At 38.3% G+C, this 288,358-nt stretch overlaps 22 protein-coding genes across 33 annotated transcripts; 8 read left to right on the forward strand and 14 right to left on the reverse strand.

The window, feature by feature from the left end:
- Window positions 1–326: 326 nt before the first annotated feature.
- Window positions 327–11,329, reverse strand: RB195_020398 (uncharacterized protein; the record flags this gene model as incomplete). Its single annotated transcript, XM_013441410.2, has 13 exons — window positions 327–422; window positions 944–1,100; window positions 1,160–1,365; window positions 1,431–1,532; window positions 1,596–1,745; window positions 2,425–2,592; window positions 6,259–6,330; window positions 6,390–6,466; window positions 6,528–6,624; window positions 7,198–7,365; window positions 7,657–7,709; window positions 8,407–8,507; window positions 11,304–11,329. 13 exons carry the CDS (start codon window positions 11,327–11,329, stop codon window positions 327–329), a joined length of 1,473 nt encoding a protein of 490 aa, XP_013296864.2.
- A 58,365-nt stretch (window positions 11,330–69,694) lies between these two features.
- Window positions 69,695–70,751, reverse strand: RB195_020399 (uncharacterized protein; the record flags this gene model as incomplete). 2 transcript variants are annotated; one of them, XM_064188679.1, is made up of 3 exons in its annotated part: window positions 69,695–70,165; window positions 70,271–70,405; window positions 70,641–70,751. In XM_064188679.1, 3 exons carry the CDS (start codon window positions 70,749–70,751, stop codon window positions 69,695–69,697), a joined length of 717 nt encoding a protein of 238 aa, XP_064044559.1. The 2 variants fall into 2 exon arrangements, with proteins under 2 accessions (XP_064044559.1, XP_064044560.1); XM_064188678.1 differs by lacking the exon at window positions 69,695–70,165 and having other exon boundaries at window positions 70,166–70,405.
- An 87-nt stretch (window positions 70,752–70,838) lies between these two features.
- On the reverse strand, window positions 70,839–71,716 carry RB195_020400 (uncharacterized protein; the record flags this gene model as incomplete). Of its 2 annotated transcripts, XM_064188681.1 has the most annotated exons (2): window positions 70,839–71,489; window positions 71,546–71,716. In XM_064188681.1, 2 exons carry the CDS (start codon window positions 71,714–71,716, stop codon window positions 70,839–70,841), a joined length of 822 nt encoding a protein of 273 aa, XP_064044561.1. The 2 variants fall into 2 exon arrangements, with proteins under 2 accessions (XP_064044561.1, XP_064044562.1); XM_064188680.1 differs by lacking the exon at window positions 71,546–71,716 and having other exon boundaries at window positions 70,839–71,420.
- A 90-nt stretch (window positions 71,717–71,806) lies between these two features.
- On the reverse strand, window positions 71,807–72,223 carry RB195_020401 (uncharacterized protein; the record flags this gene model as incomplete). Its single annotated transcript, XM_064188682.1, has 1 exon — window positions 71,807–72,223. The coding sequence occupies one exon, from the start codon at window positions 72,221–72,223 to the stop codon at window positions 71,807–71,809; it is 417 nt and encodes a 138-aa protein (XP_064044563.1).
- A 26,934-nt stretch (window positions 72,224–99,157) lies between these two features.
- RB195_020402 (uncharacterized protein) lies at window positions 99,158–158,964 on the forward strand (the record flags this gene model as incomplete). Its single annotated transcript, XM_064188683.1, has 26 exons — window positions 99,158–99,220; window positions 99,320–99,410; window positions 100,468–100,605; window positions 102,966–103,053; window positions 107,500–107,563; window positions 117,674–117,758; window positions 118,153–118,246; window positions 119,268–119,376; window positions 120,411–120,518; window positions 120,601–120,681; window positions 121,757–121,948; window positions 122,379–122,456; window positions 124,791–124,871; window positions 145,672–145,814; window positions 147,903–148,036; window positions 148,813–148,979; window positions 151,023–151,184; window positions 152,135–152,335; window positions 152,940–153,061; window positions 154,084–154,240; window positions 154,807–154,881; window positions 155,138–155,270; window positions 157,459–157,609; window positions 157,676–157,739; window positions 157,806–157,869; window positions 158,831–158,964. 26 exons carry the CDS (start codon window positions 99,158–99,160, stop codon window positions 158,962–158,964), a joined length of 2,979 nt encoding a protein of 992 aa, XP_064044564.1.
- Window positions 158,965–164,428: 5,464 nt separating this feature from the next.
- On the forward strand, window positions 164,429–167,202 carry RB195_020403 (uncharacterized protein; the record flags this gene model as incomplete). The annotated part of the gene is made up of 3 exons (XM_013441415.2): window positions 164,429–164,527; window positions 165,912–165,980; window positions 167,071–167,202. 3 exons carry the CDS (start codon window positions 164,429–164,431, stop codon window positions 167,200–167,202), a joined length of 300 nt encoding a protein of 99 aa, XP_013296869.2.
- A 10,029-nt stretch (window positions 167,203–177,231) lies between these two features.
- RB195_020404 (uncharacterized protein) lies at window positions 177,232–178,285 on the forward strand (the record flags this gene model as incomplete). Its single annotated transcript, XM_013441416.1, has 2 exons — window positions 177,232–177,372; window positions 177,458–178,285. The coding sequence occupies 2 exons, from the start codon at window positions 177,232–177,234 to the stop codon at window positions 178,283–178,285; spliced, it is 969 nt and encodes a 322-aa protein (XP_013296870.1).
- Window positions 178,286–179,369: 1,084 nt separating this feature from the next.
- RB195_020405 (uncharacterized protein) lies at window positions 179,370–182,869 on the reverse strand (the record flags this gene model as incomplete). Of its 2 annotated transcripts, XM_064188685.1 has the most annotated exons (7): window positions 179,370–179,423; window positions 179,495–179,533; window positions 179,696–179,806; window positions 181,267–181,365; window positions 181,940–181,983; window positions 182,226–182,470; window positions 182,826–182,869. In XM_064188685.1, 7 exons carry the CDS (start codon window positions 182,867–182,869, stop codon window positions 179,370–179,372), a joined length of 636 nt encoding a protein of 211 aa, XP_064044565.1. The 2 variants fall into 2 exon arrangements, with proteins under 2 accessions (XP_064044565.1, XP_064044566.1); XM_064188684.1 differs by lacking the exon at window positions 182,226–182,470 and having other exon boundaries at window positions 182,826–182,847.
- Window positions 182,870–183,206: 337 nt separating this feature from the next.
- Window positions 183,207–183,881, reverse strand: RB195_020406 (uncharacterized protein; the record flags this gene model as incomplete). Its single annotated transcript, XM_064188686.1, has 1 exon — window positions 183,207–183,881. The coding sequence occupies one exon, from the start codon at window positions 183,879–183,881 to the stop codon at window positions 183,207–183,209; it is 675 nt and encodes a 224-aa protein (XP_064044568.1).
- Window positions 183,207–184,201, reverse strand: RB195_020407 (uncharacterized protein; the record flags this gene model as incomplete). Its single annotated transcript, XM_064188687.1, has 2 exons — window positions 183,207–183,750; window positions 183,945–184,201. 2 exons carry the CDS (start codon window positions 184,199–184,201, stop codon window positions 183,207–183,209), a joined length of 801 nt encoding a protein of 266 aa, XP_064044567.1.
- Window positions 184,202–184,685: 484 nt separating this feature from the next.
- Window positions 184,686–185,396, reverse strand: RB195_020408 (uncharacterized protein; the record flags this gene model as incomplete). The annotated part of the gene is made up of 1 exon (XM_064188688.1): window positions 184,686–185,396. The coding sequence occupies one exon, from the start codon at window positions 185,394–185,396 to the stop codon at window positions 184,686–184,688; it is 711 nt and encodes a 236-aa protein (XP_064044569.1).
- A 363-nt stretch (window positions 185,397–185,759) lies between these two features.
- Window positions 185,760–187,607, forward strand: RB195_020409 (uncharacterized protein; the record flags this gene model as incomplete). Its single annotated transcript, XM_064188689.1, has 1 exon — window positions 185,760–187,607. One exon carries the CDS (start codon window positions 185,760–185,762, stop codon window positions 187,605–187,607), a length of 1,848 nt encoding a protein of 615 aa, XP_064044570.1.
- An 80-nt stretch (window positions 187,608–187,687) lies between these two features.
- On the forward strand, window positions 187,688–188,068 carry RB195_020410 (uncharacterized protein; the record flags this gene model as incomplete). Its single annotated transcript, XM_064188690.1, has 1 exon — window positions 187,688–188,068. One exon carries the CDS (start codon window positions 187,688–187,690, stop codon window positions 188,066–188,068), a length of 381 nt encoding a protein of 126 aa, XP_064044571.1.
- A 361-nt stretch (window positions 188,069–188,429) lies between these two features.
- On the reverse strand, window positions 188,430–197,782 carry RB195_020411 (uncharacterized protein; the record flags this gene model as incomplete). Of its 2 annotated transcripts, XM_064188691.1 has the most annotated exons (6): window positions 188,430–188,446; window positions 188,631–188,725; window positions 188,913–188,990; window positions 194,296–194,349; window positions 194,415–194,490; window positions 197,680–197,782. In XM_064188691.1, the coding sequence occupies 6 exons, from the start codon at window positions 197,780–197,782 to the stop codon at window positions 188,430–188,432; spliced, it is 423 nt and encodes a 140-aa protein (XP_064044572.1). The 2 variants fall into 2 exon arrangements, with proteins under 2 accessions (XP_064044572.1, XP_064044573.1); XM_064188692.1 differs by lacking the exon at window positions 188,430–188,446 and having other exon boundaries at window positions 188,623–188,725.
- A 211-nt stretch (window positions 197,783–197,993) lies between these two features.
- RB195_020412 (uncharacterized protein) lies at window positions 197,994–203,132 on the forward strand (the record flags this gene model as incomplete). Of its 2 annotated transcripts, XM_064188694.1 has the most annotated exons (8): window positions 197,994–197,997; window positions 199,082–199,203; window positions 199,270–199,525; window positions 201,979–202,028; window positions 202,582–202,641; window positions 202,716–202,796; window positions 202,852–203,004; window positions 203,067–203,132. In XM_064188694.1, 8 exons carry the CDS (start codon window positions 197,994–197,996, stop codon window positions 203,130–203,132), a joined length of 792 nt encoding a protein of 263 aa, XP_064044574.1. The 2 variants fall into 2 exon arrangements, with proteins under 2 accessions (XP_064044574.1, XP_064044575.1); XM_064188693.1 differs by lacking the exon at window positions 197,994–197,997 and having other exon boundaries at window positions 199,087–199,203.
- A 5,775-nt stretch (window positions 203,133–208,907) lies between these two features.
- Window positions 208,908–224,040, reverse strand: RB195_020413 (uncharacterized protein; the record flags this gene model as incomplete). The annotated part of the gene is made up of 43 exons (XM_013441421.2): window positions 208,908–209,272; window positions 209,746–209,904; window positions 209,961–210,045; window positions 210,110–210,254; window positions 210,323–210,362; window positions 210,486–210,565; window positions 210,999–211,089; window positions 211,149–211,221; window positions 212,057–212,451; window positions 212,519–212,656; window positions 212,718–212,834; window positions 213,352–213,451; window positions 213,528–213,659; window positions 213,719–213,896; window positions 213,966–214,095; window positions 214,155–214,267; window positions 214,424–214,610; window positions 214,723–214,781; window positions 215,206–215,325; window positions 215,488–215,596; window positions 215,664–215,807; window positions 215,887–215,980; window positions 216,037–216,166; window positions 216,248–216,310; window positions 216,415–216,548; window positions 217,177–217,269; window positions 218,005–218,480; window positions 218,542–218,644; window positions 218,785–218,947; window positions 220,047–220,152; window positions 220,231–220,390; window positions 220,538–220,661; window positions 221,209–221,280; window positions 221,537–221,750; window positions 221,808–221,940; window positions 222,057–222,136; window positions 222,363–222,426; window positions 222,576–222,875; window positions 222,954–223,091; window positions 223,423–223,495; window positions 223,658–223,715; window positions 223,800–223,854; window positions 223,975–224,040. 43 exons carry the CDS (start codon window positions 224,038–224,040, stop codon window positions 208,908–208,910), a joined length of 5,859 nt encoding a protein of 1,952 aa, XP_013296875.2.
- A 6,256-nt stretch (window positions 224,041–230,296) lies between these two features.
- On the reverse strand, window positions 230,297–235,679 carry RB195_020414 (uncharacterized protein; the record flags this gene model as incomplete). 3 transcript variants are annotated; one of them, XM_064188695.1, is made up of 6 exons in its annotated part: window positions 230,297–230,579; window positions 234,229–234,320; window positions 234,454–234,618; window positions 234,682–234,842; window positions 235,291–235,396; window positions 235,563–235,679. In XM_064188695.1, 6 exons carry the CDS (start codon window positions 235,677–235,679, stop codon window positions 230,297–230,299), a joined length of 924 nt encoding a protein of 307 aa, XP_064044576.1. The 3 variants fall into 3 exon arrangements, with proteins under 3 accessions (XP_064044576.1, XP_064044577.1, XP_064044578.1); XM_064188696.1 differs by lacking the exons at window positions 235,291–235,396; window positions 235,563–235,679 and adding an exon at window positions 234,036–234,128 and having other exon boundaries at window positions 230,297–230,651; window positions 234,682–234,711; XM_064188697.1 differs by lacking the exons at window positions 230,297–230,579; window positions 234,229–234,320; window positions 234,454–234,618; window positions 234,682–234,842 and having other exon boundaries at window positions 235,256–235,396.
- Window positions 235,680–237,021: 1,342 nt separating this feature from the next.
- On the forward strand, window positions 237,022–241,652 carry RB195_020415 (uncharacterized protein; the record flags this gene model as incomplete). Of its 2 annotated transcripts, XM_064188698.1 has the most annotated exons (6): window positions 237,022–237,119; window positions 239,411–239,492; window positions 240,399–240,527; window positions 241,067–241,166; window positions 241,228–241,355; window positions 241,551–241,652. In XM_064188698.1, 6 exons carry the CDS (start codon window positions 237,022–237,024, stop codon window positions 241,650–241,652), a joined length of 639 nt encoding a protein of 212 aa, XP_064044579.1. The 2 variants fall into 2 exon arrangements, with proteins under 2 accessions (XP_064044579.1, XP_013296876.2); XM_013441422.2 differs by lacking the exons at window positions 237,022–237,119; window positions 239,411–239,492.
- Window positions 241,653–242,075: 423 nt separating this feature from the next.
- Window positions 242,076–243,162, reverse strand: RB195_020416 (uncharacterized protein; the record flags this gene model as incomplete). Its single annotated transcript, XM_064188699.1, has 6 exons — window positions 242,076–242,206; window positions 242,290–242,356; window positions 242,446–242,586; window positions 242,648–242,755; window positions 242,811–242,981; window positions 243,040–243,162. The coding sequence occupies 6 exons, from the start codon at window positions 243,160–243,162 to the stop codon at window positions 242,076–242,078; spliced, it is 741 nt and encodes a 246-aa protein (XP_064044580.1).
- Window positions 243,163–243,176: 14 nt separating this feature from the next.
- Window positions 243,177–250,550, reverse strand: RB195_020417 (uncharacterized protein; the record flags this gene model as incomplete). Of its 2 annotated transcripts, none has more annotated exons than XM_013441424.2 (23): window positions 243,177–243,198; window positions 243,273–243,356; window positions 243,430–243,548; window positions 244,818–244,958; window positions 245,041–245,190; window positions 245,332–245,439; window positions 245,502–245,636; window positions 245,704–245,818; window positions 245,884–245,945; window positions 246,037–246,115; window positions 246,185–246,334; window positions 247,188–247,354; window positions 247,413–247,540; window positions 247,775–247,897; window positions 247,995–248,097; window positions 248,496–248,623; window positions 248,746–248,848; window positions 249,339–249,503; window positions 249,558–249,683; window positions 249,751–249,831; window positions 249,896–249,995; window positions 250,282–250,384; window positions 250,436–250,550. In XM_013441424.2, the coding sequence occupies 23 exons, from the start codon at window positions 250,548–250,550 to the stop codon at window positions 243,177–243,179; spliced, it is 2,607 nt and encodes an 868-aa protein (XP_013296878.2). The 2 variants fall into 2 exon arrangements, with proteins under 2 accessions (XP_013296878.2, XP_064044581.1); XM_064188700.1 differs by lacking the exon at window positions 243,177–243,198 and adding an exon at window positions 243,211–243,217.
- Window positions 250,551–253,355: 2,805 nt separating this feature from the next.
- On the forward strand, window positions 253,356–257,062 carry RB195_020418 (uncharacterized protein; the record flags this gene model as incomplete). Its single annotated transcript, XM_064188701.1, has 7 exons — window positions 253,356–253,409; window positions 254,504–254,656; window positions 254,837–254,957; window positions 255,132–255,241; window positions 255,681–255,809; window positions 255,951–256,105; window positions 256,957–257,062. 7 exons carry the CDS (start codon window positions 253,356–253,358, stop codon window positions 257,060–257,062), a joined length of 828 nt encoding a protein of 275 aa, XP_064044582.1.
- Window positions 257,063–259,217: 2,155 nt separating this feature from the next.
- On the reverse strand, window positions 259,218–263,771 carry RB195_020419 (uncharacterized protein; the record flags this gene model as incomplete). Of its 3 annotated transcripts, XM_064188702.1 has the most annotated exons (13): window positions 259,218–259,313; window positions 259,373–259,486; window positions 259,554–259,773; window positions 259,847–259,935; window positions 259,997–260,108; window positions 260,175–260,293; window positions 262,076–262,178; window positions 262,270–262,385; window positions 262,592–262,675; window positions 262,729–262,812; window positions 262,900–263,042; window positions 263,445–263,580; window positions 263,646–263,771. In XM_064188702.1, 13 exons carry the CDS (start codon window positions 263,769–263,771, stop codon window positions 259,218–259,220), a joined length of 1,542 nt encoding a protein of 513 aa, XP_064044583.1. The 3 variants fall into 3 exon arrangements, with proteins under 3 accessions (XP_064044583.1, XP_064044584.1, XP_064044585.1); XM_064188703.1 differs by lacking the exons at window positions 260,175–260,293; window positions 262,076–262,178; window positions 262,270–262,385; ... (3 more) ...; window positions 263,445–263,580; window positions 263,646–263,771 and having other exon boundaries at window positions 259,997–260,062; XM_064188704.1 differs by lacking the exons at window positions 259,218–259,313; window positions 259,373–259,486; window positions 259,554–259,773; ... (5 more) ...; window positions 262,729–262,812; window positions 262,900–263,042 and adding an exon at window positions 261,369–261,476 and having other exon boundaries at window positions 262,076–262,155.
- Between the last annotated feature and the right edge of the window lie 24,587 nt (window positions 263,772–288,358).

The raw sequence follows: 288,358 nt of genomic DNA on the forward strand, positions 1-288,358 counted from the left end.
TGAGTAATAAAGCATTATTACTCTATAGTAAATTCATAGCCACGAAATTATGCAAGATCCTAGAATGAAATGCAGGATCGACGAAAAGAGAATAGATCTCTCGCGATGAATAAAAACTGATAAACCGTTGGTTCCATGCTGATATGCGTGAAAGGACACATTGAAAGAGCATATCGAAAGGAAAAAAATGCAAAAAAGGACGAGGAAAGCGTAGCACCGGAACAGGCAAAGGAGATGGGCGAGCTGACGAGTTCCAATACAGAGTAAAAAAAACCTCGATGTTAGAAAGCGATGAGGGACGGTTGGTCTGAGCATTCCTAAACGGCTTAGCGGAAGAAGTCGTCGCCAAAGGGATCCGCGTGATTTGCCATTACTGCAGGCGGAGGATGCATTGGCATCGCACCCAGTGCGTTCAGAGATGCCTGGAAATGAAAGTTCGCTAGATCCTTTTGGATAAATAGTCAAAGCATAATAATAGTGTGGATTAGCACAAATATGGCCCGGTCAAAGCGACTTGAAACCTGAAGCACCTGCTTGGCCAGTTACGCTTGAACAGGCGCGGTGGAGCGTAGCACTTGCGACTGAGATGGGACCCTGGCTAGCTCCGCTCATCTCTACAGTTAGATTGGGACCAGTCCCACCTCAAACGCAACTGCTGGAATCATCGCACTGTTTACGCGACTGCACAAAGCTCCAACTCGTATTGACCCTACTATATAAATGAAATTTTCTCTCTTGGAACAGTAATACTATCTGACTCCATATTAAACTATCTACGTTTTTTTTCGAACAAACTACTTATTATACGCAAATGAACCGTAATAATTTTTCTTATGATGTTCCTCTTGAAACACTTCAAATATGAAACTCCAGCAATTGTACTGTAGTGTCTTTCGTCTAGCCTAGAGCAACAGTAAATTATCGTAGTAGTTGAAAGTAAAACCTTAGGTGGATTCAGAATGTGTTCGAACGGATTCTTCTTCGTATCGTTCGCTGGTCGTGCAACAAGAGCATTCATATCCACAAGCTTCGTGAACGCCTCCTCCAATGACGTCACTTTACGCGGCTCCTCCCATTTAGTTTGGTTTTGATTTTGAGAACTGTAAACGAAGAAAATAACCACACATTTAGAACTTGGTCGTAATTTCAGAAACCTCACTTATTATCTCCAAAGCAATTAGTTGTCGTGAACGAGCTCGCATGCTGCATTTGTGGCGCAGCGTTTTCTTTCATCCCCCAATCTGCTGCATATCCAGTCGGTATGGTTTGCGGAACATGTAAAACATTTCGTGTGTCAAATGGATCACGAGTCTGCGGTGACACGTGTTGAGTAGCGACAGCAACAGATGCAAATGGATTAGTTTCCTATAAAAAAGGGATTTGATAGCACAAAAATCAGTTAAAGATGAAGAGTCAAAGAAAGAACTCACTGAAAATCCGTTTGGAACAAAGGCTGGTGTGCTCTGTGTATGTGTTATTTGAGGAGCACCCCATGCGTCAACAAAAGGAGCATGCGCTTGAGCTACGGGAACCTAAGATTATTTGCGACATGATAACTGACCAGTTGTCCAGTAGCAGTTAGAAGTGAAAAATACCTGCATAGTGGACGGTGGAACTTGTAGCGGCATCCCAGGTTGACGGAGCCAGCCAGCATTCTGTGAATGCGGTGGAAACTGCGACGGATACTGAGGTTGAGTAGAGCTAGTAAGCGATGTATTCATACTTGACCCGTTCACCAAAGGACTCTAAAGAGAAGCTCATAGTGAACAAACCGCAGAATTCTGTCGAAATTGCTTAACTTTATTAGTCAGGAAAGTTGCAAAAAGAAAACAAAGGGCCAACAACTGAGACACCGCCTATGACACTGTTACTTCCTAGGCTTCTTAGTATCATCTTTAAGTTCGGGAATTTGGAGAGAAAAATCAAAAAAAAAAAGGTTAACAGAATGTACGTGAACCATGTAGATGGCTCTATAATGGAAGATTTATCGAGAATTGGAATGTGTTAAGGATTAATGATTAGATAAATGATATTGCCTCTTCACAAGCGTAAATGAGAGCCATCCTAGCATAAATTAAACAATGTTCCAAACAAATCTAGTTACGCACTTGTGTGTTAGCCCTAGCTACAATCCTACGTTGCTGATCCTTACTTACTTCTTTAAAATCACCCTTCTAGCTGCATTCTATTAATTGTTGCATATTTCTTGCTTGGAAATAGGAGAAAGTCAAAATCTTTTTGCTCATTAGGACGAGGGCTCAAATTACAAAATTTGGTGATAACGAACGTTGTAAATTTAAGATACCCGAATAGAGCCCCATTATTGCTTCCCCCTACATTTCAAGTGATTTTCGCGGCTAGTGAACACGAACTTCTTCAACACAAGCCAAATTAGGCTTGAGGTGATATGCTGCACGAACTTACATTGCCAACAAAACTGTCCTGGAAAGGATCAGCGAACGGTGTCGAACCGAACGCATCCGTTCCTGTCGGAATCTGTTCCAGTTGTTGCAATCCTTGTTGAATTTGCTGAACTTCTGTTTCCAAGTCTAACAAATCGGCAACAGCTACCCCGGCAGCCGGTTCTGTCTCCTGCAATGAGGCCATGTTACAAAACATGGTGATGATTTGCACTGCAACTGTTCCAAAAACAGTCGTAAAGAAAACGGAAATCCTCTACAATTAAGGTGTTTCAAAAGGTAGTTGTATTTGTCGAAAAGGAAGCAGAAAAAAGAAACCCCTGACACGTGGACCAAAAAAAAAAGATCTCCTTTCCATTTCCGAATACCGAAAAGGATGGTAGACTTGAGAATGCTTTTTTTAAAATTATCTATTCCTACGATATTTGAAAATTCCGTTAAAGGCAACAAAATCCGAGTTTACAGGTGACTACAGTAGTATATATAGTAAAGTAGTAAAGTAAAGTAGTATATATATCCAACCAAATGATCTCATCAGAATGTAGAGTTGGTCGAGAACAAATACGAAACGCGAAAGTTTGACCTCAAATTCCGTGCTAAACAGTAGAGCAGGAAAAACAAGTAAACACGGCCAGCTGTTATGCTTACATAAAACTCTCTGTAAACATTCATGGGTAACGGTGAAGTTCATTTTTTGGTCACAACTACGTGAGGCAAAGGCAATGATCAAAATTTAACCAAATAGCTTGGAAATATTCATTCTGTCTCACTACCTCTGAGAGCACTTTTCTATTTACTCAAGACTACTCAATAGAAGATTGGAAAATGAGGGTTATCTAATCGATAGTGTCGACAAAATTATATGAAAGTGGTAGAATCTAGCAACTCATAGTAGAGAAATCCCAACGGTTGTCAAAATGTTATAACGAAACGCTCCTTTACGACTAAGTCAGTTCTGCATTTAAATAATAAGAAATTTTGGAAAAATTATGCAAAATGAGTGGCTTTTTATGTATTCCATTTCAAACGACCACAAAGTTAACCGCCAATGGGCTCCCTTTTCACACTGTTGGGGAAAGAATTAGCACCAAGTGCGCTAGAATACTAGCTTATCTCGTTTCTTCCCTCACGAAACACACCGTACGGATACGAAAGCTTTCAAATGACAACAATGGAAAGTCGATAACGTGGAAAAACGGCAAAGAAAAACGCTACCTAACCATAAGTGCTGCATCTCTAATATGCCGAGTTTTACAAGCAACTTAAAAGAAAATCAAGTAGGAAGTACTTAAAATTAATTAAAATTAGGAACTTTAAGAAAATTGAAAGTGGCGATGAATGACTTTTTACAATGATTACACTAATTGGATAAAAATAAGAAATTCCACGTTTTTCGCGCATAATTTTACACATTATGAACATGAAGAAAGAATGAACAGATCCGGCTATAGCAAAAATGCTAGATAAGATCTTTAGTTTCACCCATAGATGCAAAATTCCTTTGACTTTCACTAAAGAAACGGTGAGGTACATTTTAGAGACGAAAATTTCTACCGGTTCCCGCTCCTTGTTTCTATCACTTATCAGAAGAGATCATATTTCAACGAATTTGAACCTGTACTGCATGCATTCCTCCTTCACAGTGTTCTAGAATCCTATTTCTTTTCAAATTCTGTCACAACATACACCATCTCTTGCAATTAATTCCAACCGTTCGCTCCAATCTCGTTTTATATCGATTCTTGAACAACTGTTCGAAACTAGGGTAATCTAATTGAATCAAAGAAAGGAATCATATCGTTCTCCTTTTTCAGCAACAAGGACGCATCCAATCAGAATCAGATAATCCGGAGTAAGTCAGAATACTAAAGAAGAATTTTAGCTTTCCCATATACAACTTTGTATTTCTACAAAATCATTCCAACATATAATTTTCCGGCTAATCAAGAAACGCTTCCTTCTATGGTTCCTACAAATGTTAGTTATGCCATATGAAATCCAAATGATCGGAAGTTTTGAAAAAGATTAAGTGAAAAGAGTAGTAGTTCCTTCAGTTGTTTAACATTAAAAACAAAGTCTTCATTTTCTAAGTTTCTTCTTTTCTAAGGTTCTTTCTAATTTTCTAAATTTTCTTTTTTTTCACATACCATGTCATCACGGAGATAACCAATATCGAGTGATCACAAAGTTAACTAATAATAGACTGCCTTTTCATAACACGATCTTCCCATTCTCGGAAAAGACGTCCCTCTTCCTCTCATTCATAATGTTGGAAAAAGCATTAGCGTCAGGTGCGCTGGAATACGACTTTATCTCGTTTCTGCCCTGACGAAACACACCGTACGAAAACCGGTTCGTCATTTTCAAACACGATCGCAAACGAAAGAAGTTCAGCAATTCCTGACTATTGGTAAGACGAAAGTTGAGGTAGGAAAACATCCTAGCTGCCTATCCAGTTCGTGAATGACCGATTTTTCTTTGCAATTGCGTCATGTGTTCACATTATCGCCATATTTTCTTTTCCGGTCTGTAGTAGCTTAAGTACGATATTGGTGCGAAATGAATGCAAATAGCACAATGTGGAAGGCCTCAAATTAAGTTAAAAAGGAAATAAATGAAAGAAAAGAAATAAATAAAAGCAATAAATATAAGAAGAGAAATATATAAAAGGAAAGTTGGAAAACATGCAGCCGATTCAATCAAATAGGTGTTCCTTTTGCTAAAAAAAAATCCACACTGTTCTGAAAAAGGTGCGGTCTTATTTAATGAATAAGAATAGAGAATCTCTTTCAAATATATAAATCTTTCATTCTGAACATGTCATACCTAACAGGCGCTTCAGACATCCTACGGCAGACCACTAATCGTTCTACAGCTGACAGTAGGCTACAGGATTTTGTAAAACATTCGTGAGAAAAATGACTCAACAGAGGTCCAACTCCTTTCATATGATTTAATCTACCTACACAATGAAAATGGAGCAAAGCTCAATCGCTCGCCGACTACCCGAACCAACTTTCCCTTGCAGAGTCTGGTGAAAAGAGCCAGTTGCTCTCAAAAAAGTGAAGAAGAAAGCTAAAATTGAATGGGCCAGTTTTGGAAACGACAAAAAAAAAACTGCAGAAATATTTGCTACCTAATCTGCATATGTGTTGGACTTTGTGAGGACTACAAGCAAAATAATATATCCAGATATATAGTCATCTGATTTTAGCACACATTAAAAAAATTCTCAACTACTTTTGCATCATTCTGGTCGAACCATTACTGCATTCGAAAGGTCGCATAAAAAAGGTGCAAAATATTCAAAAGAGTAGTTAAACGTTTTCTAAGCGAGCACTAGCTGTTTGTGAAACAAATAAGCAAAGTAGAACCAAACCTTTTTGCGAAGCGTACGAATCCAAAAAATGAACTGAAGGAAACAGAAAAAAAAGAGATTTCTTTCTTTGCTATTACTTTTGTTATTTGTTTACATATAGAAGGATCAGGAAGAAATAAAACATGGTAGCAGTTGCGTAAGCGGATGCGCTCCAAGCAGATGGTCACACATCGATTCCAACCGCTGTCTCCACTGCGCCACTTCGAGCGCAGCTCCATCGATGTAGTTTGGGATCATGACCATTTTTTTTTAAATGGAAGCACCTGTATCCTCTTAGCTATGCTGACATTGCCCCGTCAAGATAGCAACCACGTAAGATGATATTATCACGTTTCTTTAATAAAATCTTAAAGACAAACACTGGATTTAAGAAATCAGGAACAGAAGTTATTTACCTGCATGGGAAAGAAACGATAGGAGAAACATCGGGGAAGGTAGCAGAACAATGGAAGAACTAACCTTGCCAGTTTTTCGTTCTTCCTGCTGTTGTTTAACTTGTTCTATATGTTTTTTCTTCATTTCGAATACCACCTACAATAGAAAGAATTATACCTTTGAAATCAATATTTAATGACTATATATCCCTTCACCTGGAACATATCTCGAATAGCAAGAACAGCTTGGTCAGCAGTCTGAGCAGTTTTGATTCCATAGAATTTATATTTATCTGAACAAACCTATTCGAAACTCGTTCATAAATGGAGAAAACTCCTTCCGCGAATACTCACTGTCTGGTTGCCCGAAAACTATTCCAAAAGCTCTAGCATCAGTAGTATCACGAGCTATAAACGACACTCTCGAAACTGGGAAGTTATGTAAGATAGCCTAAAAAAATGATAGATTCGTTTTTAGAATTAGAAAACTCTGCAACAAATCATTTGAGCTTTTCGACCATTTCAAAAGAAGTAACATGTCTACTTCATGAATATTTTACTTCCATACAAAACTAAGGACCTCTCAACTCGTTTTTTAGTATTGTACTTGCGAAAATTCAGTTCTTCATCACGAAAAGAGAAATGAAAGGACAACTGATAAACTTCTGCAAAACTTAATTTGGTTCAAAAATCGAATACCGTGTCGAAGTCAAGTACCCATTTTTGAGAAGCATGACCAATAATTATCAGATTTCTCAACGAAAAAAAAATCCATAAAGGGAAAAAGTGAACAGATGCAATTCCCCCACTTTATCCTCTCATGAAACACAAAATACAGCTGTCAAAATAGTCGTTATTCTCCTAACCTAATGGTATTTGGATTTGAGCGTTGATTTTATTTGCATTGTGATGCAGTTGAAAAGTGCAAGTAAACGTAATTTGAAGACGGAACGTAAAGGCAAATATGTATCAATAACACTTGGAATGTAATATATAATGGGATAGACGACCTCTTCAAACTCACATTACTCTTTTCATCGACAATTTTGATTCCATCGATATTTATCTGAAGAATGATGCGAGTTTTGTGTGCACCTGCAGCTTTTACAGCTGCTTTTACTGCTCTCATAGCATCTGCACACATTGCATCTCCTCGAGCGCTCTCCACATCACGTTCGCCGATCAATTTCCCCTAAAAGCCATAAGTAACTATTCTAGGAACGTTCTGCGTTGATAACGCAGTTCAGACTAAACATCATGTTTCGCAATACATGAAAAAATAACGGAAAGATTGATTCTAAGCGAGTTCCAGTTGGAAGTCGAACGATATGGTCTCAATTGTGTTATCGAATCTTACTGAACTTTCTTCCCACAATAATACCTGCACACTAAAGAAGAATTTAATTCGAATAAAGCGAAATTTTCCATCTCTGTATAGGTTTGGCACTTAAGATGGTTATATGAGTCGAAACGTAACAGTTACCTTGTAAGTGACACCATTTCCTTGAAACCGAAACGGATCCGACGTAGCCGCTGCTGAAAACAGACCCATACATAGAATGTAAAAAGTCCGAATGATCCCAACTAGTGCCATGACTTCCTTGTTTGTTTGTTTGTTGTATAATAAACGTGTGAACATGTATAAGCCGATAAAATACGAAGGATTATTGAAATGAAAACAAATAGCCGCATTTAAGCTCATATTTATGATACCAATATTTTCCGATACGAAAAAAAAACCGAGCGTTGACACGATCACTTTTTGAACGACGACTGTTTGGGCAAAAGAAAAACGAATATTTCCTGAGAAACAGACACATTTATCTTAAATTCGAGAAAAAGAAAGCAAAGAATTTGAAGTGAAAATAGGTTCGGGATGGTTTTGCCACAGACTGCAAAGATTCAGAGAATATCAATGAACTACACACTCTATCAAAATATCTACAAATTCAACCCCCACAAGAAAGGGTCAGTTTCACAAATTCAAAAACGCATATATTATATATACACTATATTAGTATATCAATAACAAAATTTCAAAAATCTTTGGAAATTATTTACCATCCGAGACATGAAGGCAAAAAGAGATTCAAAGGAGACTTCCAGGAGGCTACAATAAAAATACAATCTCCAATCGATAAATCAATCAATAAATCGATGAATGGGCGGATTGTCCTCGTGACGTCAACGAAGCTCATACGAAAAATGACAATATCGGAAAAAAATGACTCACGTTTCTTATTCCTCTTCAAAACAGCGAGACGACTTTTAGGAGATGGTGGATTCTTCGGCTGATCGTCAGCGGTGGGCTCATTCTCGAGTTTCTGCACCATTCTGTAAACAGATACTGTAAACAGATACTATAAACAGATATTTGTGATCAATCAATAGAAAACGTACGAAAAGGACATAAACTGTAACAAAACAAATTGAATAAGCGATACGACAGGTGATGACGAACAGGTGCTACGGTGAAAACAGTCCACCGATCACCGGGCACAGATGATAGCCGGCAAGCAAATCCGGTTCTGTGGACGCCGGGCGCGGTGCGGTTGCGCTGCGGCCGCCTCTGCTCCCGAGCACACAATCTCTCGTGATCCGATGATGGAAGGCGATTGTTCAATTTTTACAGTAACTTTACGCAGAAATAGATCAGTCGAGGCTATAAGTTCGTTTAAAAACCTTTGAATTGTGGCCTTTTTCATTGTATAGAAGAATTTTTACTCAGAAATAGCGTTTACTGGACTTATATGATTGGTTTTGAGGAGTAATCAATACTGATATTAGGCTTTTCCATAGGTTTGTTTGTATTTTATTTATTAGACAGCTTTAACAACAACTTCTGAGATAAATAAAATGGGAAATACTCGAGGGAAGAAGGGAACCATTTCCTCGTCATTTTTCTGTTGTTTTATTGTTGATATGTCTTCCATTAATGTCGATCTCCAATGTATTTATTGGGTCCTATAAGTTTTTATTCCGAATTTTCTGATGTTTCCATTCCTTATTCAACAACAGCAACAAATTGCAATCAACAATAAAAGTCAACAAAATAGTCAATATCTCCTTCTATTGATCTGATAAATTATTGATTCTTTTGCCCTGCGATTCAGATTGCTGTGAATTAGAAGTTGATGACCGTGTAAAGACAAAAACTTATAGGATAACCTGATACAACAGTGATCGGTGATCCATAGCGTGGATTAATATTGATTGATTGATGACCTCCAATATTGATGAACACCACGAATTATTCTCGAACCGGTAAGAAATTAAAATTAGGCTGCACACAAAATTTACTGTATTACGTGAACGTGATTGTTGTAGGGGAAAGCAGCAGGCGAAAAAGGGATTTTTTTTTGCCTATGAGGATTCTGAGGAAGATCCGACTCCTCTCTATTGCACCTATGATGATTATTAGATGAACAAAGGCTTTAAACAGCCAATAATTAGCTCATGGCTCTTTTATCTGCAAATACAGGGTAAATTAAACACAAGGAAGCTGATTAGGAAAATCTGGACTTTTTCTTTTTTCATATTACAAAATTAGATACAGAATATTTGTGTAATAAGTCATTTCACTAAATTAAAAAAAAACTTTTAGAAGATAATTTATTCGTGGATTCAGAATGAAAGTTTAGAGGTCCCTTTAAGCTCAAATCTCAAATCCCTCTAAGAAGCCCGATAAAATCTGTAACTTCAGATTTCGTGCCCGAACGGAGGATTGAGATTTAGTACCGGCTCGGTTTTTTTTCCAGAACTTATCGATATTTATATAAAAATGGACGTTAAAGAAAGTTCTAGAAATTTCAATCAAATTTCACAGAGTATCCAGGCATGACTTGAAAAAAAAAACTAGAATGACATTCACCATGAAAACCCGCCCGACTGGCACGACCGCCTACGACTTTAAGATGGGAAGCAGAATAAAAAAAAGTGGGTAAACAAATAATTTTGACCGTGATCAATTGATTGATCGATGATTAATTGATTGTTATGGATAGTAGAAGCCTCAACTATTGCCAACAATAAGTAAGACTATAAGAAAACGACGAAAGCGCGTCGTTACAAAACGAAAACATACACCCATACTGATATGCTACGCGTGACTCACCGGTGTATCACGCGTTTTTGCGGCCATGAATGAAGCCGTGTGATCAATCGAAGCGGGTCATGCATTAAAAACACGATTTTTTCTTTGTCATGCACACCAAAATATAAAGGAGGAGTTTGATGAAATATTCATGGCATCAAAAATCTCGAACATTTTCCAGGCCTTTGATAAATACGATGTCGTCGAAACATCAGTGCTTAAATGAAGTTTTACGAGAAAAATCTCGGTTCCGCAAAATAAGAAAAACATAAATCCAGGTCCATCTCGGCGAGTTTTCCAAAAATACAAAAACATAAATCCAGGTCCATCTCGGCGAGTTTTCCAGAAGAAGAACAGAGAACGTGGAGATACACGATCTTTTATAGGGACTATGGAGAACTTTTACCCTTTGACAGTTTTAGGCGGGTAGTCACGAGTCATGGTGACTGTAATCCGAAAAAATACCTACAAAAGGCCCGCTGCTTTCAGTTTTATTGTTCATTTCAGTTGGAAAAAAATTACTTGTCCATCCACACTTTATTTCGTTCTCGAATTTGCTCCCTAATTCTTGTAAGTATTTCTCAGTTGAAAGTATTTAAAGTTTTTTTTAAATTTTTTTTTGTTTAGTTAGTTGAAGTTTTTCAGTTTATAATAAAAAATTCATACATCATATACTATCGTCATCCACATGTGCTGCTGCTTACATGTACACTTTAAAAATATTTATGTATTTACGTGTAGTTACATTTAAAATACGCTTGTCACCTTGCGACCTAAAGCGTCAAGGTGACAACTTTAAACTGTAAGCTTGAAGCGTCGACCAGGGGGCAAAGCTGTAACCAGCCAGCTTCTAGTTGTCATTAAACTTTAAACGATACAATTGGTCATATTACAGAAAGAATTGCAGCTGTACTGTATTACAATGCTGCTTTCCTGCTGTTGGTGGTAAAAGTGGAACTTGATTTCTATGTGATGATGATTTAGTGACATGCAACAAATCATACATACACATACACACACACAGTAACAGGACCCACCGATGCAGTAATCTCTTCAGCGACATGAATAGAACAATTTCTAGCTTAAAACGTCCGCAATCGAATTTTGTTGTTAGCAGTAAAACAGGAGCAGATGTGGTGTGAGGATCACGTCGGTAGGATGGAATGTGCCGGACATCGATTATCGATACATGCGGGAGGGTTAGTCAAAAATGGTACGGTTAGGTCAAAACCGGACCGGAAACTCGGTGCAGTTGCGTGGGCGGCTGCGCTCGAAGCGGTACGCTGCAGCGTACATAGCGGTTCGAATCGAGATGGGACCCTCATCGATACCACTCATCGACACTAAGTGCGTAACTGCATCGAGCTCCCGATCATTTTTACGCAATGACGTGACGAGAAATATTAAAGATATTGCACCATATTTTCGGGATTTTTTTTTAATGAACTATTTCCGGAGATGTATAGTCGCGTCAAAACGACAGGAATCAGAGAGTGTAGTTGTGGTGCACTTGCGTACCCGCTCGAAACGACGCAGTGGAGGAACAGCAGTTGGAACCGAGATGGGACCGTCGTAAACTGCAGCGATGAATGGTGTCAGCAAGTGTTCCAGTACGCAGCCTAGCCGCAACGCTCCACCGAAGCGCCTCGAGAGAAGCCGCGTACGCAATTGCGTACGTGCTTCATGTCATTTTGACCCTACTATGATACTATGCTTGGAAAGTTATGTACAAAAGATGAAAAGGAAAGTAAAAATAATGTTTCACTTTCATTCTCATTAAAAAAAAACGTTAACGTTGTTATGAAGACTATAGTAGTAGAGTAGAATTAGTAGACAAGTACAAAATTGATAGTAAACATATATATTTAAACAAATTCCCGAAAGAAAACGTAAGAAACGCAACGCAGAGCACAGTGAACTCAGACTGCTTGGCTTCGCTTCTGCCTCATCACCTAAGTCCACTTTTGTTTTGGCGATCTTGCAATTGGTTCCGATGCTACCGTAACGGAAATGAATGAAATAAAAGTGTTCTGTTATGTGAAAGGAATCCTTTACATTACATTGAGGATTTTCAGCGATATTAAGCAATACGTAAAGGGAGTCTGCACTATAACGAAGTCCATCCATCCTGTCCTCCTTCTCCTACTCTTCTTTTACTTCCACATCCTCCTCTCTCGTCGTCTCCCTTCATCACCTAACAGAAGCAGTTCGCCCATGAATGGAATATCCGCTCCAAAAATTAGAAAAACGAAAATTTTCCTAACTCTAGCTCAATTTCCGCTCCGAAAGCAATTTTCGGGAAAAAAATCTGCAAAGTTGTTTGTAGCAAATGCTGCACTTATTTCCCCAACCTTTTTTTGACTGGATAGAGGAAAGAAAGCACAACTGGTTATAAGTAACTTAGTTAATAAGTGATGGATCGCTTTTTTCCAATGATTATCCTGATCAGCTGAAGGAATCAATGAAACTAAGTGAATGAATGAATGAATGAATGAATGGAGAAATGTTGAGGATCATAGAATTTGACGAAACACCTTACTGCTTCGATACTTAAGGAAATTTATCTGAGAAGGTCACCTGGGAGTGGTCGAGCCGAGCCAAAACAGATCTACCCAGCTTTTTTTAAACGTAGTTCTTGCAGAAAAAGAGAATTTCTATTTCGAGAAAATTTGCGAGGATCGTATCTGAAAAGAACAGTTTTCGATCCGTTCGGAACATAAGGTGGAAATGAATATTAGGGGCATGTGAGCGCCGGAGCGGCAGAGCCGATCATTACAGTACGAGTCACAATAGCAATTTGCATTAGTTGACACTAAGCATAATTGAATTACCGTAATTAATGTGATGTTAATTAATTGATATTGGTTGCCCGCCAATGCGTTGGGCGAAGGGCCCAGCCTGAAAATACATCACAGAAACGACAACACAGGCCGTTTTGTTTAATTCCAAACTTCAAAACAAATAAATGAGCGGAAAGTTCTGCTGCTGTAAAATAAATCGGTGTTCAAAATAGCAGTGATGGATAAGTGTTCAAATTCGAAAATAAAATAATGTCGTAAAGAAGTTCTGGCAGAAAATATCGCTGTTTCCATGAAAATGCAACAAACAACATCGTCACGATCATTGATCATAGTCCAGTGTAAGAAGAAAAAAAAATTCACCAAAGTAAATTTCAAAAATTTCCATCCGTGAAAGGACATCAAAAAATGCGTTCTATCTTTAGAAATAAAAAATTGTTTAGTTTTAAGAGTTGAATAAACCTATGCTCTCCCTATTGACTGGTTGGAATTTTTGAGAATTCTTTGAATAATTTTCACTTGAATAAATCATGCGAACACTGTTTTCTACGTAGCGATCGATTAATTCTCTCTTCTGAGTTTTTAGTCCTAAAAATGAATTTATGTGGATTAATGAGGCGTTAAAAGACTGCTGTGTATTACACTGTAGAAAAAAAGAAAAAAACGAAAAAGAAATCCGAAAATTAAGAAAGAATCAATGTTTAAGCAGTCTTTCAGTTTATTTTTATTTTTATTTCTTGGATCAACAGTCAAAAGTTCATTTTTTATAGTGTAGCAGAGATAAGAAAAGGAAAAAAGAAAATAAAGAAATATTCGGACCGGTTTTCCGATGGCAAATAAGAAATTTTAGCGCCCCGAAAAGGTTTTTTCTCCTTCAAGTGTTTGCTTTCGTCTACTGAACAAATTCTATCTCAAGCGAATAATTTGAAATAGGTCACTGTATATGAAAAGGTAATAACATATGAATTTCTGAGAAAATTTTATACTCGAATAATTGAAAGAGAAGCCAGATGCTAATATTTTACCGAAAAACTGCATTTAATCACTACTTTTTTTCAAGGAAAATTTCTATAAATTTTATCCTTCGCGAGTTAATTTCGATCCTTTCTTTTGACTTTTGTATTCCCATGATTGCCCCAGTTTAATTTCCATAACTTCAAGTGAATGTGTCTTGTGAGGTTCTATGTCGTGCTGATACTAATTCCAGCTGTCCCGCAAAATGTTCCAGAAACGTCAGAAACCCGTTTTTTTCGTGTCCGTTGCGGCTTCTACGAGTTTTCGGGCAGAAAGGCACGTTGCAGGTTTCGTTTCGCTCTATGAACATCGCTATTGATTTTTAATGCTAGGAAATATTAATGAATATCATAGCAATTGGAATCCATAAAAAACGGGAAACACACGAAAATCTCTCTTTTTCAGGGTCATAGTTTAATTTCCCATCAGAAAAACTGGTTTTTTAGGTTTTTTTCTTCTTCTGCACGATGAACTTCCACTTCCACGGTTTTTTTTTGTCCAGAGCCAGCTTTTATGTGGAAAGCGACGACCAAAACAACAACCATTTGTTTATAGCTGTATCCTACATAGATTTTAATTCTAGAATTTGTTGCTGTTCGTTAGCAGAACTATCGAAATACCCTCCCCGTCGTACGTGCTATCTGGATTTTCAGGATTTCCGCAAAGTATTGGCTAGAAAATCGAATTGTATATCCAGCTGAAGTTCCGCTCTCCAGCTTCTGCTAATCTTTCATCTGGATGTTAATTTGGACGTATGTAAGTCGTGGACATTGTCGCAATTCATTTCTGTGTAGGAATATGGAGCAAATTCTCCTAATTTCTAGCAAATTATCCGGAGATTTTGATCGCGCATAATTCTTGGAACGGTACCGGAAGTAAGTGAGTAGCGTCAGGTGGAAGTTTATCGGCTTCGAGGTCACGAAATATCGACGAACAACAAAAAAAAAACGTTAAAATTGGACATATTCAGAAAAAAAGGCAGCTCTGAAGCTCTTGGAAAAGAAATATCGGAGAAAATTCAAAGAACTAGAGAAATTACAGGATGGTTCAAGGATAATACACTGAAAAGTTGTCAAAAGTGCCTCCTTCTCGGGTTTAAAGGACTAAAATAGCAACGAGTGTGTAAAGTGAAGTAAAAGAATACAAACACAGTCGTTTTCGCCACGTTGCTAACCGGCGAAGAAGCGAAAAGCGAGAAAACGTGCGACAGGGGGTGATTATCGTTGGTTGGCTGGCGCCGACGACACCGACAACGACGACGGGGGACTCGGCCGGGCCGGGGGTGTTCAGACCAGTTCAGGCTGGCTGGCTGGCTGGCGGGTATGCAGCAGCTGCTGCTCGGATTTGATCTTAACATCTTTCTGAACGATTCGACGGTGACGGCGACGATGTGGAAGAAATAGAAATGAAGAAGAAAAGCAGATGGTGACGGAGATTAACCGGAAAGATAAGCATGAAAGAAAATTGTCCATACTATTATAATAATGAATAATACGTTTAGTCATCAGCGAAACGTCGTTAAAGGCATCACCCCACGAATCCGAGGTGGTGCAGATTTCAGGTGGAGTGTTCGTATACGGGATGGGAGACTATGGAGAGGGGTGGTTCCGTCCATTTCTTCCTAATTGCCGTAAAAAACGGCCCGGAAGATGTGGCGCCGCACAGGGCTGGCGCGCTCCAGTCGAACTCCTCGTAGAAAATGGTGCGCCGGAACGCTCGAAGCCGCATCTTCCGGGTCGTTTTCTACAACAATTAGGAAGAAATGGGCGGAATCACCCTCCTCTCCATAATCTGCAACCCCGTATATTAATACTCCACCAGAAATCCGTACCACTCCAGATTCGTGGCCTTTAACAGATTCAGCAACGAGTACGAACGGTCGTTTTGCAATTTCGATCTACTCGCTAAGGCGACCGCAGCCACATTGATTAGAGCGCGTTTTCGCCTAGGATCGGATATCTTTGGATTTCCTCCCCTGTGACCAAAGAGGGAACCATTAATGAAGTGAGTTAAAATCCTCACTAACCACAATAACTTACATTTTTTCCATCTTTTTTGTTAAAGAAAAATTGCTTGAGGGACTAGAAACACCCACCATAGGTGGAAAACTACTCTCATTAGAAGGACTATTTCCTAGGCCTACGGATGAAGAATGGTGAAGAAATATAAATATATGTATAATATAATTATAAATAGGAATGATGGATGAATGATGAAAAATAAACGAAGGACGACTAAAGGTTAATTCTTCAGGTGGTTTATCATCGAAGCAATCGGACAGTTAACCCAAAAAAAGTGTATTTGTCCTTGTGAGCGAATTTACCAAAGTGTTGAATAGAAAAGTGCATGTGAATGGTGTACACTACAAAACAAATGCGATTAAGTTAAACGGAGGTCGTTTTGTTCATAATTTTTTGATAATTGAATTTCTATAATAATAATTAAAATAACCTAATTTCTAATAATTTTCTAAATGTCAATTTAAGTAGAGTGTATGTAATCGGAGCGAATTTTCGCCAAGAATGTAATTAAATATTTTTCTTTGAAAGCAAAAAAATTAACTAAGCGTTTACTTAGACATACGTACCTCACCACTACCGATTTTTAAATCCCCAGAAAACTTAGAATTTCTGCTAGAAATTAGAAATGCTAAAATCTCCTAAGATCGAATTACGACTATAGAGTGCATTATTAAATAATATTGAGTGCTTTGCACTTATGTTGAATTAGGCCTTTATAAAAAAAGAGGTAAGTAGAGAGGTTCAGCAAAAAAAAAAAAAAGGAAAAAATTGCTGAGGAATGGTGGCCGTTATAGAATAGGTTCGATAAAATGTCTAATTTTTGCCAGAGAAAGCGTTATATCCTTAATTGTGTCCCCGTTTCTTTAACTGTTTCTGATTAATGAAAAAAAAAAACAGAAGTTTATTAATAAAAGGTAATAATTACGAATAAAAAAATCAAAATTCTTAAATTTATCAAGAAAATTGAAAGCTGAAATAGAAGAAACTATCTGCTGCTGTATGGAAAAACTAGAGAAGAGGATCTATTCAGCACTTTCAGCACAGAGATTTCAGAGTGAAAGTTTCTTCCTATTAATTTCTATTTTTTCAACACATATTTTTTCAATTTCTGGTTGCTTGTCTACAGTATTTTTCTGGTGTTGAGCCTGATTCGTATGTACGTGGATATGTACACATTCATTCAAAATCACTGATTCCAGGAATATTTCGCTGTTTAGTGTCTTTTATCCTTAGTACGTGAGTCCAGTTAGAAATATCGAACCCCTCTTCCACACTTTACCACACAGGTTTTCTCTCTTTCCCATTTCTTTTCCTTTTTGAAGAATATGAACATGATTTTGGAGACAGACATTGTTTACAGTTATCACAGTCGCAAACCGAAGAAAACGTAAATGGCGTAAGAAATAATTAATGGTCGAAAAAACCCAGATAAATTCCCTTGTTTATCGGAATTCCTGGTGATACTGTAAGCCCAAAACAAGAGAAAAACCTTTCAAAGAAAAATCATGGTCTAAAATTAACTTCAGGTTTACTGATCTCACTAAGCGGTGCATCACAATGGTTTTTCTGCAATAAAACATTGACTCGATGAATTACCAATTACCAATACCAATTTTCAATTTGAGCCAACACTTCAAAAATCTTTCTTGACAAAGCAACTATGTATTCAAGAATAAAATAAAATGTCAGGGGTAAAAAAAGAAAGAAAAACGCCATAGGATTAAGGGAGATCCCAGTTAAAGACATCACCCCATGAATCTGGAGTGGTACGGATTACCGGTGGAGTATTCCTATACGGGATCGTAAATTATTGAGAGAAGGGTGATACCGTCCATTTCTTCTTAATTGCCGTAGAAAACGGTTCGGAAGATACGGCTTCGAGCGTTCCGGCGCGCTATTTCCTACAACGGGTTCGATTGGAGCGCGCCAGCCTTGAGCACGCGCGCATCTTCCAGGCCATTTTTTACGGCAATTAGGAAGAAATGGACGGGATTACACCTCTCTCCATAATCTACGATCCCATATACGAATACTCCACCTGAAATCCGTACCACCTCAGATTCGTGTGGTGATGCCTTTAAATCTCTGGTGACAATAATGAGATGGCTTTTTTCGTAGCTGAAGTTGTAAAATTCGCAGTCATTGCAACATCACGTGAACTGTCACAAAAATTCACAACAAGCAAGCATAACAGCGCTGAAAGATTGAGAACGTATTGCAATTGATGTCAGTTAGGGTTGACTGGCGCATATTCCGTGTCAGATTTCATGCAGGTGAGTGTGAGGGTCTTATACTTCTTGATGGATAGTCCACACCGAGCATCTGGTCGTGTGCGGCGGTTTATTTTGCTAGCAGACAGACTAGTTCTTATAGACAGACGAACTGACGAAGAATTACATAAAAATGAAAATACAATAAACAATATTATGTGTAATAAATATAATGCAATGTTATAATATAGTATAATATAATAACATTTTGTAACATAATACAATAATAATTTATGATAGATAAATATAATATAATAAGTAATACAATATAGTACGATATGTGATATTCAATACTGGAGACCCTCATCCTTCAATAAACATCTAAATCATCCCTATTGTCCCTCACTATGGGACCCTGGGCCCGGAACTAAGGATTCGACGAGGAACGCGAAGTTTTCTCTTTCCAGCTTCCATGACTCTATACCAATTGACTATTGGCAAAGAGCACAGATTAAAATATGCGATAAGATTTGCTGAGGATTAAAAAAAAATGAAATAGGAGGAAAATAGTGAGGAATACTCAAAAATGAAGAGCGGCCCATCATCATGAGGAATGAGAGTATTATCCGTCCGTCCCACGCAAAGAGGTCAACGTAACATCTCACGTAAATCACGACGACAGTAGAACTGGTAGCGGACTCACACACACACATACACACGCACATCACCGCGATTCTAAGAAGCGTCACAGACAGCACATAGCAAGCAGCGAAACTGCCCGACGACGACGACACCACTGGAAACGCTCCTCCCCGTTTTCGTTTGTGCATACGGTGATTGTAGCATTGCGTTCAATCAGCCAGCCAGACAGAGCCGGCCAGGATAACCGGCACCTTTCCTGTGACTTTGGGAAGGTGAGCTCAAGATAGCCTCACAGGTAGGTGTCGATCTCTTGGTACCCGGCGAAGAACATGAGAGAACAACCAGGTTGAAGCACTCTATTCTCGCCCAGCCCAGATAAAACCGGCTTAAAGTTGACAATTGAAAATCCTCCGCCGTAAAAAAAACGAACGAACTGGACGAGGATTTTCGAAGAATTTGAGGAATACCAAGCTGTTACGAATCGATCGAATCGGTCCGTTCTCATAAAACACGAAGTACACGTCGGTCGCAGCAGATGACGCATTGATGAAGGCGGACGGGTGTTGTGTGACGATCACGTGTCGTGCGCGCGCGCCTCCATCAGTGTGTGCGCGAAACAAGTTGGGTTCTGCTGGGATCAACAGCTCCGTAGCCTGTGGCCGTGTCCCGATCTCGGAGCATAGTGATTTGTAATGTCTATGTTATCATATTGATCTCTCTTTGTCGGATCATATGGCAAGAAGGCGGCAGAGGCACCTCTTTTGTGCACGCCGGAGACTGCCGGCAATTTCTGTGTGCACATCTGTATATCAACAAACCCTGTCCACTGAACCGCTCTTTGTTTTGTTGGGTTTAAAATTTATCGTGAGCCACCCTAACTCACTCGCACAAGCCGTAGTCGTCACAGAGTTCTCCGTCGAGCTTTGAGTCTCGGGACTCAGACGTAGTGAAGATCGGCCAAATTATTTGCATTATTTCCGCATAACATGGGCAGGAAGGTGACCGCATATGGTTTGCGACGACGAAATCTCATTTCTCAGATGAGTGCAACAATTACTACTTTCGCCTGCAGTCTCCGTCAACATTTCCGTTCACTTCGCAGTCGCATTACGACCACCTCACGGGCAGCGGCAACGACTAAACAAGCAGAATTCCAGCGTTTCCACCTACATAAGCACTACAGATGATCTTATACAAAGTGATACAGATCATGGTTAAAGGCATCACTCCACGAATCTGAGGTGGTACGGATTTCAGGTGGAGTATTCGTATACGGGGTAGTAGATTATGGAGAGGAGGGTGATTTCGTCCATTTCTTCCCAATTGCCGTAAAAGACGGAAGACACGGCTTCGGGCGTTCTGGCGCACTATTTTCTACAAGAAGTTCGACTGGAGCGCGCCAGCCTTGCGCGGCGCCGAATCTTCCAGATCTGTTTTTTACGGCAATTAGGAAGAAATGGACGGAATCACCCTTCTCTCCATAATCTCCTATCCCTTATAAGAATACTCCACCTGAAATCTGCACCACCTCAGAATCGTGGGGTGATGCCTTTAAGCGATTTCCCATGGATGAAGGTTAGGTGATTCTATGTAGCGTTCTAATACACGTGTCGACTACAGCGGAAGCGGCTCGACGTTAATTTTTTACGGTCTGAGATGGCGGGTGGAAGCGCTATCTGTCATTGCAATGACGGCTCCGGTTGAACGTATGCATATCCGAAAATCCAAGAACGAAAGAATCAAAATGATAGTGACGCCAAGCTAAGAACGTTTCATCAACACATCATATTAAAGGTATCCCTAGTGCTAGTATAACAGCGAACCTTTAAAACGTATGACCTTTACAAAGATTACTTTCCAGAAACTCTCAAAACTTCTTTCCTCACCCCCTTTTCAGATCTTCCTTTATGTGATGAGTACAGAGTGAGCTACAGAGGGTCAGGAAAGGGGTTAAGATTAAACGAAACGGTAAGAGCTTACGAACTGGAACTTAAGTGTCTAACGAATTAGAAAAATTAAGAGACTTGTGATTAGAGTGGAACGCGTCTAATAAAAACAAGATGTGACCGTACTACGACACGGAAGTTTCAATGTACGAAAATTAATAGTATGACCATCTCTACATTATCAACGGCGTCACTTTTTCTACTTTCTATGATTCAATCTGTGAAAATTTTTCATTTTTTATAGTTACCCAATTCTCATTTGTTTTCATCTTTTCATTTCTCTTACCTCTAATCTTTCTTTAACAAAAAAAAAAAAGAAATTGAGCACTCTTTAAAGGCTAAATACTGTCATTACTGTTCTAAAAACAGATTTTTAAGCCCTCCAACCTTAGCAGTGCATGAGTGGCAGACACAGTGTAGCAGATCAAGCAAATCTCATCAAGAGGAAAATTTCTGATCCAGGAAATGCGAAAAAAATGAGTTTTATTTGAAAATTACAAAAATTACAAAAAAAAGATTTCATATAGGTAGCCACAAAAAATAAGCGCAAATGTATCCGTACTGCCCTTTCGATGTGCTAATCTAAGCCGTTCAAGAAGATTCTAAAACGATCTTTGGGAATCGTTTGATTCTTGAAAATTTGATCAATGTTTCCTGAGAAAATAGGCCGCTGAACCAAATATGCACTCAAAGTGCAAAAATTTGCCAGCGCTTTAGATCCGGAATCTTTAGAAGAGGCCTTAATGAGAAGGAAAATGGAAGAGATCTCTGCAGACGATAAAATCGATGACCCCGAAGGAAGTTTGTGCTGTGAAAGGAGAAGAAAAAACAAGGATGAAATACCAATAGAAGAAATATGTTTCGTCCAAGTCGATAGATGTATTACTGAGGACCATATGTGTTTACGTACGTATCTATCCATAAAGAATTTCTCGTCCAGTTTACAACACCTTTTATTACCGGATCGATCTGGGCCGATCACGCCGGCAATTGCCAGCGACGAAGATTTTATTGCAAGCAATTTCGTACTTTAAAAAGAATGAGAAAAATACACGAATCGCAGCTTAATTTCACATTTTTTTTAGAAAATGTACCTACCTTTAAGTACCTACCGAACAAATCAATAAAATAGAAACGATGGTGTTCGTGAAAAAAAATCGTTTTATATGGGAACCTTATCACATTTGTGGTTGTGGAAAATGTTAAAATTTTTTAAAAGATTCCAAATAGGATTCTAACAATAAAAGATGATAGCATTACAGTTCTCTCGTAAAAATTTGCGATCACGATGTGATGGAGAAGGGAAGGAAAATTTTGCAGTTTATTTATATTTCGATTTCGAATTTACTTTGATTTTGTATTTCTATCCGATATTCGAGAATTTTCTTTGTGATAGGAATTTATAGGAGTTGAGAAATTGAGAAAGATTAAGAAATTCTACCCATTACAATAGTTCGATCGTACTTTTTCTAAGAATTGACCTTAATTTGAGTTCAAGAAAAGATGAAGGTTATGGGAGTGGGATGGAGTGTTGAGATAGAAATATGAGCGAGTTCGTTAAAATCGATTCGTAGGTGTTCATTACACGAGAAATGCGCTCAAAGACGGTCACCGCGATGCGAACACCATCGAACCGTTGAAGAGGTGTTTTCGTCGTCATCGCAGCTGTTCTGACCTAATTCGCCGCAATTAACACGCCAACGGCGAGCGTTTGCGTGGCCGCGGCGCAGCACGAGACGCTGGGGATTTCCGCCTACGCGCCTGAACAGCAGCGCAAAACTAAGTAGTATATCTACCACCTCCTCCTCCTCCTCTCAGAGGAGATGTGCACAGAGACTGGGGTGATCCACGTTTTCTTGTTATACCAACGAGGTTTTGGTGAAACTTTACATATGGGATGACGGGTCCCGACAACCTCGTCTTTATCAGAGGGCAGAAAATAGTACGAGGTCTTTTATGTTATGAATATCCTATCAGAGGCATTTGTAGCGCAGTCGGAAAGAGGTTCCGCTGTCAGAGGTTCGAATCCGCGCTAGTGCTCACCAAACCTTTCATCCCTCCGGGGTCGATGTATTGTCTGGGAGCATGAAAAACACTGAATTGACACATCGGTTATCCCCCGAAAAGTAGTTCTGTAGTCCAGTTACACGTTCGTAAATCGTAAACCTCAAACGATTCTGAGTTGAAGTGAACGTGGTGGCGGATCCCAAGCGGATTGATTAACGCCAGACACTTTATCCTTTATCCTTTATCCCACCAAACTCCTCCCCCCTCCTTGTGAAGCCCCATGTCGTTCTAAGTACGCAGTGCAAGAACTATAAACGGAAACAAACTGACCAGTCTGACCGACTACCGGTGCTGGTGAACCATCGCGTTCTCTTCTGCTGAACCATTGTCACCCAACGCGAATGAGATCTACGCGTTGTGCAGAGTCCTTAAGCATTGGGTTCCGGATAGTGTTAAGAAAATGCACGCGGGAGAAGCTCACAGATTACTGATTATTCAAAATGGATCCTTTTTGTATTTGGCAAGGACCGTGATAAGGGTTGGGACAGGATCTTCCCTAGAAGGATCCAGATTCCCTCCATTATTATTTTTATTTAGCATTTGCTCATTTAGCAATCACCTTATGCTCTGCGTCCTAAAATGCCTCCACATAACATTAAACTACCTCTTTCTCTCGTCCCCTTTTCCTCCTCCCCTCTCTTTCTCTTTCGTTTCCCACAGCCACTACCATCCACTTTTACTCTTACACCCTCTAACGACCTATCGGGAAAATTCTAATGTGCGTTGTCCTTGATCATAGTACATGTGGACGTGGATAGAAATTTACGAAGCAGTCGATATCTCGAAATTCGTGTCAATTTGATTCCACTGAATCGAGTTCGTATTGAGTACGTTGAATTAATCGATGAATGATTTTATAATTTTCCGATATTCAACATAATGAACAACTCGATTTTCAAAAAAAAAAACTTTAATTCTTAACTCAATTTATTGAGAAATTTGTTTACAGTTTTTGTCACAAACCGAAGAAAACGTAAGTGGCGTAAGAAATAATTAATTATCGAAAAATAAATAAATTGATAAATTTGCTTGTTTATCGGAATTCCTGGTGATATTGTAAGCCCAAAACAAGAAAAAAAACTTTCAAGAAAAATTTTAGTCTAAAATTAACCTCAGGTTGACTGATCACAGTGATTTTTTTGCGATAAAATAAAATAAAAACTTCAATCCTTAACTCAATTTTTTGAAAAATTTTCTAGAAATTTTCTTTTTCTTTTTGTTTTTTTATTTTCTTTTTGTTTTTTTAAACTTCAGTGTCCGCATACAGAGAAAAAGGGCATATTCTTAAGATTATGGAGACGAAGAAGAAATGTTTGTCTCCGGGGAATTGTCAGTTAACTTTTTATATTCTCAGATTTTTGCTATCCACCAGACTAGATTTTAAACCGCTTAACAGTATCATGGTTTAGTGCATATGGGCTTTGCCCAGTATAATACTTCAAAAATTTTTTATAATGTCCCAATAAAAGAGTTAAACCTCATCAAGCTTACATTTAAATATTTTCAAACCCAAAAATTCCATTTATTTATCTATATTTATGCTTGTGCCGTTTTAAATTTACGTTGCCAGTATGGCGCAGTCAGTAAAAGGTTCTGCCATGACTACACGACCGATCGATGGTTCGAAACTTCTCCGGTGCCAACCAAGAGCTTTATCTCATTGAGGTCGATAAATCGGTCCCTGATCTGTCTACAAGGACAAAAACCCTGTCCTGGCACATCGGCCAGCCCTCGTAAGCCATCGCATGGGCTCCACGCGCGTTCGTAAACCTCAAACGATTCTGAATTCAAGTCGAAAGCGTAGGCGTATCCCCATAGTGATTGATAATCGCCATGAACTATATTCTTTTCATCTTAAAATTAAAATAGGCGGTCTTCCTTTTCTGACTCTGCTCCGATATAAACATCTAAGATTCCTTGTATAATATAAATAACTTCATTACGTTTCTATAATAAACGGTGATAGATCCACAAAAAGGAGTTGATTTATATCCATTTTAAAGTGCGCACTTTGCAATAAATTCTGGAACACAATTAATCCCATAAATGTCCTCCATTACTCAGAGTTGCATCGAGAAACGTTTCACGGCCGTGTCACCTTGCGAAATGGCGAACAAAATTGGTCATCCACCCGAGGTCGCGCCGTTTCACAACGTACGAGTGGGAGAGCGGGGGATTGTGGAATAGAATGTCTATAAAATGAAATACTTAACTAATTTACTTACTTAGTACTTAATTTGACTTAAGTTAATCATTTATTCCACATTCTATTCGTTCCTCCTTACTGAAGAGCCTCGGAAGTGAATTGGTATTAGTAATACTGATATTACTCTTCTACTTATTCTACTTCTACTTCTTTCGTTCCATCTGAGGGGGGAGGCGAAGCCAATTCTAAATTTTATAACTCTATTCTTTCTATTTATTCAGTATTCAACTCTATTCTAATTTCAATTATTCTATTATTCAATCAAAGTATCCTTAGTTCATAGATTGAAGCATAATTTTCTCTTCCAGGAACAAAAGCACTAAACGGAAATGTATGTTTCGTTGAAATTACCAACAAAAAAGAAATTGTCCTATATCGCTTCTCTCAAGAATAGTCGAAATCTGTATGCTAAAATGAAGTAAAATATTAACAGTTTTTGATCAGTGATGTGATATATTCAATCAATAAAAAAATATACGATTTTATAAAAAAGAAACCTTAAGTAAAAAATTGAATGATTACGAGATTCTCGGCTTTTTCACAGAAAAGAAAAGTTTTAAGATGAAACTAGATTCATAGTAGGATAATTAGAAACTTTTTTATCTTTAGTTGAAATTTTTGTGTGTAAATTCACCTAAGCTTAACTTCTTCTTCCGAAAGCAATTGTTAGGCATCGTCTCCGATGTCAAATCTCCCTTGGTGCTTATCTTGTTCCACTTTCTTCAACTTAACTGAGATTTTTTTTTTGAGATTTGTTTGCGATCACTTGCAGTTTTTGCATAAAAAATAATATAGAATTTCTTTTACTTTATTTAGATTGAAATCACACCCACTCAGCGCCGTCGCTGAATGCTCATGTCAAGAATTTAGTATAGAAGTCGATTCGGTCTTACGTAAGAGTAATATCAAGAGAAAATTATTCAATTTCAACGGGTACGGTATGCTTACGTACGATCCCAATGGTGGAATGTGATAAATTTTGCGCAGTTTGCAAATTTGCGGTTTTTTTCTGTTATAACTTTCTCCAACTTCTTACTTTTTTTTGAAGAAACATATGTAGATGTAAGAACTATGCAGAAAAAGATTGTTAACGGAAATGTGTGCCGGTTTTATAGTTGTTTATTGACAGCAGATACTCATAGAAAATGATTAGCGCAAATACTCGCGAGTTTATACTTCATTTATAGGTTTATACTAGCAGGAAGAGTATGCGGAGACAGAAAAATCGCAAATATTTCGCATCTGGAATGCGTTTAAAACGAAATCTAAAGGAAAAGGAATAGGGAAAGGAAAAAAAAAGGAAAAGAAAGACATTTGACTTTAATAATCATAAGCGTGATGTGCATAGCTGAAAAAAAAAACTTATTGTATTCTTTGTACTTTGTAATGAATTAAGAAAAGAAAAGAAAAGAAAAGAAAAGAAACTGACGAACATTCGAAACAAGACACGAAACAGACAAACGTCGTTTGTTGTCGTAGATTCGTGAAAGAGAAACTGGTTTCGCCTCAACAATCCGAATCAACTCATGATCGTATAATTAATGATACTTTCGCTCTATGACATCTAATCGTCTGTAAACTACATATGTACAACATATACCGGAGTTGATAATGGGAAAATTCCAGAAACTTTTCTGGAATTCTAGAGAAAGAAATTTATGAAAAAATTCTTTCCAACACATATTAGCGTTATGTCAGGACATAACAGAGAGCGAAAAAAAACTACGACGAGTGAAAATTTTTCGTAGGAAAAAATTAGATTTTTTCCCTTGTCCTCTTGGATCTAAAAATACTACCCACTACTGACGGATCCTTTAAAAAAATCTCCAGATCGTCCGTACGAAATCGATTTTGAACAGCTTAGACAGTAAAGAGGAACAAAAACAACAAAAATGTTTAAGAAAAACAACATAGCAAACTCTACGGAACGAATAAATCACAACGAAAACAGCTGTCATCTATCCAGAGCAAAATTAACTAGCGACACTGTTCGATACTGAGCCCGTAAAAATTCAAAAAAAAACAAATAAAAATTAAGATGTGGTTCACCCAGTTGGATAAATGCTCTCTAGTGTTCTTTGCCTGTGCACATTGTCATACAATAACTCTACGGATGAACCCATCACGTGGGGGTAGCACGTTTCCACCCGCTTCAACGCTCTAAATGCTTGTGCAGCAAACGGTTAGGTCCCGCAACGAAGTGCCATCGCACCGAATTTGTGTAAGCCAGTCAAATAAATAAAAAATAAATAATTAGATAACACGGCTGGAAGAAGAGGTCGCCGATGGTTTTGTTTTCATTGTATTCATCTATATACCAAGGACAGGTGTACTATATGAGGGCACTGATGGAGTATAAACGAGAAAGTGCGCGAGATTAATCAATACGCTTGGGATGGGCCGACGAGTTCGGCTTCAACTCAGGATCGTTTGAGGTTTATGAATGCGTAGGTGGAGTTTACAACGACCTACGGATGTCAGTGCCAATTTATTTGGTATTTGCGGGAAGAAGGGTTTAGTTGGAATTATAGTCCGATCGAAACGACATGAAGCTCGGTGCTTGTGCGTGAGCGCTTGTACTTGAAACGGTGCGGCTGAACGTAGCGGTTCCAATCCATTACGGGGAACCCCTGCTGACACCATTCCTCGCTGTATTTCACGATGGTCCCACATCGATTCTAACCGCTATCTCCACCGCACCGCTTCGAGCGCAGCCACCTACGCAACTGCATCGTGCTTCATGTCGTTTTGTCCCGACTATAGACAGTTTCAATTAGTCTAATTTTGGGGCGGATGTAGCGCAGTCGGTTAGAGGTCCGCTGTGGCCGGACAGTCGATGGCTCGAAACTGCGCTAGTGCTCACCAAGCCTTTCATCCCTCCGGGGTTGCTAGATTGGTACCAGAATTGTCTGGGAGGAAAAAACACTGACTTGACACATCGGCTAGCCCCAGCAGGTCATTGTACAGGCCAGTTATACGTTTGAGAATCTCAAACGATTTTGAACTGAAGTGAACGTGGTGGCGCATCCTAAGCTGATTGATTAAGGCCAGACATATTATACTTTATCCTTTATCGAGAGTTTTTAGTCATCGTCTGTAACATTACAACGGATTCTCTTACCGTTGCGCCACATTCGCCCATTCATACTGATACACAAAATTTTCGTTTCTCAGGTAATAAGCTCTTCGCCTTCAATGACAATCTGTAAGAACGCGATGGTTCACCAACTCGGCCAATTGTCGAAACGTCAGGCCACAAATAAATGAAGTTCCACCAAAATCTTGGCAAAACAAGAAAACATAGATCCATTTTACCAGGCAAATGTTTCAAGAACAGAGAACTTGATAAGACTGTTGGACAGTACTATGTCAATTCTAGGCTACTAAACCAGAACTGAAGTTGCACCAATCCCATCGATCCCACCAAATACTTCTTAAAATATATGAGACAAGCACACGCGGCGCAGAAGCTCTTCACCCCTTGTGCTCTTCTTCCCTAACAGTTTCGTCCGGAAAGAAAGAGCATCAGTTAGGGCACAAAAAGAGCTACGGCTGACCCGTCACAGTCAACTGTTTGAAGAGATTCGACACCGACTGTACGGTTGTGCTCATTCCATTCCGACTAAAATTCTCTCGTTGTGTTTCTTACGTCTCACCACCACGTGCATTTGCGTGTTGCACGTGCAGCCGCCAGATAGTGCAAGGGCAGATTTCTCACGAATCAGCGAAGCAAGATAAGCACATGGTGATAAACGGAAAAGGCGTGTGCAGCAGCACAATCAGTACGACGTTCCGCTGTGACTGCATGATCGATGGATTGTTCGGGACCGCCCCGGTGTCAACCAAACGTTCCATCTCTCCGGGGTGGATAAATTGGTACCAGACGGAAGGATAAAAACAATGACTTGATAGATAGGCTATTCTTTGTGTTAGTAAACCTCAGACGATTCGGAATTGAGGTGAACACATCCCAAGCTGATTCATTAACGCCAGGAACATTATCCTTTTATCCTCCAATATATTATAAAAGAAAGATAAGAGGATAAAGTGCACGACGTTGTTCAATCCCTATGGAAATACGCCTACGCGTTCGACTCACTTCATCTCAGAATCGTTTGAGGTTTACGAACGTGTGTCTAGCCTATACAAAAACCTGAGGGGGCCAGCCAATGTATGATGTTAGTGTTCATACCATTTCAGTCAAATGTGGTACCAATTTATCGATCTCGGAGACGTGAGATGCTTGGTTGGCTCCGGGTGGTTCTGAATCATCGCTATCGATCGCGCAGTCACAGCAAAACCTCTTACCGAATGTGCTACACCCGCCATATCATATGTATCATAATAATATGCGCAAATCAAAAAATTGATGGAATTGAGGTGTAATAATGTTCCAGCATGAGTTTGGCATGTTGACCTTTGCGTATACAAAGTAAAAGTTTTGTGATCATTGGACGACAATCGGACGGTTGAATCTACGATGTCAGCGAGGAGGAATGAACTTCCTTTCACCAATGCAACCAAGATTTCAGGAATCTAAAAGCAAGTGTCAGACAAAACGTAGGAAAATCATGCAGAAACAGAACGTGAAAGAGTCGTAGTCGTAAAGGAGCCCAAGATGATCAACAACGGTCGGTAGGTGAGCCGGTTGTGCTGCACGACAAAAAAGGCCACAAACATTGGCGCGTTTCGCTCACTGCACCTGCGGGAGTGTTTGTGCGATTCGAGGTTGAGCTGGAAAAATATTCCGAGCAAACAACCTGGAAAGGAACAATGTAGGAGCGGATGAAATGAAGAAATCGCCTCCACAAACGGAAACGAAACAGGTTTTAGAGTTATTTTTGGTAGGAACAACTAACAGTAATTCACGCCTTTTTTTAATAAACGAATTGATTAACGAATCGGATTCGGAGTCGAGGGTCCGTAGTGGAAATAGATGTTTCACCGTGGAGCGGACGTTGTCACCACCACTAAAATAACTGTAGAATTGGACGAAAAAGCTCTAAATTAAGGGATAGAGCGACCGTCCCAAGTGTAAAAGTTAGCATGATTTTTAAAAAGCCACAAAATTTTTTACGTCCACCAACAGATCCGACACGAAGAGTGTACGCGTAAGCGCCAGAACTGCAGCTGAACTTCCAGTTCTGGTCGCAAAGCTGGTCTTCGACGAGTGCAGGTGCAGATCAAAGAGCACATCGACACAGTCACATAAATGTGTATGTAGTGTGAAGGTGTGAAATATTAGCCGATCTGGTCAAGCGACGGCTGTATAAACGAAATTCGAGCCCAAATTCAGTGTGCTATTGTAAACACTACGGTTTATGTCTCGGCTATTGTAAACCATGGAAGGAGGAAAGCAGTGCGGCCGAGCGAGCGGAATTTTCAGGATCCAGGTGGAAAAAGGGGAAGAAATGAAGAAAATGCGATTTACAAGGACAGGATAGATCTATACGAGGAAATTGTTTAACGAGAAGCGCTAAAGGTAGTTTTAAGGTTTACGGAAAGGCGGAAGAAGACGAACATTTCATGAAATTGGCTGGAAATAACTTTTTGCGCTTTTCATTACGTATTTACTGTATTTGTTTGTATTTGTCCTTATCACATCCTTTTTGGCACACCATTGGGTGTAATAGATGGATAGATAAGTTAATAAACAAGTAAATAAATAAATAAACCGAGGGAATTGAGTCATAGAATGAATACGTTCGAGTAGAACAATTCGAAGATATCAAGGTCGTACTAGTGCCGTTCATTCCCGCCACTCCCTACGACGAGCTGCAAAAATCGTTAGAGTAGTTCGTTGAGTAGCACTTCAGAATGTGAAGAGGGTCAACAAAAGAAAGATTTTCATGTAATCTACCAGTTTTCCGAGAAAAGTACCGGTTTCACATCATTATGTCATAGGAAAATGATGTCTTTGAGAAATATAATAAAAAGTTTGCGATGAGAGAGTTTGCATGTTTGCAAACGTGGATGACGTAAAGTTATTATTAATAGTAGCACTAGAACTTTGAGGAAAGTTTCTCATCATTGTAAATAATAAAATGTGCATTAAAATTTTTCCACAGTAATCTACATATATCACCTGTTAGGTGTTTACAAAATAACAAACTTTGAGATAAGAAATAAAAAAAGAATCCTCACAAGAAAAAAGAAGAAAAAAACAGGAAAGAAAAGACAGCAACATCAATCAGCAGTTACCGGCTTCTCATCTTCGGATACTGTATCAGCGCAGTGAGAATCAAATCAAGAAATTTCTTTTCTCATTGACATTCCCCTCATCCTCATACATACTATTAGCGTAAGTACCGTATATGCATCGTTTTTGTGTCGTCAATTATCGAAAACAACAGAAGGGCTAAGAATACGTTGTAAACAAGTCCTTAAAGGCATCGCCTCACGAATCTGAAGTGGTACGGATTTCAGGTGGAGTATTCGTATATGGGATCGTAGATTATGGAGAGTGGGGTGATTCCGTCCATTTCTTCCTAATTGCCGTAATTGGCCCGGAAGATACGGCTTCGTGGTTCCGGCGCGCTATTTTCTACGAGTTCGACTGGAGCGCGCCAGTCCGGTGCACGCGTCGCATTTTTCGAGCCGTTTTTTTTACGGCAATTAGGAAGAAATGGACGGAATCACCCTCCTCTCCATAATCTAGGGCCCCGTATAAGAACTCTCCACCTGAAATCCGTACCACCTCAGATTTGTGGGGTGATCCCTTTAAACTGTATATTGAGAAGAGAAAATTCTATTCCTTAGGAATAATATGCTCGAGGATGCAGCATACTGAAATTTCCAGAATTTTCACATCTGACTGTGTGACTGGTTTGTTGTAGAGGAGTTTATACCGATCTCTACTAACATTGGTTGTTAACGTTGACAAACAGACAGTTCTTTTAATATGATATTTTCTTCGATCGATAAGAAGGACAGGAACGTGAAATAGAACGAATTCTGTCCAGGGTTTCCATCAAAATATAAATCGGTGTCGGTATGAGAGAGTAATTATTGCGGAAATTTACCTGGGCATGAAATTTATCGTTCTGCAGGAGGAGACTGATCTGTCAACCCTTACGCAATATGCGCAATATGCTGCTAATATGGTGGCCAATTTTTCTGGATAAAATTTAAGGAAAATTCTAATAATCTCTGTTCTTTCTTGTTTTTTTTTGTTTTACGGCATACCTCTTGGTGTTTTTAAAAAATGAATTGCTCAGAGAATAATCAATGTTCAGAAATCTTCAGAAAATTTCATATTTAGATTCATATCTGCTGTAAATACGCTCAGCCATTCATTCCAGTTGAAAACTCTCCCGTTATTCTATCGATAGCGGGTTTTCCGCAACAGACGTGAACAAATTTGTTCAAGGATAACAACATGGCACATTCAATTAGCTTTCCACAAATCCAAGGCTGCCGTGACGAGGTTTTTGCTGGGCCATATCGGAAAAGGCGGAGATGGATCTGTGCTGGAGACTGGTGAATAGATTTCTCTGGATGAAATAATTGAGGACTTAAATCTGTGGACAGCAAAGCTAGACTTGAGCGCAGTTGATGTAGTTACATAGTTTCTATGAGTATTATGCAACGCAAAGGTTGAAATTCTCGATATTTTTGTTATCCGACGGATAGATTGGCTGAGGATCAAAACAGTGTATTGTTAAAGTGTTATTCGCTAATTGAATTTTTTATTGATTAGTACTTTCCGCGAGAAAAAAATTAAAACAAAATAATATACAATTTTTAATTGATTGGAAACTACATTTCAACATGGCAAGCATTCAAAAACAGTCGAACATGGGCAAAATAATATCTATTTTAAAATTGCGTAGTGCCGATAGATGGTTCCAGAACTTTGTAGAAATTTTGAAAAATTGAAATAAATATTTTGAGATAGGACATGAAGTACATGAAAAACACACGAGACGGATCTGAAGGAAAACTGCAGGCGACATAGTTTGCCGTGTCCGCTCACATCTTCACTTAGTGGATGTGGATGTTTGAAAAAAAAGCCAAAGTGCACACGCATTAACATCGTCGATAAAAGTGTCCGGATGAATTGTTGGGAAACAGTGAAATAAGCAGTTAGAAGGGGCTTTTTGAAGATCGTTTAGTGCTTTCGGATAAGATCGAATCATCAGAAGATGTTTCACTGCTGACCAGCGTTACCAGTATAACAGTTACTCGAGAATTTCGGGGCAAAGGTGCTACTCACTGCCTCAAGAATGGCCTGAAACTCGATTTTTCTTAGTGTAGGGGGGAATTAGCACCGGGCAAAAGGTAACTATGCACTTTCATTATGAAATACCCCCATATTACATACATCTGAGGCACATGTTAGGTTAATCCCTATGTAGGAAAAATATTTCCGATTTATTTAATTACTTTTTATTTATTTACTAATTTATTTTATTTTTATACTGTTATGTATGGATGCAATTTCTTTTATCAGCATATGCACGCCCAATTCACTCTCCACTAACACCAACGAAAGATTCCGGAAAACGCCGGTATTTGCCATCGTACAGCACGCAACTGCGCGTTGTTTCCCCAGAATTTTGAGAATCTTAGCATTGATCGAGGAGCCCATGTTGATGGAGACAAGCTGAGAGGATTTCATTCCTACTGTCCTCAATTATTGGCGGCTCCTTAAAGAACTCTCGAAAAAAACATCTTTTTCCGGAATCCGCAGGAGAACGATTAACATTCTTTGAATATATATAACTATTTCTCACGGTAAACAAAAGCAGAAATCTGCGATAGATTTCAGGAAAATTGTAATGAGATTTCTATCTTGCAAATAAGGTTTTTGTGGCAAAGATGGCAGAAGATAAAGTAGATTCGTGAAAAGCGCAATCAGAAAAATAAAATAAAACAAAATCTACTTTAAATGGTAATATTTCTGAAGAGAAAAAACTCCAGTGCGCAGAATCTCCCATGAAAAAGGAAATAAACGTTGGTTTGACCACAAAGGACCTCGTCCCAGCCACTACTGACCCATAGCACATCGACCAGAGCAGGAAATGTAGCGTTCCGACCATGTGGACTCACTCGCGCCCGGCTTTGTTTGTCGCAGGCCGGTACAGAGCCGAGAGCAAATATTCCAGCAGAAAAGGAGTCTCCAGGGAAGATGGAATAATTTGACTTCACTTTTTTCAAGGCGCTTCTAAGACGCTGCATAGTACTTCATCCTACAATTAGCACTACCATTTAGTGCCCGGAAAATAGTACATGTTCGTGACATCTAGGCGGAAGTCTGAGTTAAATAAGCATTGGAAAACTAAATAATTAGCCATCAACCGCAAAAACAAGCTTTGATGTGTATACATTCCGTGTATTTTTCAAAAACAGCCTCTCGTTTCAGCACGCTGAACTGCCAAACACTGTCGAGTGAAGTCTAACAAGCCACATTGTGTAGGCTGCTGCTTCAATCTCTCTGTGCAGTTTGCTGCGCTGCAGGGAACACGCATCAAAGACGGGCCCGTCATCGGTATCGGAGACTGTCCACTGCGGTGATGCTGATGAAAAGAAGATATTAGGCTACGCAATTGCAGTGAAGGACGACACCAGATTCCTTCACTTTAATGGAATTCCTTCACCAGATTGTTGTGATGACAACAACAATCTGATGAAGGAATTCAGCCCAACGTCGTCTGATGCGTCATTGTATCACTGAAAACGCAAAAGACGTAAATTCTTGACTGTAAGTGCGCTTGCGCCCCTACAGAATTCGCTAAAGACAACAATATTACCCTTCCTAATATGAATCCAATGGTTTAATGTCTAAAAACATGTAAAATTCCCAACTAGCAGGTGATCATTGCCGAATCCGACGCAGAGTTGGGGTCGAACAACAATCCGACGTGATATGGAAATGGTATTTTTTTGCAGAGCACACATCGAACAACTATAACCTCCGGTTGAACTAACTGAATAGACCGGCCTCTTCAAGTCTTCCACGTTCAAGAGGAGTCACTGACGCCATCAGTTTACGTGGTAAAAGTCAACCCTTTGATCCTCGATGAGCAATGCAAGCGGAAGATGATAATTCTCAAACCTCAGCTAGACAATACTCTGACGAGGAACATTCCCTAAGTCAGAAACTAAAAAATCTGAAGCTGTTTTTGACGTCGCAATCAACTCTGACCACCATCCTATTCTTCTCAGCTTCAAGAACCTAATCCAGAGGAGAATTCCTATTCAACAAAAAACCGACACGGCAGGTCTGAAAAAAACGAATAGTGCACAACGAAATCTATTCAGGTTGGAGTACGGGCCAGGAAGAAGCTTTGCGATGTGGATTTATCCCAAGACGCTGCAAGGAAAATGCTCCCGATTCTTATGCCGCGGCTGCGGAAACAAATTCCTCGTATAATTATGCATGTGACGAACGCAGCACAGGCGATTTCAATCAGAAAAAACGTCTGAGAAGAAAGTTGCGTCGTCAAGTGCAGCAAACCTTTGAAAACGACTGGACATTATAAGCGAAAGGCAATGCAGAAAAGGCATAGGAGCACAGGAACCCGAAGAAAAGGTATATTTTATCAGGACAACATAGCTGAAAAACGAAAAGATGTTTTTTTTCAGCCATCAACACTGCTAATGGAGTCGCTGCTAACGGTGAGGCAACAGTTTGGAGAAATCGCTTCAACACCATGTTGACCCAGCAATCGCCACCGGCTTCTAATCTTGAGGGCGTTCAGGGATCAACATACGCGGTCAGCGAGTAACCATCAACAAAGTCGGAGGTCCTGGTCCCTATGCAAAAGGTGGAGAATGAGAAGTTTAGAGGAGAGAAATTAGCGCGAAAATGCTAAAATCTTTTCTTTATCCAGTATTCATGAAGTGAGAAAGATCATTGTTCAATATCGATAGTCGAAAACTCTTGAAGATACGCTATCTTAATTCCCTCCACAAGAACTTATCCATCACGTATCCTAAAAACTATTGAGAAATCTAATTCCTTCGTGTTATGCATAAGTTTAGGAGCCAGTGGATTATCCCGGACCGGCTTATCAAACCTCCTTACGAAACAACGTGCAGCGAGCTAGCTGGTTTTCCTCCTGCCCAATCTACGATTGACTAGATATCCATCTTCAGGAAAATGGCCGAAATCTGACAACGGTAACCAATGCAATTAGCTTTTCTAGACATCGAAGACGCATGAAGCAGAGAACAACTGCTGTTGTTTGAGCACCTGTTTTTGTTTCATCATCGTTTGAAGTGGTAACAGGAGTGAGACAAGAGGGAGTGACAGAACGTTTCCTGTTCGCCGTTGATGACATCATGTCAAGAACAATAAATAAGTTTTCTGAAGATATCATCGTAGTACTATCAGGAGGTACCCTGACCGACCTCAAGTACACTGACGATATTATTATATTAGCGGAAAGCAGTACGAAACTTCAGCATATGTCATATGTCTTATGTCGACGCTAGGTGCAGTCTATGAATTACGTCTGCGCGCTGACAAATGTAAGCAGATGTGGGTCATTTTGGTCATTTCGAGATCTCCAACAAGGATCAGGGTGATGGACAACCGATCGAACTCTTCGATGAGTTCTGTTACCAGGGCTGTATGGTGAAGAACGGATGTAGCGCTGTCTGAAAGAGGTTCGCTGTGACTGCACTATAGATCGATAGTTCGAAACTGTTCTGGTGCCAGCAAAGCCTTTCACCTCTCCGGGGTTGATAAATTGGTGCCAAGCATGTCTGGAAAGATAAAAACACTGACGTGATACAACTGCTAGCCTCCTCAAGTCATTGTATATCCTGTAAACGCGTTCATGAATTTCAAACGATTCTGACTTAAGGTAGATCCGAAGTTGATTAACACTATCTAACTACTACATCTATATCATTTACGCTGAAGAACAACGGCAACTACGAGTGTGATATACAACAGAGATGAGATAAGGTCTGTCTTGCATTCATCTCCTAGACCAATTGTTCGTGAACAACGCAGACCAAGTGCCTTATTCAAGGTGTTCTATGTAGTCGGAATCAAGCTGGAAAAGGCCACCTCGCTGAGAACGAAAGTTCTGGATTGAGGTTCTAAAAGAGAACCTGGAAATACGCGGCATTGAATGACAGTTCGGGCGAGACGTCAAGTTTCGCAGAACATTGAGCAGCGACGAATGATCTGTGCCAGCTCTTGCTGAAGGTCGAGAAGGCTGGGCAGAGTTGTGCTCAAGGACGACACAAAGGCAAAGATGAGGACAAATGCGTCAAGCGATAATATCAACGTCCTAAGTGAGTCAAATCATGTATTTTCATTTATGATTCCTTTTCCGGAGCAGCAGCTTTATTTCGACGTCGGACCAATAGCGCTGGAAAAAACCCCTTTTTACTAACATTCGTGTACTCGCTCCTCGATTTTTTCTATTCGTTAACACAAATTGTGTGATTTTTTCTTTGCAGATGTTAAGCGTTAACTGTTAGTTGTGAAATTTTGAGCTCATTCAAAATGTGTTAATTTGGGAACACGTCCACAAACTGGAAATGCAACCTTCGTCAATATTGCCGCTTTGACAATGATAATTTCTAGTAGAAAAGAACTTGTTTTGAAACGGCGATAGGTCCATGAAAAAAAACACAGCAATAGTCCTGCTGCAACAATTCCTTTCATATGTCAACAAGAAAAACTACTTTTTATCTTTCATAATGCTGCATATTTAAACATAAGAGAAGAATTGCGTTAGTTTTTCTCTTGCAAAAAAAAAAGAAATAAGTGTGAAATTTTTTCTTTCTGTTTTGACTCGGATAAAACATGGTTTTCTATTTTGGTGTAGAACTGATATATGTGAATAAATAAATAAACAATGATACATATTGATGATCCAAATAAATAATAATTCATATTAATGAATGCATAATTAAGAAGTGAATGATTGAATGAATAAATGAAAAGAGTGAAAAGGTAGGTAAATCGAGATCGAGAGTTGATTAAGCAATCGTGACCAGCAGTGGACGGAAGCGGCCACCTCCGAGTGCGGAGTTCACAGTTTCACAATGCTGTGTGTATGTGAAACAATGGCGCATCTGACGTTGATTCATCGTTTCTATGAACACCATTGGGATGAATGAATGTTATTTGGTTTACAGCGAACCGAATGATTCATTCGGATTTTTCGAGGAAATCGACCAGGATACCTACCTCTAACGACAAATGACCGTCGACAACTGCCGCCGCTTCGAACGTCCTTGGTTCTGATGTGAAAACAAAACGAACGAGATTGCACTTAAATGGTGGCGTTCAATTGAGAGAATTTCTAGATCTTTCAAGGACTCGCCGACTACCTCGTCATACGGTAACGAAGGCATGTAGAAATCATGATAGAAGTCCCATAAGGTATTCGATATAGATTCCATTATAGTATCCTTCGTGACATAGTTTCATTCGATAGCAGTGGAAGATGGCGGATTCGGTTACCTCACAACAATGATTTCCAGAAAAAAAAAGTGCGCCAAAAAATTACTAGGATGAGTCAGAAAAGATTACGAGTGCTATTATTTTCCTGTGATTATTATTATTACTATGATGAGTCAGACGTATCCGACGTAGTAACTTCTGACATCACCAATTTATCTCCTCATTTTCAAATGAATGATGCGTGTAAGCCGACGTACCTCCACGTCATTTGAAAGAGTCACATATCTGTACTGATGTCTCATCGTATTCTTTTTTGCACACACGATTTTTGTGCTCGGTTATAATAAAAAATAAAATAAGAAATATATATGAGAAATAATAAATATATTAATATAAAAATGTGACGTTTAGTATACAGAATAAAACTCTCTGTGATTTTAAAGTGATAATGGCAGGAGCTACACAAACTAATCGTCAGCTGATGTGTTATTTTTAAATTACGGATCCTTCACACGGATGCAATAAGATCAGGATTTCTGTAGAAAAGACCAAGTTTCGTCCTACTTCTTGCGATGGGAATTGAATCGCAGGAAATAGCTCATAACAGAGCAATGTCACAGTAGGAAGCATTCGAATAATAATAATAATAATAATAATAATAATAATAATAATAATAATAATAATAATAATAATATTGCAAGCCTTTGATCAATAGTGAGTGGCAAATAATTCTAAAATTTGTGGTTTCAAAATCATTGAGTTTGAAAAGTAAAAACCACCATCCATTATTGAAAATGAATTAAAAATCAGAAGCATCGGATCAAGAGAATCAGGATCCACCACAAACAAAAAATCCACTGCTCTTTGCTAGCGAAAAACAAACATTTTGGAAAGATAAGAGAGCATCCTTCTAATTTGACACATCTTAATCTCTTTCAAAAAAAAGGAGGAATAATGTCTCTCACGACCTCTAATTCGAAGAATAGCAGAATTTTATTTATATTTTTTTATTCCTATTTTTTTTTGGTCAAGAAGGAAAATAACATCATTAATGATCTCCGCACTCCGGAGATTCGGAGAGTAATTTAAGGAGGACGTAATGTATCGTATGAAGTGAACAAATGCTGTGGGAACAGTTGTAGACAATCAAATCAAATACAAAACAAAATCGACTAAAAAAATGACTAAAAAAATGGGAGAAAAAGGAATTTTCGGAGTTGAAAAAAGCTACGCGAAAAGAAGTTTTTCGAAACTTTCTCCTTCGAAAGAAAAAAGGAAAATTTAATTGAAACTACCTTAAAATTGTTGAATAAAATGTGAAAAACTTCCTTAAATTGCAATAAGTACGAAAACGATCGACCGATGGTTGGAAAGTGCTCTAGCGCTAACGAAGCCTTTCATGCCTCAGGGGTCGATGCAAATTGATATCAGACTTGTGTTGGAGAATGAAAGCAGTGAATAGACACATCGGCTTGCTCTGGCGAGTCATTGTGTAGGAGGCCAACACTCGTTCATAAAACCTCAAACGATTCTGAATTGGAGTCAAACGTGGAGGTGCATACCCATGGGGATTGATCGGCACTGTATACTTCATCACTTTTATTTATTAAATAGTAAAACACATAGGAAAAAGTGTGAGAAGTTTCTGTTTACCACAGGTTTCGTGGAAAACGAACAGGTCATGATAAATTTTGAGGAAAAATGACGAGTAGAGCTCAGAGCTTAGATAGTAGAACTTGTTAGAAGCACAGCGTTATTACTGATATTTTGAGAGGAATGGATGGAAATTAATATTAAAATTCCAAACAAGTAAATCTTGAAAGAATAAAATATCGTAAATCTTGAAGAATAAAATATCAAGAAAAAAATCGAATAAAAAAGAAATCCTCACTAGCAATGCCCAGGATGAACGTTCTAACATACTAATGCAGCACTCTCTCAAAATCAAGACCCATGTCACCGCATACGAGGGCTTGCCGGGCCAACCATTTTGGGTCCGGAGAAAATCCGAACTTTTGAATAGAATTTTGATAGAAAACTTTTGCCGGTGTCCGTCTTCAGCACCGACGGTTAACCCAACGATTTTCAGCATTTTTCGCAACAATTTGTGAATATTAAGCGAAGATGCACAACATTTGTTCTTTCTTGAAGTAAATTGAAATTCCTCAAGATCGAATCAGAAAAGTCACTTCAGGGTAAGGGTTCTACGTTTGAATGCGGTCAACAAGTGGAATTCCTCTAATTCTATCTACTAATCGTTTGTAATATGCATTTCGTCTGATTAATAATCTAGTCCAATTAATATCTATGCGATTTTTGTCGAAAAAACTAAAACATTATATTAATTCTTCATGTACGACTTTCAATCAACCTCAGCATGTTGGTGATTCATTCATTCATATTTGTCCTCCTAAGTCCAGCTGGAAACAAAGTTATTATAATCCTTTATTCCTTTTTGACGTTTCCCTTTTTTTGAAGCCCGAAAGAGTGAAATCGAACCTAATTTATCCGGCTAGGCTCCCTATAAGCCCAAAAAAGGAAACTGTCTTCTTTTTATTTTGTAGATACAAGTGGAAGTGCAGATCGTGGCTAAGGATCGGAAGGCTTTCCTGCCGCTTTTGGATGACTGTGGCGATATGACCAGCGCAATCAAATAACAGCCTTGAACAGGTGATGAGTTTCCGATTAATGCAGAGACATTGCCCCTTGCGTCTTCGGGGGCTCATGGAGTGCTTCCAGAGCCTTACGCAATACTAGGTATCTTTTTAGGTTTTTATCCAATATCGGTATCTTAACTTCGAAATCACTTCCGATATCTTCGCCGAATCCTATGATCACCATGAGCCGAGGAGTCACGTGATTTCCTTTTGCCATTCAGGTGTTCTTTAACTCGAACATAAGTTGAGGCATAGCAGTTAATCTGAATGTATTCGTCACGGCATTTCCTACAAAAATCAAAATCAACATTGCCCTTTCTAGTGGTTATAAAATAAGAATGAGTGAAACAAGACGAAACCGAAATGTTCGAGCACGACGGTTAGAGACCCCACCACAGATAAGATGCTTCTCTGATTTCCTTGGATCTCCAATGAAATGAGCACAGCCATCCAAAGATGTCTCAGGTCTTAGACTTAGACAGCTCCGCTTCTGTCGTCACCGAACGATTTGAAACGTCAGCTAGTTCGAAATCACTTGTACGATACTACCTGTACAAGACCGAACTGTATTATTTGTCACATAGGTAGTCCGAAAGACCGCTTGAGATCCAGTGTAATCTACCTGATTTCTTGCACGAGCTGTGGTGATGACTACATTAGTGAAACGGCTCGACCGCTATATATTCGCATCAAAGAGCGCGTGAACGAAAAGAAAACGTTACGGAAATAAACACCCTTAGGCGACCATAGGAAACAAAAGCACGACGGGTCCAATTTCGCAATCAGTGTTCACGTGTTGGAGCACGAACCCGAAACGTTGGCTCGAAAATCGCTGGAGGCATTTTGGATATGATCCAAAAATGAACTTCGAAAAAATTCCCTCGATAACGCGATAACTCGAACTATATCTCGGATGGCTCTTCTCGTCCGAATGAGACATTCGAATCATTTGCTCATGTGAACGATTACTCAGCGGTCCCTACTGGGGTCTTCGATTCAAGGTGAGCGGTCGGCAGTGATTGAAAAAGTAGGCTTAAAGTTGGTCTGTTTAGTTGTGGATATATTCGTTCGGTTAGATTGTAAACTGAATTGACCATTTCAGATGTAATGAAGGTGATTTTGTTGAGGCGTTAGCCAATAAAATTATTTAACAACTTCGCATACTGCTTATTAAGATTCAATACGATGTTTTTACTATAAAGAGATTCATTGAAAGTCGAACTTTTCGAGAAATGAAATAAACAACACACATACGGGATCATCTCCATAGTAGTCCGGACGTATTTTGAACTTCGTTATACTGCAAATACAGTTATAGTCAGGTGATTGCGTATGAGCCTTGCGCGTGGATTGCGCTTAAGGTCAGCACACCCAAAATCGGGGTAGTACGGATATCTGGTGGAGTATCCGTATACAGGGTCGTAGATTATCGAGACCGGGGTGGTTCCGCTCATCTCTCTCTGAATCACTGCAAACAGCCGCCTCCAGAATGCTGTTTTGTACGATGCCTTCTATTGCAGCGCGCCACCCTTGCACGCATAGCGTCCCTTACTGCCTATCGGGGCAGTCCGAATTGATTTTCGACGAATCGCAGGGCGGAGGCGGCGCAAGGGGTGGAGCGTTGTAATAGATGGCGTCGTACAAAACAGCATTCTGGAGGCGGCCGTTTGCAGTGATGCAGGGAGAGATGAGCGGAACTACCCCGGTCTCCATAATCTACGAACCCTTATACGGATACTCTACCTGAAATCCGCAACACCTCAGATTCGTGGTATGCTGCCTTTAAGATTACAATGGGAAGCTCTACATCGCTATAGATTCATTGCAATTACATCTACATTCATTTTACAAATTGTAGGGGAAAGTAAAGGGTTTACTGCATTTGTTCATACCCACTGGAACATCTTCCATAAAAAGTTTGAGCAACATAGATCTAGTTTTTTATTCGCAAAAACTTCCATTTCTTGAGAGATCTACCCCAAATAAATGGTGAGGTCTATTTTAAAAATGTAGAATGGCCTGGAACATTTCGACAACTGAAACGAGGATTTCAGGATTCCTTTCGCGCTCCTTGGAGATTTTCCTTTTACGCTGAGAAACCCTGAGAATAGCTGATGAGACAGAATCAACCACAAACTGGAAGGAACTAAAAAAACTGGTGATGCTCAAATATGGTGCGTGATGTTTGTCGAGTACCAGTAACTCTAACTGTTGATAAACTTCAACAAACAATCTGTATCCACTTGAAACTTTAAAGGAAGTTCTTGCGTTGTGGTGAAAGGAATTTGTTCTAAAAATATAAATTAAGGAGACTAAGATATCGCAGACAGTTAAGGATAATGAGATCCGCATACCGTTTCTTTTCGCGATTGCAACCAGACTTCATTTAGGATTATCTCTGAGGAGGATGGAAGAGCGGCGGACAAATCACGACGAGGTTTGATGTAAGGATCGAATGTAATTGATCACGAAATTTAATTTCAAATAATTTCTTTAGTTTCTTGGTTAAGGTCTTTAAGGACTTCTGAGAGTAATCGGTGGTTAGCGACAGCTGTTTCAACTCCGTAAACGATATCGATATCGAAAAAAATCTCCTAAAAAAGCGACGTCGCATCCGTCGCGATGCGAATTTACTTCTGCATCGTTAATCAACCATAACGGCCGCGAATTCCTGGAATATCTGCAGTGTTGAATTCGGATGCACTTCTTTCACGTTCCTCGACTTCTCATCCATCTTTGTGGCGGCTGACGGCGTTTACGTTTGCTTGTTCATGCGCTGCGACGCTATTCAATAGCTCGCATCACTCACGATTACTGTGTGAATCGTGTCGTTATCGTCTTTTTTTCTTTTTTGCTCGATTCTCTTGCACTATTTTTATACGATTGAATGATTTTACACTTTATTGTACTACGGGACGCTACAAATTTCACGGTCATTCCGTGCAAAAGACGCTGTCAACAAAAGTTGATGAAGACAAATTTTAGACAATCGAGACTTTTGTCGTGGTCCTTCAAACTGGAACGCATTTATTCCTCGATGAACCCGTTAGCCAATTAACCTTAGTGTTATATTTATTTATTTATTTATTTATTCGCATACACACAAATAGTGCACCAAAAGGAAAAAAAAAACACATTTGTCTATGTCAGAATAGTTAAGAAAAAGTCAGCAAACTCATTGTCAGTGGGGCCTGATGCGGTCCTTTTCGCGGCGGAAACGCATCAGCATATTTCAAAAGAACAGCGATTTTCCCGCGAAAAATAATTTCCCAAATTGTCGGTATGAGTTCTATGAAAGTATGAAGGAGGAAGGAAAATCGCTAACACTTTTCATTGTTTTTATTTCATGTTTTCGTCTTTATTTAACCATTTATACATCGTTTTTCAAATTATTTTTTTCTTTATTTTTTCAGTAAACTGTTTACACTTTGATAACTCCACAGCTACATAATAGATAAACAACTTTTCTTATTAAGCCTTTGTGCATACTAGTACTAAATTACCGTCGCCGGAATCGTACAAGGAACTGATCCCTGTTTCTTTTATTACTTTTTCTGTTATTTCACCATGTATTTGCGGTATTTGCTTTGCATTTGTTTTTGAAACATTCTTTTCGACATGCCATTGAGCGCAGTAAATAAACAAACAAGTAAATAAATAAACATATCCTCTTTCAAACGCCTCATTTTAGAACAAGTTACCAGCCCATAAGAGATTACAACTGAAACCAAGAGCCAAAAGGGCTTAATTCCCGTGATGTTAAAGGACCACACCGTGAAAGAATGATGAGGTTTCGGATGTGATCTCTAGGTCCAGGATGACAATTTTTCTGGATGAAATATTTGAGAGGATACGTTACATCTACACCGACTTTTCGGGCTTTGATGAAGGTGACGACGCCGAAACGTCGGCCGTGAAATTGGAAAAAAATTAAAACAAACAATAAATAAATAAGGGTCAAAAAATAAATACTAAGTAAAGGCAATAAAAAGGGTTAATCTTTTGTTTCACTTTTAGAACAGTATATACTGTATTATTCATTTATATATTATATAACTGTTTATATTGCAACATTGACAAGTAGCAGGCACTATGCTGAAATTCAAGAAAATTGTTTTCTTGTTTTTCGAATTCGTTTCTGAGAGATGTACCAGAAAATTCCTCAACCGGAAATCGCAGACAGCGTTTATTGTCCCGAAAAAAAAAATTCAGCTCATCTCACAGGCTTTGCTGAACTTTCTAGGATTCTTGACATAAGCAGAAGTAGACGTAAAGTGCAAAGCGTGCAACCGGAATCATGCATCCAAAGTAAGAAGCATTGCTTCGAATCGGCATCCATACGTCGCTTCACAACTTAGCAGCCGTCTAATTCCGATTTCTTTTAGCGCACTGTTTGGAATGTAAAATTACGGTTGACTAATGGGGAACACCGCCGATGACGATGGAATACCAAGCCAGGATTTCATGGTATAATCAGGGGGGAACAACAAAACACATGTTCCTCCTTGAATACCTGTAATTGCACACAAAGTTTTACGAGCAATTCGCAGCAGCAACGGCGGTTAGGCGAGAAGAAGTTGGCGCAGAGCTTCAAAAACAAATAACTATAGTGTTCAACGCTCCAAAATCTCTGTAATGCGATGGTTAGCACGGGGTCCCAAAAGAAAGAACAACGATTCATTGTAGAGATCACAGCTTTACTGAAGTATTATAATAGTAGCGCAAAACACGTCATAAGACAAAACTCGTCCTACGGCGAAAACTAGTCCTCTGCGAAAAAACGCTCATCCTGTCACTCTCTCTTAGCACATTTGCACTAAGCTTCGCTGGAATCGAATAGCTAGTAATATTTCGGAGATGATTCAGCTCGAAAGCTCATTTTTAGATGATTTCTTGTTCATTCACTGTGATTTCTACTCTCCGCCTGATCGCGTACTGCGGTCGTTTTTGTGAACATAAGTACAACATGTAAACAAGAAAACATATATGTGCCGTATATCACATTAGGGGGCTGGTATAGCGCAGTTAGAGGTTCTGCTGCCTGAACGATCGATCGGGGGTTCGAATCCGCCCTAGTGCTCACCAAGCCTTTCATCCCTCCGGGGTCCATAAATTGGTACCGAACTTCTCCTGGAGGATAGAAACACTGATCTGACCCATCGGCTAGCCCCCCGGGAGTCATTGTATAGGTCAGTTTCATGCTCGTAAACCTCAAACGATTCTGAATTGAAGTGAACGTGGGGGCGCATCCTAAGCGGATTGATTAACGCCAGACACTTTACACTTTACACTTTATGTACACATTGGGTGAAATTTTTTTAGGTTACAAAAAAATATTGCACTATTGACAGTATCGAAGCCGTAAATACTGTAGTTGCACAACATTTCAAGCAGAAGAAGATAAGCGAAGAAAAACTGCAGGGTTGATGAATGACAACTATGAAATTAAACACAGCTCAGAAGTTAACACAGCACCATTTTTCCAAGTAAGGTTCAATTTGTGACAACCTCGAGTTGACCAAATAAGAATATAGTAAAATGCACCATATTGAGTCACATTGAAACTAATAAATAACAATAAACAAATTTTTTGTATTTGTATTATTGTCGTCTTATTATTATATACTGGGTTGGTGAATAAGTCGACTGTTCGGAAATGGTTTGCAAAGTTCATAAAGGGTAACTTTAAGAATTCGACGAGGAGCGTCTCAGAGCGGTTACGAAGGTTGTCAGAAAAAGCTGCGAGTTGGCCGAGAAAAACAAATGAAATACGCTCGTGCAACCATCTGTAGACATCTTAATTCGATGGGATTTCTCGAAAAATTGGAAGCTTGGCTGCCTCACGAGCTTACTGAAGCAAACAATGAAAATCGCTTTCGAACTGCTTTGCAACATCTCGCCGAACATTGAGCATCGTGTGGTCACAGACAGTGATTTCTGTATAGAATCGTCACTAGATACAACAGAAAGTCTCTCTACGTCAACATGAAACAGAAAAAGGAGTGGATAGCCCAGAAGACACGCTGATGATGGTTGATTTGCCCCTTGGATATTCCATTTTTGATCTTCAAAAAAATCGAAAGAAAAAGAAAAGAATGATTAAGTTTTTTTTGAAGGAAACAATTATTAATACCCTTTCACAGCAAAAAGAGCTCTTTCGAACAGTGTATCTTTGAAAAATGATGCACAAAGAATTATAAAAGAAAATCGAAAATAAAAAGGGACGAACTTATTGACCAAGTTAATATTTTATTTTTATGTTTATTTCCATTTTTGAGTAAGTAAATTAAATTTGACATCTACTTAAAACGGTTTTAACCTGGATGTGAAAGCGAAAGCTTTTATTCTGCTGTTAATCTAATAGTGATCAAGTGCGTTGATCAATCCGCTTGGGATGCGCCACCACGATCACATCAATTCAGAATCGTTCGAGAACTTTACGAACATGCAACTGGCCTAATAAAATTATTGTAGAAATTAGAAACCATTATTATTATTATTATAGAAATTATAATTATCGTAAGATAAAGGGTAAAGGATAAAGTACACAGCTTTTCTCCAACCCCCATGGAGATACGCCTACGCATTCGACTTCAACTCAGATTTCGTTTGAGGTTTACGAAAGCGCGTTCAGCCTTACAATGACTTGCGGTGGCTAGCCGATGTGTCAAGTCAGTGTTTTTATCCTCCCACAAAGGTCTGACACCAATTTATCGACCCTAGAGGGATGAAAGGCCTGATGAGCACTAGGGAGGATTCGAACCTCTCATCGCTAGTGCAGGCAGTCGAACCACTTACCGCTACACTACACCCGCCCTGAGTATGATGTGATTATATACGATCAGTATTTGGTTTTCTTAATTGACCCGGACACAAAGTTGTTATTATCCTTTATTTCAGCTAACTTCAGGCTAACTTCTCAGCAATATGGCCCTCTTCAGAGCCTAAAAGGGTGAAATCGAAGACGATTTATCCGATCAACAGCTCTATCCGTCCAACAAAGAAAATTCTAAATTATATGCAGTTAAGTACATATTATCAATAGTGTTAATGAGGACGGGTGATAGCGCAATCGGTAAGAGGTCCGCTATGACCACAAAGTCGTCTGGCTCGAAACCGCTCTAGTGCGAACCAAGCCTTTCATCCCTTTGGGCTCGATGAGTTGTTGCCTTACTCATCTGCGAGATTAGAAACACTGACCTGACACACATGTTGGTCAATGTATAGGTCAACAAGCTTTTATAAATCAAAAACCTTATAACTTCAACGATTCCGAATCGCAGTCAAGCGCGGTGGCGCATCCCACACGGATTGATGCGCCAAAGATCATGTCCTCGTATCCCTTCTAATAGTAATTAATAATAATTAGGAAGTTGTTAAAATAACTATTATATACTTTGATTAATTGAAGGAAGTAGAAAAAGTTGGCGAAAACGGATCGCTTGCCGAAAAATACGAAGAATAGTTCATTTTCACCTTTTTTGTTCATTTCATCAGCCAGGAGATCATAGGTGATCAACCTCCACCCAGGTGGAGGCTGAATAGACGGCACGACCGAGCATCGATTACTTCGATCCGAATTTCGAGGCCAGGAACGGTGATTTTCTTATCTCTTGCGCGTTAAATGGTGATTTTTTCGATTCGACTTTTCTCTATTCATTTTTTTCTCAACTTCCTACACTGTTATTCTTTTTGTGTTTTTTTTTTCGTACTACTTCATCCATGCTTGCCTAAAACATGATATTTGTTCACTTCTTGCCCTATACACGTGTAATTTCCGTTTCTGGTTCCATTAGGGGAAATCAAGTAATTTCTCCACTGTATACGTGTGTTAGAGTTTTTTTTTTTGAAAATCACGGAAAAAATACTCTGATGCTTTATGATGAATTGAGTGTGGAGATCATCTTACGTTGCAAAAAAAAACCCTTAAATAAAACATCTCTAAGATAATTTTTCAGCAGCAACAGGCAAGATCTGTTTATTAGCAAACAAACACCAACTTAGCTAGAAATGATTATTTTCATAAAGGTCAAAAGGGAAAATCTTGACCATTAGAGTAGATTTTACAAAATAAAAAAGGATACGGGACAAAGTCTCTGGATCAATCCGCTTGGGATGCGCCAACGCAGTTTTTACTGCAATTCGGAATCGTTGAGGTTTTGGAACGCGTGTTGGCCTATACAATAGGACCTGCGGGGGCCAACCGATGTATCATTCCAGCGTTTTTATCCTCCCAGGCAAATTTTCCCACATTCTATCGACCCTGAATGGATGATGGGCTCGGTTGACGCAAGAGTGGTTTCGAACTATCCACGATGCGGTCAAAGCGGACCTCGTACCGACTGAGCCACATCTGCATCTCATAAGTTATCAAAATTTATTCGTTTTCTATTGAATATAAGTTAAAGTTAAAAAAGTAAAGTAAAATTTAGGTAAAAATAGAAGCTAAAGTTAAAAGTTAAATATAACCTCGCCATCATTGATTCAGACTTATTGGAAGTCAGCGACCTCATTCTCTTTGTCCGGACTTAGCCGCAATTTTTGTGGAACCGTTCTGCACTAGGAGTGTCGAATTTTTGGTGTAAATTTACATGGATTTATTTTCAAATTCAATTTTCCAATTCATTCAGATTGTTTTTTTTGTGAGATCTATGCATGGTCGTGATTTTTTTCGAACATCATAAAAATTAGTTTTTTAATTCAAATCGGTGTTGATGATAATATGACGATAAACGAATTGTTTGTTACTGCTAACAACAAAGATTTGTTTATCATTACAATATTATCAACAATTACCTCCGTTACTTTAACTTCAAGTGATTAATTTTGAGTGATTTTTTTTTCTAAATGGACCTACTATCGATTTTATTTGATTTTAACGCATTTCTGGACGAACTTATTCCCAACTGACTCATTTCTGCATTTACGAAAATATGTGAGTATGTAGCGGATGTGATTGTTTACGGTGAAGAGCGAATATCCTGGTTTTGTCATTTTTCCATAAATTCCCGACTACTGTCATCGACAACTACGTCGTCAACGGTGGGGCGACGATACGACGTCGACGTCCGTTGACGCCGATGTCGTAGTCTCGGAATGTCAAGGTGGACGACACGCCCCATCGCTCTATCGGAAAGCATTTGCATGTAAGCGATCGGGGAGGAGCGATTGTTTGCCAAATTCGAGAAAAACACGACAATCCGTCAAGGTTGCTCGCTGTCTGTCTTCGTCTTCGTCTGTCTACACATTCCTATTACAGATATGTTAGGCGGGACTCTCCATTCTTTTCCCGAACATTTTCACTCCACATAGATCCACATTTCTGATAGAATTCCACCACATCTCATTCGGTTAATGTTGAAATCTAAGCGAAAGTACATATTTTGCGTCGTGTTTTGATCTCGCACCGTCTTTTTTTTTGTTGCGTGGAACTGCTGTGAATCGAATGCTTGAAGTGGACCGGATTTGGAAGCATGGCTAGGCTATCTATCACCTAATGCTTCGTCGAGATGTCGAAAACTCATCGAAAACATCTTCATAACGTTGTCATTGCAGATCCACTTCTAAACTTGATTTCTCTCTCTCTTTTATTTTTGTTTGCCATCAGCTAGAAAGTAGAAAATTCATTCTTTCATTTTTTTCTCTATTCTTCTCTGGCTCTTTTTCCTTTTCCACTTGGCATCTTTTCCCGCTTTGTGCTTCTAAGCAAGTTAATTAGGAGTTAAGATTTTCACCAATTTATAAAGGAACTATTTAATAGTACTAATTTATTATATGTATTTTCCCTCGTCGGGTGAAAATACGCGTAAAATATCTCTTGGTTAAATTTCCGTGCAAGCCTGAATCAAAACCTATGTAGTTGATGTACAATCATTACATCAAAATCTTCTTTCAGTTTTCAACGTTCCTGTGCTCTCTGGCCCTCTTATATTTTTGTGCAATTATATTTTGTACAAAATATTTCACTGTATTGTATTTGTTTGTGCACTTTCTGTTAAGTTACATATGTCTTTGGCAATAGACTCGAAAATCCACCGAATTTCATTGCAGCGATTTTTTATTCCTTTCTTAAAAATACGGAATTTCTATGAAATTCACATTATATATAATATTCGATATATAATATTCTACTGTATTTTACTTGTGTGTGTTTTATATTCTGTTATATTTTCGGCAAATGACTCGAAAACCCATCAAATTTCATTCCATCGGCTTTTTATTCCTTTCTTATAAATACGAAATTATAATGAAATTCACATTACATATAATATTCACCATCTTTATGATGTTCTATTGGTGAAGGATTTCTCACTTTCTGTAGCAGGAGAATGACCTCCCAACCCATCACCCCTCACGCATTGAAGGGCCAGTCTTGTTGTGTAAAATTCAGGCGAAATTCTAATGAGCTCTGTTCCATCTTGTTTTTTTTTGTTTTGTTTTATGGTACGCCTGCAGGTGTTTTCAATAAATAAATCGATAAATCTGTAATATTTTACTGTATTATACTTGTATGTATTTTATATTCTGTTATATTTTTGGCAAATGACTCGAAAACCCACCAAATTTCATTCACCCACCTTTTTCGGTCCTTTCATATGTTGAAATTTAAGGGACGAACCTCTCGAAGAGTTTGCAATTCATTGTTTCCATAAATATGCGCCTTGTTAGTATTCCAGACTCTTCTACCACTCGGAATGTAAGGCGGAATGTTTTCCGCATCCGACACGGCACGGACCTTTCTTTTCACGCTCGAATCCTAACGCCGTTGCTGACAGCTGCATTTAGTTTGTAGGTCATATGTATGGTTCTTGTCAGATTTATTGTGCTTTGCGTACACGCCTCATCTCGTCCATTGCGTCGCGTGAAGTGAAGGATTTTTTTTTCGAGGAAAAGAATGAAATTGAGGAGGGTCATGGTAAGCGTTTCCTGCATAGAACGCGATTTAATACGATTTAATACCCTAAATACCTTCAAAAGGAAAAGGGATCCAGAAAAAACTGTGGAGTTTCAGATTGATTATACTAATCCGTCAAAGGATAAAATACACGACGTCTATCAATCCCTATGGGGATACGCCTACGCTTCGACGCCAATTCAAAGCCGTTTGAGATTTTAGGAACGCGTGTACAAAGCAAAAAATGTCTGACGTAGGCGAACCGATGCGTCAAATCAATGTTTTTTATCCTTGCGTGGTCTGGTACCAGTTTATCGACTCCGGAAGGATGAAGGGCTTGGTTGGAACGAGGGCGGTTTTGAACCATCACGATTGATCGATTGATCGTGCAGCCATAGCAGGAACCTCTTACCGACTGCCCTATACCTACCCTATGAATCTGACAGCTTTTCCTTGGTGGAATTAATGAAGAAGCGGAGGAAGGTATTAGACGCAGTGTACGAGTGAAGATGTACTGGTATCCGAGCTAAAGTAACCAGAACTTCTTAGAAACTTGATTGCGGACTCCCACTGCTCTTTTGGCAGATGTTTCTGGAGTAGTTTTTTTTGTGTGCATTGAAGGCGCTCGACAGAAGTCAAAAAAGAACAAGATAGAAGCTAAAATTAACAGATGGATCGTTGAGAAGTTGTTCCAGAAACAAAATCTTCGTTATGTGCTGGATAATACCTTCATCGGACGCCTTTTCCACCATATATAATCCTAGAAATTTCTGCAAGTTTAATAGAAAACAGTTTGCTCGGTTAAATTCTGCAATTGAACGGAAAACTTTTTAAAAGATAAAATTCCAAACATGTGAGGTTTCTAAGTGCTGATCTTTTCCGAAATTTCGTGCATTTTTCTCCGGTTTTTTTTCCCGGCGGTGGGATTTATGAGCTGTTTGATAAACATTCGAATTTTTTGTGAGCTGCTCATGCTTACCTCGGGTTTTGCGGAAATTACAGGGGAGTACAAACACGAGAAAATCCACAAAAAATCGTTGTGTTATGAAGAATTTATGTTAAATTCCGACCTTCCAGAAATTGTTTGTATTTGAAGGAAATTCTATGGAGGTTTATGCCCACCTTAAGTTTTTTAGCTTGTGCACTAGAGGAGCTTACGATTACTGTATTTATGTTTACTGTACCTTATCGCCAAACCGTAAACCTTTGGAAAAACGGGGATTTACGCGGTAGCGAGATGAAAATATTATTTTTATTCATTTAGAAAGTAAATACCAAAAGTTTAGGTTAGATTACGGGGATTTGGAAAATAAACTGGAAATTTCGTTGAAATTTAGCAGCTGCTATGAAATATCTCGGTCATAAATGGTGTTGAAGGGCGCTGAGCAGCGCCACCGTCGCCACTTCTACGCACTCACCTCAAACAAGCTTCAGCGGATGAACCGGTCCGGTCCGGTCTGCTGCACCCGGAAATCGTTCACAACTAGCGCGTAACAACAACTCAGATCATAGCCCAAACACTTCTCGGCGCCATTTCTCGTCCGCCCCCGGCCTTCCGAATTTGTATGCACTGGATCATTTTCGGATAATTAACGTACGCATCACTACGCTTCTACGAACTAATCTAGAAATCCATACAAATGCGCATACGCAAGGAAATGGGCAATTTTTCACTGTCACTAGGCATGAAAGCCGGAAAACCGCTCGCTACAGAGATCCGCCCTCCAGAACACTTAGGATTTTCTGTGCTGATGACCGTAAACTACGTGTGAGTTCCTCGCCGATGCAACACTTCTGAGAATCTCATCACGGCTCCACAACACGAGCGAATCCCGGCAACAGGAAGGTCGCTCTGGCGGACGGATGTCCGGATGTCCCTGTTGAGAGCTTTCGAATACTACAAAGTTATCCTGACATTGCAAAACTCGACCCATAGCCGATTTCCGGCCCACACGTGCCGCAGAATTTTCTTACAGATGTTATGTTGACTTTTGTGATCGCACTAGTTCAGCGTACGGTATGTACACGTGGGAATCGGACGTGATCGGTGCTGGTGGTGTTTTTTTTTCGAGGATTTTTTTTCTCTACGCTACAGGTTACGGCTCATGTCCTGTTATTGTCTTTGCATGTACTTTTTCCACTTGTTGCTCATTTTACTCTTGATTTCTTTTCAGAAACTTTAAGATTTCTTAACTGATCCATTGTTTACAGGAATTTTTCCTCATTATTATTTTATAAAAATGTCATTTATGATTCATTTCTTTATCGGAAGCCTCATCTTTGTTCAGCGATATCAGTTTCGGTTTTTATGACCTGCACGTCGCGGAAGAATTTCTGCGACGGCTACTGATAGCAGGATAATCTGACCAATCAGTAGCACCTACTTGTGGACGCAGTTAAACACTTTTCTTTTTCCCTGGACAACGATGTTTTCCTGAATTTTTTCGAGTATGAAATCGTTGAAAATTAAGTGTGTATCAGCCAGTGTTTGTGTAGTCGCCTCAAACATTCTGCTCTTGTTCAAATAAATACACTCGTTCAATTCTTTGCTCTACGCTTGTCAGACTATCGTGAAGAACACTTATGTCTTGTACTAATGCTCACGCTTTCGTTTGATTCATTTTCTATAGGCTTCTACAATTCATATATTTCTTCTTTCTTTTCTTTTTTCTTTCCTTCGATCTTTCGATCTGATTTATTTACCTATATATTTATTTATTTTTATGTATTTATTTATTATTTATATTATTCATTTATTCGATTTATTGATCCATTATAAATCATACCGACACGGAATATACCTCCTCTTCCAACCAGTTCATAAAAATATTCATGCTTTTAGCGTTAAGGTTATCCTTCATCGCCTCGAAATTGGTGTATAAATTCTGGAAAAATGTGTTCTCATCGATTCATCCGCATATTTTTAAAGGATTTATACACATTCGTTTTTATTGCATGTGCTGCCTTCATAAGGTTGTTAAATAGCAGAGATAAATAATAGGAGGACAGCAAAATGCATGCAAAATTTTGTTTTTTTTAAAATAAATTATCATAATAATAGGTAAGTAGTAGTTTTTTTGAAAATGATCCTAAAAATTTGAACAAAACTGTGTGATTCCACGTGTGGCTTTTCTGATTTACAAGAGAATCGAACACCGATTCATTCCGAACATGCCTGGTTAAATTTTAGGTTGATTTTCTGAAGCTCCCGAAGATTCATGGACAAAAAATGTTCAGGAGAGCATCATGTAATTTTCAAACACTTGAAATCGTGCTAATTATGTGTGCGTGCTCGTCTCTGAACACATTCACGTCCTCTTTCTGCTGCAGGACGATCTAGGATCGTTAGATCTTCATGATTTTATTTACTTCTGAAGTCTACTAACTTTGATTTTTTAAAATTTAAGTTATTTTTTGGGACTTTTTGAATTTTATTTTATTTTATTTTATTTTCAACCATCACGGACATACACATATGTTGTAGAAATACTTGAACTGAACCAGGATAGGCTAATTTTCTGGTGGTCTTCTTCTCCATTTACATGAGAACCTCTCAAAATTTATTTAATCTTTCCTTCTTCTTGAAATTATTCCTCTTTTTTTCCTAATTTTTATCTTTTCTCTCTTTCACTCCTTTTCTTGAAAAGATTTTGGCGCAAAATCTTTTTAAGAAAAAGAAGTGAAAAATTGCAGTTTTGACGTACCAACTCTTTTCACGTTGGATGATCGAATTCTTTTCCAAATTTTTGGGTTTTCGAGAAATTGTACCACTCTCGTTCTATATCTTTTTCATTATGGGGAAACACCTTTGGGTGTTTCCAAATTTTTCTCCACTTTCGTCTCGGTTCCAGCTCTTTAGAAATGTCCAATATCGTCGAAGGTTGCATTTGACAAGAAAAAACCGTAGTGTTCACAGCATCCTTTTCTTCCCCCATAACTTTTTCTGAATCATATCCGCTTACACAAAATGGAAATTTTGTGTGATCTCCCCTATGAGATCGTTTTTTCCACGGAATTTCCGGAATCTTTATTCAGCTGGAAATCTTGCAGCCAGTTGCATTGACCCTGAATAGGGACTGGAATCCTGCCTTGATTCTTGATTCCAGAAGTCATCGCTTGCATATTACCGAGAATAATTGCACAGAATAAAGCAGTAAGCTGACGAGCGGCGAGAATTCGATTGTTTAAAAACTTAATTTAATTAAAAATCAAAAATTAATAACGTAACTAAGAGTTTTTAATAAATAGCAGAATTTATGCATAAATAATACAAAGATTAACCATAAAATTATTTGAAATTTCCAGGAATTGATTATTTTTTTCGTATATTTTATAGATGGAGGCTTTGGCATGACTCTTTCATCCTCTATCCCTAGACTCGCATGGTTTTTTTTCTATCACATAAATGTACAGATGTTAATATGGTGTGTAGTGTATTTGAGGCAATTTCAAGCGGTATGAACGTTTTTTTCTCCTTAAAATTGAAGAATTTTCATAGTAAAGATTCTCCGAAAACATCTACATGGATTTGGATTTCAATTCAAATTTGAAATGGAAATTTTCTCAAATAGTGTCGTGTATCTGCAGCATATCAACCATCTGTCATTTCTGGCGTGTGAAATCCTGCTTTCGTAGACGCTCGTAGAAAAAAAATTTATCGAAATTCATCCCCGCTTCCATCCATCCATCCAGTCGTTTCTTCGTCACACAGTTTAAGATTTGAATACCCGTTTTCTGCCAGGTGCCAGGAAACGCTTCGCATTCGATTTTATTCGAAATTTTCCTACAATCTTTTTTTTTACTGCAGGAAACTTTCTCTCAATCTTTTTCTGAATTACTCTCTTTTCATGAATTCGGAAGAACACGGAATTGATATCTGCTCGTTCTGTGTCTTTTTTCCCTTTCCCTCTCTTCACTATTTATTTACTACGTTTGTCTTGTTGCTGTCCTTGCCACATCTTCTTTGACATGCCAGGGCATAAATAAATAAATAAGTAAATAAATAAATAGATAAATAAATAAATAATTATACAAATAAATGAAAATCTATTTTTAGCGCGTGTTCTAAGTCTGGGTCGTCTGATCGTATGAGTATTTTATTTTGTTTTATTTTTATTCTATAATAAAATTTTCTTAAACATCATTAATCGTCCATCGGTCATTGTCTCCTTTAGTTTTGTGCTAGACGAAAATGCTCTTCCCATTTTTCAAACGATTTTTTCTTTTTTTTAATGTTCTTATTCTGTTTTTTTTAATATTAAAATCTTCTTAGGGATCGTTATTTTTTGTGGTTTGTTCATCCCCATCTCTTCCGAATGGTGATCAAAAAACGTGATAATTCATCTAAAATGGTAGCTCTTCGTGCAAAACAAATATTTCAATTCTTTTTATGCTTTTGTCGAATCCTTTCTTCGCAGCAGTCAGCGCCAGTTTTATGTAAAGTGAATATCGAATAATAACGAATAAGATTGACCAAAGAAAACGGCTCTCTGCAGGAAAATCCATGACAGAATCCATTTAGTTGTCTCAATTCGGTTTTTCTTATACTACGTACAATATCCTACTCATATAAAGGCAGCATACCACGAATCTGAGGTGGTTCGGATTCCAGGTGGAGTATCCGTATACGGGGTCGTAGATTATGGAGACCGCGGTGGTTCCGCTCATCTCTTCCTGCATCACTGCAAACAGCCGCCTCCAGAATGCTGTTTTGTACGACGCCATCTATTGCAACGCTCCACCCCTTGCGCCGCCTCCGCTCTGCAATTCGTCGAAAATCAATTCGGGCTGCCCCGATTGGCAGTAAGAGACGCTACGCGTGCAACGGTGGCGCGTTGCAATAGAAGGCATCGTACAAAACAGCATTCTGGAGGCGGTTGCTTGCAGTGATCCAGAGAGGTCTCCACTATCTACGTATACGGATATTTCACCTGAAATACGTACCACCCCAGATTCGTGGTATGCTGCCTCTAAAGGCACGAATCTGACGTGGTATGCATTTCTGATGGTCAAACTCTATGCAGGGTCGTAGATTCCGGGATCAGAGATGGTTCTGCTCATTTCTCCCTAAATCGTAGTAAAAAGAAGGCGTGAAAGACTCCGCCTTTCACGACGACTTCAGTTGCAACGCGCCACGCCTGGAACACGCGCCGCATTCAGCTGCGCAGCGGTCGAAAATCAATGAGTTTTCCTCGACTGTCTATTCAAAGAAAAACCTATGAACAGGTTGCTGAAGGGACTCGAACGTATACGTAGAGAAGCGTTCTAACGTTCCTCGTGGGAACTAAAGCGGCTCCCACGCCGTTTTTTTTGGAGCGATTAGGGAGAGGTTCAGCGGAACCACCCCTGATCCCGCAGTCTACAACCCCATCTCCAGCTTTCCCCTCGGATTTCCTCACCACGTCAGATCCGTGGTATGCTGCCTTTAATCTAACCCCGCAGAGTTCGTTAACGATTTTCTCCAATCTCCAATCACATCTCCTGTTACATCGCCCCGCTCCTATGTACCTCATTACTTGCTGACCTGATGCCCTAAATCCGTTTCGAATCAGCTCACTTCAGTCTCAGTCAGTTCATCACTCGCTAACCTCAGTGTCCTTGATTTCACTAAGAGTTCAGGCACAATTCAGATGAAAGTGTCTGTGAAAGTTCCCTGACCTAGATTTGTTTATTTATTTATTTATTGAACAATATTATAATGTTTTAATGTGTCGTTACATGCTTCCTCTCCATCTGCCCACATCAGTACAGAGTAGTGACGGTACGCATCCATGTTCCTCCAGATTCCTCCAGATACGAACGAGTTTCTACTCGATTTTCTATTAAATTTGACCAATACATTTAATTAACTAATTAGACCTAATTAATTAGTGATTGCATTTTATTATTGTTTTATTAATTACTACTTAATTTTTGATTATTATTACTATCTTGTATGATTTGATACACAGGTACATTAACTAATCTTCATATAAAAATACTCGAAAATTGGAAGCACGAGATTTTTCAGTGTGTTTAATTTTATTGTTGCTGTGGGCTTATTTTTTTTTTATTTATTTGATAGGCTTATTTTTTCCGAATTTTGTGTTGGCTAAAGCGCACTAGAGATCCTTGCTATTTCTTCCCATGTATGTAGCTTCGTGTGCTTAATCTCAAATAACAGCACGTTCATTTTCCAATTTTTAGGGTGTATTTTTTTGTATGTACATGAAATTCGTTCATATGATCCCACGTTATTTATTTATTTATTTATTTATTTATTTATTGAAAACACCTACAGATGTGCCATAAAACAAAAAACAAGATGGAACAGAGCTCACTAGAAATTCGCCTGAATTTTACACAACAAGACTGGCCGTTCAAAGAATAAGAGGTGGTGGGTTGGCAGGTCATTCTCCTGCTACCTCCTGAAGGTGAGAAATCCTCACGCGAGATCCTTTTTCCAGACCCAGAACACTACGGTAGACAAACGGATACGAGGGTTTGGGTGACCAACTCAACCTCGAACGTAGGAATCCGTCAGGGACCCTGGGCGAACGGGTGAGGGGACCACAAGCGCAAGGGCTTATTTATTGCATAATTATTTACGGACATGAAGTGTAGAAGTGCTTGGGGTTAATCAATCCGCTTGGGATCCGCCATCACGTTCACTTCAATTCAGAATCGTTTGAGGTTAACGAATGTGTAATTGGCCTATTCGTAATTTTTTTTTGGGAGCTGATGTCTCAAGTCAGTGTTTTTATCCTACAAGACAAGTCTTGTGCCAATCTATTGACCTCGGAGGGATGAAGGGCTTGGTCGGCACTAGGGCGGTTTCGAACTATCGACCGTCGGGCCACAGCCGGCTTCTAACCGACTGCGCTACACCAACTCTTTATTTACTACCTTCACTTATGGATATACGGTTTTTCAATATTAAGAACTGGGAATGGCGGTGTGTTGGGCGTTTGTGGTGGTGTGTTTCTTTTTATGAACTTACGTATCTTTCCATAACGACATAATCCCCGTCCAACAATCTCCAATGAGACGTTATCGCTATTTATAGGACAGGTTCAACTTTAAATTTTGAATTTTTTGTTCAATTTTTTTTCACTATCTGTACCATTACGAGTGATACAGGTGATACCATGTTTGTTTGTTTGTTTGTTAGCCATGTTTTATCTTTTTGGGAGTCTCTATTTACCTTTTTCTCGACTTGTTCTTCTCTCGGATCAGTTATCCACGCCGGAAAACGTGACATTGGATTTTTCAACTGAATTCGATCAGTTCAACGTGATTCCCCGTCGCCGTTGCACTATTTCGGTTTCTCTTTCGTTAAGGAGAAAAGAAAATAATCATAAAAGATTTCAGTGGAACGTTCACGTCAGTAAGAACAATGTCATGAGAAATTCCTTTCGAACTTCTTTAAAATTTTCTGCTCGCGCCGTTCAATTTTATTTATTACCAATCGATCCGTTTCCCCTTAAGTCTTTGTGATATCTTTGCAATAAAACGCAAATAGACGGCATTTTAAAAAGGTAATAGGGTATAAAGTCGTCTGTGATGACATCCGTTTCAAATTAACATTATTTATATCTTCCTAAGACCTTAGCAGACGGGGGAAATGCGATCGTAAATGCTGACGTTTGCTGAAGAATGGGAAAATCCTCAGCGACGTCACGGTTTTATTCCTTTCAGAAGATCCACGCTTCCTTTTGAATACACTTTTCATAAATCTTTTTCTTTTCTTTTTTTTCTATACACTTATTTTATTTTTCATTATATATATTCGACATTTTATATTCTTATTTTATATATTTTTATGTAATGGTATTATTCTCTTTTTTTATCTTTTTTAAATTTCTTGTTAATCCTGTTATTTTGTTTTCTTATTTTTTTATTTTCTTATTATTTTATTTTATTTTATATTTATATTCCCATATCGGCCTATATTTTTCCAACCCCCACATTCTTTTTTTTTCCACCCGCCAGGATTTCCTTTGTTATGACGCATTTCCGAAAGGAATTTTTTAGCGAGCCAAGAAAAAAAGGAGACAGATCATCTCATCTTCTTCTCGGAAATGAGACATCCCCATGGTGTACGGGATCTTATTAGGAGAATTAATGAGAAAACGATGAAAGTGACCGTGAAATGTGGATAGAGCAGACGGTGGCTGCTGGTGTGTGTGTCGGTGCGTGCGCGATGTTATCTATTGCTTTATTATGCTAGCCGCTCTGAAATCCTGTTTTTCAAGCGGCTTGATCCGAAGTGAGACCAGCTCTACTTCACCTTCCTCATCATCAAACCGCGTCTAATCCGCGATATCCTATCAAAAAATCAATAGGGAATTTTTTTCTTATATATTTTAAAACACCCATAGATGTGCTATAAAACAAAAAAAGGGGAAAAATAGAGCCCACTAGATTATCGTCTGAATCTAGAATTTCGCCTACGGCTAGAATTCCGCTTCGCCTAAAGCTAGAATTTCACCTAGCGTTTATGTAGTAAATTTAAACGGAGAAAAGAATCTAAAAAGTGAATATTAGAGTAAAGGTTCTAGGCAAAGCTGGCCTTTTTTTTAGCACATTTTCTAATGGATTAGTAGGTTGTTCTTCTACGCTACAGTATCCTCACACAAGATCCTTCCTTCCTCCACGCAAGATCCTTCATCAGTGTTTTTTTTTTTGTTAGCTTAGAGACATCACTCCACGAATCTGAGGTGGTACGGATTCCAGGTGTAGTATTCGTATACGGGATCGTAGATTAACGAGAGGGGGGTCATTCCGTCCATTTCTTCCTAATCGCCGTAAACAACGGCCCGGGCGATACGGCTTCGAGCGTTCCGGGGCGCTATTTTCTACAGCGAGTTCGATTGGAGCGCGCCAGCCTTGTGCCGCATCTTACGGGCCGTTTTTTTACGGCAAATAGGAAGAAATGGACGGAATCACACCCCTCTCCATAATCTACGGTCCCGTATACGAATACTCCACCCGAAATCCGTACCACCTCGGATTCGTGGGGTGATACCTTTAAATTGTTACTAAATCTGTGACGGATGCTACGCTCGGTGAATTTATTCCATTTTGATCTACTAGTTGCTTCAAAATTGAGGCCTGATTGAGATTGAGATTGAAATTGAGATTGTGCTGGTCTTTTTTCTTAGCTTCCGCTGCCTACGGTGCTTTTCCGGATGTGTGCAGGTGGCCTCCAGAGGCATTTGACCGAATGATTGAACTGATATTCATCTTATCATTATTGTAACACATCTAACAGTATTCACTTCATTTTTCTCCTTCATTACGTCTTTACTGTATATATTTTTGCATAAACCACAGATTCGATATTATGGGAATTATTATATTATATCGAAACGTATGAATTATAAAAAATTGAGTGATCAATTTTTTACGATAAAATTTCATTGTTATAATTAATTTAGCTATGAAATTGCTGCTTGCAATCTGAATTATGCTACGTCGCTGTAGATTATTTTTTCCCGTCGCCACGCTTAGAAGTTAGTAGGACAGTGTTCTCCAATTTTTTTCGAAACACAAATGTTTTTTAAATTAAAATTACAAAATTTATTACAATATTATAAGACAACCGTTAGTTGAAGCTCAAATTACTGTAAAAAAACACGTTTAAATTTGAACGTATATGATTTTTCTTGTAAGTGTAATAATTATGATCTACTCATAAATTATTTATCCAAATAAATGTTCAATTGGTTTTCCGATTGGCTTGGTTGATGATCTTTTCAAAAAAAAAAAGCTGGAAATGAATTTAATGATTTTAATTTCTAAGTCTAAGACAATTCAGTGTGTAAGCTACACACTAAGGCCTCAGTCCGCTATCTTACGCACATACATCGCACATACATTGATACATCGCAAACTCATGGAATTCCACCTCATGAATCGGTTACTGTGCACTTGAAACTGAAAGATGTTTTTTTTCTTTCAGTTTTTTCTTCACTATTATTCTTAAAAGTGCCACTGCTACATAAAGTCACTGGCAATTATCTTCACTTCGGTGATTGCCATGCTACCACGACGCACGTGGTTTCTCCGCTTAAGGGCATCACCCCACGAATCGGAGGTGGTACGGGTTTCAGGTAGAAAGCTCCTATACGGGATCGTAGACTATGGGGAGGAGGGTGATTCCGTCCACTTCTTCCTAATTGCCGTAAAAAAAAACGGCTCGGAAGATGTGGCGCGTGAACGAGGACGGCGCGCTCTAATCGAACTCGTTGTAGAAAATAGTGCGCCGGAACGCTCGAAGCCGTATCTTCTGGGCCGTTTTTTACGGCAATTAGGAGGAAATTGACGGGATCACCCCTCTCTTGATGATTCATGATCCACGATCCCGCATACGAATATTCCACCTGGAATCCGCACCACCTCAGATTCGTAGGGTGATGCCTTTAAAACTTGCTCTCCCTCCCCCTTTCTCTCTCGTCATTCTCTTCTTTATGTCTCTCCCTCTTTTCCAACATCGAAGAACTCCTTATCTCCCTCTTTTTACCTCAAGAAAATGCGAATATCATCACTTTTTGATACTATTATCTAAATTTTTTCAACACAACATAAGTTCGACTTCAAAAATGGCTTTCTTCTCAAATTATAGAAGAATGGAAAAAGAAAAAAAGAACGTGTGATCGATTTGTTGTGGAAGGTTTTTTTCTTTGAATAATAGAATTTAAGTGAATAATTCTCTAAATTTAACCTATGAACTGCGTTGCGTGAGGCGGCGTGTGGGAAATTGAGCCACTCTTGCTGTCCCTATTTGAACAAAGAATTTAAGAAAAAGAATATTTATTCGTTATATTAGCTGTAACTCAAATAGGATTTTCAGGCAATTTTCTTGTGGAAGCAACTGCTCAAAGGAAATTATCAAAAGAAGCAAATGAAAAAATGGAAATGAATGAATTTCAAATGAAAAAAAAATATTTTCAGACCCGAATATCGTTTTATTTTCGTTCCTAATCGTTAGCGTGAGCCTCCAATACTAATTACTCGTATAATTAACTTAGTTGTCGTAGATTACTAGCCGGAATGCTTTAACAACAACTGCTCGGATACATGAATGTGAAAATATTTCAGAAGAAAAAAAACACTTTTTTTGTCGTGTCGTTTTCCGGCTCACTTATTGTCCTTGGGATCTCTTCCATGGATGTTTATGTCCGAAAGGTCGTTTCATAGATCTCTTTTCTATCTTTCTGATATGTTCTTCTTTATTTAACACAGTAGATAACACAATCAATAATATGGTGTATTCCAATCAATAATGTACTCAGAAGTGTAGCCGATTGTCCTTTTCTATAGCTGTGTGGCAGACTATTAGTCTTTTGAACTCAATTTTTTTTTCTGAAACTTGGAATCGAGCTATTGGGAATAAAAAATGTTGACGACCCTGGGAAAAATTTATGGGATAATCTTATAATAGTAGGTTTCTCACAAGGTTAGGGTCCTCGATGGTTCTACATCGGGTGAATCCAATAAAGTTTTTCGTCCCTCCGCAGAAAATAAGTTGGTAGTTTTTAGTAATCCATGGGGACAAGGATACTGATTAACCCATTGGGTGGTCCCTGCAAGTTATTCTGAAGCTGCACACTCGTTCATATACCTCAATGATTCAGAAATGAACTCGTCGTATGTTGGTGGATCTCAAAATCAAAGCATTAATCACAGTAAATCACTTCATCCAGAAAAAATCACGACGAGGAAAAGATAAAAAGAGCATCACATAGATGTGGACGAATAAATTATTGAAGGATAAAGTGATTAAAGGGGAAGAATTGTTACTTTTGCTACTTACGTTACTTGTTACTTTCTCTTTGTCCTTTAATCCTTCCTTCGTTTCCCTCATTTTTCCCTTATTTTGTCCTACATATGTCCTCAACTTCCTCTTCTGAATATGCCCAGTGATTTTATGCGGGCACAAACACTTTTTCGATTTTTTTGTCTGTTTTTTCTTTTTTTTTTCGAAAACTTTGCTTTTGATGGTTGGTTTATACTCAGCGTATGCGAACGCAAATCCTTTACTTGACAGTGTTTACTAAGGAAAAAATGTGACGTAAAATTCTTATAATTGGCCTTGCTCCTTTTTAACCTTTGCATCTAAGACCTTAATTTGTAGGGCATTAATTCCTGACTTATTTTTTGCGGACGATTTTCATGTTATACGGAGGAAACTTTTTTCCCCTTGTTCAGAAGTTTCTTCAAATGATCCCAGGACATCTCGTCAATGATTTTGTTTTGTAGAAATTGAATTTCTGCCTTTTTTTTATTTAACTCTGTATGGCTAACCTTCTTTTGGGATAAATTTTGATGTTATGCTAAGATTTCGACAGTAAACAACGGTAATTATGGACGATTACATAAAAAAATGAGGAAGGAATTGATTTCCTACATCCTTAGATCTTACTGGATAAGAGCAAAAGGTTTCTCACAACGTTATGTTTTTCCTCTAAGGCCAACAAAGTTTTTCGTCCCTTCGGAGTAAATACAAAGGTAATCCTTTAAAGGTGACGGAAATGGTTTTTTTTTCTAGTAGTTTCTGGAATTAGTATGGTGATGTAATTTCAAGGAACTCCCTTTACGAACCCGTTCACTTTTTCTGTATCGTACATACACGAGAAATTTATTTCTCCCTGCAATGCTGTCGTCGATTCGGGCAAGCGAGTCAACTCATAAATGAGATTGGAAGAACATTTTCAACGTCGCCGACTTTGTGGCACCAGCCATATACATAGGAGCTGGTCTTATTCCCGGATCTACGTAGGCCTTCCCGGCGTCGTTCTCCATCTACCCTCACTCTTAGCCTCAGCACTATCTTGCAGCATTTATTCGCCTATATCTTTGTAACGTCCTCTTCGGCTTTTCTCTCCCTGTTTTTTTTTCCCCTTCGTCACATCAATCTCAAATTTCTCAGGGGATTTCTTGAATATATTCTGATGAGCTCAGATATGTGAGTCGAGTCATAATTCTGGAATCGATCTCCTCGTTTCGTGGATCTCTCCTCTTGCTTTTCATTACGGGAAATGTTATTGCTATCTAATTATAGGGTCATTATGTTCATATTATTAATTTCTTATCGTTTTTATCGACATGCATCTGACCAGGATACTAATAATTTCATTTTTTTTCTCCAACTTCACTAGTGTCACTCATACATCCTTCCATCCAGCAACAGAAACAATGTTACCGCCGCATCGAAAGCTGATTTATGTACGTTTTTGAGAATTTCTCGCTATTATTGGTACTGTAATTATTGATAAATTGTCAAATTATTCTTAAAAAATATTAAAGTTATAAATTATCTTAAGAAAAACAATTTTGCGGGTAAGTTTAGGGGAACAAAAAATAGTTCCACTTCACAGGAGAGCGATTATTTTTGGAAGAATACGAGTTTTTGTGGAAATTTTCAGGAATTGTAACCAACAAAAAAATTATTGAAAATATGAATATTGCTATTTATCAAAATTGGTCGAAATTACCAAATTTTAAATCTATTTACCGAAATTGGTTTGTCATACCTTTCCGAAGTCTTCGTCGAGTTTAACAAACTCCACAATTTTTTTTTTGAGCTACTGTAAATTCTTGTTAAAGATTGTACTACTAAAAGTTTAGCAGGAGATCATTTCCTTTCCTCAAGTGTTCATTTTTTTTTCTGGAGCACAGTCTTTAAGAATTTGATCTCCTTAATGGATTGAAACTAATGTCAATGGTAATTCTTAGAATTACATTTCTCTTTTAAGTACTATTTACTAGATGTAGTCGATAGGACGCTATTTACTCTGTGAACCTATTCATTCCTACTTATTTCCTATTTTTCTTGTACATTGTACTTTCAATGGAGGCTACAACTCTCCCTGCAGTGATCCCTGTTGATAATTTTTATTCCACTTGGTTTTTTTTTTTGGAGAGTCACCACTTTCTGATACTATTTTTAGGAAAGAACTTCTAAGGAAGCTTTTGTGCATTAGTAGTCAAAAAGCAAAATAAAAAAGATCTTGGATAAAAAATTCAAAGAATTTCGCATTCTTTGGAATGTTTACAGCATTCGGCGTTAACTGATCAGCTGAACTGACACGAGTGGTGACAATGTTATCAAACATCACGTGAGATTTTTAGAGGCGCATAGAACTCGTCGAAGTTCATGTATCTTTAAAATTGATCCAAAAAATCTTGGAAAAATCGAAATTTTAATTCTCAGGGAATACAGAAAATTTAAGACTAAGAGGAGAATATGCATACATACATGTATAATTTGCATAATTAGCCAGTTACTAGTAATTGTATTATTTTTTTATTAATTTATTATTAGTTTAGAAATATTTAAATGGGGTTGTATTATTCAAGGATAGTCTTCCGATGAATATGGCATAAAGGAGTCTGGATTAATTGAAAGAAAAAAGTGGATGAAAAGCCGAATATGTACTAAAATTTAATTAAATAATTAATCATTGTTGTCAATGTCAAGTAATAAGTAGGTAAGAAAATTAATTATGTGGGTTTGACCTGAATTATATTAGAATGAGGAGATTATAATGTTAAAAATTCTAGTTTTTTTTCCGTGGTTGGAAATTTGTACGATTTCACGTTCCGTTTCATGTAATTCTTGGGTTTTCTTCGAGCTTCGAATGTGTTTTCGTAGGCGGTTTCGCTTCTGAATCCACGGTGCTGGTTTTTTTTTCTTCTGATCGACGCCACTTCCTGTTAGGAAATGGAGGATGGGGATCCTGGTATATGTAGATGTAGATATGTAAATATGCATCAGGAGGCTGTGTGCGATGGTCGATTCCTTCCTAGCGCCGGAATATCCTGAACACCAGACATATCCACATCCATTTCAGTCGAAAACAACATGCCGTGCACATGTGTTGTGCTCATTTGTTCTTTGAGAAAGAATCGAGGCCAGAGATGCTCATGGATTACTTGTTCTTCTACCACCACCACCACCACTACTACTACTACTTCTTCTACTGAGCCGCTTCTAATTGTTTACGTATTTCTTTTCATCTCTAATTATTTATCAACTCGTTATAATCAACTCGTGCATAACTAATCAGCCATACATGCTCCCAGATGTGTTATTTACCGGGATTATTGTTCTCTTTTGGATTACCACGGATGGATTACCCAGAAAATGGGCGTGGCTTCCGAAACGGAGCCGTGGAGGGTTTCACTTCAGCTAGCTGCTGATCCTAATTGTAGATTTTTTCAACTACAGCCGAATGCCCTGTTATTTTTGTACGAATTGCGCTAATAACATGCTACGTAGATCCATCCATCCATCCATCCATCCATCCATCCATCCAGTGGTGATGGTTCCAGCGTTCGCAACTCGGTCGCCGGTTCGGTTCGCAGAGCGATCCGGGCGGCGGCGGCGGCCAGGTTGTTATGGTTGCTGCTCGGCTCTACTCGGGATTACACTGCTGCAGGCACATTGGGGTCAGCGGTCGTAGGGGGCCCCCTACAGCAGCTGTCACCAATGTCGTCGTAGAGTGATCACGTCGTCATCCATTCACACTCACTGGTCCTCTCTAGTGATTTTATTTCCAAGGGCAAGATCTATCACATATCCGGGAAATATAGAAAATTGCTCAAGATGTTTCCAGAAATTTCTCGTGGTAATTTTGCCAATCCAATTTAATTTTCCTCAGGAAATTTCTTACAATAACTTCGCCAATCATACTCAGTGATCTACTCTAGTCATTTTATTTTTGAGGATCTTTGGGAAACTACAGAAAATATCCCATAGTATTTCCATTGATGTTTTGTGGTAATTTTGTCATTCCAATTTAAATTTCCCCCGGGAAAATTCGAACAATAATTTCGCCAGTCATACTCACTGTTTCTCTCTAGTGATTTTACTTCAAAGGACCCCTGGCAGAATATAGAAAATGCTCAAATTGCTTCCAGAAATATCTCGTGGTAATTTTGTCACTCTAAGTTGATTTTCCCCGAAAATTTTTTACAATGATTTCGCACTCATACTTATCCATTTTATTTCTTAGGAATCTCTTATTTCATTTTTGGCAAACATTGGAAAGTTAATTTTTTCCCGTTAAACTCCTCTTAGTAATTTTGTATTTTCAATTTAGTTTTTCTCTAGAATTTTTTAAATAGTAATTTTGTCATTCACACTCACTAATTTTCTATTCTGTAAATTCTAAGGATTATTTCCTTTATAGGGATTTCTGGCAAAAAAATGGAAACATCAAATGCCTTCCATAGATTTCTGGTGGTGATTTTGCCATTCACAATCACTAAACTTTTGTTCGTTTTCCAGGAATCGCTGGCAAACATAGAAACGTCGAGATGCTTCCAGATTTTTTTGCAGAGACTTTGTCACTCACAATACAATAACTAATTATCTATTCTAAGGATTCTAGGAAACACTTTATTTTCAAGGATCTCTGTTAAACATAGGAATGTTAATTTTCTCAGAATTTTTTTCACAGAAGTTTTGTTATTCACTTGCTTCCTGTTCTAAGGATTGCTTTGTTTCTAAAGAATTATTGTTCACCTTGATCGCCTTGACTCCCGTTGATCTTCGAACTGGTCGAGCGGGCGCCAGTAATTCTTCCATTTGTCCCGATCGCGTGCCAGAGTAGCCTAGTGGTTCCTCCTTTCGCGTGGGACACGAAGAGCATCATATTTTTCTATGAAGGACTTCGTGAAGAAATCTGACCATCGGGTCGGCGGTCTTCCTGTAGTGCGCTTAATATCGCGGGAAACCCAGTCGCTCACGGCTCTGGTCCAACGGTTGTCATCAAAGCGCATCACGTGTCCGGCCCACCTTATTTTACTTTCCTTGGCAAACGTGGCGGCGTCTCTAATCTTCGATCGCTGACGTAGGAGAGAACTTCGAATCCCGTCCCTCACTTGCGTGAAGCGGGATACTCCTACCATCACTCTCTCAATTGCGCGTTCAATGACGCTCACCGCGTTTTCTTCCTGCTTGCGAAATGCCCAGGTTTCCGAAGCATAGGCCAAAGCAGGAAGTACGGTGGTGTTGAAGAGGTGAGCACGGAGCCGGGTGTTCCTGGTCTTCTTCACTACATCCTCGATGCTCTTGTACGCTCCCTAAGCCGCTTTTCTCCTCCTGGCCAGCTCGGGGGTTAGGTCGTTCATCATGTTCAATTCCCGACCTAGATAAACGTAGCTGGTGCATTCGGATATGTTCGTTACGTTGAGCGTGAATGGGGCATCCGAGACCCATCCGTTGCGCATGAGCATCGTCTTTTGCAGCTTCAGCTGAAGACCGATGCATTCGCATGTTTCGTCGAATTCGGTAAGCATTCGTTCCTGATGGCTTGGGTGATGCTGGATGTTATCAGTGCGATGTCATCAGCAAAGCGCAAATGGTGTAGCTGCCTACCATCAACCTTCACTCCCATGTCGTCCCATTCCACTTTCGCATTGCGTTCTCGAGGGTGGCTGTGAATATTTTGGGTGAAATTGTATCACCCTGTCGGACCCCCCTCTTCACGTCAATCATGATGTTCTTGTAGAATGGCGAAATTCCGGTCGTGAAGTTACTGTACAACTCTCGAAGTACCTTTATATACTGAGTAGGGACGCCTTGGTTGTCCAAGGCTTCCACGACCGCTTCCGTCTTAACTGAGTTAAAGGCCTTCTTCAAGTCGACGAAAGTGAGACAAAGCGGCATCTTGTACTTTCGTGATACCTCGATGAGTTTTGAAGCAGTGTGAATGTGGTCAATCGTGCTGAATCCTTTTCGAAGCCCTGCTTGGTCTCATGGCTGTCCTTCATCCAGGACTTTTTCAATCCTATTAAGGATCACTCTTGTAAAGAACTTGTAGATGACGGACAGTAAGCAGATTGGACGATAGTTGCCGATGTCATGTGGATCTCTCTTTTTATACAACAACACGGTCTTGCTGGTCTTCCACTGTTTAGGAACCTTGCATTCCGACAGATAACGTGTAAAGAGCCTCGCCAGGGTGTTGATGAGTACTGGCGGAAGGTTCTTCAGGTGTTCTTGTCTTATTCTGTCGGGACTGGGTGCCGTACGATTTCTTACCGACATGACAACATGTCGTATTTCGGACGGGAGAACCTCTGGAATGACTTGTCCGTCTTCCCTCAGATGGTGAGGAGGCAAGTGGACATGGCTGTCGAAGAGATCAGAGTAGAAGTCGTAGATGATTTTCTCCATCCCCCTTCTCGATGCAATGGCTGTTCCCTTTGGGTTCCGGAGAGCAGTCATCCTCGTCTTGCGACTGGCGAAGTCCCGACGGGCATAGCGGATGCTTTTCCCCGCCTCTGCAGCCTCAGACAGCACTTCTGCTCTTCTCTCTATAAGGTCTTCCTTCATCGCCTCTCTGCAAAGCCTTGCGAGCTCGGACGTGAGTTCTTGGTTCCCTGCGGCTCGTGCTGCTGCACGCTGGAGTATCAGCTCAAGAGTTTGAAGAGACAAGCGTCTCTTGGTGGTTTTAAAACTCTCAGCCTTCTTCGCCAGTCGTGAAGGTGTTCAACAAGCCGTTCATATTCCTCGTCGATGTTGTCCATTGCGGAATCTTCCCAAAAGCCGGCTAGCGTAGCGAAGAGATCCCAGTTGATGATAGTCCTGGGATTTCTCTCTCTGAACTTGACGGCTTTCTCTTCTCTCATTGTGAAGGAAAATCTTCCTCGGAGGAGTATAGAACTTTGGTACAACAGCGACGTCCGTCAGGCAGAACCTTTTATTGACGATGATGTGGTCTATTTCATTAGTGTACTCTTCACTGGGTGACTCCCGCGTCCAACGTAGAAAAGAGGGCTTATGGAATTGCTATTGGAGTTCCTATGGATGGTCTTAATCGTTATGATGAACTCGGGGAGCCTCTCCCCCTGGTCATTCCATTGTAGGCCGTGGGTCCCGATGTGAAGTTCCTCCGGCGTTCTTATTGGGCCAACTTTAGCGTTGAAATCGCCAATTATGACCTTGTAAAAGGCATGATCTTTTCGGTAGAACTTCTCCAGATCCATATAGAAAGCTTCGACTTCTTCTTCATCGTAGCTTGATGTTGGAGCGTAAGCGACGAAGATAGTCAAAGCTAGTGTTGGGCCACACCTTCTCATCCGCAGACGTCCAATTTGGGTCTTAAGTTGTTCGAAAGAGTCGATGTTCTTTGCCATACTCGTGTTGACGAGGACGCCAACTCCACCAACACCTCTACTGTCGCATGTTCCTTAGAACAGTTCTTCTCCAGTTTCATATACGGTGTTGAGAGGGTGACGTCGTCTCATCTCGGTCAGTCCGATGACGTCGTACTTGATCTTCTTGGCTTGCATCATCAGATCTTCGATGGCAATGCAATGCAATCGATGCAAGCGTACGTGCGTTATAAGTACAGATCGCCATCCTAGTCCTTTTCCGTTTCGGTAGCCTACATGACTCCTGCAACCCCATCCTACCTGGCGCTACCGTACCAGGCTTTCCTCCGGAATCAGGAGACTCTTTTCTATTGCTCTGTTTTGCATAAAATTTAAAACCCATGGGCAGGTTGCAAGCCTCTAGTCCCATGAGTTTTTGGGAGAACTTCCGTTCTCCCGGAGTGGATATGTGGAGCTTATTTGTTAACTCCAAACCGCCTCCCTTGCACCTCCCAGTCACTTGATTGCAGGCTTTTGGCCGAACCGACGTACAGATACAAGGATGTCTTGAGTCAGTCTTGGCTCAACAGAAACAGGGAGTCCATCCCCTGAATCCACCTGCTTCTCTGGGCAAGCACAAGGTCGCTTTTGGTCTGCGATTAACCCCCTATCCGACACCCGGGGACGCGCCACGTAGCCTCGTGACTAACCGGCTGTGATCCCTCTAGTGAGGGAGATCCGTGGAAAGAATACTGTTGATCATAAAAATGTTAAATTTCTCTCAAACATTTTTTACAGTAATTTTGTATTTGTATTTATATTATATTATTTGTATCTATTTATATTTATATTTATATTAATCTTCTATTCCATATGTTATTATTACAGTTGCTCTTAGAAGTTGGTAAAAACCTGCAAAATGAACAAGCTTTTAAAAAATTATGTCAAAAATGACAACGGGTCCAACGCGCCGGATCGCTCGAAGCCATATTAGGAAGAAATCGACGGAATCACCCTTCTCTCCATGATCTACGACCCCGTATACGAATACTCCACTTGAAATCTGTACCACCTCAGATTCGTGGGGTGATGCCTTTAATTGACATCTGGTGACAGCAGCCAGGAGGGAACAGATCATGTGGATTTTAATATTCTCAGCTATGTGTGCGACATCTGAAGCTCCTCAGACTCCGTAATTTATATTTTCAACAAAAAAAATTGTGTCATCACCCATGGGAAAATTTCATTGAAGTTCAATGAACGTCCAGTTTCTTTGCTAGATTTGATGAGTTCAGTTACTAGTGCTTCGCTATCATTTCGCATATTTGTGGATTACCAGTTTTTACTTGAAGTGCTTCAAATACTATCAATTATTCTTTCTCCACATAATTTCTTGGATTTTCTCACCGTAAATAGATATGGATCACTATTTTATTTACAGAATCTCCGTTGAGAATAGAGATGCTACTTTGCTTTTACGAATTTCGAGAATTTCTCTCTCTATATAAGTTTCTTTATATTAATTGTTATTATTTTATTATTATTATTTGTATGTTGGTAGAATATTTTATTTTCTTTACATTATTTTTGAAATTCTGGGTTGATTTTTTTTATGAGGATAGATCCCAAGATAATTAAAATATTCCTGTAATAAGAATAAATTGTCAAGTATTAAATATAAATCCAAAATTATTATTTGAATAGATGTTGGAAATCCGATCCGATTAAACGTTGCGGAATATTTTCCTTTCGTCGATACGCCTAAAATAACTAAAATACATAATGGATTAGACTGGTTTAACGCAAATAGTGTTATTTTAGTGTGTATTTACGGACTTGTCCACATAAGGTTCATTTTTGATAGAACATTTATTGCCGAATGCTGCCTGAGCATACATGCATCGGTGCTGTTTCGCTCTCTCCCTCCAGAACTCCAGAATTACATGCATCAGCGCGCTAGTCACTCTAGAGCGGAAATTCTCGCTCATAGCTCCTTCTTTGTTCATGTCTGGTCACTTTTTCGTTAAGCACATCTTGTAGTTGGATCCTGAAATGGATTATAAAAGAGCAGTATCGGGGAATGCATCGTTTCACGAGGTATCCATAAATGAGAAGATCATTTTTTTCCGTTTCATGTTCTCGAACAACTTTTTCTAATCCGATCATCACGTTTTTTTTTATCTAGGGAACCGAAATCGAGTCAATTAAGCTCTAAAAATTTTCCTTTGATTTTGAAATCTCTTCCGCTTTATCTAAGTTTTTATTTTTATTTTTTAGATTTTACTACATATTTATTTTATTATTTATTATTCTATTATTTATATTTATTTTATTTTTTTTTCTAAGTAATCCATTTTACTTTATTCTAGATCATGCTAAGTAGTCTACTAATTTTTAAGATTTTCAAGATAAGATTTTTAAGACCGGCAGGAAAAATGGGCACATGCATAAAATTGTCAATGGTGGCACTCAGCGTGATACATTGAGAGTAGTAGGACGCTTTGATGAAAACCCTTTTAAAAAATTTTTACATTTTTAAGAAATATTTAAATATGTAGATAAAAATTTTAAAAAATAAATACTCGTCTAAATTTCCTGCTTTCAGACACTTACAGTACACCAATTCAGCAACAAGGTAAAAAAAAACTCAGCTCTGCAGTATAGGAAAACTCTTGGAAATTGAGAAAAAAAAAGTTGACGAGTTTGAATGCTTTAAAAAAATTGTTCTATGTATATCTACTTAATTGTTCGGGCGTAGTGCAGTAGTCAGAGGTTCCGCTGCCAGCAAGATCGATCGGAGGTTCGAATTCGCCCTGGTGCCAACCAAGCCCTTCATCCCTCTACGGTCGATAAGTTGGTACCAGACTTGTCTGGGAGGTGAAAAACACTGACTTTACACATCGACTGGCCTCCGCAAGTCATTTTTTATGCCAGTAACACGTTCGTAAACCTAACGATTACGAGTTGCAGTAAAACCCTTTTGCGCATCCTAAGTGGATTGATACGCCAGTGACTTTATCCCTTATCCTTTATATGTTCTTATTTTTCCTTAATTTTTTCCTCTTCATTTGACCATTTGATTTTTTCGCTTGATTTGATTTTCGTTTGCTGTCAGGAGTGAAAAATCCATTATTTTGATCTGCAACCGATCGTTCTTATCTTATCTGCCCCCGAGTCGACCCCGGCTATGAGGCAGGAGACACCTTCACGTCATTGTCGTGACTCATTCGGCTTTTCCTCGTCTCTCTTGCAAGTTTCGTTTTCTTCCATTTATGTTATTTTACATCAGTTCACCGGTAAACTCGCTTATTTTCTTACTGTTCCTTTCGTTCTTTTTTCCTTTTTTCTTGCAGTAATTTTTGTAAATTTCGATTTTTTCTCGCCACTCTCAATCCAACCGTCGTTGTATTGAATGTGGGGGACTTTACCTTGAAACTTTTTGAGCAAATTCAATTGAAGAGTTGAAAAGTATCAATAGTTGATGTAAACGTAAATAAATGTGATCAAAATAGGAAATTTTTTTAGGAATGTTTAGGAAGGAATAATATTTGTGCTTTTTTTTTAGGAAGGCATAATATATGTGCTTAAAAGGGAATTCTAAAGTGGCAAGATTTTCCATTAACGGAATAGAATGCGCATACTATGTATGTGCATAGGCTATGAGCCCTTAACAGCTTTTTTTGGTGGAGCTAAAATCAGAGGAGCATCCAATTCAAGGATATGTTTTTGTATTTGTTTGCAGTCGGATTTATAAGCATAATCGTGCATTGATTCTTTTTTTTGTTGTACTATAACCGATTTGATTAGAAAAACTGCTCATTTTCGATTTTATCCAGGAAGAATGAAAGAAAAATTATCCTGAAAATTTTTGCTATACTCTTATAGCAGTAAAAACAAGAAAAACGAAGCTAAAAAGAGGCTAGGAAACGTTTTTCTGAGACGATTAAATAAAATTTACATTTATATTATATTTTTGAGTAAAGGAAAGAAAAAAATTGAAGGAAAACAAAACAATTATGTAGCTACCAGCTCCAGCTCAGCTGTTTTAGTGTCAGATTAACGGAATCATCAACATTATTCCAATTTTGTTTTTCTTTGTTGAAAAAATCAGATTCTATCATGGAAAGCAATTCAACGGGTAGATCATGATGTCCTGATTCTGAATATCTGCTTATTTGAAAAAAAAATGAACGCAGTTGAAGAATGAAAAAAGAATAATAAAAACAAAGAATAAAGAAAATAGATAACTGCGCATAAAAATAATGCAAATTTTCAAACATTTCGCAAATTCATCACATTTTGCCGTTGAAATTGTATTATTATATTCCCAAGAGTTATGCGTTCATGCTTAGAATATTTTTATCCTTTGAAATTCGTCACTGGATTCTTTCTTCTCCTTATGGTCTCGGCTTTTCCGTATTGATTACCACAGGCTACGTATATGTGTGTAATTTTTGATCTAGTATAGGTCAACCTATTTGTAGAAAATTTTAAAAAAAAAGCACTAAGAGAACACATGTGATTTTTTTTAAATTTGAATATGAATACATAGGGCGGGTGTAGCGCAGTCGATACGAGTTACAGCTGTGATCTATGAGATGTAGGCGTAAGTTACTAAGAGAAAAAAGTAAGTTAAGGCGCCGAGAAATACGAGCGCGATTGAGTGCCCCGACTGCTCGGCCGGTCGATGGTTCAAAACCGTCCCGGCGCCAACCAACCTTTTCATCCTTCCGGGATCGATAAATTGATACCAAACTCGTCAGAGAGGATAAAAATACTGACTTGATGATCGGTTGGCCACCGCAAGTCATTATATTGGCCAACACGAGTTACAAATCCTCCTCCTTCTTTAACTAAATTCTTAATTTTTTAGACTTACATTAAGAGATTTAGAGATTTAAGTTTATTTTTTAGAACATTGAGTGTCTCGCTTTTCGTGGATCTAACAAGTGGAATTTATCAGCGATTTCTGGAATGTGAAATAATCGTATAAATTTTCTTGGAGAAGATAAGAAGACAAAGATAAGATTTCCGTATGAAGAAAAGAAAAACAAACACAATAAATTAATAATACGAAAAGAAAAACAATAAATTTTACGTGACGTGAGACAGAAAGCGAGGAATAATCCCTCATTCCCTATGTATGAGTGCATAGTTGACGACATTTACGCCTTTCTACACTTCTTTCGAATGCATTGTTGACGAGAGAGAGAGAGAGAGTTGGATGAAGATGTGTGGTGTTGTTTTCATCGTGCTGACAACTTTTCGATTTATCCCAAGCCGAAGCCCTTTCTTCTTCTTCACTTCTTTGTCTCGAGAAGAATCCGCAGCAGCCACAAATCCAGGGAAATCAAACATTATTGTTCAGTGAGAGAGAGAAAAAAAAACTAACTATTGTTCATGCATAACATTTCCCATAGCATGTTATTCTTTCCACGTTCTTCTAATTCATTTATTCTTCTGCGTCGTGCGTCCATAATCCGCTTCCTCGATCCTGATTGCGTTCTCTCGTCAACTCTCGTCTACTTTTCGTTTTCATTCTTTGCTTTCATTTGTCGATATTTATTTCATATTTTTATTGCAAAATTTCCCATCGCCGACGGACGAGATTCCCACCTATGGCCGAGCGAGCTGTCGTCGAAGATATGTGTCGTAACGGCTTTGTTTGTTCGGCTTTCACCATTTTTCTTTCATTGTCTGCGATTTCTTTGCGGATTCTCGGAATGAGTTCCGTTCGGGCTTATCCCTCATGTTGATACATATCTTATTTTATATTCATTATTTATTTATTTATTATTTAAGGTATTTATTTATTAATTGTTATTATTAATTATATTATTTAAGGTTTTTGTTTATTTGTTATATTATTATAACATTATTTGTTATATTTTATTATTTAAGGTTTATTTGAAATGAACATCACTATGAAATCTTATGGCTTTTTTGACTCTTCATTCCAGAAATTCCAAAAATTTCCCGGCTTTCTATTCTTTTTTTGTTCAGAATATCAGGTTCTAGCTGGATTTCAGTGCGTATAATGAAGAAAGATCAAGAAATTTAAAAAACAGTTCTATTTAATTCAACTAAAACTATTTTATTTCATTTCATTTATTTTGCTTAAAATAAAATTTCGTGTTATAAAGTGTGCGACTATCAGTTTTTCTTTCATAACCCTGTTTTCTCTATTTTATTTCCCCATCTTCCATTTCTCCTCACCATTTGCAACGTTTTTGACTGACATCCGTCCTCATTTATCAGAGCTCCGCATTCGCCGAGCAGGAAAATGTCTGTCAAGGCTGACAAGCGCCACAAATCTTCATGGATAGAGAGCGTTTTCCAATTATATTCGTGGTTAGCTAAACAAATGGCTAAGCAATGGTCACAGGAAGGGGTTTCCCATTTTTAGCTCTTAAATCTTTTAGGATTTTTGAATTTTTTCCGGTTTTTTTTTTGGAATTTTGTTTAGATTTTAGATCTAGATCCTTACGATAGGTGCTAATAATTTGATTCAAACTCCTTGACGTCTTTCTTCAATTTATTGAAAATAAAATAGCTAAAGAATAAGACCTTATCTAAACTTTTTTCTCATTGCGAAGGAATTTTAGAATATTCGATGGAGTATTGCGCATACGCGTGTTTTTTGTTCAATTATTTCGTCTATTTGGAAAATTTTCACCTTTAGTTTTTTTTAGAGTTACTACACCATATCCGAACTTTTTTGGTGCAAAAAATCTACAGTACAATCGTTGATAAACATTTTTCTTTTGTATATTTTGTTCACAAGAAAAATATTTTCGTATTTAGTTTTGAAGTAATGAGAGATGAGCGCACTGATCAAAACACCATAAAATGACACGACACAATTCACGTGCAGAAGAGTCATACGGTAAATTTGCATTTCTAGTGAAGTGCCGACCGCGACGTTACGACGTTATGTTGAAGTTTTACGATCAATGACACACCTTTTACGAGTCGCGCACAAAACTTGAAATCAAGTTCGATCTGGGCGGGGGGTTCTCTTCATGGTTATCAAACGGATTTCGCACACGCGTTGTCTGCGGAGGCTGTTTTAGGGGGAGTGGGAATGGCTTCGATTGGATTCTGTTCCAGAAAGCGCGAAAAAATCCAGAAATCCTTGCTTGAAAGCAGCCCACATCACGAAATTTTTGTTTTCTGGAATAAGTGTGCGAGTGGGTGCGTTGTGATTGGGGTGTAGTTAGCAGTTAGCAGTCAGTTCCCACACAGAAATCCATGAAAAACGTGTATATCAGCCTCGCAGATTTTTCTCAAACGATGCAACATACTACGAGTTGTAAAATGCATGCATCCCGCAACGCGTCCGCAATTGTAGTTGTGGCTGGTAGCTTTCGTTGCTTTACTTGATTGGATTAATGAACTTGATAGGATTATACTGGATCGCAGACTATGCACAGCGGCGAAGTTGCCTGTGTTCTACCACGTAATAAGTTGCATCGTTGGTAGAGGAAAACAACCCAGAGGGTTAGTACGCATGTTTTTCCTTGGACTTCTTGGGGTTGCAGGAGGAGGGGGAGGGATTGGAACATCATTTCATTTGTACTCTACAGCCTACATACATCACAATTTACTCCTGGAGCAAAAATCTCCAAATCGAAAATTTTCGGATATGACGCTCTTGAACAGTGGTAATGGGTTCAATCCTCCTTCTCCTTCTCCCTCTCATAATCTCCTTAACCTTATGTTTTTTTGTAAATTCCAAATAGATATGAGATAGACCTTAGGAGGTCTGAGGGAAAGAAAAAAACTTTTTGGCCGTTCAAAGCTCAATCTTTTCGGAGCGAGCAAAAGTGATTTTTTTCCGGAGATCATAGTTGAAAATTGCAGGAACGTATTGACTCGGTCCGTTCATCCGTTTCTGTACTCGTGTGCACGTTTGTTTGCTCTATCAGTATGTTTTGATGGTTCGCAGGCGGGAACGCTTATGCTCGACTGGATAGGTTTTTCGTAGAAAACAAAAATCGCGGTGACTTCTCTATTTTTCCGAAAAAAAAATTTTCTCTATCTCTGCTTTTCCGAATTTTGGCTTGTGGACAAGTTTCGGTGATGATTGCTACGAAAATTCATCATTCGTCTGTATGCTGTATAAAAATCATTCGTCTGTATGCTTCTTATATCCTGAAAGGATCATTTGCAGTTGTGGTTCCAATTTTTTATTTTTTAAAATTTTCGTCTAATTTTTTCTATTTCCTTCAGCGCACTGAAGGAAATCTATGGAAGAGAATATAGTTTGAATTTGTGAAGAAAATGATCGGAACTATCCTCCTTACTGAATTGATCTTGATCAGCTCATATCATCTTAAGAATTTATCTTTTTTTGTCTTTTATTCATGCTCTTGAAATATTCAATTTTTAGACAAAATAAAGACTGATTATAAAGTAAAAATAAAAAAAGAAGAATATGTATCAATCACAATTAGTTAAGGTTTCGTATGATTTACTCAAAAGAACTTTTAAAATCAAGGACAACATCTAAGTCTTGTCTAGTTCGATTATTTTCTCACAAAATAAAAAGCAAAGGAGAATCCGATGCGAGAATCCCAGATTTTTTCGCATCTGCCTCATTTTGGCGACAACGAGGCCGGGCTTTGTTTCCTGGTGCGAATCCCTCATCCAGATACGCACACATTTTGTTGCTGAACCAGTAACGAAATGCGCATAAAGGTTCCTCGCAGATAATCTCATCAACATTCCCGTCCCGCATTTTCCTCGAAGCGGGTCCCGTTTCAAATATGATCACAATTCCTGAGAAGCCGGTTCTGTGAAGAAAGGCTGGATTTTATCAGATTTCTTCTCAGAGAGGCATCCAGTGGTGCATTTCGTCTTTTTTTCAAATGAATTTTTATCATATCAATTATTTTTCTCATGAATAATTATTTTTACCGCCATATATTATTTATTTTTTGATTATTTTTTTAATGAATTTTTTTATGAAGCCAGAATACCGCCTTCATTTATGAATTAATCATTTTCTGATGTTTTTTTTTCAGCAGTTTTTTTAAAACCTTATATTAACTTTTAATCTCTTCTTTCTTTCTCTCTTTTTTTATTTTGATTTTTTTAATCGCATTCAAACTGTAAATCGCATCGATGAAAACCAGGACTACTTAACTCGTTCCCGGTGGAATTTCGAGATTTTTCCGGTTTTTTTTGTTTGGGTTTGGAATCCGTATGCGGTTGCAAACGTTCCGTCCCCGTTCAACGTTTATGCATAATCGGTTCTTTTCGCTGTACTTTATCGTATTTTAACGTTGACGTTCGTACAGTTTTAGGGAAATCGCAGTGTAAAATTTTGCGGACCATGAGAAAAACGCCGCCGCAATCGGCAATTCACCTGCACTTTAACGCTCTTCTGTGCTTTCCCTCTCCACTTTCCTATTCTTTTTTACGAAAGTATAAATGTATTGCATAAAATAATGTATAAATTGATAAGAATAATAATAAATATGATGTAAAAATGGTATAAAACATTGTTAAATTTGTTTTATTTTTATTTATTTTAATTTAAATTTAAATCAAATTAAATTGAATTCTTATTTTTTATTTGTATTTTCCACCATATCCTTCAGTTTTTCTCGAGCTCTTACATCTGTTTTTAAAGTTTTTTTTTTGATTTTTGAGCTTCTACTGTGAACTGCATAACAAGTTTTCTTGTTTTCATCGTTATTAATTTCTAATAGCTGCTCACATACGAGAAATGAGATGTTCTGCTGGAAATCTTTCGTAATCTGCAACATTTCTTAAGTAATATTCAATTAATTGAAGATTTATTGTTTATTCGAAGGACAAATAATGTTTATTGTTTACCGTTAGCATTTACGATTTGTTTATTTCCAACGTGACTTAGTTTATTCAACATTGTGATTCTTGGTCATCGTCTATGTACGTTTTAACAACAATTTCCTACATAATTTAAGAATTCGCAAAATGGATGAAATGAGGGAAGAAAAATCAGGATTTGAGGATTTTTTCTAAGAAACGGATTGAGATTAATCGGTCCTCACCTTCCATTTCGGAGTGGAATTAGGAAAAAATTGCACAAGTCCTTTTTTTGAGGGAAAAAGCTCCCGTATACATACAGTATCATCTTTTAGAAGTGTTCTTAGAAATCACAACTATCAAATCCCTAATTTGATAGATGTATTGTCTTTAAAATATAAGATAAATAAACAGATTGTCTTAAATATATAAGATATATAAGATATATAAGATATATAAGATATATAAGATATATAAGATATAAGTTAAAATTTTAAGAGATTTTTTTTCTCAACGGAATTTTTCATGCAACGGATAGGAGATGATTCTTCTTCGCAGTTTTTTAAAGCCAAAAGTTGCGCATATTATTGAGAATTCTAAGAAAACCGAAAAAAAATTCGGAGGTAGAGAATTTTTTGCGTTTCAAGCTACAATGATATTTTGACCCCGAGTCTCATCCCCTCCTCTTTTTTTTTTCTTCAAAATCAAGTGTTAAATAAACAGAGCGGAGCCTTTTCGTCATCATTTGCTTTTTTTTTCCCCCTATTTCTTGGAAATACAATTGCAAATCAATCAATAGTGGACTCTACTGCTGATTCTCCTATCATTTCGATTATTCGATTATTTCAGATCAGTCGTCATTCAATAGGTTTTTCGATGCCTCATATTGTTTTCATTACGTTTTTTTCCCGTATTTTTTCAATTTTTTAAAATGTTTTTTTCTCTTTTTCAAGTCCTTCTCAACTTTTCAAAACTTTCCATGCATACAATAAATTTCGCGGTAGGCGTCGTCAGCGGTTTCAACGCCTCGATTAAATGCGCAGACCCAGGAAAAAACGGCAGTATAATTTACTCTCGGTTTTTTTCCGTTTTGAGTTGTCACCTCAATTAAATTTTCTGAGTAACAGAATTCAGAAGAAGAACTGAGAAGTTACTTGTAAAGATAGAAAAATCCATAAAAAAATAAGATAAGATAAAAATAAATAAAATAAAATAAATAAAGTCTGAATAAAAAATAGAAAAAAACTAAAAAATTCTCTTTAAAATTGCATAAATCTATTTTCAATACGTCGTCCTCATTTCTATGTGGATTTTTAAATTAGAAAAAAAAAACCGAAAAAAAACAAATGGTTAGGAGTTATTTTGCCAGTCCAACATCTCCTGAATCATTTCTTGTTCTCCAAATATTCAGCCAGTGATAACTTTTAGAGATGTTCATTTGTAGATGATTTATACTTTTACATCAACACGCGGTATGTACTTATCCAACGCGAATGCCGATGTTACCCTCTGCGAACGTAATTTACCGGAAATGAACGAAGCGATGCCATTAAAGAATTGTCCGTTCAATGCACGAAGTGAAATGTTTTCACATCAATTTAATGGGTTCAAACTAAGAATTTATTAGCGACCATTCAATAATAAGTTTTTTTCATTAATTTGGTGTCCTTCAAAGAAAAATTTGATGCTATTCGTGTCGCACCACGTGAAAGAAGAAACCAACCTTCCTTCGAGCGACTCTCTGGCACGCGATCCGGAACAAATGGAAGTATTACTGGCGCCGGCTCGAGTAAATCGACGAAAAACACGAGTCAAGGTGATCAAGGTGATGATGGAATTGCCCTGGATTACAACTTGGAAAACACTTATAGGGGAGGAACTAGAAGTTCTGAGTTAACTGGATAATGTAAGAGAAGGATAAAGTGCAAAACATCGATCGATCGATCCTTCGAATTCGAACGAGAATCATCCGCCTACGCAGTTGACCATAACTCAGTATGAGGTTCCTGTAAGCACTTGTAGTCCAATCACGACTTACATCGGCTACCCGCTTGTGTCAAATCAGTGTTTTTATCCTCCCAGACAGTTTTGGCAACAATTTATCGACTCCGGAAAGATGAAGGCTTGGTTGACAGTGGAGCGATTTCGAACCATCGATCCTCTAGTCACAGCCGAACCTCTTACCGACTTCGTTACACAATACCTGTAACCCAAAATATCTTCGCTCGGAAAAACCGCGACCTCTCTTTCTCGCATTTGAGGCATCAAAATCCTTCCTTTGCGTTGGGAACAAAGCAGGAATTTCTTTGTGTTCTTTTGTGATTTTTTTCTCCAATTTTTGCTCAACGTAAGTAAATTTCTTACTTCACATTGAGAGCGAATTGTTCTCTCTGAAGGTTTCAAATAGGTTTTGCGTAGAAATGCTCAGTTCAAGCCGAATGATAAAATTGAAAAAATTTGAATAGAACTCTCAGGGAATAGGAGTGACAATTGCTGTTGTGTCATTGACTGAATATCATTTGATTCGAGTGAGAAAATCCTCGAAAATTCATAAAAATGGTCCGGACTAACTCGCGCTGTTTTTTTTAGATGTGTTTTTAGATCCGCATTTGCAGAAAAATTCTCGAATTTGAGGTAGTGGAAAACGCCCCGAGAACCAAATTTTTCCGATGCTTTCCATTCTTTTGGCCAACGGAAAAACTCGAATGCAAATGGAATCGACAAGAAGGAAGAGAAGGAGGCTGGGAAAACTTGGACCATGAAACCTGATGTAATTCATTGGGCTTAAAGTTTTTTTCTCGATAGTTCGAATAAAATGTTTATTACTTCGGATGGTGGACACAAAAGATGGAGCAGAATGCCGACAAAACCCTCCCCACTGTTCCACAACACATTCCAACGTCACCCACAAAGGATACAGCTCCGATACCTCATCCACCTAAAATGAAACAAAAAATGCGTGTACGTGCCTTAAGACGTAAAACAGCACCGTTTAGACGTGTTTTCTCTGTTAACAATAATTTCGGATAGTATTTAATTTATGTTATGTTACTAATAATAGAATTGCGCTTGATTTATGCAATATTTATCTTATTTTTTTCCTTCATTTCCTTCATGTTTATTTATTTTAATTTTAAGCAGAATAATATTCAATTTATGTTATTTATTAGAATTTTTCCTTGCTAAACCTTCCTTCCATCCTTTTGTAGATGATTTTAAATTGCGAGGTCGTGAGGTTTGCAAAAATTAAAATTGAAACGACAGTGATAACATAAATGGTGTGAATAGATGAACAGTTAAGAGATTTTATCCTACTTTTACGCAAGTAGTGTATGTTATATTTTTTTCTATATTTCTATATTTTACATATATATCTATTTATATATCATTTTATCTATCTTATTTATCAATCATACTTCTATCTGACTGAATTTTCCATTTTTCTTCGCCGCATCGGGTGTATCGTCGTCTCTGTAACTGGGCTGGAAACTGTTTACGCGAAGAAATTTAGTCTCTCCAAGCAGGTCAACGATTCGCTGCTATATCTTCAGCGATTGCAAAAAAAAGAGGGGACAGGGATACCGTTGTGGATTGAAGTTTTGAGGGCAGTGATATCGAAATTTCTGGGTGTTGGTTCAGCTGAGATTTTTTTCTGTTCACAACTACATATTTTTGCAGTTTTTTTTTCTTGCAGCTACAGAAATCGGATTATTAAGGTCATGATTGCCAGTTTTCTTTTAAAAATCAGAAATTTTACAACTTTTATTTAATGTGTGCATTACGTTTATTATATTATGTATTTGTATCATATTATTATATATTACGTATTTATATAACTTATACTTTTTAAATTTCTGAATAATTAATTGATAACTCAATAATTGATTATTTCAACCACACTAGCCATTAGTTTTCTTTTTAAAAATCCGAAATTTTAAAATAACCACAATAATTTTACAATTTTTTTCTTTTGTATTATGTGTGTAATTTATATTATGTAAATACTACATACGTTTATCATATTATGTATTTATATCATATTATTTCTTTTATATCTATGTACTACATATATAATATGTATATTTTTATTATAGTTCTTACTAATGATTATTTTAATCACGAGTGCCAGTTTTCTTTTGAAAAATCCGAAATTTAAAAAAAAACAACAACATACTTCCAGAAAAAAAAACAACTGCAACAATTCTACAACCTGCTCCTTTCGTATCATGTGATATAATATGTATATTATATTATTATGTGTATTATATTATTTTTATTACGTATATTTCGTAAATATTATGTATAGTTTTATTATGTTTCTTAGTAATAGCGTAGATCTTTTTTTTCTTCTCCTGTGCTTGCAGATCTCTGTTAATCCACTGGAATTATGCTCAGACGTCTAGTCCTCCTACCATTTTCCCGTTCACATTCATTCCTTTCATGCATTAATCCATGGATTTTGTTATTCTCACATTTCCATCCAGATTCATATTTCACTTTCACCATTATCAATGAAAAATTTCACCAAAACTTGACGATGATGTTCCAGTTTCCAACAGCACAGCGGTCAGTTTTTCACGATCTTTTCAGCGAACCGCTGTTCGGGACTTCTTTTCGAACCGTGTTCGGGATGTTCATCCAGTTCTTTTATTCCTTTTTTTTGCTTATTTTCGCTGATTTAAAAGTGAAAATTGTCATCAACAAATTAAACGAAGTCTGATGATCAACGCGTTTTTTCCCTCGAATGCTCGCAAACTAACAACCTAAAAGGACAAATCCCGTGAGGACAGTTGTCCTCCCGTCTCAACTGACAGCTATTTTATGAGGCCGTGACGCCACGGCACTGTGTCTAGCAGAAGCTCGTTTTTCTGTTTGTAATCAACAAGTCAACGTGATTCATCGTTTTTGATTTTTTTACTTTGTTGCCTGTTTTTTTCTTGCATTTTTCTATTGTTATGTCGTCAAGAATTGAAATCAAGTGAATATCAAGAAATTTTAAAGGATCTTCAAGTTAGGAACGGATAAATTTCCTCATTTTTGATTCAGAGCAAAAAAAAAAAGAATCATCTTGTTTTCTGGTGCTTATTTATTTACGTGTGCTTATTTATTTGCGTATATTTGAAATATTCTACGTAATTTTTAATTTCACAGCAAATTCATCGCGATTCTTGTGCACATACCCAACATTTTGGTAATGACTTGATAATTTTTTTCAACTTCGCTTCCTCGCCAAGGAAATTATTGGGTTCTCCCATAAGTTCCTCTCCCATTTTTCCGATATTTTTAATCTTTTGTTTAAGTTAGGTTGGCCGCAAAAAATTTTTGTATATTCGTAATGCATAACTTTTTTTTCTAATTTTAAAGAATTTATAGTTTAGTTTTACAGTAAGTTTTGTGCTAAGAAGTCAATATATCTGACTTTAAAAATTATCTAAAATTATCTAAAATCTATTTGTGAACCAAATCTATTTTTGAGATTTGGAAACACCTGTTCTACGAAAAAAATGAGACTGAGATTTGTTATGTGAAGGATTTTTAAAAAAAAAAATCCTAACTTATTACTGATTAGGATAAGCCAAAGTTTCTCTCTCATTTTTTTTGATATGTTAGGAATTAAGAATTTTTTCTATTGGACAACCAAAGGTATTCCAATCAACATTATTCGTCAACATAGCTTAGTCAATAGTCTTCGCTAATCGATATGATAGATTATTGTTGTTTTTTTCGACGAACGACTTAGGTTGATGCGAATTAAAGTGTTGACGACCGTATGGAAAGAATTCTACGGGCATAACCTCTAATAAAACATTTGATAAGAAGTAGTGATCGTTCATTTATTGACTTTTTCCAGGGAATTTTTAAAGTGCTCCTACAGTACTGCAAAGCACATTTACTGCATAATTTCTTTATTTTTCTTTTTTAAAATTTTGAAATTAGAATCAAAATTACATTCAGGGCATAATTTCTATTTTTTTAGAAATTTGAAAGTATGTGAACGAGGTCAGAATTATATTCTAGCTCATTATTACTATTTGTTTCAAGATTTTTAAATATTTCTACAGTAGTACAAAGTACAATTAGTACAGTATTATTTTATTTATCTATTTCAATATTTCAAGATTAGAATCATAATTACATCCAGTGCACAGTTTCAAAATTTTTTTTTTTTGGATGGATCCGCATGTAATCAGAATTATATGTACTCATAATGTATAATTATTATTTTTTTCAAAATGCCAAAATATTCCCACAATACCACAAAGTACATTTAGTACATAATTGTTTTCTTTTTCTATTTAAAATATTAAAATTAAAATCAAAATTACCTTCAGCGTATAATTTCTATTTTTCAAAAAGTTTGATAGTATCTGCATAAGATCAGAATTCTATTCATAATGTATTAATTCTTTTCTTTTTTCAAAATTTTAAATTAACTGTATTATAGTACAAAGTACAGTACATAATGCTATATAATGGATAAATTCTTTCCTTTTTTCAAAGTTTTAAGTATTTGTACGGTAATAGAAGGCACAATACACGTTGTAATTCTATATAATGCATAATTTTTTTACATTCTGAAGTACAGTAGTATGTACAAGGTACAGTAGACGTCGTTGTGCTATAAAATGATAATAAATAAATAAATAAATATATGTATATAAATACGATAAATAATTCAGATTAGATTAGATTAATTAGATAAATGCCATAAATAATTTCTTTCTTTTGTTGAAATTTTGAAATGTTTTTGCAGTAATACAAGGTACAGTAGAAGGTACAGTACAAGGTACAGTACAAGGTACAGTACACGTCGTATTGTGTATCTATGCATTAGGCATGTACTAGTAGTGTTACTGTGTTGGTTGTTGGTCTCAATTTTCTTCAATAAATCGACGACGTGACCTGGTCGTCGCCTGTACAGAACAGAACAGGAACATCGCCGCCAATGTTTGCCTTTTTCTACTTTTTTTACCGATGTCGTTCAAGTGTGTGTGTGTATGTGTATGTGTATGTGTATGTATGTGTGTGTTTTAGTGTTAGTAGTCGTCAAAGCACTCAATCCTTTGTGACGCATCCGTCGTCGGTTTTGTTAAAACCGTGTGTGTGTGTGTCGAGAATTTCCCTCGCGCATAAACATCCCTCAGTTGTGCCTTCGTTTGGAGGTTTATCCAATATAACACATACATACATATATAAACGCCATAGAAGACCCGGTTCTCGACGACGGCGGCCCGAGTTTGCCGGTACTTTTTATCCGGAGAGTGCTTCGACTGTGTTGCAAGACGTTGAACGCTGTCAAGTATTAGGGCGATGACGAGGCGTCCGAGTGAATCCTAGCACACTTTTCGCTCGGTTTGATCGTCTGATCATCTGATATCCGGTTTTCATCGGAATCCCTAGGGACGTGTTATTACCGTAATACGACATATGTACTTCTCGTAGTGGTTTCTTTTTCGAGAGAAAAAAAACACTCGAAAAAAGAAGTTCAGATTACTGTAATAGCAATCGAAATCGAAAAAATCGCTAATATATCATCTTTTCGAGCTTCTTTCACTCATGCGCCGTATTCGTTGATTTTATCGCTTTGTTGTTTTCCTTATTTTCTCCACTTTAATCCTCTTCCTCCTTCTTACACGAAATGATTCACGTAGAACTTCTATCGGCGGCGAATCGGCGCTCGTTTCTTTGATGTACGTACGTATGTGGATTTCCTACTTTTTCATACACGGTATTGATTAGAAATTTCGTGAAACAAAACGAAACGGCGGACATTTTCAATTGTAACTAATTTTTACGTTTGATTTACGTGTGTGTCTCCAAGCTTCCAAATAACAAACTACGAGAAATTACAGCTACATATGTACATATGTGAGGTTGCGACCGGTATTACACGTTTTTCACTCATTCCACCACTTTTATGGCTACCATTACTGTACAACAATAATTATACTTTCCAGTATCGTGCGATTCGAGACGTGCTGCTTTTTCTCTTTTCCAATAACGAAGCTGAAGCTAGTTCCATAAGCTAAAGATGATTCCTGAATTTTCATTGTACACATACATACGTATAGGGAAAGAAATTCTTTTGGGTCTAGATTAAATTCGAAAAAAAAACTAATCCAGTGGCTCAAATTAATTAATCAAACTAAATTATGTTTGGTGACTTGAAAGGAATGTGATGTGGCCTGTTCGCCCACGCTTATGGCTACATAGCATTTTTTTTAGAACTTATCGTTACTGCTACAGTTCTGGGGAATTTTCCAAGATTTTCTCTACTTCATGATAAACTAACATGTAAGTACAGTACAGTAGTACTCAATTTGACCTACATTTTTCTTCCAGACTCAATTTTCATCATTTTGTCTTCTTGGGATGTAAAATGAGATGGAAATCATTCTTTTTCTTCTGTACAGAAAAACAACTCAAGCAAATCCCGGTTTTTCCTCTTCTAATTTCTTTTTGTTCTTTTCTTTTCTCTCGTTTTCCTTTCTTTTCGTCGTTTTTCCTTCCAGATTTAAACTTCATTTATTTTATTCTCTTTTCTGTATTTATTGTGTACATTTAGTTATTTTTTGTTTTATTGCTTATTTACTCGTTCCTTCTCCCTTTTATTTTCTCTTGTTTTTTTTGTTTTCTCTTGTTTTCCTTTCTTTTTTCTGCTTTACTTTCCAGATTTAATTTTTATTTATTTCGTTCTCTTTCCTGTATTTATTTCGTACATCGTCATATCATGATATATTTTTCACCTATTTATATTAGTCGTTATTCCTTTCGATTTTTTTTTTCAAATTTGTCGTTTCTACTACAGTTCCGGGGAATTTTCCAAGATTTTCTCTGCTACCTTATAAACTAACATGTAAGTACATCTCAATTTGACCCTTATTTTTCTTTCGGACTCAATTTTCATCTTTTTGTATCCCTGTAATCCTCGAATCCTATTAACTTCCTTGCAAATCTATGTCGTCTATGTATGTACGGATCTATTGTCATAAATTTATATTGATTACTTATTTATTTATTTATATACTGCATGCATTACATGTTCAATTATTACATGCGTCATATCTATTAAATTTATTTATATAGTTATTTATTACACATTTATGATTTTATATCGATATATTTGTTACCTACTTGTTATTTGCGCCTTATTCCTACCAATTTTCCATCCATCTCATTGCCGCCAGTTCCGGATAATTTTTCAAGATTTCTCTCAAAGATTTTTTCTCGCGTAGATTTCCCTTCAGTGATCGAGTTATCTATGTCAGGGGCGATGAAAAGCGAAATGTGCGAGAGCAGTTCCACTTCGTCCTCTTTTTTCTTCGCATCATTAATTTTCGTTGCGGGATTTCTGGTGCTATTTTTATTTCTAACAATTTTCTCTCGAAAATATTCTCTCTTCCATCATTTGTCACCCGTTTCTGCTTCTGCCTGGATTTTGTAGCCGTTAGGTTTCTGCTTTTGGCTTATTCTAGACGTTGGTTCTGCTGAGGAAATTTATCCACGAATACACAAATTTTCTCCTTTTCAAGGATTCTACTTCAGTTTTTGTAAAATATTCCACTTTTCCATAGCGAATCTCGTGCTATCACGGACATTTTATTATTTTCTATTGTTTTCAAATAATGACGCACAGCCATTGCGTAACTTTTCCTGTCATAATCATGCTCAGCGAATTATTTCTCACTCCTGGAAGAGAACTTCTCGTTTTCAGGATGTAGAGTTTTGGCGAATGTAGGAAATCAGGTGTAGAATTGCTATTTTTGTAGAGAAGAGACATATTTTTGTTTTTTTTCTGTTGAATTTATATTGTGTTTTAAATTTTCGGAATTTTTTTCTCACTGATGCTATTTGTTGTACTTTATTATTCGTTGTACAAGGCTCAGAATCAAGGAACATATTTTAGGGTTTTTCAAGTTTTTTTTTTTATTTTTTAGAATTTTGAAACTATGCTTTGCACTTATTACAGCTACAAAATAGATCTAAAATAGATGTAAAATAAGCTCTACAAAATAAATAAATAAATAAACTCATTAAAGCCAAACTATGTACTAAATAAATAATAAAATAAGTAAGTAGATAAGTAAATGTGTGCACTAAAGCTTTACTAAATTATTCTATTTCCTGGTCTGAATTTAAAAAAAAACGTACATTCCTGAGGGTGGTTTTTCTTTCTTAATATTGTATTGGATTTTAAAATTTTCAAAAATTTCCTTCCCAGTATGAAAAGCTACTGGAAAAGAAAATCTACAACAAGTAGCAAAAGCCACTCGTTGTAGAACCTGATCCTGAATTGGCCGGATGCCAAACGCATTCGCTCGCGCTGACGACGCGCTCCACACGCAATGAGTTGTCATCAGTCGGCGACACGTAACGTGCGTAAGAAAAGTTTTGCTTCGTAATGATGGTACGATTTATTGAAACAGGGTAGGGAATTCCGCGACCACTCATCATTGCATCGTCGCTTCTATTCTTTCATTACGGTAGCTTCCTCCGAGCGTACGTGCGTATAAAAAGAAAGTGGTACGTTGTGATCGACACACGGACACTGAGAAGCTTCCAATTCCTTTTCCTTCTTTTGTTGTTTTTCTGGACGTAGGCTTATTTCTGTAGGGTTTTTTTCTTTCTGTGTGGTTTTTGCAGAGAAATCTCTTTAGAATTCCAGAGCACATCATTGGATCAGCTTGGTTCTGAGCCAGGATATTCCTTAATGTTCATATTTTTCAAGCAAAACTGAACAAATATGAAAACTAATATATAAATAAAAATAAAGATAAATAAATAATAAATATATAATTGGAGTCAGGAAGTTGCTTAATGGTGATGTCCGTTCGAGCAAAATAGAAAAAATATGAAAAATAAATATAAGTAAAAAATAAAAGTAAATAAACAATAAACTAATGAATGTAATATGAGTATAAATAAAATGTAATAAATAATATAATAATATAAACGTAAATAAAATATAATGTATAATAATAATAGAATAATAGTATAAAATAAAATATATAAACATAATATAAATATAAATAAATTGTAGTAAATAATAACATATGAATAAATATAATATATAATATAATATAAATGAAATAAATATAAATATAAATAAAATAAATAAATTAATAATAAACACTATAAAAATATAAAATGAAAGTATAAACATAAAATAAATAAATTACTAAATAAAATAAATTATATTAAAAAGTGAAGGCTATTTTATCGTTAACGATAATATCTCGCTATTAAATATTGAATTATATTCAAATCAACGTCTCAGATTGCTCTTACTGTTTACTTCTAAAAGTTACGGTATCAAATTTCTTGAGAACTCGAGAATTTCCATGATTTCGTTCTGGAAAAATAATTATTTTCTGATGATAAAGGCCAAAACAGCACCCGCATAGCTTCTCTATTAGGTTTATTTGCTTCGTTATGATCACGCTTCGAGCCGTTCTTCCCTGAATTTTGTTCTCTTTTTTTTCTGGAGTTTTTCTCCGAGGAAGAAAGGGAGGCTGCGGAAGGCAGATACGAGGATTTTCTTAATTTTAGCAATTTTTATATGGGATCAAAGATTCTGCTATTGATAAAAGGCGGATTTTATTCTATTTTTAAAATACAATTAAAGGTTAGAGAGAATTATAAGATAAGATAAAAAATAATTCATAAGATTAAATTTTAGATAGATCAAAAAAGATCAATATTAGACCTGTTTCTTTTTCTTCTAACCCTATATATAGTTATTTTTGTTATCAATGATGTTTTATTTCTTCGTTTCGAAAATATGATCACATGTACCAATTCGATCAAATATTCGAATGAATCAGCCGAGCTAATATGAGTGATAAAATGATTTCACGACTCCCTTCATTTCGTAAAACAAAAACGGAGCAAACTTTAAAAGCTTTCCATTAATGGAAACTGAATAAAAAGAGAAATAGTCCCCATAATTGAGTTACGAATGTTTTCTGTACTCATTAATGGAGAGAAGACGATAAGAGGAAAATTTGGTATGTGGAAATGTTTCGCCAGTCATTCGCTCCGAGCTTTTTTCTGGATTTTGCTCCCGTAATGCATTTAAGGCATCGTTTAGTACGTTTTTTTTTCGAGTAAAACATTAGGCGATGTGGAAATGTTTCAGTTTTCCAACTCACTCGCTCAGGTTTATTTGAATTTTCCTCCTTCAACACATATTTTAAGGGATTATTTGGGGTTGTTTTTCTTTCAAATATACCTTTCTAAGTTAGATTCCTTGCATAACTTTTTAAAATAATATTCCATTACTCTTTTAAAAATTTCACAGACTTTTCTAGACTTGTAACATCCTGAAAGTTTCGTTTTATAAAGGATAGACGTTGAATAATGCCGCATCCGTGAAAATTTCGACGATCATGAATCATTCCATCGTTACGGAGACAAACTTTTCCCCTAAAATAGATGTATTTTTCAACTGCCCCGCACCGTTACGGATACTGCAACGAAAATGGCGGTAATTTTCTCTGTGAGACCGCTTTTTTTCAGAGAAAAATTAGCACTTCTCGACAGAAATTTTCCGGTGAATGTCAACATTTCGGTCGAATAAACTTGCTGCAATTATCTCTACATATAACGCACTCAACACATTCTCAACGTATAAAATTCCTCTACCTCTGTGAGGGGTTTTCCTCTCGTGAAAGTTCACTAGTGCCTATAAACATGAGAATACAGTTGTTTACTGAGTTCTAGTGCCTATAAACATGAAAATACAGGAGCTTTTCTCTCTCTTTTCTTTTTTTTTGAATCAACTTCGCTTGTCACGTTGTCTATGATGATGACCTTGATGGTGTCCGTCCGTCCGTCCGTCCATCGGCGCCGGGCGTCAGGTAACTGTGTCGTCAGTCCGGGTTCTTGGACGACGATTACGGATTACGTTAGCGCCAGAAAAAGGGATTCATAACATCGGTACGGTGTCGCTGGTGATAACTAACGATTCGTTCACTAAATAAGCGGCTAGAATACTTCTGGAAGCAATCACTAAAAGCCTGAAAAGATTAGTATTATTTTTGGTAAATTATTTTTCAAATTTTATTTTTTTATTCAATTGTTACATAATTTTAGAATTTTTCCAGCCTGTTTTTTTTCTGACAGTCATTTGTTATTTTCACAGTTTGATAGATGTCGGGAGTTTTTGAATTTTTTTCATTTTGATAAAAGCTAAAAAATTATTATCTCGAATACTGCTGGAAGCGATAGTTAAAAGACTAGGATATATTACTTTTAACACATATTCTCTTAGATTTGCTTACTTTGATTGTTGTGTAATTTTTTATTTTTTCTTTTGTTTTTCTTTGTTCTGTGACGGTTATTTGGTATTTACATGTTTTGATAGATGTTGAGAGTTTTCTGGTTAATTTTTTTTTTATTTTGAAAAAACTAAAATTTATTTTGTCTACGTGATCCACTCCTCTTGCTAGCCAAATTCAGAAAATAATCAGTATGTAGGCATTCTATGTACTTGGATGATTTCGCCATTTTTTTCACATTTTTTTAAAATCACAGCCCCCTTTTTATCCGGGCAGGAACTTATGGAATAATATCCAGGGTTTATCCAACAACGAATATTTTTCGGAATATAACCTCTCACCTTAGCTCAACATCCGGCGATCCTTCTTTCGAAGATTTTTCTTTGTGAAAATAAGATGTTTGACATTCTGGTTACTTCCTTGAGAACACAACAGAGAGGGAGCGGGAAGGGGGGAATAGAAACCAAAGGAAAGATTGTTACAATGATTTTAGGTATGGAAATGATAGTATAAGAAACGAAAGAGTTGACAGAGTTTTTTTTTGGAGTTTTTGGAGAAGACAAGGACAAGAAAATTCTTCTTTTTTCTTTGAAGTTTTTCTACATTAGTGTTGTTTTTTGAACGTCTCCCTGTAACTATTTTGTTTTTCCACTCCCTGAGCCTTACCGGTGACTTTTTTGAAGTCGAATTTTCAAAGATTCATCCGGCAATTATCGTTTTTTGCTACCATTCGGGGCAACCTTCTACTTTTTCGGAATCTTGGAATTTCTTTTTGCTTTCCGTTCATCTCTATTCTATTCTTATTTCTCTTCTGTTCCCTTTTGTATTCTCCATTTTTTATCTTTAACTTCGAGTTAATTGGTTTACTGACACGACGGCATGTTTTCTGACAGCCTGCATTAAAAATACGCATGAACAAGTTTTATTTCCTTCTTCTGGACGTTTATTTTGTGCCCTCCGGCTATGTTTTCCTCTGGCTACGGTTTTCTGGTAGAATTTTTAGTATATTTTTATACCCTGATCAAGTTCACTGCTATTTTAGGATGTTTTTTTCAAAGAACAATTTTATCAACGGAATTTTAGATAATTTGCATTCAAACAACAATTTAGTTGTTTAGCAATGTGAATTTTCGACTCTCGTCATTCAATCGATTGATTAATGATCATTCCCTAATGTAGTGAGTGGTAATCGGCTTACTGTAATGTCTGAAAGAGTTAGTTATTCCCTGTTATTTTTTTTTTGCGGTACCAGCAGATGATGGATGAGTTTTTTTTCGGACAAATTCTGTGCTGTGGCATCTATGGTAGCAGGCGTGGTCACTAAAACGTTTTGTATGTGTCGTTAGCAATCCAAGGTCAATTCGATTTAAAGATTACGCGCTTTCACCCACACATGGACACACACACGTTAAGGAACAGTTACAGCGATCGTTCATAGGCGACAATGAACTGTCGGATGTTTTTTTTTCCTCAGCGATGTCTCGTCTCCTTTCACTTTGTGTTTCATTTCATTTCGTGTTCTATGATTAATTCAGTGAAGATGAAATCTTTTTCCAGGTAAAAAAAAGCTTCGAAATAAAATCTCCTAAAAATTTTCTCATAAATTTCACCCGAATTCAATCTTTTTTTCAATCCAGTCCTCTTTAACTATTAAATTCCTTTTTCTCAAATTTCTTCACGGTTAAATTTCTTTCTCTCAAGTTTTTTTTAACGTCTATGTGGTTACTGTAGAAACAGCTGATGTCGGATGCCACAGTGTTTTTTTTCCCACATTTCTCTTGGTTAAAAGTGCAAATTTTGCCTAAAACTGACCTTTTTTTCAAAAATCGCTCCGAGAGACCTAGAGAATCTCAAATTATCCTTTGTAGACCCAGTTTTACGACATGGTTTACGAAATCTGTAAATAGATTGTAAATGTAAATAATAGGTAAGTTTTATGTAGTTCTTAATGCTTTTTAAATTAGTTAGTGCTTTTTAAATTGTCTTTTAAGCGTAAACTCGATCAAGATAGGCTAGAAAATACTTTTTTCATCGAAAAATGTCCACAGTAAGCGGGATTTTGCAAATAACATGCAAAATAGTTTTTCTTTTGAAAAAAATAACAAATAACGCCCTTTGTGTGTGCGCGTGAAAATTTTCAAAAATTCTCCAAAATGTCCTGAATTGCACAGCTGGCGAAATTTCGAGTTGTCCAATTTTATTGTTGGTTTCCTCGCATTTCTCGTCCATCGAAAAAGTCAGTTTTAGAGAAATTTTGCAATTTATTTATATATGTATTTATATTTTATTGCGGATTTCTTTGTTTCTCTTATTTATCGTTTCTTTGTGCTTATTATTACCTTTTTTTTTTCTTTATTTCTCATCCTGTAGACTGATTTCACATTTGCAGCCGTGAGTGCACTTTCATAGGCAGTTTGTGTGACCTGTACTTATTTTTGCAGACTCTCTTTTTCAAAAATGATAAGAAGAAATTTTCAAGAATTGGATTAGAATAGACAATAATGTTTACATATGGATTTATTCATTTATTTGTTTATTCACTTACTTATCTATTTATTACCATTAGACTCTATTTTTCTATCTATTTATTACTATTTACACTTACGTATCTATTTATTTATTTACTTATTCACATCAATAGCGCACCAAATAAGAGGAATCAGATACATATTGTTTGAGTAAAGGTCAAAACAAAAAACATAGAAAATTCAGCTATTAATTGTTTTTTAAAGTTTAATTAAATGATTTTAATGATTTAATTTGATGATTTGATTCGTTTTCGATTGATGATTTTAATAATTTGATTTGAATTCGACGAATTAATTTAAATTTAATTTGCAAATCATTTTTTTAAAATTTTTCTTTTATTTTCTAACACTTAAAACTGCTACAATCCTTCTCGTTGCGGGTAAACCGGTCGTCCCCTCCGTCCCGCTCGTTCCTGTTGTGTCAATGAAAAGTAAATTACTAGCAACTCGAGTGTGAATGACTGAATGCGTTGACTGAGAGGCAAAAAAAATCTCACAAAATCATCAGAAAAATCAGACGGGGCGCATCGCAGCTGATCAAATCGAATTCGATGAGATATGGTGGAATTTTCGGCAAAATTTTCCGGCCAAGTTAACCCGTGTTAGCCACCCGGTCATGCGATCATCATTATTTTTGATCTTCTAGTCGATAACAGGTCGGTTTCAAGTGTTCCCATGTCTTCTTGACCACCTGTGATTTCCTTAGCACTTTTTTCTTTTAATTTTTCCCCATGGATTTTCTTTCTTAACATTTTTGACCATGCCGTATAGTCTGGTTACTGCACAAGTGCAAAATATACTTATCGATCGAATTGGATTTTCTTTGTTATCGTTTCTTTCTGTTGCACATTCGAGAGTGGCTTTACTTCGATAACAGTTTCCAAGAGTTGAAAATTTTGATTTTTTTTTCTGAAATTTCCAACGATGGAACTGTGATCGCTTTTTTTTCAGCTGTGTTTGTAGTGATCGCTGATAGGTACACAGGAACGGCGCATTTTGCATCCTACTCTTTTTTTCTCTTTTTTCCTTGTTTTCTCATATTTACTCTCTATTATTTTCTCTACCTCTCCGTTTTCTATATTATCCTATGTTAGTTTTTCTTTGAAGTGAGTGTCTTATTTCAGATTTATCATATTTTACGTTTGTTTCCCTTTTTCATTTTTTTCCACTCAACTTTTTTTTTACAGAAAAAAGTGCTAAAAAGTTCATCTCAGCATTTTTCTTTGTGAAGACGACATTTTTTTTTTGTTTTCCTTTAACAACTGATATCCGTATTTGCGCTACTCGATGTTTTTTCCACTCTTTAGTATCGATTTATTTTTGATCTTGGTTTTTTTGCAGAGTAATTTTCCGAGTTTGCTCGCTCGCTCGAGATGTCGTCGGCGAGCAGCGTCTGCTCTTCAAACGACATCGACTATGCTGTACTGGATAGTCGGGTTAGTAATTCACAAATACAAAAGATATTTATTGATTGAGCTGTTTATGATTGAGAAACGTTGAGTTTATACATGCATAATTGCATAATTCATTTTTAGATTCCTCCGGCAATTAGACGAGACGTCGAGCGATTTTCGATGTTCATCTCCAGGCTGCGGGCCGCACTCGATGTCAACACAAATGTTCCAGGTCAGCGACGCCCAGTTAAAATTAATTATTATTAGATTACTTGAAATTTAAATTTGCAAAATATTAGTGATGTGTAAAATATGTGTAATTTAGAATATAAATTAATGTAATAGTAAAATTGTGTAAAATATCTGTAAAATGTTAGGTTGTACTAACAGTTTATGCTCCTGCGGAATGTCCGTTCCCTCCGAATGATGTGGTGTTGCCTAAGTTGAAATACTGTGGATTCTTGGATTTGAATGATTACGACTTGGCAGATCGTCGACTTTTTCTCAGATGGTGGCATCTATGTTGACCTGGTTGGCCGTAACCTTCTCGCTGTATTCCCTTTTGCACTCTAGGTCTCTTCCTGGGTCAGGAATCCCTTGGAGTCTCGAGGTACAGCGCAGAAGATGCCTCCAGCTATTAGATCCTACGCACTGGTAACTACCGATCTTACGGTTACGGTATTTATTAGCTGCGCCCTTTATAGAACATGTTAACCACTAGGACCATTGCCATACAAAGCGATTACAATTTTTTTGCGAAATTTTGGGAATATTACGGGATTCACTGTAGGTGCAAGGGTTTGGATGTCCACAAAACCCCGTTATATAACCATATGGATTGGTTGGTGCCGCTTTTGCTTCGATCCTATTGAATCATTGATAACAAATTAGATCTGAATGAAGAGACGGTAAAGATTTTTTGCTGTAAACGATTACCGTGAGCGGATGTAGCACAGTCGGTAAGAGGTTCGGCTATGAGTGAACGATCGTTGGTTCGAAACCGCCGTGCGGTGCCAGCCAATTGTTTCATTCCCCTGGAGTCGTTAAATTGATGCCAGACTCGTCTGAAAGGATAAAAACATTGACATGACACATCGGATCGCCCCCGCAAATTATCTTAACCCTGCCCACGCGTCCATAAACCTCAAACGAAGTCGGAGTTGAAGTCGAACGCGTAGGCGACGCAATCCCCAAAGGGTCTGACACGCCGTGCACTTTATCCGTTATTCTTTATAAAGATTCTGGAGTATTTTTTTCTCAGTAAAAAAAAATACCAGAAATTTTTTCAGATGGCGAATCTATGTGTGTAAGTGTACATGCTGCACTAGAAATGGTCTCCGAGTCGATGCGTGATCTCTTCAAACATCCACAATTTAAGACGAATCAAGTGATTTTGCCGAGTTTACAATTGGTGCAAAGTGTTAAGGGTAAGTTCTTAAGTAGTTTATACTTTTGAATAATTTTAGAAATAAATATAATTCTGTTTTCAATCGTTAATCAAGGAATACATTATGTAACATTAACGATTTGCCAGTTTTTAATGGCGTAGGAGCTTTCCTAACTGAGTCGGTCTGGACTTTTTCCCACTTTTTAGTACAGAGTTGCAGTTCATCATATTATTAGAACAAACAGTAAGTTAAAGGCAAGATTTATACGTTAATGAGCTTTAATAACAAAAATAAATACTATCGTAGTTAGACACTTGTTATTAACGTATTAAGATATCCATCTATTTTTGTTTAAAAATCGATCAATAGTTAGGAAACCACACTTCGACTACAAACTTACGTTGCTCTGGTATGCAGTCAGAAGTGTACTGATTTCAGCAAAAAAATTCTTCAAAACTACTTCCTCTCAAAAGAAGAAGGCCCTTTTTAAAAAAATAAAAGGTAAAAACGGGAGAGCGTAGGATTTTTTTTTACACTTAATTATATAGCGTGGAAAAATTTCGTAAATCTCCTAAGATTCCCTTAGTTCATTTAAAAATAAAGTAAAATAAAAAGAAAAAAATAAAAATTAAAAAAATTATAGATAGATTAGGTTTAAAAAATCTTTATAAAAATAAAAGTAAAATAACTACATGGTCTTACGATTTTTAAATATGGTCTAGACGTGAAATGGCGCAAAAATAGGACTTCTGTTCAAAGAATGAATTGAAAAAAAAATGAACAGAAGCGTCTCAAATCCTAAAAATCCCGTAAAGAGCGCTTAGAAACTGATATTTTTAAAAATTAGGTCAAAACTGCGATGCACTGCACTTTTCGTTTCATGCCTTTTTGGATTGGTACCTAAAGTGATAAAATGTCGAAGTAAAGGGATGAGAAATATTTTGCGATAGTAAATATTGGCCTACTTGTTTTTCTCTCAGAAAACTTTTTGCGCTGTCCAGTTATTGAAATGGCAGTTGAACCTTTGAGTGCACTTTTTTTTAACAAAAAAAAAATGTTTGTAGGATTCACTTCAGGTATTTGTTGCCGACTTTCGTTGTTGTTGCATTTTATTTTATCTTATCGTCCCTTTATCTTAACTGTGACGTTTCCTGGCTTCCCGGCGCAAACAGTTGTAAAATGTGGGCGAACTGCTTTCCACGTTTGGGCCACAAAATGTACTTCATTACTAAAAATGCATCCATACTACGTTTGCCACTACGCAGTCATCGTTCCCGAAATCCTGAGCTACATCCCAGTGGTCAGGTAAAACAAAAGAAAACTTGTTGCCGTTGCGTAAGCGACCGTGTTCGAGGCGTTGCGGTAGAGCGTAGCGGTAAGGATCGAGCTGGGACCTTTGCTAGCACCACACATCGCAGCATTTCTTGGTGGTCCCGCCACAATCCTAACAGCTAACTCTCAACCGCGATGCCTTGAACGCATCCGCTTACGCAACCGCACCGGGCGTCATGTCGTTTTGATTCGAATACACGATGCGTCGGTCGTAACGTACGTATTTTCTTTGATTCCCAAGCACTCCCTCTTTCCGTTGCTTAGGCTCAATTGAAAGACTGCCGCCAGGAAGTTAAAAGGTAAAAAAATCAAGCAAAAAATCTCGAAACCAACTTTATACGATTTTCGCAAAAAAAAAACCCCTTCGCTCTTTAGGCCCCTTATCCGATATATACATATTTGTCCCTGCAAAATAACAAAATAAAATAAATAAATAAAATAATTATTATAAATAATAATGCAATATAAATACGATGGAAACGAATCCATCGGCGACTTCTTTTCCCAATCGTGCTGTCTAACATTAACATATCCGTTCTCGGTGTAATGGGACTTCGCTGCGGGACCTAGCCTAGAGACCTAGGAGCTCGGGAGAGTTTGTTGCAGAAGTCTCTTGGATGGACGCTAAGAAAAGTGGAAACATATTTCTGCCGCGTAATGAGATTCTCCGTGGACTTATCGGGTAGTACTGTATCCATCCAAGGGACATTTTTTTTCTGCTAGAGCGCGTTTATCTAACTGGTAAGATTTTACTAGATCTGAATTTTCTTTCTCTTATTAGAATTTATCACGAGACCACGGTGATGGATCTGACATCGGTATGGCACGTGATCGCACGTGACCGACGCCACAATCATAAATGAGTTGACCTCGAAAGAGATGTAGATAAATATGCACAGCTGTGTTTACCATTTAAAAATTAAGAGAGAAATTTTTTGAATTCAGTTTATGTCCCTCTTATTCATTTCTTTTAGAATATTCTTTGTTTGTTTTCTGTTGTTGTTCTTTTTTTTTCGGGAGAAATCTCTAAAATGAATCCATTTTAATCAAAAGCAAAATAATTTCAGATCTCAAATTTGACAGCGCCACAGTGGAGACGAGCAGAGTGCACAACATTATAGATCAACTTGAATCAGCAGTGCTCAACACTATAATGTAAGTATTTTATTTTAGAAAACATTTAAAAATTCAGGAGGTGATAATTCCAAGCGCCAACGTGCTGTAATCGAATAGACGTGAAGAAAATGCGGACTATGAAGTTGTTATCAAAGTGCCGCGGTCTCACGATTTATCTCTGGAATAGTGCCTATAATTCGCTTATGATCGCTATTAAAAACGAAATTTCAACGCTTTCTCGGGATTGTAAAGAAGATGGCGGTGAAAGTAAGGATAAAAGTGAAAGTTTAAGGCATCGGTATGAGAAAGAAAGACGAAAAAACGATAGAGAAAACTACATATGAGGGAATAAAAAGGTGGATGTACGTAACGCAGTCGACAAGAGGTTCACCTGTGACTGCACGATCGATCCCCGGGGTCAGAACCGCCCCGGTGCCAACCAAGCCATTCCGCCCTTCGCGGTCAATAAACAGATACCAGACTTGTCTGGGAGGATAAAAGCACTGACATGACATATCGTTTCGCCCCCGCAAATGATGCAGTGATGGACTGCACGCACGTTCAGAAACCCCAAACGATTCAGAATTGAAGTCGAATGCGTAGGCGTATTCCCATAGGGATTGGATAAACGCCGTATCCGATAACTTTATCCTTTATCTTGTCATAATCATAATTTCTGTAGAAATAACAATTTCTTATTCGATGAACAATAATTTCTAGTTTCTACAATAATTTTTACATTCATAACTTTTTATTAATTATAATAGTTCAAATATTGTTATGATCATTGTGAACTAATCAAAATTTTTATTTTATTTTATGAAAGTATGATCTGAGTGTTCATCTGCGATACTATATTACTTCCGCATAACAAGTGACTAGCCTCTTGGCTTAACTACTACAGTAGGCCGAATATGTTGTTATGGCAAAATGTGACCTTTCCTAACCGATGAGCAGCGGACATTGAGTGTTCAGACGTTGTACATATTGAAAAATTTCTAAATTTAACCCTAGCGCTGACCTCTATGCATGGATAAAGTGGATACTAGGGGGATGCACCAAGGGATTTTTACAGTCTTCTGTTTTTTTTTTATTATCTAGAAAGCACATAGGAACTAACTTAATTGATTTTTCTCAATTCTCAATTCGACAGAACGAATTCCACGAACCGCTTTTCCTTTTTATGGTCACACGCTGATCGATCGATAGTTATCGAAATTACAGAAGAGCGGGATCGTAGCGGATTTCGTGATTGTGTGCGAACTAACTGTTAAATAAAAGATAAGAGTTAAATAAATAAATAAACAAAAAGTTATAAGTTATTGATTATCGATTGAAATCACTTGATGTTCTAAGACCAAAATCCAAAGCGCTAAAGCGCCTTTTAATGACAGTTTGCGTCGTTCCTCGTTCGCTTTTCATTGTCGAGGCATTCGTCGTAGCGAAGTTCCGCGTGGAAACAATGACTAACAACGGCTTTTCTTGCCGATAACAGAGCGAGACGCGAGAAATCTGTTGGTTTAACGGAAAAAAATACCCACTATCCATACTGATATACTGATAAATAGTTCTCGAAGAACCTCGAAGCGGAACACCGTGTCGTGGCCAACAAATGCTTGACGCAGAATTTTTTCTGTGAGTTTTCTTTTGATTAACAAAATCCCTAAAACCTTTATTTATTAATTTATTATTTTATATTATTTATATATATACTTATTTATATTTTATTTATGATTTTTTTGAAAATATTTATCTCCTTAAAACGCCCACACATTTGTGGATGTTCTTAGATCTTTTGTCATTTGCAGTTAAAATATCGGGTTTTTCTCTCGAAGAAAGGATTTACTCTTAATTTTTGGATGGAATGGATTTTATAGTTTTGTAATGTTTAGAATAAATATGGGATAAAAGAGAAATAAAAAATCAATGAAAAAAGGGAAAAATGAATAAATAATAATAATAACAATAATAATGAAATAAAACTAGAATAAAATAATTGAATTTAAAAATTCTAATTCTTGTCCAAGTGTCTATACATCTATTAGTTGTACAAATTTCGTTGTTTAAAATCTGGGAAAAAAATCTAAATTTAAAATAAAAATATGTGTTTTACTAGAACAGAAAAAAAATAAATGAATTAGAAAACGCAAAATACATAGTTAGTACTTTTCTACCGAACCATTGTTTTTTCGCGATAATATTTGCTTTGGTGACTGACTAGTTATAGATATGGGGGAAAATTCATCATCGCTAGGGGTTCACGATATGCGTTTATAGGGAAAAAATAATTGTAGCACTACAATCGTCATGAAATTGCTGCTTTGAAAAAAATTTTCCTCCAGGAGGATTTAGAAGGAGAATTTTGTCCGTGAATTCTATGCTCTGTAATTCCAGGGGCGTGGAGATGATGGACTATCTCCACAGCCTTGTAATTACAGGGTATAGAAGATAGATACTAGCAATTATTTTTTTTCAAAAAAAAAGGATGAATGCGATAAAAAAGCCTGCAAATGGAAAATTTCCATGAATTACAACTTGTTAATAAATATGCGATAAATATGGGAACGCTAGCAGAACGTATACGTACGGATTTTTTCTTTTGTTCCTATTTATTTGTTTCCATATTTATTTCTAATTTATTTTTATTTTCTATTATTATTTATTGCTAAGAAAAATCCACTGAATTTCGTGCAGAATTCAGCAGCGGTGAATACGTACGGTTTACTTGTTTTCCTTTGTTTCTACTTATTTGTTTTTAAATCTAATTCCATTTTTTTCCATTATTATTTATTGTTAAGAAAAATCCGGTGATTTTCGTGCAGCGTTCAGCCATTCGTGGAGGAATAAAACGTGTGGATCGGCACGCAATTCACCAGTTGAGGCTTTTGTTTGCGGATTCCACGAATCCACGCCGTCACAGATCTTTTTTCCCTCCGTGTTTTATTTCATAATAGCTATGACTTAATGCGATGAAGAAAAAAAAAGAGAAAATATTTGATTCATCGACAACATACACACATTTTTTAACAAACGAAATGAACGACAACGACGCTCCCCGTTTTCAAACGATTGCCCTCCGTTCGTGTGCCTCGTTCAGTGTCACAGGAAAATTCTTTTATCTGTCATTAGACAAAATTCTGGCTGAAGTTTTTCCCGGTAGTCAACAGAATTTACAACGATTTGAAGGCAAAATTCCCAGCTGTATGGATATATCTTCGTTTTCGCGAAATTTTCGGGCATTTTCTTACTTACTGATTTATTTTTATTTTGCTTTTCTAAATTTTTCATATACTCCTACATTCTTTTCTTTCTTTATTTACAGATTATTTTATTTTATTGCATTTTTGTTTTACTCATTCTATCATCCAATTAGCGAAAGCTAAATTAATTACTTGATTTTTTATTACTTCGAGCTTTTCTTTATTTTCTTTTTTTTTTGCTTAACATTTTTCTCTTCTCTTAAAACATTTGTTATTATATTTGCTTTGTTTTATTTTAATTTTCATCAATGTTAGCGATAACTTATTTGTTGAAAACTTTCCCTTTCGTTTGTCTTCTTCCCTAAGCAAATATTATTCGTATTGTCAATATTTCTATAAAATGCATTTCAGAAATAGAGAGAAAGAACGAGTCAATAACGAGAGAAAACGAACGAAGATAAATAAAATCTTTGAAAAAAAACTAGGACTTATTAATTGCAAGAAATAAATAAAATGATAACCGGGAAGATTACTAACTAAGATTACTAACTGACCGATTGTTAGCTTCCTTCCTAGGTACTTTGAATGTTCTGCGCGAAAATTTTGGATTAATCTAAAGCCTGGAGAAGTCACAAATATGTTGTGGCTACAAATTTATCCCCCGTTTTCAGTCTGCATGTTTGGTTTAATTTTATTCTGCGAAAAAAGTTATAAAATTGAAAATAGGCAAAAAAAATTGCTGTTTAGATTGCTTATCGATTACTAGTTCTAGATCGAGGTAAAGCTTAAGTTATTTCCGCTTTGTTTTGCCTTTGCTCTTTTAGTTTTTTTCAGCAGCTTAGAGAAACTTGTAACTTTTTTTTGAGCCACTTAGAAATTTGGCTTATTTTTGCGTTTTCTTCAAGTTTTATCCGCAAATTTTCGGGCAAATGTTTCTGACTATTTGAATGTCTGATTTTAATTTTTTTTTCACTTCGCCATAAAATGGTCTCCACTTCAAAGTGGAGACCATTTTATGGCGTACTACTCATTCTCAAGAGATTTCCACCATCACCAGAAGTTTATTTTCGGATGCATCCTCGATCGATGCGCGCCACCATGCAGAAGTACATCATAGATCCCATCGTTTTTTTAAGATAAGAAGTACTTTCGAGAGCCGTACATTTCAATGAACTTAAGTGCTTTCATATTAAATAGGCTATATATGTATATTTAAAAGAAAACCCAGGAAAAATACATCCGGATCGATACTGATAGTCTTATCTGACAGATTTTTATTTTCCAGAAACAGTCACGTGCTTCAGCCGAGTCCAGCACGGCACTTCACTCTTGGTCGACGCCCTAAGCCTGTAAGTACCACTTAGATTTTTTTCTCGTACATATTGAACTACAGAGGTGAAATGCTCAGTAGAAGTTCCGAAATCCTTCGGATTACTTCGTTTCGACTCCTTGTTCACTTCGACTTTGGTTCCGTTTGTTATTCCATTTGATTTTTAATTATATAGGTGGAATAGGATATGGGAATAGAATCATGTTACAAGAGAGGAGGTTGAGGAGGAAGAGGAAGGGGGAGGGAGGGAGGATGAAGTATAGGGTGAGGCTCCGAAAAGGTGGTTAAGAAGCGAGTTTGTTTATCATTACATTATTATTATTATTATTATTATTATTATTATTATTATTATTATTATTATTATTATTATTATTATTATTATTATTATTATTATTATTATTATTATTATTATTATTATTATTATTATTATTATTATTATTATTATTATTATTATTATTATTATTATTATTATTATTATTATTATTATTATTATTATTATTATTATTATTATTATTATTATTGTAGGATTATGATAAATATTCTGATTTTCATCACATTATTAATTCTATTATTATTATTATTATTATTATTATTATTATTATTATTATTATTATTATTATTATTATTATTATTATTATTATTATTATTATTATTATTATTATTATTATTATTATTATAATTATTATTATTATTATTATTATTATTATTATTATTATTATTATTATTATTATTTTTTTTTTTTTTTTTTTTTTTTTTTTTTTTTTTTTTTTTTTTTTTTTTTTTTTTATATTTTTTTTTCTTAGGTACACAAGGGTAAAGTGGATGACTAGAGTTGTAGTTGGATAAATTTTTGGCAAGGCAAATATTTTCCTATTCTTATTTAATTAATAATAAGTTTAAACAAATTCGAAGATCGATAATCTGATACCAGACTTATCAAGGAGGATAAAAACATTACTAGATGTGATACATCAGCTCCCCCCCGCATTTGTCATTGTAAGACTGCAGGTGAGTCCAAAAATTTTCAAATGGTCCTGACTTGATGTCGAACGTGGTGCAATGTCCCGAACGAATTGATATGGCACGACATTTCGTGCTTTCTATTACAAAAAGAATAGAATCTTGTGTACTTTTGGAATATTTTAAGCATTTAAATCAATTCAAACCACTTCGATTTTTCTTCTGGAACTTCCAGAATTTGAAGATAAAAAACACTTCAAAAAACAACACTAAAACAGACCTTTTCTATTTCCACAAGTGTAATAATAATTATTGAATAATTAGTAGCAATAAATTTCCACAAGTGCGTAGAAATTTGAAAAATTAATTAACCAATTAAAAATTCAATTAGTTAAAAATTTAACTAATTAAAAATTTACTGTAATTTAAAATTTGTGTAGAAATTTTAAAATTCAAATCGGGACCTACCAAATTGAACTGTGCGGGATAGAAATTTCCAAGAACTCATTCGTTCCCGTAGGAATTAATCAACACATTACATTTTATTTTTATTCGACTGATGACCTCAATAACTGATGTATGCCGTAATTTATGAATTTATTTATTTATTTATTTATTCCAAATTTTTACTCATTAAGCTAAAATTGATTCTTGCAAACACAATGATAACGCTGACCTCATCCGTAATGCGTTGACTCATCCGGACGACACGTGTAGTTCCGCCGGCCGCCGGGACCACGTAATGGACTTTGTGTTCAGCTGAGCTCAACGACAGTTCCGCTAATCATTCAATTCTTATTAGCCTCCTTCCAATGGCTTGTGTGAATTTCCATCGAAATCGTAGAAGTTTACCGTTTCGGTTACGTTGGCCGTTGCACGAGAACACGGTAAGTGATCGCAGTTCGCGTAGTGGAAAGAAGGAATTGCTAGTTTTGGTCGTTGTCAAATTTCATCAATGGGAAATTTTTCTGATTTTTTCCTGTGTTTTCTACAAAAGCAAATTGAAAGGATAAAAGGATAAAGTCGCTGGCGTATCAATCCATCCGGGATGCGCCAACGCGTTTTTTTTACAATAATACAAATAATAATAAATAGAACAATAAATATAATATAGTATAATAAGTGAACTGGCCAAGAAATGAGATTCGCCGGTCGATTTCTGACAATTTCATATACCATAGACTAGCTAGCATTCACCTAATTGAATATAAAATAAATTATTAATAAATTTAAAATGAAATTGAATATAATAAAAATTATTGATTAAAAAAAACTGAAGAAAAAAAGAGGAGAATGCATTGCGTGAAAAAGTGAGCATAATACGTTGACTAATATATAAATTATAATTAATAATTAATTATAAGATTTATTTAAAAGCCTTGCTTTGAAATAAATTCAGAAGATTGACATTTCTCTCTTTTTTGAGCAGCTAAACACCTTTTCTTCGTCAACTTTTGACTTTTAATCTGATTTTTATGGTTTTTTTTTTACTTTACATTTTTTCATTTCATCTAATTCGAGTTAATTGGCTTTATTTTTAGTCGTTTTTTTTTCTGAATTTGTTCTCTTCTTTTTTTTCAAGAGAGAGAGAGAGGAGAGGACGTACTTTTCTGGAATGTAATCTCCCTCTCCTATGCCGATGGTATCGTCTGTCTGCTAATTTAGCAGAAGGAGTGGCAATAGGCTTATCGCACCGAACCATCAAATTTTACAACCTTTTGTTATGGATGTTATTAGGTGATCGGATAGATTTTCATATGATTTTTTCTGTGTGGAAAATTTACACATTTTCTCTACTAAGTGAATTTTTGTGTGTGGAAAACAGAAGGAATACAATTGATCTACTAGTTCTGCATTGTCTGGATGATTTCATTGAAAAAATCCTTATTTCCTCTGAAAAATGAGCTATTTTCGTTTTCGAAAACCGTTTTAGGTATCATTGCTATGTACTTCTCTCAAAGTAGTTTATGTATCGAATATTGTCACCGATTTCATTAATTTTCAACAACTTCTATTTTTAATTATTCATTTTTTATTATTATTTTATTTTCTACCAACAAGTTTTCCTCAAGAATTGTATTTTGTGCGTAAAATTGACAACTCTGACACTTTTTTCCTTTTTCTCCAAATATTCCCCGTTTCAAGTAGGACAGCGTTCGAACTAATCGATATATGAGGAATTTTTGCTGGAGTTCAAGCGTTTTTGAACAGTCGAATGACTCGAATGGTTCGATTTTTGGTTTCCGTTCGTTGTATGTGATAGAAGAACAGTTTTTCTAGTAGCTCTCATATCTAAATGTCCAGTCATCAACTATGACAGTCATCCAGAAGGGAGAAAAAACCACGTAATCATCTGATCTGATCATCTGATCTCGCCAGACCGGAGGGTCTTTGCGGATTTGATCGTTTCATACTGTAGGGCGTATGAATACTATCTTCTCAATCATCAGTACAGCACGCTCCGGAGAAAAAAAAGAAGGTATTTACTTTTAAAGGTCTCAGCGGCGCGCGTTGCACTGGTCGTCACATCGGAGATGAAATAAGGTTAGATCGCTTCGCTTAAAACTGGTATTTTTTTTCTTTGGGAAATTTAATTAGAAACCTGGCGATTTCCCTATTGGTACGTAACGGTCTAAAATATTCAAAAATTATTACACTAAAATAAAAGTAAAATAATAAATGATAAAATAAATATTCAGTAATCTGAATCGGTCTAAAATAAAGTAAAATACAATTCCTGAAAAGAAATTTTGTACTTCTTTTTGAGATAAAATTGCTAAGGCACAAATATTCTCCCCTTTGATCTATTGATCGTTGTAATAGGATAATAAGATCCTAAGATCCCAAAAATTACATTCGTATCGCCGTTGTAACATATCCCTTACGGAAAATGATGACCGAAATTCACGCCAAAAAAAGGAAATTTGAACAGAATCAAATTTTATCTCTTAGTTCAGATGGATGTGAAATTTTTATTGAAGAGATTTTTTTTCTTAAAATCATAGCTTTGTGAGTTTTTCGGGAACTTTTGAGTTTTGAGAAAATATCGGCGCGCTACTCTTTTTTTCTTCTTTTCTCTTCTGTTTTTTCTTTGTTTATCAATCATTTTCTCGAATTTTTTCACAGTTTTCTGAAAAAGGGAACGTATTAATCGCATTCTTCATTTTTTTAGTCTGAAAATTAATTAACTTCTTTTCCTTACGTCTGATTCAACGCCAATAATTGACGTCGAAATATTCGAGCAATTATTATGTTCAATCTGTCGACCGATTTCTCTTTTTTTCCGGAAATTTCTTAGAGAACTAATCGAAATAGTAAAGAAAAATATTAAAAAAAATTGGTTTTTCTTGCAACAAATACCTAATGATGTTTGGAATAGGTGTCTGGGTTTTGTGCGTACCAAGCATAAGATTTGAAATCATTTTCTATACGTATGAAGAAAGAAAATAAAATATGATATCATTTCTGACGATGTTATGCTAACAGAATGAGATTTCTTGGATTTTTTTCCGGTGTTATTCAGTGATGTTCTTCGCCGCCTCGGACAACTTATCAGTTGTTTTCGCTCTATCGTTGTTTGAACTAATGCTGGTTTGCTCATATCTCGGAATTATGGCCGCTCAGCGACGTCTTTCTTTGTGGAATGAATAATCCATAGCTGATACATCTTCAACGTTCTGAAACTAATCCACCAATCCACTAAAATGTTTCCTGATTCATAGAAAAATTTAGTCGCTTTTGAAATAGATCTTAATAGATCTTAATTTCTCAAAAATTGTGGTCGATGACGCCGACGTCGCGAAAAACACGTCGTCGATCTGACTGCGTAAGGCGGTGTATGGAGGGATTAAAGGCATTTCGGAAGCAATTCATTGCCCTTTCCATAGGCCTTCCAGACATTTGACGAGAAAAAAAAAAGATCCAACGTTTGTGCAAAGGCGTTTCGTTTTGTTTTAATATCGTTGTCGTTTTCGACGAAATTCTCTGGGAAATTCCCTAATCCGATGCGTAGACAATAGTTCCATTTACTTTTAGTTTAGTCTTACAGTTAGTAGTTAGTTTAGTTTTTTTTTTAATTAATAGTTTAGTTTTTTTAACTTTTAAATACTATTCGCTTGTGCAGTTTTTTCGCGAAATTTTCTTCTTTTTTCTCTTTTCGTCAATTTTTTTTCTGATCAACGAGCTTCTTTTTTATCTTTGTTGTACGTTTTAAATTTTTTAAAATTTATTACGGTGTTTTTGTTAAGGTTTTTTTCTTGCGAATATTCCCTTAGTGGCTTGTGTTTCTCTAGTGTTTTCGATTTTTCTTTTGAGTGTTAGCGATCAAGTTCTCTTCAAGAGTCTTTCATCTTACTAAGGATAATTGCTCTCCATAAGCAATTTTTATTTTTCTTTTTCATTAAAATTCTTCATTCACAATTTTTCTGATGTTTGTCCATTTATTCTGTTTTGATTTTACCTTATCTGAGCATGGAAAAGTTTCTTTTAATAATTTTTAAATGAGTATCAATGTGGACTATTTTATGAAGAATTTGAAATTTTTTGAAACTTTACTTGATTCCTGAATTTATGTGCATTTTCTCTGTAACCTCTACATGAAAAAAGTAAGAAACTATAGCAGAAAATTTAAGGAAATAAAGCCGTTGACACTAACTCAATAGTTGTTTTCCTAGGAATGTTGATGGAGCCAGTAGGATTGCCCCATTTCCTTTTTTAGAGTGAGGAAAAGGCGGAGTGTTCGAGATATTTCAAGGAAAACTTTTCAATTTCGATCACTCCTCATCTCTTTTTTTTCCATTTTTTTTTATTTCGATTCATTCGTTTTCGTTCATTTCTATAATTTTTCTCTAGAGGGAAATTTCTCTCCTTTCTATTAATGTAACAATAATGTAATTCTCATAGTATACAGTAAAAAAAAAATTGAGGTACTCACGTGTAATTCATATGCACTCAACGTTATCCAGCTGTTTCGCCATAGCAGATGATCGAGAACGGGTAACGCTTTACGTTTACGATTCTTTTCCATCGTTTTGAGGATTTTTCGAGAGGGGGGAGGAATCCGTCCGTCCGTAGCCGCTGCGGTGAGATTCGCTGTGTGCAGATCTTCGGCCCCTCGGCACCGGTGTCGTTCGTTTCTCGCTTTCTTACTCTCTTCATCTCATTCATTATTACCCCGATTCCGTTCGAGGAATACCGAAGTGGTCTGGTCCACTTATCTTCTGGATGCTTCAACCGCTTCAATCTTAAGTTTTTGGTCTCGTATGGATTTCTGATTTCTGTGAAACTCTTTAATTGTTGTTTTTCTACGCGCTAGAAACCAGTTTATACAGCTTCAAACCTGAAAAAAGTTGAGCTCAGAGGTGTTGAAGGAGATAATCGAGTTTGTACTGAGTGATGTTCGATGTGTTTCCATTTCTTCTTCATTCTTTTCCGTTTTCTTCCCTCTTCGGCCGCTAAAACTCATCCTCAAACGAATACAAATTTGCAATTATTTATTCAATCCAATTTATTATCATTTATCATCTATTATTTTGTTTTTTGTTTTTAATTTATTATTATATTTTATATTACTTAGTAATTATTCTTTTGAAAAGCGTATCAGAATTGGAGGAAAATTTCTAAGATGTCTACAAATATGGATTTGTTTAAATTGTGAAATAATTGACCTATTTGTTTAACCTTAACCCTGGTTCTTGAATTTTTCTTTCAGAATTCTCCACTAATTGCCCTCTTTATACTATTCTCCACTAAAATTCAATTATTCGCCTCTTTTTTGTACCAATCTACCCTATCTGGCTATTCATGACCCTCAGGATATGCAAACAAATTAGAATGGAGCAAAATTTTTTTCAAAGAGGTCTACACATTTCTCTGATTAAATTGTGGAATAATTGATTTATATGGTTTTTTGTTTAAAGTAGATTTCAAAAGTGAGAAGAATATGCAATAAAGAAAACTTTTTCCGGAATAAAATTATGCAAAACGCATCATTTGCATGAAATATTTGAAAAAAAAATTATTCCCCCTTTCAAATTAAAATTCTGTCATATTCACTATACAGTAATTATTAATAATCTTAATCTTTTCCCTTAATCTAATTATTTCGGTTAGATAAGAAAAATATCTTAAACTTTAAACCTAAAAGTGCTTCAAATCCGGAACTTTAGAGAATTAGGTGATTCGTATACATTTGCATCAGTGCTGTTTAGTTTATTTTACTATCCTCGGAACATCCTTGAATTGAAGTGCAGTGGCAATTCTGCCAGAAAAAAGATGAATTTTTTTCTTAGCCCTTAACGATGGACATCTTTGTTCAGGTTTATGCGCATCGACGCATTTTCCTGGAATGATTCTAGGAAAAATAGCTCAACACATCCCCAGTCACCACCACCACCAACACCACCCACCATCTTTTTCGATTCCGAAAACACTCTCCCATCCATGATCGTGTCATATTTCCGGCAAGCGCACGTTTACGCGTTCTTCTTCTTCGATTTCACATTTTCCCATTGTGTTTTGTTATGAATACATGACTTCCCGGCCGTTCACACGATAAAAAAAACGTTCGAATGAATGGAATCCAATGTTTATCACGATGTTTGCTCGAATAAAATTCAAAAAGCCCGAAACTTGGTGGATTTTTCTTTCCAGAGAAAATGAAAGAGAGAAATCGTTAGGATTAAAGATAGGATTTCATAAAATCGTGAATGGAAATAATAATAGAAGACTGGAAGACTGGTTCTTCAAGGGAATTTTCTGAAAAAAAAAACATCCAAATAAATAACTCTCAGAAAAAAACACGTTAGAAAAAGTTAAAGAGTTAAGAGAATCAAGGATTAGAAAAATTATGTGCATTGCTTTTTTTTGGGAAAAGGTTTTAGGAAAACTTCTAGGAAGAATATTTGTGAATGACTATTGACTGACTACTGGATAACAAACAAGTGTGGATGATTCCGAGGGTTTTGACAACGTCATAAAGCAACGCTCGTAAAATTTCGTGTTTTTCTTACCTTGAAAAAGTTCGCCTGAACATCTGGTAATCAGCTATGTATTCTCAGTTCAGTGCCGCTAAGCACCCGGTGTTTTCCCGTGTAATTTTCTAGCTACTGGTTACTGTATTTACGAATTATTCATGTTCTTTTCAACTTTTTTATTATTTTCCTCTTTTGTCTTATCCATATTATATTATTATTATTATTATTTTATAATAATACTTCATGGGTTCCAGCTTTGTTCTCACTATGCAATAGGCTGCAAGCGTTTTCGTTTTTAGTATAATCGATATGTTTTCGAGGTACTTACGCCCATAATGCATGCAATTCCTATTTGAAATTTGTTTCTTTGAATAATTCCTTTTCATATTTTTATTCCGCACAATCAGTTTAATTTTGAGTGTCCTGATTTCAATTTTAATTCTTGTGAACTTGTGAGAAAGAGAAGAAAAATTATGGTTACAGGAAAAAAATCCTCTTTATGTGCTTATAACAGTACAAAATACTTAAGAACCATAAATAAATAAATAAATAAATTGATTAATCATCATACATGTGTAAATCAATTAATCAATTAGTCGTAGATGTGTAAAGAGTTTCGAAGAGTAACTGTATGATACTTGTAATGTGTCTGGGTATGTGCATGGAATTCTGGAAATTTCGGAAAAAAAATTGACGTGGTTTGACCTCATGCATCAAAAATTTTGAAACTACATACGGTTCCATACTTTTGTGATAGAGTGGGTGAAGTTTCTACCGTATCAATCCGCTTAGGATTCGCCCACGCGTTCGACTGCAACTCAGACTTCGTTTGAGGTTTATGAACGCGTGCCTAGCCTATACAATGACTTTTGAAGGCGAGCCGATTCCATGGAGTCAGTGTTTTTGCTCTCCTAGACAAGTCTGATACCAATTTCGCGAGCACGGAGGGATAAAAGAGCTGGTTGGCACTAGAGCGGTATCGAACTATTGATTGTGTAGTTGCGGAGGAGCCACTTACCAACTGCTCCACGCCCACCCAATTTTGCAGTAATACCACTTTTCGATTTCGATTAGTCGATCAAGAAAGTGTTTGAAATAAAGGGCCACCCAAATTTTGAAAGATTGGGAACTATTTTGCATTGTTCAGATATTTTGAAAAAATATTTTGAGACCTATGGTAGGCCCGAACTTTGCTGGTGGACAATTCCAGTCTGCGTGGATTTTCATAGTTAGCTTCATCTTTTTATTATCCACCTTTGTTTTGTGAGATTTAATGCGCTACTCCTTCTGTAGTTTCTAGTGTTCAGGTAGAATTCTCCCTAATTCCGGACTCGATGATACGAAATAGAACTTCTGTAATTTATTTTTCCGTTGAATGGCTGCATAGTGTAGTTTTTTTTGTGCGAAAAATCCCTGCTTTTCTCTCCTAATTCTATGTCTTTTTAAAACATGCCATCACTTTTCCGGCGTTTTTCTGCCCTACTGCTAATTTTCACTTCTTGTGATTTCGCCGTTTGCACCTACTGCGCCGTTCCTAAACTTCTCAGGAAGTTACCTAGCTTAAACTCTTCTCCTTCCCCGAAAAATTACTTTCGTATTATATGAAAAATATTAAGGCTTTTAGACATATTATTCATTCCTTTATAGCATATTTATTTAATAAACGAAATTTTTTAGAAATTGTGAAGGTTCGCAATTTGCAGTTCACATTTCATCATTTTCAACGAACATACATTACTCCTCCATTTAAGGTATAAATAAACAAATAAATCTAAAATTTTGATTTAAGGATGTAAGACATATAGATATGAAAGTATGTAAGGGTGTAATTAAATAAGTAAATAAATATGAATAAATAAATATGACACTTCGTGTTTCAGTTGCAACTTATGCTACAAATTGCACGCAAATCTTTATCAAAGACTCTCAGAAACAGGCCTAACTGATTCTGAAAAGTCACCTAATTCTCTAAAATTTTGGATTTGAAACGCCTATGGGTTTAATAATGGTATTTTTTTTATCTAACCCAAATAATTAGATTAAGGGAAAAGATTAAGATTATTAGTAATTATTTAAACTAATGGAATGATTGCTTTATAGCCGATTTATTTTTTTTTACGAGCGGAATTTCAGGAATGGAAAACTTTTTGGAGGACAGAATTTGACCCACTTTACGAATTTTTGTTAATTTTCAGAGTTCAACCGAAGTGTACACGACTTGCCAACGTACGGCCACCTTACAACGGCGGCATTCAACGTATCAGGATATCGAGGGAAATGGTAATTACACGTTTTACGTCCATTATTTTCCGTCAGCATAGGAACATAGGAGGAGGAGAAGGCGGAGGTTGGATTCGATTGAAGATGATGCTCCGGAAGAGTTGAAATTCCCTATTTGCCTTGAGGCGTTTAAATGAGTTTTAGTTTAACGATCTATTATTGTCATGTTATTTTTCATTTTATCTATTTTTTTTAATTTCTTAAAATCTTCTATTGTGTCCTATTCACCGCAATTCTTCGTAGATGTCGTAGCTTCTTAATTTAATTTACTTTAATTTAATTTTAATGAATAATTTTTGGAATCGCCCTCTCCTTCTGGAATGTTTTTTCCCTATTGATTGATTTTATTGATTGATTTTAAGAGTCACTCTTATGTTTTTTTTTTAAATTTTAGATGAACACAACCAGTTAATGGACCTCGATCGAATTTTAAGCGATCGCATCGATGGGCTTGAAATCGCCTTCGAACGAACGAAAGCGTGGAGCACGTAAGTGTTCACGTTTTATTTTTATCTTCTTGGAATTACCGTAGCGAGTAATTTTTTCAATTTCTCAGCTTTCCTCTTGTAATGGACCTTCTGGATTCTTCTTTAATTCATTGTCTATTGGAAAATTACCAGTTTTTCTTCTTTGCTACTCTTGTGATCCGCCAAACTTCCGCAGAAAATCTTATCGTACAGCATCTTTTTTTTTCTGAATATTTCTTTTCTCCTTCCATATTTTCTGGAAGTTATCCATTTGGATTTTTTGAAAGAATATCATTAAAAAAATTCTTTTTTAACTCCTTATTACCTACTTCTATTCGCGCCTTTCTATTCTTATTCTGCAATGAATCCTTTTTTATTCTCTTTTATATTATTTCATATTATTAACATTAATATTTTATGGTATTTATTATCCACTTTTATTTTCTTATTTCAGAAAGCTATTTTTTTAATTTTCAATAGTAGTGGAATTTTCAAGATTTCAATACATATTAATCATCGTTTTCGAATTTCTATTCCAAAAATCCACAGAAGAGAACCTTCAAAAATGTGAAAAAAATGGTGAGGTAACATTTTCTAATTGGATAATTGTGTAACTGGAATCATCTAAAAATACTCCATACTGAAGTTTTCTAAACAAAAATCGACTACTTTTCAAAGATGTAAAAAATGCGTGAAAATAGGATTTATGACAATATCCATAATTTTTTATGACTATTATGACTGTCATGACAATCCAATATTTTTTTTTGAGAATGGTGAGAAAAAAATCTTTTCTGACCGGGAACCTTATTTCAAAAATCTTATTTATTCTGGTGTAAACAAGAACAGAAAAGAAATGTCTTGTTTTCGATCTTCATCCAAGCTGCAAAGAGTCGTAAATTTTCCTGTTTTTCCTCAATTAAGTAGCCATTTCTTTGTTTTTCATTGGTAATTTATTTAATTTATTTTATTAGTAATTTGTTTTGCTTTCTTCTCCTATCGGCTTTCCGTCTTTGTTTACCTCGAAGATTCTCGATTTCAGCTACTCGAAGGACCTCTTATCATATATCCGATCTCGACTTCAGCTGGAACAAGACCACGCGCGACGAGTGACGGCGTTGGTGGAAGCGTGCCGGCGAGATATCGCTAAGGTCTGCCTGCCATTCCAGAAATTTAGCGGGGGCCACGAAAACAAAGAATACAATTTCTATAAACAAGCGAAATTGAAGGTAAAGATAAGATCAATCCGCTTCGGATGCGCTAACGCGTTTTACTGGAATTCGTAGTCGTTGAGGTAATCGTCAGTGGTTTGGCCTATGCAGTGAATGACTTACGGGCCCAGGAGATGATCAAGACAGTGTTTTTACCCTCTTAGACAGCTCTTGTGCCAATGTATCGACCTCGGAGGGATGAAAGGCTTGGTTAGCACCAGAGCGGTTTCGAGTCCTCCACCGTGTGGCCACAACGAACCCATAACCGACTGCGCCACACTCTTTTTTTCCCGGATCTTTTTAATTTTGTTACTACAAATCAATTGTCAATAGTGTAATTATCATCATTATCAGTAGTATCTAGCCACCGAATGAATGAAGTCCCAATGTCCCTGTTCCAAAAAGGAGAGGGACTAACTGTGACCGCAAAAAAGTCGCTACATTGTACGTTTTTTGAGGTCATCGAGGTCTTTGATAGTTTTTTTCCGCGAAGATGCTGCTTCAAATTCTGGACCAGGTGATAGTCGGATGGGGTAAGGTCCGGAGCTATAGGAAAGGTGAGGCACGGTCGTCCAGTCCAGACCCCCAGGAAATTACCGCGTTACCTTTGCCGTGTGAAATCTCGTCTGCCAAATTTCTGGAGTTGCCTTACATAGAGATTGGCACTGACTTTTTCATTATCCATAACCCGTTACAGAAACTTCTCGAAAAGGACCACAATAAAATTTCAAGATCAAAAACTAGAAAAAAAAAGATATGCAAAGATGTAATATCTGGATGTGATAACAAATTACATCAAATACGGACCATTTTTTCCCCCTACCATTTCCCATCTCTTACTAGAATTAATGTCCCCAAAAATTAAGTGGAAATTTGTTGGAGGTCATTGGATCATAAATTTTTCCTGCCCTTTTAGTGCAGATTGTATTCTCCTCATATTCCACGTTTTCGATGGATTATATCCTTCATTTCAGCCTTTCATGCCGCTTCGTGATGTGTTCGAAAGCAGTTTTGACAGCGATATCGATTTGGTCGCTAGAACGAAAGAAACAACAGACCACCTTAAAGCACGTGTTGTTGAGGTGTGGAGAGTTTTTTCCCCTCTAATGTTTCTGATTGAACCATCGAGAAACTATGTACATATAGTAAATCCCAAAATTTTAGGCCCTTGATGCTCGCCGCAAAGAGCATGACATCCAACGGGGTGCACTGAAATTAGAATGGACAAAGTTGACAAAATCTCTGGTGAGATTTTCTCGATGGTCAGGGGATGAAGATGATATCAGGGAGAATTTTCCTTAAATCCAAGCGAGCTTCTTTTTTCCGCACCTCCCTCTATTCAACACGATACATCAGATTTTCATATTGATTTTTCTGGACACCGCTATAACAGTTTTATTACGTGCCTCTTATCCGCTAACTATTTATGAGGACAAACAGCTGGGAGAAGGAAAAAATCGTTTTCCTCGTTTTCAGAAAGCAAGAGGATATTTTACATCTTTTGAATTAAAAATGGATGCATCTGGATTTCATCGATGAAATACTTCAGAATTTCAGATTTGAAGACTTGTTTACTTAACACCTTTTTATTTATTTTTATATAATTACCTATTATGCTTTTTTTACTACTACGTTTTACTACAAAGATTTATTTACTGTTGATTTGTAACGAGAAAACAATAAAATATAAACATAATTCACCACAACAAAAACCAATGACCTAAAATTTAATCCTTGCAGCCGGTTTCATATTGCCGTGAATAATTTTGTGCTGTAATTTATGAATAGCAAAAAAATATGAAAATTAGCAAGAGAAAAACTAAGAAGGCTTTTTTTTCGTTTCGCAAAATGGAGAACGAATTGGAGTTGAATTGAAACCGCGACCGATTCAGTCGATTCCTGAAATACTTGTACTATCATCCAGGATTTTCTTTATTTTCCAAAAAAAAAAAAGTAAACGCTCGCTATATTGCATCATCTTTTTGAAGCCGATACTTGTCAGATTTACTTCTTTAAAATAAAACATTCAAAGTATGATAATGAGGCTAAATTCTGTCCACATTTTCTCATTTGTAGCAGTTCATCGAATAATTTAAGCAGTGAACTATTCAACTATTTTTTTTATTTTTCATTGTATTATTATTATTATTTTTATTGTATTTTTCTTTATTTTTTGTTTTATTTGTTTTTTAAATTTCTTTTCATCGAATAGTTTAACTAATTAACTATTCAACTATTTTTTCAAAGAAAAAATCGCTGAAAAATAAAAATAAAAATAAATTTCTATAAGTAAAAAAAAATCTCTACAAAAATTTTCCAGCATGACAGCGAGGATATGGTGGAAAAATGTCGCGTAACGCTTAAGTTACGCGAAGAATCGCTACGAAAAGCGCGTGAGAACGCTTTACGATCTGAATCGATCAATATTTCACCGTCGATGAGCACGGATCCAATGAAACGACGTAGGGAGATGGAAAAGAAGAAGCGTATCGAGGAAGAGGCTGTTATTAAGGTGTGCATTGTTGGTGTTTCGGGATTTCTCCGCCATATGCGCCAAAGTGGTGGGCGAGGAAGGGGTGGGAGAGGGGGATTCCCTCAGATAATCCGGAATTTTGCTCTTCTATTGATTTTTTTTCGTAGTCTTTTTTTAGTTTAGTATAATACTCATTCAGTTTCAGTTTTTAGAGCTTTCTGAGGAAATGAATTGGAATGACCTGCCCCCTCCCACTCTCCACCCCTGAGGCACATAGCACCCTGATTTCCTTTCTTTCTTGGTTTTTGTATCCGTTAATTTTTCGCCGACTTTTTTTTTGAATTCTAGGCCTTCGAGGGATTTTCAAAGTTATAGGCGCCTAAAGAATTTCGAAAATATTGAGCTATGATAAATTCTTCCAATCCAACTTTTCTCTTTTTTATATGAGGTAACTTTTCCGAGATTTTAGAAAGTTGAAGCGGAAAAGCACCTCGCTGTTTGCTCTGCGGAACTGCGGCGAAAAAGGAAAGAGCTCGAGTGTGCAAAGGTAAACGTCATTTCCTTTGTTTTTCTCTTTTTTTTCTTTGTTTTGCAACTTGATGAACGCTTCTAAAAATCATATGCTATTTTTGCAAGGACCATTCGAAGCCACAGTGAAGTTACAGAATTAGGAGTGTTTAAAAAATGTATGATAAAGTTTGGGAAAATTTTTGGGAATACCTGGTGTCAAATTTTCCATTATTTTCACACTTGTTTTCGCTGGTGAGGATCAAAGTTGGCAATCTTTCCTTTTCTTTTCTCAATCTTTTCTATCAAAATAATGAAAAGTAATAATTGAATGATTAATAATTAATTTTGTAACAAAAAAATTATAATTGAGCTTAGAACATTGATGAGTCATTTTACGACAGCAATATAATTCAAATAATTTTATGAAAATGACATAAGCATGTATGGAAACTGTATATGAGAATTTTGTTGATTCTCAATCAAATTTTCAAAAATTCAACATCCAGATTTCCAAACTACTCGAACCCTCTAAAATAAACGAATAGTTCGAATCCCTCTGTTTGCTGTGGATCCGAGTGAATTAACGATTCGGGTATTCAAACATTCGAAATTTTCATAGCAGTTTTTTTTTCTCGTTTGGCATCGTAGATCCAATGGAAGGGTATGTCCATGCATAACCACTACGTCTGTGTTTCAATAATAAAGTCTGGGACCCTTTGAGGTAGTGGCTTATTATTGATGGGACCTCAATAAGCTCTCCGTCTATAACCAATAAGTACCGCAGTCGTTCAAACGAGAATTGCGACCGGGATCGGGCCGGATCAATTCTCTGTTTCTGTCGCTCCTGAGTTTCTTGCTCACTAGTTCTGGATAATAACCCTTCGGTCTTGGGATGGGACCTCCACGTGCTCCCCGCCCATAATCAATTTCCATTGAATTCGAAGCAGCCATTTCAACGACATTTGCCACAGATTCGGTGACGGTCAACTCTGCACTAGTCCCTCACCCCTCTTTTCCTGAATTTCTTGCTTTCTGGTTTTGTATAATAACTTTTTTTTGCCTCCACCATCTCATATTCCGATGGATATACGGATGACGTTAGAAGAGATCCTATGGAGAGCATTTAATTACATATGCACCTACGTTTCGAACGAAGAGAAAAAAAACAACATCAAACGAACTCATAGGAGGCGTGGTAGCTGAGGAGTTGAGCAAAAATAATGGAAAATAACGAACTTTCATGCGAATGAAAGTACATTCACGTTGTGCGTCCCGACACGAGAATGGCGCCACCGCTCATTGAACATCTATGGCAGCTAATTCAACACATACTCAACACTGTGAAATCAATCAGTAAGGTAAAGTAATCGCAAGTAGTAATAGTTTTTTTTTCTCCCGTCTTCATTTGAATATCGTTTTTTTTTTCTCTGGCAACATTCTGCCTATTCGACAGTGTTTTCGACGATCGATATTTTATTGGATTCAGCTTCGGAGTCTAGGCTCAGGCACATATTTTTATTAGTTCAATTATTATTCGATTCTCAAGTCTTCTAACTTCGAATAAGGGATGATTTGAAGCTATTCCTAAGCAAAAAGTTTCCCCTGTGGTTTTATTGCATTCTGTTTTACATTGGATAAGTCAAAAATAGGTCCCAGCGCTAATGATCTCTCCATATTTCGCTTTTTTAACCCATCGACAACAACACGCTTTTATTGCAAATCAAACACGATCCATATTTTTATTTTCCTGGTCCATGTTGTTTGTGTAATATTATCCGAAAATAAAAAAATAAAATAAAAATAACCCACTAGGTACAGAAAATTTTTAAAAATTCGGAAATCATGGAAAATAATCCCTGATAAGTGTGCGGATCACCGATGATCGCCGCACTATCCTCAAGGAATTGAGTTGAAAATTCCAAAAAGAATGGAAAATGTGTTTTTCACACCGTAGTTTTCTTCTTCCACTTATTATTATTGTTGTTGTTATTATTACTTTTTTCTCTTCCTTTCCTTCTTTCCTTTCTTTCTTTCTTTCTTTCTTACTTCTCCTTTCTTAATTTTTCTTATTATTTTTTCTCAAACCTCCCCGAACATTTCTGTAATGAGTCAGTTTGGGGAATTTGTATTTATAGCAATTTGAGGAAAAAAAAATCACGGAGACATTCCAAAGCAAAAGTTTGAGATCATCACAACTTTTTATTTCGCATTTTTACAATACTTACCTGTTTTTTTTCTTTCTTAACTTCTCTACAAATCAATATTTGTAAGAAATTTTTTTTTCCATATTTTTTTTTTCAATATTTGAATTCAGGAGCTGATTTCGTTAATAAATCCAATGTTCTATTTTTAGTGTATTTTTTTATTTCAGGAACGAATTGTAGAAAAACTACGTGAACTGGTGTTTCAGTGTGATCAAACCACAAAAGCGTGTGCCTCGCACTATTTTAAGGTATGATTTCCTCATTTATGTAGTCTTTAGTTCCTCAGAAATTATTGACAACAGCAGTGAGTTCCAGTAACGGTTGCATGATTCCAGACACTTGTATTTTCCTGGCAAGGATTTGATTTTTCCCCTTCTGTGAATACTGGATCGTTATTTTAGGTAGTAATATGTTGGATTCAGCATTATCGTCATGCCTTGTCAAACTCGCCGTTAGATCCACTTTTTGTGTTGAGAAAATTACAGTACTCCTATCTTACGACTCTTTTATTGTGATTATTACTGACGTACTTAACCTACACACATGGAAATTTCTCTTGAACCTAGAAATCCTTACGATTTTCCATGCTAATTCTCCCATATCCTCAGTCACTCTTTCAATTTTCTCTTCGTTTTTCATTTTCATTCATTTTCTTTTCTTTTCTTTTCTTTTTTGAAGAGTGAAATCAGCTATTTCTCTTCTCCGCACATCTCCAAATGCAAGTCATTTCCCGATCGTTTCTTAGTGTCTGCTCTTTTTACGGTGCTCGTCCTTTCCCCGTCAGGATCAAATCCATTAAGTAGATCCTTCCTAACATTTTCTCGTCACACTTCTTCATCCGACTCGCTATTTTACTGCATTTTCTCGTCGCGGGACTTTTCCGGCTCTATCGACTTCGATCTGTTCCGCAGACTTCGCGAAAGCCGAGTTCTCCGCGATTATCCTCCTTTTTTGCAGAATTTTCTGGGATTTTCCTTAACCTTTCACTATTTTCCACATTTTTTTTTCGAAATTGAGCTAATGAAATGTACGAGAAATGGTCTTTAGGTCAATTATGATAGAGCGCAGACAGTGAATACCGTCTAGAACAACTTGCGAGGTACTGTATTACTACTTGAGAGCCATTCCTCATTCCGAATTTCTTTGACTCGTTAAATTTTCTTCTGTAGTTTAGGACTAAATAGGACAAGTTTCAGTTTCTTTCCTATGAGAAATTGGAATTTCTATGAGAAATTTACATTTGTACACAATTATACACCTCCGTAAAAATCCTTGCACTAAATTATTCATAATGCATTGGATGCGTTTTCGTTCGCTTCCTGTGAAAAGTTCTTGTTCTCGTGAATATGAGCCTTTATCTAGGATATCAAGGATATTTTAAGAGGGTTAGGGGATCGAAGCCACTTTTTTTGAGGATTTCCTTACGAAATTAAAATTAATGAAGTACAAAAAAAACTATCAACTGTCAATATTTTGAAAATTTAGGAAATTGAAAAAACGCGAAGCTGCACTAAATAGTTCAAGTGATGTGATCAAAATTGTTTTTTTTAGAAAATTACAAAATTTTATTTTCTCGAATTTTGCGATGGAGCGGAAGTGTGCTACATATACATATGCACATGTAGTTGGTGTTGACATGGACTGTGACAAGACTTTAGCATGAAATTTTTTTTCTAATTATTTCCGCTTTACATAAAAATAGAACATATTAAGGATTTCGAGCAGCAAAAAATTTGAAATTCAATGGTGATGCTGATGAATATACATTAGAAACTCACTCGTATACCATAGTCAGGAACGAAATTGGATAAGTGTTGGGGAACTTGAGATAGTAGGCGAGATCCTGTGCCAGCAGAGGAATCATGTTACCTACCTTAAGCAGCTCGTTGCGTTGTAGTAACCGAATTTATACGATTCATCAAAAGTTTTCTTTGCCATTGATACTGATCTTTTTCCAATCTTTGTCATTTCTTCTTTTCTAGATTTTAAATGCTTTTATATTGAAGATCATAGATAATGTGTATTTTCTTCTACATATTTCAAGAATATTTTAAATAAATGCACTTCCGCGTAGTTCATGATTCCCGGTGCAATTATACGTTTTTTTATCTCCTTCTTTATTTGTCGGTTTACTTATTTATTTACCAAACTCTCCTTTCTAAGTAAATATCGGAAATAACTATAAATAATATGAATAATATAACAATATAATATGAATAAGTCCTTGCCAGTTGTTGCGTCTCAGATGCTAGTGGCCCGGCCCCTGTTCCGGCAACTCATTGATGCGTGGGTCCCGTGAGGAACTGGCACCGGATTTTTACATCCCAGGGATACGGCAAGGGGTTGGTGCGCTTGGCTACAATACCCGTACAGGGTATGGTAGCCTATAGGATTGCGTTCGGCATCGATGGTTCGCGCCTTGCATCGCGAAGGCAATTACTGGGAAGTCCTTAGGCTACCGCCATACTTTCCTGTGTTTTACCCTTACTTGGTCCTCATGCCGGCATGTACACTATGCTCCGACACTTGCGTGGAACCACTGGCCGTCGCCTCGCAGGCACTCGCCACCGAGCTCACTGAGCCCTCTCACAACATGCATATATAATCCTATTCATATGAATTGCTTCTCCAGTCTCTTGTTGGCTCGTGTACTCGAATGGATACAGTACACAATGAGCTATTACTCAATCTTCATTCCACTCTACGCATATATGAATACTACAATATAAAAGGAGCGGGGCTTAACCAGGCTCTGATCCTGATTTGATCGAGAGCTGCGCTTGTTGTTCGTTTGGCTCATTTCTGCTCTCCGTCCCCGTTCCAAGAATGGCTCGGATGAATGACAAAATACGGAACTGCGGCTTGTATAGAGGCGAAAGTGCGGGAGGTGTAAGGCGCGCGCAATGTAAGAGCGCTGCAGGACCTTGTCGTGCCCCAAGCCGACCGACCTTTAAGTGGAACATAAGGCAAGAGGCAAGTACCCAACACCAGTAAATGTCCATCTGCACTAAGTCCTTTCACAATTCCTGGAGAATTTTTGTTTTAAACTAAGTTCAGAGAATTCAATCTTCTACAGCTTATATCTCCACGAGATTTTACGACTTCTTAGTCCTACATCACCCAAATTTTTTCTCAAAGGAACGAGAACATTCACTTCGAATACGTTGACATTCACTAAACTCTCGTTTTTATACGTTATTATCCAATACAACATAGCGCGAGGAACATCAACCTCTGTCCAGTGAAGTTTTCGGATGTATTTCCATTTGAAAAGCAGTAAATCAGTTGCAGATAGGGTCATTGACTGAAATGCACGCATTTGACTTACGCGTTTAGGGCTGACTTCTCTCAGCAACGAGTACGAAACATGATTTGCATGCCACATTAACTATGGCTATTGGTTGAATATAAACCAGTTATCGGATTGTTTTTTTAAAGATACAGTTTTTGGAAACGCTACAGTATCGAATATGATCAGCATTTTGCAGGATTTTACTTCTTAGTTTATATATATATATATATATATATATATATATATATATATATATATATATATATATATATATGTATAGTTTTAGAATTCCTGGGGTCGTTCCATTCTTATGTAGCAATCCTTCCCCCCCTTTGTGAAATGATTTCGTTTTTTTTGGCGTAATTTTCAAATATTCGTAAAATTGGTAGTGGTTAGTAGTAATTCTTATCTACTTTTTGTCCTAAGTGTTTCTTTTTTGAATGTGTACTGGAGGACAAAAATTTCTTCTTGAGTATATGGGAATAGCCTGACTACTGACTTAATAGCAACTTACACTTGTATAATTTTATTATTATAATTCTTCCCAGATATTTTTCTTGCTGAACGACGTTCCTTTTCTGTTATTTTCCTTACCAAAAGGCGTCTTTCCCCTTTCAGTATTTCTTCTGTCTGTTTTTTTTTTGGTGGAAAATCGAGTTCCACTAAAACTACTCATTTTCTAGCCTTTTCATTCCTTTTTTTTCTCTTCTTCTCCTGGAATTGTTCTGGAATTAAGTATTTTCTATTTCATTAACCACTCTTCCCCCTTCACCGAAATATATACAGCAGGCCTCGTTTTTCATTTATTTCCTGCAGCAGGAAAAAAAAGATTGACATGAAAGAAAAAAAAAAAGAAAAAAATTTCAACATGTCCTCGATCACACTGTATATACAGTCGCTCTTAACAACTTCTGTCTTGCAGTTCTTCTACATTTTTAAAATGCAGAATGAGGATGAGGGGGATGAGGTGCAGAGTTGTAAAGAAACGAAGAACATTCCTTTGTCTTACCACCTATCAGCCTTGTGAACGAACAAAGGAGGAGTATCTTCGGAGTATTCTCATAAGCTTTGTAGCAAGTAAGGTTCTTCGTCCCTTTTATACTAGAGCAAAGTTTTCCGAGTTTTTTTTTTCCCTGGATCAGAGCAGTAAAAAACGATGTCGTGTAGGTTCAATTTCTAATCGGCTAATTTAAAGAACTTTTTTTTTTGGTGTTTCCCTCCAGAATTTTTCCTCCTCACGAACGTTCTTCTGGCTCACGGAGAAAATTTTCCTCAAGCGAGTGTTGATGGATTGGCGATCAAACCAAACGTTACTCGAACTCAAAGAATCTCGCTAGGAAGTAATTGGAGGTGGTGAAATATGTAATTCCTCCTGAAAAGAGGAAAATTTTGCGTTACGTACCTCCTGAAAAGTGGAAAACTATGCACTAACCCAAGTATGTACTGCGGAGACCATATAGAAAATTCGTTATGTGAAAAGATGTAGTGGAAAATCTTGACTAATGCATTTTAGACTAAACGAGCAGGTTTTATTGCCATACTTTTATTATCATAACTTTTATTGCCCTCAGGCGATTGGTGACATCCGGAAAATTCCTCTCCGTTAGTGCTTCTGCAGTGTTTCTGCTTTCTCTGGAACTATTCTTCCTCCTACAATACCGCTACTAACTTCTCGGGTCTCAGACGGATTAATTCCTCGGAAACTGTCGAAATCCTGGGGAGTGTGTGAAGTTAAATTTTAAAAATACCATTCGGAAACAATTGAGCCACAATGTTTTCAAAAATACTACTACTATTTAGTTTTGACAAAAAAAGTGGTTTGAAAAAATGCAATCTTTCCCTGTCTTCAATAATTATTCTCAGACCTCCGACATTCTGCCCGTTGACATCATATTCCGCGGATGTATCTCACTGGACAAAAAGGGTGTTTACAGGATTCGCGCTGGTTTCTCAAAATTCAAACCAAAATCAAATTCAATCAAAAAAGCAAAATGTTGGATATATTTATAGATATAATTAGGTTTTTAGATATAATTAGGAAATTCTTGAGAAGATTTTGCTTCCTCTACGCCCATCGTTCCTGGACTCAACATTTCCATGTCTTCGAAAATTGATGAAAGTGCTACATTGAAAGTTTATAGAAAAGGTGCACATTCCTACCTGTACAGAAACCTGTTTCTGGAAATTTTCTAAGCGATCCATTTTTGTTTTTGACAACAGTTCAAATTCCGTTTCATCCACTCGGAAAGCGCTCAACATTTCTCTTTTCAAAGATTCCCTTCTTTGCACTTGGTTTTTCCAGCGGACAAACAATCCGAGCGCTTATTCGAGAAGAATTCTTTGGAGAGTTCCTTCGAAAGGACACTTTCCCTGGATAGTCAACAATAATCTCTGCCCGAAAACTAGTGTTCATCCTTTAATTTCACCTTAACTCCGATGTTATGTATGTCGTTCGACGATGGACGTCTAAACGACGCACGACGACGTGTTTTCTGGAGATGTTTTCCGGAAAATTATGAAAAAATAGCGTAACAACAACGCCTAACTGCTGCTGACGAATTACTTCACACGTCGCTCGCTCGTCCGTGTCGATGTCGTCGGTGGTGGCGAGAGCGCGCACACGCACGTCGAAAACAATGACGCCATCGGACGCCAAATAAATTCTTAAGCTTCCGCCGCTTGTTCCGCTTTCATATCCGGAGGAGAAGTTGTCGGGTTCGCCGGCGCCGTCGATGCCGATGATGACGACAATCGCGAGTCGACGATCGCGTCAAGCGCTGCCGCAGTTGTCATTATGGGTAGTTATAGCGCCGATGGGCATTTAAATGTAATGTGCGTCAAGAGTGGGTCGGCTCCGGGTTTTTTTTTTTCGAGTTAATATCACCCGCTGCTCCCGAACGCTACAATTTATTTCCTCGCAAGGCCCGAAATTGTAGGGTTCACGAGGAATTTTCCAGAGCAAGGGGAACCTTATTGAAATTTTTTTTGTGAAATTATTTTAGTTTGTTCCTCTTTTCGCGATAAAATACTGCAAAAGAAGCAATTTATTAGTAGTCGAGAACGGCAGCGAATTCGATCGATAATGAACGCTGCTATCGATCAATCTGCTTGGCTTACAATTGTACGCCATATAAGTAATGAAATAGTTACCGAAACAATCACTCATTTTTATTTTTAATTTTAATTTTTTTTAAATTTTTCATTTTTTTACCAAACACATCACCTCATTTTTTTCCACTTCTGGTTTCATAAAGGCTCCATTAACTGAATAATCCTTCTTGGATCTGGAATCCAACAATCTCGCTGACGTTTTCTCTCAGGATCCCAAGAAAATCCAGAATATCTGATGAATTTTAAAGCATTTCTTCATAACTTTTGAGCAAAATCTCATCGAAGTTATACATTATGCAGTTGTAGAAAGTGTAGAAAATAAACCGATAGAATTTTTTTTCTCCACGGATGTTTTTGGGAAATTTTCTCTAATTTTAGCCAAGCGAACGTGACAGAAACTGCATCATATGTACGTAAATAGCTTCTCCATCCAATTTTCCTGACAAGGACCCAGGAACATCGAAGAATGGGGCAAAAACAACTATAAAGCTAATTAAGGAAAGAAAAATCTAAAAATCAATGACACGTGCACATTTTTCATTCCCATCGAAACTTCCTAACAAATCTAAAAGTAAACAAAACAAACGAAGCAACAAATAATGACAAAAAACATATAATTAAATATATAAAGGTGGTGTCAGTATTTGCAATTTTTGTTTAAAAATCTGACAGTAGTCCTTGGATAACTGACTAACACGTCCGTTTCTTTTTATGTGACGAAGAATTATTGTTGTTGACATTGTTGTTAACAGCAGCCGGGGCCGCAGTTTCGAGAATATTCCCCCATTGTCATGTTATGACGACAGCGACGTTATAATATGAAAAAAAAACAGTATGATAAAGAAGAATAAAATAAAAATAATTAAACAAATATAATACGTAATGAAATACAATAGATGATAGAATGAAATATGTTGTGAACAGAAAACTCTAGCGAAATGATTGTTGTTGCTTCCGATTCTCAAAATAAGAAACATTTTTGCTCCGAAATCCTCATGTTTTTTTTTGAGAAAATGGTGAAAAAAAATATCGGAGGTACGTTCACTAAACCCCATCATAAGTTGATGATCACATTGAAAACGTCTAACTGAGCAGTATGTAATAAGTAAATAAATAGTAAATATTGATTTTTTCAAAAATAAATAATTTTTCACATATCGTATAAATTAGTTTAGTTACTTCTTAGTTACACAGATCATCGCCACACTCAAAATGAAAATGTTTGTCTTAACAAAGGATCACAATCCGACATATATTCCTCTTCCTTGTAATTTTTTATCATTTATATTTACCTTTATTTATTAATTTTTTCCAGCATTTTCTACAAAATTCTACTCTATCTCTATTTGTAGTCAGCCTCCTTTGTGAATAAATAATAGAATAAAGTAAATTATGAACAGAAAACTCTATAGAGAATTGATTGTTGTTGCTTCCGATAACCAAAACAAGAAGCATTTTTCTAAAGGAATTCTGAGCTTTCCAGAGAAAAAACAAAAGAAAAAAATATCTATTGTCATAATATCATAGTTTTTCTCATATGATATCTGGGGCATCCCAGGATTTCATTTATTCTTCCCTATTTCCTACAGCAACCGTGTAGTAAACTTCCTAAGCACTTTCCTTTTCTCCTCAACGATCTTTTATGATTGCCTAGAATTACTAGGGTAAAGTTTATCCCTGAAATTCCGGATATTATCCCTTTTTTGTGAGAATGTTCAGGAAGGTCAGAAAAAAAGTCAGAAACAACGGACGTTTCTTTTCTAATCAGAAGGGAAGGATCGAGAGTAATTTTTGGCTGTGAAAGCGAGAAATTTTCCACCATTAACTTTGTGTGACTCGTTCCCATTAAATAACTCTATGGATATAAAGTTTCACCCCTTCCTCTTCTCTTCTTATGTGCTCGGAAAAAAAATTGAAAATACTGTCTAAAAATCCATAAAAATCCATTAAATCATGGAACTACACACCGCTCGGCTCACATTTACATTACAGTTCCGTGATCAACGCATTCATCCGTTGCGTTCTTTAGATGGATCTGGATATAAATGGCGGAAAAGTGCATATCAACTGGAAAAAAGCGGGGGAACTGGGCGGAATTTGAGTCACGCATATCCATATCTGCTCGTGCATCCAGCACATCACATCTAGACGGCCGGCCATACAAAGTTTCGCATGAAACGAGCGCACGAGACGTGTATGAGCACAATTTTGCACTATTGATTGATTTCTTTCGCTGTTTTTTTCTTCTGGGAAAACAGAAAGTTCAAATTGAAACCTAGTTACCTCCAACCTTTTTCTCGTAAACATATAGCGATCCACACCACAACTTAGAAGTTTTCTTCTCTAGTTTTTTTTTGCTTTGCATTTTCCTGGTGAAACTCTAACTCCAATGGAGTATCTATGTTATTCGGATTAAAACTCGTTTTTGAACATTTCCATATCTTTTTTTTACTTGAACCTTATTTTCTCAGGGAAATTACGATAATTATGGTCTAAGAAGGTGATTATCTCTAAAGTGCGATTTTTTTGTCATTGTCTAGACTCAGAGGCAAAAGTTGTCCATTTAGTTCTAGAGAACCGTGAAAAACTGTGAAATTTTCCCAGTAAAACCGAAAAAAAATGGAGTTCTCTGAGTAGAACAGATTTATTATTTATTTGCAAATGAATTCCATCAACGCAAAATTACGTAATGCCTAAAAATTTCAAAAATTCAAAAATTTCCAAAGATGGCAGGGATGAGGGGTAGAATAGAGCAGCATCCGTTTCATTTCCACATATATGTATGTGTTTTTTTTCTTCAACCAATTGATCAATCAAATCAATTTCATTCAATTTTTTATGTAAAAAATTTAATGTAAATGTAAATACATTCACTTTATTCCTGTATTCCTGGTTGCTTCGGGCAGAAAAAAAATCCTAAAAAAATGGTCCCTAGCCCAAAAATGGCCTCGCAGCGTTGCACACATTTGCCCTTTCTCTTTCAGTGCCCGGACGCGAATCATGCATGGCTTGTTCCGGTCGGAAGAGCGAAGTTTCTGGCGCGAATAGAAACATTCTCTGCATCCTGCCGTTTCTTGACGCGTCATGAATAAATGCTCCACACACACTGTGCAGCTACTTTAACTCTGAAAAAGAAAAATATGAAATTCACTTTTTTTTGGTTTTTCTAATTTTTCGAAGATTTAAATATGTGCCTTTTTCACTGAAAATTCCATGTGAAAAGGACTTTTCACCTTCTTTATATGGCGTTTCGAGTGAAAATTTCCTCGGGAAGGCGCTCTTCTTCTCCTTTGTTTTTTTTTCCCGCAACTAGTGATAACACTGAAGAGTACTGTACTTTTAATTATTTTTCTATTTATTTATTTTATCTTATTGTCAATTATTTTCTCATCACCTCTGTTCTGTTCCGCTACATTATGGCTCGTTGGAAATGGATGTTCGATGTCATTCAACACATTTTTTTTTCTGGAAATTCTTCAAGAAAAATCAAAGCGCCAACAGCCAATCTACATCAAAAATCTAAGATTGAAAAATTTGCAATAATTCTCTATGATTTATAGAAATTGACCACGAAAAATTGCACCACGTTCATGAATAAATAAAATAACGAATGATTAATGATCGACATGAAAACAAACCGCGCGCGACAGGTCGGTCGCCCCGGTTGCTGCTCGCTGATCACCCGGAACCGCAAGGATTTTATCGGCAGGACCGCTATGAGGCCCGTCTGAGCAGTAAATTCTAGATTTAGCCTCATTCTTCGCTATTCAATAAATCTCCGCGCTCCTGCCAACGAAGAGAAACAAAGCACATTGGAAGCCGTTTTGTCGAAGCGGAATAAATGAATCGCAATGCGCGCAAATTTTTCAGAAATAAATTGCTGAAGAAAGAAAAAAAAACAAAGAGAATGTGCTATTGTTCTCGATTTGATGTTCTCGAATCTACTGGATACTGAATTTTGGATACGCTTCTCTCTCTTTTTTTTTCTTCTCGAAAACATTGTGAACCCCGCCGTCATATCGTTCCCGTTGACGTTTCGGCTTTGTTTATAGGCGTCCAGCTTCGATTCTCCGCCAAATTCCCCTTCTAATTAATTCCAGCTCCTCCATCCGACATTTCAGCTCAAGATAGCGTGAGCTGCGGCATTGGATCCATTTAGAGGGGAAGGGATCTGCGCCTTTCTGAGCACCTCAACTTCAAATCACAAACCTCACTAACATCGACCTAGGATCGATCGTATACGTTAAAGGCATCACTCCACGAATCTGAGGTGGTACGGATTTCAGGTGGAGTATTCGTATACGGTATAGTTATGGAGAGGGGTGCGATTCCGTCCATTTCATCCTAATTGCCGTAAAAAAAGGACCCGAAAGATGCGGCGCCGCACAGGGCTGATGCGCTCCAATCGAACTCCTTGTAGAAAATAGTACGCCAGAACACTCGAAGCCGTATCTTCCGGGCCGTTTTCTACGGGAATTAAGAAGTAATGAACAGAATCGCCCTCCTCCCCATAATCTACGACCCCGTATACGAATACTCCACCGGAAATCCGTACCACTCCAGATTCGTGGAGTGATGCCTTTAAGGTCAGTGGACTCGACCCGGTGTGTTCCCGACAGCCTCGGAGGCATTCGTAACTCACACGCGAGTTCCTCCGGCGACCTTGGATCATACATTAACGTCAGTGGACTCCTTCTTACAGTGTCATCTCGTCCCATGAACAGGTTCCCATGAATTCTTCGTTGCAAGACCTCCGAAGGTCGTCGCGACTCATCCATGCAATGACATTCGCCTGTGATGAGGAAGAGCGCTCCGGCTTAACACACATGTGATCTATCGGCTGCGCAGCCACGCCCATATCTATTATCAGACCACGCCCAATCGGTTGTGGCCCTGAGTCTTCGTCGTCGAGTCTCGCCTCGCTCGGTTCACGACACGCCGCACGACATGACGATGTGCTTATGGGCTGGGGCGTCTCTGCCGCAGATTTGTGTGCCGGGACCACATTTCAACCAATGGATTTGAGGGAAATCCTGAACTCTGAATTGTTCTCCTGAAAGGTGCATGCACAGCTCAAGCAACCGACGAAATTTTCAGTCCGGATTCCTCTTTTTTGCATCCTGATGGTTATTTTAACGATAGTACGGATCTGGTCATGTTCCTCCATCCTTTCATCAATTTTAAATCCTGAAAAACGGAAAGGTTCTCTCCTCGATGAACTATTTCCATCCGGTTAACACGCATTCATATTTCGCAAAAAAAAAATTCTTTTTTTTTTCAAAGCAATTCTCTTCCCTAATTCGTATCGAGTTTGGTCTTTGTTTCATCCGTTTGTTTTTGTCAACAACAATTTTTTTCTCTCCGCCGTTGTGGTGCTAATGATTACCGAACCAACAGAGTCTCTGCGTACAATGATTGCCTATTAAATTCGACAACAAAGTTGATTTTTTTTTGGAAAAAGTCTCTTTTTTCGCTAGGATCCGATGCGCTAACTAATGCAGTTCCATGGAGAACAATTACTTTAATTACTACTTTATTTTTTGTGTAAAACTAATTTTGATGCTGTTTTTTTTTCAAAATTTATGAAGGTTTCTGTAATTCGACCAAGATTATTGAGAAATTCGAAGTCATAAACATCCGAGCAATTTCATCCATCCTTACATTTTTCTGCACCAACACCATCGGAGCACCACCACCTTTTCTCCTAATAGCCGTCGATTCGAGTGTCGTTGTGCAATCCTTTCATTCTTTTCTGAATCGTTTTTTTTTTGTGTGATGCAGACGGCGGCCATTAACGTGTTTGCCCTCTTTCCTAACTCTTCTTTCAATGCGGCACTTCTCTCCAGGAAAAAAAAACTTCTCATAATTTTTCTCCCTTCATTCTTAAAAACGTTTCATTCAAATTTCAAAATCAATCACAATAACGATGTTGTGTTATGATTGTGAGAAGGAAAAAAAAACCATTGGAATTTGTTTAAACATCCTTAAAAAGGCGAATATTTCTGGATTCGAAAGTAGCGAAATGTTTTTACCAAGGAAAACTCTCGGGTTCCGATTTCTGTTTGGTTTGGATCTGTTTCCTGAGCCAGCTAGATTTTCGAGCCCTTAGAACATATTTATAAAAGGAAAATATCCTCTTACTTCTTCCGTAACCGTTTCCGATTACATTTTTGTTGTTTGAAAAACTAGAGAGGAAATATTTTTGGATATCTATGTCCTTTTCGAGTCGTGAGCAAACAGAACGAATAATTCTAGAAAAGATCTAGTATGTAGTTGTTTCTGGAGTTGTTTCACAGTTTATGTAGTGATTTCAGGATCAAGCTTTATCCACCCTGAGAATAACAGCCTGATATTTTTCCAATTCTTAATTCCTTATCCTGTTTGTTATTACATTCCCTATATACATTTCGCTCTGTTAACCTTTTTTTCTGAATTTCAACTCTTTTTTTATGAAAGAGCTAATTTGATGGTAAATACGGGCTATGTAAACAAACAAATACACAAATAAGTAGGTGCCCTGATTTCGTAGAGCTATAACCTGGCAAGGAAAAGGTACGAAACAGTTATGTTTTGGACGATTTCTTTTCTTTTTTAAGGAGGACTTCTCAGAAATGAGAGAGTTTTACACAGTGCTAATATTAGAAAATGAAGGAAATCTCCAGTCTGGATCTTACATATCGAGTCTAGAAAAAGTGTATGAGTTCTAGCTTCGAATTCAATTGGGTTCACTCCAACTGAAAAGATTTTGCACGTGATTTTCAATCTTCTCACTTGTTTTTTTAAGGATATGAAACATACTGCAACTGTAAATTCGAATTGATTACCTTTTTTCCATTTTTCTAAAAATTCCACCTTTCAAACGTGATGTGGTTTACGAGTATGGTAAAAAGTTGAAGAAGTTATGACTTAAGGAAAGTAATGTTTTGGACTGCACGATTTTGGTAAATAGCAAAAAAAAATTGAATTATTTATTTATTCACGTACAACAATGGTGCGCCAGAGATGAAAGAGGAAAAAAAGCGCAATTTCTGCTGACTCAGAAAATTTCGCAAAAATTGGGAACCAACTTTGTATCAGTGGAACTTGGCGCAGTACTTCTCGTTGCGGATAACATGTCGAAGATCTTGTCCTCTTCCACTACGAAAACTAAAAAATCCTCCTACGACATCTGTTCCTCCAATCCAGAACGCTTAGGAAAAACAAAATGAAAAATAAACGAAATAACGAGAATCCCGGGATAAGGGAGGGGTTCTAAATTATCCTCATATTTCTTCAAATCTGTTCGCCACCTCACAGTCATCGGTTTCTGTTCATTTTTTAGCTTCTATTTAACAAATTCTTATATCCTGAAACCTCAGCAAACCTTAACATTGTTCCGGTTTTATTCACTCATTTTATTCTCATTTTTTAAAATTTTCTTCATTTTACCATTTATTCTTTTTCCGAGCTCGCTTTTAAAAAATTGCTGATCATCAACATGACGCCTTCACCTGAAACGTTCACTTGCTCGATGTCCTGAAGAATGAGGAGACAGACATCGGCGCGCGGCGAGCACATCGTGCACTCATCGTCAACCTCAATTTATGTGCACGAGAGCGTTATTTTTCATGTCAACATCAATTTCCTACCTTTGATTGGCGCATATTGTGTCGTGTATCGTCCACGCTTCACGAATATGATCGTCATCATCGCCATCGACGTCGTCATCGTCATCGTCATCATCGTGGTCGACGTCGACGTCCGCGAATACACGTTACATGCCCAAAGGCATTCAATTATCATACGCATCATGTCGATTTAGTCGGACATTCTCTCGATGCTCTCGGCGCCGACGATAACTCGTTTCCTCAGTTTCACATTCCTTAGTCATTCCACATTTTCGGAATCAGAAACCTGCACAGGAATCCATCCCAAAAACCAACGGACATCGTTTGAACGCTTTTTTAAAGAAGCAATTTTTTAGAATGAGAGAGAAAGTTTTAAACAGCGCTAATGTTAGAAAATGAAAATGAAGAACTCCAGTCTGGATTTCACAGATATTTCTTAAGAAAAAAATACTGTACGATATGAGAGAGAAAGAGTACGTCGTCTCCACTGTGACAGGAGTCCAGCCTTTTACCGGATTCCGGCTGTTTTCAACCATCTTCTTTATATGTGCATATAAAGAAGAGGAAAATTGAATTGCGATGTTGCCGCCGGGTTTCTCGTTTTGGCGTGGAGAAAAACAGAAAAACCTCTTTGTAAAATTAAAAAAAAACTCTTGGTGTAGTTCGATAAGAATTCCCTGAGAGATGCACGCCCGTGCTTTCAGAGATGCTGAGTTAATCGAGAATTCGCTAGAAGAACGGCTAGCGTATTCGATTATCGCTAGAAATCGCAGTCGATTCGAATTTAATTTTCGCCTTTCTTTACCCCGGAGGCATTAACTTTGTAGGATGTCTGTCTAGAGCTTTGGATTGCTGTGTGTTTCGCTTACAATTTCGTTCGGTTTTAAATAAAATTAGTACAAAATTAAAATTATTAAAATGAGAATTAAATAAAGCAATTCGAGTCATATTTGTTTATCTTTCTAAAATAAAGGAAATTCCCTCAGAAATTTTAGTTCCGCCAATGTTTACAGTCTCATTTTTAATGAGTTTAATGATTTTTCTGGTTCTATGTTTACATGTAATCCACATTTATTTATATGCCATTGAATTAATGCACAATTCTACTGAAGAAATTCTACCTTTCTGCTCAACTGTTTATTTAGCATTAAATAGCACTTTTCTATGATGAAAATAGTGAGAAAATGGTGAAAAAGAACAGAAACATTAATAAAAATGGTAAAAATTGGAATAAATTCTATTTAACTACTATTGATATGCGAATCTGATGACTTTAATGATGTTACTGTTGTTAGCGCTTCCATTTCTGCACAGGAATGTTTCGAAGCTAAGATTTCTCCTATTCGCTCTTTCTGGATATCCGGAGAAGTCCTGAAAATCTGTACTGGAACGCGCATTTACACCAACTCTTGTTTTTTCCCCTGAACTGGTTTGATATTTGGAAAAATCCTACGTAAGAAATTTCTCAGCATATTCTTCCCGTGATCACGTTCTTACCATAGATTCCTATCATAAATTCTCTCCAATCGATAACGGTCCTAAAATAACTTTCATGAAAAGAAAACCAGTTTGAAGAAAACAAAAATAAGAGAGTAGGATATTTTGAAGGAGAAAAGAAAAGAGCATTTCGTGCGGTCTGTAATTAAATTGATCTTTTCTAGAATGTTCTTTTTTTCTGGAAGTATTTCCTTCGCGAAACGCGACGCTAAATCCGTGGCTGCCGCCTTAGTTTAGGTCTTGCTGCGTGCTTCTGCGCTATAACAAGCATTGATCCGCAAAACACATCGCATTGTCGGCTTTCAGTTTCTTTCAGTAAAAATACGTTTTTTTTCCCACGAAATGTTATAAATTTTATATTGCAGAAATTCTTAGGCTCACATTTAATTGCAGCTCATCTTAGGAATATTCCAGCTGATTACGATCTATTTAATGGTGCCGAGAAGACATGCAGATGTCGCCGCGTTTATCATATAAATCCTAGCGTTTTTTTTTTCTTTTGCCTGAGGCATCATCAATTCTTTTATGCACTCTCCTTCCAACCTCACTTGGGATCTCCTCGGCTCTTCCATTGCACTGGAAGCTTTGTTTGTTCGCTTTTTTTCTGCGGGAGAAACTTTGCAAAAGTATGCAGACATACATTTTTCCCCAAAAATTCTCAGTACCCATCAACTAACATCATCGTTCATCTCTGATGTCGTTGATGTGAATCTTTCGACGATGACCCATGACCGCTCCTCCACCTCCTCCTCCTCCTCCTCCTCTTCTCATTCAGCAAAGAAATTCCCTTTTTTTTCTCCTCTCTATGATTTGCAACGTTGGTGGGCGTTTGTTTGGTCTATTCGCGCTGATGCACCCGACTTACGCCATCGATGTCGTGGTGCTCGTCGCCGACGTCGTCCTCGCTCCTTCCGCTCTGTCATACGTCATCGAGAAAGTTGTTCTCTCCAATCCATTCCCATAAAGTGTTGAGGAAAATCGTCGTGTACCTCTAATATAAATCGTTTGAGCACTAACTCTGAAAAAAAAAATCCGTCCTTGTGTTGACTCCAGGTAGTCGCTGGATGTGCTGGCCGAACACATTACCTTTTTTGTAAAGTCGAAACAGAATTATTGGAAATCGATTGACAAAATAGAAGATTATGTGATCGTTAAACGATGATTCTACGAAAACGAAAAATCTGCAGTGAAAGTCCTCCATACAAACTCTATACCGTAACCCGTAGAGCGCGGTTGAACGCGTTCGTGATTTTCTGCCCTACTAACTATGTATTCTCATACATTTCTGTCCGTTTGCGCCCGTGTTGTCCACGACACGACAAACTTCTGGACGCACGACGATACCGTGTTCGTTGCAAACCATGCGCTTATTTCTGGAATTTTTGATTCGAGGAGAACGTTCTTAGTTTCTGCGATAAAATCCGAAAGCATCCAAGCTTTTCCTGATGAAGCTTCTCCTGTAACTCTGCCTTGCACTCGTTGTCATCGCGTATGCACGACTGGTGAAGTGAATTCTAGGTTCATTTCCCCTTAATACTGGTCCTAGAAGCGGAATTGTAAGGAAATTCTTTTCTCATGAGCCTAATAGGCATCCTGTGCCTCAATTCTATCAGTTTGATGCATAAATTATAGGGTTTATTTTAAATTAAAACTTGCGCGAGGACAAAAAAAAGAGTTCAGCATTATACAACACGTCAGTCAGAAAGAGGATTTCCTTCTCTACAGAGTAGTATTTTTGGGTTTCTGTGCTGATTTAATTTTTTTTTGCAATTTTTAGATTAATATTATAGATCATTTCATGCAGGAACGTGAAATCAGAACGTGACAAGTATACTAAATCTACTTTTTCTTACCGATATAGTTAAAGTACAGGAAGTATTCTTTCTGTGTCCTGAAATCTTTTTTTTTTAGCAGGAATCGCCCTAGGAATCGCTTTGTTGCCACCAGAAAAGAACAGCAGAATGGCGTTGTTAGAGAAAAGTTAGAAAATTGGAAAATACATTTTGCGACAATTATGATTACTCTACATCGTATCACCTACCATAATCCATAATAGCTCAATCAAATCAATCAAGCATTTATTTCGGATGTATTCTTAGAGTTTTTTGTTGTCTGTTTAAAAAAAACTTTTAAAAAAACTTTAAAAACTAAGCCCCTGTGGAAATTGAAAAATACAATATTACACAAATTAGAAACAAAAAGAATCTTTTTGCTGTTTGTTTACAAAAAACTTTTCTTCTAAAAAAACGTTAAAAACTAAACTTCTTTGTGACATGTAATCAGCAGCAATAAAATACCGTAGGTGAGGTAGTTACGGTACCTATGGTGACACATTGTTATAATTTCCGGTGTTACTCACATATCTCGTGGATTTTCTTAGATTAGCTCCAGGAATGTGTGCATATCTCTCATTTTCGTGGCCGCGCACGAAAGTGCACCAACGTTCCTGCGTATTAGATGGTTTCATAAGTTTCTTTCCACGATCCTTAACACTTCATTTCACAGAAATCTCAGTCCTCAGGTAAAAGAATCAATAAGTTATTAGATCAGACGAAGACTATTGACTCGTCTGCTGATAATATTTTTAATTGGAAAATCTTCGTTGTTGATTTCGTTGTTGAACAGAAAATTCCGGAAAAAAATAGGAGAAGTTGGATAGAAATCTATGGCGCAACTTAATCGTTCTTTGCGCGAAGTTATACGCACGCAAAAAAAATCACACTGTTCTCGAATCCAGAAATATTAGTATCTCGATTCCCCTGCTCCGTCATTCCTTCTTTAACTCAGTGAAAATTAATCCAGTCAGTTTAATTTCCGTAGAGGTTCGCAAAATTCCCACTTATTTCTTGGACAATAAATTTTTCTTCTCGCTATTTTTTACGTTTTCGCAGCGTTTGCACGTTTTTTTTACGTTTCTTCTTGACTTTCTGCAAATAAAGATTATATATTGGATTTTTGGACGAATGTATATAATTTTTTTTCGTTTCCCCTACTTTAATCACGTTCCATTGTCCCTGTAATGTCCACAGCACATTCAAGAAATCCTTTCAAGAACAGAACTTTCTTTAGACATTTTTCCCGCTTTCCCAACAAATTCAATTTAGAATTTTTTTCAAGGCACTGAGGAATGGAAGTCTAAATTAAGCGTTTCTAATCCCTAGAATTCTCTCGTCAAATTTCTACTTAAATTCAAATGAAATGGAAAGACTCAAGTAATTCCTCGTTGCTAATCCAGTAATACGCTTCCAATTAGTCACTCATTTCCGCTCTCCATTTTCGTTGATGCATGGATTGCTGAAATTTAAAATTTGACGTCAGGTATTTATATGTATGTGTAGATTCATACCTTTATTTTAAAATAATTTAGTTAGTATTCGTTTGAATTCCCAATCAATGCATGAATTTGGTCATCATTTATCCATTAAATTAATAATAAATAATTTCATAAATTCCTTTTCATGCGACGACGTTAAATCTTGGGATGAAATTCTCATAATCCTAAATGCGTTTGGAAAAATCCTTTCGACTGCTTTCAAAATGTTTATTAATGCGGACGTTTATTAACGCGGTGACGCAATTGATTGCGTCAATTTCGCACTTTTTTCTTCGAATCTGAAAACTTTTGATTTCCCATTGAGACGGAAGATTGTGGCGTCGCGGAATAAATTCCACTCGACCATATTTTTGCGCCAACACTCACTCTTTTGCACTCTTTTACTTTTACTTTTACTTTACTTTTACTTTTCTCTTTTACTCTTTTACTAATAATGCTAATAATGAAGATGACATGGAAAGGATAATTGAGAGTATTTTCATATGTAGATTTTGACTTTTGAACTAAAATCCAACCTTACTCCACACATGGAATCTATAGCAAATGAATCTGGTATTCGATAGCTTTAGTTGCGAAAATTTTTCTCTTTTTTACTTTTTTTCCCTTCAATTTTCGTCAATTTCGTGGAATTGGAAATCTCTAGATGAATAATTCACGTATAACTCTTTTTGTTCACTTTACTATGTACCTCTTATGACATCACTATATGACACTTTGAAAAATTTGACTAGAATCGTTTCATTGAATTTCAATTTTTTTTCTGGAAAAGATTCTTGGAAGCCTGAAGTTCCACTGCTCTTTGTTCGACTATCCTTACTTCTTCGAAATGTGGTGAGCAAGTTTCGTGCCGATCATGAAAATTTTTAAAAATTCTCCGAACGTTTTCTTCGATTTTTATCATTCTGTCCACAGTTTTCACACATCTTTCCTTCCAGTGAATCCATTAGTTGAATCATTCTTCTTGCTTTAATGCATAACTGATTAGATTTTCGGACATTCAACTCACCAGGATTCTTTGAACAAAATTTCCGTTCTCTATAATATCCTTCACTAATTTTTTGCCACCAGACAATGAAGATGACTTGATATTTGAATTTGTTGGGGAATTTTGAAACGAATTATTAGACATTGAACTATAAAAAACGTAGTGATTTTTCCTATAAACAGTAGTATCGCAGGTTTAAAAACTGAGGCCCTTAGTTCACAAACGTTAGTTGAATATGAATTAAATTACAAAAAAAAAAACCACGTTTTTATCTTATTCCACTCATGTGATGGGTTTTATAGTTGCTCTATGTTCATAGTTGTAGTATTCACATATTTACTAATTTATTTATTTATATACACAAAAGAAAATGCAGAAATTTCTTGTCTGAGCGTACATGTCTTACAGTATTATCCTCACGCTTCTTCTCTTTAATTTCCGGACCCTCCTTTTTATTTCCGGATTCTTTAATCTCTCTCTTCGCTAGTGATTCTTGAAGATATTCTGTAATTTGTTTGTTTTGTAATTTTGGATGCTTCTCTTTACTTTTTCTAACTTTTTTTGTTTCTCTCTACACGTGAGATCTACAGAGATGCAATTTTTTTCTGACAAGAAAAAAACTTTTTTCCTGATTACGTTGCCAACTTTCGTCCTAATTTCTAAAATGGAAAATCACATTTACACGAAGCAGCACGTGCCTCTTTGGTAGTTTACCCCAGTTACAGTAATCGAGATTGAATGATTTTCTTCTTCAAGTTTACGTAAAGAAAAAGAATATGCCTGCCTCATTTTTCCACAATAACAAATATTTGCAAAATTCCTTAATTTCACTGATGAAATCGGTGGAGCAATTGCAAGAAAAATTTTTGGTAGAAATTTGATCCTATAAAATATCTTTACAGATTTTCAATTATTAGATTAAACGACTTGATTTCTACGGATATGGATTCATTTTCACTTTCGAACCTTTAATTTTGAGCATTAAAAAATTAAATTGCACTAGTGTTTGCGATTTCTACCGTCTTTTGTGGTTATGCTTCTTTTTTTCTCGATATTTTTCGCTTTGCACTTACGCGAATGAAATTTCTCTTAGCTACATATAAATGAGATTTTTGATGATAAATTCTATTGTGTAAGCTGTCTGGTAAAATGTTAATATTTTCTGGAATAATTTTCCGTTTTTTTTTCTACTAACGTTCATTATTTGTACGTAATTTTGTAGGCTCTGGCAACGTTGTGGGTGAAACTGCCAGGCAGCTACCAGGATCTGGCTGATGCTACCCGAGACTATCCGCCTGGCGGAGCGTACATGGCTTATCTTCATTCACTTCCACAACGTGCCACAAGCAGTACAAGTCTCTTAAGGTAAGGAAATTTTGCAGCAATTCCAATTTTACCTCAATTTTTCCTCCTGGTTACTTCACGACTTTATAGGTCAGGATTATTTTTTTTTTGCCTATACGATTTCGCCTCACAAAACATCTTTCCAAATTCTTAAATTTTCCATAAACGGCAGCGGTGTGGAAGTAGAACTCCAACAGCAACCGAGTGCTTGTAACCTGAGCTGTTCTTCCGTGGATGTCCTCTCGTAATGACGTCATTTACTCCCGCTTCGATCATTCCAGAACATCATCAGCATTCAAATTCTTCGTGCTCATTCGCATGTTCCTCCTTTCTTTTCCTTTCTCTCTCTCTATTCGCTGCATTATTGACGTGTATGGGTATTGACGCTCCGCTCTTCCCTGGCACATGATACAGTAAACAATTAGTGTCGTGCAGAGAAGAGTCGAACGAGTATTGTTGACGTCTAGACGTGATCTCAATTCCATCACGCCTCGATTTACATTGTATTCCTCTGCATATATCACGAATAGAGTTGGAAGAGAACGGGTGAAACACTTAGTTTCTTGCGGATTCTGAGAATTTTTCTGGAGAAATTGACTCCGAAGAGGGAAAGTGAAAGAAACTATTGTTTCTTTCCCCATTTTGAGAATGAATGAAGCGGTCATATGCAAAAGTAGTAGGATTTCGAGAACGAGGCTAAGAAAATATGCAGGAAATTATCGACAGTAGTTGTTTAAACTTTCTATGTTGCCTTGATATCATTTTTGAGAAAGGTCCGCTATTTCTGAAGGAAGAGAAGCTGGGGGAATATAAGTGACAGAAGTTCTATACAATTGAAATTTATGGCCATACTTTAGCAGGAAAATTTCGCTTTGCTTGAATCCCTTGAACGTTTGGAATTTTCTGGAAACACTCTTAGACTAGGATCGTTAATTACATGCTTCTTTCGTACTAAACTGCAGGAAAAAAAGCATGAAAGTAGAATTTTGATACAAAAATTGCATAGAATCAATTTTATATGGGTATAGTACGAGGAAAAATAACGTTTCTGATTCGTATTTATTCCCAATTCGGATCGGATCATTCATTCTTAAGATTGATTCCACACATTTTTTTTTTGAGTCCTTGCCTAATTTTTAGGCTGCAAGCATACTGTAACCACATTTCCTAAAACTACAAAACCCTCAAAAATTGCTACTTGCTCTCTCTCTCTGCATTTTATTCTGTGAGCTGCATTCGAGGAAACTGTTGAGGAGAGATCCTAGCGCCCTGAATTGGGACTGTACTGATCAGGGACTGAAAATTATGCTGGTTTTCTCCTTCTAAACCATCACGTTATTATACAGTATCTTCTTTCCAACCCGACATCGAAGGAGTGTTTATGTGTTCGAAAAATAATGTGTATGGGAGCCAATCTGAGCGAATTTGATCCATGCCACCATTTCCTATTAATTTCTCCTCGTTGCCCTGAAACTTTGTCATTCCTAAAATTTATTTCATGCTAGGACTCGTGCTAGGAGTTCACCAACCTTTCATCTAAGAAACGCATTGAAAAACGAGAAGGAAATAAGTAGATAATTAATTACTTAGTTTTCTCCAATAACAATTAATATAGCTTCTTAAATGCAGTTTTTATCTGTGATATAACGCTTCAAAGGAGGATTTCACCACTATTTAAGCTAGATTATGTTGATTCCTGAAAATTGCTTTAGAATTTCTATCTCAGATTTATCGCCCCCTTAAAATATTGTGTTTCTGGATCAAAATCGCTAATAAGATTTTTTTCCAACCTCATTCAATCATCTCTTTCAAATTCTTATCTTTCCTTCAAATATTAATCTTCTGTATATCCTGGAAGTATGTATAGGAGGGGAGGTCTGAATGGGTCCTCTTCATTCGCCCTCTTTTTCTCCTTTTAAGATGTCATAAAAATATAAATGAAAATTAGGAGAACATCAAATAGAAGTATTTTCAAAAATATAATTCATCATTCTTTGTCACATTCTCATAATGATGAGTAATAATTTATGAGGAGTTCGTTTCATTTAAACGATCAAAAATGCAAAGAATATTCGAAAATACGTTCGAATAGTCGATTTTTTCTTGCAGAGAAGGACGTAGCTGCGATGATGGTGTACCGTCATATGATACAGGTTCGATGACGTCACTTCGGCGTAATGCACTCAATCCAGACGACGAATGTCAGTTGCCGGACACGAAAAGGCATAAGAAGACAAGCGTCGGTGAGCAGCTGAGTCTTTTGACTCTTTTTCTCGTAGGATTCAGATCAATAGAGAAAGACGTCGAGAGTCAAATTACAAACAAGATCCACTTCTAGTGTGTTGCTCTTCTATTTACTTTCTGCCATTTTATTTACTATTCTTTTTGAGGGAAGCAAAATAAATAAAGGAAAGTGAAGGTCGAATAAATAATAATAGTAATTAATAAACGAAAATGAAAGTCGAACGAAAAAAATGAACAAGAAGAGATAAGAACAAAATGTTTAGTTAAATTTTAAAAATAGGAAATTATTTTACAAAAATATCATGAATGACCAGATTTAGGTTTAATGCGAAACTGTGATTTTTTTTTTCAGTATCTCAGCTTATTTAGTTTTATTGAATAATTTCTTTTTTTTTTGAACAATCCTCTGAGAGAGAAGAGCTATGTAGATATTATTTCAACCCTTGAAAAAATGCTTTTAGAAATGGTTAGGGCTAGCTATTTAGGACTGAAGTGTAGTCGAAATTTTAGCCAGCTAGCCTTTCTAAGTTTCAATTTTTTTGATTTTGTAAAGACAAAATGAAAGAAATGTGTTCCAATTTCTTTCTAAAAAGAAAAAGATTCTAATTTTTTACGCTAATTTTCTAGACTCAAATTTTAATTATTGAGTAGCTGGAGGGACATTGTCCTGTGGAACAGTGTATTCATTTATATTTGTTTTCTATAGAATTATTTATAAATTCATTTATATTTTTATTACACGGTTTATACTCAACAACAGTTAAACTTTTTTCAGCTGGACGTCTTTATGAAACGTCCGAGTTGTCCGAAACGGCGCTCTCACATTGCGTACAACGAACCGTACAACCGTCTAAGTGCAGCCATTGCGATACGCTCTCAATTCTCTACACTGTACAGTGTATAGACTGTGGAGCACAATGGCACAAAACATGTTTCCCAAAGGTTTGTTGTATTTAAGGAGTTTTTTTTTGAAATTTGCATATTATTATTTATTTATTTTCTACTTTTTATTCTTGAGTTATTATCTAATTATCTATTGTTTTACTATTAAATGCTATTATTATATAATAATGATTATTATTCATTATATTATTCAATTGTTATTTTCATTTTTTTTCATTTCTTCTCTAACTTTCATTACCGTCTTCATCAGAAAAAAAGATGTTTTTTCTCCTGTTTCACAGCATTCTTTTAAGAATTCCAGAGAGGACTCCGGCGTTTCCCCGTTCGTAGTTCTGGGACGGGGTCCCATTTGATGCGTTACTTTTCGGATTAGAAAAGCAATACGTGGATCCGCACGCTATTACCCCTCAATCTTTTCCTTGACGTCGTTCTTTTAAGGGCATGCAAGATTCCTACGTAAAACACAGTAGCGCGTGAAATTAATCTGAATTTCGTTCAGCATTTGATCGTAGGAAGCGAAAAACTCTCATGACTTTGAATCCTAATCAAGAGCGCCGCAATTTTTTTGGACTCGGTTTTTTTTCCTGAATTCAAATCTCGGAATAAAAATCCGAAGAGTAACAAGACTTACTGGAATGCTCTGCACGTTTTAGAAATATGGTTACAGCCTCCGTAATAGGTGCGGACATATGTCAAATCGATCCCAACAATGAGTGCTCCAATCCAGAAACTTGATTTGTTTTTTTTTTCGTCGTAAGATACCTATCTAAAACAATACGGATTGGAAGCGATGTGCACTTGCAGACAATTTACGAGAATATTTGGGTCCCATCAAGAGCTTGTAACGAGCTGTTTAAGGAAGGGAAATTAATTTTAACACCTCGGTGATTTTTCTTGTCTTTGCTGCTCTTCCTCTATTGTCTTCCGGCCACTGAAAAGGTATTAAATTACTGTAGATCACAGTAGCGATTTCTGTAGTTTTTCAATACGCATAAAAACACAGAGTTTTGATGAGGAGTCGCCAGTTCACTCATCATTTTGCAGTAATTCGTCTTCTTTCCATGGAAAACGGTTGCGCGAATAACGCCGGTGCCCGTTTCTCGTCCCATCGACTCGTTCATCATCATCGAACATTCAGCGACAGCATTCAGCGACATACGCATGAAAAACTCATCGAGGCACGATCACGTCATACTGCTGCTATCCATTAGTGGAAGTGCCCTAGATGACAACGAGAGCGACAACTGCTCTTCACACACACGCGCACGCGCACGGACATACATATCTGATCTGCACATCGCAAAGATCGACGAGAAAATGAGGGCAGAGGGTCGACGAGTGCCGAACCTCGAGAGAATTCTTCAGAAGCTTTCCGGAGATTTGCCTCTTTCACGCTCATTTTTGAAATAAAGACTGTGAAGTTAAAAAAAAATGCTTGTTTTTTTTCCTTACTTTCATTCCTTGATGGTCTTCTCAGAGGTAATTTATACGACCAAGCAAGAGAAGCACTCGCTGGAAAAAAAAACCTTTCTGGACTCTCTTCGATGTCCATGATTGATATGGATCGGAATCTATGAGAAACAGGACATTAATAACTGTGCAAAAATGCAAAGTTTGCTCCTTGCACTAACTGATGAGCGTTTTTCAAAGTTTCCCTCGTCCATTTTTCCCCCAAGGTCCTATTTCCGAGGGAAATGAACGACTGTTTCCTAACATTGGACCATGAATATCAGTTTCCGAGAAGTTGCAACGATTTTCCACTAGAATTTTCCTTTTTGGTTCAAAAAAAAGCAGCAAAATATTTCCCATTTTCTTTTTTTTTCCTGATCTTCTTCTTCTTCGTCTGGGCTTACGGCAGATTTAATAGCTGTGAATGCTGGAAATCCCGAAAACTTGTATTTCCTTGAAGAGTGAAACGGGGAAAATAACAAATTTTTTCTTCTGGAAATTCCGTTAGAGTCCTTCGTGGAGAAAAAAGTTTAAAAAGCCTCCAGATTTTCTGTTGTTCGATTTTTTAATATTTTTTAAAATTTTATACCTATGTTATTTATTACATTTTTATTTATTCTTTTAATATTACAGACTTCGCAACCTTGTGGACCATCGCGAGCAGCAAGCGGTGATCGTCGTATGAGCATTTTTGGCGTATCACTACATGGACATTTGGAATTGCAACAAAGAAATGTGCCTTTAATCCTCGAATCCACCATTAATGAATTACAAAAACGTGGAATGCGAGTTAAGGTGAGTTCTTAATGGCGGCGTTCACCTCAACCTCTGGATGGTGTTGTCCTCCCTCCTCCTTTTTATCGCATCATCGCGTGATCCACTTGCAATTGACGTGCGCAACGCACACAAATTGAATTACCATATGACGTCAATCAGTCCAATTACATTTTGGATGGAGGTAGAAGTACTAGATACGTACTCAAATCCTAGATAGATTATTGCAAGCAGAAAAACTGCCGTGACGAGTTCACAGACGAGAAAAAAAAACGATTTTTTTTGCGTTGAAAACAAAAAAAGGAGTTTTTTTAACTGCATAGCTCTTACTGAATATTCAACAAATGGTTGCTTCACTTTTTTTTCAGGTCAATTTTTGAGATGAGATGATTTTGAGATGATTTTGAGATAGTTTTTATTGTATGCTGGAAGATATACACTTTTGTGATAAAATAGGAAGTAGCATGAAATTTTCAAAGAAAAGATATCAGATTGATGCAAATGCCGAATTTTTTTGTGATTATTGTCTCTTACTTCTGAAAAATTCTTACACATGTTACTCTGAGCTCGAATACCAAGAACAGTTTTTTGACTTGAAAATATAGTTTGATATGGTTTTTTCGCTTAATAAATGAAGCTCAGATGGCGACAGCTGAAAATTAGAAAAAAAGGACCGATAATTCGAAAAAAAAACACTAAAAATATAACAGGAGTAGGATACTCAAACGAAATGGTTTGTTTTTATCCGATCATATTAGTGTAGCTCCCCCAACATTTCGAATAGAAATAACTCTTAAAGTTTTTTTTCCCCTGAATGAAAGTCAACCCTTCACAATGTTATCCGAAACCTTAGTAGTCGCATCGGGTTCCCTCTATGCGCTTACTTGTTTACCTAATCGAAAATTAATGTTTTTAAGCACCCCTACTGTTTTAGGATGAGGTCAATTTCGAGTGTAACTGTACTTTTTAAGGGCATCTATCGAACATGTGGTGTAAAGTCGAAAATCGAGGAAATCTGTGAAGCATTCGAACGTTGTCAAGGCGAATCCGCTGTTGATCTCGAACACGTACATCCGATGAACTTAGCCTCAGTAGTGAAGCTATACCTTAGGAAACTTCCGGAACCGTTAATGACCTACGAACTGTACAACGAGTGGATACGTTATGGGAAGGTGGGAGTTTTTCCCTATTTTTGCTTCAACCCAGCTGCTTGACGTCGGCGCACTTTTTTGCGTTCTCGGCGACACCAATCGACTTTTATGAACTATATTTGAACAAGAAAATAATAATAAATAGCAGTAAATAAAAACAATAGTAATGAATAATAATTGATGTAGTAATCTGAATGCTAATTTTTTTTTGTGAATTATTCTCTTTTACCTCTGAGAAATTCTAAGACAGGTTACTTTGAGCTCGTATAGCTATAGTTAGTAAAAGTTATATATAGTAATATAAAGTAAATACAGCAAGGTACAGTAATAGTAAGAATAGTTGTGAATAATATAATAATAGTAATGATAATTATAGTAATAATAGTAATTGTAGTAATAATAATAATAATAATAATAATAATAATAATAATAATAATAATAATAAGTGTAAGTAAGTATAATAAAACCATTAAGTACAAAAACTTTTCAAAAAATTAGGAAATTATGAGAATTGACCACTGAAAAGTGTGCAACTCATCCCTGAGCCATGCTGTCAACAAAGGTTTAAGAAGAAATATTGGAAATTTTAATTCTATGATGTGTGCTGAAGTAATAAATATTCCAGAAATGCACTGGAGAACCGGATGAAGCGGATATTGAAGAGCTGAAACGACTTTCACGACGTTTACCGCTTTGTAATTACGAGACGCTGAAACATCTCATGCTTCACTTGAATCGGGTTACTTGGTAAGCGAAATAATCAATATTTTACCATGGATATCCAACAGCGAGATCTTCCGATCTTAAGACCCTGAAGAAGGGAATTTCGGTGAAATCTTAGCCGAGAATAAAAAATCATCGTAAATTCATGTCCAGCTCAAGTCAGGAAAACAAATAATCGATAGATAGGTCGATTCCTAGGATTTTAATTTGTGGGTACCAATGCATGCAAAAATTACACTGCAAAATTACTTTAGTACGGGTTCTCATACATATCCAGAAATAATTAAGCGCTTTTAAATCCATTGATGCAAAAAAAAACTATGTGCAAAGGGTTTGCAAAACTTAAAGGCATCACCTCACGAATCTGAGGTGGCGCGGATTTGAGATTGAGTATTCGTATACGGCCCAGAAGATGCGGCGCATGCACAAAGCTGGCGCGCTCCAGTCGAACTCGTCGTAGGAAATAGCGCCCCGGAACGCTCGAAGCCGCATCTTTCGGCGGTTTTTTACGGCAATTCGAAAGAAATGGAAGGAATCACCCTCCTACTCATAATCTACGACCCGTATAGGCATATAACCCATCTGAAACCCGCACCACCCCTTCAAGTTTTGCTCACCATGTAGTGTGCCTTCGACATTTATACAGAATTCAAATTATTATTTCAAAGCACAGTAAAAAAACGTGAGGTTTTCCAAATCGAAGAAAAAAACTTGTTTTGGGTATAGCTAACATCGTGATTCTCCACCAAATTATCTCTTTTTTTTTTGTTCGCTGATCGTCACAGTACCATCATTACACCATAGCAGCAAGTATTGTATAATGTACAGAATTTTGCACCGTTTGGTAAAACCCCGTAAAAAAAATGGTGGAGCTACGACTAAAAGCATAAAAGTCTCATCAAGAGACAGTAAATGTACGGAATCTGGTTGTTGGATAAAATCAAATACGAGAAATAGGTTCTAACCGTACATCCCAACCTGTATGACTTGGTCAATTTAATTTTTTTATTTCCTAGTTATATAGAATGAACGATAATATTCAATAGGTTCCACGAGTCAAATTTGATGTCCTCATCGAATTTATCAACGGTTGTCGCGCCGTCACTTGTCTGGCAACCATCCACGTCCGCTGATCATACGGCGGCGATCATTGACGCTCAACATGCGAACAAAACCGTTCAATGCTTCATAACGCATGCATTCGTGAGTTTATCAAGAAATTTACAAATAATTCAATGGAAATATTTTCTAGTTTTGTTTTCTTTCAATGTTGTTATTTAATACAATGTTTTTTCCTTTAAAATCTCTTGTTCAAAGAATGGATTTTTTCTAGAGTATTAAATCACTTCTAAAAATAATTTTTGATTTCCAAATTTCTTGAAAATTATTATAAGTTAAGATTTTTTGAAATTTGAAATGAAACCTCCTCTTCGTCACTTTCGATCAAGGAAGTTAACCGTATTGAGATGCATGTTCAACATATTTTCTAGTCCTTAATACTACTATAAGTGAAATGGGACCTCATTCTGCAAATAAAGTAACGAACGAGGAAAAATCATCATATTTATAGTTTCTCAGAAATATATGCATTAAAAGCTTCTTTAAAGGCGTTGCCACATATTTTTCTGATTTTTTCTTTTTCATTTTTCGAAAAAAAGCTTTTTGTGAATTTGGCTCTGTTCCTAAATTGTGTTCCAGAATTTTCATTATTTTCTCGGTATTTTTTCTGGCTCAGGGAAGTTTAAAGCTCTATAAAGTTTTTTTTAAAGAGTATCTTCGAAGTGGATCGTGCAAAGGATTGGAACGATTTCTTCTCAAAATATGGCGTAGAGGAACCACCAAAGGTGATTTTTTGGTTCTGTTTTATTATCAACTGCAAAAAATGTGAAAATAGAATTTTATCATAGTTGTTCCAGTTTTTTTTTTCTTGGACACCTGTGCCTCCTTAACTAGTAAAGAAGGTCTCTCTCTGAAAAATCACCTAATGCAAAATTTTCTACAAGTTTGTTGCAAATAATAGTTAATATTTAAAAATAAAAAATGAAAATACCTATTTAAAATGGTGCGTGTTTTATCGTTGTTAATGTATTAATTTCTCAGGAAGAGGATGCGGGTAACGTGTCGGATGACGAAGACATTGTAGATGAAGAAGGTGACTTGGATGATGACGATCAGCTCTTCGTTCCACAACCTCCCACTCCTGATCTGTTGAAGAGCACGAGAAGGGAAAGAGGTACGATCTGCCTCAGCTAAGTATTAGCTTGTCCCAGAAGTTTCTTTCCTATATTTCTAATATTTTTTTTACGGAACAACGAAGATTCGAACCAGCAGTCAGCAGAATAGTCAGCAGTCTTCGTTCATCAATATGACAGATTGTTTTTATTTTTTTTTAATCTGGAACTTAGGTTGTTGTGATATTAAATGTGTTGAGGGCCCTGACAAAAACTAATGGGACAAGCTGATACAAATAGCCTCTGGAATACATACGTAGCCTCTGGAAATCTTCCTTATTTTCCGTGATATTTTCTTAATAAACAACTTTCGCATAGTTATTAATCTGGGCAGGATATTCTGTAGAATTTTGTGGATGGGAAAGTGATCGCACTTGATTGATATTCATTTTCCATTCTATATAGCTACTAAAGTAAAAGTCTGACAAATCACTGGTTCTAGCATATCAATCCACTTGGATGCGCCAATGCGTTTTACTGCAATTCGTAATCGTTGAGATTTTTGGGTCCCATGTTATACATCCCATATACAATGAATTGCGGGGCCAGCCGATAACCAAGTCACTATTTTTATCCTCCCAGACACATCTGGCACTAATTTGTCGACTTTGGAGAGATGAAGTGCTTGGCTAGCATTAGGGCGGTTTCAAACCATCGACCGTACGGGCACAGCGGACCTCTGACCGACAACGCTACGCCCGCCTCCGTATAATACTGCGGTTGCGACAAAGAAAGCAAGGGGTCTGTCGAATATTTACCTATAGACTATCATGCTACATAATAACGGGCTTATTCCGTTACATGTGCTTGTGTGTACATGTGTGGAACGAATTTCCAGAAAGCAGTAAGACAGGTCCCACGGCGTCGAATCGGTGTACCGGGACCCGATACCGTTTTGATGAGGAGTGATGGGTTTCACGGCGTCTAATTCGCGAGACAGTGCCAGAAAACTATAAAATGGAGTGGGATGGTTGCTCTGGCATCGTACCGTTGTGCCGGTAAAACAGTAAAATGTCGTCGGACGGATCATACAGCGTCGAATCGGTGCGCAGCCACTCGTAGCCGTTTTGATAAGGAGAAATGGTTAACACGGCGTCGAAATTGTGCGCCAGCGCTAAAAAGCGACAAAACGGAGTGCAATTTACGGCGGAGGGCTCTACTGTACGGATTAGTGCGATGACGCGCGAAGTTTGAATCACCGAGATTATTTTGCTTCATAAGTAAATGGGGCACTGCAAACCGTTTTATGCTTTTAGCAACTCCTTGTATCTTAATGCACTTCTTCGTATGTCTACTCGCCTGTGGCTACCGTCTCCATGCAGTCTTACGGGTCCTTCTCTGAAAGTCTGGATACATTCATGCAGACGGCTGCTTAAATACTAACTAGCAGTTAACGTGATAAGAAGTAACACCGTCATCTTTATTAGTATGATGGTGGCGTTCATTTCACTTCACGTTTGCATATCATTCCATCTTAATTGTTGAGTAGAAAGACGAGAATATTGTCCAATACTCCAATGTTTCTTATTGCTAGGGTATCCAAGGATTATAGATGTAAAATCAAGTTAAAATTTCCCTAAAATATTTATTATATTGAATGTGGAATATTTAGACGCTAATAATAAACTGGGCGGGGCTAGTGTAGCTGTTAGAGGTTCCGTTTCCTGCACGATCGATCGAAGGTTCAAATCCGCCCTAGTGCTCACCAAGCCTTTCATCCCTCCGGGGTCGATTAATTGGTATCAGACTTGTCTGGGAGGATAAAAACACTGACTTGACGCATCTGCTAGCCACCGCATATCATTGTCTGGGCCAGTTACACATTCATGAACCTCAAACGATTCTGAATTGAAGTGAACGTTGGGGCACATCCCAAGCGGATTGATTAATGCCAGACAATTTATCCTTTTATCCTTTAACGGTAAACTGACTGGGAGAAAACATCGATGGAGTCTTCTTTCAATGTGAATTTTTCCTTTCAAAGAAAAATAACGAGAGAAGCTTCGCGTGAATGAAAAACAGCTTGAATTCCATCGCAAAAATTTACGGGAAGTGTTCCCGCTTTGACGTTTTATTGAAAGCTGAAGCCGAGCGATGAAAGTACCACAAAAGGTTCGCAGTCCGCCGTTAGTCGGACATTCAGACCGGTTTTTTTTTCACATTCAAAATATTATTTTTTTCTTCCTTTAGTTGATGATCACCCGTCAAGCTGTCAAGGATCACCGGAGGAGCAGAAACGAAGATTCGAGAAGAGTGGTCGGCGTGAAAAACGACGTAGTTATACGACAAGCATACTAATCGCACCAAACGCTGAACGACCCCTTCCAGTAACTAGGCAAAAGTTGGTTTTGCTTAAGAAGAAAAAAAAAACAGAAGACGTAGGTCCTATAAACCATCAAAATTTCAGATCTATGGAAGAAAATGCTGCCTTAAATATACATGCTGGAGACGTTACGGTAGAAGTTTCAAAGGTTCGCACAAATTTATTGTGAATCTTCAATAATGAAGAGAATTTCTTGATTAATTAATCCGTTCAGGGTCAATTGTTCTTGGATAGGAATAGAGATGGAAAATGTATCCAAAGACGTCAGTCAACAAAAGGTTTGTCAGATTTTTTTTTGTTTTTATTTTAGCGATTTCAAATATTTAAATTGCACCTGAAACATGATGCAATTTAAAGAAGTTTAACACTATTAGCGAACTTAAGCGTTTCTTTTCTTAGACGTTTTAAATTCTTATGGAAATCCCTTTCGTAAGTTATCATGTCATTCTTTTCCTGTCAAACAGGCTCGGATACTAGCTTTTTGTTCCTTAAAAATTCAAAAAATCCTCGATAACTTTGAGATAATTAAGTCCACCCAATAACTCTTCGAAATAGGTTTCGAATCCTGAATTTTTCTCAGATCTCATTTCGCTATTTATTTGTACAATTTTCTCTGTGAGTTTTAAATCCTCTTGGAAATCCTAATCCAGACTTATCGTGGTATTGTTTAGGTCTTTCTAGGCCATTTTTCTTTTTCTGAGCCATTTTTCACTTTTTTTTTTCTTTTTTTGCTCTTCTTTTTTACGAATTGTTTACACATGCGTATCACATGATCCTCATTTGTCAATTCTATGAATATTTTCGCAATTTTTTTTCAGAGGGAGATTGAGTCTCCTGGAAGTTGCTGGTATTTTCTTCAGCGTTAGTGTTTCCGTTTATTTTGTGCTTTTTCTCGGGAAATTCAGCTTTTTTCCTGTTTTTCCATTTCCTTGCTATTTTCTTTTCCCTTTAAACCTTTGCAACTGTGAGGTCACTTTTTTCTTCTGGGATTTCTTCGTTCGCCTGATTCCCCTTGGTTGTAGTTTATATGTGTATTTGAAACCGTTGTATCGATTTTCTCTTTTGTATCCAGCACTATTCTCGGTTTCTAATAGTTTTTTTGCTTCCTTGAGAGTTCGATGGATTCTTATGGTTTCCGGAACTTGATCCCTTGGGGCAAATCAATCGGGAGCTCCTGCAGTTTTTTTGCTTTGTTTTTTTCCCTCCTACTTTCTATCTTTAATTGTTCTTTTTTTTCAGAGTATTCGTCTCAGGACCTGGATTGCGCTTCAAAATACGACAAAGAATGCGCAAAAGATTCAGCGCATATCATCAGCATTCATAATGTCGGCGATCTGTTCCCTGGTACCGAACAAGATGTCTCCTATGTTTAGCCGTCAAAAATTTTTTCCCATCATATTGACGAGGATTCAAATAGATATCAACTTATTCTCGTACTTTGAAAAGAAAAATCCAACAATTGATCTTGATTAACCATTTTTGTTGCGTTCTTTTTTCGTGTTTTGCATCAGGTTTGCGTCATATCGCCATTCGTAGCGAGAGAACTCGTCCGCAGCTCATTGCTAGCTACTCGAAAACTCGTCCTTTTGAAATTCTACGGCAGCAAACCATACGTATTTCGGTAGTATTTTTTTTTCTTATTCACATTTGTTTCTGTACATAGTATAGCAGAGAGGTACTACAGAGAATTCGATTATCGATTTGTTGTTCTTGCCAAAGTAGCGTCGCGCTGCAACATTTTCTATATTCAAATTGTCTGATCGCCTTCATTTCATCAAGAATATCTCTAGGGTTCCATTTGGGTGTACATACATGAGCACACATTATGAGTTATTGATTCATTGATTTGCTTCACTCATTGATTGTTTTCTCTTTTTTTTTATCATTTTGTGTTGTTCATCGATGATGTTTATGAGCATAAAAACTAAGCACACATTTGTTTTTTTTTCGGGCTACCGTAATGGAGGAGAAGGAATTCCGTTCATCGCTAATTCAAAACAGGCTTTGAACTAATTCTACTCGTTTTTTTTTCTGATTAATAGGAAATCTTACAAGAAAAATGTACGAAGGAAAATTATACCGTAATAATGTATCGTAATAATTTCAAAGGAGACTAAAAAGAAACTCACCATTTCCTGGATTCAGATAACCGCATAGTGCTCTACTGTGACCTATTTTAGAAGAGAAAAAAAAAGAAAGAACGAAGAAAAAAAACTTTTCTATTCAAAGCGATTACATCGTATGATGCAATGCAAAAATGAAAAGCGTCAAACCTTTATTTTTCTACCACAATCTGAGTCATTCAATCTTTTAGTCAAAGCAATGAACGAAGTGAATACGATAAGATCCAGAAAAACATCATAGCCTGATAGTTTCAAACGCAACTCATCTTTTTTTTAAGGAGCAAACCAAAGATAACACCACGACTAAGACGTAAACAAGGTGCATGAGCTCTTGTGTAAATTGAACCTTACGTAAAGCAATGCTAACCGATAAAAACTATGTATCAAACATAAAATAATAAATAATTTAAAACGAAAAAATAAATAAGTGATGAGGGAATAAAAAGTAAATAAAGAGAAATGTTAGTAAAAAATAATAACTGCTAATACAATAATAGTAACATGATAATAATAACTACAATAATAACATAATAATAATACTAAAATTAATGATAATGATAATAATAATAATAATAATAATAATAATAATAATAATAATAATAATAATAATAATAATAATAACTATAGAGTTGTTCACTTGTGATCCTGTACCGTCAGCCAGCACAAACAGGAACAGAAGCACAACTACATATGTACTGTTTTCGAAGAGAAATGAAAAGATCCCCATTTTGTCAGGAAGATCCCAGAACAGTAGATAACTTTCCATAAAACGAAGAAAGATTACTCTTTTTCCTTAACATGAAACGAGAATAGTGAGATTATTATCTGAAGACAAGTGAATTTTAAAATTCCTCCTATAATAACTGTTTGAAGGAAAAAGAAAAAAAAAGATTAAAAGAAAAAAGCGGGAACTAAGTAGCGATTTAGTATCATTCAATGCGGATCTATTTCCTCTTTGATCCTTGTGAATGCAAATATTTTCATATCTTTCTTCATCCTTTTCTTCTTTATTATTTTTTTCTCCTTTCTAATCCATGCTTTTCCATGAAGGGAATACATATTTTCGTATCTTCCTGAGGCAGATGATCTGTGGTGATTAATCGCTCGCCTTAACACCCTTTTGGATGCCCAAGCAGACTGTATTGTATAGTATTGCACTTAAAAATAGTCAAAATTTATTGAGAATATCTAGAACACAGAAGAAGTACAAAAAGAAAAAGAAATAAATACAAATAGAAGAAAGAAAAGGAAGAAAATATACACTAGTCACACCTTTATCTGCTCTATTGAAGTAAATGCTTTTAACTATTCAATAAACCAGATACATCAGAATTATTCTAGAACGGAAGATTCGTCTTCTGGTTATTGGGAGAAAGTAGCTACTGTATCGAGGAGCAGAGATTTGGAGCGAAAATTGAGGCGTACGAAGCTTTCCAAGCTTCCGGATCCTTTGACTGCGGTGCTCAACCACTGCGGTGCTTCTAACGACGCTTACATACTCGAAAAGAACGAGCTGGGGAATGTCAACACATTGCTTGAGCCTCTAAACATATCATGATACGATTCATAACACAATGAATTCTTGAGAAATAATTGTCTAAGATGGAGAAATATTTCCTAACTTTTTTTAAAGCTATCGTGGATTACTGCGGCATTGCTATGTACATGGTCTTGATCCTGACACTGTTTCCTGTGTTCCAGAGCCACTCCTTTTTCATGAATAGATACAGCATAAACAAATAACTGAATAAAAAATTATATGGAATAAAAGTGAACGAATCAAATAAATGAGAAAAAACGGAAATACAATGAAACTTTTTGAAAGCTAATAAGGGAAATTAGGTATCGCTCATTAAATGCGCGACGGCATATGCGTGCCTGGATAGTTATGGATTTTAATCATCAGCTAGTGAAGTGACAAAACATATAAATGGTAGGTTAACTAAAGTTACTGGGTTAATCGACAGAGGCCAGGTCAGGAACTCACTGGAATGGATTCTGTGAGCATTTAAAGGAGACCAAGATGTTTGTGGATGAGTATCAACAGTAAGTGATTGAGATCTTTGCAATCCATCACTAAAAACGTACAGTACACAATGTGGATAAAAACTCTTTATTCTAAAATTCAAACAGTTACCCTCTACCCTGGTACCCTAACCGGTGGATGTGGCGCCATTGGTAAGAGGCTCCGCAGTGACTGCACATCGATGAATAGTTCGAAGTCGTCCCGGTGCCAACAAATTCTTTCTTCACTCCGGGCTTGAGGAACTGGTACCAGACTTGTCAAAGGGGATAAAAGCACTGACTTCATACACTGGCTAAACACGCAATGCTAAACCTCAAACGATTATGAATTGAAGTGAACGTGGTGGTGGATCCCGGGCGGATTGGCTGATGCTGGACACTTTATCTTCTATCTTCATTCCACAACCACTGATCCACTAAAAAGGTGGTAGAGAACCGCCACCAGTGTATCGGTTTCCGTTTCTGGTTCCTGACTGATAAATCTACACCTTCAATTTCTTCTCTGGAACCTATCGATAAGAGAAAAAATATTTCAGAAGAGTACAAAAAGGAAGAAAACTGAAACGTTATGGACAGACACCGGAAACTCACATGGATCTACTTCCAAGAGGAGACAGTTCGATAACAGTCGACACTTGCGCTCAGATTTTTTTTTTTTTCGGCTCCTACAGTGACTTGTGGAGGCCAGCCGAACGATTTCGAACTACCGATCGATCGTACAGTCACAATCGAACCTGTTACCGACTGCGCTGAACCCGCTCCTAATATAATTAATATAATATATACTTTTTGAGAATGTATAGTTTTCATTTGAGTCAATCCGCTTCAGCACGCTTTATTTCTGAGAAACTTCTGGATTTCATTCCGGAGACGTCGTATCGACGGCTATGACGCCTACGCCTACGCACTCTTATAACGGTTTCACTCCTAATCGAATGTTGACAATTCAATGATACGTCATCCATGAAAGGAATCCATTCCAGTCAGTAAAGGCGAACGAATCACCTTAAGAACTTTTTTCCGCTACTATATGACTCACTATGCATATACAAAAGTGTCAAACTGTGTGATTTCCTTTTTTGTTGACAAACGTGAATGGTATATGACTCTTTCGCCTATTCCTCAAGTATTCCACTCCTTGTTCGCCTACAATCTTAGGGTTTATGTTTTAGCCATGAAGACCTTTTTAACCCTTAATGAAACTTCTTGTTTCATCCACAACAACAATCGATACATTGTTATGTTACGTTCATTGCACCGTGTTTCTATTTACATATTTGTTTTCCTGTCCTCTTCCTACTCTCGGTACTTCTACTTCTAATTTTATGTAGCAAAAAGATGTAATAAATGCCACAGCAACAGTTTTTTTCCTATTTTTTGTGAGGTATTCTTTACTTTTTTAAGAAGTATGTGCGTATTGTTGGCCTGTTAGCGCGCAGAAATCAGTGTTGAGATTTTTAAAAAATCAGAAAAAAAATGTTCTGCTCACAATTTCTTTGAAGGTAGTATACCACAAAATTGAAGTAGTGTGAAAACCTGATGGAAAACAGGGTTTAAAGTGTAGTTCACGAAATGAGCGTGGCTGTCCCCAAATTATCCGTAATCGTCTTGAAAAACGACATGGGAACGGCGTTTGTTCTTACGAGGTACGTTAGAACGCGTCGTGCTTGCGCCCGTTCCGTTCACCTCAGCAGCCTGGTTAGTGGGTCTTAATCGAGGTAAGCTGCTGAAGACACCCTATTAATATTCAACTGCTCGCTCGTGGACGTGGAACGTGCACAAGTCAGACGCATTGCAATAACTTTGTAGGAAAGAACGCCGTTTATTACGACGATCGAGGGAATATGCGCTGAGTCACGCTCGTGTCCGTAATCCACAACCCAAACTTTACGGTCTCCCTGAGTTCCAGGTCATCCCCATTGGGTGGGGGCCGAAGCTTAATTGGAACTAATCTCTGCTGAGATAATCTTTGTTGTTTTCTGATTTCAACTTCTACTCCTTTTTCCTTATTTCATTCCTCTATTTCAAATTTAGGGGCGGTGTAGCGCAGTCGGTAAAAGGTTCCACTATGGCTACAATCGGGGTTCGAATCCGCCCTCGTGCTCACCAAGCCTTTTCATCCTTCTGGGGTCGATAAATTGGTACTAGACTTGTTTGGGAGGATAAAAACACTGACTTGCCTCATCGGCTAGCCCCCGCAAGTCATTGTAAGGCTGCACACGCGTTCATAAACCTCGAACGAAGTCTGAGTTGAAGTCGAACGCGTATGCCCATCCCCATAGGGCTTTATCAACGCCGTGCACGTTATCCTTTCAAACGTTGTTCTGGTAAAATAATAAAGTTTGAAGGCAACGCTCGAAGGAATTTTTGAGTAACTGGAATAGTTCGATGATTAGACAGAAGCGTACATAGTTCAAAAATATCACGGTGAAAACGCACAAACATCCTTAGTAATCCAAGAATTTAAAGGCAGCGTACCACGAAGCCGGCGAAGTTGGGAAACCTTAAAAAATATAGAGACTGGGGTGTAGATCACTGTACAAGGACATAGCTCCGCTCAATTCCTTAAGAGACGGCGTGGGAAACAACGTTTATTTCTACGAGGCACGTGAGAACGCCGCACACTCAACGAGCAAACGGGCGGAGACCAGTCAGAAGTCGTCTCACCAGCTTACTCAGGAAAAAACCAATGAATGATCTGCTGTGGGTACTGTACTGGTATTACATGAATTGGGCTGCTGAGAACAACTTTTTAGTCATTGACCGCTCTGATGTGGATGCGGCACTTGTCAGAGGGGCGGCGCATTCCAATTTACCTCGAAACGAACGACCGCTGCTTTTTTCGGATGCGATTAAGGGAAATTGAGCGCTCGTATTGGTAATAAACTCTGCAAACTGTTAAATTTTCTATCCGGTTTCCATATTACGTAAATTTCGTGATACGATTTTATTAAAAATTCACGAAAATCTTCAACATATACGTTAAGTTTTCCTCGAAAGAATAAATCAACATGATAGTTCGTTTAGGCCTAAAAAATTACAGGTTCCTTTTGGACTTTCTTTTACCTGCTGCAGAAAACTCGTTTCTGCTCGAATTTGACCAAAATGTTTTTTTTTCTTTAATCTGGAAAAAGTGCAATGTGATTTATTTTCCAGAAGTTTCCTTGAGAGCGATGCACATCGATGATCTCTTGATCTCCATCACTTGATACTTCATGTACTGTGCACATGCTATTGTAATTTTTCTGCTGTAGAGTGTTTTTGAATGATTTCATCTGCTCTAGGATTCTTGAATTCTGAAGCCAGCACATTGTTTTCCTAGAGAAAGATCATCGTTCTCAATCGATTGTGGGTGGTGATCTCATGAAACGATCATCCAAACATACACGAATGTTTTTGAATCGTAGTGTACTCGGTAACGTTCTTCTTCCATCAATAATCATACTTCTAACATTTCGGTTCCGTCTCAATGTCGGCGACTTACTTCTATTCTCCTCCTTACAGTTTCGTTCCAAGCGCCGCCAATTTGCCAAATTTTCCTTCTTTTTTCTTGCTGGTCTCGTTAAATCAATCATTCCATGTCATAAGTAACACTTCGAATGCACCCGTCTTCACATTTTAAACTAATGTTTCCGTTAACCTTTACCGCCGCTTTATTCCTGCACATATTCCTTATTTGTACAAAAAACATCTCCTACTGAAACGTTCTGAACATGAGAGTTCTCCGAGAGAACCGACGGGAAGTTCGTTATTGATCCGTGTATCTCACACAGTGACGAGTTTAGGCAGAGGACGGTTTTGATGTTGCCATCACAAAATCATCGCTACTATAAAATTCTGGATAATCACTTCGGAACTGCCATTATTCCTCGGAATCATATAGATTGAGCCGAAATAAACGGGCTTTTCTTTTGCTTCTCGGTCTTTTTGTGGTCTCTTCCAGTTAAAAGTTACTGTGTTGTGTACACAGACGACCAGCTGTACTAACGTTGATCGTGCCGAGCATTCGACATCAGAAAATGAAATTTTACTATCGCATCAATAATTTATAGTTGTTTTTCAATCACGATTCCTCTACACGATTTTCCAGTGATTCTATGTTTATTCATATTTATTTCCTCAGTTTATTCAGTGACAATCAGTGCACTTTAATAAAATGGTTTTTTTTTCAGCCAACAATGCCAATGCAATCCACCGATACCGATAAAATAATTGAAATCTTATTGATACTGCTATTGCCGGTGAGCGAATTGTTTTTTTTTTGTCATTATTCATTTTAAAGCATACTTATTCTATCCGAACTTCTGAAGCAATATATGTAATATGTATCAGTGTTTATTTTCTGATTTTTTGATTTCCATCCTTATTATTTTATACTGTATTATTATGTATATTGCTACCACCACTTTTTGAAATTGCTAAACCCAAAAAATCCGCAAGATCAGATCGTTAAGTCTAAAAAATTCACAAGATCGGAGATTCACAAGATTTTCCTGCGCTCACGTTTCTCACTTACGAGTCCATCACAAAAATAAATCTGAAATCTGCAGGAAATTATACCCAGTTCTATTTTCCATTCTAATCAATGGACCCAAATGGACTAAGCAACAGAAATTAGAAGAAAAAACAAAAAATAGTTACAGAAAATCGAGAAAAAGAAGATTTTATTTCTATGAAAAAAATCTCAAAACAAAAATTCTAGGCAAAAAAAAAAGATAACTAATAATAATAATAAAAATAATAAAAGATAACTAAGCAGCAAAAATTGTAATAATAAATTATAATAGCCTTGAATACATCTTTCTACTTAAACTTAATTTCTTCTAAAAGACGAAAATCTTCTGTGTGCGCAAGAATGGAATTGAGAAAAATAGTAACCAAAAAAATTTCCTTTCTCGTCCTTCTGATAAAAATCAATTTCTATCTAAGGCTTTTATTCATTTTTACATAAAATTTTGACCTCTTTCACTCTGAAAAATTATCTTTTAGACAATATTTTGCAATATCAGTTCCTTTAACATAGAAATCAATCTTCCTCCCATCCTTCTGAATCTGAAAGTTGCCAAAATCTTGATATCGCTGAGGATTACAGTTTTGAGTCAAAGCAATTCTCTTACTGAAACAACTTCCACAACAAAAACAGCAGTAACAACAACAACAACAACAACAACAAGTATCCAGAGTTCTATGGAAATCAATGCCAACAATGATTCATTAAGAATCACACTATGAGTGCTACAGAATTAATGCAAAAATTTGAAAGACTTGCATAGTTTAGAAACTTTTTTTTAAACCATTTAGCTTTCTTTTCTGTAATTTTCGTGTTTACAGCCTCTGGCAATTTGGTATCACGACCGTGCATGTTCATGTGCAGTTTGCCTCAACATCGTTCTTCTCTTCATTTTCGTTTTACCTGCAATAGTACACGCTGTATGGTACTGCTATATAAAGGATGCGAACTGAAAAGGACTGAAAATTCTTACTATATCATATCTTTTTCTAGAAGAAGTCATATTTTATCGATTTGTATGAATGTTATCCTTAATTGTTCCATGTTTTTATTTTTGAGAATAAATTTTAGTTGAATCCTGTACTTTTCACTCTATATAAGATTGTTTCCACTAACACATTGGAGAGAATCGGCAGATGTTGCTAAGCTTTGCACTACCAAAGTGAGAGTCCAGAAATTATCCAAGAAAGTAAACTGCTGGAAATTTTTCAATATTTGCGGTAATACAGCGGTAATGTTGGAAAACAATAAAAAAAAGATTCCATTTTGCACATAGAAAATCCTAGTCTTAAATCCATGGAGAGGTACCCATCCCAAGGATAGCGCCAGCAATCCACACATCCATGATCTATTTTAAGGATATTACCCTCGATGTGAAGAATTTCGTGCATTGCTGACAAATCAACTAATGCTTATCAAAGATTGAATCAATATTTCAGAACTAATGCTTCATCAAAGATTGAATCAATATTTACGGGTATCACGGACAATGCAATTTTTGTCCAGGTTCTCTTGAGGGTAATGGTATTGAAATCAATCGATGGAACATGAACACATTATCGACTACAAAGTTTACAAATTGAAAAGAATGTTCACGAATCTCTCTTTCCCATGAAAAGGAAACGACAGTAAAATGAAACTATTCGAATGGTTTTTAAATATCATCGACACTTTATCCTTACGTTTTCAAATCCATCGATGGTGGTTTTTTTTTTCTCTTCGAAAGAGTACAAGATTATATGACCGTTTGAACACATTAAAATGGGTGCAAAACTACAATTTGTATTGAATTGATGTGAGAAACAGATGTTTTCACTACTTTATAGGCCTTAAAAACTGTCGACAACGACTAAATATTTGAGAAATTATTTGTCCGAAGCGAAAACATTTGTTTTGTTCACGATATTGAAACTGTTCGCTTAGTTTAGTCTCATTTTTGGCCAAACTTAATTTTTTACTAAGTTGATTTGCAGCGTGAAGTTCGAAATAAATTCAAAAAAAAAAAACTAAAAGGAACCCTTTAATGGATAATAGGAGTGAATGCCTGTCGATAACGAATGAGTTCTTGTCACTTGTGCCGCTCTATGATCTATAACTGCCGGATATTGTGCGTGTAGATCAAATCATCTATATCGTCGCTGGTGATCCACACAGAGCAATATCCATTCGTTGGTACACTGTGCAGCGTCACGTGCTTGGTACCAGTGCCAGCACATTTGGAGAAAAACTACGTAAAACTAGTTTCACTGTAATCGGTATTGGGAGTATGTATGGATTTTTTTTCGGGGGAGTCGTCTATTTTTTCTGTTTTTCAAAGGTATTATTCATAATTCATCATTTATTCATATAAAGAACAAAGATCAGTCGATGTTATAGTCGAGTCAAAACGACATGAATCAGGGACAGTTACGCAAGCCGCTGCGCTCGAAGCGGTGCGGTGGAGCGTAGCGGTTGGGATCGCATAAGGATCATCGCCATCGCTAGTCATCTCTGCACTTCGTCATGGTCTCACCTTGATTTGAACCGCTGTCTCCGCCGCACCGCTTCGAGCGCACCCACTTACGCAAGTGTCCGTGCTTCATGTGGTTTTGACCCGACTGTACATTACCGCGCTTTGCTCGATAACGTTCCACTGAGCATCATGACCCTGGTCCATAAAAGGATCTCTCCTTGTCGGTGAAAAAGTGAGCAAGGTGCTGATTTACAGTCTCTTCTGAATTGAATTTAATGCTACGCAAGGAGTTTCAAAGAGAGCGAAATAAGTGGAATTCTGATGGGGTAAGATCAGGCGAGTGGGTCTGGCAACGAATCCTATCCAAGCTCCAACAATTTTGAGTTTGAGGAGTTGTGTTCTAGCACGACTACGTGAGATCACATACAAGTTTGATCACCCGTTAGGAAATATTGGAACTTGGATGAAATGTGTTGCCGCACCCTAATGCCTGATCTTACGCCATCAGACTTCCACTAGTTCCGCTCTCTTCAAAATTCCTTGCGTCGTAGAAAATCATATTCACATGAGGCTGTGAAGCTGCACCTTAATCAGATTTTCGCCGATAAAAAAAAGGCCTCCCACGAACGAGAAATCAGGAAACTCGTCCAAATATGACAAGATATTATCTAACAAAACGGGCAACATATCAATGATCGATCTTTGTTCTTTATATGAATAAATGGACCTTTGGAAAAGGTACGAAAAATTCGTCATGAGTTTTCCAGGGAACCCAATATGTGCTTTTCGTTTTCACTGCCTGACACAGGGTAGTGTGACACTTGGTGAATAAACGTGAAATCGTTGCAATCAGCCCTCATTTAGGCCTTTATTTCGAAAGTACCGAAAAAGTCGAAACGTCTAACTAAAAAAGGTTCCATCCACAAAACCTCGTGCACTAGTAGGAAACACAGACAGAATATGCGGAGGTTTCAAGACAAGAGAACATACGAACTACAAAGAAAATGTTTTTCAAAAAAGTTTATGTGGAAAACTGCACATAAACCTTCGTGAAAATCTAGTGCTCTTTTTTAAAGGATGACCAATCCCGAACAATTGCAGTTGCAGCTGATAGAATTCACCCAGCGCTACTAGCACTTGCCTAATGTTTCTTATTCGTCAAACACGAAATGTGTGGTGTCCTAGAATTATATTCTCTATCGTTTCAACATTTCTGGAAAATATGTGAAGAATGGGAAAGTTTCCAAAGCCTTGAACATAGCAGCTGCCAAAAAACTTAGTTCTTCAAAATTTATTAACTCAGCAACACAGAATAGGAGAGTACATAAATTCAATTTTGACATGGATTTGAGCAGAAGAAACTAGACGATAATGAAAACAATAATAAATAATAATGAAAACAAGAAGAAACATAATTTAAAAAAAAACGAAAAGTACGATCAAAGAAGAGATTTTCTTTATAGTATTGGATGATTACATGAGTTTGTTCCCATCTTCAAGATCCAAAAATAATCTTCAAATTCGTGAAATTATGAGAAATGTATTTTTATTGGACATGGATACTGTCTCTATCGTTCTTTACCACTGCCACTTTCCCAGCAATTTTTTCTGTTGTAATCATTCTGTTCTTTTCACTAAAGTGGTCATAAATTATCGTCACCAAGGTCGGAAGGCGGATCAGAGCGGAGTTGATCTTACAAAGTGAAGTCTCCGGCTCGAAACAGGACAAACTACTTTTTAATTGTCCGATGAGTAGGAACGCGATTCATATCGAAGTCCAGAATGTTTTTTGTGTAGTCCCGACACAAAGAACTTTCGGAGACTCGTATGGCATTGACTTCACATAATCGGCGCGTTGATATTATCGCCTGACGCAATTCCCCGCATCTTCGCAGAGGTAATTCGTCCTCGAACATAGCTCTGCCCAACCTTCTCGATCTCCAGCGTGAGATTGCAAGGAATCAATCCATTCGTCGCTGTTCCATAGCCGGGAAAACCTTACGTACCGCCCGAGATGCCTAACAATGCCGAGTGTTTTCAAGTCCTCTTCCACAACCTCAGTCAAAAACTTCCGTTGACGGCCAGGTGGCCCACTTCCAGCTTGAATCCGATAAACTCCTCAGAGTACGTTGAACAAGACGGTTCACTGGTCCCTAAGCATATGAGCAAAGGAGCAAAGACCATTTTTGGTGCCTGCTTTTGATAGAGGTGCAAGAGGTTGATATCTTGAACGTGCTACTGGTGCACCATATCGACTTTCACGTGAACGTCTTCATTGTAGCATATCCTAAGCCAAAAGTTGCCAAGCAGCCCTCTAAGTGGCTTCCTTTTCGTGCAAACAAGCTTCTCCATTACCGTGGATGGTGCTGCCCAATTCTTCGATCCGTAAACCATGACGCGAATTGCGGATAAGTAGACTCGCAGCTTGACTTCGTTGGTGGTGGGGGTCGACCACAGGCATTTCGTTAAGGAGTCAAATGCAGAACTGACCTTACAGCACCTTTACTGAATATCTCTCTCGTAGCTGTCGTTGTTTTTCAGCACACAGGCTAGATAGAGAACTCATCGACAAGTACGATGGGTTGTCCGTCCTCCATGGTTCCCATTCGAGGTTTTGAAGAGACCCACATCTGTTTGGAGTTATCAGGGCGTGGACTTAGTTGACAACATGTTAAAGTTTTGGACTGCTTTTCGTGAATATAACATCATCGTTGCCGCACTAAAGATCGGTCAAGGGGAAGGTCCTGCCAGTGCTCCTTGTCTTACTCCAGTTCTCACATCAATGTGTACATCACATGTGTACATCCGGCAGGTGTTCAAACCGCAGCAGTAGTTCGTTCCCGTCATCAGGTGGATGCACAAACTTTCCGCATACTCAGCGCGGCGCGAAGCGCGTTAGGAAGACGACCTCGATGAAGAGAGTCGAAAGCTGCTCCAAAGTTCAAAAAGATCAGTTGCATTGGGTTCGAACACCGCTGCCAGATTTCGATCATCCTCCTGACAATGAACGCCTGGTCAATCATAGATCGGCCAAGACGGAACCGAACTTGCTCGTCACGTGTTGTTTTTTCCGATGTTTTATAAGTCGATCCAGAATAATCAGCTCTGAAACCTTCTACACCACGCGCAGTAGTGAGATTCCTCGATTGTTCCAACGATAACTTCAAACTATTGTGGCGTGTCTCTACCACTCAGGTATCATTTTGTCGATTCAATAGAACAAATGATTTTAGCCATCTCAGGAAATATTGACGGAAGAAGACATTTCACCGTTTCTGCGCAGTCGTCTCCACCTCTAAGTTTTCCTTTTTTATCTTCAGGATACAGACCTGAACGTCCGACTCGGTCTGTAGTTCCACGCTGCATATTTCGATCTACGAACGTGCTCGAATTCAGGAGGTGAGATAGATGCTAAAATGATCCGTCCGAATTGGCAAGCTTGCTTCACCGAAAGACGCTCCATTGGAAGGGCTGAAGACATCTTTTTATCTTGCCGCCGTACTTTTCATCTTGTCTTAGCAAAGCATAAGTTTCTTGCGTATTCTTGTCCTCCCACACCTTCCCAAACACCTTCACTGTTGATGTCCTTTCGTTTTCACATTCTTGGTGCAGTTTGCGACACAACTTTCTCCTCAAACGCTTTTTTTGGTCGAAATCTTCAGTGCCGCAGGAGACACATGCAGTATTAATTACACATAGATCTTCTCTCTGCAAAAAATTTGCAGTATTAATTACACATAGATCTTCTCTCTCTCTTCTCTGAAAAGGCAAACTTCTCCCGCGGGATCAGAACCGAAAGCATTTCCCTTGCAGCATCCCGGATGCGCTTTGTGAAGGAATCTACATCCTAAAACTTCTTCCTAGTCCGCAGTGCAACATAAACAGACAAGCAGCGCAATGGTATAACTTGCGTAATTTTGTTCTGCATTTTTTGTCCTTCAAACCCCTTACCTCGATTTTGACTTAAGAAAATCTCCTCCTCTGTTTTCTTGTAGAACTGAATCTTAAAGCAAGGAAAAACGGGCGGTAGACAAAGTTGAATTCGACGTCCAAAATACCTCTAAATTTTCAGAAATCCGACTGAGAAATGCTCTTCGTCAGAACGTAGTGGAGCTGAAGTTTGAGAGTCCTCACCTTTGCTTGCGCTGCGCTTTAGTGGTTAAAAGGGTCAACCATTGCAAAGTAAACTGATGTGATCGATGGTTCCTCGTAAACGTGGAAAAGATGATGAGGCCCGTCTGTTCACATAACTCGACCAGACGGTCACCGTTGCCCGAAGTGCGCACCACTGGATAATACCATTTTCCTAGCACAATGGATTGTTGTTCAAGTCCCATCTTCGCGTTCGCGTCGATTCCGACAAGGACCACCGGCTGGATGGGTGTTTTAGATCAGCGCATTTACTTCATCATAGTGGGCATTCTTATTGTTGTCCTCAGTAGTTTCAGTAGGTACATGGGCACTTTAGATCCAGAGTGTACATCCTCTGCGGTCTCGCAATCGTACAAATGCGTTTCTAGGCGACATTGCAGTAAATTCCTCCTCCAGATCGTTATAGTCGTTCCTCACAGCTGTCGCGCAGCCACTTGTCTTTCTTTCATTCGCATTCCCGCAATAGGTAGTGTACTCTCCGATACTGATGACTGGCCGGTCTCCGATGTGTGTTTCCTGTAAGGCAGTTAACTGCACACAGGGATATCGCAGAAGCCTAGACAGGGCGACTTGCTGGAGTTCGTTCGACCAGTGTTCAGCAGATCAGTGTGATGGATGGTTGTTGCCAAACATTCCATGCTCCCTTCATGAAGTTGAGCTTTCAGGTTATGGCCTTTGGCGATGTGCTAAACGACAGCACCTTTCTACAGTGTATGGGGAACCTTGCGCCCTATAACTGTGCATGCTGCATGTTGCTTGTACGTTCCCAATGCGTACACTCGAAACCTAATTGCATTCAGTGAAAGCAGGGCTACCACGAGCAGGTAGCAATCAGACTTGTATCCGCGGCCCCGTATGGCATATTATTCCGTAAATCCACGTTTTTGAAAGAAAAAACCCTGAATCTCATTTTAACTATGCTTGGTAACGGAGTGGTAGGGGACACAATGGCCTTTCAGTACGTGTAGAGTCGGTTGGCGCAGTCGGTTGGAAGTCTGCTGTAGCCACACGGTTAATGTTTCGGGCTCGCCCTAGTGCCGAGCAACCCTTTCATCCCTTTGGGGTCGACAAATTGGTACAAGACTTGTCTGAGAGGATAAAAACACTGACTTGATCATTGGCTGGCCCTCGCAAGTCATTGTATAGGCCAATACGCGTTCAAAAACTTTAACCCCTCGTTTTACTGCGAAGTGCAGTAAAACGCGTTGGCGCATCCAAAGTGGATTGATGCGTAAAAGATTGCATCCTTGATCCTTTTTATTCGAAAAGAAATGAGCTGTCAATTTCAACTATACTTACAGAATTTAATTTTGAGAAATGTGTAGCCTGAAAGCAATCGAGGTTTTGGAAACCTTCGTCAATTACTTTCATAGCCAGCGTCTACATCTTCTTGAAAGAAAAAGTGGTGGGTACGATTTGCGCTAGTTTCTCGAAGGTTAACAAATCCTTACTTCGGTACTACTTCATTCATTCATTTTCAATTCTTATTCATTGTAAGCTAATAAGAAGGTACATCTACGATTCACGACTCCCGTATACAGCCGTATTTTTACATATACATACGATGAGAAACTAATTTTATGCAATACCAGCCTCAAAATAAATTTTTTTTGCAACACTCCTATTTCACGTATCAAGCCAACTACAACGATGTAATGTCACGCTGTTTTTTCCACCACTACAGACCGTTCCACTTACAGAAAAAAAGTTGAAGATGGCAGCGCACATAAATGAGATATTCACTCAAAATGTGTAGAAATGTTCGTATACCAGTCTTCACGAAAAAAGAAAATTATTACAATGTACAGACGAGAAAAAGTTGATAAGACAAGAAAGAAAGCGAAAAATGAAGAGAAAAAGGAGCAACACTGTAATCGTGGAGGTGTATTTGGTTAGGAACGCAGAAAAGTCATTTATGATTCACGACTCCCGTATACAGCTGTATTTTCGTATCGAAATCTCACACCTATTTCTGGAACCATCTATTTTCGTGAAAAAAAGAACCTAAAAAGTGGTTTTTCTGCTTAATATTAGTCGCATATTTGCGCTCAAGTACAACTTTTAAACACATGAAATTATCCTTGAATCGAAGGAAATTTCTGATAAATCGTTTCGAATGCTCAAATATCGAAAAATATTCTTGCTGAAAAAATAATTACCGTACGGAGCAAGAAAAAAATATTTGATAATCCGAAGCAAGTTTTTTTTTCTGGAAATCATCTCTGTCAATCAATATTCCTTCAGGTGCAGAAAAAAATTGATTTGTGCATTGATCAAGCATTCAGAATATTTACCACATTAAAGGATTCCAAATACAGCGCCCAGCAATTCACCCATTAAATCGGCATAACTCCCCTGATTCTCCTTTCATAGTGATACCGAACGACAAACGACGACGGAAACAGCGACGCAAAAGAAACGCGGAACTGTTCCAATACTACGAGCACGATTGAAAGTGTACTGTTAAAAATGAGAAGCGACATTCCAAACATATCTATTGTAATGGACACTGAATTGCCCGTATATAAAGCAGTCATGAAATTCATTTACGTTCGCAGCTAAGCATCGAGCAATACATTTACGTGGTAAGTGCAATCTTTCATTCACAATGACTCTGTGTTCGCCTAGAGGAACTAGTTTCTGAAGTGGAATGAATTACGCGCGCATACGTGTTGCTTCCGATCTTTCAAGGCCTTCCACAAACATATTCTCGTTATTCTACCTTGTTTCAGTCTTTTTCTTATTATAGGAATATGTCGCCATTGCATAGTAGCGTCGAAACGATCTAAAGCTCAGTGCAATTGCGCATGTGACTGCGCTCGTCGCAGCGGCGTATCGGAGTGAGCGGTTTAAGTCCAGATGGGACCTTCCCCAGCTTCACTTGGATTACAGCGATTGAAGTGATGTTAGCGAAGGTCCTACCTCGATACCTTTACTTAGATGGATCGATAGCTTTATTTTCTTTGCAGCGATGAGTGGTATTAGCGTGGGCCCCACCTTGATAGCAACTGCTACACTCAATCGTGTCGCTTCGCGCTGCCGCGCACGCAACTGCACCGAGCTTCAGATTGCTTTGATCCGACTATATGTGTAGGGTACTGGTATTAGAACAGCCAAATTTCTACTTGAATACTATTTATACTAATACATATACATAATATATAATAATATATATTAACACTAATACTATAATATTTCTACTTGATTTCTTTCTATTTCTTTGCGGCGAGGGTAACGCAGTTGGTAAGATATTCGGCTGTTGTTGCGCGGTCGATGGTTCAAAACCGTTTTAGTGCCAACCAAGACCTTCATCATTCCCAGGTCTGTGAAGGTGTTGGTCAGAGTTGTTTGGAGCAATAAAACCACTGACTTCTTGAATCGTCTCATCTCTGCAAGTCATTGTATAGGCCAAAACGCGTTCATAAATCCTCAACGGTTAAGCATTGCGCTCGAAACACGTGGGCGGATCCCAGAAAGATCGACTATATAGGTCAGAGGACTTCGATTTAAGAGGAAAATGAAGTACCTCTCTAGTAGGCCCCAGTAGGCAACTCCTTCAAAGGCAGCTTATTACGAAATTGACGTCGTCACGGAAACCCCAAGGAAACCGTTAAGTTTGGATTGTAAATTACGGAAATCAGCATGGTTCCGCTAGTCTTCCTCTAGTGGTCGTAAAAAAGATAGGGACAACATAAGAACGGTATTTCTTCCAGTGAGGTAGAAGTTAAAACAGGTCCCTTGTACACGTTTCGGTCCCATCAGCAGCCTTTTCCTTGGTTTTATTTGTATAGGCCAGTCTGGAGGTATTATTGATCTTCGACCGCTCACTCGCTGACGCGGCGCGTGCGCAAGGGTGGCGCGTTGCAGCCGATTTCGTAGGGGACAATTCCGTCTTCCACACCGCTTTTTTACGACGACTAAGGGAGGCTGAGTGAAGCTGCGCTGTTCTCCGTAATCTACAACTCAAAATTTACATTTTCCTTCAGGTTTTTGTACTACGTCAATTTCAAGCAACGCTGCCTTTAAAAGAAGGATCAATGTTTATCGGGAAAGTCACGAACGCATCCATACATGAGCAAATGAAGCCTCTTTCAGTACTTTTCTTAATTTGTCAATCTTTGTTCTTATTAATCTTTTTTCTGACTTTTTTTCTTCTTATTTTTGATGCTGCAAGCGCAACTCAAAGTTTAGAGGCAAAAAATTAGTTTTCTCTCACCAGTTAATCTGCGAGAGGTCTTAGATCAAAAACACAATAGCGCTGCTTCCAATGAACCTGTATCCCACTGAAGGATGCTGCCCTTTTTTCTATCCACTACCTATCGGTCCAAATTTTCTGGTGTAAGAGAAAGCAATAAAAAATGAGAATTTAGCTGCGAAGATGAGTTCAACAGCGGTGGAGACCGGCCTAACATGTTTCATCGGAGTAGCCACAATGTCTTCCGTCATCACAGTTATCTATCTAGTCAACGAAATCAACAATTACCACAATAACGCCATCGAAGAGCTCTCGGACTTTATGGTGACTGCTGATTCCTTTTCCCATGCCTAGAAAATTCTTAATTCATGGTTTTGTAGTCCTTCTTAAATTTTTGATCGTTTTTCAGGATCTTGCGAACTCTGCGTGGCAGGAACTGAGTCCATCAGGTCAACAGCTACAAGAAAAGAAAAACACGTTAGAATTATCCCGTCACCGTCGTCAACTCTCATCGCACTGCAAATGTGAACCACCGCCTGAAGGATGTCCACCTGGACCACCCGGTCCTCCTGGTCCGCCTGGCAGAACTGGGGAGCCTGGTCTACCAGGTATACCCGGAAGGCCTGGTCATGATGGCGTAACAGTCAATGCCACCCTTGGATTAGGTGGATGCATCAAATGCCCTCCTGGACCACCCGGACCGCCCGGACCAGACGGTCCTGTAGGGGCACCCGGAATGGATGGAAAGCCAGGCGAAAACGTAGGAGGACGAACGCAAGGTTTACCAGGACCGCCAGGTCCACCAGGAGAAATTGGACCTCCAGGACTACCAGGGAATCCTGGGCCACCGGGTGAGCCGGGAGCGTCTGGAATTCGTAGCATCGGACTACCTGGACCTACAGGACCACCTGGACCGATTGGACCTCCTGGACCTGTGGGAGCAAATGCCACCTTTAGTGGAATAGGAGTGCCAGGACCTCCAGGTCCAATGGGAAAACCCGGAAATCCTGGTTTGCCCGGTCCAAACGGAATACCCGGAAAAATGGGTTCACCTGGTTTTCCAGGAATAGATGGTCAGTACTGTCCATGCCCACCTCGTACAAAACGTATGGAAAGGTCAGATATTCACGACCCTGGTCCTGGTATCGGATTTTCACGTCAGAGAGGTCGAATATTATCTACAGGAGTCAGAAGAAGAGGTGTGCGAATTCCAAACATTACCGCCCGACAACACTGAACAAATATCAAGGACTAAAAGTTAACAAATGACATCGTTGTTTTTCTGCAAAGATGTTACATGAACATTTTCAAACGTTGTTGTGTCGAATATCAAATCTACGAGTTTTTCTGCAAAGTCCGTTCTAGAAAAAAAGAAATAAAAGTTTGAAAATTATCCAATTTGTAAATTAGTTTTAAAAATTGCCGTATTCTCAATGGAGGAGGTACTAGAGCAATAGCCTCATCTTTTCATCGACCATAAATTTGATGTTTTCTCACAACTTCAGGCCGGGCAAAATATTCCAGCAGGCACCGAAACGTCTCCGCTTTAATACTTGGTGGTTTTCACATTCATTGATTATTCTCTGTATAAAATTAGACTATTTTTACTCACTCCCCCATCTATATGCCTTTTCTATAAGTATTTTCAAGCGGTACATGGGCAAACGATGTGAAACAGGCTGAAAAAAATAGTAAAAGAGAAGTTATGGTCGAAAAAATAGTAACAAAAAGTTGGAATGTTTCAGAATAGCTTAGTGACTTTTCAGCCATACAAATAAATAATAATAAATAAGTAATAATAAATATTAAATAAAAGCATACACGATCGCAAATACAAGAAAATATAGTCGGGTCAAAACGGCATGAAGTTCAGTGAAGCTAGCAGTTAGGGTTGACGTGGGACCATCGTTCGACGGTGAGTGAATACTAGCAAGGGTCCCCGTTCGATTGATTGTAACCGCTGCGCTCAACCGCTCCGCTTCGATCGCCACCGCTTACGCAACTGCACCAAGCATCATGTCGTTTTTTCACGACTGTATTACCGTAACACTTACACCGTCTAACGAGTCATCAGAAATATAAACAAGATCAAAAGTACAGATAATTTTTATTCGCTGACTTTTTGAAATCTTTAGAAGATATATCTTCTATAAAGTCATCGTTTAACTTAAGAATGATGTCAAAGTTATGATGTGAGGTAACGAAAAGTCAGGTAACTCTATCAATAGCATTAGTTTCATACAGACTTAGAATCATAGTAAAGATATACGATTCAATGCTAAACAACATATCAGTACGGACTACCATACGCCGCCAATCATTTAATGCTTTTTATGCCGACGTGGATTCCGTTTAATCGAGCTCGTTACTTTTTTCTGTAAGCATAGTTTTCAAATAAAATTTTTACGGTAAAAAAAACCGCACAAAAGTCAAAACTCCAACTTACTTTCTTCCCACCAACTTCCTCTATTGAACAGGTCGCGTCCTAAATCAACTAATTGCGCAATTATATCGTGAAAAGTGACAGTTTCACAAACAAAATTAACGTTAATTTCATTCTATAATAGAATAAATACCGTGCAGTAAACAAATCTAGCATTTTTTTTTGTAAAACACAGAATAAAAGGGAAGAAATCACTAGGCTTACGTTTACATGTAGAAGTTCGACGTTCGTGCCAATGTCTACAATTTCATTCTGATGAGCGTCGAACTGGACGCCTTGTATGGCTTCTGAGTAGTCGTCCTCTAGTGCATGCTTCTGTAAATGCTTTGTAAAATTATACGACACTTTCATCGAATTGGCCCAATCAAAAAAAATCTACTGGACGTACTATTATTATTATGACAAATAACCCTTTTTTGAAATTTTAATGACTATGCAAAAAGGTTGGCGATCTTTCACATTTAAGACTAAGCGCAAAGATCAAATTCAAAATGGAAATTACCACCTGGATGAAAACGAAAGTTCTGGATTAAAGTGGTAGGAAAAGATTAATGTGCACTCGGTATTTACAGATATTCTGCGTGGATAGTTACGTTTCGCACGATCGCGGAATAGCAACAGGCGATGGTGAAAAAATGAATCTAAGCAGAAGCATATACAAATTCAAGACAACCACCAGAGAATCGCCTTAGGCGATAACATTAATCAACCGATTAAATCAATAACGTAGGAGTAATTTATCCTGGCATCAAGGCAAGAGCCATTGAAAGAAAATGAACGTGGCCCAAAAGGTATGTGATGTGAAAGAAAACCAAGGATGATCACCGAATGCTGACCATGGAACTCTGTAAGCAACAAGTTGGCCGGCCAGGAACAACGTGGAGACTCGTTCGGATCGTAGTTCAGAGAAACCTGGATGCTAACCCCCTACTATTGATGTAAGAAGATGGAGCAGAAGTATGCAACGATATGCTGCAACATTCTTACATCATTCCATAAATGAATAAATTTATTCCGAAGACTAAGAAGAGTGCAGCATAAGAATTTGACTCCGCGGTTAACTTAGAAGCAGATGTGGAAAATCGAATAGTCTCCTACCTCAAAGACTGCGTATCATGAGAAGGACGTTAGCTGGGAAAAGTACGAGAAAATGTAGAGATGTCGGGATATAGATTACGAATATGAACGTGTCCTTAATCAATTCCCCGTATTTGCGTTTTAAAAAAAAATTCGTGAGACACGGCGTTTGTTCCTACGCGATAGGCAAACTCACCTTACCTACTTACTCACCGGAAACGCACGCTCCACCTTTGTACACGCTCCGCATCCACAAACGCTACGGTCGAAGTGATCGATGAGGTCTCCTTCTCAGCCTATTCAAGTAAAACTAACGAATAGCTCGGAGAGGGGACCGGAGCGTGAACAACAGGCGCGTTTTAACGCAACTCGTAGGAAAAAAAGAACGCTGTCCTCATCCCGGTTTTCAGTAATGCTAGGAGAAATTGGCTCGGGTCAAGCTAGTTTCCGTAATCTATAGCCCAAACTCTACGTTTTTCCTGGGATCTCCTCACCTTCAAATTCGTGCATTTTAGCGTGGCGTTACTCAGTACACATGTTTTTTTTTATCCTAAGCTGCGGTCCTCTTCGCCCGCATTTTTCAAAGTTAGTTGAAATGTTGAAATTTGATACGTAGAAGAGTCTCTATATCTCTATAATTCTATTTCGAAAAAAAAAACTCATGAGAAACTTTCAGCTAACATATCATCTCTGCTCACCACTGGTCCCTGTAGCCCTTGATCCATTATAAGTGGTCCAGCTGCGTTAAATTTAACACGATTCAAATCTTCCGCTTCCATTTTGCGAGGTTTTTTCGCCTAAAACATGGAAAACCAATAAAAAGAGTTCATGTTTTAGTCTACAATATGAGTGTACGGTAGGCACAGCCGCTAGATAAACAGTGGGCGATCACGATTCTTCAGTGCGGGTGTGGTTAAATTTTCACTTTTTATTCACATCCAGACTTCATGTCAACTTTTTTTGTAGCGTGAATGTTTGAAGCGCGTAATTACGATGGTCCCCTTGTCAGCAAATACAGGTAATTTTTTTACAGATTAGATTCAACGTTTACAATGGTAGTTCAAAAAAAAAAACTTGGGAACCCGAAGCTTGCTCCGGTGTGGTTTCTTTTTTTTCAGTTACGTAACCTAGAAGTGAATATCCTACGACCTCATAAGTGTTAATGTTTACTCAGAAACGCTTCGGCTTTATCGAATAAAAGGATTACTTCCTGCTCATTGCTTTTTTCATTCCAAATTCCTCTCCAAAACTTTCGTATATTTTTCTAGGTGTTTTATTTTCCGTTAAAGTTTTCTTACTTGCTTTATCCAATGTTGTGGAGCACTTTGAGTGCATTAAAAAATCAACGAGTTTAAAAAAACGCTTACGAACCAAAAGTATTCTCTTGGATTCTTGTTGTTCTTGTTTTCGTTTTCCTTAATAGATTGTGTTAAGAAACAGAAGTTGAATGGATACTTAGATATCCTTGTATTGAACAAGTATATAATTTTCCTCATATTTACAAAAAAGGCATTTCTGTCCTACAATTTAATGTGATTTCTTGCATGATCTATACTAATCCGTACTTTTCTTTGTACAGATAATTAAGATCATGTGAATGGATTGACTTGTTTAATTGATTTATTGGCCAGCAGGTGTTATCGACTGACGCGGTTACCCGCATCTTCGCCGGGATGTTTCCTCCTCGAACACTGCTCTGCAGAACCTTTTGATTCCTGATTCCTGATCTGCACCAAGGGCTCCCACACTATCCATCCTTTCGTCAATGTTTCATAACTTGGGAGACTTGGCGTCTCGCCGGAATTGCCTATCGACACCAAGTAACCCGAATACTTTAGATCGACAATGTCCGACAGTTCAGCGTAACGAAACGGAGAATTGTTGCCAAAGATTCCACGCCCCCTCAAGGTTCATCATCTGTTTCGATTGGATCCTGGTGTTGTTGTGGACAACAGCACCTTTTAAACTTCTCCGATATAACTGTGAATTTATCTAGCTCGTACATGCTCAGAACAGTACTCCAATGTCTGTCTGCATATAGTACAGCCAAATCCACCTCAAGCAGGTAACAATTAGGCTAGCATACGCATGGTTGGTTAATTTCCAAAACAAATTTGAATTTGTTCGATTATGTTCAACCCACCAACCAAGGGCTGCGCATCCGATAGTTCTAGTATGAGGATTGGGAATTGTCCTAACTTTCATAAGTAAGACCACTGAGGACATTCTCAGCGCCATCGTTTTCTAGTCAACTTACTTAATCGGCGGGTTGATGTCATCGCCTGACGCGATTACCCGCATCTTCGCCGAGGTGCCGTCCTTGAACACAGCTCTGCCCAACCTTCTCGATTTTCTGCGAGAGTTTGCACAGAATCAATCTATTCGTCCCTATTCCATATTCTGAGAAACATTACGCCTCGCCTGAACTGCCTATCCACGCCGAGGTCTTTTTTCACCACCTCAGTCCAGAACTTCCGCTTTCGGCCAGATGGCTTCTTCCAGCTCGAACCCGACAAACTCCTCGGAACTCGTTGAACAAGGCGTTCTGCCGCTCTCCTTAATATATGACCAAAGAAGCGAAGACGATTCACTTTAGCCACTTTCGATGGCGGTGCAAAATGTTGATATCTTGAACGTGTCACTGGTACACCATATCCACTTGCGCGTGAACATCTTCACTGTGGCATATCCTAGGCCAAAAGTTGTCTAGCAGCCGTCTAAGTAGCTTCCTTTTCCTGCAAACAAGCCTCTCCATTACCGTAGATGGTAATGGAGTCTCCGATCCGTACGTCATGATTAGGCGAACTGCGGATAGGTAGACCCGCAGCTTGACTTCGTTGGTGATGGGGGTCGACCACAGGCATTTCGTTAAGGAGGTAAATGCAGAAATGGCCTTAGCGCATCTTTGCTGAACATCTCTCTCGTAGCTGCCGTTGTTCTTCAGCGTACAGCCCAGGTAACAGAACTCATCAACGAGTTCTATCGGTTGTCCGTCCACGTTGATTCTCGTTCGAGGTCTCGAAGAGATCCACATCTGCTTGCATTTATCAGGGTGAAGACGTAGTCCATAGGCTGCAGCAAGCTTCGATACAAGGTTGACAACATGTTGAAGTTTCGTACTGCTTTCCGCGAATATAACAACATCGTCGTATCGAGATGGGTCAAGGCGTGTCCTGATGGTGCTAGAATGATATCGGCAAGACACTGATCTACTGTTCTTCGCATAATGTCGTCGATGGCGAAATTGAACAAGAAGAGTTCTGCCACTGCCTCTTGTCTTACTCCAGTTACCATCTAAAGCGGTGTTGTACATACAGTTGGTGTTCGAATTGCAGCAGTTGTTCGTTGATTCATGCCATCAAGCAAGCGAACGAACTTTCCTGGTACTCCATCGGCGCAGAGCGCGTTGAGAAGACGGCTTCGGCGAGGAGAGTCGAACGCGGCTTCAAAGTCCACAAACCCTAATTGCATTGGCTTCGAATACCGCTGCCAGATTTTGATCACTCTCCTGACGATGAACACCTGGTCAGTCGTAGATCGGTCAGGACGAAAGCCAGTTTGCTCATCGCGCGTTGTTTCTTCGCGATGTTTAATGAGTCCGTCCAGGATAATGCGCTCCAATACCTTGTACATAACACGCAGCAAAGAGATTCTTCGATAATTACTGGGGTCCGTGACGGATAACTTCTGTGGAGGGGAATTATGACAGTGCCTCCACGAATCAGGTATCCTTTCGTCTATCCATATTGAACGGATGATCTTGGTCATCCCACGAATCCCAGACGGAGGAAGATATTTCAGCATTTCTGCGCTAATCTCCAAAAGATTTTCCATTCTTCATTTTTTGAATACAACCTCCGACTCGGTCGGTGGCTCCTCATTAACCGCATATGTAGGTCTGGGAACCTGCTCGAGTTCAGGAGCTGACGGAGCTTGCCTCTTCATCAAGGTCTTGAAGTGTTCCCTCCAAATTGGAAATGTTGCTTCACCGACAGTTACTCCATTGGCGGTGTTGATGACAGGAGAACATCTTTTCTTTTTCCCGCTATACTGTTTTAGTAGAACATAATCCTTCCGCGAGTTCTTTTCTCCCACGCCTTTTCAAACTCCATCGCTCTTAACGTCCACCCGTTATCGCGATATTGTTGCAGTTGACGATACAGCTTCCTTCTAAGACGCTTTTCCTAGTTAAAGTCACCAGTGCTGCGCGCGACACATACAAAATTGTACGTGGATTTTGTTTCCGCAGATGCAAAGGCAAACTTCTTCCGCGGCAATAGAACCGGGAGCGTTTCGTCCTGAATGCACTTTGTGAAGGAGTCCGCATCGCTAAGCTTCTTCCTGGTCCGTACTCCAACATGAATAGACACACACTTTGGCGGAATTTTTTTCTGCATTCTTCGTCTTTCAGACCTGCCATGTCAATTTTCGGTTGAAGAGGAACTTCTCGGTTTCTCTTGTGGAATCGTATCTTGAAGCTGAGAAGAACTGGACGGTGGTCAGAGTCATTTGCGTCGATTCTGACAATGACCACCCGCTGGCTTGGTTTTTTAGACAACAACGCATTGAGTTCATCATAGAAGGCATCCTTACTGTTGTCCTCAGCGGTTTCCGTAGGTGCACTTACGATCCAGAGTTTACTTCCTCTGCGATCCCGCAGTCGTACAAAGGCGCATCTAGACGACCTAGATGACGTTGAGTCGAATTCCTCCACCAGGTTCTTGTAATCGTTCCTCACAGCTATCGCGCAGCCACCTGCTTTGTTCTCATCAGCATCGCCGCAGTATATGGTGTAAATTTCGATGCTGATGACGGGCCGATCCCTCATGCGTGTTTCCTGCAGTGCAGCAAAAGGCACACAGAGATATCGCAGAAGTCTGGATAGAGCGACTTGTTGGAGTTCACTCGATAGTGTTCGCAGTTCAGCGTGACGAAACGAATGGTTGTTGCCAAAGATTCCATGCTCCCTTCAGGCAGTTGACCTTTCAGGTTATGGCCTTTGGCGATGTGCTGAACGACAGCACCTTTTTGCAATGTATGGGAATCTTTGGCAGAAGATCATGCCTTCTACAAGGTCATAGTTGGCGATTTCAACGCTAAGGTTGGCCCAAGAAGAACGCCGGAGGAACTTCACATCGGGACCCACGGCCTACAATGGAATGACCAGGGAGAGAGGCTCTCCGAGTTCATCATGACGACTAAGACCATCCATGGGAACTCGCAATTTCAGAAGCCCTCTTCTTTACGCTGGACGTGGGAGTCACCCGGTGGAGGGTACCGTAATGAAATAGACCACATCATCGTCAATAAAAGGTTCTGCCTGACGGACGTCGGTGTTGTACCAAAGTTCTATACGGGATCGGACCATCGCCTCCTCCGAGGAAGATTTTCCTTCACAAGGAGAGCAGAGAAAGCCGCTAAGTTTAGAGAGACAAATCCCAGGACTACCATCAACTGGGATCTCTTCGCTACGCTAGTCGGATTTTGGGAAGATTCCGCAATGGACAACATCGACGAGGAATATGACCGGCTTGTCGAACACCTTCACGACTGCGCGAAGAAGGCTGAGAGTTTTAAAACCACCAAGAGGCGCCTGTCTCTTCAAACTCTTGAGCTGATACGCCAGCGTGGAGCAGCACGAGCCGCAGGGAACCAAGAACTCACGTCCGAGCTCGCAAGGCTTTGCCGAGAGGCGATAAAGGAAGACCTTAAAGAGAGAAGAGCAGAAGTGCTGGCTGAAGCTGCAGAGGCGGGGAAAAGCATCCGCTATGCCCGTCGAGACTTCGCCAGTCGCAAGACGAGGATGACTGCTCTCCGGAACCCAAAGGGAACAGCCATTGCATCGAGAAGGGGGATGGAGAAAATCATCTACGACTTCTACTCTGATCTCTTCGACAGCCATGTCCACTTGCCTCCTCACCATCTGAGGGAAGATGGACAAGTCATTCCAGAGGTTCTCCCGTCCGAAATACGACATGCTATCATGTCGGTAAGAAATCGTACGGCATCCGGTCCCGACAGAATAAGACCAGAACACCTGAAGAGCCTTCCGCCAGTACTCATCAACACCCTGGCGAGGCTCTTTACACGTTATCTGTCGGAATGCAAGGTTCCTAAACAGTGGAAGACCAGCAAGACCGTGTTGTTGTATAAAAAGGGAGATCCACATTACATCGGCAACTATCGCCCAATCTGCCTACTGTCCGTCATCTACAAGCTCTTTACAAGAGTAATCCTTAATAGGATTGAAAAAGTCTTGGATGAAGGACAGCCATGCGAGCAAGCAGGGCTTCGAAAAGGATTCAGCACGATTGACCACATTCACACTGCTTCAAAACTCATCGAGGTATCACGAGAGTACAAGATGCCGCTCTGTCTCACCTTCATCGACTTAAAGAAGGCCTTCGACTCGGTTGAGACGGAAGCGGTCGTGGAAGCCTTGGACAACCAAGGCGTCCCTACTCAGTATATAAAGGTACTTCGAGAGTTGTACAGTAACTTCACGACCGGAATTTCGCCATTCTACAAGAACATCATGATTGACGTGAAGAGGGGGGTCCGACAGGGTGATACAATTTCACCCAAAATATTCACAGCCACCCTCGAGAACGCAATGCGAAAGTTGGAATGGGACGACATGGGAGTGAAGGTTGATGGTCGGCAGCTACACCATTTGCGCTTTGCTGATGACATCGTACTGGTAACACCTAGCATCAGCCAACCGGAACGAATGCTGACCGAATTCGACGAAACATGTGGATGCATCGGTCTTCAGCTGAATCTACAAAAGACGATGTTCATGCGGAACGGATGGGTCTCAGATGCCCCATTCACGCTCAACGGAACGAACATATCCGAATGCACCAGCTACGTTTATCTGGGTCGGGAACTGAACATGATGAACGACCTGACCCCCGAGCTGGGCAGGAGGAGACGAGCGGCTTGGGGAGCGTACAAGAGCATCGAAGATGTAGTGAAGAAGACCAGGAACACCCGGCTCCGTGCTCACCTCTTCAACACCACCGTACTTCCTCTTTGACCTATGCTTCGGAAACCTGGGCATTTCGCAAGCAGGAAGAAAACGCGGTGAGCGTCATTGAACGCGCAATTGAGAGAGTGATGCTAGGAGTATCCCGTTTCACGCAAGTGAAGGACGGGATTCGAAGTTCTCTCCTACGTCAGCGATCGAAGATTAGAGACGCCGCCGCGTTTGCCAAGGAAAGTAAAATAAGGTGGGCCGGACACGTGATGCGCTTTGATGACAACCGTTGGACCAGAGCCGTGAGCGACTGGGTTCCCCGCGATATTAAGCGCACTACAGGAAGACCGCCGACCCGATGGTCAGATTTCTTCACGATGTCCTTGAAAGAAAAATATGATGCTCTTCGTGTCCCACGCGAAAGGAGGAACCACTGGGCTACTCTGGCACGCGATCGGGACAAATGGAAGAATTACTGGCGCCCGCTCGACCAGTTCGAAGATCAATGGGAGTCAAGGTGATCAAGGTGATCAAGGTGATGGGAATCTTTCGCCATATAACAGTGCGGGTTATATAGCTCGTACCCTCCCAATGAGTACACTCCAACGGCTGGTTGCGTTTAGTTAAAGCAGGGCCACCACAAGCAGGTAGCAATCAGACTCGTATACGCTGCCCCGCTTTCTAGTACACCCCAAAATCGATAATTTTACCGTAATAAGATGTTGAAGTGTACGTTTGATAGCAAAAGACTCTTTAATATTCCACCGTTATAATAGCCGATCTCAGAAGATTATACTTTTTAAAATGATATTCTACTGTAAAGATCTTTTTGATGATGATTTTATTTCGTTTTTTTTCTTTGCTTTCTTTCACTTTCCCCCATTAAATCCTGCCGCATACTGAATTTCCAGATAACTTCAACTTTTATGCAAAATGCGCACAGAAATTTATGTTGCATTTTGGATTTACAATAGATACTGTATGCTTACTCTAGATCCAGTCATGAGATTTTCTATGTCTTTGTGCGTCTCGAAAACAGGAGGTACGGTAAAAAATAAAGAATTCTTGGCAAAAACTACTTACTTTTCTTTCGTAACACAATAATTGTTACTGTAGTTACAACTACTGCAATTAGCAGTACAACAGCTATTACTCCAATAATTATATACACCACCAAACTAAAAAATAAAAAATAATTAACGCTGAGAATACAAATAATATTCTTCTAAATGGATATATCATATTTAATGTGGACAAATTTGAATAATTGAACTTGAATATGAGCATATGTATGTAGTTGTCAAGTATTATTAACACAATAGGATCCGGTACAATACTGTAAATACAGTAAATATTTACACTCACTACTGGTTTTTTCGTTGTCTGCCTTCAAAGTCCCTATTAGGTTTTATTTCATCAATATTTCGAATGCCACCTATTACGCTGAAATTAAAATTTTAAAAATCTGACTCCTTCAATTTTCCTTTTTAATGTTTTTTAAAAACCCAAAATTTGATTCATTTCTCCGAAGTGAATTATTACGTTGTAACAAAAATTTTGTCTGGAATAAACTACTGGATTATATTGTTCCCTGGTGGTAAATTACGGGTGCATTGTGATTTTTTTTTACTATTTATGGATATTGGATAGTCTCTATTCTTATACATCAACGTTTCCCAAATCAACTTGGTATCTCAAACCAAAATCCATGTTCATGTCCAAAAAATATGAACCTAATTAAATTCTCCTCTTATAACTAATTTGATTTAACCTAAACAACATCAAGAACCTCCACAACGGTTTACCGCCTCATAGTGGCGTGGAGGTGACACTGGGCGTCGAACTGCGATGCACAGCGGAGGTTCGTCCTCCGGCAGGGTCTCCCAAGCTGAGAAGGAGTTCGACACATCCGACATTCCGACTTCTCGGAATCGGAAGCCTAGCTAAGAGTAAACCACTGCTAAGATTCACCACCGTCTTGGCAAAATGTCGCAAGGTGGTTCCCTGATCCATATAGGTTGGGCGACGACCTGTGGTGAAAGCTAAGCTCGCCGTGGCATGGCTGCTTAGTTTGGGGAAAAGTCTCTTTGCCACTCCAGCATATTCACTGCCTCAGTACCCTGCACACTGGGCCCTGCCGTCTCAGACGTCGGACGGTATGGCGACCGGTGAGAGGCGATCAAATCTCAGGTTGCTCAGGACGTCATTGATTCTGGACCAAGGCGACACACGCACGACCCGCCATGGAGACTGTCTCAGACTGTGTACTTACAACGCGAGAACAGTTTCCAAAGACGCCGACCTGCATTCCCTTCTCGGAGCTGCAGAGCGTATCAAATTTCACGTGATTGCTCTGCAGGAGACCAAGTGCAGAAGGAGCGACGTACGACAGATGAATGACGGTACACTCGTCATTCGTGGAGAGAAGGTTCCGTCGCGAAATGTAGGCGGTGTTGGTTTCGTTGTGCACCCATCTGTCGTCCATCTCGTCGATTCTCACGAGATCCTGTCACCTCGTCTGGCCATTCTTCGCCTCCGCCCTCTGCGCCAAAAATCCATCAGTATCATCAACTGCTATTCACCAACATCAGCAGCTGATGATTCCGAATTGGACGCGTTTTACGAGGAGCTGGAGGAAGTAGTCCACAACGAGAAGTCCTTTTACAAGTTCGTTGTCGGAGACTTCAAAGCAAAACTAGGAAAGGCCACAGAAGAGGAATACAGGATTGGAAGATTTGGACTAGGAGAGCGGAATGAAAATGGCAATCGTCTCGCCGGGCTGTTGTCCGCCGCTCGCCTCTTTCATGGGAACTCTCTTTCTGAAAAAGATCATCGTCGGTGGACATGGGAATCGCCCAATGGCGCGACTCGTGCGGAGATCGACCAATACTCACCAACCAGGTGGTGTTATTTGACGTCTCGTAGTACCATCCTTTTGTAGTGGTTCTGATCACCGTCTCCTTCGTGCGAAAATACGACTTAGCCACACGATGGAAAAGAACATGTGCTATCGGCAACGAAGGAGAAAAGAAGTCGTCTACGACGATTGCGTACTCGAGGACTCCCTGTCCCAAGGTGACTGGCACATCAGGAGGACCCAAACGTGGACTACGAGATGCTGCTCGAGGATTACGAGCCTGTGCTGAACGTGCCTCGAAGTCGCGCACGACAAACTTGGATCAATTTCGAAGACCACCAAGGAATTGTTAGGGAAGAAGGGCTTTGAGGCTTGATCCGAATGCATCGCACATTGAGCGGTTAGTAGCAAACACTAGCTGCAGAAAAGCGTTGCGGAGGATTTTTGAAGTCAGGCAGAGAAGATTCTGAAGCAGCACAAAGAAGAACGAGTCTAAGAAGTGCCGCAGGATCTCCGCGAATATAATATTCCGCTAGCAACCTTGCTGAGCGAACGGGACTCGCACGTCTTCTCGTCGTGAGATGGAAATCATTACGGGAGGTTCTACTCGAACCTTTTCCGTTCATCAACTCCTGTGTCAAGCCCAATCATCCCCACTGGCGAAGCTCCACCACGGATTCTCCTTCGGAAGTACGAGTCGCTATCAGAGCATGAAACCTTGCCGCCCCCGGACCTGATTTTATTTCGTAGACTTTTTCGGGCTGGTGGCCATCCGCTTCATGTAATCTTAGCAGCGCACATGACATCCTATCTTCGAAAGAAAGGATCCCAGACCAGTGGAAGACCTCGCGAACCGTTCTTATCCATAAGAAGGTGACCGAGAGGACCTTCGGACTACCGTCCGATATGCTTGCTGAGCGTGTTATAAAAGTATTCACCAAGATCATCCTCACACGCATATCTAGGACGCTGGATGAAGCCCAGCCTCAAGAACAAGCTGGATTCCGCCAAGGGTTCGTGCTTGGACCACATCCAGACCGTGTCGAGGGTCATAGAGGTTTGCCGGGAATACCGCCTGCCCCTGTTCTAACCTTCGTCGACTATGGAAAGCCTTTGACAGCGTAGAAACGAATGCAATACTGTCGGCTGGTCGATCAAGGTGTGGACGCGTCGTATTTGAGGACATTAGCCAATTGCTACGAACGATGCACGACTAGGATACAGCTTTTCCACCGCCCTCTCACCATACCCATTGGAAAGGGGGTACGACAAGGCGATACTATATCGCCGAAGCTGTTCACGGCTGCATTGCATGGATAATGAAATCACTATCCTGGGAAGAAAGGGGCTACGTGTTGATGGAAGATTTCTTTCGAACCTTCGTTTCGCGGACGACATCGTTCTCTTTTCGAGCAGTACCAATGAAGCGAAACGATGCTCAACGAATTGAACGAAGCAGGGAAGAGAATAGGACTACGAATAAACGAAAGAGACACGTTCTGAAGACGCGCACTGCGAGGACGGAGGAGTACAACTTGAAGGCTCCCAAATCGTGGAAACTCCGTATATGTATACCTTGGACGTTCTATGAACATGGAAAACGACTTGAAGGAAGAACTGAATAGAAGAATGAGGCAGCATGGGCAGCATTCGCAGCCGTCGGAAGCTACGGACCAACTGACGGACCATGATCTTCGTGCCCATCTGTTCGACTCGACAGTCCTTCCGCGCTCTGTTGCGCGGAGACGTGGGCAGACACCGCGGCCACGTCTAGGAAGCTACTTACTCCCCAGAGAACCCTTGAGAGGTGTCTTCTGAAGTTTAACCGGAGCACACAACACCTAGCCGGTTTTCACGGCTCCGACTTAAGAGGAATGTCCCGTCTTCGCGACCCAGCGGAATATATATCGAAAGCAAGACAGAAATGGGCCGGTCACATCTGAGAAGAATCAACGATAGATGGACTAAAAGAACGCTCGAATGGATCCCAAGGGATGCTAAACGCTCCCGAGGGAGACCGCCAACGAGATGGCGTAATGTGTTCGCTGCACGGATGGACCAGTGAGAGCTCAGCTGGATACGGCTCAAGGACCTCGTCATCGTCACTCACGAAGCTTGAGAACATCTTGGATGACAATGGCGAGGGAACGAAACGAGTGGAAGAGATGCTGGGGCCCGCACGTCGAGTGAAGACGGGCCATCTAAGTATCTAAGCTAAGTAACATCAAGAAAAGCGTTAAACGTAATCGTTCGAGCGAGTGATTGACTTAAGGCAGCGTATCACAGAATTGACTTGATAAGGAAATCCTAGAAAACCCGTTCCTTTTGTAGATTATGGAAATTAACGTTGGCTGTGCTCAACTTCCCCTAATCGTCGTAAAATATGTAGAGCGTAGAAACGGCGTATGTCCCACTAGATAGCAGAATAAGCGCCTTCTCGCCCACTCAATAGCCTACTCATCAGATTTCACCTGAGTAGGCTGGAGAGGACCCTTATTAATATTCAACTGCTCGCTCGCCGAACGCGGCACGGGCACAAGGGTAGCGCCGCATGGGCCTAATTTCGTAGGAAAGAACGTAGGTGTCTTCCACTTTTCTCTCGACACCTGGCGGAAGATAAGTGGTGCCACGCTGGTTTCCGTGATCTGCAACCCGAACTTTACGATCTTCCGCTCTCACAGAGGTTTCGTATTATGTGAGTTTAGTGCTACGCTACCTCTAATTCCCTCTATAGCTGTATGGTATAAATATAAAAAATAGGATATAATTGAAAAGGAATTTTCGAGGATGGAATAGCTCAACCATTGGGTAGGAGCAGAAGCTTAATTGGAGCTAATCTCTACTGAGATAATCTTAGTTCTTTCCTAAACTCAACTTCCACTCCTTTTTCCTTATTTCATTCCTCTATTTCAAATATCTCACTGCTCTGATAATGAGTTTTGAAGGCAACGCTTGAAAGAATTTCTGAGGAACTGGAATAGTTCCACGGTTAAACAGAAGCGTACGTACATATTCTAATATCGAATATCACAGTGAAAATCCCTTACTAATATAAGAATTTAAAGGCAGCATACCAACAAGCTGGGAAACCTTTCGAGAATATGGAGTTCGGGTGTTGATTACGAATAAGAACATTGCTTCGCTCAATTCCCACTAACCATCTCAAGAAACGGCGTGAGAAACGGCGTTTCTTCCTACGAAGCACGAGAAGACGCCCCACTCTTGCGCACGCATCGCATCCACGAGAGAACGACCGGGGATCAGTGAAGATCAGTGAGATCCTCACCAGACTACTCAAGAAAAACCAAGGAATGAGCTGCTGGCGGTGACGAATTGTGCACAAAAAGGTGCATATTAACATACCTCGTAAGAATGAACACGACTCTCACGCCGTATTCCAGGACGGTCTGACAAAATGACATCCTTGCCCTCACATAAAAATGTGAGAGCGTTAGGATATTCTGATATGTTTCTCTTGGCTGAGAGCAGCTGCATTCAAGGAATTTTCCTCATTTTGCTTGGGCGCGTAAATCATCTCGATAGACGTGCTTATCCAGGCAACGTACATATTAGTACATATTAACACCTCGGCGTGCTCCTGATTTCCCAAAAATCCTCTAACGTATAGTAGGTATTGTGTGTTTTCATGGTGATGCTCCTATTCTATGTTCCGGCCCCTATCTAGTGGCGAAGAGATCTCAACAACAACACAGTTTTGATCAAACGCTATCTTCAAACGTCATTACCGTATCAGCACTTGAAAACGAGAAATAAAAAAGAAGGAAAAAAAAGGGGGGAGGGGTAGCCGAAAATAGAAGACAAAGAGAATTTGCTCAGCAGAGATAAGACCTAGCTGTGATCAAGAGATTTTACAGAATACACATCACATACCCGTCGACTTTTTTCGTTACATTTTCTTCTTTCGTTGTTGGTGATGCAGTAAGCCTAAGAAAGTGTACATATATAGGCTAATGACTTAGGATAAACAACTCGAAAAAAAAACCGCATACTTTGAAGTTCGAAGTGTCTGTATCTTCGTAGGTCCTCTACCAATCGGCGGTAATGGGGATGGCTTGGTAGCTGACTCTATAGTGGTATTCACATAAAATATCAATAGTTTTCTCTAACGTACATACACATTTGAGTTAACGCTTCTTCATCTTACAAATCTTCACATCGCCATCACTACTATTTGTTTTCCTCGAAACATTGAAAATTTCTGGGCTCTTCGATGCACGTGTGATTTCATTCAACTTATCTCTCGGATAATATGTGCGGAAATTAGACGCAGTGGCCAGAAATGTAGTGCGCAAAAAAGAATTCACAAAAGAATCTCTCTAAAAAAATCGCAAACTAGTTTCCTCGCGTGGTAATCTGAATTGAACGTTTGGAAACTGGTAGCATTTTTTACGAATATCCCAGAATCCCAACCCACTTCCCAAAGGATACGGCGAAATAGAGGAGAAATGTGCGATCAAAGTACGACTTTTCTCAACCTAAATATAAAATAAAATATATCGAAATATGATATTAAGTAAATGGGAAATGAGCAATAATCAATAATAATAATAATAATCTCACAATTCCGCATATTGTAATATTATTACCCACTAGTTCTATTTTATTCACTTTTTTCAATTGTCATGATAAGAAGCGAATAAGATTCTATAATTATATGTCAATCGTAAAATACAGTTTCAAGCTTATGTGCTAAAACTCGTAAAAGCTTGACGTGGAAATCCTAGTAGCAGAGTCATTGTGGCAGTTATTCTAAATAATTCAAGCTGGTAAACATTAAAAATAATAAATAATGTTAAAACTAGAAAGTAAGTGTGTGAGAAATTACGTAAAGACTTCTAGTTTCAGTGAGTACACCTCATTCTGAGAAAAAATCAGGTAGACACCTTTATTTTAGAAGGTGACGACAGCCAGTGGTCACCACAATCTAATTCATAGACCATTATTCCACTGTTCTTTACTCCACTATTGGACACATCCGGACGAGTATAGCGCAGTCGGTAGAAGCGTCTGCTCTTACTGTGCAACCGATCAATGGTTCCGAACCGGCCTAGTCCCAACTAGGCCTTACTTCTTTCCGTGATCTATAAATTTGTACCACAATTGTCTCGTAGGATAAAAACACTGACTTGATACACTGGTCAGTCACCGTAAGTCATTGTATAGGCATACGCGTTCGTGAACCTCAAACATTTCTGAATTGAAATGAGCGCGTGCACAAAGCGCTTCAATCGAACTCGTTGTAGAAAATAGCGCGCCGGAACGCTCGGAGCCGCATCTTCTGGGCCGTTTTTTTACGCAATTAGGAAGAAATGGACGGAATCACCTTCCTCCCCACAATCTACGACTACGTATAGGCATAGCACACCTGAAACCCGCACCACTTCAGATTCGTGGGGTGATGCCTTTAATTCATTCAGCGCTTTCTATTAGGTTGTTCGGATATAAACGAGACTTTCGAAACTTTATGAATTTCGAACAGCAATTTGGACAGTTTTGGTTCCATTTTGTTCCTGGCGTTTTCCTGTATATTTTACTTTCTTTTTTGTTTATTTTTGATTTCTGTAATGTTTTTTTTTATTTCATAAAAGTAAAGATTTATTTTTTTTTTATTTATTATTTTTATTTTTATATCATTGAAGATGTGATTTCGCGAAGTCAATGCTACAAATGGTTTCAACGCTTTGAAAATGGAAATGAGAGTTTAGAAGACGAAGAACACCGACGTCGTCCTCAAGTGGTAGACGACGAATTACTGAAGAAGGCGATCGAGTCTGATCCGACACAAACTACAAGAAAACTTGCCCTAGAGTTCGGATGTTCGAATTCGACTATTGACGAGCATTTACATACAATCGGGAAGACAAATCGGTGCGGCAAATGGGTTCCTCATAAGCTGAGTGATGAAAATAAAGCTGTCCGTAAATCGAAAAAAAATCGAAGAGTTGGGCTGGAAAGTTTTGCCGCATCCGCCGTATAGTCCGGACTTGGCTCCTTCGGACTACCATCTATTTCGATCGATGCATCACGGATTGTCGGAGAAAAAGTTCAACAATATCGACGAAGTCCGATCTTGGGTCGCATCATACTTCGACTCACAGCCAACCAAATTCTTTGAGGACGGCATCCACAACCTGCATGATCGATGGCGAAGCGTTGTTGATAGTTGTGGAGAATATTGTTTGGAATAAAGACTTGTTATAAAAAATTTTGTGATGTTTGAAAGTTTGAGTCGAAAGTCTCGTTTATATCCGAGCAACCTAATAGCCATTTCACCCACTTGACGTTTCCAGTTCTGCTCCGTTCAGTTCCAGTTTTCTTTCAGTTTCATGACAACCCCATGCTAAAATTCTTTCTATATTGTCGTTAAGAAGGAAAAGATTCAGCATTTACTGTTCTAAGGAGTCACTGTAATCTTGGTGAAAGGACCTCACAATGATCCTAGCAGTGGAGAATTTTGAAGCAGAATAGCTCACATCTTTGTCGATTCGTGCAGAGAAGGATGTCAAGCTGCAGAAAAGTGAAAAAAATGAAGCGAAACAGAAAACCTAAGATTTGATAAAGTATAAAAGTCTCCGACGTATATAGTAAATCCGCTCGGGATGCGCCTACGCTTTTTCACAGCAATTTGAAATCTTTGAGGTTTTGGAAGGCATGCTGGCCCATACAATGATTTGCGGGAGCCGGCTGATGTATCAAGTTAGTGCTTGGATCCTCCCAGACAACTCTGGTACCAATTTATCGACTGTGGAAGGAAGGGCTTAGTTGGTTACTGGTACAGTTTCGAACCGTCGATCGTGCAGTCACAATCGGACCTCTTACCGACTGCGCTAGATAGAAAAATATTGGTACACGCTCAAAATCCAACAAACGAATCATCGATAATTTTAAAGACTACGCTTGTGCGGCATGGAACATAGTCGCATCGTAACTCTAACCGCATTAGTTCTCGCTGGTCCAATCTATAGTAGGATCAAAACGATATGAAGCATGGTGCAGTTGCGTAAATAGTCGCGCTCGAAGCAGGGTGGCGGATTGTAGCGATTCGAATCCTGTGGACCTTTGCTGACACCATTCCTCGCTGTGTGTAATTCGCGACGATCCTACCTCGATTCCAACCGCTATCTCCACCGCGCCATTTTGAGCGCTGCCGCTTACGCGACCGAACCATGCTCCGCCTGTCGTTTTGACCATACCATACATACTTCAGAACTACAGAACATCCAGACAGTTCTGGACAAATCAATTTCAACTAACCTCTGGTTTTGTTTTTCTTCAAAAGCTGAGATTGTTCAAGAGAAAATCCGAGATATACTTCAGCTAGTAGTTGGTGAACAAATATTAAGGAGATCAACAACATGTGCACCAATTTCTGGATGCGTTCTACTGAAATGAACCGTTCTCGACATCGTATGTTTACGTAAGACCACTTATCACAGTTTGGAGACAGTTTGTTTTCGTTGCTTCAGCTATTTAGCGGATAAAATTTACATTTATCCACTTATGAGTAGGCACAGCCGGTTGGATCCGCAACATTCTGAGCGCTCCTTCTAACTTTTGCAAGTATTTGAATGTGTAAGTTCAGATCTTATCCTTCTGCCTACTCATCACAAAATTCGGCCAGCCGAATGAAGCAGTTAATATGCGAGTCTGCGCTGATGAGAAAAAGTCATATTATACCTTTGGAAATCTGAAGACTTTTGTAGTTTTCGTCCGATTAGCGTCAATGTGGTTATGGAAATGAGGACACCGCTATACTTCATTGTCATCAAAAATAAAGACAAACACTGGCGAAAATCCTCTCATTTATTATAGGTTTTGGTGTAGGTGGTACCGGCAGTAGCGATCACTTTCAGATACCAATCCCTGTCAAACATGGGACCTTCACCGCAATATCAAGCTACCGTAGAAACTTACGAGGAACGTTCTCAGCATCTTAAATGAAAACTCCAGTTATATTTCAGAAACGTCCACACTGCCAATTATTCAGGGATTGCAAATTAAACGGATCAAAAAGTGCAAAAATCGGGTGCAAAAGTGCAGCGCGGTTATATAGTTACCCAACAAGAGCGGCTATGAAGAAAATGACTTATAACACGACTACACAAATACACGATAGAAAAGGGATCAAGTTACATGTTTAGAAGGATATATGGTGCTCGGCTAAGGCTCGCGCTTCTAGGATGGAATGAGATGTAGCGGTTGCTCTTCCAGACGCGAGCAGCTGACCAGCTGTAAAAACGGTTTGGAAGGATAAAGGATAAAGTGTCTGATGTTAATCAATCCGTTTGGGAATGGATTTTAGGGCGCCAACGTTCACGTCAATTAAGAATCGTTTGAGGTTTACGAAAGTGTAGCTGGCCTATACAATGACTTACGGGGGCCAGCCAATGTGTCAAGTCAGTGTTTTTATCCTCCCAGACAAGTCTGGTACCAATTTATCGACCCCGGAAGGATCAACGGCTTAGTGAGCACTAGGGCGGATTCGAACCTCCGATTAATCGTGCAGGCAGCGGAACCTCTAACCGATCTACATCTGCCCTTCTTTTCTCCATAATCCTAACTAAACTAATATCATTGCTCTTTTCACAGTATTTATTTTCTCATTCAGCTCAGATCCCATTAAAACTAGTGGCCACCGAATAAGTATGTTTTGCAGGTGTTATGAGCCCAACTCTAATGTGTTATTCGCAATTGTTCATCTCTGTTTCTCTATCAATAATAACTTACGGATGTTTTAGAAGGAAAGTTTTGGAATCTGAGAAAGTAGAAATGACAAAGGTACTGCTTACAAAACAAATAACTAGCCACATTGACTTACTTACATCAATCAGTCTAAAGTTACAGAAGGAAAGATTAGGAAGTAACAGCAACTCTGAGACACAATTGGCCGAAGTAACAGCCAAATCAGATCGAACGGAATGGGAAGCTCCACAAAGTGGACAAAAAACGTCAACAAAACTTGAAGTCGCCAAAGAGCCGTCACAATTCCCCAAATCATTATCGGCTGAATCGTTTGAAGTACGTTTCAAGGAAAGCGATAGTCCTGATGGCAGAAAAACAGATGGTGACCAGAAAAAGGATACTATCACCAGAGCGCCAGGTAAGTATTTAAAAGCAGCATATCATATAATTCAGGGATTTTGATGTACTACTTTTTAAGCAGAACCAAGATTGTTATTGATCTTTATTCTGGCTAACATTTCGGCGTCGTCGCCTTCTTCAGAGCCTGGAAAAATCAAAGACACGTGTAATCTACTCTCTCAAACGCCTCGTCATCCCACAAGATATGATTTAGCAAACAGAATATTTGAAAGCAACGTCAGAAAAGCAGACCAGCGCTCACTTTGATAGCCACGAAATCGTGATGTTAGCGGACCACCAGCTGTTAGAGTTGCGCCGCTAGTATTAACTAGTAACGATGCCCCTGCCTCTGACCCCGTAGGTCAAAACCCGCAAAGGTCCTGATGTGGCGCCAGCTGGTTGGTTGGTCACAGCGATGCATCCTTCTTTACGATTTATGATGGGACTTTTGGCCGTGATATAAAACGCTTCCAATGTTTTTCGCGCTAGAACGTCTGATTCGCGTGCTAAGATAGTGACAGCTATCTTGAAAGAGGTGTTGTCATGACACCGTCTGCGATGAGCACCTAAAGGGTATGATGTTTTCGATTTTACGAGTCCGTCTGGGTGCTGCTTGACGCGGATACATAGGGGTCTTCCTGTTTCGCCAATGTACTCAGCCCCAGATAACTGACAGGTGATTAGATAGATAACTTCCGATACCACACGATCACTCTGCCTCCCGTTCGGACAAACGATGCAATTAGGTGTCTCGCAAAGTCTGTCATAGGCGCGATTGCGGATTAGCTGCTGCTTCAGGTTCACAGGTGGCATGTCCACTACTTTGACCGAGTCTTGCAGACCCGCCTGTCGTAAGCTTGCTCGCACTGCATTGCTCATGTCATCCGAAATAAAAAAAAAAGCAGAAAGGGATCTTTGTTATTTGTTCTACCCTGTGGCACCGCCGCTCAGTTGCATGGCTCCGATTTGAGTGAGAAACCTTTGCTGGGTACCCATTGGACTGAGCAATGTGGTTAGCCATGTTTATGGAGGCAATGCGCCCTTGAGCCTCAGACGAAACCGTTGCCGCTGTCTTCAACATATTTTCAATGACTGACTTTTTGGTTGTCCAGGGGTGCGCCGATTGGTAGTGAATCAGAATGTTTTTACAACTTGGTTTTCGATAAAATTTTGTTTTCCAATTTTCCCTACACAAATGGACCTGGACAGCGACAGGAGAAACGGCAGCCAATTGTCTTTAGGTTTTTCCCTCGTGAATTTTATGTACTGGGATTGTTCATTTAAGAGATCGAAGCAAGTGTCCATTTTAGCTTGTGTTGGACATACAACGCAACAATCATCTATGTATCGGCAGTACAATAGAGGTTTGCGTTCCAGTAGGGGTTTTTCCACTTTAGGTATGAAAGCAACGGCTAATGTAGGCGCAATTCTTTGTCCCATGGCCAAGCCTCTAATCTGCCTATAGTATTGCCCAGACCAGCGAAATACGGCACATCTCAAACATTCGCTCAGCAGCATCATTATTTATTGTATCGCAAATCCATACATGTTAAGAGCTCCCTGGTGTTCGAGAAGCAGCTCTGATGTTGCTTGTAGTGCAGCATCGGTGGAGACGTTGATGTAGAGCGAAATGACATCGAAGGATTCGATGACACAATCTCCATCAAGGCGCGCTTTGCGGAGGTGCTCTATGAGCATTTTTGTGTTTGAGAGATGAGCTGGAACGTATTGGAGTAGCTGGCTGAGAATAGTGTTAAGGAACCAGGATATTCTGTCGGTGGGACCTCCAATATTGCTAATGATAGGCCTAACCTTGAAATCCCCTGGGTTTTTTGAATTAAATTCAGCAGCGGAAAACTTGTGGCTCTTGATAAGGACGTAAAGGACCGGACAGGTGGGCCGATCACATTTTTGACGCGTGATAGTTGTTTTTGGTAAACCTACTGATTTCGCGGTCTCTGTCCATATCTTATTCAGGCGGCGATTTTGCAATCTATTCACGAATGCATACCAGTGAGGATGTATGTAGTTCACGACCATGAGCATGATCAGAATCATTTCTGCCTCATATAGAAATACAGAAAAAAAGACGTAGAAAACGACCTTAATTGCATTGTACGATGCACCATGTTGCGCGATAGAACACGGGCAATTCCGCCCTCGTCCAATGACCCTAATCCAACCAACGTAACTTTAATAAGTATCGGAAGTTGTGCAAGGTGAATAAACGCATATGGGCTGCGGATTGCCATCGTTCTACAGTCTGTAATAAGTTGCGTCGTTGGAACGAAGAGCAACCAATGCTGTTTCACACGCTTTTTTCTGATTTACTAATAGGAAATATAGCGTGACCACGTTCATATGCGTAAGCACTGCCGCTGTCCTTATCTATTCGCTTAAAGATCTCAACATCTCCGAGTCGTGATAAGCCAATATTTAAATTTTCTTGGAAAAGTTGTTTATACATTTCAGCTGACAATGTACCTCAAAAGCCGGAGGGAGTTACCGGAGCTCCTACAGCGGTAAGAAGTCATTTGATTACAATCCAGTCAACTCGACACATTTTAATGGTAACAAGAAATAATTCTAGTCTTAGGACCGTAAAATGCTTCTTTCACGTCAACAACCTCAAAATTTCTAGGTATCACAGAGTGCAATTTGAAATTCACCTATTTTATGTTATTTTTATTCAAAATAAAACCTATCCTCGTGAAAATTTCTTTCATTTTTTCTACTCGCTCAAACTTCAGCTTACCTTTCTGACTAGTAGATAAAATCAATTTTTTGTGATTTGTAAACAGGTTTTATGAAATTCTGATCACGAATAATGCAATCATACCGCAAAAACAATTAAACACCTTTTCTACCTTTTTTTTTTAAACAAGTTTTTCTCCCTGTAGCTAGTTCAATTTTGATCAGAACTTGCGTACGCAAATAGGTTCGCTACTCGAGCGAAATTCACACCACCAAGAAAAAGTACTCTCTTAGATGGACCAATCAGTAAAATAAAAAAGAGCCACTAAAATCAAATATTCTCAACAGAAGCATTTTATGCAGCCGAATCGAATATTTCAGCCGATGTTAAGCAAGGCACAACCAGTCGAAGAGAAGAAACCAAAGAAACACGTATTTATAGTGAGTTACATTGAATTACCTATTCAATAACAGCTGCAACTACCCATAATATCATTGAAATTTGTTTTTCCCAGCTCGAGCCTTTAAGCGACCAACAAAGCGAAGAAAGGAAAGATTCACAAGACGAAACTGTTCATGATGCGCCGTCACTCGAAGTATATACCTATCTAGCAAGGTTGCACCGTATTAGTTCACAGTTTCAGTTTTCAGAAAATCAATATTTCAAAAAAATCGGAAGAACTAGAATCGATACGAAGAAATATCATGAAAAAACCAAAAACTTCGAAAAATATACCACAACAAGTAAAGACTATCTCACAGGATGAGACGCAATTGTATCAGCTACAGAAAACAATGACAAGCGTAAGTCTTCTACGTTATCACTGTGGGAGAATTTTCTACTATTATTATATGACTTATTTCAGCAACGTAATGGACGTGAAGAAAAGTTAATGCTCGACAAAACACCCTTCCCAAGTTCGTTATTATAGGTTAACACGGTAGTGTCACGAGCCATTAGAAATTTACTTAGTATTTCCACTTGGAACATATTTGAATAACATTGCTAATAAATGCAAGAATTTTTTTTCTGAAGTTGGAAAGCATTCAAGGATTTCATCGTCAACCAAACTGACCACAACTTTCCTTCATGACTAAATTCTATAGTACAGTAACTACATATTATCACAAGAAAAAATCTGATACAACAGTGTAATCCAGTTATCATATGTTAGAGGTCTTATTACTTAATTCATAAATGAAAGGCGCGGGTATAGCGCAGTCGGTAAGAGGTTTCGCTATAACAGCACGACCTATCGATGGTTCGAAACCGCCCTAGTGCCAACCAAGCTTTTTACCCTTCCAGGGTCGATAAATTGGTAACACATTTCCCCGGAAGGATAAAAACGCTGACTTGACACACCGATTAGATCTCGCAAGTCCTTGAACAAGGTAAGCACCAGTTCGTAAACCTCAAGCGGTTCCAAATGGAAGTGAACGCGTCGGCGCATCCCAAGCGATTTGATTAACGACAAACACTTTTGTATTTAGGTGAAAAGACGGGGAGAGTTTCGTTTCCAGCATTTACTGAGTAGAGAATCCCGAAAAAGATAGGACTTCCAAGTAGTTCAAGTTTCGAAGTAATGAGTTGATGAATAACTAGCAGCCTTTTTTCCTCCTTCATAACAGTACACATTGAATAAGACTGCTGGTAGGATATAGTTTAAAGCGTATGACATTAATAAGGCAGCCTGGATGCTCCAACGCATTCACTTCAATTCAGAATCGTTTTACGTTTACGGACGCGTGTCTAGCCTATACAGTGACTTCCTAGGCTAGCAGATGTATCAAGTCAGTGGTTTTCATCGTACCAGACAACTCTGGTGTCAATTTATTGACCCCGGAGAGATGAAAGAATCGACTGGGACTAGGTCGGTTCCGAACCATTGATTATTCGTGTGGTCGCAGCGGAACCTCTTACCGACTGCGCTACATCCGCCCCAGGTACTAAAACAACTGATAAAACGTTATACATCATCTGATCCTACACAAGACCACTCCTAGTTTACATAGAGACCGAAGATCTTACTTTCTAATGGAACTATAATTAATTGTGATGCAGTACCAAGCAGCAACATCGTTCTCTCATCCTAATAATTGAAATCGGATTTCAATAAGTTTCAATAGGACTTGAGCACTAGATTTACTAATGTGGTCTTTTTTATCGTTAAATTTTCAAAGAGGTGAGTAAGAAAACAGCGTTAACAATGAAGCTGAGAGAGAAATCGTGGACGGCATTCGAGTCAATGTATCGAAAGCTCATCAACGATACCACTCACCATTCAATGATAAAAGCTTGGGAGGGGGACTGATCAGATCAGGACATGAACCTATTCAAACCATAAAAAGTGGCAGTTTATTCTGTTGGGCCGTTTTTTTTTTTATCGAAAATGAAGCCCAGTTTACAGTTTAGCTTAGGTTTTGTGCAAAGGATTAAATGCTAAGAGAGGTAAAAAATGAAAAAGAGACCTTGTTCAGCTGCACATGTGTACGGTAGCACACTTCAGAAGGTCGCAAATTCCTTCGGAAGCTGAGTTCACTGGTGTGATTTCCATTCTAGAAGGAGGTGAAGGGATAAAATGAAAAAGCGCGAGTATCAGAAGAGTCAATCCAAGTCCTTTTCTCTAGGGAGCTAATTCTATTAATTTTTTTTTCTCGCTACAGAAATGCTACACAACAAGGGTCCCACCTTGGTCCTTTGCTAACTGCACCGATTCGAGCATAGCCGATTATCCAACTGAACCGAGCTTCATGTCGTTTTGTTCCGACTATATACAAAAAAAAAAATTTGGTCACTTTAACAAGCATATCATGATAAACACCAACACCAACTGCACCACACCCACCCCGATATTAACAAGCATATCGGGGTGGATGTGGCGCAGTTGGTTAGACGTCCGCTGTAGCCACACGGTCGAGGGTTCGAAATCGCCCTAGTGCTCGTCAAGCCTTTCGTCCTTCCGGGGACAATAAATTGGTACCAGACTTGTTTGGGAGGATAAAAACACTGACCTGATGATCGGCTGGCCACCGCAAGTCATTGTAGAGGCCAACACGCGTTTAAAAACATTAACTATTACGAATTTCAGTGAAACGCGTTGGCGCATCCCAAGTGGATTGATACGCCAGTGACTTTATCCTTTTTATCCTTTAACAAGCATCTCTTTCTCTCTTATCTCTTTGGAAAGGATTGGAGCACATTTGTGTATAAAGTGAAATGTCGACGATGCCCTTTGAAATGCGTTTTTCGCACCCTTACTTATACTATTCCTGATACCGTATACCGCCTACAAACTACACATATAAACACAAATCGAACATAAACATACTCATTTACCGTAGTTGCATATAAGAAAACTAATATCTCGTTGATAACTGCTTTTGAGATATGTAAATCAAAATCACGAGAAAAAAATTTGGAAAAATCTGGCGCACTGTATATGCTGGAAGGGTATTGTTCAGTGAGCTAAGGCAATTAAGCAGAAGCTAAGGAACAAATAGATCAAATAGATCTTAGTGAAACTCCATTATGTTAGCAGACAAGTACGGCACATATTAGACATCCATGTGCACTTCTATTCCATCTATGTATTTCGACCCATCGGATTACATACAACCTCCTAAATCATTGACTTATCCTTATTCATTGAACAGCACCCGTCCCTCTTTCCGAGAATGAACCGCGCATGTGGCGATGTTTTCATACCGCGTCACCTTATCAGAAATAATCACTTCATTTTTTTTTCTATCGCAGGGAATTATCAGCAGACATAGGGAATGTGTAGTAGTTTTTAATTTTAATGCAAACAGTTATTTACCTACCGAAGAATTAAACATGTCTCCTCTTACTCCTTTAATTAACGCCTTAAGGTTAGCTCTTTGTGACCTTTCAAAGAGAAACAACCGTCATCTACCATGGCGGAAGAAATCTTGTTGTGTTTGAGTTCATCTATTGAAGTTCCCAGTATTCGTCCTCTTGTTTCTACCCAAAATCTTTTTCTTTCTGCTTCGGTCCGACAGGTATTGTATTTCCAACCAATTTCAGCTTTGAGTTAAGGTAGATCAACTATGTCAGGACTTGTTGCGATGAGTAATGCTTCCTAACATTAAAAAACTCCTAAGTTAAATCCTAATCTCCTGAATTAGTAACTCTGTAAATTGTCCCAACTATGACTCCATGAGAACACTCCGAACAGGCAACAAATAAAATCTTCCTGTTCTTGTTTCTATAAAACTCTTACTGTATCACTTAAGTGTATGCCATACAGTGACGTACAGTGTATCGTACAAAGTAGGATTCGTTGTTAACATTTTCTTTTTTGAAACCTCATGTAAAAATATATGGCAATATTATTACAAGGCAGTGCACACATTTCACTCAATAATGTTCCATTTCTCTTTTTTTTCCTCTACTGTTTTTGTTGTTCATATGTACCGAGCGAGAATTTGATCTGTATTTCGCCAATGTGTACTTTTGTTATATTTCCTGAGCGTTCATAGTGAAACTAATTCAAATCTATGGAAATTCTCTGAAGTCAGAAAAGAGGGGGCGAGATTTAGCTCTTTTAAGCTTCTCTTAATTTCGAACAACTGGGCTTCACAGGGCCAGAGCAGCCGCTGGCACTGAGAAATCATAGAATTCCCATTTTTTTGGAATGACCATAAGCTTTAGATATAATCGTTCATCGAAAGAATAACTGTTGATCCAAATCCACACAATTCATCTCATCTCACGCTATGATAGCGCTGATGACTACAACCACACCATGACAATCACCACGTTCTGTTGACTGACAAAAATTACGCTGAACTCAGCGCTACGTGTGTCCAAAGTAGGGGGAAATCGATAATATGATAACTTCCAACAAAAAATCCGTTCAGTCGCAAAAGTAGTCTTAAGCATCGTTGCTTGATGAAATGGAGACGACTTCCTCGGTTCCAGATGTACACCTTACTAATCCATCCAGTCCAAGCACATAGTACTATTCCATCAATCATCATCCATCATCATGTACGTACAAAAACTCGCATTGTACGACTTATTATGTCGAATCGATTTCTATTCTCTCCATATATGGCGATCAGAAGTGAAGGAGATTCATTCAGAGATTAACGGACGATGACGGCTATACCGAGCGCACACGCCACATATAATCGTGAACTAGATAGCGATGGTGAAACAACCGTGTTGTGCAGCGACATTTCGATCATCCTGAGGAATCTCCACAAGTTTCGTCCGTGATGTGATTCCAATTAACTTCCTCCTTACACATTCTATTCTGACCTATTCTGACAAAGAAAGTTTTATTCAACCATGTATGAAAAGAACGAAAGAAAAGAACGCAACTGTTTTTCTCCCACTTACTTTTTAAGGAATTCGTAGATGGAATTTACAAGTTCGCTCTATCGGGGAATGTTCCACAACAATTTCAGTTAAATAATTCCGCTCAGAACTGAAACTACGGAATACTGTGCCTTAGTACTGCGTCCATCGCCTATACTGCGATTTCTGAGTCAGGACTCCGTAGGCATCGTTTAACAGCCATCAAGCAAATTCTCCAAAATTTTCCGTTCATCTCACAGTTTGATATGTAATTGCTCTGAAACGTTCCAGTTGTGTGCACAGCGGGAAATGTACCATCTTTCCACGAGGGTAGATCGAATTACCGCAAGAAATTTAACTAGAAGAGGTTGTAGAACCGCGAACTCTCTTCGACGGCGCGAATGGCAGGTGAATTCAGAAATGAACATCCAAATTAGTCAACCAAATCCGTTCCATGTTGGAAGCAGGAGTGAACTCTAACACCTATCAAGTACCGATCAATATGAAGAAAAACATGGGAAAGTTTCAGGTTCGAAGCAAGATCCTAACTCTCTATGTTGTAATGTCGCTCTCTTCGCGAGCAGTAACATATCTGACCTCACAACTTGCAAGGAATCTGAGTTAACATCGATTCATGAAGACACAGAGTCCAACATATGAACTTTAAATGTCAGAGCAATGTCAAATGCAGGGCCAGCGTTGCATAATGTTGTGGTCGGTGAAGGATCGTATCTATATCTAAAGTCTCTTTGTGTACATCACTCATAAGTTCACAAAAAAGGTGTTGTTTTTGTTACTAAATTAGAAATTCTCGAAATGAGCATCTAATTTCTGTTTTGCACTATTCTCGATTGGGTACCACATGTGTAGAGTAGGTATGATCACTATGACGTTAAATAAAGTGACATATGTGAACTGCCTTGTTATTAAATAGCAAGAAGACTTTACGAACTGACAAAAAAAAATTACACATAAGAGAAGATTGAAAAAAGTCTTATAACTTGCCTCCTTAAACAAATAACAAGATCAATAATCTTAGAACAGCAAACCCAAATAATATCAAAGCACCTCCACAGGCTCTTCTGTTTAGCACTAACTGAGCTACTAGTTTAATTCTGAATTCTAATTAACTGCCTGAGGAGAACCAGTTGTTCCCATTATTCCTCTAATATTTGAACAAAAACAATGTATACTACTCAGTCAAACGCTACCGGCAACAAACAAATGAAATAAATTTATGTATAGACAATCTGATGAATAACACTGATACAAGAGTCAAAAACCAAAAATAGAATATAACAACGGATCACATACCAGCGATGAGACAGCACGGCTTCGTTACGCCGTAGTAATGACATGATACGCAAATTTCTCCTATTGGCCATCAAAACATGTCACGAGGACGATTTTGTGGCATACCTCGCGGTGGAGGACCACCTCGATGCATACCATGAGATCCATAAAATTCCCCCCGACCGAAGGAAGGTGGCATTCGCGGTGGAAATCCACCGCGCATAAATGCGGGACTGCCACCACCACGGTTGTCAAACGTTAAACCACGTCTAAGATTGGGCGCACCTCGAAAATCGCGCATCTGGGGTGAAAAGAACCTGCCGCGGTTGAACTGTGGAGGTGCCGATGGTTGAGGAGTCATAAAGCCACCTCGTCCTGCTTGTTGTGGAGGCCTACCTCGCGGAGTCGCTCCAAATGGGCCACGTGAACGTGGTGTTGGTGGTAATCCGCGACGTCCTGCAATTGTCTATGCAGGATAGGAAAGATTACTCAGACATTCAGCAATTTTATCCAATAACAAAGTTGTGTTGATAATATTGCTTAAAGGCATCACCCCACGAATCTGAGGTGGAGTACCACCTGAAATCTGCACCACCTCAGATTCGTGGGGTGATGCCTTTAAAACGAATGAAAGATAGTATAGCACTAATGATTGGACATCCTATTCTATTATTCCTTAAGTTTGATTTCTTTGTAAACCCTCCTTGTTTACTGACTCTAGCCTTTTGATTGCTCACTTTCCACAAATGTATCTGCTTTCAGCTCTAATCTACTTAGGGAACTGAAAACTGGCGACAACAACACAATTTTAGATGTGAGAAGATTTCACTTAAAAAAGTGCTTTAAATCTTTAAGAAACTTTAAAGAATTCAAAGAATACAGAGTTCTAAAAAAACGCATAGTTTACGCCAAAAGTGACTTTTCCCAACCTTGGGGGGCTTCATATCGTCTTCCACGCTCTCCAGGTCCAGCAGTTCCCCTACCAGAAAATTGCCGTGTGTTCCATCCTCTCAATCCTTCATCATGATCATTTTCTCCCTCTGATTCGCCAGCGTCCACTTCCATAGCATCACTATCACTAGTGTTACCTGAACCATCACAACTAAAATCACTAATAAACAAAGTCATTTCAGAGATGCTTTACCTCTGGATGACGTTGGTTCGTGCGCAGAAACTGCATTTTTGTTTCCAGCTTCTTGCTGCCACGACAGTGAAGAATCATTCACCATCTGCAATGGAAATGAGCTCTAAATTATGAAACAAGTATGCGAATGAACGCATTATGGATCTAACCTCATTCTGCAACTTCCTCCCGTCAGGTTCATCCCTCATTCGAAGTTCAACCTCTTTTCGATGTGCGGCAATATCTTCCTTCAGCCGTGCAAGCGCTTCCTCGTGACTGCGCTTCTTCAGAAAATCTGGGCTCGGGGTTCGCGGTCTGAATAAGAGATTAGGTTTCTATCAAGATTCGCTGGGAGGCTAACGCAGTACAATCTAAACACGAACCCATTTCTGCCGATCGGAACACTTTTGGAAGAAGGAGAAGCTGAAAGCAAAACAATTGAAGATTTTAAAAGGCGAAACAAGGAACAGCATAGTGAATAGTGAGAGTTTCTTGGACAATCTGTAACATCAAGACGTAATCCATAAGATATCAAATAAAGCTTACGTGGGGTAGGTGTTCGTGGAATCAAATCTTTCTCTGTTAGAGCACGACCTAGACTCGGGACAATCCCAGATGGCGGAACTCTGAAAAATTTGGGAGGTAACTTACATTTAAACTGCTTAAATCTTTAGTTAATGACCAAATCACGAGAAAATGGAGAGCAAAATAAAAAGAAATAAAAGTATTAATTCTCATGAATGGAATAAAATCAAAGTAGATAGGTATTGTAGTAGTATACATATGATAGTATACTCACAATATATACGTGTGATACAATACAATATGTATGTGATAGTATATATGTGGTAGAAACAGTTTTTAAAAGAGACCATCCTCATAAGGTAGTGACCGTCTTTTGATGATGATGAATGATTTAGATGAAAATCTCCAAAAACACGGACCCAGCATAGAATTCAAGTAAGTGGAGTTCGACTAAAGTGTGAAAATGGAGAAATTTCTCCTCAAAATTTCGAAAGAGTCATGTATATGTAGTCAGATAAAGAGCCAAACCCATACCTTTTCGGAGTGATCTGAGCTGTTGCTATCTGGCTAGGAAGAGGTGCAAGTTCAGAAAAAGTGTTACGTTCTTGGCTCATGTGAGAACCACCTGAAAAGAAAAAAAAAACATATAATGTAAATAACCAGAAAACATCGTAACATCATTACCATGAAATCCTGCTGCTCCATGATTTGTTGGTAATGTTCCGGCAATAGCGCTGGGCTGGTTTTGAGGAATATCCTGATGAAGAATAACTCAATAAGAATAAAAATGCAATTATTGCTAAAGTATATAGTTGACGTAAAACGTTTTGTAACATGACGACTTGACGCATTCTCGATGGAGGCTGAACTCTCTTTACAGTATCCAGAGAACCTCTGGACCTCTTTTCTTTCTTCTTTCCAATGGTTTTTCATTACTTTTTCGTAGAATAGTGCATCAAAGGTTTATAGAGTCTCAGTGAAGTCCTCTTCCATTAGTTTTATCTCTTTTTTAGCTTCAAGAAGCCTCTAAGGTCCCACTCTGTAAGAATCTAATTCCTGTCCCACTTTTTACACAAGATTTTCATCACCGCAATAGTTATATGGGGAGAACCCTTTTCACTAAATCGGAAATTTCTCATGCTTCTAATGCATCTCCTCAATGACTTCAGCTTGCAGAAACTCTAGTTCTGCCCCTCTTTTGTGTAACTGTACATAGCTAGCCCTTTCGTACGGATTTTGGGTTTCTACTATGATTCTGATCATAACAAACGCTAATCATGCACGATTACACAAAAGAGTATAGAGATTGGATCACTACAAAGTGAGATCAAACAGGTATCTCTGGACCAAAATAGATAATGAAACTAATAGAAAAGGACTTTGTAAAGAGTACCTAAGGCTTTTCTTTCATTACTATACCAAAGAATAGCAAAAAACTCAAGAAGCAAAAACAAAGAAGTTCTAGGAGTGTTCCGCATATTGCAGAGGCGCGTCTGCACTCCTTCACTGATGGTGTGCTGCTTTGCCATGTTACAATACGCTTTGCGTCTACTGTATACAATTATATTGATACGATATATTTATAGTCCTACCATTCCCGGGGCTTGTGGAGTCGGTAAAAATCCTGGTGGTGGACCATGCACAAATCCGGGACGGTTAGGTGAAGGACCTGCGAAGAACTCTCTATTATCTCGAGGAAATCCAGGCCCTTGTGGCTGTGGTATAAATCCTGGTGCTCGCATAGTAGATGGTGGTGGTGGCCCCATGCCTGACTGTACCGGGTAGGGGTGTCTCGGCGTTCCTGGCATGCCCGGGGCAATACCAGGAACTACGGGAGGAGGCCTGCCCATGAACGGTGGATGGAATCCTGGCATCATGTTGGGTATAGGTGGCATTGGAATGGGAGGAAATACTCCTGGAGGTGGTGGGAAAGGCATTTGTGGTCCTAATTGAGACGAAACTGCAGCAGGAGCACTTTGCGGTGCAGCTAGAAATCAAAGTTTTCCTTTTGAACAAAATACAACTACTTATCACGAAAAAATTAAAAAGCTTACTAAGTACTGGAGGTGGTGGAGGAGGAGCAATGAAAGCCTGTGCAGTAGAAGTCGATGGCCGATCAGTGGAACCATTTTTATCATCAGAAACACATGGTGGAGGTGGTGGTGGTGGAGGTACGGCAATATCCGTACGGCCTGAAAAGTAAGGATGGTCGTCACATAAAAATCCATTGAAAAACATGGAAATTCAACAGACTTGAAACAGTTGGAGGCGGTGGAGGCAATGGAACTACACCCAGATGAGGAAAAGGAGGAGGGAGTGGCAAATTTGGAGACTCCACCACACTTTTGTTTTTGTGATCTGGTGGTGTTTCTGCAATAATTATAACTCACAAGCTAGATTAAAGGATAAAGTGTCTGTCCTTAATCAATCTGCAATCTGCACCACGGGATCCACTTCGAAGCCCCTTGAGGTTTATGAACGCATGTCGCCCCTATACAATAACTTGTGAGGGTATCGAGTCTCAAAGAAGTCTGTCACCAATTTTTCGACGTCGGTGGGGTGAAAGACTTGGTTGGCTTTGTGCTTTAGCTTTCGAAACATCAACCGTGCAATCGCAGCGGAATCTCTTATCAACCGCGTTATACCTACAAGCAACAGTGCTTCGGTAGCATAGTTGTGGGTATCTGCGCCTGCCACTGGCTATTATTACAAAAAAAAAAATAAAGCCCTAGAGTTAGAAGTTCTACCCTGACAATGAAACAATTGAGAGTGACAGCTCACAAGCTTTTTCAATCCCTTTGATACTAATTAAATATTAGCAGATATTAAATCTAGACATATGTATCGAAGGATCTTAGCTATGAAGCAGCGAAATAAAAAATCTGACCACTTTCAGAGGAGTCGTTATCACCATACACAGGCGGCACTGGAGGTGGACCAGGCAGCATTTCACTACATGATAGAGCGTTCTCTCGGTTTTCGTTCATCTTAAATAATTGAATGAAAAACAGCCACAAGCCAAAGATTATGCTAAACCTCAACATCACAACTACTAACACTCACCTTCTGTGATGATTTTGTCAGTTTTTGTTGTCCTTGTAATTCCTCAAATGGAGGGGCAGGTGGAGGAGCAGGTGGAGGAGGGGGTGGAGGTGGCGGTGATTGGCCAGTAGTTGGTTCAGGTTCATCTCCCACCTAGATTTTGCTGTTTTGCCACAGAGAAAAATTTAATTACGAAACACCTATATTCCCACCTGCATCAAAAGATCTTTTGCGCCTTCTCCAACAAAACTGGATAATTGATTTAACGAATCAATATCGATGCTATCAATGTCTAAGGATTCTTGACTTTCATCACTTTTTGGTTTACTGGCATTATCTTGCTTCTGCTCTTCTTCCGGCAGAGTGCTATCTTGAGATGGATCTCGAGGTCTGGAACATCACGCTGTGAGACTTAGCGTGTTGAACATTCAAAAATTTAATGGCGGAAAATCTATCCACTTTTTGTTTTCCGCCTTCTTCTTCTTCTCGGACGATATTTTTTCCATTACTTTCTTTCGTATTAATTCCCTGTCCTCATCAGACAATGTGGGATTCATCATGAACCGAGCCACTACTTCTTTAATTTCCCCTTAAAAAGAGTTCTTGTTAGCAAGAAAATCATAAAAATGATAAGTTTGGAATACTTACTAGGATTGTTGTTAAGCTGAATGTAAACCAACAAATCTGGGAGACTATCGATTTCTTCAGCATCAGGAACCTTTACCGGCTCCTTAGCGGCTTCCTTGCACATTACAAAGAACCTAAAAAAACCTTTGAAACGTGAAGTACTACAAAATGTAGTGAATACAAAAACAGAAAAATCAGAACAAGTGGAAAAATGGTCAGTGAAAGTCTCCTGAGAATAACTTGGAAAAAGAACTAAAAACGAAAAAACTAAGTGATTTCAAAAATCGTACTTCGACGGTAACAAGCTGTCTGCCTCACACACAGGAGCAAAATCCATTTGAGGTGAATCTGATGGTGTAGTCACAACGGACTGACTTTGCAGTTCAGATTGAGGAGCATTAGCATCTGCCGCTGAGGTGGATACAGTGTCGTGCGGTATATTTTCGGGTTCGTGCACTTTTTCCGCAGACTTAGGAACTGTAAAAATCCATTAACCGTACCCTAGTTTAGAAAAAGAAAACATTGACATTGAGGAGAGCATTAATGACTTTATGGGAAAGTAGGTCATCCATAACAATAACAAGCCTACCTTCTTCGTCAATTCTATCGGGACTAACTTGAACCTCTTGCGAAACTGTAGAAACCGGTCTGAAGTATAACATATCAAAACTCTCGTGAAACTCGGTCCTTTAGTCAACATACGACAAAAGCTAGCGAATAGTTAGCACATAAAAACTGGTTGGTCTACCATTTTTCATGAATAGAAAGAGGCAGAAAATGTGCAGCAAAAGGCAACGGTTAGCGCCGCTTGATGTTCTGGGGGCTGGCAGAAAAAAAGCTATGATTTTCGTTCAGTTTATTCTCAGAAATGGACAGTGAGGAACGGACGCGAATACGGCGTAAAATCTCCATAGCTGTTGTACACAGTGGTATCAACTGTTACCATACCTCTTCCATAAAAAAAAATCATTTCATAAGTACTCAATAAAGTACCATTACAATATATTTGTTACTTGAGACCCAGAAATGCAAAAGATCCCCGTCCAGTATCTATCCGTATATATCCGAGTACCTAGTTCGTTCATCAGGGGATCCTGGAGTAGAGGAACGTGGGCGAGATGGTACTGAATCGACGCTAACTGGAGGATCTTTAGGACTTCGTCCCGGCACCACATCTCTTAGGAGAGAGTTCCTTAATAATGAAGACTTTAGGAAACAATAAGTTGCCGAAACCGACTTTAGATTCAGTGTAACCCTGCCGTAATTGAGGGTAGTTTGCAGGAGATTATTCACCACCTATATACCACCACCGTTCTTGCACACAAATGAATTAATAAAGAAAGTAAATACTAACTGAAAGTCAGGACACCACGGTCTACCAGATCCATAGACAACCATCACACAAATAATCATTGGAGGATGCCTAGAAGGAATTCCTGGTCCATCAAATGGAAGAAGAATCGCTAAATTTGTAAATTATACGACAGCACTTTTGCGTATATACTATTTGCAATAGCTTGAAAAGCTTACCTGGTGGTTCCTCACCAGGAGGTAACGGCATTAGATACATGTCCTTGAAGCATGAATCTGCCGGTACGTCAATGGCGAAATATCGCCCTTTTCTGATCATATCTTCATAAAGCGAGAAAAAGCGCTGTTCATCCTCGTAATCAACTGAAACGCGAAATTTAGAAGATAGAAAATAAGAACAAACCTGCAAAATTGTATAAGACTTTCACATAAGTCAAAGTACCTGGTGTAGTCAGCCGCAGAACGCAAACGTGGTGCTCGCGATTTTTTACTATACCATGGACATAGTCGAAAACAATCACAGGGCCAATTCTCCCCTGAAAATATAGACTATCAAGTCAAAATATGCATATTCAGATACTTCGTCACTCACTTTGATTCGAAGAACATGTGGCAGCTCTGGTGCGGTCCTGTAGGCTATAGGATTGGAGACTAGACACAATGATGTCATTACCATACTATTATTTATTGAAATTTTTCCATTCCATACAGTAGTGCTTGGGCTGTAATATTGAAAATAATACTTGGTGATTAATGAAAGAAGATTTGTATCCGACAGTGAAAATAAAAAAAAAACTTCTCACCCGCTCCATATTGGTTCTACAAAGCCAGGTTCTCTGCACTCCCTCCACTCCTCCATAGTCCGCCTAAACGCTCAAAGAATGAAAAAAAAAACACTCCATTTCAATAAAACCATCCTTTACACTAATACACTTTCACATTCTACATAAAGTAGCAAATCGGAACACACCGGGGTTCTAACAATGGGATCGAGGTGTCGCCAAATATGGGCGATTCATTGTCACCAGCACCGTACGAACCAGCGTACTCATCGTCCGACGCGCATGCAGCACCAGTACTTTCCGGAGTTTGTACTCGTTTGAACTGGGAACAAATCGAAATTCAGAAAAAAAAGGACTTAGGGAATTTTTGCAAAGTTAGAATGAGAGGAAGAATTTTGGAGAATAAAAAAATAACTGGCCAATTTCATATTCATCCATTCACGTGTTTCAATCGAAACAAAATTAAAAATAGACTGAATAGACAACTGAATCGCCTCCAGGAAACGGATGTAACCTTCCACAAACTTTGTAAACTTCTTAACAACTCTATTTTTGATGGCAAACTACGACCAGCACATAAAAGCAAATATCGAACAAAAGCGTACTGAGTTTACCGACAGAAAAACAGAGGTAGAGATAAAAGATGAGAACGAAGAACGATCTTTCCGGAATCTCCAGGAGATTTTGTGAACTATCAGAATCCTGATTTTTTTTTTCAAGAGACTTTGTGTAGGTAGGTAAATATATGCATAATACTTATTAGACATAGGGAAAGTTGCCACCCAGCTACAATAAGTTGAAAAACTTCTGAAATGTAGGAACACGAGAAAAAAAAATTCAAACTGCATAAAAAGAATCTGTAAATGAGAGACATAGAAATAAAGCATGGAAAAGAAAACAAAAATAACAGAATTACAAAGTTTTTAACTTGCAAAAAGTCTGTTTCTCACCTCATCATAACTTAGTCGCTCGGAAGTGTTGAGGTCATCAATAGCTCGTTGTTCTCTTAGTGAAGAGCCATATCGCCTCTCCGGAGGAAGCATCTAGAACACAAACCATATACTGTGTTTCAAACTTTTTTTTGGATGCTAACATGTGAAAGAATCTTTGCACACCTTTAATGTGCACTATTTATTGAAAATGAGACTACAGAAGTCCTATCTACATCACGGAACAAAGTGTCGCAGTGTTAAAAGGTCCTCTTCTGACGACACGGTTGAGGGGAGCCACTTCAGGCCAACGGAGAATTTAGAGCCTTTGAATTGATGTACTTACAGGGAACGCAGAAGATGACCGAACACACTATTTGTCATGCAAGAACAATAGAATCTTTTGCTAACCTAATGAGAACTTAAAAGTAAAGAAAAAAAACACTAAAAATTAAAATTAAAAAGGTGACACTCTAAAGTAGGTGGCAGGTAAGTCATGGAGCACTCGTGGAAATTTGCTTAATTTTGAGGAGACACATCAACATCGTAGGCATCTTTCCTAACGCCTGTTACAGAAGCCCAGTAGACTTATTGCTCCGTGGGCTCCTGATATTTTAAATGGGATTGAATTAGTGGAATTACTTGTATGTTTTCACTGTGATATAATAATAATTCAAAACTTTGTTAGGGATGGAAAACCTCAGTCTCGAAAATTTCCTTAAGCATTGTTTCTGATCCTTATTTTCCCTTTCTTGCATTCCAGGTATTTGTGAATAAATATATTTCAGCTCACTCCTGTTTGAAAACATGTTCGATATTTTCCAACCGTTATAAAGTGAACAGACCCACCTCTCTGAACCTTCTATCTTCCTCCCGTTGTTTTTCCTTCTCCTCCCTTTCTTTTCTTTCAGCTTCTGCTTGAGACTTTTGTTTTGCCAAACAAATACTACAGTTTACATCGTAGAAGTGGCTCAAATGCTGTTCGGTTGTATCTTTGGCTCCGTCACCGAGAATCGCATCTAGAGCCGAAACTTGTGCAGATTTTTGAGAATCCGAGCGCCTCGTGGGTCGTTTCATTGGCCTAATATCGGATTTTTTCTGGGAAGATGATACTAGCTTTACGGATTGCTCTTTCTTTGTAGGTGTTTTCCTTGACAGGTTCGGCTCGCTTAGAGATGCGGACGTTACACTATCATTATCGATTTTGGCTGGAATCTCCTTCACATCTTGTCCACTCTCCTCTACTTTAGGATCATTTGTTAGAGATGACAATGGAGTAACATCCTCAACCTTAGCACTAGCAGTTGCTACATTTTTTCCTTCATCTGAAAATTGAATGAAATATCGTCAGGTGTCGAAACCACAAAATAAAAACAGAAATCGTACCATCTAACGGCGCGGAATATTCTGGTTTTTTCATGTCATCTGCTTCTAATGTCACTACCTTATGTACTGAGATCATACCCATCAATACGCGGTAGTAGAAGCTCTAAACAGGGAATTGGAAATGAAGTGGAGCGAGAGCATGGATTCAGCTCTGAATTTCACTTTCGCATAGAAAAAAAAAACTAATAAAACTAATAAACTCAACAAACACGGATTATCACGTTTAGAAAAAAAATCCTATACCTTATTGCGACAATCAGCCACGTTTTCTATGAATGCCTTCGTCCAGCTTTTATACTTCGGCGAATTCAAATTTGATTCGCAATTTTTGAATAGAGCAGCCTCCACATTTTCGGCGATATCCTTACACAACTTCATGGCAGATTTTACCTTGTCCATTTTAGCTCTATAAATGCAATTATAATTTTGAAAGGCATCAAAATGTTCCATAGACAGATCTACAATTCATTGAAACCGTGACCTTAGAAATAATATCCTGACAGTAATTGCAATTTCTTAATCATTTGAACAGTGATGAACGGAAAATAAATATCAATCTAGGAAATGAATGAAAACGCATCCATACGTCACTTTAGCGCACCACCGAAATATCGAGGGTTGCTTCGCATGTAAAACCGAACTCACCTGTGTGATGCTTATAGAGAAAGACCAAATACATTAGGTCGATGTATAATCTTTTAGATTTTCGAAAATAAATCATTCAAACATTGTAAAATACCCCACCACTCTTGTTTTGAACATTTCAAAATTTTTTATATTAAACATTTTGGAAAACTGTTGAGGCAATATATCGCAATCAACACAGGATGTAGAAAATCACATCACATTTTTCTTCTATAAAAGCTAGAAAAAGCAGCAGAACCTTACCGCTGATTTCCTGATGTTCAAATGCAATTACAAAAAAAAACTAAGAAAGAAAATCAATTAAATTGAAAAAAAATTAATGATAAATTAATCAAATAAACTTACAAATCTTTTCCACGAGAAAAAAATAAATAGTAAAGTCAGAACAGCAAGAAGCATGGTGCAGTTCAGTAAGCGACTTCACTCGAAGCGGAGAAGGCAGTTGGAATCGGGCTGACTCCATCGCGACAGCCACGCTCCGCCGCACCGCTCCGAGGGCAGCCGCTTACGCACCTACACCGTGCTTTTTGTCGTTTTGACACTACTATTTTATGTTGTGGACAATTTTTATTTTTAATCAACATTGCTCACTTTCCTCAACACTCGTAGACAATGAGTATAAGAATAAGATATAGTATAAGAATTAGCTGTTTGATAATTCCTAAATAATTATAAATTTTTGTATTAAAAAACTCATCCTAGTTCTTCAGAGAAAAATCTAGTGGAAAGTAAATTGCGATCAAAATAGTGGCATAAATTGGAGGAGAACGAAGAAATTAAAGTTTCGAACATACAAAAAGTCTTGAAGTGCAATGGGAGCACCAAGAGTAGCAAAAAAAAAAAAAATGCAACAAGCTGACCTTTTCACCAGCGCATCCGAAAATGCTCTCCTTACATTAAACCGTATCCTGTCGGAATCTTTTGATAACAATTTCGGATTCGACTTCTTTGTATCGCGTGTCTGCTCTAAATTCCGACTAATCAAAGGGAAGTGTGACTGCTGACTTTTACATCAACCATTTCGATGGAAAGAACTGAACGCACCATTCTTCGCCGGAGATTTTTTCTTCGCAACCGGTAGAACCGGTTCATATTCCGGGTATTTGTAAATAAATTCCGCTAGATTAACTAATGTTGGTCCTGTTGTTAAAAGTTGTCCATCACCTCGTAATAAAGTCAGTGCACCATAGCCTTCCGGCAGCACCTGAATAGTACATTTTTCTAGCTGCATCGTCAACAATGAAGATCTTGAAGAAATGGAAGCATAGCATTTCCACCTCCCGAAACCAAGAACTTTAATTTTGTCATTTTAATACTCTTACAAAGAGTTAGTATTCTGAAATTTCTGAACCTCATGGGCTCTTGCAACCCTTCTCTCAATACATTCTCGTGAACACCAAACTGATGATTGTCCCAAAGTTTCTCTCCAGTCCTTTACGCAATCATCAAGCCAGCGACCGCATTCAACGCAGGGTCTGAAAAAAGAGCAACGACTGTATATGACTATAATAATGACAATCGATCATACTAGATAGATTCAAGAAGAAAATGTTTGGATGAGCATCACTAAAATATTCCACAAATTTTTCAACAAAAAAAAAACTTTTTTTAACCACACGAAAAAAATGTTGAATGGCAGGATCGCTGCAAAGAGAGAATAGGCGAGTGAATCATTTGAAAGCAGAAAAGGGAACTCGAATGGCTTTTGCAATCCTGGTGGACGCAAGAAAAAGAAAAGAATTACTTCATCTCTAAGTCTGTTTGTTGAGCGATTACGTAGACAAAAAAAGTCTTGAAGATAACACAAAAGACAACAGAAGATCACTACAAGGTATTCAGGCACATCTGTCTCATCTCAGAACAAAAGCTAAACTTCTTTTTTTAGAACAAACACATTACTTTGCCCGTTCATCCAAAACTTAATAAGGAAACTAGAGTTCAGCACTGTAAGCTTCTCAGGATTGAAAACGATATGAGGACGGCAAAAATATAGGAACCTAGAGATTATAAAGATTAAAATACCTTTCGCTATGTGGTTTTTTCTTAGCAGCACTCTTTGCTTGCGTATTCCTGTCATTATCTGATTCATCAGATCTGAAAAGACTAAACGATAGTAGAAGAACATTTACGTGACGCAAACAAAAAATAGTGTTAAACAATAGGACAGAGAATCTGTTGTCTTAAAAAACGAATTATGAGGCGTACGAACACGCTCGGACATAAGCCTACTGATAAACTGTTCCAAAATGACGAACTGCAGTGATATAGAAGGAAGCATAATGATGAGATGAAAATATTATTTTACTTTAAAAAAGGAACTGCGATGCATAACATGTGAGTAGAAACTCACGAAGGATGTCGCGACGAGGACGCGCTCGAGCAGGAAGACGACATGGATGCAGAACGTTTCCGTTTTCGCTTGCTATTTTCTTCTTCTTTGAGCTCTACATTCTCCTTATTTTTATCCTTGTCCGGTGCAGGATCTGACTCTGCTGTATTAGACTTTACGGTGTCGGGTAGTTTCTCTTCAGACTTTGTTGCTTCTTCGAAATTCTCACCACTACCTGTAAAGAAAAAGTGATCCAAAGGTTTTTTCAAGCGAAAATCAAAACAGAACTCACCCTGAGAACTTGTCGACGGTTGGAGTTCATGGTGAGGGAAGTCCGATATATCGATTGTAAATTCTTTCAGATCGAAAAACTCTATTATTTTTTCTTTTGACCATCCCTTTATATCAACTGAAGATGACTGCTCCTGAAGCATACTTTTCTACACATTAAACTTTGAATCACAGCTCCAACTACATCAGAAACTAATCAAGCACAATATCTTGCATATTAACCAATGAAAAACTTGGAAAATTAACTAACTGTTTGCAAAATAGACGGAGGTGTATCTTTTCTCATCTTTTCAGCGGTTTCCTCCTTTTCTGGTAAAGCGGACAGCCCTTCTAAATGAAGAAAAAATGTGCATGTCGAAGAATACTAAAAGAAATTGGTACCAAAAACAAATATGAAATAACAAACATGCTCCAATATCAATAAGAGGGGTGTTCAGTTCAGATACGACCAAAATACAGACAAAAACAGTTTCGAAGGACGAAAAGATCTTGATAATATGAAAATACGGGCTCATTCCATTCAAGGACTTGAAGTCAGCTATTCTTGATAACCAACCCTCAGAAGGCGAAGGCGTTCCCTCGGATAACGTGGTCAGGTTGAATTTGCTTCCGTTCACATCCTAAATGTATTGTCGTATCCCGCAGTTTCTCTCAAATGTCCTTGAGCAATTTTACAAATGTGAATTCCACACTCAGAATGAGCTACACGCATAATAAAAAAGGACATCATTCTATTTTGCACAATGCAAGAAAACAGAAAGAAGAGCACCTTTCTCTCTTGTGAAGACGATCTTTCCTTCTTATCCTTCCTTGACTTTTTCTTTTGTGGCTCAGGAGCATCCTTACTTTTTCTTCGAGTCTTTTCCTTTGTCTCAATTTGACTATCACGGTCTTTGTGCCGAGATTTCTCTTTCGACTTCGGCGTTTCCTCCACTTCTTTAGATCTTTTCTTACCAGTGCCTTGTTTTTCTGAGATAGGTTCTGTCGTTGTCGCTAAAGATTTTCGCACTTTTTTCGATGAATTCCTAGCTTCTTCACGTTTTTTGATTGCAACACAAACATCCTTGAACTGGAAAGGGATACGCTTTAAGTCAACCCAAAGAGAACATCGCATCATGCAACTCAACTGGCGTGAAAGTACACTTACTGCTTGTGCTGTACTTCCAGCAATTTCTAGAAGATTCTGAGAGTCAATTTTTGGCAAGACTTCAGGACTAGTGCACCGAAGCCGGCATGAATAGGCATAAGAGTACCTTTTCTGATCAGATATTGAGGAAGTAGTGGGCTGCAATATCAACGTCGTTAGGAAGATGTACTCATAACAAGATATGATATAATTATTCCTTGCTAATAGACCTTGGCTTGAAAGAAGCTATCGAAACAGCACTGTGAAGGAGAAGTAAGAGCATGTTTTTGCTACATTTTTAGAAAAGAATGAAACAGGCAAGGGTACTAATAATTGGTAACATTTGGCACTTTTCAAAAAGGAAGATTGAATTCCACAAATTATTAATCCTATCATTCGTCTAGTACACCCAATTCGGAAAAGAAAACTTCAAACTGTCGCAAAGAATTAATCAATATCGGAAAGAAAATAAAGCTGAGAGCAGGCAAACCTCGTCTTTTTCCTTTGCACTGCTTTTGGATAGACTATCATGAACTCGCTTAAGGCGAATCCTCCATGAGTTGCTATAAAAAAAAAGAGTGAACAGCAATTCACAAAGATAGGAGACGTAAACAGAGAAAGTAAGAAAGTTGTATGGCAAAGATCTAATCATAAATCAAGATACAATTCTCATAACAAAGAGAGATAAAAATTACATGACACACAGACAAATTCTGACCACAGACCTCTTGAAAGCTGGCCACAAAAAAACCGTCGGTTTGCTGCTACAAACACAATATCCATCTAAAAATACTTGAGGTAATCAAGTCTCATTCACTCACATTTTCTAAAGAGAAGAGGTTTCTAGTGAAGCTCTCATAATCTCACCTACGATGACTTGATCCGCATCCACAACGCCAGATACGCTGGCCTGCGAAATGTCCTAAACTAAGCAGTAGAAGAGATATAAAAAACAGACGTACACAAAAAAAGCAAACGAAAACAGAGATCATTGACCCAGTAACTAGTTATTCAAGATAGAAAGATCAAGCAATGGTATCACCTGATTCACAACTCTCCCTTGAGCGTCACCTACTCCCGAAGCAGTTTCTTGAATAACATCTCCCATTTAGTGATTATATGGATCCAAATACCTGCAAAAAAAAGACTTGCGAGGTCGCTAAAAGTCGAATTAACTGCCGAGTAGTATAAAAACAATGATGTTGGCTTGCGAAAATGGAACGATACGAAGTGTTCGATTTCTATGTTAAAGGACAAGGAATGTAATCGTTTACGGAGCGCAATAACTACTCCTGGAGACGCGTCACCAATGGTAACGCAGAAGAAGACGAAAATGGTTTGATATTTAGGGCAGTGGGAATTACTGCCTACATATCAAAGGTTTTCAGCTGAGAATACTGAAGCCGACGAGAAAGCCAACCTCTCATCTGCAAGCTGTGAGGGGGGAGTTTCTGCGATGGAACCATATGAGAGTAACATGAAGGGCGAAAGCTGTTCTCTAAAAGATAACTTAGGATTTACCGACGAGAGCCATCGATGTTTCACATGAAGAGGAGGTGCTTTTGGTGGGAACATGCACTTCTTGGCAAAATTCCACGAGTTACTATCTGTGTCTCAACTCCATTTATTGGGAATAACGAGTTATACGTAAGAGTCATTTCTATACCTTTCTGTTGCTAGCTTTCAATCATATCGTCGCATGAGGAAGACTCTGTAAACATACGTGTTATATTTAGGTCAAAGCGATCTGAAGTTCAGTGCAGATGCGTCAGCGGCTGCGCTCGAAGCGCTTGCGGTGGTGCGTTGCGGTCGTTGGGGTTGATATGGGACCTTCAGATGGCCCACTCATCATTGAATCTCGAGCGAAGCTACCAATGGGTTCAATTAGATCCTAAGCGCTAACTCCACCGCACCGCTTCGAACGCAGCCTTTCAAACGCAGTATACCACGAATCTGACGAAATCTGGTGCGCGAATCAGTGGAAGAAGCTAGCGATGGGGTTGTAGAATGCAGGATCCGAGGTGGTTCCGCTCACCTCTTCCTAACCGCCGTAAAAAAACGGGTTGGAAGACGCTGTTTCTACGATAATTTCAGCTGCAGCGCGCGACGCATCGAAGTGCGAGCGATCGAGGATTAATGGGTCTCCTCACCAGCTTATTCAAGTAAAACCAGTGAATAGGCAGCTGAGGAGACTAGAACGTGCACATAGAAACGCGTTCCAACGTACTTCGTAGAAATTAAAGCGGTTCCCACGCTTTTTTAAGCAGGAATAGGGAGAGATGAGCGGATCCTCTTCGCTGTTTAATTAATCTCATTCTACATCTACGCGTCGTCATGTAATGTCCTTCTACCCCTTTTCGCGCAGAAACCACAGCTGCACATCTTTTTCAGCGCTCTATCAGAATAATGCATCGTTTTTTGGATCGCACTACCGTAATCCTGCAACGAGAAGAAGTGCAAAATTTCAGATTTTCGGCTGCGCATCAAAACCTGTTCAAATCGACTTTGAACAAAGTCCAATAACTCAGCTCCAACAGAAATTAATTCGATTCAAATTTTTTTTTCATGAGGAATGATTCTAGCTATCAGAAATTAACTTCACTTTCTTCCATGTTTCCGTTCTCTCAAAATTAAAATTTAAAAAATTGAAAAACTTCTAAAATTTTCAACTTTTTCTCACATAGCTTTCAAAAAAAGCCAGAGGGTCTCTAAAGAGGATAATTTAAGTACTTTATAGTGCAAATATTCCTCTACAAAACACAGAATTGTCCTTTTTCGTCTTTTCTGCAGTCTGTTATTTATGTTTACTTTAATATAACAAAATGCTGAACAAAGGCCAGTCCAGCTGTCATTTCCAGTCAGCGGCTATGTAATTCGCTAAAATTACCTCTAAACCACGCAAATGCAATGGGTAATGTTGTAGGCGCAATTTCCAAAAAAGCATCCTCACTAATTATCTTTTCATTTTGAAAAAATCAAAGACTACGGCGTGGATCGAACTCTTTGCCGTCTGTAGCCACTGTCGATGGGTAAAAAAGCATGTAAAAAGTATTGGGATTTTGAAAATAAATTTTTTTAAACGCTTGTTTTGAAAGGATTTTCCCGTTATTATTTGTTTTTATCTGACATACATTACAAGTATTTATTTGTGTTTCTTTTAAGAAAAAAATGTGCAACTTTCATTTCCATTTGTATTTTCAGGAGCTATTTAAACATGGAATGTCAGAAGGAGCATTTTCGGCACATTCAGCTTTTTTACTTCCGTAGTGGCAAAAAAGCTGCTGATGCTTTCCACGATCTATGTGAAACGTATGGTGTTAATGTGTTATCACAGAGCACATGTGAAAATTCGTTCACAAAATTTCTGTTCTGGCAATTTTTCACTTCAAGTTGAGCAACGTTCTGGCCGACCAATAGGCGTTGATGATGATCATTTGATGGCATTGATCGAAGCTGACCGTCTTGTACCCGTACGATTACTTTCTGAGAAGACCAGCGCATCCATGCGAACAGTTCACGAACGTATAAAAAAACTTGGACTGGTAAAAAAGCTAGATGTTTGGGTGCCACATGATTTGAAGGAAAATCACTTTACGCAGCGAGTTAGTATCTGCGAATTGCACTCCAAACGCAATAAAGACGACCCATTTTTAAAGCGAATAGGATTTGGTGACGAAAAAATGGATTATTCACAATAATGTTGCTCGTAAACGATCATGGTCAAACCCGGATGAACCTGCTCAATCGATGTTCAAAGCTGATCTCCATCAAAAGAAGGTTATGCCATCAGTTTGGTAGGACTACAAAAGTGTGATATATTTTGAGGGGCTTCGAAGAATGTCAATTCGGACCGCTACTGTTGACAACTAATAGAATTGGATAAAGCAATGTCGGCCAGAATTAGCGATTCGCAAAGGAGTGATGCTCCACCAGGACAATGCTAGGCCGCATACATCTCTTGCGATAAGGCAATAATTATCGGAGATTAGTTGGGAACTAAAGGCATCACCCCACGAATCTGAGGTGGTACGGATTTCGGGTAGAGTATTCGTATACGGGGATCGTAGATTATTGAGAGAAGGGTGATTCTATTCATTTCTTTCTAATTGCCGTGGAAAACGGCCCGGAAGATACGGCTTCGAGCGTTCCGGCGCATTATTTTCTATAAGGAGTTCGATTGGAGCGCGCCAGCCTTGTGCACACGCCGCATCTTCAGGGCCGTTTTTTACGGGAATTAGGAAGAGATGGGCGGAATCACACCCCTCTCGATAATCTACCATCCTGTAGGACTGTACACGAATACTCCACCTGAAATCCGTACCACCTTAGATTTGTGGGGTGATGCCTTTAATGTTGCATCCACAATATATGTAGTCCTGATCTTGCGCCATCCGAATACCACTTATTTCGGTCGTTGCAGAACTCCTTGAATGGGAAAACCTTTGCCAAATATCGAATAATATGAGGATATCAAAGCTTATGTAGCCCAGTTGTTTTGCCGAAAAAGACCAGGAGCTCTTTGAGAGAGGAATTATGAAATTACCACAAAGAAGACAAAAGATAATCGAACAAAGTTGAAAATATATCATTGTATATACATATCATTAATATCCTTTCACTATGAGAAAATATTTTTTTGAAACCTTTGAAAATCTGAATTATTTTCCGAACAACGTAATAGAAAATAGTGGGAGAATGAATGAAAGGAGAATCTCAGAATGCGTTCTGCATCGCTGTTAGTTTGCTTTTCATTTTGCAAGAAGGAAAAATCTCAGAGAGAATCGAATCTCTCATCTGTCCGTTTTCATTATAAGAAAGTAAAATTTAGTGTAGATACTAGAAAATGGTGTGATAAAGGTTTTAAAACGTGCTCTCCGTCGTTCTCAGCTGTGTTTTCTATATTTCGCAAATATAATGATTTCGGTGCCCATATGTGCTGACTCTTCTATTTCTTGCAATGAGCTCTGTGTTGTCTATATTATATAATATATTTTTGTTTTACTTGCTGCACTATATTTTAATATTTACTTTAGTAATATTTATTAGTATTTATAACATTATGTTATTTTATTTTAGCTTTCCGGGAAGGTTTTTTTCCCCTCCTTCGCGCTTAACCCTGGCTCCATCTTGTTTACATGACACTCTATTTTAATTATTTGAAAACAAGAGTTAATAAAGTTTAGAAGCCGGTACAGAACATTTTTTTCATTCATTTTTTCATTTAAAATGAGAAATTCTAATTTCTTATTGATATAATATTTTGGGGAAAAATTTCTATTTCTGCGCGCATTTTTCACTTTGAAAAAAAAAACGCTCACGATTTATTCCCCAACCTAGTACTTTACACAACCAGGTACTAGAGATCTTATCGCATCCAGTCGAGAGGCCAGCTGTGGACATTCTTTTTTTTTGGAGGGGGAGAACATTCACTCGATAAAACATGGATTATTCGACGGTGAGGGGAATTCTGCAACTTCATTATCTAATGAATTTGCCGAAGAAACACTTGGTATCATAACAAACATGGAATTTCAATCCACCATTATTCTGCGGATGGCATAATCAAAGATTTTACATACATGTGGTAAGCACACCTTTATCAATGCCGTAGTGATAATCATCATTACTGGGATCATTTTAATAACTTTTTTTAAAACAAATTTTACTTTATTTTACTTCATTTCACCGTCGTTCAAATCATTTTCCAAGACATATTTAAGGCTAATGCAATCCTATTTTCTCTTTCCATGAAACTTACACTGGGAATTTTTACCACCTCAACCATTTCCAACTCACTCACCACACCAACCGCCCTTCAACAAAATTGACTTGTCAATAAATGCACTGAGAGCGATCACGTGAACGTTATCGTTCACTCATAATCCTCACTATAGAACTTCCCTTAGAACAACTATAATCTAAACAATCATGAATACCAACAGTAAGTCATGTCTTCTAAATTTTCTGCCTAATGTTCCTTTGACTCAAACCTTAATCCAATATCAACAATATTCACAAGAGCAAAATTGAATTTCTTAGTTCAATAAAAATAGAATAGAAAATATAAATTTAATAGAATAGGTAGTAATCCTTCTCAACTCAGATACTGTATTATTAATATTATTGTGCCTCAACGTATCGACAAATTGCTTAATGTAACTATATCTCAACCTTCCGTAACCGAAAGCATCGCAACTTACGGTTCACCTGGAGAGCTCTTAGGCCAAAATCTCTGTCGCCACCTTTTTTAGACACAAATCTACGAAGATTAATCCCGTTTTTGTTAGCGACAATGACTGTACTACAGATTTCCCCTTTGGTATTGATTCCATAGTAAAATTTGCGCATAATATCTGAATAAATTATAAACGATAAGTGGATGAAGTGTCTGACGTTAATCAATCCGCTTGGGATGCGCCACCACTTCACTTCAATTCAGAATTGTTTGAGGTTCACGAACGTGTATCTGCCCTATACAATGACCTGCAGGGGCTAGCCGATGTGTTAAAGGCAGCATATCTGAGGTGGTGCTTATTTCAGGTGAAATATCCGTACACGGGGTAGTAGATTATGGAGACAGGGGAGTTCAGCTCATTTCTCCCTGCATCACTGCAAACAGCCGACCCCTGAATGATGTTTTGTATGACGTCATCTATTGCAACGCTCCACCCCTTGCGCCGCCTCCGCCCTGCGATTCGTCGAAAATCAATTTGGAATGCCCCGATAGGGGGTAAGGGACCCTAGCGGTGGCGCGCTGCAATAGAAGGCATCGTACAAAACAGCATTCAGGAGTCGGCTTTTTCTAGTGATGCAGGGAGAAGTGAGCGGAACCACCCCGGTCTCCATAATCTACGACTCCCTATACAAATACTCCACCAGAAATCCGTACCACCCCGATCTCCATAATCTACGACCCCCTATGCAAATACTCCACCAGAAATCCGTACCACCCCAGATTCGTTGTATGCTGCCTTTAATGTAGGACAGCAGAGGACAGCAACGCTTGTTAAGTAGGTAATCTACGTATTTATTTTAATAGGGGATTCCAACCATAAAAATGAAATTATCGAAGTGTTCGAAATCGTTGTGAAAAACTGGATTCGAATTCGTACTCTATTTCGTAGGTGAAAAATGTGTTCATGGTGATGGTTATAGAATATTATACTTGTTTCGACACTTCTATTCTTAGAAAAATTGACCGGAATAAAGGAAGAGATTTTTTTCTAGTGATAAAAGACGTATGGCAGTTTCGTGTTCACTGGAGCAAGTGAAAAGGTGTTTATTGATCAATTGATCCTTTTACACCGTCATTCGTTGCGTTTATGGTGGTCCATGACTTACTTGACTTAATCGGCGGGATGATGTCATCGCCCGACGCGATTACCCGCATCTTCGCCGAGGTGTGCCGTCCTTGAACACAGCTCTGCCCAACCTTCTCGATCTTCTGCGAGAGTTTGCACAGAATCAATCCATTCGTCCCTATTCCATATTCTGAGAAACATTACGCCTCGCCTGAACTGCCTATCCACGCCGAGGTTCATTTTCACCACCTCAGTCCAGAACTTCCGCTTTTGGCCAGATGGCTTCTTCCAGCTCGAACCCGACGAACTCCTCAGAACTCGTTGAACAAGGCGTTCTGCCGCTCTCCTTAATATATGACCAAAGAAGCGAAGACGATTCACTTTAGCCACTTTCGATGGCGGTGCAAAATGTTGATATCTTGAACGTGGTACACCATATCCACTTGCGCGTGAACATCTTCATTGTGGCATATCCTAGGCCAAAAATTGCCGAGCAGCCGTCTAATTAGCTTCCTTTTCCTGCAAACAAGCCTCTCCATTACCGTAGATGGTGCTGCCCAAGTCTCCGATCCGTACGTCATGATTAGGCGAACTGCGGATAGGTAGACCCGCAGCTTGACTTCGTTGGTGATGGGGGTCGACCACAAGCATTTCGTTAAGGAGTCAAATGCAGAAATGGCCTTACAGCATCTTTGCTGAACATCTCTCTCGTAGCTGCCGTTGTTCTTCAGCCAAACTAATCAGTACTTTCACCACTCTATTATTCTCTTTATTCATAACCAGAGGATTTTACGCGTTATCCCGTTCAGGAGCGTTATCCTACTAAGTTTTATCGAAACGAGTTCTTGTTGCATTTCCATATAAAAGGGGCACAGAAACACCACTCAATCATCTCTTCTGGCCTCTGCAACATCTGTAGAGAGTTCCATAGGAACAGTCTGGATCAAACCTAATCCAAAAAAACCGTGTGCTCCCCAGATTTTCTGCTTTTGTTCCTCCGGCTACTTGCCTTCGGCTCAAACGCTGCAGATTCCGCGCAATTGTGAGGACTCCTGCGCTCTCCCACGATGTACTTAAGATCCCTCAAAGGCAACACACCACGGAGGTCGTACGGATTTCAGGTGGAGTATCCGTATAGGGATCGTAGATTATGGAGACCGGGGTGGTTCTGCTCGTCTCTCTCCGGATCACTGCAAGCAAGCCCCTGATTGCTGTTTTGTACGCCTTCTATTGCAGCGCGCCACCCTTGCACGCGTAACGTCCCTTAATGCTTATCGAGGCAGTCCGAATTGATTTTCGAGGAATCGCAGGGCGGAGGCGGCGCAAGGGGTGGAGCGTTGCAATAGATGGCGTCGTACAGAACAACATTCTAGAGGCGGCTGTTTGCAGTGATGCAGGGAGAAATGAGCTGAACTCTCCTGTCTCCATAATCTACGACCCCGTGTACGGATATTTCACCTGAAATCGCATCACCTCAGATTCGTGGTATGCTGCCTTTAATTATGCAAATTGACATGACTTAAAGACATGAAGGTAAAATTCGAGCACATTCAGTGCTACATTCGAAAACAGCATATCATAAAATTAAAGATGTTGGGATCTCTCCACGGACAAATCCGGTTAAGAGTGTAGGTCGTGGGTCTGATAGCAATCACGCTGAATTTCCCCTGATTTTCCTGAGAAATGGGGCCAAAAGGCTTCGGCGGCCGGATTTCTCTGCGAGGCACCAGGTAGTGTCCCACATTCGCAAGAGCAGGCGTATGCGCCACATTCGGATGTAGCACGTAGCTAGGTGCTACGTAGGAAAATTTGACCGCTATGGACATTTTTCAGGACAATCAGGGAAGTGAACATGATACGCGACCAACCTCATACGCGTCTTCTATACCCCTAACTCTATTTTTTTTGTGTATAGATATCAGCATGGTCAATTTCATGGTTTCTATCTTAAAGCATAGCTTTTTTCCTACCTCTTTGAATTTCTTCAATACTAACGCTTCTCTGAAGATAGAACCTCTCTGTGTTACTGTCCCAACAATTTCCGTAACATCGTTTTTTTAAAATGTTTTTGTTGTGTTTATCTCGGGAGTTGACTGAAGAATGCTGTCATGACTGGCACGACCTTCCTAGCAGGTTAGATGGCGGAAAATTTTCGCGGGAACCGTCTTACTGTAGGCCTCAGCTGGCGTATATAAGGGCTGACTCTCAATGTGCGAGGTGAGCCCCTTCTCCAATAAGAACCACATTCAACCGCATCAACCACTGCTAACCTAACCGCCAACCATCTATCACTTACAAGCCGAGAATCCGTCTTCATTAAGACATTGTGACATGGCCCGTTTTCTACCGCATACCATCTGTTCGTGTCGTGTATACAGAATGCTGTTACCTTGTATTGATGCCATAAGGATAAACCGCTCTTTTGAATACTTGTGTATCGCCGAACATTATACCGCTTTTAGCACCATCCAATTGGATTCAAACAGGAGGAATAGAGGCCTGAAAGAGGAGTCGGGGCAGGGGCAGAAGGTGGGACCTTGGGCGCGAGTACGCAGTGTAGTGAGTAGCCCAGCGAGAATGCACAAATGCGAACAAAGTTTAGGTCATATTTTATGGAAAGTGTTCACTACGGAACATTGGCTAGAGGAGCTGCCCAAGAATTGTCTAATTTGGTTAGCAGGTAATCCACCAGCATTTTCGTGTATTTTTCAAAGCATTCAGAACATTTATCTGTCAATGGTTTTTATTAGAAGATCATCTATTTTATCACTAACTCAGTTTTAGGTGTGGTTTTGCAAAGAAATTCGGCTTCTGAATAATTTATACAGGAAAATGTTGGCCCCAACAGAATTGGTTACTTTCACGAATTAACGGATGAATAATGGTTTCACAGCTGAGTGTTTTTTGAATTCGCTCGATTGTTCTTATACCAAACTGGAAAAGGAGTCTAATTCTGGAAATTGAAGGTTTCTTTGTAGAAAGTAGCGCGCCGGAACGCTCGAAGCCGTATCTTCTGGGCGGTTTTTTACGACAATTAGGAAGAAATGGACGGAATCACTCTTCTCTCCATAATCTACGATCCCGTATACGAATACTCCACTTGAAATCCGTACCACCTCTAATCAAACACTACTCGTTGTATACAAATCACTTTTAAATGCCTGCTAAATAACTGGAACTCTAACGATTTAATAAATTAACGCGTATGTAACATGTATGTAAAACATATGATGAAGGTATTATAAAGATATTCTAGTACAATGGGTATCTCTCAAAACTATGAGATGTCAGCTTCACTGGTAGAGACAGACAGTCGTGAAAACTTCAGGCGTATGCTCCACTAGGTTGCAACCGAATTTCGTTTTGTAACCCATCTGAAAAATAGAGAATATAACATACAAATGTACTATTTCATTTAAAAAATATGACTGAATCAGCCTCAGCTGGGTTGCTCGCGGAGATAATACGATATTAGTAAGGTAGTATTACGAGAGCACTTTCTAATAGAACTCGGCTCAGTTAGAAAGTGCTACCTTGACATAACGCAAGTGTCTCGCTTCCATCGGCCGCAGCGTTGTGGTAAAATCGATAAAGTTCATCCAGCAGATAGATTTCCACACCATTTTCCTATTTCCTAGTTTTACTTTTTTGCTTTTTTCACTTTTTTTGGATATGCCAATGACAGTTTCTGTTATGGTAACCTAGTCATCAACTCTCACTGCAAAACGTTGCTTTTGTTGACTGTTAATGGCTAGCGACAATAAAATCTCTCAAAACTAAATTCCTCTAAGCGTCGTAATACTCATGGATAACTTTTGGAATCCTCACTCTTTCCAGCTCGCTCCTCCATGCTGCCACTGCGTTTCTGGAGAAGAGTGCATACCGTTCTTTTTTTCTGCAAGTAGAAGTACATTGAACCTTCTGTGACATGTGGTTGTTACTCAGGATTGGAAATGGAAAGGGAAACAGACATAGGTCGTGGTCATAAGCATTACCCCTCATATCTAGTCATGGACGTGTTAGACGGCACTTCTTCGCCATATTCCAGAACTAGATAAGCAAGCACTTCCAGACCGCAGTCATACTTCTGAAAAAGATGAATTTTCCAATTTAAGTCCTATGTACTACTTTTCAAAGTATTGGATTCTTTTCATTAAATGTCAATGGTGGGTTCCAGGTAACCGATCAAATATTTAACATCAGGTATTCACAAAACTAACCATGCTGGGGTATTGGCGCTTTCCTACATCTACTGCGGCGAACAAAGGCGAACGAATGTAAAATCTAATAGCGCCATCATCGTCATCGCAATCGGGCAAGTCTTGAAGTTCTTCAGCCCCTTGATTCGCTTCATTCGTAGATAGAAGCGACAGAAGACAGAAGATCTGAAAGAAACGCTGACCCTCCATAACGGGTATGGTTAAAAATTTTGTGCAGAATAAACTCACTGCAGGAATGGCAAGTTTAGTAAGAGACATTTCTGGACGGTGAGTACAGCACGATATTCGGTACTTTCCAGCGCTCTTTTGTACGACAGGAACATGAACTTTTTTGTTCAATTGGTGCAGACATGTACGAACTCTGTAAACTAAGTAATCCGTGCATTTATCTTAATATGGGATTATAAGCAGATATCGGCATCGTTAAAAAAACTTCACGCAATGCCCGATGTAATCTCGTTCTACTAACACTTCAAAACTTCCTCTTTCACAAAAGTTCGTAGAAATGGAGTAGAAAATTCTCTTGCGTGAGAAAAAGGAAAGAGTGATATCGTCTTATACTTGCAATGATAGATGGATTAGACAGAATCGTACGAGTAACGTGTTTATTGACCAAAGGTACATTAATGTATTTTCATAAGGGACCTCATTCTACTTTCTTCTTCTTCCTAGCGTTTGTCCCGCGTTGTTGCAGGGTTCGCTTTTCTGCTTCTTGTCTTCCATTTGGTTCTATCCAAAAACAGAATCTTCCTCTCGTCGCAAGACGTGACCAAACCATCTCAGTCGCGCCTCCTTCATCTTCTCAGTTATCGGGACGACGCCGAAGATGGAACGTACAGTGTCGTTGGATACTTTCTCTTTTAGCGTTACACCTATCGTCCACCTCAACATCCGCATCTCCATAGCGTGCAACACTCTTTCCAAGGCTTTCGTCGTCGGCCTGCTGAAGAACACATAGTAGACATTAGCAGTATGACTCGACGGGGGTGTTGGCCTCGGTCGCCTTGTCGCACTAGCAAGCTAGCAGCCTGGCACCGGAATCGTCGTACTACCTCCTCACTTAGGTAGCCTGTAGCCTTGGCCCAAGGACCGGGCTACTAGCCGGACACCTTTGTGGCATGATTGAACCTGCCGAGCCGAAGTCTCGCCACCATAGCTGCCCGACGGCCAGGGCCACCGCTGCGCCGCTTTGAGGCGTGAGGTAGGATTTGCAGCAGGACCTCCATCTACTCTACTGGAGGAATATGACCGTTTTTCTTCTTGGACATACCTATTTTCAAATTGTATTTCACCACAGTTGTAGTCAACAGGATTATCAGTGTCTAAAATAAGTGATATTTCTGACATGGAAAGGTTCTAAGAAATTGTTGAAGAGTTTATTGACCTGAGAAAACAAAAACCTTACTATTGTGATTATTATTACTATCATTATTATTATTATTATTGCAACGAATACCAATTTTGTTTCACTGCTAAATAAAATAGAAAGCAAGAAGTTCGCATCTATTCTCATATTTCTTCTTCTTTTACATTCACCGTCTTCCTTCGAAAGCTGTCAACTTTCACAAACTTTGTCAAAAGTTTTAGGGAACAGAGATTTATTGTCCATTAAAAACAAAGGAAAATCGATAAAATCGCGAAGGGACAAGAAGAAGTGCGGAGAAGAAAAGAACGTATGTCAGTCAAAGAAGGAACGTGCCAAGTTGGTTGTCTCCACGGATAAATGGATGAATGAATGTTTCACCAAGGCTTAATATGTTTCGAAACGCCAAAAATTTATAAACTATGCCATGAAGTGATAGATACAGGCGCAAGGGCTTGGACGACTGCACAATGTTCTCGAAGTCCTCAACCTGGTCCAAACAATCTGATCAATACTGCCCAGACGCTTACAACACGAATTGATGCAAGTTTTCAGGCGGCCCTAAATGACTCTAACGTATTATTGCAGTGCAGTTAATGTTTGGTTTGCGTCCCAAAGAAGGAATTGAAATCCCAGCGCGCAGATGTCCTGTACAGTACTTGCCACCTGTCCGCAACAAAATGAACGGCAATCACGACGATTGTGAGGTTTTGAGATTGAACTGCATTTTGTCAATTTTCTACCGTTGCTGAACTCGTACGACACCGGAATTGTGCCAAACCTGGAAAGAAAAATCCTTCTGAAAATCTTGATTGACGATTTTGTTCGAGGAGTTCAACACGAGAAGACGTAACCGTTCCCTAGACTGAATCGGTGAACGGTTCGCTGGATCGCATTTGGAGGAGCGTCGATGTCGATTCAAAAATCATTTATAGTTCCGTCCCCTCTTGTGCAGACCCTGAATTGCAGGAAATGTTCCAAACCAGCAGCACACCTCAAGCAACATCTGGTTCGTAGCAGTGCATATGACTGGATCAATACAACTGCATGTGGTTAGCTCATAAGGTAAGAAAGGTGATTTCACTTTGATAGTAGTTACTTATCGCATTACTTGAATGTCGTTGAGGAACGATTCCATTAGAGAAATGTCCTGCGTAAAGTTACTCGAAGAGTTCCGCTAGCGTTCACCAACGAAGAACTGGCTCATGCGTGACCTAGTTGGTGAACTTCTGGTGTGCTTGGGGGAGATACGCATGCAAAAGGACGAGTTCGTATCTGCCCATGGTATTGTTAGGGATTATAGGTATTTATAGTCTGTCAAACAGTCTACAGTCATCGATAGTCCGATATCGCCCAAGACTAACCCGACTTTCATCTTTCTGAGGACGGTAAAATGCCACTAAATGTTTCAGGGAGGATGACGACAGTGATTTCACACAGACGGTTCGGAAGGCCCTCAAGAGTCGCTGTGTAAGTCGCATGAGCTCAAGCGATTCTGATTTTGAGTAAAAAGGATCGGTGCATCCCATACGGAATGACTAATCTCAGCACTTTAGCCTTTGTTGTGACAAATTATCTGGAAAAATAAAGAGCTATCTCATATTTTAGGTTGGCTTCATATTTTTTCATACTTCGAAAAAAAAATGCCGTTTGAAAGCTGGGAAATGATTTTTTCTGGGGGATCAGGTGAAAGCTAAGAGATTCTAGAAGGTCCCAAACCAAAAACACATGGGGTCTTAGTTGTGCATCGTTGTCATATATGTTACGCAGATGGATCGTCTCCGAGTGATCTTTTTCTACAAATTGAAGCAGCACCATGCGGCACCTCAGGGTACCGCCAATATCAACGAGGTGTTAGGCGAGGGGAGCACTATCCACGCCACAGTCAACAACTGGTTCCACCATTTCGACGAGGAAAACTTCTTTTTCGACGGGACGTTCCCACCTCGTTGATATTGGCGGCGCCCTGAGGTGCCGCTCCGTGCTGCTTTCATTTGTAAAAGAAGATCACTTGCCACGCACGAAACATCCGCGCACTAATATCGATGACGATTTTCAGAGTTTCTTGGAATGATACGGAATGCCACGACGTAGAACTAGTGAGACGAGGGATTCGTTTTTAGGAGGGTCTTTTCCCGATTACACGCTTGACCATGAACGTAATTTGAAGAACAATTGACGTGGTGCATGAGATTGGGTGTTATCCACCTTTCTAACTGGATGCGCCAAGGCGCATTCGGATGTGCAGCAAATCATGTGTTGTGTCATATGGTATAGTAGGGTCAAAACGACATGAAGCACGTACGCAATCGCGTACGCGGCTTCTCTCGAGGCGCTTCGGTGGAGTGTAGCAGCTGGGAGCGCGGTGAAACCCTTGCTGGCACCACTCATCGCTGCCGTTTGCGACAGTTCCAACTCGGTTCCAACTGCTGCCTTCACCGCGCCGTTTCGAGCGCGTACACAAATGCACCGCAACTGCACTCGTGATTCATTTCTTTTGACCCGACTATAGAGACCGATTTTCTGTAACTATAAAGATAATACGTATTGCAGATAATGCTATTCCGGCCACTGACACAATCCGCGCAGACGAAGACCCTCTTTGTTGCAGGCAGAACAAGGGGCTGTTGGCATGAAGTCCGCAATATTATATGATCCTTCTTCTGATGTTGCATTCATTTAAAAAATATTTCAGTGCTAGCATCTTCGAAGGAGAGGTAAAGTGGCCTCTTCCCTATTAGTAGTCTTGTGCCGCAAGAAGAAATATCGGAATTCTTGCTCTTCAAATTTTCAAATTTCAAATTCAAACAAGGTTTTCGAACTGTCAGGGCAAGTAGATTCCAAATAACGAAAATCTTGGTCCACCATTTCCTTCCATATGAGGAAATATCACGGGGGACAAAAGGTAGTTGGAGGTACTCAACACTGCTCTAATCGACTTGGCTATGGCGCGCAACAAAAAGGAAATGTTTCTAAAACACCGAGACCGTTCTTGAATATTAAAAGTCTTTTTGTTTTTTTTTTCATCTGTGAAGCATTTGAGAAGACATTGTCCACTCATTCCCTCATTTCTTGAGAGATAACCCACCAGCCTTCATAAAGCCCACACTACTTAACCCAGAGGCCTTCTTTGGGTCACGACCTTGTGAATACGGATCAATGTGTAGTTGTTGCAAAAGTTGTTGCATCCGAAGACTTTTTAGTTCTTTTTTCGTAGCTGAAGGTATGCTTGTATGTGCAAAAACTTTTTGGATATTGCCTCAGTCCAGAGAATAGGTGGTTCATTTGAAGGTTTATTGCAGCAAACAGACGATAACACGTTACCAACGAAGGAGAAGTACATGTTCTATCCGTATCAAACGAGAGTTACAACAAAGCTCACGTCCATAAAGTAGTTGGTTTGCAAAGAGGTCATAGTAAGTTCATAAAATGATAGGCATTACTTGCTTTGATTTGCCTATTCACTTCCAGTAAGCCAGTTTGGGGACGTTTGATGAAGTCGAATCAGTGGTCGTTGAGCTCTAACTTCCTTTTTTTCTTAGTAGCTTCAGCCTACCTTTCATGGATCCTCGATGAATAATGCTTTGGTTTTAGGGCCCCACCGACTCAGTTATTCACTTCGTGTGATGACATGTGGTTTGAGGAACTTTCGCCTTCTCAAATGTCTCTCAACTGGGTAATACACTTGACAGTTTGAAAGTTAAGAACGCTCTTCTTTGCGAACTTTGCGCTCTAGGAACGGTTTTTTTTTTTGACGCGCCAAAGTACAAGTCGATATAGAGCAGTGTCGAATGGCCCTCAACAACCTTCTGCCTACTTTTACCTCAAGCCTCCTTCAGTTGAAGCTAGATTTCCATTCTGCTCCCTCTCACAAATGAACTAGACGGAGATATGACCTGGCTTACTCGAATTAATCCGGGAGCTGATGTCATCGCACGACGCGATTACCCGCATCTTCGCCGAGGTGTGCCATCCTTACCCATAGCTTTGCCCAACCTTCTCGATCTTTTGCGAGAGCTTTCACAGAATCAATCCATTTGTCGCTATTCCAAATACGGAGACATGCTCGAAACCAAAATCAAAGCAAGGAAAACCGAACTTCATTGTGCAGTTGTGCTATCAGTTACGTCTATGTGTGTTTTGTGTTCTTTCACATGCTACAATATATCTCGCTCCCAATTTTCTCTAATTCGGTAGGCTATCAGGAGTTTGAGGCAATCATGGGGGCGCTCTTTTGGGAATTTTGCGGATTATTGGCGGCTGGTTGCGTTTTCTGGATAGTGATTTGGTGCTGGAAGAAAATCACTTCTTGCTTCGTAGAGATCGCACCGCCCGGGCTGCTGTATTTCACGGCTTCTCTCGTACAGGGCTAGGAGAGTTAGATTGGAGCACCTTATTCGTGCGATGTGTTGCTGACTCTCTATCTCCTGTACATCATTGAGATCCATTCTCAGTGTTCGTTTCAGTTAGCAAATTACGATTTTAGCCTGTCTCCTTGTCTCCATTTTGGGAATTTTCTTGCTTCAAAGTTGTATTAGCACTCATCTCTCCCTTTTTAATATTGGTGAAATGTCCATTTCAGATGTTATCCACCCTGATAACATCTATTTCGCGAATTCCATCATTATTTATATCCACCTCACAGTTTGCTCATGCCCAGAACCGGATTCTCCATACTTCAACAAATGCAATGCGGAATAGCATTTTACAGGTATATTATAGCCTAATTTATTCTACCAGCGTCTAAACTTTTTATACGCTTGAAAATGGAAAAGAGGATAGAGGCAGTTCATAAAACATCAAACTAACCAAGTGGATTCTTACGACATACTCAACGAAAGGGTTTCTCCGCCATTCGGAAGTTCAAAAAATTTCTAATGTTTGACTTTCTAAACTTTTGTTAGCGGAATTTTTACAGGACAATTTTTTTATAGGATATTGACTAAATCGTAACAAATAACTTAAGAGTAACAAGCAATTGAGGTGAAATAACACACCACAGACTAGAAGGAAACAATCAGTGGTAAGATAGGGGGAAAATACTCTCTTCTTTGCACTACGAATATGGTAGAGCTGCTACAACTAATCCCAAATTTTGATAATATTTACCTTATCGGAAATGTTGTTGAAGAGATAGGTGCCTCCTGTACAGAATCTTTGATAAGTTTGGATTAACCTGCGACGTAATAGTAATCAGGGCTGCTATAGGTACAAATAACGTATGTCCTTAAACATTGGACATTCTTTCAGTTTATCCATTATCGAAATGGCCCACCTAAACGACGATCAAGGAGTAATGACAAAAGTCCAATCAGCGGATATAATCACTTCAAAGGAATTGTTCTCAAAAGTGCATTTGATCTTTCAATTTCAAATATTATTGGTTATATTAAAATGTGTGTTTTATCTAGCTGTAATACGACATCCCAAAAAACCCAATTCTGGAAATCGCAAGTGCGCTATTGTTCGACTTTCGACTGGTAAAGAAGTGTGTGCGTATATACCCGGTGTTGGACATAACCTCCAGGAACACTCTCAGGTATTTTATTATTGTGTTTGTCTTTTCTCACTTTCGTGTTGTTTTTATCGAACTGGTATCAGTTTTCATGTGCTATCGATTATTGTCTTCGTCTTTAGTTAGCAGTATTCACTTAGTTGCCCCAACTGAGCCCTTTGCTTCTCTTCCTATGTTTAGAGATGCTACGAAAAGTCCTCACAACGATGCAATTTCTAGGTTTTGGTTTGCGGTGGACGTCGACGCGATCTGATCTCAGTCAAAGCCAATATTGTTCGGGGGAAATTTGATTGCGCCCCAGCCGGTACGGTGAAGAAGTAGGATAGCTTTATAACAGCAGTTAAATTTCAAATTTTTACTTCTTGAGATTTTGTACAGATGAACGAGTTGTTTTATAAAGACCTGTAATAAAGCACAGAGTTTTTCACGAGACCACAGTACACGTAAGGATTTTAGTAGGGTTGTTGGCCAGAAGAGTCAATCTCTATATGTTTAAAAGTGTAAGGAAAAGTTCATAAGAAATAGGTCAAGAACTTCGTTAGGAGTTGTGAAGATGGATGAGAATGTTGGTAGATTTTAAAAGGCAGTGATACATTTAAGTGAAGAAAGAAGGTACATGTTGATTAGCAAATATTCAAACCTAATTGTAAGTACACTTGAGTCCTGTAAGCCTATTTCTATTCAATTCAATGAAGTATTTACATTACAGTTATGAATCGAAAGAATTGAGACTGGATGAGAATTCTATGTTAACTCGTCTTCGTCGTTTTTCTCGAACAACCATCGCCTAGTTTTGCTGAAGGCAGCACTTTTCGCAGATCGAGATAGCACAGGACGAGTTCTTGCTATCGGCGTAACTAGAGAGTTGGTAACTGCTGCAATTGAAAAAATGGTTTTGCACGCTTCAAGATCTTACTCATACTCTTGAGAAATGAAAGAATAACACATTTAAACGAACGTGGAGGAGATGGTGTTTCTTGGCCGTCTATTAGTTGCTGAGTGGTTCGCTTTACGCTTGTTGAAGCCTGCGAGCAGAGATGTATACATGGTACTGTTGTTTGCCAACGAAAGGAAATCCGTGGGGAACTGTATTACGCCCTGTTTATACACAAACCTTTTTCTTTCTGATCGTGGTTATTCGACCCGGTCTGACTGGTGTACTGTTTGATGACTTTGGCGTTCTTCTTCTACTGCGTGCAGATGTTTGGTTGTACCTTTCTCGAAGCTCCGTAAGACGATCCGCAACCTCAGTTTCCTGCAGTGAAAAGTAACCGGACTTGCCTGTAAGGAACAAAAATGGAAGTGTAATAAATTACTTCAGCAATTCGAGAAGAATATGTTCGCAATGCGTGTTCCAAGTTACGCATCAGCTTCTGAATTTCAGACGCTACCTTACTTTTACCCCCAGCGATTGCAATGACATTCTAGAATAGTTTCATTAAAAAACAACAAGGATAATAGTAAAGAGAGGAAGCCTACGTCAACATTATCCATAATGATTTTTTGTGTTGCCTTGAGCTCATCGGATGAAAACTCATTCAGATCGAGAGCTACCGCCGTCTCCCAGTACAGCAATGCGCAGGTGTCCTCTGGATGTTCATTTGCATAATTCAGCACCTCTTTCATAAAAATTGGTTGTACCGATGTGTCCTGAAAAAAAATCAGCCTTTTTTGTGGGTATCAGCAAAAAGGTCAAAAATAGACTCACTTTTCTGTCGGAGGAACCTTTCAAAAGAGACTTTGAAGTGGACCCAACAAGAAGGTTCAGTGCGCCAGCGATATCGATCCGAAGAACAAAATCATCACCACTAGCGTTACGAATGCGCGACATAAGCTCGTGGAATGTCATGACCATAAGTAATTGGTTCTTTCGGAAATATTAAAAACTTCATGTTGGAACCTTTTGGAAGTAGAAAATCCCTAAACTCGATCGCAATATACCTGCTTACTGTTGGAAACATGGCAAAGAAACGTTCTAAGCAATTTTTCACAGCTGGTAGTTTCGATGTAACTGAATGGAACATCCTGAAGATTCAAGAATTTAAACTCGTGTTGAAAAAAATGTAATGAATAAGTATCTCAATAGAATGTAGATCACCTTGAAATCAATCCAACTAGCACTTCGACTATGTAATGCTCAGTACTTGAAAAGCTCTCTACAAGTGCAATTTTGGCGAGACATTCGCACGTTTTCATGCATAGCAGTGGTCCTGTCGTCTGGAATTGTGATTTTTATTCGCGAAAAATGCTACATTAAGGAATGAGCGAATGACAATACTATAAAACTTCTTAAAACTCTAAAAACTGCTACCATATACTGGAACTTTTCAAATATTAAGAAATTGTTAGTGTTTTTATTCTGACTTTGTTGACAGCCTAAGCAGTGTGCTCAAGCTTTTTGTTGCATCAAAATATAAAATTGTTACAACTTTATTATTAGTAGTATCAAATATTAGCTATTTGCTATTTTTAATTAATAATAAACATATCAATCACAAATATCCTGAACCATAAAACGACGGCGAAGCGGCGAGGTGAAACTAGCGGCGGTTGAAATCGATGCCTGACCATAGCGAATTGCAGCGATGACCAGTGTTGCTAAAGGGGCCCTATCGTAACCGCTGCTCTCCACCGCACCGATTCAGCGCAGGCGCTTACCCATTCACAACGAGATTCAGGTCTTTTTGATCCTACTATACGTGAAATCAAATAAAAACTTCAAGAACCTTTCAAGGTGTGTCTAGTCCGCCTATGCTACTTCCATGCCATATATTGACACTATCCAGCTATGTGATCTCTGAAGCTGAAGCTATACATAGCAAACTCCTCGTTACCTTTATTCCATGAGTCTGAGTTTATTTCATAAGAAGAGTTCACTCTTGAGGCTCTTCAGTGAGTCCTCTTCACTGAAGAGCCTCAAGAGTGAACTCTTCTTATCTCTCCTTTTAATATTGCGGCTTCAAATGTCCCCCATCTAATCGTAGAGCCAAAATAGAAATCTATTCTAACTTCTATACTCTTATAAATTTCCGATTCACACGAAACTTTCATAAAGAATTTGGAGTCCTCCGGCTAGTTAATACCCCAGTTGTCCAATAAACTGGATTGAGGATAAAGTGTCTGGCGTTAGTCAGTCCCCTTGGGATGTACCACCTCCATATAGAACCGTTTGAAGTTTACGAACGGGTGCCTAGCCTAACCAAACATTAGCGGGAACTCGCCGATGTGTCAAACCAGGGTTCTTATCTTCAAGACAAGTCTGGTACCACCTTATCGACCCCGGAGGGATGAAAGGGTCGAACCTCCGATCGATCGCCTAGACACCGGAACCTCACGGACTGCGGTACACCCGCCTCTAGTTGTTCAGTTTCTTGTGGAATTAGCTATGAAAACGACATTCCAGCCGGCCAAATGAATCCTTGACTTCGATACCAGTAGTTATCAATAAGCAGACCTTCAGAATGAAAAAAAAAACGAAAAACAAACCTTGCAAGTAACAATATCGATTAAATCATTGACGAAGTCCCTTTCCGATTCAGCATCTCCTGATGCGTTATTGCACCACTTTAGAACATCCTGGGATCCATGAACAGCTATTAAATCCGTAACTACATCAATGATCGACATCTGCAAGGAAGTCGCTGAGATTTATCGAATGGATACGGAGCCATTTTTGAAAAATAGTCAACTAATAAGAAACAGTTGCTACCTTTAGTGTCTCTTCCTCACTATTTAGCGTTTCTGATGCCTTGGACAAAACTTCATTCGCAATTCCTTGATTCAACGCTCCAAGAATTCCAGCGGCCTCTAGAGCCCAAATACGAAGCTGAGTGCCTTGTGCAAGAAGGCATGCGCTAATCTAGAAGGAAGAAGATCGTATGCTACAATCAGAGAGAGTTATGTGAGTTAATGGTCAGCTCCCATCTGCTATGCTGCTGCTTTAAGTCAAAAAAAAAACAAACAAGCAAACAACAGTGCTATCAATAATTCAGCTGCTTACAATATCATCGTAAACCTTCTGCAGAATAGCACTGAACTTGGTAAAAGCTCCTGTGCGCAACATCGAGTGCGTCAACTGTATGCAGAATCTCTTCGTGTGATCGTCCTCCTGAAGAACCGCAGCACACTTCAATTGTACACAAAAAAAAAAAGAAGAAAAGCTCAGGATACCTTGCGCAAATCTAGTGATCTCCTTGGTCTTTTTGAAGGAGATGTATGAGGAGTGCTGTTCTCCTTAGTAGCTGAAGAATTGTCAGGTGTCGCAATTACTTCAGCCGTAACATCATATAAAGTTGCAAGAAACTGCTGAAAAAAAAAAGATTTCCATAGATGATTTCGTCATTAAAATGTAACTGTGAGGAGATAGACAAACTTCCGGCTTTTCATCGAAGAAAAACTCAGCAAGATCCACCATCGCACAGTCGGTGATCTCTTTTGACCAAATGTGATCTCGTAAAATAAGAAGAAGTAGACACCTCCATTCGCTCCTATAAAATATTTGGAAATCAGAGATTCGCAGGTAAAAATACCGATGCGGATACTCGACCCTTACATTCCAATGTGATCCTTGTGATCCAGATGACGAAGAATCCCAAGCAAGTGTAAGATAGCCACCTGAATGTCATTTCTACTAAAACAACGTCGTATTGAAAAACGAAGCAGAAATTTCATTGAATATTGTCTAAAACAGGGAGTAATGAAAAACCTGTTGAATATCACATATTTGAGCTGCACCCTCATCGCAACAATAAATATCCATGGATGGTTCATAAGAGGTCTTCAATCTACAAATGCAAACGTAATCAACTTGAAAAAGAAAATTTATGTAACTGAATATCTCTCGGATGACGCACTTCTGTATCATTTCGCACATCTCAGCGAGAGGAGGTGCCAACATGTAGATGCATTCCAGGCGTTCTGTTTCATTCTCAGCTTGCTCCGAACAATATTCGATGAGAATCCGCCAAAAGAACGCGTATTGTGCCTGATCTGTTCCGGATAGACTGGAATTCTTAACTAGGTGAGATGAACCGATGCTGAATAAAATTAAGCTTGGGACAAATTTAACTTCTCTCACTAAGCTCATTATTGACAGCAGGTTTAAAAGAATCACTTGATTGCATAAGTCTAATGACTAGATAGAATCGTAATTTTATTGGAGCAGGATCTGCAAGTGGAGTTCAAAAATGTCCAATGCTATTCACCCACTTTGTGAACACAAGCGACTTAAAACGGCGCAGGCCTATCATCCCCACCTAACCTCAATTGCCTAATGTGTTGCTCAGGATTACTGCTCCAAAGTTCTGTTGAACTAACTGATAAGTTTTTCCACCTCGTTTTCTCGTGGATCGTGTGTTATCAACTGTGTTTGCTTGTTCTGTTCATGTGGCTGGTGGCATAGTGTGTAGCTTACACTAACCTCAAAACGGCCTACAAGGAAGTAGGTGCAGCAGTTGAAAAAATTAGGACCATAATGACAATTATATAAGACAATAGATTTGTTATAACGTGAAATGGTTGTTATTAAGAATAAAAGAACTATCGGTTTCTGCACTCTTCTGATTTATTTACCACGGATAATTAACATAAAGATCTGACTTCACTTTTTTGACTGCTAAAATCTGGAATCCATTATTAAAGAAAGGCGGCATATTATTTTCAAATGTTCGAAAGGTCCTTCGAAAAAACTTCATGAACGCAAAATTTCGAAGATTTAGGATTTTAGTGCACAACAGGGAGCACCTGGCAGCCACCGGAACAGTTCCTTTCTTGAGCATCTCCCACCGGGAGATGCAATTATGCCTCTGACATCCGGTTAAAGAAAATTTGTGGAAAGAATGCATTCGGTTCCCTTACCTCTTGTCCAATATGCTTCTGTAGTTGTGCGTTGACAGAACCTCTGGGAACGTGTTGTCATTGACGAGTGAGGACACAAAGTGAGTAAGATGGCTACGTTCCACTAGAAGCTTCTCTCGTATCACATCGAAAACCACGATTAAGATCGAGCGCGCCAGGTACTCCGCCTTGAAGTAAAAACTGTACGTTTTGAAGGTACTCATCCAAGAAACATATGCAACTGACTTCAGGATCGTCACAAAAGTCTAGCATAGAAAGCAATCCTTGAGCTGCAGATCCAAAGCCATGATCCGTTTTCATGTCTCGTAAGTTTTGTGACAAGTTCATTATGGCTGACTCATCAATTTCTTGTTCTGAAAATGTACAGAGTGCAAAATGAGGATATCACTTTCGAGTAAATCTTCAACCAAATTTACAAAACTGACTACCCAACCCAGCTATTTTTGTCGGAAGACCTTATGCTGGAAAGATATTTTGGTTCAATCATCTAACAAGAAACCGAATATCAACCCATATATTTCATTCATGCAATTATTCAGTTATCAAAACAGCTAAGTTCACATTGATAAAATAAAGGAAAGACCAACTTATGACTGGTACAGATCCGTCAATACACTCTGCTCTACGTCGATTCCTTTTTTCCTGAACTCGATGAATAAACGTTAGCCATTCTGATAGGAGGACGTTATGGACAGCATCTTTAATAGGGACTAAAAAAGTAGCTTTCATGTCGTAATGAATCCTCTGGAAAGAAAAATCACCAACGATTCCAGAATAAAGTCATGGCAGAAAAGTATTAAAACTAACTTTCATCATCGAAAATTATTCCTCGAAGTAAATCCATGCGTTGTTGTTCGGATAAGAATGTTAGAGGGAGTTTAGCGAGTTGCCCAATGGCAACGACACGGACCTGAAAGGAAAACGAACTATTTGCTTTCACAGACCAAAACAGTGAACCTGAAACACTTTTGAAGTTTTTAAATTAATGTTTTCCAATTATTCAGAACTAAGCTTTGATTTACAAAATAAAGGCTTGAATTTATGGATAGTCCCATTTATTAGATAGTTTCAAGACAAATTAGAATCAAACACAATTTTCGCCGATGCAATTTTCTTAAACCAGCAAATGTCACTACTTTAAGGTCAAAAACACAAGCCAAACAGAGCACCGACATCACTTTTATTCGTTAATGCTGTTATTTATATTATTTATCAACCCAACAGGCAAATTGTTATTCAACTACTCAAAAGTAATTAAACTGTGTAGCTACATGAGAAAGAAATAATGTCGACAAAATGAACACTTACGCTAGTTGCTGGGTCCCAAGATGCGAGTTCAATTAGGAAATCAGCGTGTTCAGGAACAACAATGTTAAGCGCAAATACTGCAGTTAATCGGCAATCGGCAACACTATCACGCAGCCCCATTAAGATGACTGAAAGCAACTACTGGAATTAAGGAATAAACATTAGATATGTGCAGTACTCGGGCAGAGCTTATCAAAAAAGGCGAGCGATCAGACGAACAAGGAAAACAATATACATAAAGGTAACGCACCATCTTTGGGACTTCTTTCTAGCGCTTCAGGAAAATCGTTAGGAATTTCATCGTCTTGGATATCTGCTACCGAGAGGATAACCTCCCTACGAACAGCACTGGACTAAAATAACTGATTCGATGTAATATCGCTCACTCAACAAAGGAGAATGTAAACAAGAAAGTTGAACATGCGAAAATAGAAAAATAGAAGATGAAAACCCTCAGTCCTCTAACTCCTTGAAAATACTACGGAACTCAGTGTGAAATCATCCAACATTGCTACAACATCAATTACTGCTCAGACAGCGAGCTAAGTTACAATTTTTACTACCGGATGTGCTCGGTCCCTTCACAGGAAAGCTGCTTTGAAACATATCTCATGATATCTAACTCTCTAACTTGAACTCTACGCTTGCAAATTTCTTCTTCGAATACGACAGTTGAGTGGTTGATGGTAGAATTTCGCTATCCAGAAAAAAACTCAAGGTCAAAATCTTTTTGTGAGTGAGATTTCGTCAATTCACTGAAATTTTCTCCTCCTCATGTCTGTTTTCAAATAAAATTCCTTTAGAAAATGTAGCACTGCTACGAGTAACAGTAATGAAGAGAACCTTATCTAACTGTCGATCAAGAAGAATCGAGTACAATTTCTGTCGGATAGGAACAGAGAGAACACGAGCCGTACCAATCACGTCGTGGCCCCTACCTTCCCCAAGCACAAAACCCGTCAGAGTGCAGATGTTTTGTCTCACAGCCGGATCTTCACAAAACGATAACTAAAAAGGATAAAGATATGAAACCTATAAATGATGTATGCTCAATGAACTTACCTCTTCACAAAACCGCACAACAAAATCAATGAAATCGGGAACACCTTTCCTCCACTGGTTCACAGAGAATTTTGCGAGAAATCGAAAGATTCTACGTCGGTTATCGATAGAAGTTAGTGATTCAACCTTCAATGAAACCAAAACATAAGAACTACGAAAGTAATTTAAAAAAAAAAAAACTAGTGCAACCAACCACAAAACACAACCTATACTCGATCTTTTCAAAAAATATCTTCTTTATCTTAGGCTTATTCGTTTCACCTTGCTCGTCTACCTGAATACATGGAATGTATAAGAGAAGTAGAAGCATAGATTCTGTAAGAGGACAATTACTAGACCTTATTGAAAGCAGCTTGAAGCATATCATTAGCATAATTCGAGCCAGCAGACCCAAATGTAGTAGTGTAAACTGTTTGAAATGCGTCTGTGATTTTGTCCCTACAATATCTATGTTTATATTTCGTCAAGAAAGTGTAAGGAACTTTTAAAAAATCAGTCAATAATCTAATAATCAATCAAAAATCAATATCCTCTAAAATGAACAGAAAAAAGATCAGATGAACAGGGAATACTATGAAGATACAAAGACAAAAGAATATATAACAACAAAGGGAAGAAGTTGCGGAACCCAAGTTTGATGAACTAGAAGTATTTTCAAATGCAGAACTTAAAATTTAAAATAAAAAGGTAAATATAGGAGAAAAGAATGTTCAAAGTAACTCACTCCAAATAAGCAATAAGGTTAGAATCATCTTCAACAACTGTTATGCGTGGACCCCGTTTCTTTGCAGACGTTATCAACGAACTTGCTGCATTAATCACATCCGCTAAAGAATACGAATCTTTAGAAAAAGGATCAACAAAGATAACTCTCATACCAGTGTCATCACTGGGCTCATCGATGTTGTCATCTTGAAATCCAAGCTCGGGAGAAACTGAAGATGAAGGCCTTTCCAATACAGGATTAACCTTCTGGATCCTTCGCCGACCCATAAAATATTCTGGGTGGCAAGCTATACGAAGAAATATATGACACGTAAATCTTGCAACTTACAAAAATAGAACGAAATATGAAGAAGCATGAACATCGATAAGTATTAATGATAATAACGACAGGATGACAATAAATGGCAAAAAGTAGGAAAATGAAGCGGGTGAAAAACCTAGAAGCATTAGAATGCAACAGAACAACACCAACAGAACAGCAACAGAGAGACAGAAGATTGATACATCCAAAGTTCCATTATTCGACTAAAAAAATAAATAAATGTTCTGCAGAGAAGACCTTAAAGTAAGGACAAAATGCGCATTTATCCATACAATCCAGAGGAGAAATGATTTTTTTTAAAGAAATCCGCAATATTGCGACTGGAATTTGAATATTCGCGCCAATCATGCAGAAACTTCATCATCGAACGTAGCGCACGAGTTCTACACACCGTAGAACCCGTCTCACCTCTTTTTTTTAGCTTTCTGGAGCCGGGGCACCAGTTTGACGCTGTGGGACCCTATTCAATCCATCTTTCTGCTTTCATGCGCTCGCGCATTAATTCAACCCTGACGTAACCGTTCCACGCAATCGCAGTATTTCCTGGTGTTGGCGCGCAATTTTATGCTGTGGGACCTGCCGTACCCCATCTTTCTACTTTCAAGCGCTGCAGGGCACCTGCCTAACGCTGTGGGACCCCTTACCACTTTCTGGTGTGAGTTACGCAATAAGAAACGGATCAGATCAATTTTGGAGATCGAGTAATTAAAGGCATCACCCCACGAATCTGAGGTGGTGCAGACTTCAGGTGGATTATTCGTATACGGGATAGTAGATTGCGGAGAGGGGTGTGGTTCCGTCCATTTCTTTCTAATTGCCGTAAAAAACGGCCCGGAAGATGCGGCGCCACACAGGGCTTGCGCGCTCCAATCGAACCTCTTGTACAAAATGGTGCGCCAAAACGAATGAAGCCTTATCTTCCGGGCCGTTTTCTACGGCAATTAGGAAGAAATGGACGGAATCACCCTCCTCTCCATAATCTACGACCCCGTATACGAATACTCCACCGGAATTCCGTACCACTCCAGATTCGTGGGGTGATGCCTTTAAAGTGGCATTTCATGTAGTTTTCAGAATGTATTCTTTTCCTTTTCATGTAGATTCTTTTCATTTTTTCAACTTGTCGAGAGGGGAAGGGGGTGTTGTCCGTATATGCCACATAAGGGAACTGGATGTACTAGAACTAAAGTAATTTTCGGTTTGTGGGATAAAGTGCTGTTTTTGTCATTCAATAGGAGTTTGAAGTGACTGGAAGTGGCAAACCTGTTGCTCCCATTTCGTTGTCGTAGGCCCATATCTGCAGGTGTAGGGAACAGCTGTAGTGGGCGCCTCACTCTTTGAGGCAATTGCTGTACTGGGTTGTTCGTCCAGGTCCAATCAGGTGGTCAGGGGATCAATTTCCTTTGTACACAGAATTTCTGCATTGACAGTATCAAAAATCAAGCGCTACCGCACAGGCGCTACCCTGTCACCTCGTTTAGATAGGCGCGGACCAGCGGCCCATAGTCGCCTTCATCAGCTGATATGAGTATAATGCTGGTCGTTGTTAACCTCCTTGCGCACCATAAACGGAATTGTGGGCTCGGTAGGCAGTAGTAGGCAAAAAATCTGATATTATTGGCTGCAGTTGAGCAAGACTTGGATTCGAGACCATATCTTAGGCCTGAGCACGAACCATTCTTACAAAGTCGCTTCCGCACATTCGACGAGAGCCTGTCTCCTTGCTCGCCCGCATCATTACCGAAGTACAGGCGATTTTGTACGCGGCAGATTTTTTTCAGGAGCTGCACGAGTCTCCTGCGCCACTTCTAGCCATTCCTTAACTAACAGGGCACCGATCTGTTCAAAATCTACCTGAGCTACGCTGAATATCCACTTCACGCGATGTTGAATCAACCTGAAAGCTTTGTTCAAATCCATTATCCACGGCTCTTCGTGGCACTCGCTGTCATCAATTTTCTTGTGGTGAAAGGACTATTTCTGGGATAATGGATGAAGGTGCCGAGGCCTTTGAAGGCTTGGTACATCGGATGTGTCAAGTCAATGACTTTGTCCTCGCAAGCAAAACAACAACCTCTTACTGACTGAGTTACAACATGGTACTGGTGCTAAGACACCCTTCAAAAATAAAAAAAAAAACTTATAACAAAAAAAAAAAAAAATTTTTTAATGGAGGGAAAGACAACACTTGTGCGCCGGAGCCAAATATAGTGGAAATACTTTTCGGTCGCGCTAGAGTCAAAAGGCTAAATCGCAAAATTGCAACAACGTCGCTGTATACACGTAGTAATTCAATTTGATTTGGTTATACGGTAACTAAGCAGACGTACAAATGGGATGGACACATGAATCACTTTTACTGAAGAAAAGATATCAATTTCTTTTTCTTTTTCGTTCTTTAGGACCATACTGGATTATTCTTCGCAGAGCAACTGCTCATAGTTCAAACTGCTCATAATTTTCTCATAGTGGGAATGATTCAAGAGTATTTTTGCGTAGGATTTCCGGGAAGAACAATGTGTATGCATCAAAATTCGATGAAAAACCTAATTCTAACGCGGTTAAAAAGAAAGCCACCGTACACTGTCGGCATTATTGTTTTCCGCGGTACGGCATATTTAGAGCTGCTATCCGCCGCTGCTTTTCGCGCACCGCTAACGCTTGTTTGTGTAAGCAAGCGCGAGTTTAAACACCTGCAATGACCGGCCGATGACCGCCCGTTATTGTGCTATTCCATAGGATCAGTCATCATGTTTCTAGTAGTATTATTATTAGGTTCCGTACATGCTAGAATATTCCATAAGGTAGGTGAAGAAAATTTTGTTTTTCCTGTGACTTACTGTTATTCAGAGGGATCTTTATTCGGGATCGGGATCGGGGATCCTTCACTTATTCAATAGTACATTAATCTTTAGTAATACATAATTCTTTTTGGAAAAAGAGAAGAACTTGTCAGTATGTATATGGAACTCTTTAGAATTTCCCATTTCTCATTTCTCAGGCAATTTCATTATTGTATGCAATTCCGTTGAACTGAAAAAATATTTTATGAAAAACGTGTCCTCGACTGTCATTGACTACATCTCATTTGGATTAGTGCGGTGTGGCACAACATCCGACTAAACGCTAGAAACGTTACCTAACCAGAAGCTAACCGATCAGCTGTTTTTTTTTCGTTGCTATTCGCGTTTATCTTATATTCAGTTAATACAATAAAATTTGTTAGGCTTAGTGGGGAAATGGTTGGAGATGTCCTGATGAAAAAATGAAGGAAATCACGCAGTTTGTTGTTGTTTACTACACTTGGCTACTTATAAAAGTATGACGTAATTTTCGTGGCACCTTTTGACTTCGGGAGGTTGGTTGGCATCGTCGGTAAGAGTTTCCAGAGTGACTGCACGATCGATTGACGGTTCGAAACCACACCAGTGCCAACCAAGCCTTTCATCCCTATGAGGTCGACTAATTGGTGCAAGACTTGTCCGGGAGGATGTCTGTCTGGCTAGCTTCCGCATTCCAATAGGCTAGACGTGCGTTCGTGCATCTCATACGATTCTGAATTGAAGTATAGTATGACGTATCCTAAGCGGATTGATTAGTCCTAGACACTCCAGCCGCTTTATCCTTCATCCTAATGACTTTATTCTTGAATCGTTGCTTGAATTCAACCGACCGCTGATCTGGCTTTCGGAACGGCGAATGAAATCTTCCAAATATTCGTATATTTGCTGAAAGTAAGCGAAAATGGGCAAGAACTATGTATTTCTAATGCGCCTGCGCGAATATCTACAACGACCGTCTGGATTAATTCCACATTTCGCATTAAAATAAGCTGGAATTATATTTTATATCATTTTTTTTTGCCCTCAAGTACATTTGTGAAACTTCCTTGATGTAGCCACGCGAATTCCGCTGCCAGTCCCTGATTGTGTTCGGTGACAGTCTCTCGGATGATGGCGTCGAAGCCATCGGCGAATCTCATGGATTCGCTCGTAATTCGAACGGGAAAATCTGGCCTGAATACGTGGAGCGAATGCTACAATGCGACGAGGTGCGATTTTAATCATTCATGAGTAAAACTCATATTTTTCAGACGTATTATAACAGATTTCCGAATCATTATATAGTATTTTTTGATTCATAAGAATTTAGAAAAAAATGCTACCAGCAAAAACATCGTCCTCTTTTTCTGGAACTTACTGCTATCACCTTATTTGTACTACTTTTTCAGTACTTAAACTATGCGTACAGCGGCGCTAAAAGCAGTATGGATAATTTCTACTTTGACGGTTGGTCAGGTGTTAGTTGGCAAGTACAGAAATATCTTGAGAATCATTTACATCTCAGCGGAGGTGAGTTTCTCATCAATTTCATTTTATTTCAATTAAATTTTTTTATTTTTTAAAAACATTTACATTTTACATTTAATTTTAGTTTTATCAGAGCTGATAGCTACGTAGAATGAAATTTCCTTGAGAATTTTGAAATATGAGGAAATTTCCTCGAATATAGCACTTTCTTTCCAGAACCACTCATAATCTTCCAAACAGGAGGAGTGATTGACTATTTTACTGGTGAGAAGGATACGACTACAGTAGTGGCTAATATTGAAGCTAGTATGGAAAATATCACAAAGGTATGTAGTGTAGTGAGGACGAGAGGGAGAAAAATTAATCACGTTTTCGTATAGATTTTTTTCCAAAGAAAAATAGCCCAAATTCAGTTTTTAGGAAAAATTAGAGAATATGTAAGTACACGTTGCAACTAGTGATAATTTTGTCATAAGAAATGGTTCTAAGTGTTTTAGTTAACACTATAATCATACTAATGTATTGATTAGTATATTGATCAGTCTTAAGAATATATAAATCCGGATACGGTCTTTTCGAATTTAAGTAACGTTGCAATTTTTCGGTACTAATTTGAATGCGAGGGAAAGCTTTGAATAGCAATTTCTCTTCTTTCTGATGCTGCTTTTTTAACTCGATAAAACAACGGTTAATACAAGGGGAAGTACGTCAAATATTAGTTTTCTCTTCAATAAAAAAAGAAATAACGGTGTTAAGATTTTACAGGTGATGAACTCCGGCACTTTAATTGTGCTAACTCTCATGGATCTTGGCACGGCACCAGGTGTGCGAGCAGCAGAAGAGAGTGCCGATCTACAACAACGACTCGGTGAACTGGTTGCAGAAACGAATAGGGTAAGGGAAGGTGACTTGTAAGAAACTGTAAGAAATGGAAGAATGTACAGTTTTTATTCAAATGTGATAGGTAATCGCTGTAAGCGCTAACTAAAATATAGAAAACCTTGCATTCCATCGATCTATTCACAATGAATTTAGCAATTATCACGGATTGTTTTCGATTCGGAACGAGGAACACGTCAACTCTATCCAAAACTAAGAATTCGTCTATTAGACGTCAATCCGATCGTTATGGAAGCGATGAATTCGTTGAATAGTACGGTACCGTTCACCTACCACAATGCTAGCGTCAGGTATGTTCAAGTGCTGCTGTACTAGGTATGATATTGAGGAAAAAGATAATTTTGCTTGGAAAAGGTGCAGGATAAAGAAATTCTTGGGAATGAGAAATGAAAAGAGATGATGCCTTTCTTAGTGTTTTCAAGTAATTTTCTGGCTCGCTCATAAAGTTTGGAAATGAGAATTTCCTATACGTTAACGTATAAACGGATTTAGTTGTTCAATCTGAGGTGGTACGGATTTCAGGTGGAATATTCGTAAACGGGATCGTAGAGGTGATGGAGACGATGGTGATTCTGTCCATTTCTTCCCAATTGTCGTAAAAAACGGCCCGTAAGATATGGCTTCGAGCGTTCCGGCGCGCTACTTTCTTCAACGAGTTCGATTGGAGCGCGCCAGCCTTGTGTATGCGCCGCATCTTCCGGGCCGTTTTTTACGGCAATCAGAAAGAAATTGACGGAATCATCCCTCTCTCCATAATCTGCCATCCTGTACAAGAATACTCCAGCTGAAATCCATACCACCTCAGATTCGTGGGGTGATGCCTTTAAGGTGAGGTTTGCAACAAACACAAAGAGAATCAGAATAGAAGCATCCATGAATAATTGTAAAAATATCATTTATGGTAAAAATTAAATTACAATTCGTACACACACTAAAAATCGAAAAAAAAGCTTTAAAGCTATGGCCGAAACGAAGTTATGAGGTCCTCCGCTTCCACCTCCCACTCACTCTCTTGAGTATCACTAAAGGAATTCACCGCAACTCTAACAGTAGTTGTTAATCTGCAACTTGTTTGTATTAGTTATTGTTTTTATTGTTATACTAGTCATTGTTTACTGCTAGTAACATTACCTGTTTACAGACCACGTTCCGTCTACAATTATGCATATCATGATCTTTGGAATCCGTCCACAATAGTACACTATGCGCTTGCCGAAGAAATTGTGAAACAATTACAGGATCTTTAGCAGAATCAGCAAAATAGTATGGATTTCAATAGCAAGATTTGTAAGATCTGTCACCGATCTTCCTTCTAATCCATTTCTATTACTTTTTTTCCTATTGTCATTCTCCGTTAGGGATTTATTATTCAATCGCCTCTCAGCAATTTATGTAAATATCTGTCTAACTCTATTGATAAAAGCTTCCGCTTCGTATATGTTTAGAAAATCATCGAATTGAATTATATATTTTTTTAATCTATTTTGGAGCTAATAACCAAATATTGTGTTGGAAAAAGTTTATCAAGAGATAAAACACTACGCAGGAAGTGAAATTGCTGACAAAAGCAGAGATAGCGATAAGGCGCTTATTTCTGAAGAAAACTACATTTTCATCGTAGTGCATAAGTCAATAATATGTACTACGTGAAAAAAATCGTAGAATCTTACAAATGCGATAATGCTGAAGTGTTTGGCCGGTAAGGAAACATGATAGTGGAATACTTGAACGCGTAATAATGTAACGATGTCAGGAAAATAGCTATTTTCTAGAAATTCTTGCATTTTTTTTTCATTTTCTTGGCAAGTTTTAGACGATATTCAATTTTCGATATCAGTTGCACAGAATATGCGAAGCTTTTTTTGTTGCTCTATGTTTCCATTCCTCCACAACGGTCACTCACGAAACCTGAGAACATCTTGGATGACAATAGCGAGGGAACGAAATGAGTGCGAGAGATGCTGGGGGCCCGCTCGTCTAGTGAAAACGGGCTATTTAAGTATCTAAGTAAATAAATATGTTTCCATTGTTAACCAACTTTCTAAAACGTTATTTAAAACAAGCATCTAATCAACCTTTTAAGATCTTGAGAATAGTTTTTGAAGAAAATGGAGACTGAAGCTGTATGCTAAGGAATTAATGATCTTATTACATCAAAAATTTCCCTAACACATCGAAATAACTGAGGTCATTTCATGGGATGTCTTCGGGACACTGAAAAAACGGAATAGCGGTGGTCATTTTATAAGTTTGGATCGATTTATAACTCCTCACATATATATGTACATGCTCACTGCCGTTCATAGGATTGTTTTTGTAAATTTCGTTTTGTGACCTTTTCTGCTAAAAATTTCGTGAACTTGTAGTAAATTTGTTGCAAATTTCTGATACACAACAAAAACTACCTTTTTCGGGCAGAAGCCAGCACCTTAATGTAATTTTGGGAAAATTCTAGAAATAAGCTAATCGTCCACAAGAATTCATATTGTCCTATACCGCTGCCAAGAAAAAATTACATGTATTCCTTCATCACTTTCTTAAAAGTGACCTCAGAGACGAAACCCGAATAAAAATGTTTTCAGAAACGCAGGAGCCTGTAAAGTAAACGTTAAAGGTGGTACGAAATTGATGTTGAAGTCCCTCTAAGAAAAAGTAGGGAAAGGAGTGTAGATTACGAGTATGAGCATGATCACATTCGGTTTTCTCTAAAACTGCTAAAAAAAACGGCGTGTGAAAAAATCCTTTTGCCCGTTCGCTTGTACGAGGCACTTCAGTACGCGCTACATCTGCAAATGCGTCGCGTCCGCGAGCCAGCGCAAAATAATCAGTGAAATCTCCCCAGCGGTCTAATCAAGCAAAATCAACGAATGGGCTGCCAAGGGAACTGGTGCGCGTAGAATTCTGGCGTTATAAAGTGTCTCGTAGGAAGAAACGTGCAAAGAGATCGTACCCTACGCCGTTTCTCAGAACCGTTAAAAAGAACAAAGCGTGGTCACGTATTGATTATGTCACCCTTAATTGAATGAAATTTAACTGTTTCTGTGACGAAGGCCTAATTCTAATATTTTTACATCTGGGAAAAACTACTAATCAATACATGGAACTGAGTGGAAATCGCTGTTCTTAGAAATTCTGAAAACAAGTCATGGACTTTTTTATATCCTGACATCCGATGAAAACACAAAACAAAAAAGTTTTTATTCTTCAGAGGAACAAGCGTCTTCTATGTACAGATAATAACACCAAAAATGCTGTGTACAAACTGTGAAATTGTCTTGAAATAGAAGATCCATTTTGAAGAAGAGGTTATTCCAGGACAAAATTTCAAAAAAATTGAAAAAAAATTGTTCAGATTCATTGTAAGAGTAGAAAGGTATTGTGAACTGTTCGAGAAATTTCCCTTCAAATCGAAGAAATGCGTAAAAGTTGAGGTTTTGGTACGAGAACAGTGGCAAGAGTTGGTTCCAAATCGATAGTTGCTCCTTTAACAGGTTCAATCTAAAAAAAACTTAGGTTTAACTAAATTTCTATTCAGAGCACAGTAGTTTCATTATCACCTTAAATTTTTGAAGAAGCATGATAAGTCCTAGAAATAGCTCAACCTTTGCCATGGATTCCCCAGCACATTGCCTTTTTCCCACTGAGAACGGGAAGAAACTGTCCAGTGCTTCCTGAAATTCAAGTTGAACAGGGTGTTGTGTTTTATTTTTACTATATCCATAAACAATAATTCTAAACCTTATTTGGTGTGACACCATCTTCCATAAGAAACCGTTCTGGTTGAAATTCTTCGCTATTTTTGTAGATCTGTGGATTTGCCAGGGCATAGGAGCATTGTCCGATAACAAATGTGTTCGCTGGGATAGGGATTGAACCGACGCTCGTATCCTTCGTGGTGCGATGAATTGGATTTACAGCGACAATACTCGCACATCTCTGGATTTCTTGGACTGCAGCACTGAAATGGATAATAAATTTTCCTGAATGTCATTACGTTGACGTCGATAACAGTCTTATCTAACAGAACTTACTGGGTATAGGGCAACGATTTTTGTCTAAGATCCATACTTGGTTTCCCATCAACGCCAAGAACAGACAGAATTTCGTTACGAATTTTGTCCTTGAAAAACACAATGAAGGCATCATACACGGGGTATCCACGAAAAAATTAAATTCTGTACCTGCACATTGGGATATTTGGCCAGATATAGTGCCGCCCATCTCAATGTAGTTGCAGTTGTTTCCATACCGGCCAGGAATAGATCCGTACAAACGTTAATTAAGTTATCATAGCTGAATGAGACATTATTGCTATTGATTTTTAATTTAATTATTGAAAACAAACTAATATTAAATTACTTGAGCATTGGATTAGTCTTCATTTGTTGATAGTAAGCGTGAACAAAACATTCCGGTTCTTGATCAACATTCCAAGATTTTAATGCCTTCTCCACATCTTCATTGATATTTCGATGAATCTTCAAAAGATTTACAATTAGTTTCGTAATAAAAATTTACCTACAGGTTACTATATGCCTAAAGGCATCACCCCACGAATATGAGGTGGTACGGATTTCAGGCGGAGTATTCTTATACGGGATGGTACATTAAGGAGAGGGGAGTGATTCCGTCCATTTCTTCCTAATTCTCGTAAAAAAAAACGGCCCGGAAGATGCGGCGCGTGCACAAGGCTGGCGCGCTCCAGTCGCTCCGGGAATCGAGGTGGGACCATGGCGAACTGCAGAAGTGGGTGGCGGTAGCAAGGATCGTTACGCCATCCCAACCGCTACGCTACATCGCGCCGCTTCGGGCGCAACAACTTATGCAACTGGCCGTGGTTCACGTCGTTTTGACCCAACTTTATGTAAAGAGTCATGAGGAGTATTTCTTATTATTTATTCTTTTATTTCGTTTAGCTAAGAGCTACAGAGAGCTTGTTGCAGAGAGCCGAGGTTCGACTGTGATTGAGTGGACATCTCGTTCAACCTGAAACTCAAGGTTCCGGTGCACTGAGGGGTCATCGACAACTCTCAGGGCTCGCTTGAAGTCTCAACATGAGGATCCAAGCACAAACGATTGAGAAGGCGTGAGTGGCGTCAGAGCTGGTACAGGGGGAGCTGCCCACAATACCGAGCAGCGGAACCGTTGGAGGGCAGGATCCGCATCAGACGACGCGCCTCGAGGACCAGCTAAAGAGGTGAGGTCGCGCGTGATTGCTCAATTACTTTTTTAACCACCTAATTGTAGTTATGCGTTAGGGATAAAAGTTAGTTGGGTGTCTTGTTTTTAGTGAAGAGAACGAAGTCTCAAAGCACTCCACAATCGTTACCGTCAGGTGGGGATGAAACTTTCCAGCCTCTACACACATGCATCTAATCATGACGCGACAGAGCTTAGCTGACATCATTTTATAACACCCGACAGTCAATAAAACGGACTTCTCCGAAAATTCTCCGCTCACACAATGTTTAAAGGCAGCATACCACGAATAAGGGTGGTACCGATTTCAGGTGGAGTATCCCTTTTCGGGGTCGTAGATTACATCATTCGTCATCATTCATCATCATCGTCATCGTCATCATCATTCATCATCGTCGCTGCAATATGGAGACCGGGGTGGTTCTGCTCTTCTCTCTCCGGATCACTGCAAAAAGCCAGCCCCTGAATGATGTTTTGTATGATGCCTTCTATTGCAGCGCGCCACCCTTGCACGCGTAGCTGCCGTTAGTGCCTATCGAGGCAGTCCGAATTGATTTTCGAGGAATCGCAGGGCGGAGGCGGCGCAAGGGGTGGAGCGTTGCAATAGATAGCGTCGTACAAAACAGCATTCTGGACGCGGCTATTTGCAGGGCAGTGACACAGGGAAAGATGAGCGGAACTACCCCCGTCTCCATAATCTACGACCCCGTATACGGAAACTCCACCTGAAATCCGTACCACCCCAGATTCGTGATATGCTGCCTTTAAGGATTGATTTTCTCAAAACAATAGGACTAGAGTGAATGTGCAGATCGTATGCTTTTTCTTAATAAATGCTTAGCTGTACTTTTTCATTTCTTTTTTTTTCTGAGAGGAACATCGTTGTTCTGCGACCTCCATAGTTCCCACTTTTATGACTTTCCTTTTATAATATTCACTCGTTCCTATTCGAACCTCGCAGACTGCCAGGATAGTTACAGAATGGCTTCCTTCCTCATTTCAGGACCACAATTATGTATAACATCACAATTCTTGAATACAGTAATGTGTCATCAACTCACCAAATTGATATCATTGTCAATTTTCCCCTTTATCATTTGACCAATAAGTGGAAGATGAAGAACAGATGGGATTAGTTGTGCTAAGAATATTAGTTTACTGCTTCTGAAATTGTCATTCGATTAGTAGAGCACAGATTTTAAAACGCTAATTGTATCTATTCATTTATTGATTGTACTTAAAATATATCTAGCACCTCATTTCTGCAAATATCCGATTCACTGCATTTGCTGTGGACATAAGTCGTTCACTGTTATTGAAGTCGTATTTATATCCAAATAATGTCTGGTTTATTACGTTGGCCACAAAAATCTTAAAACAAATAAATAATAATACAAATAGTGAAGTGATAAATAATATAATAATATAATAAATAATAATATAAATAATAATATAATACACGTATGTGATTTGTGCTAGTGAAAAAAAGGTTGAAATTAATCCGTTGTCTAGCGATAATAAAACTCAAAATAGTAATTTCTACATTTTCCTGTATTCAGTAATAAATCACAACAAACCTGCAAAGGTCCCCCAATGTCCATATTATGCTTATCCTTACGGGAAGATAAGTATGAAATGAGGTCATGTCCAGAAAGACAAACCTACAAGAATGATTTGAGGTCACTTACGATGAGTAAAACCTAGGGGGTCCCACCTGTTCCTCCATTAAATTTCTACCCATACCAAAATCTCTCAAGATATGTAAAGCCGTTCGTCTTTGCTCCTTCCAATTTTCACCCTTAAAAAATGAATAAAAGAGGTCTCACACAGAAAAACAAGGAAAAAAAGAAGAGAAAAACGCAGTAAAAAAAGATAGAGAGCTTACGTCAGAAAAAACGATCCCTCCATTTTTAACACTTTGGAACAGAGTGTCTGGAAACAGTCCCTGATCGTCCAGAGAAATCATCACCTGGAAATTGTATAAATTGTAAGCGCATTCATAATCAGGTGATAAACAAAGGTTGAATACTAAATTAATAAACGAGTACACTTGTAGATACCTTTTGTTTACACTAAACATAATAATTTCAGTTTTACTCAAGTTTTCTTTCTCAAATAATCCATGACAGTGTTAATAACTTTGATCGCGTCTTCAATCAGAACGCGTCGCGGAAATTGAGTCAAGGTTAGAGTTGGTTGCCAATTTTCTGGCTTTTCAAAACATTATGAAAAAACAAACAAAACGAACAAAACATTATTATCAAAACAAAGCAACGTAGGGCAATTTTAATATCATTTTTTTAAAATCATCAATTCATTGGGAAGAATGTAATTCGAATTTTTCAGCTGGAAGTAGGATGAGAAAATTACTAGATTCCAGGAGTCATCCTACGTGCACGTGGTAACTACAACTGAAAATTATAGAATCACCTTTCTTAGTGAACGCTTCCTTGATTAAATCGAGATCCATGATAATAACGTGCGGTTTTGGAAGCCATACCGTGAACACGTTACCGTAATCCTTTGAGAATCGTGCCAATTCCTCATGAAATATCTTAATATTCACCTGAAAATATCAAATTTCTCCATTCTAGAAGTTCTTGGATGTTTCCTTGTTCCACTTTTACTTACCGAGTGCAAATTTCCGACAATAGGTAGAGGTAACGGACCTTTCGGATAACGTTTAACGTTCTCATAGAATAACCATAAATACAACGCAATGGAGGAGAACAGAAAAAGCACCAGGATCGTAATCATTTTGCTGAGACCTGTTTTTTGGCTCCTTTTGTAATCGGGACGTTGTTTTCGAGTTTGTGCGACACAAAAACGCACAACCTACACATACTTTCAGCCGATAGTTGACGATCGGTGCGTATCTACGACAGAATGCTGACGAATCTTCGCATGACACGATTGCTAGCGTTCGCTTTCGATAATGACATGAAATTCATCCTGAAGGAGTTTTTTTTGTATACAAAATATTAAGAAGTAAAAACTTGAGCTTCTTTGAAATTGTATGCACCAACTTCAAAAAAGTTCAAGAAGAAAGATAAGAAGTTTTTTTCTTAAGGTAGACTTCATATTTCGATGGGAAGTTATTCAAGGGTAAAAATGTTCGGTGAGGCAAGAAAAAAGGAGTATTTTTTTCAATACATTGCATTAGATTCGTAGGATGATGTAGGCGCAGCCTAAAGACATGACCCTAGGAATCTGAGGTGGTAAGGATTTCAGGTGGAGTATTCTTATACGGGATAGTAGATTATGGAGAGGAGGTCGATTCCGTCCATTTCTTCCTAGTTGCCGTAAAAAACGGTATCGAAGAAAAAAACGTTCAAGAAGAAAGATAAAAAGTTTTTTTCTTAAGGTAGACTTCATATTTCGATGGGAAGTTATTCAAGGGTAAAAATGTTCGGTGAGGCAAGAAAAAAAAGTGGTATCGAAAAAAAAAACGGTACCGAAGCCGTATCTTCCAATCCGTTTTTTTTTACGCCAATTAGGAAAAAATGGACGGAATCACTCTTCTCTCCATAATCTGCGACCTCGCGTAGGCATAACCCACTTGAAATCCGCACCACCTCAGATTCGTGGAGTGACGCCATTAAGGTGTTCAGCTGTAACCTTGCGGCTTGAAACTGCCGTAGTTCAACTTTCACTTCTTTTTTTTTGCTAGCGATAACCTATTAGCAAAAACACCAATTTGTTGTTTTTAGTCCGCATCTACCCTCCCCTTTCAACGACCAACTTGTTCCCGGGTGTAGATACAGTCAAATGCATCAGTTGGACCCATAAAAGCCTTAGGATAGGCTGAATACGCATTAACAAACTTCAAACAATACAGAAATGATCCTGCATGTTTATCCGCCACGACAAATTCCGGCCCAAGTCCCGAAGAGTTCCGAGTTTCTCTCTTTTTTTTTCTCTAACTCAAACTACACGTTTTCTTTTTTTTTCGGGGGCACCAATTCTAGTTTTTTTCTGGTGTTTTCTTCCTTATCTTTTTGGTGCCCTTGTTTTTGATTTTTCATATTATTGTTAAATTTGAACAATAAATAAATGGATAAATGGATAAAAAGATGACCTAAAGTCGAAAGCATCAAAAGGATTTGCTTAAGGCAAAACAATTTGGCAGTTTTTGAAACTCTCTGGTCAATTTTTTTTTACCCCGTGTTTTTATTGGATGGTAGTCTGTGTTGTCGTTAGGGATTTAGGAAGACATATCGCATAGCTCTTCTACCTTCCAGACTCCGAAAAAGGGGTGGACGCCGGCAAAAACGACTGTAGACGAACTGAATATCAATAAACGAATTTGGATTCCTCTATATATCTCTGTCTCTGCATCTCCATACTCCATTCACCGCTAAAATAAAAATATTTCTCTCCGCCAACTAACTTGCATCGGATTGCGTTGGGCCGAAAATGTAGTTATGCAAATAACTGCGAAGAGTGTGATTCAGGATTTCTTCAAAGTAAAGCCACCACCATCCTGAAAACACACAATTATTCTTCAATTCTTTCATTTTTCATTCTATTCTTCCAGGAATTTCTTTATAGGCCTTCTTTGTAACGTCGTTGGTGGAAATTTCTGATGGCTACACCATTGTCACCCAGTATCAACGTAATCGCAGAGATTTGTCGCACTAACTTTGTGTTTCCAATTGCATAGTTCAGACTATTGTATTGATTTTTTTGTGTTTTTTCTTTCCAATGTCAATCCATGTGAATAATCCATTGCTATACATAGCCTAGGGATCCCAATGGAGCTGCTGTTGCCTTAATTGATCGCTGTAGTGCAAAATTACTCAAACATATAGAAACATTTCAGTGTTAAATTTTTTAAAATAGTTTTTAACGGTAAACGGCACCTTAAAAAATCGAACAGAAAATTCTAAAGTTCAACTTTCTGCTTTTAATCAGGAGACGAAACGCGCTGAAGCTTCGTAGCAGTTATCCTGAAAAGACTGCTAGAGATCCTCCTGCATTGTGTCTTTTTAGATTTCCTTGGAGAAGATGTACCAGGAAAAAATAATTAATAAAAAAATCAGATAGGAAAGGAAGAGGAAGAGAAGCGATCAGAACGTTCGTGATATTTTGTGATCAAAAAACTTTCAATAAGCAGCAAAGAATTGTTAAAAAAAAAAACTGCTTTCTAATCTGAATCTGAACATCCGAAATTTAAGAAAGAATCAAAAGTGTCGAAAAAAGGTACGCTCTATAAAATTTAGTATGCACTCTTCTTTCGAAATTTCTGCAGTTTTCCTGTTAAAAACGGTTATAAATGATTGTCACATGACGGCAGTCCAACGAATAATTATTCCAACCAAGAGTTAGAAAAAAGACTTTTCTAAACGTTGCCTCGTGCAAAATGTAAAGAAATAGTAAAGCTCCTTTCCGTTTTCCCAAACATAAAGTTTGGCGAAAAAAAAACTGAATAGTCGCAATGAAAATACGCTCTCATCCAAAGAGCTCTCGTGAAATTTCTGGTACTGATAATGCCAGAAATTTCACGAGAGCTCCTTGGGGTTTTGCCAGAAATTGCCTGGTAATTTTTGGAGCGATTAATTTCCGGTGAGTTTTAAAAGCTCTTATCACCAAGAGGGACCACAGAATGATAACTTCTTGACAAACACTTGAACGACGAGACATTATTGGTACCGATTCCTGGAAGAAATAAATAAATGATAGGATTCCTCATCCAGAATGTCCAGATTCGCGCTGACTTTCACGCAATGCGGCCACACGCACCAGTCAGAGAACTCATTTATTACTTAGCAAAGAGCAACCTCTAGAAATAATGAATTTTAGAAAATTTCCATCGCTATTGAAAGCGACAGAGTGAAATTTTTCAAAACTAACCAACGGAAGATCTATGTAGTAAGACCTAACGTCGTCATAACTCGTAGATCAGGTGTCTATCATCCACTGTTCTACGTCGTTGTACGTCGGCATCATGGATCTTTCAAAACTCATAAAAATCTTCAAATTTTTAGGAATTGTTAGGTTTGAAAAGCTATAGAAATTCTTTGAAATCTGTGAAAATTTGTCTTCGTGACCTTCTCTTGATCTACCTCCTTTTTATGGATAAGTTTCGCTGATGTAGAGCTTAAACTTTGGTTTAGGAGGTGCATGGTGTAAAGCTCAACATCGGTTTCTTCCAGGTATTCTTGGATTTATATGTTCACAGCATTCCAACGCATTTATTTCCTATTTGTTTTGATTTTTTCTAATCATTAGCAAAATCACGGTTAATTATTGATCAGATAAGCTTACAGTACTAATAGTATTAATTCCTAGAATTCTCAGTATAGTAGTTACTTACACTATAACTCACTTCAATGTATATTTTATGTATTGGCACAAATAATTTGTAAATGAAATATGTATGAGAACACTTCACTTCCATGTTTTTCAAGAAATATCCGTTCACATGGATGGATCTTCCTTTCAGGAGTAACTTAAAATCTTCTTGTTAGAAAAAACATCACAAATATGTTGTTGATGGTCTGAATTGAATAAATTTCAATGCAAAAATTGTACGCAATCCATCAAAGGTCGTCTACTATTTAAAAGTGTACGATGCAGTACTCGGAAAGGGGTTGAAAGCAGTGCCCGCCCACATTTCCTGTTGGCGACAACGACCATTAAAGTCGCCGAACAGCGCCGTTTCCACCTGAATTCACGCACTCCATTAAGAATCGAATGGTTCCTACTACTCGCACGTAGTCCACGCTCTACTCGTAGTACGTTCACGTAACCGCTACAAATCTTACTCGAAAATATACGATAAAGCTGCAAAAAAAAAAGAACTTGAAAATAAGCGAAAAATTCCGATTCTTTCATTGTTTTTTTAGCGTGTCTTTTAAAATTTACAGAATTTCCATGAAATTTCCTGTTCTGCGCCGGGATTCAAGGGCATTCCCAAGAACTTCTTTGCCACTACACAGTTGCTCTCTGATGACCATTTCCAAACCTAAAAACATGATCTTTTGAGGAGTTTTAAATAAACGAACACATACCAATGAAGTCAGTGTTTTTCTTCTTGATTTTAATTTTGTTTAATAAGAAAAAGGGAGGATTTTTTTTCAGAAAAGATATCTGGTCCAAACATTATAAACAGAGTATCGTTATATACCTATTAGTTATATAATGAAAGAAAATATAAAGTATATAATTTAAAAAATATAATTAGTAAATTAGTAAAAAGTAAAAAATTAGTAAAAAAATATATTGTTATATAATTACCAATAACTTCAATAGTTCTTCTTGCCTCTTTCTGTGTTTTGTTAATCCAGGATAATTCCTCATTTTATTATCATTTATTTGATTATTCCTATTTTTATCAGTATTATTATTTCATTTAATATTCATTTTTACATTCTGCTCTTCTCTACTTTTACTAACTTCCTTCTCTCAATCATTTAGTAAACGCAACCACAAATTTAGTATTCAACACCAGTGAAAACACTTCAAAAGCATCATGGAGCTCGTCAACTTGGTGAATTCGAGGTAAACATAGTTAGATGCGGTTAGCTACGTGGAAAACGCATGCCTTTCGGGAACAACGCAACTCACAACAAAATAAAATTGAAAATTCTACAGGATGGCTGTAGATATTTCAAAGCGTTTTTGCCCTTTTTTCAGCTACATTAATGTAAATTTTTTCCTATTCTTTTAGTGTTATGGTGATTATTTTTCTCCTTTTTTTCGTTATGTTTTCTTTGCACTAAAAACGTAAATGCCATATTCCTTAAATCCTTGACGGATTCTATCTGGTTAAGCTTTCCTTGAAGGCATCTTCGATATTAGGATTCGTGTTTTTCTTTCGCCTGTCTCCACTCAAAGCTATTTTAATTACATTTTTTGCGAATGCAATACTTGACGTGGAGCTCTGAACAGCAGGGTTCCTCGCCAGAAAACAAAATTCGGAAATGGTCTCCAACGTCTGGAAAGGCTTAAAAAATGACTTGGAAGTTTTTTTTCTCTTTTTTTTCTTTTCTTTTCTTTTTCTTGGAGAAAAACCGGAAGATTCGGAAAATTTACCGTAAACAATTGTTAATCCTTATCAGGCTTAAACACAATGTTGTACTGAGCGTTCGTTGAGCTTTAAAGCATGGGAATTTTGCTCAGGAAAGATGCCTTCTAGGAGCTAAAAAATTAGAATCAAAGAAAAATAAAATCTTATTCCAAGTATCTCTAAGTTCTCTCTTCTTGAAACCTTGGGAAGTGTATTTTTATATTTTCTTGTTATGCCAACGAAATTTAGGTGAAACTTTATTATCGGCCGGACGTTTCGACAAACTCGTTCTTATGGAGGGCCTAAAAATGGTTCGAGGTCTTTGTTCTTATCATCCATGTTGAACCGAATGTGATAAGAGGAAAAACAGGAGAAGAAACGTTAGAGAGATAAGTAGGAATAAATTAAAAATTAAAAATACGAGAGCAGACAATTAAGCAACCTCCTGACCTCGACCGCTAATGGCTAGTAGGGATAAGGGGAAGTTTCCGCAACTGTTCGCACACCAGAGCTAAGTCTTTGACATGCGAAAAAGTCGGGAAAATATAAATATTTTAGCATTTTATGTCCAATCAAACTCCTCATTTTTAGCCTTTGATAAGGACGAGTTTGTCGAAACGTCAGACCAATAATAAAGTTTCACCTGAATCTTGTTGCCATAACAAAAAATTATAAATATACTAATTTCAAGTATTCTAACTTGAATGACTTGTTATGTGTTTACTAGTAGCATGAACTTATCGTGACGTTGTAGACGACAAGCATTGTGTCGAAATGAATACACAATAATTGTTTACCTGTAAGAATTACATTAGCATTGAATAGCATTCATGGATAAGCAAATTAGCACACTATTCGGTTCCTTCTTCAAATCCTAGATATTACTCCCTTTTTTTCTTCGTTTCTTTTTTTTATATCTAGAGAGAACTCCCAATCTGTTTTAAAATTTCACTTTTTTTTCAAAAATATATAACCTCTCACACTCTAGAAAACTCTAGAAAATCATCAAAAGACGAGAAATATGTAGTATGGTTTGTCTTTTGGATTTGTTGTGTGTTTTGTTGTGTTTTTTGGATTTTCAAAGTTCCAATAAAATATAAGAGAAAATCTGAAAATGTTATTTACGAATTTCTTTGAAATGTTCGGCGATGACATTCCGAACAATTCAGGAAATCATTCATTCATTCAGGAGATTTTGCTTCTGTTGAAAGTCTCAAAAACACTTAGATATCGTGATAGTTGGTTACTTTCAATTAAAAAAAGAAAACAATTTGTTGTTTGTCGGGCCACTTATCTCGACTTGCAGTGTTTTTTGAGCCTTTAGGATTCATTAAATGAGGAGAGTCATGTTGAGTGGTAATTATGGGGTTTTCCCTATTTACGGAATAGATTGATTTCTGCTTCAACTTTTCAGAGTTTGTCTTGCAGTTTTCTTTTTTTTAAGAGAAATATCGACGTTTCGTGTATGATATTATGCTTAGATTTCTCCCTTCTTTTTATTTTCAGGCCACTTGAAAGGACTCAAAAACGAATGGATTTCTTGGATTTTTCCTATGTATTTTACATCAAACTTATGCGGGTTATGCACGGTCTTTGTGCTTTTGGTTGTTCTGTATTACTGAATACTGTAACTACGGGATAAAATAACTCTGATAAAAAATAACGTTCCTCAAAAACAACAACAATCAAAATTTTCTTGTTTATTTTAAAAGCATCACCCCACGAATCTGAGGTGGTACGCTCCAATCGAACTTGTTGTAGAAAATAGCGCGCCGGAACGCTCGAAGCCGTATCTTCCGGGCCGTTTTTTACGGCAATTAGGAAGAAATGGACAGGATCATCCTTCTCTCCATAATCTACTATCCCATATACGAATACTCCACCTGAAATCCGTACCACCTCAGATTCGTGGGGGTGATGCCTTTAATAGATTTTTTTTTGCAATGATTCGCAATTGAATGACATGTATTGGTAGATCAGATATGATTAGCATAAAATTAGCGGAAGTTCCATTGATAGAAAAATAGGAAAAAGAGAAGCTGTGAATGTTTTTATTTATTTATTTTTTGTTAAGATACCAGCTGTTTATGTCACATTCTGCTTCTGATTTTAATAATCGCTCCAAATTTTAATATAAAATCATCTAATTATTATTTAACAGATGTGTGAACCTTTTCGCCGATGAATAGCCTCAAGGCCCCCTTGAAGGTTTTCTCTGGAAAAGCTACTTAGAACTGCATAGAAACATTCACAGAGACTATCCTTTCTGCGAATCCAGCCTAATCCTTGGCTATTTTTTCCCACGAAATATTTTTCGAGACAACATTTACGTATAAACAGCATTGTTTGAAATGTCTTATCAAAGGGAAGAAAAAGAATAAAAATCTAGTAATCCATAATCCCAGCTTATACAAATGTAACTGCCTAGAAACGCTCTTTACGTTTGTATCTTTCCACTTATCCTTGCACTTATTAGCTATTCTGTGGTGCTCACAGATTACCGTGCTTTTGTACATTAAAGGTATCACTCCACGAATCTGAGGTGGTACGGATTTCAGGTGGAGTGTTCTTATAAGGGATCGGAGATTACGGAAAGGCGGGTGATTCCGTCCATTTCTTCCTAATTGTCGTAAAAAACGGCCCGGAAGATACGACTTCGAGCGTTCCGGCGCACTATTTTCTACAAGGAGTTCGACTGGAGCGCGCCAGCCTTATGCGGCGCCGCATCTTCCGGGCCGTTTTTTAAGGCAATTAGGAGGAAATGGACGTAATCATCCTCCTTTCCACAACCTATTATCCCTCATAAGAATACTCCACCTGAAATGTGCACCATCTCAGATTCGTGGGGTCATTCCTTCTAATAGGTCGATCTAGTACACGCATAGGGTGAGTAAACAAGTAAACAAACAACTAATTGCATCGCTATTTCCAACGAAGACCGTATAATAACAGTGCAAATTTATCTGTTGCTATACATTCTACTCTACTGCGTACATAAAAATAACTGCTATAAATCTTTTTATACGGTTTATGTTTTATTTATTTTTATTTATTTTTTGTTTTTATAACAATCATTTTTGAATCAGTCTTCTCAACGTCACCTTTGTTTTGTCATTTCACATATTATATACTTATCCCAAAAATTTCACCCTTATATTACTACATTGTTATTTATTACTTTTGGTTCATAACAATAAAATATTCATTCAATTCTTCTTCCTTCGTGTTGATTTGCCTACAAAGAACTATTTAATTAAGTAAACAAATAAATAAACATCAGGATTTGAAATTACAAAAAAAGATTAGTTTTGTATCATGGTTTTGCCTTTACGTATTACTATTATATTCATTATTTTATTCAGTTGACAAGAGCTGGTTTCTTTTTTAAAATTTTTATATTGAATTATTTCTAATTTCAGGGGATGTCAAATGTTTGCTTGCTTTTTCTGGAAGATTTCTTCGTTGTCACATCTTCTTATCGCTGTACGTGTTCGCTCAAAAAAAATAGATAGATAGAAACAGAATAATAATAATTTTTCATTGAAAAAAATTCTGAAGAAAAAATGCTGTGGTCCAGATAAAAATACAATTTTTGCAATCACCGTCTACGTAAGCTCTTCACAAAGAAATTTTGCTCAGGAACCAGTAGTTGGGAAGGCAAAGTTGTTGACGAGATTAAATTGAGGTAGTAAACAAGAAAACCAATTTCTTTCTTTCTTTCTTTCCTTCTTTCGTTCTTTCTTTCTTTCTTTCTTTCTTTCTTTCGTTCTTTCATTCTTCCTTTCTTTTGTTCCTTCGTTCCTTCGTTCCTTCTTTATTCGTTTTTTCTCTTCCTCTTCTATTAAAATTGATCCAGTAATTCCCCGAGAAAATCCATGATTGTACTCGTGAAAATAAAAGTGCCACAGATAGACATTATATGTTAAATTATATTCATTATTATATATGCATTTATCATACATTATATTGTATTTACATATTTTATTTATATGTGTTCCATTTATTATGTTGTAAACAAAAACAATATTAAAGTTGTGTACTGGATGCGTTGCTGAAGCAGGCACATTCGAAAAAATGTGTGTCAACAACCCCAAATGAAGTAAATACGGTGTATTATCCGTACATATCTAGTAGAATCCAGAAGGTTGCAGTGTGGACCATAAAAACATGTAGAAGCTCATATTTTCATTGGTTTTCCTTTCAAATAGCTGTTTTTCTCACTACTTTTCCCAAACTTTTTCCCCGTTATTCTTTCTTCAATGTTTTCCATATGTTTTCAGGATTCTTGTGCAAGAATAATCTTGACTATCATAACGAATTTATTCCCGTTTAGCTCGAACGTTTCTATAGTAATCGAGGATTTTTCATTTGAAAAAAGTTTTTTTTTTCAGAAATCAAAATGGAATCAGCTACTTCACCGGAAATGTTTCTTGTAGTGTTAGCGGTAGCGATGTGCAGTATCCTATTTTGCTTCACAATTGGTGTGGTCGTGATTTTTCATTGTTGCAACATTAAGGACGTTAATATTCAGGATTTACCGGCTGCTGTTCTTGAGGTGAGCGCCAGCGTTATGCGCGTAGTTTACACCTCAATGTTTATACCTCACTTGCCTTCTCGTTTGACCTCATAAATAAAACATGTGAAACTGTGATGGATGAGCTCCGCCCCATATATGATCACCGTTGAAATGAACTATGTGGATGTATGACTACGACCTGTATAATAAGCACCAATGATGGCTTTTTTTTCCTCTTCCAGAGAACTCGACACTCATTAAATTGGGCACGGAACTCGATATTCAGTCCACAATCGGATTACGTTGAAGAAGTTGAGGACAATCGTCAATTTTTATCACCTCAACGAGTCTACCTGAAAACGTCGACACCTGTAGATGTCTGATGATTCTAACTTACATCAAATTTTGATGCTTTCACAGCAAATTCATCCCTTTTTGAGTACAATCTATACCTCTTTGACCAAGTATTCTCTTGTTTTCGCATTTTTTTATTCGCATTACTTTTTTTGAGCGTTGTTATGAGATGTTTTGTTTTTGGGCGGATATGTACGGAACTTTTTTTTTGCAAAATTTTCGCTGATTGCATTCATCTAGATTTTCTGAAGACCCAATTTTGCATTAGATATTGTTTTTTTTTTCGACTGATGAGAGATGATACAAAAGGAAAGAGGTCCTTAGAAAAATGCAGAGAAAAAATCGTTATTTATTTTACTGACAAACTCCCAAGTTCTATATATGATATATGATCCTTTTTTAGATTTATTCACGATCTTGGCAAATTCTCAGTTATTTTGTTAAAAAAAGCAAAAAATTATAAATTCTCCTAACTAAAAATCAATGATGATGATAAATCTAACAGGGCTAAGAATGATTTCGTGGTCCACAGATGGGAAATGGCGCCAAAAAACGTTCTGAGCTTACTTTTCTGATTTTTTAACCATAAAAACTCGGCTAATTTTCTTTATTTTTCACGGTTTGAATTTAATGTTAATCCCACATAGGCATAAACTCCAAAATTATGTTTGAATATTGTTCTTTAAGTAGTCAATTACAGTAAGAATCGATTCATATCCGCTACTTTCCTAAAATACATATTTTGATGCAAATTTTCGGACGATTTTTAAAAGCAGCGTCAGGAACATGTAAAAAAACGAGTAGATCTTCTTCCATAAGCAAAATTTCAAAGTATCCCCAAAAGAATTCGAAGAAATATCCTCCTCTCAGCATATCCCAGTCAATATTACTCATTTAACCAATGATCCGTACAAAATTCGTCTAAACTCATTCGATTCTGTTTTCTACACGTTTTCTTCGTTTCCCCGTGAATATTTGAGTCATTCTATTTATTTTTCCTCTTGAAATTTCTTTCTTTTCTGAAAATGTGTTCCCATTAGTGAGCAATAATAATGTGTGTTCTTTGAAGCGGGTACAATGAAATATGTATATGTAGTACAGTTTCTGTGTGAATAAATCTTACTATTTAGAGGTTTATGGATATTTTCGAGAACTGGAATCAATTCATATGTTCAACAAATCGTTCACAATAAAAAAGAGAAGGGCTTTTTATTCCAACCAAACGACCTATGCTCCCAATTTAAGTCCTCAATTCAAACGTTTCAGTAAACCTGTATTTTACTAGTTTTCATATGTGGTTTTCATCTGCCAAAATAATTAATTATTAATTAACGACTAATGATTAATCCCTAGAAATTGTGAAAAGGAAAATCTCACGAAAAATTTTACTGATTGCAAATATGTTCTCTAACAAATTGATGAAAAATTTCTTTATTATCGATTTTAGGCGATAAGATGTGTTTTATATGGTGCAGAAATGTTGTGAAGTGGTTTTGCGGAAAAGAAACAGGGTTAAGGAGCCTTCAGGGTTTGAGGACCAGAAGAAGAACTTATACCTCTGTCATATTAGTAATTCTTTTTTTACAGTAAAAGGATAAAGTGCACACACACATTGAATAATCTTATTATCAAATAAATAAAAATAATAAAAATAATAAAAATAAAGTAATAAAAAAATAAAAATACTATAGGAATACGCCCACGTGTTCAAATTCAGTTCAGAATCATTCGAGGTTCACGATCGGGTCGGGCCTCAACCCTATACAATAACTTGCGGGGGCGAGCCGATGTGTCGTCAGATCAGTGTTTTTCGTCCTCCCAGACAAGTCCGGTGCCAATTTAACGACCTTGCAGAAATAAATTGCTTCGTTGGCACTGGAGCGTTTCTGAACCATCAACCGTGTAATGACAGCCGAACCGTTTACCGATTGCGCTACACCTCCTCAGCGTAGTAGAATAGTGATAAGTATCCATATCTTTCCTTTCCTTCTTACACGAGAACTTAGTCGGAATTATTATTTTTTGCAAATTATTTATTACAATTGTTTATTAAAGGGTAAAGGACAAAGTGTCTGGCGTTAATCAATCCGCTTGGGATGCGCTCCCACGTTCACTTCAATTCAGAATCATTTGAGGTTTACGAACGTGTAAGTGGCCCATGGAATGACTTGCGGGGGTTAGCCAATGTGTCAAGTCAGTGTTTTTCACCTCCCAGACAAGTTTGGTACCAATTTATCGACCCCGGAGGGATGAAAGGCTTGGTGAGCACTGGGGCAGATTCGAACCTCTGATCGATAGTGCAGACAGCTGAACCTCTAACCGACTGCGCTACATCCTCCCCTTTTTATTTTATTACTTATTACAATTATTTTTTCATTTAATACAACAATTATTATTTATTACAAAATAATCAGCTAAACTACAAACGAATTTCCAACTTCAAACCTCGTGATTCCTGTAGATACCCTAGGAATTGGCCATGATCGAAATGAGTTATTCCTTTTCCTCCTTCTCCTCCTTCTCCTCCTTCCCACTCTTCCTTTTTTTAAAGAGAGCTCGATGCCGTGGACACGACATTTTTCGTATACACAGCCAAATAACCAGGTATACGAAAAATTGTAACAAAATGGTTTTAGTGCTCCTATCTTCCTAGAAATTTAGGCTGGTATAATATCTTTCTATCTCAGTGATTAATATATTTAGGCGGAGGAGAAGAGTAGACCTGCGCCCTTTAATCTACGGTCCAGAATTGTGTCTCCTTTCCACATTTTATTATTTTAAGAAGTTTAAGAGTTATTTTAAGAATTTGTTAAGTTACCTTAAACCTGCTTTCTGGATGGAATTCATATCCAAACTAAGATGTGAACAATGGAAAGAGAATCAAACTTATCAGATTTGTTTGCCTGTCGTTCTCTTTTCATCCGTGAGGATTTCGTTTTTAATACGAAACAATGCAGTAGATGAATAGCAATGTTATTGTTTTATGAAAGGCTATAGCTTGAAAATTAAAAAAAAACAGTTTATAGAAGAAAGTGGAAACAGTTTAGATTGATAGATACTAGAAAAAGGTGAATATGTCCTTGGATGTTTAAATATTCCGCAGTAAACAACCTGATAGTTTATGTTTTATAGCTCTATTTGACTTTTTTTATCCACTTTTTTCTAAAGTAGTTTTTCTCCTGTTGCAGTTGCAGGACCACGAGTGCTCAAAAACGGGAATCTACCGAAAAAATTTTTTTTTGAAAAATGTGGTAAAAAATGGAAAATATTGAAAAAGTTTTCTTTGGCTAACAGAAAATGTATGTTTATTGTACAAGAAGAGGGAAATTCCGGATTCGAGTGCACTAATCAGGAACGCAAAAGCCGTAATATTCTATTCTGGACGTATTCTAAACTCCTAATTTTGCATTTGTTCCCTAGAATGAATTTTATAGTTCCCCTTTTTTCGGGAGGAGAAAAATATTCCCATTTCTTTTTAGATCCCTATCAATGCAAACGTACTCGAGCAAGGTAACCATAACGCGGAGAAGGACCATAAATCGAAATAGCTCTCAATAGTTTCAAATTCGGAAGGTCATTCCGATTGATAGCGATCGAAACGGAAATTAATGACCAATGCATAGCGATAGTGTGAAGATTAATGCGAATTTATGTGTCAAGTATTTGAGTGATCAGAAATGAAATAATGAACGATAAAAGAATGAGAAATGTATGATATGAAGAGAGAAAGAAACCACAGCTCACTTTCCACGGAGATTCCACTTGGAAGACGAGAAAATCCTAATGGACTATGCTAAACAAATAAATCTTACATTTTAAAATCTTTTACAAAAAGAGAACTATGTTCGTATTTCCCTTCATGATTAATAGGATTGAAACAACCAAGGTTAACATTTAGGTCATCTACTTATTTACGAAAAATTCGTTTTTTCTCTTGCTGGAATTCGAAAAAAGGTGATTTTCCTTATTGAAAACTATTCCTGCTTTTGGCTATGAATTGCTGCTAAGAGGAATTGGGATAGACGAAGAAATATTTACCTTATTTAAACGAGTTAGAAGAAAAATTTGATTTGATTTTGAAAAATTTGCAGACTTTCGAAAAGAAAAAAATCTGCTACCTGCTTCCGAGGTTATCATTTTTTCTAATCTTATCATTTTTCTCGATCCTTCCGACCCAATCAATCAGTTTAATTCCACGTCAAACCCAAATTCGAGAATGTATTGGTGGAAAAATCTTGAAAGCCTTGAAATCGTGAAAGCCTTGTTTGAGTAATAGTATCAGGTAGTAGAGTGTAATCCACCATTCTTTTTTTTTCAAAATTTCACTGTAAGGTTTTTTTTTAATTCGGATTTTTTTTTTAATTTACTGAACGTTACTCATACTTGCTTGTTATATTTATAGGAATGTACTCTACATTTTATTTTGAAAAAAGGAGATTTATAAGAATTAAGAGAGGAAAAATTCTTTAAAAAAATATAAATATAAATAACATATAATATACATAGAAATTAATAAAATATTTATATAAATATAAATAATAATAATACATATAATATAAAAGATTCTTGCATCTTTTTTACTTTTACGTCTGAAAAAGTTTAATTGTAGTCCCACATCATAGTTTTTTCAGGCTACTTGAATCTAACCCTATTCCATAGCGATTTCATCCACTTCATAATCACTTAACTATTTCTTATGACAAGAATTCTTGAAGGGAATTTCTTTTCTCCGGGCATCCCCACTTAGAATTCGAAACAACTTGGCATTCAGGTGTGCGACGAAATGGAAAAAAAACGCCGTCGCACAGCGATGAATAACCACACTCGAACCCGTTATAAGAATGATGGTGGAGAATACAGCCTAAAATGGTGATTCTGAAGACATCACCGACACGCAGACACGACTAGCGAACCGGTTTTCCGGTGGCGGTAAAGTGGTTGCTCGTTCGTTCGTTCGTTCGTTCGGTAGTGGTGGAGGAAAAATTATCGGTCGGTCGGTTCTGTCAACCCTATTGTCATAGAATAACATGACTGGGATGACAAGTTGGTTGACTCAGTTGCTGAGTGTAGATCTATGAAGTGACAGTTTTTGAAGATTGTTGCTTGTGTTACAGTGCTGCTGAAACTGGTTGACTGGTGTACACGGCAGTCGCGGTCGGCAACGATTTTCTGGAGGTGTTCAACGAATTATAAAACTAGATGTGTTCCGTGTCTAACAATTTCTATAAGCAATAAGCTTCAGCTTCAGCTTGTATTGTCGATTTCCTATGAGTTTTTCTATTTCTACCAGACGCGAGACATTGTGTATTCCAATGAGGATCCCATAGGGAAACTTGAGCTGGTTTCGTTCCTCTCTCCTCTCCTCTTCTCCTCTTTTTTTTTCTTCAGATCGACGCTATTTCATTTCTGCTCTGGTATTGCCCAATCAAATTCGAGGACGCGACTTGTTTGTAGGCGTTTTGATTGTCAGGGGAAAATTCCATCCATCGACGAAACTGGAACCACGTAGTGGAATTCCGCAACTTTTGCATTGTGATCGTCATCGGAAGCCGTGTACTCCGTGATTTCTTAATTGTTTGAGGACACAAGTAGAATAATCTTTTTTCCCTGAACTCCTTCTTTCCTCCCTTCTCCTTTGTTGCTCTTATTCTGCATTACATTTTTTTTTACTATTTTATTCCCTTTTTTCTCGGAATCCACATAAGTATGAAGAAAACCAACTTTTAAGAAGTGTCTCTGTGGAAATTTCAGTTCTCACATTGGAATTCATTGAAATCTTTGTCAATAAGAATCTTCGTCACGTACATGACCGCGCCTTTTTTTGGAATTCCGCCGATTTACTTCTTCAGGATTTGTTCAGCGAAGACAGTTCCCCTCGCATTTTAAGAAGTAGGATCCATTTGTTACAAACTTTGAATCCGAAAGATTATATTTGTTTTTTTTAGGGGCACTATCTGCTAGACAAAAAATTACTCAGTCTTTGAAATACGAAGTTGTGTTAAGAAGAACCTGCTCCAGTGTCTTTTACTTGATTGACAAACGAGTGGAGACAAATTTCCTATGAGTCAGTCATACCCAAGAGTTCACCATCGTCACCAGACTGTTATCAATCTTCTTCAATTACCGTTCGTTTCGATAAATAATTGACATTCCATTAAGATCTGAAACAAAACATTCATTATTCCAAAGTATAAAAGAAAATATGAGTAGCAATAAGTATGAAATGTCGGTCCTCATCCTTCCAAACAAGTCTGGAACCATTTCGCCGACCATACAATTCAAAACCTTGAATGGCCTGGGGTCGAACCGTTGAGCTTGTAGAAGACCGGAGATCGGGTTTCTTCTTCTGAAATATCAAAATTTTAAGCATTCCCCTGCTTCTCATATTCAACATCCGAAAAGCCTCGAAGAAAAAAAAAAGAATTAAAAGGTTTTCCTGTTTTTTTTTCACATGATACTGCTCTTTAATTAATTGAGTTTGCAATTTTTTTTTGCTGTAGAAGAAACCTCGTACTCCTCTGCTCGGCTATTAGTTATCGACAACTACTGCGAAAAATTGGGAAAAATTTTCTCAACTGGAAAAAAAGAAACTTTTCATATGATCTCATCATTCATCTCCATATAAAAGTCGTATTTCTTATTCTTCTTTCCTTCACACTAATTTTCTCTTCAAATTTAATTCAGTTTTAATATCAATACAGAATTTGACGACATATATCAGAATGATCGGTAGGGGATCTCTCTTCTGGGGTCGTGGTGATCAAGGAACGTTTCCATATCGATGGAATTTAGTAACACACGAAATTAAGATTTTTTTTTAAGAAGTGAGAAACCCCTTCTACTACGTGTATTTCTGATGAAAATAAGTGAAATATGGTCACGACTGGGTGAATAGGAATTTCCCCACTTAAAAGTTAAGTCGATTATGGCTGAATAACAACAACAGTAACATTATTCTCTATTTAGTTGAAAAAAAATTTTGGAATCCATAATATTTTCATTTGATTTATTCATTTTATTTGTTCGTAATATTTTTAAAATGTTGTAATTTTTAAACTTTTCGTAACGAGTTTAGAAATTCCGTTCTTTGAAAATTGAAATTTTTAGTTCCCGTCACCTTCATTTTAAAGGGATTTTTATTCCAGGCGTAGACAAGAATTGAGAAGCTTAGACAATTTCAGTTCGTGTGGCCTATCACTCAACTGAACTTTTCCAATTGTTGTGATGCACTTCAACAGCACTTTTGTGAATTCTTCATGTGAATTTTGAAGATAATCCAAGAAACTAGGAAAAATCCTTGAAAAACGTCTTAAAAAAACTCTTATACTTCCTAGTTAGAAAATATTTACATAAAAGGTTTTGTTGCACACTAAGGATTTCCACATAAGTTTAGATACTTACTTCAGTAGATCTAACAAATCGATATTTTAAAAAGAAAGGAAACTTCTTATACTTGCCGTTTAACGAGCGCAAAACGAAGAAACATGCCATCCAATTGGGGTCCCACATTTTAAAAGAAGAATCTTCCAGATCCCATCTTTTCATCTCTTTCTTTCCTGGAATAACTGAATGTCAATGTGACATAAGCTCTGCACTCAAAAAAAGGATTAATTAGGACATGTTTGATAAGATCGTTATCAGATCAGAGAAGAATTCCAAGAATTCCGGTCATTAAGGGTAAAGGAAAAGTCTGAATCATGAAGCTGTTATCAAGAGTGCTGCAAAATTGCATAAATGGTTGAGCACGGAGCGACGTGAAGGAGCGCAGCGGCTAGGATCGAGAGGGGACCCTTGCTAGCACCACTCATCGATCCACTTCCCGATGGTCCCACTTCGATTCCAGCCGCGCCGCTTCGCCGCGAAGCTTCGAGCCGCTAGACGCTTACGCAAATGCATCGCAGCTTCAGATTGTTTTGAGCCGGCTTCACACGCCCACCCCAACCTAACGTCTGGATAAATAGATTGAAAATTAGTTTACATCTGATTCTAATTAACTAATTAATTGATTAATTCTGGAAAATCAGATTAGCGGCTAGGTCCCAGAACGAAGTGTTGCACCGAATTTTCAGGAAAACAATTAAATAATACCGGATAGCAAGGTTGGGCGAAGTAGTGGATAATTTCATCTCCACAATATCCATTCTCCCAAAGCTCAGCATATTGAATCTCAGCGTTGCATTCTCGTCGAGCGCTTGCGGCGCCTTCGTTGCAGGACGCAACTTTCACGCCGTTACGTCGCAGTGTCAAGTGAACATCGTCCCACTCCCACGCAGATACGTCGAAGACACCTGGAGACAATACGGAGGAGATCAGGAGTACTTAGCTCAACCCTACACCTAGAGCTGATTCGTACATGACTACAGTAAAATAAATAGAACAGATAGTGGGTAGACATTTATTTGGCTAATTTATTTTATTTTTATTCAGAGCTCAGATCAAACAATAATTTCTAATGAGTACGTTGGGTTCAGAGACTGCTTTGGTAACGAAAGATGATGTTGAACTCCAAGCGATCAGCGAATTTTTACTTTTCAGTCCTTTAAACAGTCCTTTAAACTACGGTCTTAGAGATTCAAAAAAGAACCCTGAAGTTCTGCATTTTTGACCATACTAAGAGGATTATTTTTCAAAGAATTTTCCTTCTTTTCTTCGTATTTGTAAGTTTTCCACTGTCTTCTTCTGAATTTCGACGATTCAATTACGCATTGATCCCAGATTAGTAACGGAACCGATCGATATTATCGGTTCCAAACTAGAAGTGTTGTTTTTGAGCTAATCGAACTAGTTCCGATTAGTTCCTTCACAGGTCTTTGCTCAATCTCGTCCTGATCGACTCATTAACCGTTCAGTGTAATCCGTTATGTGTGACGATACGGAAGGATTCCTAGGCAAAATAGTTCCTTCTACTACTCTTCATTTTGGTGGTCTCAGAAAAGATTACTTCTAAACTTATTTCACGATTAGTTATTCCCAGTACTAAGTCCCAAAATTATTTAAAGAAGGAAATCTTCTAACGTTCTGAATCAATATTTTTATCGGCAGAGTGTGCCCGTTATTGTTCAACCATCTAGAAAACTTTCTGACCAAAAAAGCAAAAAGAGTGAGTGCAAAGCAACTTGATGTACAGAGATTTTTGGATACCGTCTTGTGTCCATGCGAAAATGAAATTGACTAACCGTTATGGAAAAATTTCAGTTTTGTCACAAAAGATAATCTAAGATGAAGTTTTATTAATTTGTTTTTTTTAAATGACTTTTGTGATTCTTTTCTATTCTATTTCTATTTTATTCTTTTTTTTGCGTCGTTATCCATAACCAGTGGTTAGTTTTCATAGATGTTTTTGCTTCAAGTAGCTTTAAATTTAAATTTAGTTCCATTTATATAAACTAGCATACGTGCCTAACCATGCAGATGAGTTACATAATGGTTGCGTAATTGATCTGATCCATCTTTACTTGTGTATACTTTTGTATATGAATTAGAATTAATTATATTCTACAAGATTTTTTTTTATAAATTTTCTTTTTTTAAAATTATTTTTTAGATAATTTAAAATTTACAAGATTTTTATAACGCATCGCTCAGCCGTGATACACACGACCACTACAGCGCCTCCGAAGGTGCAGTCGGCTCATAAATCAGCTGAAACGTAGTGCAATTGTGTGGACGCTTACGATGGATACAGCGCTGTGGGACCGTCACTTATTTCTGCAATCCGACTGAAGTTACCCAGCATTTCCTCAGTCACCACGATCGCAACCATCTACGCGATTAAGCCTCAAATCGTTCCGATCCGACGTCTGCGTCTGTGTATGAACAGACAAAAAAACTGACCGATGAAAAATATGCCCAAGAGCCTACGCCTTATTATTTTCTGAACTCATGAACACAGTGAACATGAACTCATGAACACACAGTTTGAGTCACCGAATCCATTCCTTACAACATATTACAGTCCGATTAAAATGATGTGAAGCTTGGTGCAATTGCGTACGCTCGTGACGCGCTCGTGACGAGAGCTCAGTCGAACTCCAGAGAGAGAATGAGTGAGAGTCCTACTATGCCATCTCAAAAAGAACCGTTAACTCTAATAAAACAAGTTTCGAGTGGTTCCGAGGTTTCCAAGTTAACCCTAAATCCAGAAATTCTATGTTCTTCCTTGTTTCTGTAATTTTATTTCTTTTTTTCAGCTACAGTAAGCACTAATCAATAGTGCCCTAAGGACAAATTTCTTCAATGGTTTTTTCGTTTTTAGAGATCTTCATAAAATGAAGTTTTGGGCTTCATGATCATGCCTAGTTACTACTACTTTTATTTGACCATTATTAATATTTTATCTAGTTATTTTTTTAACAAGGCTTCAGGCCTAATATTTGCGATACAATACGCTATCCTCCTATCTCTCATATTTCAGTCTTTTATTTTATATCTCTCTCTCTTGATCTTTTTTAACAATTGTTCTCATAGATATACAACGTTCAGGACGTAAGTACGTACTTATGTGCTCAGTTTCTTCATGAATTACACTTGATCAAGACTTTTGAACACCTCCTAAAAGATCAAAGTTCCATACAAATATTTTTTGTGAAAACAAAAATAAAAACATTTCTGTCAAACCATTTGCGTCACTCGAATCACTTGAAAATTCCCGCGCTTTCTGAAAATCCGGTGATCACCGGCATTTTTTCAACACGGCTGATGTATCGGAAGTGTTAGAAAGTCACGAAAGCTGAAATTTGTCGCTTTATATCATCGGTCATAGTATACGACACAAATGTTGGCGTGAATTAATCTTCATGTGAATTGACATGACTCGTTAATGTCAATTGCTTCCGTCGCCGCCGCCGTCGCCAAAGCAGCATCATCGCTGCTTCGGTTGCAGCTGACGGCTTGTCAAGACCGACATAATAAATTAGGATTATGGATGGTGGTTCAGTTCACTCAATTTCCTGTTCGGGTAGCGATGCGATGAACTCAGTATACAGGAGAAGCTTTAACGTAAGTAAATGTAATTCCATTTTAAATAATTTCAAATCGTTTTTTTTTACAAAATCTGTATCTGTACCACCGCATCAATCATCGAATAAATATAAAAATTAAAAGTGAGATATATAAATAAATAAAATACAAACACGTGAGATAACGTATAAGATATAATAAGAATAATAAAAGATAAATAAATAGCCTAAAATAAGAACAAATAAAAGGCACATCTTAGGACTAATTTCGCAAAAAATGTTACGTCAAAAAAACGTAACGTCACGTTGAAAAATTGTTTAAAAAAGGATAAACTCACTGGCGTATCATTCCACTTGGGATGCACCACCGCATTTCACTGCAATTCGTAATCGTTGAGGGTTTTGGAACGTGTGTTGACCTATACAATGACTTGCGAGGGCCAGGCGATGATCAAGTCAGTGTTTTTATCAGGAGAGATATAGTGGGGTCAAAACATGAACATAACATGAAGCACAGTTGCGTGAGCGGGTGAAATCGAGGTGGGATCATCGGGGACTGCAACGAAAAATGGTGCTAAAAAGAATCCCAACCGCTGCGCACCACTTTCTTATTAGGATAGGATAAAGGATAAAGTGTCTGGCGTTAATCAATCCGCTTGGGATGCGCCACCACGTTCACTTCAATTCAGAATTGTTTGAGGTTCACGAACGTGTAACTGGCCTCTACAATAACTTTCGAGGCTAGCCGATGTGTCAATTCGGTGTTTTTCTCCTCCCACGACAAGTCTGGTACCAATTTATCGACCCCGCAGGGATGAAAGGCTTGGTGGGCACTGAGATTCGAACCTCTGATCGATAGTGCAGACAGCTGAACCTCTAACCGACTGCGCTACATCGCCCCGTTAAAATGTTCGTGTTAAAAAGGACTACCTAGCTAAAAGTTATGAATTATTAAGGTCGAAGCAACAAATTAAAAATAACAAGAATAAAATATAATATTACAAACATCATGTGTTTGCATGGATCAGTTTATGGGATTACGGTGAAAGAATAAATGTGAAATATTTCACGGTGGAAGACAGACGTAACTCTCACGACCAGAGGTGCATAGTCATGTTCATTGCAACGACCGCGACGAGCTGGCGGCAGCGTAGTCTAGAGTTTCAGTTCTTGCAGAATTTGGATCCAGAAGTCTCTCGAAAAATGCATAAATGTTTTCAAAGGTTACTGAAAAGTTTAGAAAGGAGTCTTCTCTTCTTGCATTGAGAAAAATTGAAATTTTGCCAATTAAATTAATTTAGTGCAGAAAATAACTAGTAAACAATAGTGACCACGATAACCTTATTACTAAGAAACTCTAATATAAAATTGTTAAGTAAAATCTTGAACTATCCGAAAAACTAGGGACACACCTGGATCAAATCTTGTGCTACCCACATTGGGAATAAAAATAAAATAAAAGAAAAAAATGGGAAAAATTAGGAAAAATTGGTCGGGTTCTATGAATTCTTCTACTTGAACCGATGAAAAATCATCGATATTTATAAAAGGAGTAAATAAGAAATTAAAAAATAACTATATTGAAAATTGGAAGTGTGCACTAGCTATTGATTTATTCGTGAACTAATTATTCCACTAGAGATTTTCGTTCCGATTATAGGAACTTTTTTTTTGAACAGGAAAAAAATCTATTTTCGTTCAAGCGCAGAAATAATTGCATCTTTCGAATCATCCCAATTCATCCAGGTTTTCTTTCCGAGGTGAGCCGAAATTCCTTGATTGTCTACTATTGTTTCCCTACTTGTTGAACACATTTTCACCGTGTCCGACCGAATTGACGAAGTGACTGACGACGGGGCGACGGACGCGACCGACCGCATATGGGCGCACACACACACCAACCAGTTCCGCGACACTTCTTCTTCCACTTCTTCTTCTTCTTAAGGCACTGATAATGCATGATTACGCGAAGCTATTATTGATTTAATTTCTATGATAAGCGCGTACGCGTTGCTATTTCCTTATCGAATCGATTTAGCGGCGATTTTCATCATTGAGGGAATTATTACCTTCAACTTTATGTGCACGACACACACATCAGTCTGCACCAGTCCGTCCGGTACCAACAATAGCGATAATCGTTTTATGGACTTTTTAGTGTTGCTCGGGTCGGGAAGAATTTCTTATGAAACTTCTATGAAATGTTTAAAAGACACATCTTTTCATGTGCATAAATTAAAAACTTTATGTCCCTATTAAGGTAATAACATGAACGTTTCTGAATGGCCGTGGAAACATTCCCTCTGAAGAACAATGTTACAGTCAGGATCATTAATGTTTTATGACATCGACGTTAATAATTTTGTAATAAAAGAAAATAATTCATAGCAAAGAGTTTATTTTCTAAAACAATTCTGAACCTTTTAGTATCAACTCCTATGAGAGAAGTTTTTCTTTCATTTCTCCAGTATCTTTTCCAGAAATACAATTTCTAGCATTTAAAATTTATTCAGCATAACCTCGTGTAACATTATGAGACTTCATCAACGACATTTCCTTGAAGATCAGAATTCTTAGGGAAAGGTCATAATTATCCAGAGTTGTTTTTCTTCTTTCTTTTTTTTTTTTTTTTTTGAAATCTCCACCTATGTAAGCTTCTCTAATTTTACTTTTTTTTCTTCGTCCTTTATTCTTACTCCAGAGTCTGTATCCAATAAATTTGTCCTCGGGAGGATAAATACCATGGAAACAAAACCACTTCGCTTTTTTTTTGACTTCGTTCTTCAATCGTGCAACCCAATTTTTTTTTGGTTTGTTTGTTGGCGTAAACTCTGTGCATGGACACATCTCTGCGGGACCCAACCGTTCGTTGCAGAACCATTTCCACTCCTAAAACGTGTAGAAACTTATTTCTGCCGTGTCATGCGTTTGTTCATGGACAAATTTTTCCGATGTCTGGTAATGCAATCCTTCCAAGTCATATTTTCATGCTGGATCTGGAAAAATTTTACTGGAGGTCTTTTTTTTATTTGGTCAGAACTTCTCTTTTTCTTGAGGAAAAAAAAACAGAAGCAAATCCATAGAACAATAAATTTGTAGCGGAACTGATTGTGAGGATTTTCTAAAATGTTTTATATTATTTTATATTTCTCTCATACGAACTTCAATCGAAATCAAAAGAACACCTTCTAAAATATCTACAAAATCATTCTAAACAGCGAAAAAGCGTAAAAATATTGCTTCAATGATATTGAAGATGCTAAATAAGTTCAACGTAGACGGAGATTACGAAGAAAATCTGCAACTACGTATGAGAATACAAAGTAGGGATTTTGTTCAAGTATTCGGAATGGAAATTGTTCAATTGAACTTGGTAACTTTTATATTTAGAACCACACGGTCAAAAAATACGGTATCTATGCATTCGGTGATCCCGTAAATAATGAGGTTTTTTTTTGTCATAGGCAGGTGGAATTTTGGAGGAGAGAAATTTGACCAAGAAGAA

Source organism: Necator americanus, chromosome II (genome assembly GCF_031761385.1).
Source record: "Necator americanus strain Aroian chromosome II, whole genome shotgun sequence".
Lineage (NCBI taxonomy): Eukaryota > Metazoa > Nematoda > Chromadorea > Rhabditida > Ancylostomatidae > Necator > Necator americanus.